At 45.1% G+C, this 284,719-nt stretch overlaps 9 protein-coding genes and 1 pseudogene across 17 annotated transcripts; 6 read left to right on the top strand and 4 right to left on the bottom strand.

Moving 5' to 3' along the window:
• Positions 1-12,575: 12,575 nt before the first annotated feature.
• TMEM209 (transmembrane protein 209) lies at positions 12,576-40,354 on the bottom strand. 2 transcript variants are annotated; one of them, XM_038386882.2, is made up of 15 exons: positions 40,185-40,354; positions 36,731-36,870; positions 36,561-36,619; positions 28,401-28,532; positions 25,041-25,279; positions 24,422-24,626; positions 23,175-23,350; positions 22,031-22,102; positions 20,742-20,838; positions 19,669-19,794; positions 19,030-19,127; positions 16,983-17,097; positions 16,793-16,890; positions 15,824-15,897; positions 12,576-14,703 (listed from the first exon to the last, which is right to left on the bottom strand). In XM_038386882.2, the coding sequence occupies exons 1-15, from the start codon at positions 40,200-40,202 to the stop codon at positions 14,649-14,651; spliced, it is 1,704 nt and encodes a 567-aa protein (XP_038242810.1). In that variant the 5' UTR covers positions 40,203-40,354; the 3' UTR covers positions 12,576-14,648. The 2 variants fall into 2 exon arrangements, with proteins under 2 accessions (XP_038242810.1, XP_043355352.1); XM_043499417.1 differs by lacking the exon at positions 40,185-40,354 and adding an exon at positions 38,656-38,758.
• Positions 40,355-45,442: 5,088 nt separating this feature from the next.
• Positions 45,443-50,231, top strand: SSMEM1 (serine rich single-pass membrane protein 1). The gene is made up of 3 exons (XM_043508476.1): positions 45,443-45,637; positions 46,804-46,864; positions 49,741-50,231. The coding sequence occupies exons 1-3, from the start codon at positions 45,443-45,445 to the stop codon at positions 50,229-50,231; spliced, it is 747 nt and encodes a 248-aa protein (XP_043364411.1).
• Positions 50,232-51,563: 1,332 nt separating this feature from the next.
• Positions 51,564-65,948, top strand: LOC119862288 (carboxypeptidase A2-like). The gene is made up of 11 exons (XM_038418732.2): positions 51,564-51,652; positions 54,956-55,037; positions 57,013-57,147; positions 57,845-57,943; positions 59,354-59,455; positions 60,341-60,442; positions 61,884-61,994; positions 62,452-62,542; positions 63,522-63,721; positions 65,104-65,188; positions 65,589-65,948. The coding sequence occupies exons 1-11, from the start codon at positions 51,588-51,590 to the stop codon at positions 65,771-65,773; spliced, it is 1,257 nt and encodes a 418-aa protein (XP_038274660.1). The 5' UTR covers positions 51,564-51,587; the 3' UTR covers positions 65,774-65,948.
• Positions 65,949-70,741: 4,793 nt separating this feature from the next.
• Positions 70,742-85,259, top strand: LOC119858394 (carboxypeptidase A1-like). The gene is made up of 11 exons (XM_038408929.2): positions 70,742-70,806; positions 74,073-74,154; positions 75,398-75,532; positions 76,206-76,304; positions 78,108-78,209; positions 78,945-79,046; positions 80,181-80,291; positions 80,898-80,988; positions 83,000-83,199; positions 84,419-84,503; positions 85,066-85,259. Exons 1-11 carry the CDS (start codon positions 70,742-70,744, stop codon positions 85,251-85,253), a joined length of 1,260 nt encoding a protein of 419 aa, XP_038264857.1. The 3' UTR covers positions 85,254-85,259.
• Positions 85,260-89,498: 4,239 nt separating this feature from the next.
• LOC119860810 (carboxypeptidase A1-like) lies at positions 89,499-113,324 on the top strand. Its single transcript, XM_038415031.1, has 11 exons — positions 89,499-89,563; positions 98,547-98,628; positions 101,680-101,814; positions 102,466-102,564; positions 104,508-104,609; positions 105,918-106,019; positions 106,461-106,571; positions 107,538-107,628; positions 110,293-110,492; positions 111,569-111,653; positions 113,137-113,324. The coding sequence occupies exons 1-11, from the start codon at positions 89,499-89,501 to the stop codon at positions 113,322-113,324; spliced, it is 1,260 nt and encodes a 419-aa protein (XP_038270959.1).
• A 2,575-nt stretch (positions 113,325-115,899) lies between these two features.
• Positions 115,900-141,748, bottom strand: CEP41 (centrosomal protein 41). Of its 2 annotated transcripts, none has more exons than XM_038387830.2 (11): positions 141,393-141,748; positions 140,492-140,555; positions 136,141-136,188; positions 130,443-130,504; positions 129,224-129,293; positions 128,068-128,212; positions 126,586-126,752; positions 126,042-126,109; positions 123,880-123,994; positions 122,375-122,590; positions 115,900-120,800 (listed from the first exon to the last, which is right to left on the bottom strand). In XM_038387830.2, exons 1-11 carry the CDS (start codon positions 141,423-141,425, stop codon positions 120,655-120,657), a joined length of 1,134 nt encoding a protein of 377 aa, XP_038243758.1. In that variant the 5' UTR covers positions 141,426-141,748; the 3' UTR covers positions 115,900-120,654. The 2 variants fall into 2 exon arrangements, with proteins under 2 accessions (XP_038243758.1, XP_038243759.1); XM_038387831.1 differs by lacking the exon at positions 141,393-141,748 and adding an exon at positions 141,150-141,182.
• A 12,065-nt stretch (positions 141,749-153,813) lies between these two features.
• MEST lies at positions 153,814-186,415 on the top strand. Of its 6 annotated transcripts, XM_038387240.2 has the most exons (13): positions 153,890-153,905; positions 154,758-154,890; positions 161,746-161,900; positions 164,750-164,829; positions 166,382-166,459; positions 167,498-167,634; positions 169,013-169,071; positions 169,904-169,944; positions 171,576-171,646; positions 174,200-174,301; positions 181,033-181,109; positions 183,065-183,128; positions 185,805-186,415. In XM_038387240.2, the coding sequence occupies exons 3-13, from the start codon at positions 161,747-161,749 to the stop codon at positions 185,920-185,922; spliced, it is 981 nt and encodes a 326-aa protein (XP_038243168.1). In that variant the 5' UTR covers positions 153,890-153,905; positions 154,758-154,890; position 161,746; the 3' UTR covers positions 185,923-186,415. The 6 variants fall into 6 exon arrangements, 5 of the variants coding, with proteins under 5 accessions (XP_038243179.1, XP_043355320.1, XP_038243168.1 ...); XM_038387251.2 differs by lacking the exon at positions 154,758-154,890 and having other exon boundaries at positions 153,814-153,905; XR_006276206.1 differs by lacking the exons at positions 153,890-153,905; positions 154,758-154,890 and adding an exon at positions 160,301-160,370 and having other exon boundaries at positions 183,006-183,128; positions 185,805-185,890.
• Positions 186,416-187,378: 963 nt separating this feature from the next.
• On the bottom strand, positions 187,379-230,129 carry COPG2 (COPI coat complex subunit gamma 2). Of its 2 annotated transcripts, XM_038387195.2 has the most exons (24): positions 229,948-230,129; positions 224,566-224,618; positions 223,650-223,730; positions 222,611-222,682; positions 218,098-218,177; positions 212,275-212,350; positions 211,634-211,726; positions 209,778-209,864; positions 206,343-206,500; positions 205,097-205,230; positions 204,053-204,120; positions 203,070-203,258; positions 201,812-201,907; positions 201,077-201,320; positions 198,895-198,970; positions 197,110-197,213; positions 196,054-196,179; positions 194,999-195,061; positions 194,359-194,498; positions 193,794-193,965; positions 190,698-190,795; positions 189,476-189,614; positions 188,915-189,013; positions 187,379-187,829 (listed from the first exon to the last, which is right to left on the bottom strand). In XM_038387195.2, exons 1-24 carry the CDS (start codon positions 229,982-229,984, stop codon positions 187,699-187,701), a joined length of 2,616 nt encoding a protein of 871 aa, XP_038243123.1. In that variant the 5' UTR covers positions 229,985-230,129; the 3' UTR covers positions 187,379-187,698. The 2 variants fall into 2 exon arrangements, with proteins under 2 accessions (XP_038243123.1, XP_038243146.1); XM_038387218.2 differs by lacking the exons at positions 218,098-218,177; positions 222,611-222,682; positions 223,650-223,730; positions 224,566-224,618; positions 229,948-230,129 and adding an exon at positions 217,280-217,328.
• A 9,355-nt stretch (positions 230,130-239,484) lies between these two features.
• Positions 239,485-241,491, top strand: LOC119860756 (annotated as a pseudogene).
• Positions 241,492-242,947: 1,456 nt separating this feature from the next.
• TSGA13 (testis specific 13) lies at positions 242,948-252,825 on the bottom strand. Its single transcript, XM_038414782.2, has 5 exons — positions 252,657-252,825; positions 251,092-251,298; positions 249,532-249,641; positions 246,335-246,447; positions 242,948-243,144 (listed from the first exon to the last, which is right to left on the bottom strand). The coding sequence occupies exons 1-5, from the start codon at positions 252,708-252,710 to the stop codon at positions 242,948-242,950; spliced, it is 681 nt and encodes a 226-aa protein (XP_038270710.1). The 5' UTR covers positions 252,711-252,825.
• Positions 252,826-284,719: the final 31,894 nt, after the last annotated feature.

Genomic DNA, 284,719 nt, shown 5'->3' with positions numbered 1-284,719 from the left:
TCAGACCCCTCCTCAAATCGTGAGATTGGCTTAAAAATCAAGGGATTTTTTTTAAATGGAAGCTGGGTTCTCTTTATTTCCCTTCCACTTTCTGAGCCTTCAGGGTGCTCTCGGGGCACACAGCTGGCTGACAGCAGGAGCCTATCCTGCGGGGATGGGGCCGCAAGGAGGGGCTCCCCTGTCCTCCCCAGGCAGCTGGGGCTCCCTGTCAGCAGTCCAGCCTCCAGCGCTGACAGAGATTTCTAAGTAAAGTTGTTAAGCCTGACTCACGATCATGACTCGGGCTTAATTTTACTTAGAAATGGGGTGACCACCTTTTCAAAATGCAAAGTGGGACACATGAAGGAGCCCCACGCATGGGTGGCACCTATAGTAGGCTGGGGAATGCTGTGCCTCCCCAAACAGCCCCACGTGTCCTGCCCACGCTCTGCCCAGAGGCCCCCTCCTGCTTGCCACTTCTCCCTTGGCCCCAGGCAGGCGGCTACTCTTCTGGGAAGTGGGCTGGGGCTAGGGTGGCTGGCCTGCGGCTGGGACTTGGGGTGGCTGGGGCTGCCCACCACTGGAGGGCCCTGGGGCCACGCTGATGGCACTGGGGCTGCTTGCCCTGTACTCGGGATGGGGGGGTGTTGGTGGGGCTGCACTGTCTGCCCAGTGCTCCAGGGAAGAGGGCCGCACTGTCTGCCCAGTGCTCTGGGGCTGGAGGTGCTCAGGCAGCCCGGGAGGGGCAGGGTCTTAGGCAGAAGGGGCAGGCTGGACCGGGGCTAGCCTCCCTGAGCCCGTGGTTCACCCACTGCCCGTGGGCCCCACCCCTCTCTGTGGCTATGCCCCCTGCTCCTCGTCTACTGCCTGAGGCTCCGCCCCCTGACTAGGCCAGAAAGCCAGAGCCACCCGAGACACTTGGGGGGAGCCCCGGACCCTCCACCTGCCCTGGGCAGGGGACCATAGTGCCCAAGAACAGCTGCTGGCCCATGCCTCTGCCCCCCAGGGTGGGTGGGGGGTCCCCACAGCTGCCTGGGCTCCATGGGCGCTTCTTACTCCTGCCCAGCTCCAGTTTCTGGCCTGGCAGGAAGAGAAGGAGCAGGGGCTAACACCCACCTCCCACCACCGGGAAGCATGTATTTGGGTAAAATCTGAAATAGTCATTAAGTTAGTGGGTAATGTGTTCAATCCTTTGGGATTGGTAAAACTTTTTATATGATGAACAAGATTTTCAGTAATCCTCATCATATTGGTCTTGGTTGGCTAGGTGGAAGCCTGGGGCTGGGTTGCTTGAAGGGCACTGTGTTTTGGCATCTCGGTAACCAGTAAGGTTTTGTAGAAGCTGTTTTGTTGCTGGCTTGGCGAATCTAAGTATAAGAATAACCACCAGTTTTGGGGATTGTCTGCCCCATTCTTTGCAGTTTGCCCTAATTGAGCAATCTCAGTGTGGCCCTCCTGAGACCCTAGTCACAATGAGACAGTCAGAAGAGTTTACAATCTGGACAAGATAAAGAATAACAGAAAGGGACAGAACATGACAGCAGAGCAATCAATGCGATAGAGGCAAAGTTGTCTTGTCTATTTAGTGGAAGTTCTTATCTCAATTGGTTTTAATAAGGAGCATCAAGACTGTAATGAACATGTGGCCATCAAGAACAGGATTGGTTCTCTATTTTGCACACTAGGCCACCTGGAATGTCACAGTGACCATAAGGAGATGGCTCAGATGCTCCTGTTCCAAACACACAGGTGCCTATCACTTGAACTAGACTCCATTAATTGTTAGCAGTAGCAGGCCTAAGACACTGCACAATTTTGTGGCTCTCCGCCACACCAGTTAGGCATACTTCTAGGAAGGTCTGCACCACCTGCACTTCTAGGAAGGTCTCTACATTGAAGGATCTTCTCTGCTGGCAGCCCTCTCTGTGATCAGAGTTCTGCTCAAACTGATGGGGCCAAATTCACTGGTATAATGCCACTAAAGTCAATGGATAAACTTGGCCTGTGGACTCATTGAGAGCCACAGGCGGCTCTGCAGCCCTAGCTGAATCTCTCTGAGCTAGTAAGACTTTAGAGCAGCCAAATTCACAAGCTTCTTTGTTAAGAAAGCAGAACTGGTTCCAAAAGGTGGCTCATACAATCTGCTAAGAGGCTTGCGCCTAATGGCAGGCACTCTTGGTGACCGTGTTACACATGTCACTAACAATGCTCTAAGAAACCTAGAATAATACGTACTCTTGGCTAATAAAAATGGCTCTCTATGCAAACTGCATTTTTAATTAGTGCCTACCTTATTTTTATTCTTAAACAGGACAGGAGAGGGAAGACTAGGGTAGCTATTCCATCCCACTGCCAACGTTCTGATTGCCACTAAGCCAGCCATCAAATGATGTATGCTACTAGTACCCACAGTTAGTTCATTCAAATTAGATTATCGGTGCTCCCCCTAGCTTCTACTGCCACCACTATAGGGGACGTTGTGTGTTTTGTTTATGAGACAGTTCCAGGTGTACCCAGGAAATACACATGAACGCAGCAAATGTATTTAAGATTGTTGCACATCAAGTCAATAAACGAAAAGTCAGTCCTGCAAACCCCTACACTTCCACTTGCTTGGGAGGAACAAGTTATTAGTTTTTCCAGCCTGATGATTAGGGAAGTTGATAGACATGGCCTAAAACTCCAGATCTACACCAGCACTTACGTCGGCAAAACTTGCGTCGCTCAGAGGTGTGAAAAAAAGCTGCTGTGCACACTCCCACCAAAACAGCTTCTCCCGCCAACATAGCTACCGTCACTCATCGAGGTGGTTTTATGATGTCAATGAGAGAGCTCCCCAGTCAGCATAGAGTGGCTACACAAGCGATCTTACAGTGGCACAGCCACTCCATACAGCTGTGCTGCTGTAATCTTGCTAGTGTAGACATGGCCTAAATTTTCATGAGACTACTGCAAGACTAAGTTAAGGAAATCAGTTACTTCACCTGGGGAAGAAAGACTGATCCTCAGCATATGACATTAAAGAGGGAATAGTCAAGTCCCATTCAAGTACTTTAAAGTTCCATAAAGACTACTCTCCAGTTGTAATCCTAAAATGAGACTATGTCTGAAAACCACTGCTAAAGAGATGGTCAGGTTAGCAGTAGAAAGCTATTTGGAAAAAGTTAGTGGTTGAAATGCAATATGAACACAAAAAGAAAAGGAGTACTTGTGGCACCTTAGAGACTAACAAATTTATTAGAGCATAAGCTTTCGTGAGCTACAGCTCACTTCATCGGATGCACGAAAGCTTATGCTCTAATAAATTTGTTAGTCTCTAAGGTGCCACAAGTACTCCTTTTCTTTTTGCGAATACAGACTAACACAGCTGCTACTCTGAAATCTGTCAATATGAACACAGGTGTTTGAGTACTTTCAAGGTGTCCTAATTGTAGTACAAGAAACTGGCTGATGAAAAATACAGCCAGCCCAGCATCCTTAAAAAGAAGCATATATTTAGAGTAAAAACAGATAGATTATTAGCAACCACCCAACTCTCATCTTGCAAAGGACTAAGTCACACCTGTCTACAAAACACAGGGCATTTGTTTATGAGGGACTCTTTTGCAACTGCATGTGACAGGGCTCTGCTAGGACCCTCACCTGTTACTTTGTAATGTAAGGGGAAGTTTAAAAGCACTGTAATAGAGGCTCAAATTAAACATATACCCCAAATAAAAAAATAGGACCACAAAATGCCACGTTGGCTAAACAGAGTAAAAGAGGCAGTCAGAGGCAAAAAGGCATCCTTTAAAAACTGGAAGTCAAATCCTGCTGAGGAAAATAGAAAGGAGCATAAACTCTGGCAAGTTAAGTATAATGAGGCAGGCAGAAAAGAATTTGAAAAAGCAATTAGGGCCTCATCTACACTATCAAGTTTTGTCAATGCAAGCTACACCAACAATCAAAGAGCAGTTACATCGCTTGTGCATGTTCACACAATGTTCCTTCTATCAGTGGAGCATATCCACAGTTGGTGCTCTATCCCACTCATGGTGCAGCTTGCCACCTTCTGCAGCTAGAAGTTGTGAGAAGGTGGAGTGTATCGCAGTGCATCGTGGGTGCAGGCTCAGTGTCCCACGATGCCGGTTTTTCTGTCCCTTCATTCCACGTCTGAAAGGATGGCTCCTGCTTTGCTCTCTACTGTGGTGGTCACTGTTATAAACACATTGCAGCTGGTCATGCAGTATATCATGAGCACCCAATATGAACAGGAATCAGAGTTGCCTGACCTGCTGCATGCCACAGAAAGAAACACCACCAGATTACTTTGGGCATTCACGGAGCAGCTGCAGTGAACTGTCACTTTGGGGCTTGGAAAACAAGCACCGAGTGGTGAGATTGCATTGTTATGCAGTCCAGGGATGACGATCAGTGGCTGCAGAATTTTCAGATGCGGAAAGCCACCTTCCTGGGATGGTGTGCGGCGCTTTCCCCAGCACAGTGGTGGGAGGACACCAAAATGAGAGCTGCCCTCTTGGTGGAGAAGCATATGGCGATTGTTATGTGGAAGCTGGCAATTCCAGACTGCTATAGATCAGTCGCAAATCAGTTTGCAGTCATGCAAGTCCACTATTGGGGCTACGTTAACTTTAATCGCATCCTGCCATGAAGGATGTGACTCTTGGAAATGTCCATGAAACAGCGGATGGTTTTGCAGCAACGGGATTCCCCAACTGCAGTTGGGCAAAAATGGCATGCATATACCTATTTTGGCCCTGGACCTTGTTGCAGTGGAGTACCTAAAAAGAAAGGGGTACTTCTCTATGGTATTGCAGGCACTTGTGTATCACCATAGGCATTTCATTGACATCAACGTGAGGTGGTCAGGGAAGGTGCATGACACGCGCATCTTCAGGAACACTGGACAGTACAGAAAACTGCAAGCCAGGGACTTTCTTTCTAGACGAGAAAATGCCAATGGGGGATGTTGAAATGCACACAGTGATCCTGGGAGACCCAGCCTACCCCTTCCTCCCATGGCTCCTGAAACCTTATCTGGGAAGCCTGGACAGCAGCAAGTAACGCTTCAACAATAGGCTGAGCAGGTGCAAAAGTACCATAGAATGTGCATGCGGCAGATTAAAATCATGCTGGTGTTGTCCTTATGGCAGGTTAGACCTAAATACGCACTCTGTAATATTTGTGAGGCTAAGGGTGAAAAGTGTCCCCCAGCCTGGAATGCAGAGGTAGATTGCCTAGCAGCTAATTTTGAGCAGCTAGCTACCAGCACTCTTAGAGGGGCACAAGTGGGGGGGGAAGGGCTATTTGAATCAGGAAGGCCTTGTGGCTCCATTTTGACAGTGAACACCCGTAATACAGCTCTCTGCCATGGTTTGTTAACTTGCCACCTTGCTTGACAATTTTAATTATTCCCAATAGTGATTTGTAGTCTGCAAATGATCTAGTCACCACTGTGTATTAATTTAAGCAGCAACCACCATGTGTAGGAGACAAAGATGATCTTTCAGAGAGTACGTTTTTATTAAATACAAAACCACCACACACACTAAGTACTTGCGGGGAAGGGAGATAACAGTGAAGGGCAGGGTAGGCTCTCATAGCTATGTGTAAGTCCAGCTGTCATTTTGGAAACTGTCCAAAGGGATGGAGTGAATGGAGTAACAAGACAGGTCGGGAGGTTGGAAGGAAGGTGTGGAAGGAGTTTAGGAGGAGCATGGCAAGCAGTTCGGTATTGGCTGCAGGGGGCAGAAGGCAAGCAGTTGGGTATTACATTAATACGCTGTTCCACCGAACTGCTTAGCTGTACAGGGCAATGTGAAGCACATGCTAACACAGCTAGCCTTGTACATTTCTATCCCTTCACCCACTTCTAGAATATAACAAAGCAAAGGACAGCTCTACCTCATATGACCCAGCAGCATTAACTCAAAAAGATCACTTACCACAGCTCCCCTCTCCTGCATCATGCACGCCAGAGACGGAGTGCTGGGACTGGCTTGAACCCTCTGGGGTTGAAAAGAGCTCCTGGCTCCACATGATCCTGGACGACCCTGTCACCTGTTCCATCTTCTCTTCCAACTCTACCTCCTTGTCCATGACTTCATCCTTGAGGCCGATTCTGCTGTCCACTGTCTCCAGTCCCACCGAAGTATCCATGGGCCTTTTGGTGGCAGCCCCACCTCGACCACCAAGAATGGTGTCTAGCTCCTTATAGAACTGGCAGGTCTTCAGTGCAATACTGGAATGAGGGTTTGACTCCTTGCCTTCTGGTACACTTGCCCCCACTCCTTGATCTTTGCATGGCACTGCTGCATGTCCCATTCATAGCCCTTCTCCAACATGCCCTGGGAAACCTGACCATTGCTACTGAAGTTCCTCCAGCTGCAGTGGAGCTGGGACTGCACAGCTTCCTCTCCCCATATACTCAGCAGATTCAACAGCTCCGATGTGCTCCAAGCAGAAGAGCGTTTGGAGCGTGAAACTGCCCTGGTCAGATAGAGAGTTGCCATATGAGCACACCACGCTGAGTAAAACAGGAAGTGGAATTTCAAAAAGTCCTGTGCCTTTAAAGGGGAAGGGGCAGATGCCTGTAGATCTGGGTGCAGGGTAACAGAGTTTGAACTGTTGACCAGAGCAGTCAGGATGGGCATTGTGGGACATCTCCTTGAGGCCATTTACGGTAACATAACCGAGCACAGTGTCTACCCTGACACTGTCAATACACCTCTCATAGAGGTGGTTTTATTTTGTCAGCAAAGCATGAGTTTTGTCGGCAGAAGGAACACTGTATGTGTACGCACCTCCACTGTTTTGTCGACAAAACTCTGCAGCATAGACAAGGCTTAACTGTGGTATGTAAATTATTGCTTAAATCAGCATCTATACCACATGAATGGAGGATAGCTAATGTAACACCGATTTTTTAAAAAGGCTCCAGAGGTGACTCTGGCAATTTCAGGCTGGTAAGCAAATTTCAGTACCAGGCAACTGGTTGACATCATAGTCAAAAACAGAATCATCAAACACAGAAATGAACACAATATGTTGGAAAAGAGATGAAGTGAGCTGTAGCTCACGAAAGCTTATGCTCTAATAAATTTGTTAGTCTCTAAGGTGCCACCAGTACTCCTTTTCTTTTTGCGAATACAGACTAACACGGCTGCTACTCTGAAACACTGCTTTTGTAAAGGAAAATCATACTTCACCAGTCCATTAGAATTCTTTGAGGGGGTCAACAAATATGTGGACAAGGCTGATCCAGTGGATATAGCTAATGTACTCAATGTGGAAATTTCTGTAAATATAGCTAATTTCCACTCAATGTGGAAAAAGCTAATGTACTCAATGCTTTTTTTTTTTTTTTTTGCCTGTCTTCATGAACAAGGTCAGTTCCCAGACTACTGCACTGGGCAGCACAGCATGGGGAGAAGGTGACCAGCCCTCTGTGGAGAAAGAAGTGGTTCGGGACTATTTAGAAAAGCTGGATGAGCACAAGTCCATGGGGCCGGATGCGCTGCATCCGAGAGTGCTAAAGGAGTTGGTGGATGTGATTGCAGAGCCGTTGGCCATTATCTTTGAAAACTCATGGAGATCGGGGGAGGTCCCGTAGGACTGGAAAAAGGCTAAGGTAGTGCTCATCTTTAAAAAAGGAAAGGAGGAGGATCCGGGGAACTACAAGCCAGTCAGTCTCACCTCAGTCCCTGGAAAAATCATGGAGCAGGTCTTCAAGGAATCAATTCTGAAGCACTTAGAGGAGAGGAAAGTGATCAGGAACGTTGCATCCGATGAAGTGAGCTGTAGCTCACGAAAGCTTATGGTCTAATAAATTTGTTAGTCTCTAAGGTGCCACAAGTACTCCTTTTCTTTTTGATCAGGAACAGTCAGCATGGATTCACCAAGGGCAAGTCATGCCTGACTAATCTAATTGCCTTCTATGACGAGATAACTGGCTCTGTGGATAAGGGGAAAGCAGTGGACCTGTTATTTCTTGACTTTAGCAAAGCTTTTGACACGGTCTCCCACAGTATTCTTGCCAGCAACTTAAAGCAGTATGGGCTGGATGACTGGACTATACGGTAGATAGAAAGCTGGCTAGATTGTCGGGCTCAACGAGTAGCGATCAATGGTTCCATGTCTAGTTGGCAGCTGGTATCAAGCAGAGTGCCCCAAGGGTCAGTCCTGGGCCAGTTTTGTTCAATATCTTCTGGAGGATGGTGTGGATTGCGCCCTCAGTAAGTTTGCAGATGACACTAAACTGGGAGGAGAGGTAGATACGCTGGAGGGTAAGGATAGGATACAGAGGGACCTAGAGAAATTAGAGGATTGGGCCAAAAGAAATCTGATGAGGTTCAACAAGGACAAGTGCAGAGTCCTGCACTTAGGACGGAAGAATCCCATGCACCGCTACAGAATAGGGACCGAATGGCTAGGCAGCTGTTCTGCAGAAAACGACCTGGGGTTACAGTGGACGAGAAGCTGAATATGAATCAACAGTGTGCCACTGTTGCCAAGAAGGCCAATGGCTTTTTGCGCTGTATAAGTAGGGGCATTGCCAGCAGCTTGAGGGACGTGATCATTCCCCTCTATTCGACATTGGTAAAGCCTCATCTGGAGTACTGTGTCCAGTTTTGGGCCCTACACTACAAGAAGGATGTGAAAAAATTGGAAAGCATCCAGCAGAGGGCAACAAAAATGATTAGGGGACTGGAACACATGACTTATAAGGAGAGGCTGAGGGAACTGGGATTGTTTAGTCTGCGGAAAAGAAGAATGAGAAGGGATTGGATAGCTGCTTTCAACTACCTAAAAGGGGGCTCCCAAGAGGATGGATCTAGACTGTTCTCCGTGGTAGCAGATGACAGAACAAGGAGCAATGGTCTCAAGTTGCAGTGGGGAGGTTTAGGTTGGATATTAGGAAACACAGTTTCACTAGGAGGGTGGTGAAGCACTGGAACGAGTTCCCTAAGGAGGTGGTGGAATCTCCTTCCTTAGAGGTTTTTAAGGTCAGGCTTGACAAAGCCCTGGCTAGGATGATTTAGTTGGGGATTGGTCCTGCTTTGAGCAGGGGACTGGACTAGATGACCTCCTGAGGTCCCTGCCAACCCTGATATTCTATGATTCTATATAGTGTTCTTGGACTTTTAAAAAGCCTTTGACAGGGTCCTCACGAAAGGCTCTTAAGCAAAGTAAGCAATCATGGGATAAGAGGGAAGGTCCTCTTCATGGAGCAGTAACTGGTTAAAAAACAGGAAACAAAGGGTAGGAATAAATGGTCAGTTTTCACAATAGAGAGAGGTAAATAGCAGTGTCTTCCAAAGATCTGTACTAGGACCAGTGCTGTTCAACATATTCATAAAAGATCTGGAAAAAGAGGTAAACAGGTGGCAAAGTTTACAGACGATACAAAATTACTCAAGTTAGTTAAGTCTAAAGTTGATTGCGAAGAGTTATGAAGGGGTCTCACAAAACTGCATGACTGGGCAACGAAATGGCAGATGAAATTCAATATTAATAAATACAAAGTAATACACATTGGAAAACATAATCCCAACTATAAATACAAAATGATAGGGTCTAATTTAGCTGTTATCACTCAAGAAAAATATTGGAGTCACTGTGGGTAGTTCTTTGAAAACATCTGCTCAATGGGTTACAGCCACCAAAAAAGCAAACATTTGGAACCATTAGGTAAGGGATAAGACAAGACAGTAAATATAATGCCACTATATAAATCCATAGTATGCTCACACCTTGAATAGTGTGTACAGTTCTGGTCACCCAATCTCCAAAAAGATGTATTAGAATTGGAAAAAGTACAGAGAAGGGAAATAAAAATAATTAGGGGTACGGAACAGATTCCATATGAGGAGAGATTAAGACGACTGGGACTGTTCAGCTTGGAAAAGAGACAACTAAGGCGGGATATGACAGTGGTCTATGAAATCATGACTGGGGTGGAAAAAAAAAGTGTTATTTACCTGTTCACATAACACAAGAACCAGGGGTCACCCAATGAAATTAATAGGGACCAGGTTTAAAACAAACAAAGTTCTTCTTCACATAACACACAGTCACAGAATTCATTGCCAGGGATGTTGCGAAGACCAAAAGTATAACTGAGTTCAAAAAAGGATGAGAAGTTAATGGAGGACAGGTCCATCAACGGGTATTAGCCTAACATGGTCAGGGATACAACCCCATGCTCTGGGTGTTCCTAAGCCTCTGAATGCCAGATGCTGGACATGGATGATGGGACGAATCACTTGATAACTGCCCTGTGCTGTTCATTACCTCTGAAGCATCTGGCATTGACCTCTGTCAGAAGACAGGATGCTGGGACAGATGGACCATTGGTTTGACCCATTATGGCCATTCTTATGTTCTTAAGTCAATAACAAAGGCGATGGAGAGGTTTAGGAAGAAATGAACAAAATGCTTTTTAAATGTAAGACAATCATTGACAGATTATTGGAACACAAAGTAAATACATTTTGAAATATGGTAATTGAAACTCAGTATCTTTGGAGAATTTTAGTATCTCCTTCAAGAGCAGAAGGCATCACTAACATTTAATGTAAAACCCTGCACCTCTGCAGGCAATAGAGATGTCTTATTTGATATAAAGGAGCTCGCAAAGGCTAGATGCGTTTTCAAACATACAAGAAACAGTGCTGTTCTCTAAAGAGCTCACATTCTAGGAAGGCACTTGAAACGTGTATTAACCATCTCGTGTCTCAAACCAGCCATTATTAGCAGTTGGCATCACAGTTGTGGGTCTTGAGAAGTGACTTGAAGAAAGAGACCTGGTAATGGTCTTGCAGAGCCTCACCTATATAGGACAGTGGGAAGAATGCACAAAGGAGAGCTGTAGAAGCAAGCAAAACAGGCAGTTGACACTGGAATCATCCATGTAGCACAAGAGAAAAGCTCTTCATCTACTGAAGGAGAAAAGCCTATGGTCCAGTTAGATTTTGTAAAAAAGTGCGCTTTCTTTTAATTATCAATTTAAAAGCAACAGTGGAAAATTAGTGCTGCTGAAGGGTGTTGGCTTGAGATCACTGGGGCCTGAGCCTTCCCCTTTAGCCACACAGTAGGCAAAATAAGCAGTGAGCTTCCCTCATATTGCCCCACCAGCATGCCCGAATCCTGCTTTAGGGGGACCTCATTTAGGGGTAAGAGGAATTCACTCTCCATAGCAATTCATTTGTTGACCTCTCTTCTGAGGTTGCCAACAAGTGGTCAATTAGCATTTTTTTTTGTGATATGAACACCCATCCTCTAAGAACTAGTCTGAGGCCATGTTTGTAATTAAGGCTACCCAAATTTTATTAGCAATCTCAGCTTTTTACTATCGTACTTCATCTTTTAATAGAAACCCTCCATTGGCTAGATCAGTGATTCTCAACCAGGGGTATGCATACCCCTGGGGGTACAGAGAGGTCTTCTGGGGGTACATCAACTCATCTTGATATTTGCCTAGTTTTATAAGGCTACATAAAAGCACTAGCAAAGTCAATACAAACTAAAATTTCATATAATGACTTGTTTACACTGCTCTATATGCTATACACTAAGTATATTTATATTCCAATTGATTTTTTTTACAATTATACGGTAAAAATGAGAAAGTAAGCAATTTTTCAGTATGTATGATTTTGTAAGCAATGAGTTAAGTGAAACTTGGGGTACACAAGACAAATTAGACTCCTGAAAGGAGTACAGTAGTCTGGAAAGGTTGAGAGCCACTGGGCTAGATGACTAGGCTACACTGCCTGCATAATATTTGCACTCAGGACAGTAGCCACTTCAGTGAAACAGTGGCAGGCTCCAAACAGTTAAACAAAATTTGGTTGAGCTTTCTTCTATAGTTTGATGACTAATATTGTCTTTACATATTTTTTTTTAAATACTAGATATTATGTGGTTTCAAGAAAAAAGTAGCTCTTGGATATTACTCCTGAAAAACTTATACAAAGAACTCATTAGCTAACTTTGTTCAGATTTCAGACCAAAAACCCAAGTGAATTTTGAACTCTGCAGCTTTTTTTTTTTTTTTTTTTTGAAAAAGCAGCTTCAACAGCGAAGTCTATTTCTCTCTTCTGTCTCCAAACAAACAATCTGAAAGTTCATAAAGGAAGACGCAAGTATCTGTTGGAACCTATGTGATATATTTTAGCACTAGAGGTGTTTCAACCATTATGGTTCTGTTTCCTGCTGCTGGGCTGTCTCACTCACGAGATATGTGCAGTCTCCAGGATGGAAGGCATTAGAACTACTGTCTGCTTTCAGATACCCTTGAGCAGCTTCAATGAGAATCGCATGCACTAACATGATTATTACCGGACTAAACCAATTTTCTGCCTTAAATGCCACTCAAATAGTGTATCTATCAGTTCTTTGCCACCTTTTCCAAGCAAAACATGCCACATTACAGTGAAGTTTAGTTACTCATTGCTACAGATGAGCTGTCGTGCAAACCTGACAGTGAATTGTATAATGCGGAAATAAGTCTCAAACTAGATGATATGAGGTGTGTAAACAGATATTTGGGCGACAAAATATGCGATTTGTTATTGCACAAAACCACACACACGTTTAACCAAATGAACCCATTTAATACAGGCACCAAATTAACCATTGTTAACAGTCTGATCTCCAGGAAAAATTCATACCTCCTGGGGGAAGTTGTAGAGTAAGTTGCAGTTCTGACAGACAATGGCAGTAAGTTAGGCTCATGCATTAAAAATACCAAACAGATCAACTGAGATCATGAATGGTAATTGTGCTGAGCACACTAAAAATGACATTTCCAAACCCCTCCCCACCTGCTCATCTAGGTAGGCAATCCACAGTTCAGTAAAAACTGAACACAGTACAAAAGAATGCAGTCATTGTAAAACCAATACAAACCTTGTGTATTCTTCACAAGTCTAACCAGCCAGCTCTTCTACTGAATCCTGGAGGAATACTTCTAGCAGAGTTCTACAGAGCATCATCGTTGGTAGTTTAACACAGTGACATTGTGGTCTCAATTTTCCAGTTATTGTGGGTTGCAAGGGTAAAATTAAGTAGGCCACCCTGCCTTAACGTCATACCTGATGACAAGAGACTGAAAGAAACAGGAGGACCCTTAACATTACCCTTACCAGAGGGCTTCTGAAATGGTCACCACAAAATATATATAAAAAGAACCCTATAGCACACATTTTTAAAATTCCGTTTACCAGGATTTGCAATGTATCCTTTATCCCTATAGGAAAAAACCTTGGCATACATGTAGGAATCCATTTTGTTTAAAACAAGTTTAACTCAAATTTTTCCAAGGAGCAACTAGTCTACACTGCAGAGCAATTGTTTATATAACTGTAAAAAAACCATGTTGGCTTATCCAGGGACACCCCATCATTGCATATACTTGTCATAAAGAGCTGAACAGGTCTTTTTTCTCAAAGTAAGGTGTTGGCTGGCCTGAGGATCTAAAGTGACATGCCACCCATACAGGACAGGAGTTCAAGTCATAAATTTGATTCTTGCTTCTGGGTCATTATTATTTGCCCCAGGCAGGAAACACCAGCAAAGCCTCAAGTCCCTCCAGTGACTAACGCTGGTCAAGCTGCATCTGTTTGTCCTTGGTTATGATGAAATTCCCAGCAACATGGGGCTATGGGGGCGTGGAAGAGAGGATGCCCCTTTGGACTTCTAGGACATCCTGATCTAAGTGTAAAAATTTTGTTCTTAAGCAGAGACACTGAAGCTACATTCCATTTTAGAGTAAATTTTTACAGCTCAAACCTCTAAAAATAGGGGATTAATACCAGAAATACTAATGCGAGAACTTTTTAAAAAATAAATGAAGTTAGGGCAAGACTTCAACTGCAGTCAAGACATCAGCAACGTTTTGTTGCCCCAAACACGCTCAAGTTTAAAAGATATTGGGTTATTTTGTTTAAAAAAAAAGATCCATAAGAATATAGTCTAACTGGTGTGTAGGGTCTGAAATTTTCTTTCACTTACACCTACAGTGCAGTCACTTTAAAAGTGTGGTGGTGTCACAAAATCCCACTACACTGGTACTCCAATGATGGATAGCCACAAGCCTTTCTGCATAAGCCGAAGAGAATCCTGATTATGTGGCACTTCCCGGTGCATGTGGATCTTGCACTAGGCCACACTTGCAGTGACTGATTTTTCAAGTGGCAGCACTGAAGTAACAAGTACCAAGCAGCAGTGTACAACCTTAGTAGGGCAGTCCAAGTTGCACTGTAGTATTCTACCCTGCCACGCAGATGAGGGCTTACAATTCATTCCCCAAGCTCGCAGGGGTACCGTTGAGTTGCTTCTAATTCCAGTATCAGCAGTGGGGGCCTCTGGAGGGCAACTCAGCCAGAAGAATGGTGAAGGCTTTTAAAGTAGGGCTTGTAAAGGTGGGAAGTTGTAAAGAGACATCTATGCGCAAAAGAGCTGGTAGGAGTATTTCAATGCTGGAAGTATGTTCTCGTGCAAATAGTGAATTGAATGCAAACATATCCTTTGTTCACAAGGATATCACACTAGTACATCGTTGTAGGTTTATGTTCAAGGCACAAGTGTAATAAGCTGTTCAGTTACCTCAGAGATTGTTTCTCACTGTGTGAATGGGGAGGCTATCCACAGTGAACAGTGATGTACTAGTCTCCCAAGATCCACAGAACATTCACTCCTGATAAGCCAAGATTTACTCGCCTGCGAAGACAAAGTCGCCATAATAAAATAACAATAACCTCAAACGTACATTTAAAGTAAAGTTGCCAAGATAGGTTGCAAGCTCCTGACTCCAGCAGTTCTTTCAATTCCTGCCAAATGTTCCTTCTGTTTAAGAGTTGTGCTTCACCTTAAACAGAGTACAACCCCACAGGAATTAAATGGGAAAGTCTGGACTTCACTTTTATGTCAAAATAGGCAGAGTTGCCCAATACACATATTCAAAATTTCTTAATTTTGCTCCAAAAGCAAAGATTAGTGGCTAATGATGGCATCTAACTATACCTATATTTCTCAATGGCAGTGGATTTCAGGCCAGGATCTAGCCAGGCAGTAACTAAAGAGGCCAATATTTCAGTTTGTGCTCCACAAGATTGTCAGCCTGCAAAAAAAATTCAACTCTTTTTATGCACTTAGAGGCTCATATAAGTATAAGAAACTTTTAAAATTATTTTATTTCATTTCAGTGTTCTAATTTTCCTTGCTTAATCAATCTGATACTCCTTAGAACTTGCATAATTTAAGTGCTATCCCAGATTTTGGTAGGACATAAGAGTGCACAATTCCCCACAGTACTTTTTTAGTGCATTTAATTGTCCGTCCTCATTTGCTGCCCGGAATTAGTCTTTTCAGGAACTGAGGAGCTCGATTTTCCCCATGGAAGTTCAGAGTAAAGCTCTTGTATTTGAAGAGCTCAGCCTGAAATGCAAACTTTTAGCTCTCCCTGGAAAGTGAAAGTGGAGTCAGGTTTTTAAGGTAGATTTATATCCTTGTTCAAAAAAGAGAAAAAGGGCCCTTACCTCCCTGTCTCATGCTTGAGGATAAAGAATGATGTTCTGTATTTCCGTTAGAAATGCAAATTGCAAGTTTTAAATTATTTATCATAAGAGCGTAGGAGGCAGCTAAAGAGCATGTTGGGGGAGAGTGAAAGAAATAGGATGTTTGCTGACCAGCAAGAAACTGCCATACAGTGAAGAATACAGACTGTTTCTACAGGAACTTAATGTCAGTCTACATGCAGCTAAACTGCTTATTTACAACATGGAATGTTACAGTTCTCAGCCTGTATTAAATGCAGGGATTCATGGCACTCTATACCTACCCGAGCATCCCAGATTCTTTTGTCTTTATGATGCACAGGAACATAAGCAAGGTATGGAACATGTTGTTTCTGCCCTGAACTCACAGGAAGAGAAGAAGGTGAAGATTAAGTAATACATACAATATTCAGTCTGAAAGTTCTGCACAATTTCTTACTTAAAACAAGATACCCTTCACTTCCTGTCTTAAGCTTTTGTGTAATAATGATTTCCACTGTTAAACAGCTGTCACACTCCACACCAGAGGTGGCTGCACTTCACTGGATAGATATCATTATGGCATTTGTATGCTGACCTGCAAAGTATTTTGAGATGAAAAACTGCTATAGGAGGGAAACTATTACCAAAGGAAATATGGGCTTCTTCACCATAATGAACCTCCAGGATTTAAGTTAGTTTTGGGACACTGCTTATATCCTCCAGCTGGGCAAATGCAAAAAGAGAAAATTTGTTAGGCTGGATTATGACCTTCCACTCTTTTAAGGACTAGAGGAATTGACAATCATTTCTGAAACCAGGGCTCAAGTTTTGACCAGGGATCCAACAGCATCAATATAACTTTTTGATTCTGGGAATGGAAATTTTTCCCACACAGGCTTTTGCTGGTAAGAGATACAAGATCTACTGGTACTGAAGAATTAACACAGACCTCTGGGGTCTAAATTACTTATTTTAAACACTAGCAACTTATCAAAACAACATGCAACAAGGGGAAGATACTGCCTTCCCTGCTCTACAGAGGCTCTTTATGCTAATGGTGTTATTTAGAAGCAACTTATATGCCAAGGGCTATCACTAGATCAAGGTAACATGTTGCCTTGTACACTGCACTGAGCTTTGCTATATTCAAAGACAATTCCCCTGTCAATAAACCTGACTGCTCAAAAAAGATAACCAATCAACATCAGCTAGAGTTTTCAGAATGTATGTAGCTTTCTTGAGGTATCAGAAGAAAAGCACCATGTTCATACCTTGGGTAAGTTGTAAACTTGGCACTGGTAGATAAGCTCATAGTGGGGAGGGTTGATGGTGCTCTGGTGGATGCAAATAACATTCTCATTTGAAACATCTATGAATAGAAATTTAAGAGATAATATGGACATGAAGGACATGATCCAAGCAGTCAATCCCAGCAAACAAAGGGACAAAGGATGCCAATACCTGGCTTATCTGGTGTTTGAATGAAGTGTTGTGAAGTAAATGTTTTGCCATCAGGATATTTTGGGTGAGGAGGCAGCCTGGAGTCAAGATAAGTGCAGAACACATGCATAATGATCTGAAGAAAAAATTAAATCAGAATTTAGTGCCTATCAGACAGATTGTAGAAACAACTGCTATAATAAAGCGGTTAATCTTTAACAATCTCAGATGCTAGTTACAGAATCCAAGAGACAGTGATCCTATTACAGCTTTGACTGAACCCCAGCAAATTTAAAAACGGACAAAGCAGTGAAGTACTTTAATCACTGTCCTCAGTGGCCCAACACTTGACATTGGCCAGAATATTTATGTAAGATGTTGACAAGTTAAGGTTCATCTGTCAACTGAACAACAAGACGTCAGCCACAATGTGGCATATTCATTCCCTTCCAGAGATGGCTGTATGTCAGCGGCTACACCGAGGCTCTGACAGTGTTTTTATCTCTGCACCTCAAAGCAAAGTGGCAGAATTTAGAAGCGAACATGGACCCCAAACTAGAATATTTATTTTAACTCCTTCCCTCCTGCCCCATTATCTTAAAAGGTCTGATTGAGATCAACAGATTCAAACCAACCATGGTTTGGCAAACTGTATACTCACACATTGAGGTTTTTGTAAAACTTAAGACCACCTCTCTCAGTCTGAACAAGTACTCCTAGGGTGACCAGATGTCCTGATTTTATAGGGACAGTCCCGATATTTGGAGCTTTTTCTTATATAGGCTCCTATTACCCCCGACCCAATTTTTCACACTTGCTATCTGGTCACCCTAAGTACGCCCTATATACGGGGAAGAGTGCTAGAACCAGTACACAGTGGAAAGCAGATAAAACTAAACTGTACCTACTGTTAGTATTAAATGTATGTTAAAGTTCTTACAGTAACATTATTCATATTGCATGTACTGCAATTTTGCATTTGTTGACTTTTGTCTTGAAATTTTCAATGTTAACATTTCCTCAATGTACATTTTAGACTAGTAACTCATTCAGGGGGTTACAGAAGTTTAGGATGACTTGTCAGAACTAGTCTTTTCTTAGTAGTATTTAGATATTCAATACAGTCTCCAATGGCATCTCATCTGGTTGGTTGTGGGGGGGGGGGGGAAGGGGGCTCAATTCCAGGATGTCATATTCTCTCTCATGACTACAAGTGCTTTCCCTTAAGAACTGGTAGGTTCCTACTTGACTCAAGGCAGGACTTCAGCTATCTTTTGCAGAGACAGCAAGAAAAATAAATCCTCAGAATTGTGTCACTCATGTGTGTCATTATTCTTTGTATCTATGTCGTGACAGTGTTCTGACAACTGAAGTAATATTTTAATTCCCTGTTTTCAAGTACATGTTACTGTTTCTGCTAAAACACACTTACCCTCTGGCCTTTCAGGTCACTCAGCTCAGCCACACTGAGTCTCTCTCTCTAACTAGATTATTTACTCCTTTGAGTTAGTCATTTAGGATTTCACAGCAAACAATATTCAATTAAATGGGCACAAGACCACTCAAACCATGTTTATTATTCTTTCATGTGTTTACTTTGCAATCTGCTTTGGAGAACTGAAATTAGACATACAATCAAGGTGAAGTCATTTAATAATTTGTTCCTGTATTAGGAATTATTTTATAGAAGATTCATTTGAATGCAGATGATTACTTAATTGCGTCTGAATGTAGAAAACAATTGCAGTATCACGGTCGGAGCAAGTCAGGCTACACCCACCACAGCTATTCAACAGGCATTTCAATTATGTCTCAGTAAAAGTGATGCAAGATTAAGATACACAACAATATTATTTTTGTGATCTATATGGGGCTAGATCTGGTTTGCATAATTCTACCAAGTAATCTCATTGAGTGCAATGGGATTACTTTGGCAAATGAGGTGTGCAGGATTTGGATCATGTTCCTCAAGAGATTCACAAGCTCTCTCTCTACTTCATATTCCTATTACTAGCACTGAAAAATAATGCATTTTAAGTTTCATCAAAACACAACTATGCAAACTTACAGCAGAATCAGTGGGCAAATCAGTATCCCATTTACGGCCCTTGAAGTCCCCTCCTCTGTTCCATCGGAATGAACTCATGCATCCTCCCTGAGAAAGCTCTAAAGGCAACAGAGTTTATATTAAGTTATTTTGGGGCAAGGTTGGAGATGGAAATGGAAGAAGGCAATCTATTATATCTATTTCAGACATCATGCATATTTATGGTGCTGTATACATGAGAAATGCATGCAAGAAAAACACCTGTGAAGCAAATTTTAAAAATCACCATCAGGATTTTTAAAAAGATTTAAATCCTAAAACTCAGTTTTATTTGGAATTAAATCAGGGAGGGATAAAGTAGTAAGAGAAGAGATTGATTAAATTCAACAATAAGTTTCCAGAACAGACATTCAAAAGTGACAAAGCTTTTGTTTTAAGAATATTGTAAATTATATTAAGATCCCAAATCATTAAGTCACTTTAAACAATAGTAGAAAATTACAAATACTTGTGTATTTCCACTACTTGAAAAGCAGCCCCTCCTTCATACCTGCTGAAACCCAAATTCAAAGGTCTTGTTGACAGTGTTCAACTTCACTAACACTTGACACAGGAAAACTGTAATGAAGCACATTTTAAGTGTGCATGACAACCATTTACCTTTGATCCTTTCAACCAAATATTCCTGGTTTGGTGTAAGGTCCAGGTACTGCACTATAGTGTTCAGTGTCGGGATGAGTGGAGCTTTAACAAGAGCAGCTTGTTTCAGACTGCTAATACTGGCTTCTGCAATACAAAAAAGCACCAGCACATATGATCTATGGCCATCGCAGAACACTGAACATCCTCACTTACTCAAAAGCTCATTAAACAGACTATTACAAAGAGTTGACACATTCTGTTCAGCTTGCTTTCCTGTTGCACTCTGAGAAGCTGGGTCCTAGGAATAGTTGGCACACTACATTATCACTGATGTTGCCAAATACCAAATTCTGATCCTAGAGAAGTAGTTTACTTCACTGGGAGAAAGGTTGAGTCTGTTATTTACATCATCATGGCATACAAAACATGCTAGGCACCACACACACAGGAAGACAGTCCCTGTCCTGAAGACCTTGCATCCTATGAGACAAAATAAACTTATAATGGTGGGAAAAGGGGATACGACAAACTTTCTAGTGTTCCATTTGACTAAGTATATAGCAGATTCCTAACTGCCTCTCCATCTAGCCATTATTAGTTGGTTAATTTCTCATATGTGTCACAGCAGAAGTGGGTTTTAAGGAGAGATTAAAGTTTAAGTAACCTACAAAACAGAAGGCCAAATTATGCTCTCAGTTAAATTGGTGCAAGTTTGATGTAACAATGCAAATAAATGGAATTACTTCAGCTTAAACACCAGTTTAATTGAAGATAGATGCTCTTATAGCTGCTAGCCTGGATTCTAATAGTTAGAGATCAAATACCAGGTTATTGTCTTATTAAGGGATTTGCATCAGGAGGCTCAATTGGAACGAACAGTCTCCTCACAGATGCAGCTTTAACAAGATTCCTGTGTTTTCTGCATCTGTGGAAGTTGCTGCATAATCTAAGCTCTCTCTCATAAAAAAAACCTGTTTCTAGTTCTTAAGGTTGCAAAGAACACCCTTTTCTGTCTGGAAGTTTTCATCCTGAGCACAGGTATTAATGAGAACTGAACCAAATCTATTACAATAAGTTTCCAGAATTTATACCTCCAATCTGCAACTCTGGACACCCCATTCTTCTCAGCTGAGTGCTCACAGAATCAATCTCTTGCACAAGTGGCACTAAAATAGTCTCGCTAATCCACTAGAAGAGGAGAGAAAGGCAGACGGACAATTAAAAAGATAAGAAGCAATAGGAAGTCTGTGTGAAGTGTTACTATACCCTAATCAGTATCTGAATTACTGTTATGACTGCAAAGTAAAAAGGTGAACAAACAAACATTTAAGGGAGCAGAAGAGATATACAAAGTTATTAAGTAAACAGACTATCAGCTTATGGTAAGGTTTGAATGATTATTTAAAAGTTCAATGAATGAGTTGTAGACAACATTTCTAGACCATGATACAGACTTTTTGGATGGTGAGGGGACTAATGGTATGAAGAGCAGCAAGTCATCCACACACTGTTAATTTATGCTTGCATATGTCCATAATTCCCAGTCTGTTTTAAGGAAGAAGGGTGCCGACAGAAATATATTATTTGTGAACACTTGAGCTTTTCATGGATATTATTGGCTTAACAAACAAACATGCCTGGGGGGCTGCCATGAACTCCAACAAGTGGTGTATTGGAGTAATTTGTTATTTGGTTAACTAATACTTTTACCTTGAAGTGTAGTTAAGTCTGCATTAGCAATAGCAGAAATAACAGTTCTTAAAAGTCAGATTATGTCAGGATTTTCATTCTAACTTCTCAGCTGCTCAGACCTTTTGGAAAATTTTAATCTTGGGGATGGGATTTTCCATGCTTCAGTTCAGCCCAGGTGAGTTATTTTGAAATGTTTGAGGAAAACAGAGTCAGCAGGTTGAGTTGTGGAAAAGGGAAAAACAAGTCTAGCATTTTCATTGGTATGAACTTTACAATTTGAAGTTTCCAGGATGTCATAGCACAAAAGTCAGCAAGTGCAGGAGTTAAGGTTGAACGTGTAACCTTAATATCGCCCCCTTGTGAGCATGCTTTGTGTTAGTTGCTAGTTACACAGCCATTGCTAATCCTCAAATACACTCTAGTTCTTTCTACAACCTTCGGTACACATGTGGCAACTCGATTTTCCCCCCACCATTCTAATATAATTCAATTAGATCAGAAAGCAAAGTTCTGTTATGAATCAAAGATCATTAAGGAAGTATTACACTCTACCAAGTTTATGCCATAGCTCAGTTCCATTAAGCCTGAGGCAAATGATGAAGTACTCATGTACTTTCTAGCTGAGTTCTGCAGAAATAAGGACAGGACACTGAAATATTACACTCTAAAAAGCAATGATAGGACTTACATTTCTGAATTTAGCTGTCCATGAGTCCACATGATTGAGTAGTTGTCGATTCATTATCACCCTCAACCAAACCTAGGCAAAAAGTTAAGTAGTTTAAGAGACTTATTGCAAAGATATAGGAACCCAGCTGAACACAATGTGGCTTTTAGAGGACAAGCCATCTTATTGATACTAATTGCAGCATGTCCATCATAAGCCTCAGCTAGATTTTAGAATGTTCATATCTCACAGGACATTTCATGAGGACTATATACCAGTTGGTTTAACGCACCAAGTCTAGATGCACTATTTCGGTACCCATAGCTATTTGTATTAGGATAAAACTGGACTAAGCTAGTAGGATTTCTAGAAAAGGTTTAAGATAATGGAAAGTTACACTAACTAAACCAATGTGCAAGGTAGAGAAAAGGGATAACATTTAATTAAAAGACAGGCAAGTTAAGAGATACTCCTATTGGCCACACTAAATTCAGATGTGCGGTTCACTTCTCCAGGTATCTTACAAAATCCACTGACCATGTACAAGTGCAACGGAGGATTTTCAATATACATTCAGCTGCTTGAAATGCACTAGATGCAGTTAATTGTTACTGTTACAAACACTTTTATCCATAGTATAGAATGGAAGAAGTGAAGATTTCTCAACATCACTAAGTCCAAGAATGCAGTTAAACTACTAGTTTTTGAACTCCAGACTGAACTACTATATCTAGAGTTGTTATATATTACTACATAATTAAGGTGTTTGTGAGAAATTGATTAAAACAAGAAAAGGTTAAATCTATGTTTACTGTTTCCCACCACTGCCCACAAAATGACTACTAAAACTATAAAATTCTATATAGCAGATATATCCAGAAGTGTTTGGTCAGAAGTCACATTTTACCCCAAACAAATTTATAATTGACCTCTACTGGTGAAGGTAATGTAGTTTCCAACAAACTAGTTCAGATTGAAGTTTGGAATATAAATTTGTAGTAAGAAAATATTTTTCTAAATTATATGAAGGCAATTCAATGCTATGGGATTTACCCCCTCTCTTTCCAGTAATGCGAATGGGAGACACATCCAAATCCTTGTGGAAGACTGCAAAATTCACAACTGTATTTTTTTCCCTCGTGATTCCCTTGAGTTTTCTATTTACCTCTTCTGCAGCCTGCTTAGAGCTCAGATCAGCTTCATCTTTGTGTGCTGATGGGGCTTGGGACCTGCAGGCCAGCTGGTACTGGAACTTCCTCAGCATTTGTGCATAGTCTCCTATGGAACGGCTGTAGTTCCAAAGAGTCGGACTGCTGGAAGGAGAGCTGGAATCTGAACTCCCTGAAATTATCCATTCAGTAAACAATAATTACTCCATGTTGATTGCCAAACAATTTTTAAACAGTGGGAGGTTCCTGTACAGATAACAGGTCAGAACATTTAGGCTTTGACTGGAGAGACGCATCCACAAGTTGCTATGAACCCAAATGCCAAACGTAGTCTAAGAAAAGGAGTACTTGTGGCACCTTAGAGACTAACAAATTTATCTGAGCATAAGCTTTCGTGAGCTACAGCTCACTTCATCGGATGCATTCAGTGGAAAATACAGTGGGGAGATTTATATACACACACAGAGAACATGAAACAATGGGTGTTGTCATACACACTGTAAGGAGAGTGATCACTTAAGATGAGCTATTACCAGCAGGAAGGAGGGAGGGAAAGGAGGAAAACCTTTTGTGGTGATGATCAAGGTAAGCCACTTCCAGCAGTTAACAAGAATATCTGAGGAACAGTGGGGGGTGGGATGGGGAAGAAATAACATGGGGAAATAGTTTACTTTGTGTAATGACTCATCCATTCCCAGTCTCTATTCAAGCCTAAGTTAATTGTATCCAGTTTGCAAATTAATTCTAATTCAGCAGTCTCTTGTTGGAGTCTGTTTTTGAAGTTTTTTTGTTGAAGGATAGCCATACCTCTTGTCAAGATGAAGGCCCTGAGCCTTTACTGTAGGTCAATGAGTCCTATACAGAAATAGTTTGTCATTTATAGACATCCATGGGTTGTCTCCAGAGTGTCAACAGCTGTACATTTCTATCTATAAGACAAGGCTTTATTCTCTGGAATGTTTCCCCAAGGCTTCTGTGTTGCAAAGGGCTGTAGCAATCATGGAGCTCTGCTTCACATCTCACTTAGACTATTCAGTAAAAGACTTAACTTGTTCTGCATCAGTCTTCAGATTGTGCCTTTTACAAGGATTTGTTAAGAGGTAGCTACTGTGCAAATGACTTAAGTCCATTTCATTAAAATTGGCACATCTGTGTCTACCGTACACCAGAAGAACTGGAATACCATCTTACAGAATGCACTTAAAAAAACCAACTTTTAGACCAAAGAGAGCTACTTACTTACCCAGCTGAACTCGATGTTGCTTCTCTTCTTCACTTTGAAGGAAGCTGTCCAGGGACTTTAGGTCTGTCATATAATCTTCTTTGCCAATAGGTGAGTTATACACAGTTGGCGAAGAACGGTACCGAGACCTCAGCCCGCTGCTTTCCACTGGTCCAATGCTGGTGGGGTATGGTGAGCCACCAGGGGAGGGACTGAAGCTGGATACCTGTAGGAAATAGAGTGAATGATTGTTTTATTTTGTATAGCTGGAATTCTACTCATTAGTTTAAATCTGTAAACAAAATTAATGTATTTATCCCCATTTATCCAACTTGTTATTGCATTGCTAGTTACTGTTAAACTAGACACCACTTTGGCTTTAATATGTTTCAGCGGCTGGTTGGTTTATTTAAATTCTTACTGCATGACTGCCAGATGGTGCAAAGTGAATAAAATGCTATCACCAGTGGGAGATTGGAGAATTCCTGTAGGGTAAAATTTTACATCTGCTGTGCAAAAGATGTAAATAACTACACAAGGTGCATGCTACTAGAGAATCAGGTTCTGCAGTGTAGGACACAATACAAGCAATCTAATAAGCAAATTCCAACTTGTTACATTGGGTTATCAAGGCTATTACCTTACTGTAGTTGCTGTTTGGTGAGTAGGTCACAGCAGTGCTGTAAGAACTGCTGCTGCCTGACAAAGCCTGTAGCTGAGGACTGTACCCAGTCATGCAACCAGTGGCAAACTTTGGGCTGGTATTAGGTGAGCGGGATGGGCTGTAACTCAGCACACTCTGACCCTGGATTGGAGGAGAAGGTGTTGAAGAAGGGACTTTCTTGGTCACTAGCTCACAGGGCGGAGTTGTTTGTACTGCTGTAATAAAAAAAAAAAAAAAAGCAGAATTAGGGCTGAAGGAGCAGAAATCTGGATCATTTTTCTTAATTGTTGTTTTATTTCTTTACTATTTTAAGAAAATCCTACACTGAGACCAGAAAAGGAGAGTTGAAAGAAATCTCAGACCTATAAAATTCAGCAGTCAAGTCACAAGCACAGAAACTAGAGCTGTGACGGAGTAAAAGGATGGTCTTGTGGTTTGGGAACTCCACTGAAACTCAAAAGACTTGGGTTAAATTCTGCCACAGACACACTGTGACACCTTGGGTGAGTCATTACACCTCTGTGCCTCAGTTCTCCATCTGCAAAGCGGGAATAAAATACTTCCTTTCTTCCACCCTTTATCTTATCTATTTAGTGAATGCATCCGATGAAGTGAGCTGTAGCTCACGAAAGCTTACGCTCAAATAAATTTGTTAGTCTGTAAGGTGCCACAAGTATTCCACTTCAGGGCAGGGATTATTTTACTATGTGTTTGTATACAGTCTAGCTCAGAGGTGAGCAAACCATATCTGGCCCGCGGGACCCTCCTGCCCCAGGAGGCTGGCCCCCAGCCCCTCAACTGCTGTCTCCCCTTCCCTGCAGTCTCAGCGCCGCCGCAACGTTCTGGGTAGCCAGGCCGCAGTTGCAGAGCTGCGGCCTGACCCGGTGCTCTGGGCGGCGCGGATGTAGTGCCGCCAGCCACCGGTGCCCCAGGAAGCGTGGTAAGGGGGAAGAGAGGGGTTGGATAGAGGGCAGGGGAGTTGGGGGTGGTGGTCAGGAGGCAGGGAACAGGGAGGTTGAGTGGGGGCAGGAGTCCTGGGTGGGGCAGTCAGAAAGGAGGGGGGTTGGATAGGGCGGTGGGGGGCAGTCAGGAGCAGGGCTTCCAGGGGTGGTCAGGGCACAGGGAGAAGGGGTGGTTTGATGGGGCAGGGGTCCCGGGGGGCAATCAGGAATGAGAAGGGGGGTTGGATGGGGCAGCAGTCAGGGGTGGGGGGTCCAGGGACAGGGGGTGATGGATGGGGTAGGAGTCCTGGGGGAGCAGTCACGGGGTGGGGGGAGGGAGTCGGATTAGAGGCAGGGGCCAGGCCATGCCTGGCTGTTTGGGGAGACACAGCCTCCCCTAACCGGCCCTCCATACAATTTTGGAAACCCGATGTGGCCCTCAGGCCAAAAAGTTTGCCCACCCCTGGTCTAGCTCAGCAGGGCCCTGATTTCAGCTGGGACCTCTGGGCACTTTACTATTACAAGCATAGCAGTATACACAAATAACAGTAACACACATAATGAGAGACCTATTACGTTACATCCAGTCCTTCCCTATGGTCAATACAGGAACATTTCCTATTCTTTACGAGGTTGTTTCTTATGGATGGACCCTACTGTTTTAAAACCCTTGTACTGTGCCTAGCTACAATAGCAAGCAAGTGCTTTGCACAGAGCACTATTATAGGCATATCTAATTTAAAATTTCTTTAGTAAGGAGCTTCAGTCAGGTTCTTTGGGAAAGTTTCCATTTTTAACTTCATTTTATTAACCCTACCTATACACAACATCTCCAAAGAGTTTTAATACCCAGGGACTGATATGTTCTCTTCATAGTTTAGTCAAGTTACACATACTTGTTTTAATCTTTGCACATAGATCAATCACACTACAGCACAATCTTTACTCATGTTCTTCTATGCCCCTGATCTTTATTGATGCTTTCCTATGAAGTCCCTCCAACCTGATGCCATCTTTCTGCAGTCAGAGGTCAGATTGGTCGAGTGTGGTAGTAGCATACTGGCATTCCAGATTTGGTACATCTACTTTGTCATGTTCTTCTGTTTCTTAGTAATTTGTTTAGAAACTCAAAATATTTTATGAAGGAACTGATGTTTAGTTCGTCCTTTTTATACTTTACCTTAAGGTTTCTCTCTAACATGGCTATTTTTACCCAGTGTGTAGATTACTATGTCGTCTTATTTAAACATAAACCCTCTGTCTTTGCCTCCTCCCCAGTCCCACACATAGGGGACTACACCCCAGCCCATCCACCACAGAGTTTGAATTTCTCTCATTGTTTTTGTCTCCTACACTCCACCATTCACCCTTTTCTCCTGTCTTTTTTTGTTTTGTTTGTTCTTTATCATTATTGCTGCTTCTCCTGTTTCAATTATCTCCCCTCAAGTAATTTTTTGCTCATTCCCTTGGCTCCCCCACTCACTACTGCTCTAGATCAGAGGTCAAAAGGTGTTGGAAACAGTGATACATATTCACAGATTAGGGACAGAAGGGTCCATGCGATCATCTAGTTCAACCTCCTAACACAGGCCATATAATTTAACCCAATTATCCCTATACCAGTGGTTCTCAAACTTTTGTACTGGTGACCCCTTTCACACAGCAAGCCTCTGAGTGTGACCCCCCTTACAAATAAATATACATTTTTTTTAACAGTATTATAAATGCTGGAGGTGAAACAGGGTTTGGGGTGGAGGCCGACACTCGTGACTCCCCATGTAATAACCTCATGACACCCTGAGGGGTCACAACCCTGAGTTTGAGAACCCCTGCCCTATACTGACCCCATTAACTTGTGTTTGACTGAAGAATATCTTCCACAAAGGCATTCCATCTTGATTTGACGACTTCAAGAGAGCGATAATCCACCACTTCCTTCAGTAGTTTGTTCCAAAAGTCAGTCACCCTCACTGTTAAAAATGTGTTCCCTATTTCTAAGTTAACTCTGTCAGGCTTCAGCTTCCATCCATGGGTTCTTGTTATGCCTTTCTCTGATAAAGTAAAGAGCCCTTTATCACTCAATACTTTCTTTCATGAAGCTACTGGTACATGGTAATCAAGTAATTTCTTCATCTTCTGAATTTTCATTCCACTTCACCTAGTTACCCCATCTGCAGGGAGCAGTAAGGTGAAGTCAATCAAAATGCTCCCTGAATCAACACTCCTACCCTTCAGAAGGTATTGACTGCATCTCTCTTCTTTTTCTAGACATCTGTGTTTGGAGGCCCATGCTAGGTTGAAACCTATGGCAGTCTGTTCAGAAGGTTAAACATTTACAAACTCACTTGTAGACACCATTTTAAAGACTACTGCCAGAGATAATTGTCACACTTACATGCATTCTGAAGCCCGAGAAGGGACTGCTGTCCAGGACTCATAACTAAGCTAGTTGGTGCCACAGTGTATTTGAAATACCTCCAGAAATCAAATAAGGCATTCAGACTGAACAAAGATGCAAGTGCAAGTTCTAGAACAAAAACCAAAAACCATTATTTTAACAAGTTAGTTCTTTATATTTTAGAGTGTTCTTAAATTGCTCACCATTTACAAAATCAGTAACTTAACATCTTATGCTGTATGCAGTGTTGTTGTAGCCATGTTGGTCACAGGATATTAAAGAAACAAGGTGAGTGAGGCAACATCTTTTATTGGACCAACTTCAGTTGGTCCACCGTGTCTCTTTGACATCTCATGTTTTTTTCCCCACTCTACTGATATGAACACTATCATGGTAGAAGTTACTGTATATTCTTTGTACCATTTTGGAAAGATGCATTATTCACCAAAACTAAATAGTAAACTTTTTTTTAAGTAGATCAGAAACAGGAAGCTTGACAAACAGTGAGTGGGGCCTCTGGACAATCAAGGTGCTAAAGGAGCACTCACAGAAGACAAGGCTGTTGCAGAGAAGCTAAATTAATTCTTTGCATCAGTCCTAACTGCAGAGGATATGGGGGAGATCCCCACATCCAAGTCACTCTAGTTAAGTGACAAAACTGAAGAACTGTCCCAGAATGAGATGTCAGTAGAGGAGGTTTGGAACAAATTTATAAATTAAACAGTAATAAGTCACCAGGACCCAATGGTAATCACCCAAGAGTTCTGAAGGAACTCAAATAAGAAATTGCAGAACTACTACCATGGTATGTAACCTATCACACAAATCAGCCTCGGTACCAGATAATTGGAGGATAGCTCATGTGATGCCGATTTTTAAAAAAAGAATCCATAGGCAATCCTGGCAATTACAGGCCGGTGAGCCCAACTTCTGTGTCAGGAAAGCTTGAAGGTTAAAACTATAGTAAAGAACAAAATGATCAGACACACAGATGAACACTATATGCTAGGGAAGAGTCAATACGGTTTTTATACTGGGAAATCATACCTTACCATTCTATTTAGAATTCTTTCAGGAGGTCAACAAGCATCTGGACAAGGGTGATCCAGTGGATACAATGTCCTTGGACTTTCATAAAGCCTGACAAGGTCCCTCACTAAAAACTCTTAGGCAAAATAAGCAATCATGGGATAAGGGAGGGTACTCTCAAAGATCAGCAACTGGTTAAAAGACGGAAACAAATGGTAGGAATAAGTGATCAGTCTTTACAATGGAGAGAGGTAAATGGCAGGGTCCCCTAAGGTTCCTGTGCTGTTCAACATATTCATAAATGATCTGGAAAAATGGGTGACCTGTGAGGTGGCAAAATTTGCAGACAATACAAAACTACTCAAGATAGGTAAGTCCAAAGTAGGGATTAAACAGTAACGATTAAAACAGTTAACCAATATAATTTTAATAGTTTAGATGGGTACTTTTTAAAACGATATTTACATCCCTAGTCCAAAGCTAACTGCAAAGAGTTATAAAGGGATCTCACTAAACTGGGTGACTAGGCGACAAAACAGCGGATGAAATTAACTGTCAATAAGTTCAAAGTAATGAACATTGGAAAACATAACCCCAACTATATACACAAAGTGATGAGGTCTAAATAAACTGTTACCACTCAAGAAAGAGATCTTGGAGTCATCATGGATAGTTCTCTGAAAACATCCACTCAATGTGCAACGGCAGCCAAAAAAAACCTAACAGAATGTTAGGAACCATTAGCAAAGGGACAGATGATAAAACAGAAATCATCATAATGCCACCACATTAATCCATGGTACACACACTCCTTAAATGCTACATGCAGTTCTGGTTGCCTGATCTCAAAAAAGGTATATTAGAATTGGCAAAGGTACAGAGAAAGACAACAGAAATGAGTAGGGGGTACGGAACAGCTTCTACATAAGGAGAGATTAAAAAGACTAGGACTGTTCAGTTTAGAAAAGAGACAACTACAGGAACAGGGATATGATAGAGCAGCGATCTCCAAAGTGGGGTGCGTGACAGGAGAAGCGCTGCAGGCAGCTTGGCTCTCCTCGCTCTGTCTTTAGCAGCACGCCACCGGCAGCTCGGCTCTCCCCATTCAGTCTTCAGTGACAAGCCGCCGGCAGCTTTTTTTTTTTTTTTTTCGCTTCCCCGAGCTGGCCCTGGGAGTGCACGATTCAAAAAGTTTGGAGACCCCTGTGATAGAGGTCTGTAAAATCATGAATGGTATGGAGAAGGTGAACAGGGAAGTGTGATTTATCCATTCACATAATGCAAGAATAAAGTGTCACCCAATTAAATTAATAGGCAGCAAGTTTAAAACAAATATAAGGAAGTACTTCTTCATACAATGCAGTGTCAACCTGTTGAACTCATTTCCATAGGATGTTCTGAAGGCCAAAAGTGTAATAGGATTAAAAAAAAAATTAGATAAATTCATGGAGGATCAACAGCTATTAGCCAAGATGGTCAGGGACATATTTTATGCTAGAACTCTGGAGAAAGATTTTATACATACCTACATATATACAGACACACACACATATATATTTTTAATCATACAAGTTAATTTAAAAAAAATCACATACATAAACAAAGGGCTGCTTTATAAGCTTCACATTCTTTAGAGAATTAAGTTTTGGAATCTAGACCAGCTGACATCTCTAAAGGTTACAAGTGTAACTCCACCATTTGAAAAAACAAGTGATGCCTAAAGAGCTGGAAGTCAATACACAAGTTAGCTTTGTTTATATTTAGTTAATATGGTGTTATATTTACATATCAACATGGATGACATAACAACACATCACTGTGTTTAAGGAATCTGAAGCAATTTCCCCTAAAGCTGCGATATGCTTTCATTTTCATATCATCCCCAGGTTTGGAACAACCTACAACTCCCTCTTCTCAAATCCAGCCTTTTCGAGTTTTCTATCACTGATCTCTTATGTGTCTATTCCCACTCTTCATTTTCATCCTTTGTTAGCTTAATATCTCTCGTTTAGCTTGTAGACATCTTGAAAATCAGACAGCTGCAGCGGCACAGGAGCTAGCAAACAGAGCTCTAAACAGGGGAGTTTGAGTGGGAGTTTGCAAGGGGAGTTTGGATTGTGCTTGTTTGGGGTTTGCTTTTGCTGGGGTGTGTGTGGTCTTTTTGGTGTGGCTTGAGTTTCCCAGATTAACAGGATTTAGGTGGGAAGGAGATGACAGATACAGAGGAAGCTGTGGGAGTGACTCCTGCAGTGAAAGACACATTGAGGATGACTGGATGTGGAAGCTGTGGTATGTACATGATCCTGGAGGGGGAAACCGGTAAGAGTTTTTTCTGCATGAAATGCCGTCTGATAGAGCTGATGGAGGAAAAGACCCGAGGTTTGGAGATGCAGGTGGAAAGTCTGGTTGAGTTTAGGAAGGGGTTTGAGCAGATGATGGAGCAAAGATATGAGGTATCTGAAGGGAAAAGCTCAGACTCACGGATGGAAGCAGGGCTGGGGAATTTTGAGGAGAGACTGGATGAGGAAAGTGGTCAGTGGAAACATGTGACTCAAAGAACCAGGCAGAGAAAAAGACGGGCTAGTGAAGGAGAAATAGAGCTTAGGAACAGGTTTGCAGAGTTGGAAAATGAAGAAGGGGCTCAGCAGGTAGTCGCTGAAGGTGGAAGGGTAAGGAAGAAGAGAAGAGAGGCTAGCCCTATAGAAAAAGGGGAAGAGTCAAGGGAGACTACACCAAATATGAGCCCCAGGAGGATACAGGATGGGTTGAAGAGAATTGTAAGGGAAAATAGGAATGGAAAGAACTTGCAGCCAGAGGGAACAGGGGAGAGACTGGAGAATAGCACTGTCACCAGGAAAAGGCAGGTCTATGTGATCGGGGACTCTTTATTGAGAAGAATAGACAGGCCTGTAACTAGAGCTGATCCTGAAAATAGAAGGGTGTGCTGTCTTCCGGGTGCTAAGATACGGGATGTAGACCTGAGGTTGAAAAGGATCCTCAAGGGAGCGGGAAAGAATCCCCTAATTATCCTTCATGTGGGAACAAATGATACAGCCAGATTCTCGCTGGAAAGTATCAAGGGAGACTATGCTAGGCTGGGGAAGACGCTTAAGGAAATTGAGGCTCAGGTGATCTTTAGCGGGATCCTTCCTGTTCCTAGAGAAGGGCAACAAAGGTGTGACAAGATTATGACTGTCAACAGATGGCTTAGGCAGTGGTGCTATAAGGAGGGCTTTGGGATGTATGGCCACTGGGAGGCATTCACGGACAGAGGTCAGTTCTCTCGGGATGGACTTCATCTGAGTAGGGAAGGAAATAGACTTCTAGGATCGAGGCTGGCACAACTGATAAAGAGAGCTTTAAACTAGGAATTGGGGGGAGATGGATGGGAGATGTCCAGAAAATCTCCACGCCAGATTTTAGCATTGAGAGGGAAGAAGATGAAGTAAGAAAGGATACAGCCATGGGTAGGAGAATGTATATAAGGAGCGAGGGCGGTGTGGATACTAGTCTAATAGGTTATACTGGCTGTAGAATGACTGTGCCTAATAGGGTACAAAATGTGAGCGAGGCCAAACAGCAAAAATTAAGATGTTTATACACCAATGCGAGGAGTCTAGGTAACAAAATGGAGGAACTAGAGCTACTGGTGCAGGAAGTGAAACCAGATATTATAGGGATAACAGAAACATGGTGGAATAGTAGTCATGACTGGACTACAGGTATTGAAGGGTATGTGCTATTTAGGAAAGACAGAAACAAAGGTAAAGGGGGTGGAGTAGCATTGTATATCAACGATGAGTTAAAATGTAAAGAAATAAGAAGCGATGCAATGGATAAGACAGAGTCTGTCTGGGCAAAAATTACATTGGGGAAGAAAACTAGTAAAGCCTCTCCTGCGATAGTGCTTGGGGTGTGCTATAGACCTCCGGGATCTAATTTGGTTATGGATAGAGCCCTTTTTAATGTCTTTAATAAAGTAAATACTAATGGAAACTGCGTGATCATGGGAGACTTTAACTTCCCAGATATAGACTGGAGGACCAGTGCTAGTAATAATAATAGGGCTCAGATTTTCCTAGATGCGATAGCTGATGGATTCCTTCATCAAGTAGTTGCTGAACCGACTTGAGGGGATGCCATTTTAGATTTAATTTTGGTGAGTAGCGAGGACCTCATAGAAGAAATGGTTGTAGGGGACAATCTTGGCTCAAGTGATCATGAGCTAATTCAGTTCAAACTAAATGGAAGGATTAACAAAAATAAATCTGCAACTAGGGTTTTTGATTTCAAAAGGGCTGACTTTCAAAAATTAAGGAAATTAGTTAGGGAAGTGGATTGGACTGAAGAACTTATGGATCTAAAGGCAGTTGAGGCCTGGGATTACTTTAAATCAAAACTGCAGAAGCTATCGGAAGCCTGTATCCCAAGAAAGGGGAAAAAATTCATAGGAAGGAGTTGTAGACCAAGCTGGATGAGCAAGCATCTTAGAGAGGTGATTATGAAGAAGCAGAAAGCATACAGGGAGTGGAAGATGGGAGGGATCAGCAAGGAAAGCTACCTAATTGAGGTCAGAAGATGTAGGGATAAAGTCAGAGAGGCTAAAAGTCGAGTAGAGTTGGACCTTGCAAAGGCAATTAAAACCAATAGTAAAAGGTTCTATAGCCATATAAATAAGAAGAAAACTAAGAAGGAAGAAGTGGGGCCGCTTAACACTGAGGATGGAGCGGAGGTTAAAGATAATCTAGGCATGGCCCAATATCTAAACAAATACTTTGCCTCAGTCTTTAATAAGGCTAAAGAGGATCTTGGGGATAATGGTAGCATGACAAATGGGAAGGAGGATATAGAGGTAGATATTACCATATCAGAGGTAGAACCGAAACTGAAACAGCTTAATGGGACTAAATCGGGGGGCCCAGATAATCTTCATCCAAGAATATTAAAGGAATTGGCACCTGAAATTGCAAGCCCATTAGCAAGAATTTTTAATGAATCTGTAAACTCAGGAATAGTACCAAATGATTGGAGAATTGCTAATATAGTTCCTATTTTTAAGAAAGGAAAAAAAAGTGATCCAGGTAACTACAGGCCAGTTAGTTTGACATCTGTAGTATGCAAGGTCCTGGAAAAAATTTTGAAGGAGAAATTAGTTAAGGACATTGAAGTCAATGGTAAATGGGACAAAATACAACATGGTTTTACAAAAGGTAGATCGTGCCAAACCAACCTAATCTCCTTTTTTGAAAAAGTAACAGATTTTTTAGATAAAGGAAATGCAGTGGATCTAATTTACCTAGATTTCAGTAAGGCATTTGATACCGTGCCACATGGGGAATTATTAGTTAAATTGGAGAAGATGGGGATCAATATGAACATCAGAAGGTGGATAAGGAATTGGTTAAAGGGGAGACTGCAACGGGTCCTACTGAAAGGCGAACTGTCAGGTTGGAGGGAGGTTACCAGTGGAGTTCCTCAGGGATCGGTTTTGGGACCAATCTTATTTAATCTTTTTATTACTGACCTTGGCACAAAAAGTGGGAGTGTGCTAATAAAGTTTGCAGATGATACAAAGCTGGGAGGTATTGCCAATTCGAAGAAGGATCGGGATATTATACAGGAGGATCTGGATGACCTTGTAAACTGGAGTAATAGTAATAGGATGAAATTTAATAGTGATAAGTGTAAGGTTATGCATTTAGGGATTAATAACAAGAATTTTAGTTATAAGTTGGGGACGCATCAATTAGAAGTAACGGAAGAGGAGAAGGACCTTGGAGTATTGGTTGATCATAGGATGACTATGAGCTGCCAATGTGATATGGCTGTGAAAAAAGCTAATGCGGTTTTGGGATGCATCAGGAGAGGCATTTCCAGTAGGGATAAGGAGGTTTTAGTACCGTTATACAAGGCACTGGTGAGACCTCACCTAGAATACTGTGTGCAGTTCTGGTCTCCCATGTTTAAAAAGGATGAATTCAAACTGGAGCAGGTACAGAGAAGGGCTACTAGGATGATCCGAGGAATGGAAAACTTGTCTTATGAAAGGAGACTTAAGGAGCTGGGCTTGTTTAGCCTAACTAAAAGAAGGTTGAGGGGAGATATGATTGCTCTCTATAAATATATCAGAGGGATAAATATAGGAGAGGGAGAGGAATTATTTAAGCTCAGCACCAATGTGGACACAAGAACAAATGGGTATAAACTGGCCACCAGGAAGTTTAGACTTGAAATCAGACGAAGGTTTTTAACCATCAGAGGAGTGAAGTTTTGGAATAACCTTCCAAGGGAAGCAGTGGGGGCAAAAGATCTATCTGGTTTTAAGATTCTACTCGATAAGTTTATGGAGGAGATGGTATGATGGGATAATGGGATTTTGGTAAGTAATTGATCTTTAAATATTCAGGGTAAATAGGCCAAATCCCCTGAGATGGGATATTAGATGGATGGAATCTGATTTACTATAGAAAATTCTTTCCTGGGTATCTGGCTGGTGAATCTTGCCCATGTGCTCAGGGTTTGGCTGATTGCCATGTTTGGGGTCGGGAGGGAGTTTTCCTCCAGGGCAGATTGGAGAGGCCCTGGAGGTTTTTTTTGCCTTCCTCTGTAGCATGGGGCATGGTTGACTGGAGGGAGGCTTCTCTGCTCCTTGAAGTTTTGAACCATGATTTGAGGACTTCAATAGCTCAGACATGGGTGAGGTTTTTCATAGGAGTGGTGGGTGACATTCTGTGGCCTGCGCTGTGCAGGAGGTCGGACTAGATGATCAGAGTGGTCCCTTCTGACCTTAGTATCTATGAAAAAAAGAGCTTTGTCTAACTACTACATGAAATGTAAAGCACACCTATAGCACCACGTAAGTAGTAAAGTTCTGTCTTCTACTTTCTGAAAGCCTCAACACACATGAAACTTGATCTAAGATAACAGATAAGCCTTTTTTTGCCGCAAATTTGTCACAAGAGATAAACCCAGACAGATCCAAACTGGACATGGAAAGTGAAGTCCGATTTCTGTATGATCAAAAAGTGGGCTAAAAATTTTCAAATACCGACATGAAGAAAACAAAAGGGTTGAATTTAGATGCTGTTTCCTCACATAAGTAAACCATCACCAAGTACAATCACTTACCAATATACCACAGTGGCCAGTATGTAATGTTATAATATGAACTTATCAGTTTTCCAGTCCTGAAAGAGAAAAAAAACTGAGATGGCATCTCTCTGACCCACAATACACGGAAATATGTAGGAACATAATGACATCCTTTTATTAAGTTTTAAAACTGTTGGGGAACTTACATTTCAGTATAAATCATGCCTGCAACTGACACATTAAGGAGTCCCCAAGCCAAAACCACTTTTCTGGCTTCAGTCTCCTTCCTCATCTTGATGGTTCTGTCAATGAGGGAAGTAGCTGGACTCTGTTCCCCCTGCATCATCTGTAAAGAGAGAAGCATAGGGAAAGTCAAGAATTGAGACATTTATATAGCGTCACTCTCCTTTAGCGCCAGACTAAAGAAATGTTAAACAGTCCCTAGGAAATTGCATTTAGGGAGTTCATTTCTAGTTACAGATTAATATTTAATAGTAAACAGTGTTAAGTACTTTTTTTTTCTTGGGCTAAAAAAATACTTTTTTCACATAGCTCCTTCTATGAGCATTCTCTACTCATTAGGACCATAACGAACACTGAGCTACTTTTACCATTTGGGTATTGGGAAGGAAAACCTACCCGCACAGGATGGAGGGCCAGATTCTCATCTCACTCCAGTTTTATAATAGAGTTAGTCCCAATATGTATTGGGAACCAAAGCAGAATCAAGCCCAGACTATCAAATTCCTGGAAGTTCATATTTTTCACTTTACAGACATGCTTGAAAAACACCTTTACCCCCAGTTTTTGTGGATAAAACATGGGGGGCAGGGGGAAGTCACATGGATTAAGTAACCATTCAGTACATTTTTGAAAGCTCCTGTCCTTTAGTAAGGGATGTGTAAGATTTTTTTCTCTTCTAGTCTGTGGGGAGTCATAGGGATGAGAGACCTTGTAAGATCTTGCAGTCCTTTTGTACAGACACTTCCCTTTCACTTTAATGGGCACTACATACACTGTTGGATTGAGAATTGGCTACTGCACTAAAATACTGCCCCCAGGGTGGATAAAAATCAATGATTTTTTTAATTTAAATTGGATTTTTTTGATAAAATGCTTTTTGAGGGGAAAAAAAACCTATCTAGAGATAGTTTTAATTAAGATACAGTATAGCTCAAAGATATCTCATTATGGATTAGGGATTATAAATTCTAATTCTATAGTATGAGACAATATATTCATGTCATGTTTAAGAAAAGTTTTGTAAATGATTTCCAATAGTTCATGGATTAGGGACCCAATATTATGGGGTTCCACAGGATTCTGTATAGATTATTTACTTTAATCTTTCCATCTTCACAATGGGACTCAGTGCTCAGTCTAGAAGATACCATCAGAGATGCTTAGTTTTGCAGTTCTCAAACTGTGGATTTGTTTCCCGAGTGGTAACATGCTTGTTAACAGCAAAAAATGTTATTAAATAAATAAATATATAGAGGTGAGAAATAACAGACCTCAACTCTATTGTCCCTCTGCAAATTTGTGTACACAGAGTCAATCCCTTACCTCTCTCTAAAAGTGCAAAGTTTCAAAAAGTTCAATGAATAGAAGATTGTTGGGGGAGGAATAGATCTGAACAAGGAGAAGAGCTCTGGAGATATGCTTGTTTTGTTAAAATATTATATGTTTGCTGTTGAAGAAAAAAATCCAGAATACTTAACGTTGTTGTTTTAGTTAAATAAAACAATTTAAATGTCTGTCTGGTGATGTTCTCCTCCTAATACAGCATAGCAAGAAAATCCTCCAAATATTAATGATTAACCTGTTGAATTGGAGATAGATATTTATGAAGTCATTGGGAGGTGAACTGCTTCAGTTACCTTTGGTAAATTAAATAACCAAACAATCTTCATTTTATGATATAGCTGTAAAACTAATCTGAAAAGTTTTCAAAATAAATCACTGTTTAAAAATGTAGAGTGTGTACCTTCTAAAAATGAAACCTACATCTATCTCTGAGTTTCAGAGTAGCAGCCGTGTTAGCCTGTATCCGCAAAAAGAAAAGGAGTACTTCCTGAAAGGCAGTAGCTAGGTTGACCTAGCACTGCCTACATTGCTCAGGTCTGCTTACCTACATTGTTCAGCGGTGTGGATTTTTCACCTGATTTTTCAGCGACGCTGCTGAGTTGACTTAACTTTTCAGTGTTGCCCTAGTTCACGGTTTCCTGGTACTCCCTGCTCTCTCTGTATCTCTTGTCTCAGACACTTCCTACAGTCACATAAGGGGTTTTGCCATCACTGGAGTAAACCCACCTCTCTGAGAGGCAGTAACTAGGTTGACAGAATAACTCTTCTGTCAACCTAGCAGCATCTACCCTGGGACTTGGTCAGTTTACTCTCCTAGGGGAGTTTTGCACACCCTTGAGCAATGTAGCTAGGTCGATCTACATTTTAGGTGTAGACCAGGCCTTAGACTGTAAATTCTTTGGGACAGAGACTGTCTTTTTGTTCTGTTTATACAACACCTGACATAATGGGGCCTTGGTCCATGACTCGGACTCCTGAGCACAATCTACGGTAATACACATAACTGTAAGACAGTGCTTCCCGTTTCCCAGAGTTGGCCAATCTGCAGGACACCCCTGGGATGTGCAGCTCAGCTGGGCCCCTCTGTGCCGCACAGCTGTATCTACACTAGCAACATTAGCCACCGCTGCTAGGGGGCAGTGGATCAGCCCCACTTTCCTGAGCGGGAGGGTAGGCCAGAGGCTGCATCTACACCAGGGACATCAGTCGCCACTACGAAGGAGTGCCAGCGACAGATCAACCCCCACGTGAGTGGGGGTGCCCAGCACAGCGGCTGTCCACACTAGGGAGGTTAACGGCTGCTGCCAAGGGGGGGCCGGCGACAGATCAGCCCCCACTTGAGTGGGGGGTGCCCAGCACAGCGGCTGTGTCCACGCTAGGGAGGTTAACGGCTGCTGCCAAGGGGGGGCCGGTGACAGATCAGCCCCCACTTTACTAGGGGGTGCCCAGCACAGCGGCTGTGTCCACGCTAGGGAGGTTAACGGCTGCTGCCAAGGGGGGGCCGGTGACAGATCAGCCCCCACTTTACTAGGGGGTGCCCAGCACAGCGGCTGTGTCCACGCTAGGGAGGTTAACGGCTGCTGCCAAGGGGGGGCCGGTGACAGATCAGCCCCACTTGAGTGGGGGGTGCCCAGCACAGCGGCTGTGTCCACACTAGGGAGGTTAACAGCTGCTGCCAAGGGGGGGCCGGCGACAGATCAGCCCCCACTTTACTAGGGGGTGCCCAGCACAGCGGCTGTGTCCACGCTAGGGAGGTTAACGGCTGCTGCCAAGGGGGGGCCAGCGCGGGGCCCAGCTCTGCCCGGTGGGCCCGCACCCGCTGGACGGCGAGCGGCCTCCCCCATCCCGCTATCGCCAGCCACGGGAGGGGCCGCACGCTGGGCCCACCCAGCGCTCCCCGTGGGGGGAGGGGCACAGCCCCCACCCAGCCCCGGGGGCAATGGGGAGCGGGGAGGGCAGAGCCTCTCCCCAGCGAGCAGCCGGCTCGGAGGAGGAGGCGGGAGGGGATCGCTCTCGCCCCCGCCCCCCCCATGGCGTGAAGGGGGCCGGAAGCCCCCGTCTTCCAACACTCACCCCGCCCGCGTGCGGCATCGGCCTCCCCCACGACCAGTCCCCACTGCGCTTGCGCCGACTCCGCGCGGCCGCCGGCCGGAAGCGAAGCCTTCCCACAGGGGAGGGAGGGGCTTGTTGCCATGGGGACGGGGAGGCCGCGCGCTCGCGCCGCGAGCCGCTGCTCCTCCCGCTCCCCCCTAGCGTCGCCGCTGTCCCGTTTTGGCGGGAGCGGGTGTGAGGCGCGAGGGAGGCGGGGGAGGGGCCAGCGCGCGGCGCCGAGGCCAGTGAATTTCCCACCGGCTTAGCCGCCATCCGCGAGCTTCTGATGGGATATTTTAAGAAAATGACATTATGGCACGTTGGGGGAGAAAATGTCCCCGAATAGCTTCAGTCAGAGTTGGCAACCCTAACGGTGACATATCATCATGACACAGGCGCATTGGCACCCGGCTGGAACGGTTCAGTGCCACACGGTGACACGTCCACGTGACCAAGGCGCATTGGCACCCGGCCGGAACGGTTCAGCGCCACACGGTGACACGTCCGTGTGACACAGGCGCATTGGCACCCGGCCGGAACGGTTCAGTGCCACACGGTGACACGTCCGCGTGACCAAGGCGCATTGGCACCCGGCCGGAACGGTTCAGTGCCACACGGTGACACGTCCACGTGACCAAGGCGCATTGGCACCCGGCCGGAACGGTTCAGCGCCACACGGTGACACGTCCGTGTGACACAGGCGCATTGGCACCCGGCCGGAACGGTTCAGTGCCACACGGTGACACGTCCGCGTGACCAAGGCGCATTGGCACCCGGCCGGAACGGTTCAGTGCCACACGGTGACACGTCCGTGTGACACAGGCGCATTGGCACCCGGCCGGAACGGTTCAGCGCCACACGGTGACACGTCCGCGTGACCAAGGCGCATTGGCACCCGGCCGGAACGGTTCAGCGCCACACGGTGACACATCCGCGTGACACAGGCGCATTGGCACCCGGCCGGAACGGTTCAGCGCCACACGGTGACACGTCCGCGTGACCAAGGCGCATTGGCACCCGGCCGGAACGGTTCAGTGCCACACGGTGACACGTCCGTGTGACACAGGCGCATTGGCACCCGGCCGGAACGGTTCAGTGCCACACGGTGACACGTCCACGTGACCAAGGCGCATTGGCACCCGGCCGGAACGGTTCAGCGCCACACGGTGACACGTCCGTGTGACACAGGCGCATTGGCACCCGGCCGGAACGGTTCAGTGCCACACGGTGACACGTCCGCGTGACCAAGGCGTATTGGCACCCGGCCGGAACGGTTCAGCGCCACACGGTGACACGTCTGCGTGACACAGGCGCATTGGCACCCGGCCGGAACGATTCAGCGCCACACGGTGACACGTCCGTGTGACACAGGCGCATTGGCACCCGGCCAGAACGGTTCAGCGCCACACGGTGACACGTCCGTGTGACACAGGCGCATTGGCACCCGGCCAGAACGGTTCAGCGCCACACGGTGACACGTCCGTGTGACACAGGCGCATTGGCACCCGGCCGGAACGGTTCAGCACCACACGGTGACACGTCCGTGTGACACAGGCGCATTGGCACCCGGCCGGAATGGTTCAGCGCCACACGGTGACACGTCCGTGTGACACAGGCGCATTGGCACCCGGCCGGAACGGTTCAGTGCCACACGGTGACACGTCCGCGTGACCAAGGCGTATTGGCACCCGGCTGTAACGGTTCAGTGCCACACGGTGACACGTCCGCGTGACCAAGGCGCATTGGCACCCGGCCGGAACGGTTCAGTGCCACACGGTGACACATCCGTGTGACACAGGCGCATTGGCACCCGGCCGTAACGGTTCAGTGCCACACGGTGACACGTCCGCGTGACACAGGCACATTGGCACCCGGCCGTAACGGTTCAGTGCCACACGGTGACACGTCAGTGTGACACAGGAGCATTGGCACCCGGCCGTAACGGTTCAGTGCCACACGGTAACGTCAGCATGATGTTAGTGATGCATTGGTGCCTGGCTGTAATGTTCCGGTGCCACATGCTGACATGTCAGCATGACGGTGGCGCATTGGCACCTGGCCGTAACGGTACAGCGCCACATGGTGACACGTCAGCGTGCAGAGGCACATTGGCACCCAGCCATAACGGTTCAATGGCACATAGTGACATGTCAGCATGATGTTAGTGATGCGTTGGCGCCTGGCTTAATGTTTCAGCGCCACATGGTGACACATCCACATGACATTAGTGAGGCACTGGCATAAGAACACAACATAAGAGTGGCCATGCTGGGTCATCTGGCAATGGTCAATCTAGCCCAGCATCCTGTCTTCCATCAGTGGCCAATGCCAGATGCTTCAGAGGGAATGAACAGAACAGGGTAGTTATCAAGTGATTGGTTTCAGAGTAGCAGCCATCTTAGTCTATATTCGCAAAAAGAAAAGGAGTACTGTGGCACCTTAGAGACTAACAAATTTATTTGAGCATAAGCTCACGAAAGCTTATGCTCAAATAAATTTGTTAGTGTCTAAGGTGCCACAAGTACTCCTTTTCTTTTATCGAGTGATTGACCTTCTTGTCAGTTGTTTGAAATGGGCCACCTTGTTTACATTGGCCTCATTACCACTACAAAACGCAGAGAACTATCCATGATGACTCCAAGATCTCTTTCTTGAGTAGTGACAGCTAATTTAGATCCCATCATTTGATATGTATAATTGGAATTATATTTTCCAATGTGCATTACTTTGCATTTATCAACATTGAATTTCATCTGCCATTTTGTCGCCCAGTCACCCAGTTTTATGAGATCCCTGTGCAATTAGCTTTGGGCTTAATTATCTTGAGTATATTTGTGTTGTCTTTAAATTTTGCCACCTCACAGTGATACAGTAACTCCCCACTTAATGTCCTCTCACTTAACGTTGTTTTGATCTTATGTCCCTGCTCAATTACAGAACATGCTCCATTTAAAGTTGTGCAATGCTTTGCTATAACGTCATTTGGCTGCCTGCTGTTTCCACAGCTGGCAGCCCCCCATCAGCTCCCCTATGTCCCCTCCACCACAGCGCCTCCCGCCCGCCAGCAGACCCCGCAGATCAGTGCCTTCCATCTCCTCCCCCTGCCTCCTGCCCACGACAATCAGCTGGTTTGCGGAATTCAGGAGGGAGGGGGGAGGAGCGAGAACTCAGTGCGCAGGCTCCCCCTCCCTCCCCTGCCTCCTGAATGCCGCAAACCAGCTGATTGTCTTAATGTCACTGGCAGGCCTTAATGAAACTCGCCCATGCCGAGATTGTGTTGTATAGTAGTCACTAAAATATGCTGTGAGTTGCGGAATTGCCTGGATATTAGCTCCCCAGAGACAACAACAAGGGAGGTAACCAACACTTGGGCAGGTGTCGAACAACCATCAACAGCCATTTTCTAGCAAGGGAGTTACAATTCAATGACTCACTTGTGCAAGGCCACAACAGGTGAATTGCCCAACCTTGCCTGATGGCTCAGCAATGCCCAGATATCCTTGGACTTATGTTCTCCAAGAACATGGAATGAGGATATAAAATAGGAGACAGAGGCCGCGTGGTTTATCCCTTCTCCTCTCCCACCTATGCTGAAGGCAACGAGAATGCTGGAGCTGAGGAGACTGGTCCCCAGGCTAACAGAGAGAGCCTGCTTATGAAAGACTGTAACCAACTTGCAGTATCCAGTGGAGTGAGAAAACCTGCTTAGTCCAGATATTGCCTAGTCTAATAAGGTTGAGAATTTAGACTGTGTACTTGTCTTTTATTTTCCTTTGGTAACAACTCTGACTTTTGTCTGTCACTCATAATCACTTAAAATCCATCTTCTGTAATCAATACACTTATTCTAGTGTTTATCCTTACCAGTGGGTTTGACTGAAGTGCTTGGTAAATCTGCTCAGGTTACAAAGACTGGTGCATGCCCACTTTCCATTGATGAAATGGTGAATCAGTTCATAAACTTGCATTGCTCAAGAAAGGGTCTTGAGCAGTGCAAGACAATATATTCTGGTGGTACAAGGCTGGGAAGTTGGGGGGATTTGGCTGGTGGTGCCTTTCTCTGTGTGATTCGTGAGTGGCTCTAGGAGCATTCATACAATCCGGCTGGGCATGGGGCTGCATATGTGATTGTACTGAGTGGTAACAGCATCTGGAGGTGTTTGCTGCTTGTCACCAGTAAGGTGTTGTGAGAGACAACCCAGATTAGGAGTACTTGTGGCACCTTAGAGACTAACAAATTTATTAGAGCATAAGCTTTAGTGAGCTACAGCTCACTTCATCGGATGCATTTCCACCAAATGCATCCAATGAAGTGAGCTGTAGCTCACGAAAGCTTATGCTCTAATAAATTTGTTAGTCTCTAAGGTGCCAAAAGTACTCCTTTTCTTTTTGTGAATACAGACTAACACGGTTGCTACTCTGAAACCCAGATTAGTGAGTTAAGGGGGCACAATAGTCCCTGTGAGTTAAGGGGGCACAATAGTTGCACCCTGGAGATCCTGTCACAACAACATTTTGAGGTGAGAAGACTGGGTGGGAGTGGAAGACTGGGACAATGAGGGGATCAGCAACAGAGGGGAACAGTGTAGAGGGGACCCAGAACTGCAGCCGGCCATCAAACACATCCAAAGACAGGAGCAGTGGCTGCCCACCATAGGCACAAAGTAAGAAGAGACTGTTGCTCTGGGGAAGGGAGGAAAGAGAAGAAGAAGGGGGTGAAGGATGGAGCTATAGAGCCAGCCCATTGGGCCACTGTGTGATCAAAGGGTTTCAGTTGTTCTGAAAGCCCTTCAATCTTTGATCCGTTTTCCAAACATCAGAACAAAAGCAACAGAAACATAAAATGGAAACAGAATTTTCATGCAACATTAGGGGCCCAATCCTAGGAGGCACTGATTTTCCTGAGCTCCCATGGACATCAAATGGAGTTGAAGGCACCCACCACCTCACAGGAACAGGTCTAAAAACCTAAACACATAAAAGTTTGGAGCAAGTGCAACTTCACAACATAATACAATAGGTCTTCCTTGTGCTTAGATTACACCTCCATGTTACTATGGTTCCAAGAATGATGTCATCAACATGTTCTGATCACTTCTTGTGATAGCTCTTAAGACAAATAAATGTCAACAATAGGTTACCAAGATACCACATGGTGCATTAGAATCCACTGTGACCTCTTTTATCCCATTTCCTAAGAGAGAAACAACATTATGCTGTGTCTTAATCAACTAAACTCAATGGGATTCCCTTTTCTCTATTTTTGGTCGCTTTATTTACATAATGGCCCTGTAGAGGCCATTGCCAGCCAAGAACCAGATTACAGAGAGTGTGACGGGGATGATGAAGACTTTTGTGGGGTTGTGGGGCAAATCCTGCTTTCATACTGTATTGGCATTTTGGCTATAACTCTCATCAACCATGCTTATATTTGGGTAAGAGTATTATTTTTTAATTGATTTTACAGTGGCAGTGTTTTGAAGCCCCAGTCAGGGATCAGGATCCTTTTATGCTAGGCCCTGTATGCATAAATAACAAAAAAAACTATCCCTGTCCACAGAGTTTACAATGTAAAAAGATATTTTATTATTATTAATTACTATGCTCCATCAGTGCGCTTGGAATCGTACAATGCAAAGAGAAGTCATGGTCTTTGCTCCTAGAAGCTTATAATCTATTATAAACAGACAGCACAGTTCAGACACACAATAAACTGGGGGACCACTAGGAAGTTGAAGATCCTGATTCTAATTTTGCTTACCCCGTGTAAAAATCAAAAGTATCTTCTTGGAAGTCAGTGTTATTAGAATGGTGTAAAATGGGCATCCAGCAAATGGTGCAAATGAGATCAGAATGAGGATTCAGCGGTGCTGATGACTCTTTATATATAATGGGCCAAATCCTGAAGTTCCTACTCATTTCTTACTCAGGACTCTTCAAAGAGGCTGTGCGAAGAAGATGCATGTGAATAAAAGCTGCATTGGGGACAGTAGAATGCCCTATCTTTTTTAAAACCAGTGTGTTATTTATAATAATTAATTGTTAATCATCAGTTATTAATAATAAATTGTGCTATGAGGTGCTGAACTGGATGGCTCAGAGGAGTGGTAATGGATTGAGTCCTTCACCTCCACATCAATGGTACAAGTCCAACTCAAGTTTGTATTGAAAGATGTTGCCACCCAAAGACTATCTGGCAGCCCAAGTGAAATAAATGTGGGGTCTGAGTCCAGTTTCCATTGGACAAATGTTCTCACCACAAAGCTCATTATCACTTATTGTCCCTTGCCCTGATTGGCAGTCTCAGCACAAAAGCCATAGACATTGAACACTCCTCCCATCACTGGAAGGTTTCCTCCAGGTCAGTGTTGAGACTCAGCAGCAGGGCAATGTGGAGAAGCTTGCTTTGGTGCTGCCATTGCTATATGTGTTCTATATGAATAATCAACTCTATTCTCCAGGACAGTCAGGATGACATCTTTCACTAGCCTACTTAAGAAACAGTGTTGTACATTGGGCCATATTCACTGACTAGAAATTATTAAAAATCCTTCTAAATAGCAAACTCTATACCATTTATTCATGTTTTCCTGAAACACAGATTCTCCGGAAATGCCGAAATGAAGGACTACCTTCTGGTAAAGGGACTAGCAGTTCAGAAGGTAAATTTGCGTTCTATTAGGCTGTCAAAAGGGTTTTAAAAAGAGAGAGATGATTAAAAAGGAAATGTGATCTCTAAAGAGAAGTGTTTTTAGTTGTAAGAGGGGGTCATAATTCTTCTGTATGAAGCATCAGTGAGGCCCCACATAGAATAATGGGAAAAATTCTCTCATTTATATACGTGTAAATCCAGAATATCTCCACTGAATGGTATGAACTTCACATGAACTCCAGCATGAACAGAGCTGAATTTGATCTAGCGTGTACAGATTTGGGTATCTCACCGTTAAAAGGATAGTTATAAAATAGAAAGAATACAAATAAATGCAAAAATGATGATCAACAGATTGGAAGGTCTGATGTAAAAGGAATCATGGTTAAAGGATTTAAGTAATTGTAACTCAGGGATAGTGTGAATGTGGCAGTCTAACTCCTGGGAAAAGGGGAGGCAGGATTCATTGTTTTATTACAGATAGGCTGTTGTTCAGCTTACATGATACACCACTCTCCATGCTAAACAATGATTCCCTGATGCAGGAAGTGCCAAGTTTACATGTAGCCAGCTACCATAGACTGCACCACCTGAGTACACGCAGCCAGGCTGCAGGCAAGTAAGAAATGAGGAATGAGACAAATCTAATCAAATTTGGTATACAAGATGCATCTAAGCCTTTACTTTTACCTATCCATGATTCTCTTCAAGATCCTCCCTGTATCTCTGCTTTGCCATTGCCAGTGTTATGCAATGATTAGGTATCCTTGTTATACCAATAAAATAAAAAACAGCAGGATCTTATTAAAGGGGATAAGGCAAAATGCCACATTTATTGTGAATACTGAAAGAATCATAGTAAGCAGTTAGTTATAGCTATAACATTCCATTCAATTTCATATTTATTCACACATTCATTCACACACACACACACACACAGGTTCTGCAAGTTGTTATCATAGTTATCAGCCTTAGAGTTGCTCGTGCCAAGCCACTGGCAGGTGGCCTGGACATGAGGAGGGAGCAGGGCCTTGTCAGATGCTCATCTGATGCTCCTGGAAGTTGGTTTGCAGAATCAGACCCCAAAGTTCTCAGTTTCTAGAGTCCATTTTTATAGGAATTTCTTCCTATGCCAGTCTATGGGAATTGCTTCATCATGCAGTTGCTGAATCAATCAGCAGATGGCACATTCCTGATGGCTCCATGCTGCCGGATGTTATCTTGTTCTTCTGTTCTCCCATCCTTGAGGCTGTTGGGTGGATTCCAGTCTGCCCTCCGGGGGTCCTCTGGTTGTTTCCACTTGACGCCTTCTTCAGCCGATCAACACGGGATTCTTAGGCTGGCACCTCCCTGATCATTCAGTTATTATCCACACCAAGCATCCATCCACATACATCCTCTATCTCTATTTTAATCACAATTGTTAAAAAAGCGAGGTAAATACAACAAAAGGGCACGGAGTCTCTGTGTGCTGTTTCTGTTGTTACAAAGTATCACTTTGAGTCTCTCTCTCTCTCTCTCTCTCTCTGTGAGTAGGTGTTGTTACAAAGTATTGCTTTGAGAACAGACTCTGTCTTAGGATGTACTAACACAATTAGCAGCTTGCAAGTTTCACACAGAGAGGGAGAGAAACAGTAAAAACAAGAGACTAAAAACCAAGAGACCTCTTAATTAGTAATACACTGGAATTTAAACGATGGGGAATCAAACTCATTTGTTATTTTAATACAGAACTTTTTTCATATGATCCAGCATCCTGCCTTCTCCTCAGTTCATGCACAGCATATTCGTTACTACAAAATGAGAGTAGTTGCTGACCTGCCAACCATGTGAGACTGGTTAATGTCTGGCAGCACAGATTAGCAGGCTCTGAATCCATGCGATATATAACATGGACAATGAAGGGAGCTGTAGTATTGCTCTAAGGAGCCACAGGTTTTCTTGCCCTGTTTTAAAGGAATAAAGTGAGAAGAGAAGGTAGGATCATTCCATTCTATGCATCTGATGAAGTGGGCTGTAGCCCATGAAAGCTTATGCGCTAATAAATTTGTTAGTCTCTAAGATGCCACAAGTCCTCCTTTTCTTTTTGCAGATACAGACTAACATGGCTGCTGCTCTGAAATCTATTAATTCTGTACAGATACTTAAAGGATATGACCTAAGAGTCAAATTATCCCCTACCCAGGTTATTCTCCTTTTGGAAACAGGAAATTCACTAGTGGTGAGTTCCAGGCTCTAGTGGAAGAGCGTGCTGCTTACCTATCCTTTGGAAGGAGAGAAGGAGGGTTTTCTCCTCCTGGAACAGATTGGGTTCAGCCCCAAAAACCCATGATCCATTGGAAGCCAAGGCTGTCCATGTTTTGGCCACGTTTTTGCACAATGCTTCCTTGCCATGCTGCTATGTGTCCTTGCCTGCTGCTGTCCTACAAGCTTCTGTTTGCGGGTGTAGAGGTGATTGTATAGCATGGTGGAGCAGCTAGTGTACATGAATACAGACAGGATCTGCCTTAGGCTCCCCTTTGTCTCAGAAAGTGAAGGGGAACCTCATGAAGGGGAGACCTATTTTCTAAGTCAACTAAGGACATATTACAAGAAGCAGTGGCCTTAAACTAAAGCAGGGCAGGTTAGGATTAGACATAAGGGAGGTTCCTCAAGGGAGGCATGGCCTACCATGTTTGGGATTTTTTAGATATATGGATGTGGTCTTTATCCACTGATGTAAGCTTTACCCATTGCTGTCTGTGAGGATACATTTTTATGTCAGGTTTGCCTACTCTCTATCAGCCTTCCTAGCCCTTCAGAGGAAGGAGAACCTGAAGGCACTACCACCATGGATTAAGGGTCACTATGGATTACAGTGCTGCTAAACTATTTTTCTTCTGTTAGTTCCCAGGGACCCTGTCTGCATTCATCACAGCAGCTTCAACATCTGGGATTTCCTCAGCAAGTTTGTCAATGGGAAAAACAAAAAGCACACCTGCCGGTCCACTGACCCTGCCCTCTATTCAGAAGTGGCCACAGCCTGGGCCTACTTAGAAATGAAGAAAGCAAGGTTCGTCTCAAAGCTCAGCCAGCAGACTGTCTGTGATAGCGACTCCTCAGACATAAATAGTGAGGACTTGGATTCGGGGGCATCCTCGGGGAAGGAAAGTGAAACAGAATATATCCCCACCACAGCTAGCCTTAGGCAGAGAAAGATAGAACTAGTGAAGCAAAGGAATATGGGGAGCCACTGGATCAGGGAACAGCCCTGTCTTCGCTGCAAAGCCAAGAGGACAAGAAAATGGCTGTCCCAGCATTTCTTTAATCCCATGCCACCTCCTCATGGGAAGAACGGTTCATTAGAAGAGAATTCCTCCAGGGGTATCACCACATGACTTGCCTTCATTTGAGCTATACCTGGGTTTTTGTTTGCTTGAAGCCATTGCACTAGATAGACAGAACCGGTGTAAAAACACAGCATGGGAAGGTTGAAGGAAATGACTCATTTCAATAAAACTTGGCTACAGACAATAAATGTACCCAGCACAATGTGCTGGTTTATGTATGTATAAGGGTGTGTTTATTTAAAAATATAAATATCATTGCCTTGGCAGGCCCTAGTGAAGACATCTCTTTCCACAGCAGGTGTAACACAGGAGTTCCTCAATTTTACGTATAGTGCGACAAATTCATTGAGAAATTAAGCTGAACTTCTGCTGAGTACCAGAGTGCGACAGGGCAAAATGGCAACAACCGTAGTTACAGGGACAGAGCCACTGCAATGCCAGAAGTGAGCCATGCTTGTGAAAGGGGCAGAGGTGAAAGTAAGCCGGTCCATTATGGTGTACCGGAAAGAGCTGGTGCGCCATACCGGACCGACTTCCCTCAGCAGCAATTTAAAGGGCCTGGGGCTCCCAGCAGCAGCTGGAGCCCTGGGCCCTTTAAATTGCTGCCAGAGCCCCGCTGCCGGAGCTTCTGGATAGGGGAGGCAGCAGGGAGCCCTGAGGCTCCGTCGGCAATTTAAAGGGCCTGGGACACCACTGCAAATAGTGGTAGCCGGGAGCCCCAGGCCCTTTAAATGGCCCCCAAGCCATGGGCTCCCAGCCGCCTCCGTAGCTGGTAGCTCTGGCAGTGATTTAAAGGGCCTGGGGCTCCCAGCTACCTCTACTGTAGCCGGAGCCCCGGGCCTTTAAATCTTGATTTAAAGGGCCTGGGGCTCTAAAGGCTCCACCTCTTCTGGTTGAGGCCCTGCCCCTTCTGGTTGAGGCTCCGCCCTTCTCAGGACTCCGGTGTACCGGAAAGTTCTTTAAGTTACTTTCAGCCCGGAAAGGGGGTATGGCCAGGCTGGGCAGAGCATTTGGCAATGGAGCTCCTGTGTATTTCCAAAAGGCATTAAAGCTGCCTCCAACTCCACTGGGGGAAACAACGTCTCCTTGAGGTCTGAAGCTCCTCGGGGCACATAGAGCTTTGCCGGCAAAGCTTTGAACTTGACACCTTCCTGTGCCAGCTTTGCTGAATTTGGCCCAACCAGCTGCCAATTATCACAACGTCAGTGTGGAAAGTATCCTGAAAGGAGAAATTACATCCTTATCTGCCCAACTACCTTGAGAGTTTTGACATATGTGGGAATTCAATCATATGGGATTCAGATACCACTTTAATTGAAGAGAGAGGCCATATCAGGCCCCTTATATAAATATGGCCTTGCTTGCTAGATCATTGGTTTTCTATCTCTGGCTAACCCTTCAAACATGAGGCTGATTTTATTCTTCAGCGCCCTCACTGGGGCTGCCTGGTGCCTAGAAACATTTGTTGGGTGAGTTATATTTTAACAGAAGATCTCTGATTCAAAGGCCATGTTATTCTAAAACCTTTTCATCTTTGAGTACCTTAATTGAAAAGGTTTGGGCACATACTTTGCTTTTCATTAGCTAATTAGTTTTCACAAAATATCATCTTGGCTTTTTCTGTGCATCTCAGATCTTTTATTGAGAGGGATCATGATGCTGTTTAGACATTCAGTGATCCAGAAGAAGGACTAAAGTCCGTATAATGCACTTAATTATGTAGTACATCTAGAGCTGTAGATGCACAGCAGTTTGTTTCTCAGGGGTCTGAGGAAACAATTTATTTTGATTGATCTGAGTTCACAAGAGAGTTGGGTTCATGCTATAGAGTCTGGGGTGTGGATTGATTTAAATTTCTCCAAAGTTCAGGTTTACCTGGGACTTGTTTCAGCTTATTATAGAGCTAGGGATCAGCCTCAAAAGTATGGATCTGGACGTGGATCTGAATCTCACCACAAAGTTTGAGAATGTTTGGACCCATGAGTTTGGTTTGGCTCGTTATAGAAATAAGGTCCCATAAGGAAAATTAGAATCAGGTTCCAGATCCAAACTTGCCCAGAGCACAGGGGTGCTGAGATTCAGGGTTCTGATTTCTTGTTTACAGTCCCTTGAGGTTTGCTTTGAATTTTGAGGAAGCCCAGAAATGAAAAATGAAACTGAGTTGAAACTGCCAAGTTTCACACGGTTTTGATTCAGAACCATAATCTGGTCCCAAGTTCACTCAAAAGTGGACCAAGAGTAGCTCCAAACATTCATGAATCTTGCAAAATAATGTGAGTTTAACCCCAATCCTGGGCAAGGGTTGTTCCTTTCAGTCCCAAAGTTTTGCACAGCTCAGCTTCAACTGTGTTCCTCAAGCATGAAGATTGGTAGCCTCTGTTAATTTTTATCCTAGATAGTGTCCCTGCAGATTCTTCTCTCTCTCTCTCTCTTTGGGTATAAATGTCTAATCTCTTTCAGACCCTTACTAAGTAATTTGTATTATAATATTTTACAGCATGAGGTTACACAGGTTTATTCACACATTGTATTAAAATAGGTGCTTTAAGCTTGTTGCCTTTTACTCTCATAAGTGTATAAGAACTTGACTAAAATTCAATACAAAATCTGATGGATGTCTGCTAGAATGTGGGAAATAGACACCAGATCCCAGTGAACAAACATCCATAAATCACAAAAGCCTGTTTACTTAACACATAATTTGCAACTTTCTTGACAGTCTAAGTAGAGTGGCCAAGGATTGCTAGGAGCCTGGATACTTCTCTCTCACATTAAGGGTGGTCCCACCAGATTTAAAATGAGGTATGTTAGCAAGGGAAACTTGCGCTGCTGTTTTCTCCCCGTATCTGTTCTGTGTAAGTTTCTACTGTATGACTGGAAGCCAAAAGACAATAGAAAAAAAGTAATTACTAGCTAAAATAAAATCAAAAGTCAGGTGGCAGGTTTGCACCACCAGAGATGCAGAGCTCCCAGCTGTAACAGCAGAGCTACATGGGGACATGTACTGGGCTCTATGATTATTATTATGATTTAATATTTATATTACAGTAGCTTCTAGTGGCTCCAGTCAGAACTCCATTGTTCTAGGTGTTACAAAACACATTTAAAGATACAGTCCCTGCCCCAGAAAAGCTTACAATCTAAGAAGACAGATTACATAGAAACAGGAGAAGGGGGAGAAAGAAAGATAGAATAAAATAAATCCAAAATGACTCTCTTTTGGTCCACCCTGGAACTTTGTCAGCGCTGAGTTTTCATGAGTTTATTGGCCTTTGGGACGCCTATCTTTTGAAGTTGGAGACAAGAATGGAGAAGTGCATTATATATAACATCAAACTGTAGAGCTGATTTAATAGATTAATGGATTCCAAGGCCAGAAGGGACCACTGTGATAATCTAGTTTCTCCTCCTGCATAACACAGGCCATTGCACTTCCCTGAATTAATTCATGCTTCAAATCCAATAGCTGTGATTGAAGTACAGCATATATTTTAGGAAAAGGTCCAGTCTTGATTTAAAAATGTCCATTGATGAAGAATCTACCACAACCCTTAGTAAATTGCTCCAATGGTTAATTACTCTCACTGTGAAACAATTATACCTTGTTTCTAGTCTGAATTTGTCTAGCTTCAACTTCCAGCAATACAATCTTGTTATACCTTTGTATACTAGACTGAAGAGCCCTCTGTTATCAAATGTCTCTTCTCCACGTCGGTACTTATAAACTGTGATCAAATCACCCCTTGATCTTTTATTTGATAAGATAAGTAGATTAAGCTTCTTGAGTCTCTCACTGTAAGGTATGTTTTACAACTCCTTAATCATTCTCATGATTCGTCTCTGAAGCTTCTCCAATTTTTCAAACTCCATTTTTGAATTTGGTGAGGTTTTTCATAGGAGTGGGTGGGTGAGATTCTGTGGCCTGCGCTGTGCAGGAGGTCGGACTAGATGATCAGAATGGTCCCTTCTGACCTTAGTATCTATGAATCTATGAATCTATGAATTGTGAACACCAGAATTGGATATAGTATCCAGTAGTGGTCATTCCAGTGCCAAACACAGAGGTAATATAACCTCCCTATTCCCACTCAATATTTCCCTGTTTATATATTCAAGACTCACAGCCCTTTTAGCATCACGCTGGGAGCTCATGTTTAGCTGATCATGGCCCCCAAATCTGTTATAGAGTCACTGCTTCCCAGAATAGAATCCCACATCCTGTAAGAATAGCCTGCATTCTTTGTTCTTAGTCATCTGACCGACATTTGGTCGTAACACAACATAAATTGTTTGATTGCCCTCAGCTCACCAAGCATAACAGATTGCTTTGTATCAGTGACCTGTCCTCTTCATACCTTACCACTCCGCACATCTTTGTGTCATCTGCAGACTTTATCAGTAACGAATATTTTCTTCCAGGTCATCAATAAAATTATTCAATAACATAGAGCCAAGAACTGATCCCTGATGGACCCCATTAGAAACACACCAACTCAATGTTGATTTCCCGTTTACATTTACACTTTGAAACCTATTAGCTAGCCAGTTTTTAATCCATTTAATATGTGCCATGGTGATTTTGTATCATGCTAGTTTTTTAATCAAAATATCATGCAAGTCAAACGCCTTACAGAAATCTAAGTATATAACATCAACACAATATTACCATTATCAGCCACATTTGTAATCTCGTCAAAAAATAACAGCAAGTTAATCCGACAAGATCTATTTTCCAAAAGCCCATTTGATAAGATTTATTTAATTTTTTGTAGCGACCAGGTTCTTCGGGTGAAGGCAAACAGTGAAGAAGATATTAACAATCTACAGCTGTTAGAAACACTGCAGCATCTTCAGGTGTGTCATTACGCTTTCTACAGGCATTTGTTAATCTTTCAGACTGTGAGTTCTTCAGGGCAGGAATTGTGCCTCCCTTTTTTTGTTTGGAAATTGCTTATCACAACGTGGGAGCTGCCATAAATAAATAATAATAGTATAGAATAATAAAAATGTAGGGCTGGAGGGGACCTTGGGAGGTCTAGTCCTGCCCTCTGCACTGAGGCAGGACCAACATCCCTGACAAATGTTTGTCTAACTTATTCTTTAAAAGTTCCAATGATCAGGATTTCACAACTGTCCTTGGTCCAGTGTTAACTACTCTTATAGTTAGAAAGTTTTTCCTGCTATCTAACCTAAACCTCTCTTCCTGCAGATTAATCTGATTACTTCCTGTCCTACCTTTCATGGTCATAGAGAACAATTAATCACCGTCCTCTTTGCAACAGCTCTTAACGTATTTAAAGACTGTTATCAGGTCCCCTCCCCTCGGTCTTCTTTTCTCAAGACTAAATAAAAGCCCAGCTAAATAAAACCTTTCTTCATAGGTGAGGTTTTATCGTTTTTTGTCATTCCCCTCTGGACTCTCTCCAATTTGTCCACATCTTTCTTAAAGTGTGGGGCCCAAAACTGAACACAGTACTCTAGCTGAGACCTCACCAATGCCAAACAGAGTGGAACAATAACCTCCCATTGTTACATATGATACTTCTGTTAATTTACCCCAGCATGATATTTAGTTTTTTTCACAACGATGTTACATTGCTGGTTCATGCTCAATATAAGTGGCATGATCTAGTAGTCTTAGCCTCATCCTGGAAACAGGAACTCCTGAATTTTAATCCTGTATCTAGTTGCACCTGACCTAAAGCAAGCCTGTCATAAATATAAAGGGAAAGGTAACCACCTTTCTGTATACAGTGCTATAAAATCCCTCCTGGCCAGAGGCAAAATCCTTTCACCTGTAAAGGGTTAAGAAGCTAAGGTAACCCCGCTGGCACCTGACCCAAAATGGCCAATGAGGGGACAAGATTCTTTCAAATCTGGAGGGGGGGGGACAAAGGGTTTGGTCTGTCTGTGTGATGCTTTTGCTGGGAACAGATCAGGAACGCAAACTTTACAAATCCTGCACTCTAGGGTACAGATGTGGGGTCCCACATGAAAGACCCCCCTAAGATTATTTTTACCATCTTAGGTTAAAATCTTTCCCAAGGTACAAACTTTGCCTTGTCCTTGAAGCCTATGCTGCCACCACCAAGTGTTTTAAATAAAGAACAGGGAAAGAGACCACTTGGAGACGTCTTTCCCCAAAATATCCCCCCAAGCCCTATACCCCCTTTCCTGGGGAAGGTTTGATAATAATCCTCACCAATTGGTACAGGTGAACACAGACCCAAACCCTTGGATCTTAAGAACAATGAAAAATCAATCAGGTTCTTAAAAGAAGAATTTTAATTAAAGAAAAGGTAAAAGAATCACCTCTGTAAAATCAGGATGGAAAATACTTTACAGGGTATTCAGATTCAAAACACAGAGGATCCCACCTTGAAACTATAGCTGGTGAGGGGAAAATACAAGTACTCCTTTTCTTTTCATCTATATATGGAGCATTTCTTGAAACTATAGCTGGTGAGGGGAAAATACAAGACAGTCATAATGGTATAAAATCTCCTGTCATTTATGCTGCTGAAGTGCTATTGAAGTCAATGAAAATGCCAGCTTTTGTCTTTCCCAGGGCCTCTGTTTCCTTATTTGTGAAGTGAGGACAGTAATACTTATATGTTGCAAAGGTGTTGTGAAGCCCAGTAATGATTGTTTATATAGTGATTTGAGAGTCTCAGATAATGGAATATGCTAAAGTGTGAAGTAGTGCAAAACCAAAGGCATTATCCCAACTTGGGGAAGTTAGACATTTTCGGGGCTTCTTGAGAGATGTTCCCCAAAGTCCATTTTTCTGAAATGATTCCCTGATCTGTATTGTTTGTCTTCTCTTCAGCTTGATTTCTGGCTACGCCCCTCAAACCCAGCACTTCCTGTGGATATTCGAGTCCCCTTTCCCAGTCTCCAAGCAGTCAAGATCTTCCTGGAATCCCACCACATCGAGTACTCTATTCTGCTTGAAGACCTGCAGGTAGACAAAAGTATTTCACTGATGCGTGATTTATTTCCCTAATCCCTGCATTTATGCTCATTGATGTTATTTGTAGTAGAAGCAATATGCAGTGCTAAAGATTCTTGCCTCTCATAAGCCTACCTGTACCAATGCAGATTTCCCTAAATCTTGTGAAAACCAACTACAGATCTCACAACAGGGTACCAGATCAGTGATGCAGGGTCTATTTTAAGTTCCTCTTTCTGTATGGATAAGCATCCTTTTACTATTCTTTGTAGACCATGTATTTAGCTATTAAGAGTCTGACTACATTTTCCAGGATGATGTTGGCTCCCCTTAAGTTACTAGAACTCTACATCACAGTGTGAGAAAAACATCTCTGTTTGGCATTGAACTGCGGGACTCTTGAAAAGCACTATTTCCAACAGACCAGCTAAATCACTGTTAACTCCTTGCTCCTTTTTCAGGAATTCTGACACTATCCCCATTCAGCTTCATGAAACTTAATGTTGACCATTTAAATGCCAACAGTGTTACCTGTTTCACTGCCTATGAGTTTAGTGAAACATCCAGCTGTTCTGCAGTTGTGTCTGGAGTCTGTCACCAGGCCAGACCTTGTGTGGAGTGCTGCAACTTCATTTCCCAATTCTGACACTTGATTAAAATCCTACCAAAGAAGTTGGCCTTCCTCACAGATTTGAATTGCTTGGTTTAGGTCATAATAGAAGAAGAAAAGCAAGAGATGGTCAACAATCAACAAAGGGAACGTGGCACCAGTAATTTCAACTATGGAGCTTATCACCCCTTAGAATCTGTAAGTATTTCAAGGTCAGCTCTTTGGGGGAGAGATTATTTAATTCTGTCCTGCTTTTGCATGTTACTGCCACTCAAATATTCTTTATAAGTATGTTGAATTCCTTCTTGTCTTCTTTTCTGCATTCTCCACAACAATTTTAAAATCTCATACCATTACAAGTAGGTCTGCAGCGTTTTATAATGCGTTTATTTAGGACTCATCACATTGAGGGATTACTCTCAGTTGCTAAAAGGTAGAAATATTACAAGCAGGTGCTCAACAAACCGCTCCATACAGCTCTGCCAATATTTCTCATTTCGTTACCCCTGTTATTCCAGCCTGGGGCCCAAACATAGCTCTATCAATGCACTTTAATCCAGGCCTGCAGCATCTCCATTCCAGTGCTGGGCTCCCACATTGTTAGGCTAGGTCTAGTTGCATGCCTGGTCTCTTTTGTTGCTACAGGAACCAAGGTACCAGACTAGACGGAGCAATGATTTATTCATGTGTTGCAAGTCCTATTTTGCTGCATTATGTGGTCTCCTATGTCTTGATGTACAGCTATTGAATGTCGCACTTATTTTAGATAATAAAAATGCTAGGTGTATGGTCTCATCAAATTAAAATGTGTCTGATTTGGATCTCACGCTGGGTTGTTTGTTTGTTTTTTTACCAGTGTAACTCTATTGACTTCTGTGGAGTAACTGCAGATTTACCTTGGAATGACTGAGATCAGAGACAGGCCCACTAAGTGCACCAGAAAACTGATTTTATACAACTTTCTTCCATGTGACATTGGTTGTGACTGGCACTGTGTGAGTTCAGTGTCAGAGATGACAGACCGTCTTCCACGTTGCTCTAATGATCAGTCTGGAGACAGAGTGTTAGCCCAATACCAAGGAGAGAGAGGTCTCAGGTCCCTCCTTTGGGAGGATGGCATCAAACAATACCCTCCAAGGAACCCCCTTCTCTGGCCTACAAACAGAGCAATGTTGGGGGGCTTTAGAGGAAGCCAATTCTAGCCCTTCTCAGCCAAGAAAGGTCTGCTGTGATGAAGAGCTTTCGAGGGCAACAATTGGGAAGTAAGGGGGTGAAGAATGAGGGGATCCCCTTCTGAGAAATATGTGGTCCAAATTGCTTTTGTGTAGGATCTTTTTTATAAACTGAACCCCAAAATGCTTTTCAGAATTAGATAATTCCACATCAGAGCTACTAGATAATAGCGGAAAGAGAGAAAAATGAAGCTGTACAAGCAAGAGAGAAGAGAGGTGTTTTGTGAAGGTGGAAAGTAAATGGAAAGTGAAGTAGAGAAATACAGGAAGGCTGCAGGCAGCAAGCACTACAGAGGAGAAAGCTCTCGTATCAACGCAAGGATTAGCATAAAAATATTTGATAGACTATAAACTCTGTCATTATTTTAAATTTTAGATTTATGCAGCACTGGATGATCTTGCATCTGAGTACCCCAGCCTTGTGAGCAAGCAAAAGATTGGAGAGTCTTATGAAAAGCGGCCCATGTACATTCTTAAGGTATTGTTCCTGTGCATATAACAACAACTTTACATTTCTCTAGCACCTGTCCATCCAAAACATCCCAAAGACAGAAATCACTCCACCCACCACTAAACTGCAGCCACCGCCAGTCACTGGCGACAGCTGTTCAGCAGAACCGAGTAACACTTTTTAAAAATAACTTTGCCAAGTGGATACTGCAGAAGGCGGCTTTATGGAATTATCCACATGTGAATTTGGCCAGGAGCCTGGGCCAATACCTGACTCTTGCAAAAAAGTATTATGGGATCTTTAATCACTGCAAAGAATCAGAACCTTGTGTTTATGCCTCAGGGTCTTCAGTATCCTTGAAAAACTGGAACCTTAGTTTGCAAAAATAGAAAAAAACCTGACTCATTCCAAATATTGGCTTTGTTCAATTTATGTTGGTCCAAATGGGAAAGCCACTGTCATGTGTGAGATTGAGTCGCCAGCTCTTAGGTGGCACTGTGCCAAAGATGCTCATTTAGAATAAAGATACATACCCTTAATTTTTGTTGGATCCTGGCTGCCTTAACAACAGATATGAATAAGGGGCCCATTTGTGGCAGGTGAAGGTATTATGTGTGTACACAGCGGGTTCCTCATCAGAAATAGAGGAGAACAGGGAGCAGAAGCTGTGGCAAAAACTGCAAATGACAATGTTAAGTCAACGAACTGGTAAATCTGGCAAGATTACCAGCAGCATTAAGGCAAATATCCCACCACGGGGTCTGATTCTCCACTCCATTACACCAGTTTTATGCCATGCAACTCCATTGCTTTTCAATCATTTTCGATATTTCAGATGGAAAAACGAGTGGGATAGGAAGTGAGAGGACTCGCGCTAGTGAGGGTTTTTAAAGTTTATGTTTCATTTTGCAGTTCAGCACTGGAGGAACCAACCGTCCTGCCATTTGGCTTGATGCCGGTATCCACTCCCGAGAATGGATCACCCAGGCAACTGCACTGTGGACAGCTAAAAAGGTTAGTGGATTGACTTTCTTTTCTCCTGGGATGGCTACTGACTATTATTTATTGATAAAACATTTAAAAGAATACATTGCCTATATACAGCACCTTTCATGAAAAGTTACCAGAATGGTCTGCTGCATATACTTTACCAACCAAGGTTTATAGGGATTGCTTCACCCACCCATGAAATACACGTACTTCTGGGGTGGAACATGGCAGCTGTTTAACACTGCACAGAAATTTAAAACAGATAGTGAAAAATGCTGTATACAATTGAAACTGTAAGGGGAATTTTAGGTCAGAAAAAAGCAATTTGGACATCAAGTTTAATAGCCCTCCTCTTGTGAAAAGTCACATGGGATCTTTAACAGCAAATGTCAGTAATTCAGTTTTATGTCTCATCTGCACTTCCAGCAATACACTGACTCCTATCACTACATGAAGACATTAATTCATTATTGCCTCTGAGAGAAAAAAACACCTACTGTGAGAAAACAGCTTATTCATAAATCTGCAGTATATTTTACACAGATCAAGGGCTTGATTCTCCATTCTGACTTACTGTTTTATACCCATTTTGCTCTCATTTTGCAGAGGAATAAATGGTTACACAGCATGCAAGGCAGAAGAGAATCAGGCCCTAGATGTTCTTTTGTAGATACATTTTTATTTCCTTTCTACTTTGAACTTGTACTGTAACCCAACCAGAATTTGGTACAGTATTAGCATGGCAAGTATTCTACAATGATCTAACATAACTCAGAATCAATTGTACTGATTTTTATGCAGTAAATAATGCTTTACTTGTCTGTAGCACTTTTTATCTAAAGATCTCGGATGGCTTTACAGCCATTTATTTCAATCTCATAGCTCCTCTTTGCGGTAGGTCAGTCTTACTAGCCTCATAACTAATGGAAAACTGAGGCACAGAGAGGTTAAATGACTTGCCTAAGGTCTCACAATGAATCACTGACAGAGCTGAGAATAGTGTCCAGGAGTCATGACTCCCAATGCTGTGTTTTCACCACTACCCTACATCTGTACAATTACATATTGTTTAGAGACAGTCACACCAATATGACAGATGACGTACCAACAAGACAGTAACTTTTAAAGTGTCTCTTATTTGTCATCAAGTTTCAGGGCTCACATTCCACTGAAATGAATAAGGGTGGTTCACACCCCTCTGAGCAATTGTTTCAGTCTGCGGTCTCAGAGAGAGAGAGTCGCACTGGGAAGGTTATCTTTGCCAACAGAAGAGCCAAAAAATTAAATTATTTTAAAATACGAGCATAAATTCTGTTGAAAATGACTAAGCCACCAGAGAAATGCAGCTGTATTGTACACTCCAACCCTGCTTAATCCAACACCAGTACATAACGATTACAGTATGAACATTTGGGGAAGAAGCGACTGTGATAAGCATGTTAGAATGTATTTTGTCTCTGCTTAGATTGCATCTGAGTATGGGAACAATCCATCTGTCACCTCCCTGTTAAACAGAATGGACATTTTCCTGCTGGTTGTCACAAACCCTGATGGATATGCATTCACTCATACCAATGTGAGTACCCATGGTGTGATTACACCCCCATTTCCAAACCAAATCAGGCACTTCTGGAAGCTGGGCAGTGATCTGTCATGCCATCAAAAAACTGAAAGTTTTGTTTTAGAAAAACATGTTCAACAGATCCATATTTAGCCTTCTAAAGGTAAATCACAGTAGGGTAGTATCACCACAGAGACCTACTGAGCCATTTAATCCATCATTGTTCCCTCCTGGATATTCACCAGTGCTCCCACTGCTTCCCTTTGTCCATCCCCCTAGCCAGTCTAGCAGAAGTCATGTTAGGCTTCTCTCTTGCACTTATAGATTCATAGATTCCATGTTCAGAAGGGACAATTGTGATAATCTAGGTTGAGCTTCCCTTATAGATGAATGGTAGCTATTTCTGACTGGAAGCTTTAATGAAATCACCAAGCTTTGCTCCTTTTGAGCCCATTATGGTTCTTTATTTCAGAATCGTATGTGGCGGAAGACACGTTCTAAGAATTCTGGGAGCCTGTGCATTGGAGTTGATCCAAATAGGAACTGGGATGCAGGCTTTGGAGGTAGAAGAAGAGTTTTCAGCTACAGTTGTCACTACCGAAGCTGTTTCCTTTCCATGTACCTAGTCACAGGGGGACAATCTAGGAGTTTTTAAAAGTGACACAGATAGCCAAAATATAGGCATCTCTACCATTATAGGGCTGAATGCCTACAGTATGTCAGGCTAAACAGGGCATCTAACACATTTACTCGCTCAAAGGATTTTTTGCTTAGGTTTCAATATGGTCTAGCTCTGCTTGGGTCAATGTCTCCTTCATCAATGTGACATCCCTCCCAGCATGCACTCTGCTGAGGCTGTCACATCAGTCACTGACTCCCTCTACTATTGGCCTCTAGACTGTCAGATAAATGCATTATTTACCTGGAGGCCTGGAAGGATTCTGTTTGTTTTTGTTTGTTTTTTTTTTATAAAATAAGATGGATAAGATCAACTATTTTCAGTTTTCCCCTGTTATTATTGACTTACATTTCTGCATCAGCTTGGCAGAAAAAAGTCTATCAGCTCACCTGTTGTATACTCAAAAGTTAATGGATCAGATTCTGATCTCTATTATACTAGTGTAAATCCAGGGTAACTCTACTGAAGCCAGTGGAAGTACTCCAGGTTTACAATGGGGTTACTGAGATCAGAATCTGGCCCAATGGATGTAGAAGCCCACATCATAAGAGATTCAGAAATAAAATGGTAAAAGCTGATAGTAATCATATTTCATCAGAGTAGTTTCTTGATAGATTACCAGGGAGCAAAAGAAAGCATGAGTTATCTATCAGTTGTAACAATATGCCTTTTTCTAATTTTCACTCTCTCTAAATACTTTTCTGTCATCTCTGAGTATGTCAGGCCTTGTCCCTGAGAAAAGACCTCTTGCTAGAGTTTTCACTTTACAGTATTCGGCAACTTCATCTTTGTGTCAATCTGCATTGAATTCCCTTGAGTTATAATTTTACAGATTTGCCTTTGATCCTCACTTGCACCAACAGGCCCTGGAGCCAGTACCTACCCCTGCTCTGATTCTTACCACGGACCCAGCGCCAACTCAGAAGTGGAAGTAAAAAATGTCGTAAACTTTATCAAGAGGCATGGGAAGATCAAGGCCTTCCTCACCCTTCACAGCTACTCTCAGCTTCTGCTGTTCCCCTTTGGGTATAAGTGCACCAACCCTACTGACTACAAAGAGCTGGTGAGATACAGCAGCTTCTTGACCCTAAGCCTTTCTCTGTCCTGACTGAGTTGCCTTTCATATTTTGAGTGTTAGCCAAGTATTAAAATTACATTTTTAAGACAATAACCATGGGCTAAATTCTCCCCTTACATGTACTGGAGCAACTTCATTAAAATCAATGTGGCTTCTCAAGTGTGATTGAAATGAGAATCTGCCCCCATACACTATCTTTAAAATCTGATCCTTCCCTCCCTCATTTTTTTGCTTATGGTTGTTACTTTGAACATGTCTCTAACCTACACATTCTTCAGGTAGTTTTTCTTGCTTACATCACTCGTCTATCTCAACATTCGTAGTTCTGTGGAACAGATCATTTGCTCATGTTTCATCTTTGTTGCCCCACACTCTGTGCCATATGTTAAAACTGGATGGACTGGAACCCAGATATTTGAAACTTTGTATTGTTGATATTGTCTGATCATCTAGTTTCAAGGATAATTCTACAGTGTTCACCAGATTGAAATTACATGCCATATACTCTGGTTTTCCTCTGCTTATTTTGAGCCAGTGCCTTGCTGTGAGGGAGTGCAGGCTCAGATGATTTGGTCATGTAAAGCAGAGTCCTGACAGCAATCTGGGTAAGAGAGTCCCAATGGATCAAGACTGAAGAAAAAAGACAGAGAGGCTGACCCAAGAAGTGGTGGGATGTTATAAATGAAGCTTGTTAGCAGGTGCTGTGACAAAGGATAAGACATTGAACCAATCATTTTGGAGGGAGAGGACTCATAGAGCGGACTCCATTTGATGGGATTAATGCAAGAAAGAAGAAGACAATATCTTTAAAATAGAAATCCCTACTTGTGTAAACAGGTGGTGTCTCACCACCCTATTCCCAACACAGTATACTCACACACACTGGGTCTAGTCCCAACTTTCTGGTTCTCTTTAAGTATGAGAACATCCACAGTTACATTAAATAGGATAAAATAATACCAATATTAATATTTTTAAGAACTACACACCACGTATGCATCAAACCATACACCAACCACTAACTCATGGGAATCTGGAAGAAACTTTCCCAATGGGGAGATTATACTATAATTATCCACGGGACTTTCTTGCACTTTCCTCTAAAGCACATAGAATGGGCCACTACCAGCCAGGATACCTCCCAAAATATTGTAAACATGGTGGATGCTGTAGCTAGTGTTTAGCTATGAAGCAATTCAGACATTAATAGATTCAGTACAACTAATTTTTGGTGGGTGTGGGTTGGCTCTAAACCAATTTGGATATTTTCTTAAATGAGGTTTGGGGTAGAAACTCTCCCCTGTTTTAGTTTGAATGTTTAATCTTCCTAATCTGACTTCTTCCTGGCTCTTTCATGATCCCTCTAGAACGCCGTGGGGAAAGCTGCTGCCAGTGCTCTGGCGTCACTGTATGGCACGACATATAAAGTGGGGCCCATTTGCTCAACTATCTGTAAGTATTGAGCAGTTCTGAGTTTGATGGGCTGTAGTGGGGGAAGGGTCTACTCCTCCTCAAGGTAGGGACTTCATCCCACTAGAAGGGGTCAATGATGGGTCAATGGGATCCCTCACTAATTGCCAGCTGATCCCGCACAGGCTGACCTAATGTCTAACCCACACCAGTCTTACCTTTATAGGGCCCACTCCCAGAAATTCAGTGCAGTCTAAGAAGTGCACACCCAGCCCTAATAAGCTCCTTTACTTCCTCATATAGGACCTGACCCTGAAAGGTACCAAGCATGCTCATCTCCAGTGGACTCCATCCACTAGCCAGCACTGGTGCACCTGGACACAAGCCAGCTCAGTACAGTCTCCATCTCACCCAGTGTGATTTCTCTCTCTCTCTCTTTCAGACCGAGCCAGTGGAGGCAGCATTGACTGGTCCTATGATTATGGCATCAAATACTCCTTCGCCTTTGAGTTGCGAGACACAGGTCGCTACGGCTTCCTTCTGCCAGCCAGTCAAATCATCCCTACTGCAGAAGAGACCTGGCTAGGTCTGCTGAAGATCATGGAGTATGTGAGAGACAATCACTAACAGAAGTGGGGAGGCAAATCAACAGTATAAAAAGGACGAAGCCAACCATCATTTAGAAAACAACCTCCAGATCTGATTCCTTTGTACTAATGTAGTAGTATATTCAGCTGATGAAAAGCCCTGTGTACGTTCAAATTACTGTGAGCTGCATCTGTCTGTAAAGATTCCTTGCTGTATATCTCTTGTCCCTGCCTTTGCTTTTCCATCTGTGGAATTCTTACACAGTGTCAAAAGGTTAGGACCAGACCAATATTTTGTAACAGATCCTTTTGTGGTTCTTCAGAAAGAAACACAGGTAGCAGCCTGTGATTAAAGCAAGATTAGACTCGTAGACTTCAAGGTCAGAAGGGACCATCAGGATCATCTTGTCTGAGCTCCTGCACATCCCAGGCCACAGAACCTCACCCACCCACTCTTGTAACAGACCCCTAACCTCTGGCTGAGTTACTGAAGTCCTCAAATCATGGTTTAAAGACTTAAAGTTACAGAGAATCCACCATTTACACTAGTTTAACCCTGCAAGTGACCCATGCCCCATGCTGTGGAGGAAGGTGAAATCTTCCACAGGGTTCCATCAGAATAGAGTGGAAAACTTGACTGCCATTATTATTGGTAATTGTGCCCAGTCAGGCAAAAAAAAAGGTCACTTACCAGATAGGCAAAGAGGCCAGTGTGGGGACCTGCACTGGGGTGGCGATAGGAATGTGGTGGAACAATTACAATGTGGCAGGAGGAGGCTGCTTGTGGGTTCAGAGAAGATGGGCATTATTTGCCTTGGAGTGGAGGAAACATATGTCCTATGGGCTGTGCGTGTGACACAACATCCTGGTCCGGATTCCAGCAAATATGTCTCTGCGTGAAACAACTTCAATCCAAGCCTCTATCAGTTACTCCCAGCATCTGAATTTTTAGCTCATGTCCCCCAGTTGCTTAATCCCCAGCACCAGTATTTAACTGCCTCCCTATCCGTGTTAAAAATCCGGTTTATACTTTTCACCTGACCCTTCTTAGGTTTCCTCAAAGTTTCTTCTTTTGCAATGAAAATAAAACAAACTTCCTTCACCTGCGTTCAGAACTGCAATTCCGCAGACCTGGCACCATCTCTCCTGCTGGTATCCCGTCTATGGGACAGTGACAAGCACCACGGCTCATATCCCAGACAGGTCTGACCGGGCCTTATATTTGAACTGAATGACAGCAGTGATTAGCACTTATTCTTTGCAACCAGATAATCAATCCTCACAACACCCTTGTTACACTTGGGAAATTGAGGCTCGGAAACATTAAGGGCCACATTTTCAAAAGTATCTTCTACATTTGGGGTCCCAATTATAAACACTGCTTGATTTTCAGTGCTGATGCACACTTTACTTCAACTTATTCAGGGGTCTACATTTAGATTTAGGGGCCTAACTTTAGGCACCCAGGTTTGAAAATGTGATCTGGGTAATATCACTTATCCATCACTGAAATGCAGCTGCATCTGAGGTGGAGCGTGACGGACAGTCTGGCAGTGTCTAGGGGCCATACAAAGGCACAAGCGTCTGGGGAAGAATTCCCTGTGCACAGACATATGTGTAGAGGGCACATATGGTCAGTGTATGGCTGACCTACATTGCCCAATGCTACTCCCCCTCATAAGCCCCAGGGTGGGGGCAGGTTAGGGGCACAAGGGGATGGTGTCAGGGATGAGAGGGGGAGTGCTACTGGGGATTCCGGGTTGCTGTGCAGACCATATGCAGCCTTGGGGAAGCTGCTGTAGAGAAGCAGAGACGTTTGCTTTCACTTACAACCTAGTCTTGTCAGCAGCTCAGAATCTGGAGGGCACAAAGGTGGTATATATACACCCTCTCCATGAGCAATACCTTTTGAGAAGCACAGCCTAGAATCTAGCCCTTTGCATCTATAATCATGACAGGAATATGGTGCTAGCTCTCCCAGCCTTCTGAGATCATAAACGCAGAAAAGAAAACAAAAATCCTCAAACCTCTACAGAATTTTAAAAGGGCCAGAATACACTACGCAGCCCAGATCTGTACTCAGAAACCACCATACACACTACTGAAAAAATAAACACTTATACAAGCTCCCAGACTTGTGGGTCCCTCCAAGTGATTACAGATATTTAGAGTTAAACCAAACCTTTTTGCATAACCATCCCTTATATTTCTATAACCCGTTACCTAGAAGATATGGGCCCTAAGAGACTTTACAGAATGCATATAAAGAAGAAATACGGTTATTTGGGGGTTGAAGCAACACAGACATTTCTCAGCTCCAATGACACTGCAGAACAGCTGAGGTGGGAAAACAAACTATTTTCCAGCCGAAATTGCAAGAGGCCAGAATGTAAATATCCTCTATAGGGATATGACAAGACACTGCTGCTAACATTTGTTCTCTTATGGAACACAGAAAAGGCCCTTTAACTATTTCATGTGGTTGGAGGGTAGATTTATGTCATATCAGAAAGACAATGAGAAATCTTCAGTTTATGGCCTTATGCCCTAAATTTATCCTCTCTGGTGAGAACTGGGTATAAAATGCTACATTCCCCTAATGCAACTTAGCATTTAGATTATATTAAATCAAGCTTTTACAAAACCTAAGGCCAATAGCGATGTTTCAATGAAATTTAAAATAAAACCCAGTTGAAGTAGTTTTCTTTTAAAATAAATATATACTCCTGTGCAATACACTGAACTCTGTGTGTGTGTGTGAGAGAGACCCACTAGTGGCTAACACACGTCAAGAATAAGAGCTTCCTACTTCACCACCAATGGAGTTACTCCTTCAATTCAAGTGGCAGGGGGCTTGTGCATTTTGTGTTGAAGCTCCAGTGTCTTCCACTTGCTGATTGCCTTAGTGTCACTGTAAGTGTCTGTCTACATGGGAGCATCATGCTAGTGCATGAGAGTCTGAGAGTGAGACCTATCCATCAGTTTTTGAGTGAAATGTAACAACTAAACAAAGCACATAAACAATAAAAAGTAAGTTAGCTTTTAAACATTTGTTCAGTTTTATTGGTCTCAGGTGTTATTAGTAGTGCAGGTAAGGAAATGTGTTTATTATATGACAGTGTCCCTTCAACCCGAATGGGAGACTAAAAATGTAGGGCCAAATCTTGGCTCGTGCAACCACATTGACTTCAGTGTAGTTGCAACCCTTTCCACAGCAGCTGAATTTGTGCTGGACACCAGTTGTATAACTAAGCCATATGACTGGCCCACTGCATGCTCTGCTCCTGCCTCATTTGGAGCAGCTGCTTGGTGGTGGCCCTGTTTAATTATTCAGCAAGCTGATTTATCCTGGCTTGAGAACAATCTGAGGGCAACTCATGGTCATGAATCCAAGCCACATAAGGACCAGAGATTAGTGTTTTCTTCCTCTGGTGTAACAATTTGTCAATCAACATGTAACAGGCTTATCTGTGTGTCCTCCAGCATTCCCAGCAGCCAATGGGTTATTCACTCCCTTCCCATGTTGGACTGGAAGACAAATTCATATTTTGTGGAAGAATGTAATATTTATTCAGACTTAAGGGACATAAGACCAGTGCCTGGAAATTAATCAGGTGGCACATTATATAGACAGATAGATAGACACATAGGTAGATAAAGGGATTCACTACTGGATTGGTAAAGGATTTTTTGCCCATCGAGCCGTGGCTACATTAGGCTCATCTCTCTGCTTGGCTAGTACTGCAATCTCCAAGCCTGGTTGTGTTCTTAAGGTATATCTGTCCCTCTCCCACTTGTGTATTCTGTGCTTGTACAGCATCTAGCACAGTGAGGTTCTTGTCCATGTCTAGGGCACCTAGGTGCTGCAGTAATACAAGTGATAAGAAGGAGCCATTTTACACTGTCACTTTTCACAACAGAACTTCACTTTTAAACCTTCCAACTAACTCTTGTGAACAAGTATTGTAAAGGGCTGGTGAGTGTGTGTGTGTCACCACCCTTGTGTGAAGTGTTTCTCAACCTTTTTGATACCAGGGACAGTGCTTAATTTGTGCCAGGGCTTGCCAGGGTTGAGCGCTGGCACCACTAGGCTTGGCACTTCTGGGCTTGATGTGTCAGTTCTGAATGTAAAAAAATTGCTTGAGCCCCAGCACCTCTTTCATTACAAATTAAGCACTGACCAGGGTCTGGCTTGTTGCCTTACTAAACTGTGTCAGGGAGATCTCAGGGACTGGCACCAGTCCACAGACCGGTCATTGAGAAACACTGCTCTGGGAATGTAATCAGAACTGTTCAGCTGTGCATCACAAACCTTCTACTGTCAACAATGATCCTTCTGTAGCTTGAGTAGGAGCAACCCGAGCTTTTTGGAGCAGGATAGTCTTGAAGTGAGTTCTATCCCTGCCCTGGCCATGAAGGTCCAAGTGGCCACAGTGACAATGATGAACTTCTAGGTGGGTGTGATGTTGTTACAGTGTGCGCGCAGCACAATGCCAGCTGTGAAGTCTTAGGTGACGAGGGATTTGTTATCACATCAATTTCAAGTCACCAGACTTCTGTTCTTGAGGATGAAGCACTGTCTGTGGCACTCAGCCTGCAGTCCTGCCCCTACTGATGGGAATTAGGGGAAAGAGTGCAAGGTCAGCCCGTTCCCTGAGGTGCTATCTCAAAAATATCACTGCAAATACCCCTGGTGATTACTGGTTAGAGAACATGCAACAGTTACATCATGCAAAGCTCGTTTTAGGAGAGCTTGTCACAAAGTCTAAGGAAGATGTTTGTTGGCTCAGGTGTGCAAATCACATACTTTATTTTCTTCTCCAAACAAACAAACGTATCTGTCCCTGGGAAATGGTTTTGATTAATTTATTTGCAGCATTATCTCTGCCTCTGTTGTCAGAATGGACGTGAATAACAGCCCCTGAAAGGAAGGGTCCTTGAGAAAGTATAGCTGGAAAACCACAATATATAGGAAGCGGGGCTGAGTGACAATCTCTCATTGCTGATCATGAAGCAGCTTCTGGTTTTTGGTGTTCTTTTGGCTGCTGCCTTCAGCCAAAAGCTCTTTGTGGGGTGAGTACAGAGGGACTCAGGGGACTGGGTGGTTCAGAGGACTGGTTATGAGCTTGGAAGCATTTACCCATATGTCTGAACCAGCCTGTGTAGGAAGTGTTTATTTCCTGATCACTACTTAGTGGTCTTTGTGGTCTCACTCCATTTCCTAGTGGGCAGGTATCCACGCTGCCCTGTCGATCTCATCAAAAAAGCCAAGATCTGAAGGCACCATGGAGAACCCACTATCCTCTCCCCATAGAAGTGGAACCTCCAGATCCTATCAGAAGCACACTGGCAAAACGATGTATGGATGTTTGCACTCCCCTGGCCTGTGCTGTATTTTTCCTTGAGGTAGACAATTGACATTTCCAGGGATATATATTGGCAGCTTTCCCCAGCACTAAAAAAGGACAATGACATGAGCTTCCCCCACACCTCCCTCTGATGGTTATGAGCTAGAAAAAGGCTCAGGGTGGAGGATTATCAAACAATGTTTCTGACTCTGAATGTAGGGAACAATTTTGTACTTGCTACAGATGGAATAGGCAATAGATTAGATGACCCATTAGGTCTTTTCCACCTCTAATTTTTCTGGGCTAAATATGGCAGACCTACCTCAGGACTTCAGTGGGAGCATTGTCTGAGTAAGGACTGAATAGAGACTTCTGAGAAACTAAAGAAACAAAGATCTGTCCACATGGCCTCTGAAGCCTGAAGGACCCTTCTAATGGTTCTTCTGATGGCAATACCTAGGTTTGCTTTTTCAGGTAAATAAAAGTTTATATACTCAAAGGCTCTTCTTATGTGCTTTGAACATGCAATGCTGGAGTGGGGAAGGTGTTTTCTAAAATACCTTTTTTCTGGCCATGTCATTCAGATTTAATTTGGAGCTGAGATTCTCTAAGAACAATTTGGAACTAATATCTTCTTTTAGGATAATAGAAATTAGAAGTGAAAAAGATGTATGGAAAACATCCTTAGATAATCTAGTCCATCTCCTGGTGGAAGCATAATTATTCCCTTCAGCGTAATCGCCAGTGTTTCACAAAGTCCAGTTTTAAATATCTGGAACAATGAGGTTTCCACCACTTTCCCCTGGGAGATTATTAGGAAGACATGGTTTAATTTATCATGACATCTATGTGTCATGAGATCTCACTGGCTGTTTTGAATCAGCCTGGTTTTTTCTACCTGCCCTTTAAAGATAATCTGAAATAACTCCCAAAATATTCTAGGCAAGCAAAGTTACGATGGCTGATTTGTGATTAACCCTGTTATCCAAGTCCTAGTAGATGTCAGCCTCCTGATAGATACTTTCTAGCTTTCTGGGAAGGTCTCATGACAAAAGCAAGGATTTCAATGTCCATTTGAACTGTATCAGTCCTGGGCCATGAGGGTATGTTGTGATCACTTTTCTTAGAAATTTAGCCAAATTGTGAGTTTGACTGTAAAAACTGAATGTAAGTTCATAAGATGTCACAATAACCAGTAACAAAGAATGTTGATGGGAAAAGGTATAGAAGGGAGGCAGACTGAATTAGTCCAAACCAACAGGACTCCTGATATAACTCAAGGACTGTGTGAAGATCTTGCTTGGTAAACAAGAAAAGTGTAGAACCAGATTCCAACAAACCGAAATTGTTGTGTTGGAAACTAGGCCTCGTTGGTGGACCAAATGAGGGGGGTGAATTATTCTGCACACCACACCCTTTGTGGGGCCTTAAAGAAAGACTTAGAGAGAAGAATTGGCTATTGGAGCGAGCTTCACCATCATGGCTGCCACCTCTGGGACCCTGGGCCTTCGTCATCCTAATCCTGAGGGATGTCCTGACCAGCCGGGGCCCGAGAGAGGACCCAGATGACATCGCCACCTCTACTAGTTGAATCCCAAACACCACCTGGGATGAAATGGGACTGGACTTTAACAAGAGCAACAATATCTCAACTGCAGCCCATCTCAACTAACTTCCTCTTTCCCCAAAAGGACAGTTATCACCATCTTTGATACCATCTAAGAGACGGTCAAACAAGGGGACTTTTCTTTCTAAAAACGCTCTCCAGCTAAATGGAAAGGGAACAAGGGATGTTGTTAAAATGAAAGCCTTACTTAATACTTTGCATGTCGAAGGCTTTAACTCTTTTTCCTTCTTTTCTGTATCTTTATCTTTTCTGTATCTTTATTATATTTATTCTGTATCTTTATTACGGTGAAAAGGATTTTGAATTATATGTTTGCCCACTGAAGAGGTGCAAGTAAGCTGGTACGGGCTGGTATGGCGTACCAGTAAGAAAGTGGCCACTGGTACAGGCTGGTACACAGCTAACCTTAAACCAACAGGGCCTCTGACGGGGGGGCAAAAGGGGCAGCTGCCCCGGGGCCTGGTGCTTTAAAGGGCTTGCGGCTCTGGCAGCGATTTAAAAGGCCCAAGGCTCCGGCTGCTGCCACAGTAGAGGCCGGAGCCCCGGATGGCACGGGCTGGGCAGTGCTGAAGGACTGGCTGAGGGGGTCTGCCCCCAGCCCCGCCCCTTCTGACAGAGGCCACGCCCCTTCCGTGGGCCCGGAGCTGCCCCCCCCTTGTCCAGGAGCCCAGCCACCCTACACCCTTTAAGTTACTTTCACCCCTGTTGCCCAGTAACAGGCCCACTGACAGGGGGGAGGGGGAGTAAGGGGGCAATTGTCCAGGGGCCCGGCCGATTTAAAAGGGCCCGGGCAGGCCGCAAGGCTCCTAGGTGCATGGGACTGCTCCGAGCCCTGTGCTTTGTGGGGCCCTGTGGGCCAGCGCGATTGGCCAGCACGGTCGGTCCCAGAAGAGATGGATTCGTCACTTCCGCCCCGGGCCCAGCCCCTCCAGGAATGACCCTGGCCCTGGGGCCCAGAATTGCTGTGAGTGGGCCTGCCCAGTAATAAGCAGACTGAGGTCTCCGTATACCAAACTCCAAACTTTGTTTAACACTGTTAATGTTGGACAGTGATGAAGTTATCTTAACACCTTTGGCCCATTTATTCCATCTAAATTAATACAGCTGGTGACCCCAGCAACTGTTCTGTCTCCCATCACAGCCCTCTTGGTCCCCATGCCAGACCTCTAATCTTCTTGTAACATTTTAAAACTTCAGTACATACCTTAACTCCTAAACCTCCAGACCTCCTCACATCAAATTCCACTGTAAACTTCAGCACACCACTCTGATATCTTTGCTGTTAGCCCATCTGATCTGTTGCTGGCTTGTTGTCATCATTCACAAATACCTTCTGTCTGTTCTTGTTGTTTTATCTTCACCAGAGATCAGGTTCTCCGCATAAGGGCCAGCAATGAAGAGCAGATTGCATTACTCAGAGAACTAGGGGAGCTGGAAGACCTTCAGGTAAGAACTGAGGTAGACACTCTCTGTAACCAAGCTACAGCCATACCACCTTGGGCTGTGATCTCCTCTACTGTCAGGTGGTAGGAGGGTCAGAACTTGATCATACTTGAATAAGAGGCATCCCTGGAAAAGCCAGAGCATTGCAGGAAGTTGGTGATTCTGTAGACATTCTTGCCCCCTCTATCAATGTCCCGATCCAATGCCTGAGCATGCAATTAAGGGCAACATGATGTAGCAAGTGCTGTCTTAACAGATTTAAAGTGGAGCTCCTGGCCACTTGTGGTTACTAAAGACCTGTTGTCACTTTTATCAAGAGCTGGGGAACAAATACCAGTGTTTTACCAGGTAATTCAATTCTGCAGTCTCGAATTCCCCCTCTTAACTGAGATATTATTTATTCTTCAGCACTTTAAAATCTCAATTGTGTAGTGTTTAGAGCTGGACTAATGCTGCCCAAGTGATTTTGAATGTTAGAATCAATTTGCTTCTTCTGTGTTGACCCTTTTTCTTGTTGGCTTCCTGAGACTATTCTAGCAGACAAGTTTACTGGCTGGAGCAGCAATTTGTGAGCAAATATAGCAGAATATTCGCACAAAGCATATTTTAAATTTGGAACTATGAGCATTTGCACTGGAAACCTGATTTGAAGAGATAAATTAATCCAATCGGGGAACAGAAACAACACCGAGTGGCCTGTATGTCCATTTAAAACAACTCAAGTCACAAATAGTGACTATTCAAAGCAACCTTCACAGCAAATGACTTAGAAGTGACTCATAGGCCAAGATATGCTTATATAAAACATCCATCAAATAATAGTGAATGAGGAACAAATTTGTAAAAATCTTGATCTGTTCATGAGCAATTTGCAATTGGAAAAAAAGGGCTAAAGTAAATGAATAAATTATTTGCAATGAATAATTCACCCAGCTCTAGTAGTGTTGCTGTGTTCTGTTAAACAGCTGCCATGTTCCACCTTAGAGGTGGCTGCATTTCAGTGGCAGCTGAAGTCATTCTTGTGTGTGTGTATATATATATATATTTTATATAGTGCCTTTTATCCTTAAGGATCCCAAAGTGGTGTGTGTATACTATATAAATACAAGATATTATTATAATATTATTAACTAACATCACTGGCTGTGTTAACCAAATTCACTTGTTCCGCAGTGTCTGGAGAGCTCTAGGTAGAGCAATACAGAGCCTTGGATGAAGCTAACCTTACTTCTCTTTTCTAAATCAGATTGACTATTGGCTTAGCCCTGCCCAGCCTGGCCTCCCAGTGGATGTGAGAGTCCCTTTCCATAGCCTCCAAGCAGTCAAAGTCTTGCTGGAGTCTAATATCATTCCGTATACAATCACAGTAGATGATGTGCAGGTAAGGACTCCTGCAGTGTATATGGCCATGTGCAAGAAAGGAACATCACCACCCGGGATGTGGTCTGAACTGGGTGTGAGTTAGGTGAGGAAAGACAGACAGAATAAGAAAAATGATGAGTTGGATGATGAGTTTGTGGGGGAGGTTCAGGAAAGAGGACAAGGAGTGAATGAGATGGAACTACCATCTCATCCCTGAAACTAGCCCCTCCAGTTCCAGGGTCTAGAGTACATCCCCAGGATATTGGGAGGGAAACTGCTGCCCTTGCTGTTCTTGCTCTGTTGATATGTGGAGGCCTTCATTCTCCAGCACTTTTCATGAGCATTAAATTCTTAACACCTTTTTATAGAGTGGAGATTTGATCTGAAGGGCAATTGAACACTGAGTTTTAAACTGAATGTTTAAAGATGTTCTTTGTATATACGTGTACTAGTTTAGAGAATGTGATAGCGCCCACTAGCGCCTCACTGACTATAACAGCTTACTAGATAGGCCTGAAGGAGGTGATCCCTGAGCTTAACTGCTAGGGGCTTGTGCCTCTAATACTAAAGGGCTCAGGTTCAGTTCCCTCTGGTGTTTGAATATGTGTGGCCATAATACATTCCATGTGGAAAAACATACAAATGCTCCCCTCTTCCCTGTATATGATTGTGTGGTTTTTTTTTTTCCAAAGGAATTACTGGATGAGGAAAAAGAGGCCATGATGGTGTCCAGGAAGTTCGAGAGAAGCAGCAACAGCTTCAGCTTCTCTTCCTACCACACCATTGAAGAGGTACTTTCCTTTGCAGCGTGTTCTCTTCATTTCCTTTGGGGAATGTGCTCGGATGGTAAGGTCATATTGTGGTCGGTTCTGTGGCTCTAAATACGGAATCTTGCTGTAGGCGTTTAGTGGAGAATGTTGTTGGGAAATCCTCTCAGAGAGGGTTACCCTGAAGAGATCCTCTTCTTCTAGGTCCCTTCTCCCCAGACCGGAAGCAAAACTTCCAGCCAGGAGACCCAACAATCATTCCTTTCTGCCTTTGTATCTAGCTACTTATTCTCCCAGCAGTTACCTTCTCTGCTGAGAGACCCATTTTGCCTCGTCTGTCGATCCAGAGTTCAGATGTAATCAGAACACTGGCTTCATGGTGGATGATGGAACTTTGTGTGATATCAGGTGTTCTCAACAATTGTCATACAGTGGCCCACAGAGGCCTCCCAGAATCCTTCAAACGGGCTCCCCTGTTGTTGTGTGGGAGGACACAGGGGAATTAATACAATGGTGTAGGGGGGCTTCTGGCATCCAGGAATAAGAGGCAAAGCAAATCAAGTCTAGTGGAAGACCCTTGATGTGTAAAATACCAAGGTCTCAATGTCTGTAGGCACCTGCTGCTCATCACACGGGGGCTGAGAACCCCTTGTTACCTGAGAACAAAGAATGAAAACTATGACATACTGGGGTACAATTCAACACAGTGTGGGGCTGTGTCACCCTTGCCCTGCAGCCTTGCATGTCTTACAATGTCTTGCTGAAGTAGCTCTCGCCTGGGCTGCTCACAAACAGCCTTCCAACATGCAAGTCACCCCCTGAGTGTCTATGTGTAACTGCAGCCTGCCAGCCGTACTCTGGCCCTCACCAGCCTGGGTTATATTGCAGGATGACCCTGACATACCTCCAGTCCCAGATTTTTGCCCATAAATGTATGTCCTGTATGTCCCAGCCCTCTCCTGGACAGTAGAAATATTTTAAGCCCATTATTCCTTTAAAGGCATAGTATACCAGTGTATTGTCTTAAATGGAGTTACCCAGAGACTTGATCTTAAACACATTGCATTAGATAAAACAGTAAAACAGGTTTATTAACTACAAAGAGAGAGATTTTAATTGAGTACAGGTAATGAGGTGTAACAGGCAGAAATGGTTACAAGAAAAATAAAGATAAAATGCTAACTAGAGCCTAACTTAACAAATTATATTAGATTCAAGCAAAAATTCTCACCACATGCTTCCAGCAAGGTTAGTGCCCAAACTCATCAGGTCAGGGCCCCCATCCCAAAGTCCAAAGGCTGTTTCCTTTTGTCTTCTCAAGGGCAGAGAATGCGATGGGCAGAGTGGGGGGGTGTTAGGGTGTTTGTCTCTCCTTTTATAGTTTCAGTCCCCCACTTGAAAAACATTTTCAGCTGGCACTAGGAACAATAAGTCTGTGTGGAAGGATGTTCCCTGCTATTTTTTCCCACTTGTTTGAGCTTCCTTTGTTTTTCCTTCCTACTTGATGATTCTGTTTACTGTTTAAATGCAAATTAAGGCAAACATACACTCCTTTGGTCAAGATAGGCCTGTTTGGCCAGTTTGATGCTCTGTGAGTTTTGAACATCATACAGGGAAATCTTATAACTTCACATACAATGTTGCCACGCATATTTTATCAGGACGATACTGGCCAGCAAATTACGAGTTTTCCAACTATATCTTACCAGGCATACCTGTACAAAGATGATTACAAGGATGTGTAAGGTGTGAATGCAGGGGTGTATTCTGTCACAGAAACCCACAAGTCCAGTTTAACGGGCATGCGCTGACAACTCTTCCTTTTAGATCTACAGCTGGATGGACAATCTTGTGGCTGAAAATCCAGACCTGGTTAGCAAAATTCAGATTGGGCAGAGCTACGAAAAACGACCTCTTTATGTGCTAAAGGTAGGCAGTGCACGTAATGTTAATCGTTCAATATGACAACAAAGCGCCTCAGATTGAGTAGTCCCATGGGAATCAACAGAACCTATACACATGCTTCAAGTTAAGCATGAACTTTAGTGCTTTGCGAAATTGTCACCAACAGCTGCAGGGAAATGTATTCATACCACACAGTGGATGGTACATCCATCCTTTCCCTCACTCAGATATCTCACTAGCACAATTTAAGAATTTCTAGCAAAGGCAGAGAGTTAATGTTACGTAGATTCTGGAGCAGTCTGTCCACAGGATAAAGCTTTACTAGGGTAAGGGGGAGCAGCAATGGATAGTATGTAATGAGGAGCAATGGAGAGACATAACGGGCTGCTGAAGCCCTTTTTCTTAAAATCACTTTGGCGGATATGTCAGATATGTGTCAGATGTGATTTAAGACCCTGAATCGATAAAAGAATCTCTGGGTTTTACAATCATCAAGAGACTAGGGAAGAGTTACTAAAATTACAGCTGACTTTTACTGAGAAATTAATCCAATCGAGCTCAGAAGAAACTGCACCAGCAATCCAGAGAGGGAGGGATCTTCCATAAAATTTCGCCAGCCAGATATCAAATTATAGGCATTTACACTATCAGAGCAAACACCTGACTCCATCAGTAATCCATGTGCATAAGTGCACATACTAGCCGATGCCTAGACTGCGGTTAATATAGGCATGTTCTGTTTGCTGACTTCTCTTGCAGTTCAGCACAGGAGGAGTTAACCGTCCTGCAATCTGGATTGATACTGGCATTCACTCTCGAGAGTGGATCACCCAGGCAACCGGAGTGTGGACTGCCAACAAGGTAATCATAGAACCATAGACATGTAGGGCTGGAAGGGACCTCAAGAGGTGGTCTAGAACAGCTCTCTGGCACTGCGTCAGGATTATTTATACCTGGTGGGATTGCAATGCATCCGATGAAGTGAGCTGTAGCTCACGAAAGCTTATGCTCTAATAAATTTGTTAGTCTCTAAGGTGCCACAAGTACTCCTTTTCTTTTTGGTGGGATTTAGTAATACTAAATATATTTAATGCCCAATGAGCTGAGATATGGCAGGTTCAGTCTGAGGGTCACTGAGAACAGGGCAGATTAATAAACTTTTCACAATTACAGAGCTGTATGGGACCAATCTCTAGAGATGAGAGGACATAACTGACCTGCAATCTTGTTCACTCTCCATATCCCACTTGATCTCTTTGCAGAGATGGCAGACAATTGGGTAACTTAGCACCTGCTGGTGATTTGGAGATGTGGACCTTTGTCCACTAGAAAGTGGACCGAGATCCACCAGCTGATTCATAGATTAATAGAGAATAATGCAAGAAGAGACCATTAGATCAGCTCATCTGGCCTCCTGTATATCACAGGCTGTTAAATTGCACCAAGTTGCTCCTGTATTGAGTCCAAAAGCTTGTGCTGGACTAAAGCATAACTTGTGTTTAGATAAACCATCTCTTCCACAAAGGCAACCAGTCTTGATCTGAAGATATCAAGAGATGGAGAATCCACCACTTCCCTTGGTAGCTTGTCCCAATGGTTAGTCCCCATCACTGTTAAAAATGTGGGACTAATTTCTAATGTGAATTTGTCTGAAGCTGGAAATGAGCGACAGGGGATGGATCACTTGGCGATTACCTGTTCTGTTCATTCCCTCTGGGGCACTTGGCACGGGCCACTGTTGGAAGACAGGGTACTGGGTTAGGTGGACCTTTGGTCTCACTCAGTAGGGCTATTCTTATGTTCTTATGTCTGGCTTCAGCTTCCAGACAACAGTTCCAGACAACAGTTCTGCCATTCTCCTAATGTTATGCCTAATCTCATATAATCACTCTGTTTTGCACCGTTACCCTTAATAGATCAGCTCCAGTTAATTGTTAGGACCTCACCCTGTGAAAAATGGGAATTCAGGGTAATTCAGACCTTCTCTCCGTGTAGATAGCCACTGAATATGGCAAGGATGCCTCGCTGACTGCCATCCTGGACACCGTAGACATTTTCTTTGAGATAGTCACCAATCCCGATGGGTTTGCCTATACACACAGCACAGTAAGTGCCTCTGGGGGAAGGAGGAAAGAGTGGAGAGAGGAGGAGTTCTCACTGCTTGGCTGCATGATGAGTACATGCAGGGCTGCCTTCAGGGACCAGCCATGTCAGGCCCTTTTTGGGGGCATCGTGGTTTTTTTGGGTGGGGTGGGCATCTTTGTGGTACTGCGCTGAGTCAACAACCCATCTGCAAGCTCTGTGTATCTCCTTCCCACCGCATCAAGCCTTCTCTTTGGTTTCTGCCTGTTTAGGTGAAAGCTATGCAGAAGAGTAACTGAGCCAAATTAGGCCTGCAGGCTACGCTTTGCCCACCCCCTGCTTTAAACAAAGGGTGATCCCAGATTAATTTGGGATGTCAGGTCAAAAATATTTGGGGCTGCTCCAGAAAGAGCTCTGGCTGCAGCCTCTCTGAGGCATACTGGCTAGAGTCCCCAAGTGCAGTAACGACTTTACAGTCTAAACCGCATCACGTTGGTTCAACAGGCAAATTTTACACCCTTCTGCCTTTGTGGTGCAATAACCAAGCAAAGATGCAAATGACTTGAGACCCAACTGTTAGCATCTTTCCATTAATCAAACCACACGGTTCCCCCTTGTGCTTGCTCTTAGAACCGCATGTGGCGGAAGACCCGGTCCATCAATGCAGGATCTTCCTGCCGTGGCGTGGACCCCAACAGGAACTGGGATGCTGGCTTCGGAGGTACAGAATGGCCATGGACGTGTCAGAGAGTTATTCATTCCTAATGTCTGTCTTTTTACTGTGAACACATAGAGTCAGAGAATCATAGGATTGGAAGGAACCTCGAGAGGTCCTGAAGTCCAGTCCCCTGCACTCAATACAGGATGTGCTTTGGGATTATCAGTAGAGCTCACAAGGCTCCTTATATTAAAGACATGAAATATGTATTTATTATTCTCTGTTACACTGGAGTAGAAAGTTCTGCTGTGTTCAGGAAATGGAATCATCTGCTTAGCTGTCTGTCTGACAGGAAGTCATTATTAGCATAGGCACCAACTCTGGGGATGCTGCGGGGCTGGAGCACCCATGGAAAAATAATAGTGGGTGCTCAGCTCCCACTGGCAGCCCCCCCGATCAGCTCCTCTGCCTCCTCTTCCAGTGCCTCCCACCCACCAGCGGGCCCTGCCGATCAGCTCCTCCCCCTCCCTCCCAGTGCCTCCCACCTGCTGGGGATCAGCTGTTCAGCAGCGTGCAGGAGGCACTGGGGGGAAGGGGGAGGAGTGAGGGTGCGGCATACTCGGGGGAGGAATGGAGCGGGAAAAGACGGGGTGGGGGTGGGGGCTTGGGCGAAGGGGTGGAGTGGGGATGGGGCCTGTGGCAGAGCAGGGGTCGAGTACCCCCCAGCAACTCAGAAAGATGGCACCTCTGATCATTAGTGTTGCCAACTTTCCAATTTTTCAAAACTGGACACTGCAGGCCCCTCCGGTCACTCCCCCATCTCCTCTTGCTCCCCACTTCTCCGGGACTCACCTGCCACCTTCAGACCTGGCTGGGAGGAGCTGACAAGGAGCCTGCCCACTTAACTGGGGTACAGAGGAGTGGAGAGGGGTGTCAGTCCCCAGAGCAAGGGGCTGGAAAGAGCTGGGGCTCTGGGAGGCTGAGAAGCCCCACCGCGCCATCATGGGCAGTGAGCCCAGCTGCCAGGCCTGCTCCTCAAACACTGCGCGCTGTCAGGATCTCTCCACCTGGCAGCACTGGTACCTATCTCTCCGCTGGAGCCGGGAGCCAGTTCCTCAGGTTAAGCTTCTCTCCATCAGCTGAGCTCCTCCCGCTGCAGGTACTCTTCCTGCCCTCCTGGCAGTGGAGGCAGGTTATTGCGGTAACCGGATTTTTGGTGTCCAGTCAGCAGTACTGACCGGACACAGCACAGGTCCCCTTTCAACCGAACTTTCTGGGAGAAACCCAGGCACCTGGCAACCCTAGAATATGGATTCTCTGATCAATTTGTTCTTAAAACCACGTACTAGTATATGCTACATACAAGTTACCTAGATCAGTGATTCTCAAAGCCGGCCCGCCACTTGTTCAGGGAAAGCCCCTGACGCGCCGGACCAGTTTGTTTACCTGCTACATCCGCAGGTTCGGCTGATCACGGCTACCACGGGCCACGGTTCACCGCTGCGGGCCAATGGGGGCTGTGGGAAGCGGCGCGGGCCAAGGGACACGCTGGCTGCCCTTCCCGCAGCCCCCATTGGCCTGTAGCAGCGAACTGCGGCCAGTGGGAGCCGCGATCAGTCAAAGCTGCGGACGCGGCAGGTAAACAAACCGGTCTGGCGGGCCAGGGGCTTTCCCTGCACAAGCGGCGGATTGGTTTTGAGACCCACTAACCTAGATCACTACCTTAGTACTACAATAACACACAATTCTACCACTGCCGGTGACTAATGCAATATTGCTTTATTTTGCAGGACTCACATAATCTTATTAATTACAGTTTAATGAAGGGGTTTAGTGGAGTTACATTAGAGGTGAATCATCACTGCACAGTCTTGTTAAAATGCTGGAACATTGTCTGATGAAGTGAAACAGATTCCGGAGTGTTTGCAAATATCAATTGGAAACCTGAGACTTGTCCCATTTATTACTGAGGAAATAATCTTCAGTTACTTTGGGCTTTTTTCCCCTTAGAAAAACAAATGTTTTACTCAAATCTGCTGTCTTTTCATTTGCCACCACATGTATTTCGTCACAGGCCCTGGTTCCAGTAGCAATCCCTGTGCAGAAACATACCACGGACCTTACCCTCATTCTGAGAGTGAAGTGAAATCCATTGTGGACTTTGTCCTGAGCCATGGCAACGTGAAAGCCTTGCTCTCCATCCACAGCTATTCCCAGATGCTGTTGTTCCCCTATGGCTACAAGACAGAGCCTGCTCCTGACCATCAGGAACTGGTGAGAACAGCTCTCATGAGCAAATAGTGAGAGGGCTCAACCAGCTGTGTGCTAGGGACTGGTGGCTCCGGGGATTAGGTGGATATAAGGTACAGCTACACTGCAGTTGAGAGGTGTAGGTGTGAACTTGATTAAGCTAGCATGTTAAAATAGCGGTGTGGGCACGGTGGCCCGGCTGGTGAAAGCCCAAGTACAGGCCTGTCCGAGATCCTAGGTATCTACTCAGGGATGCTGTTTTTAGGGTGCGAGGCTCCAGCGGAACTAGCACTCATACGTCTACCCAAGCTGGGAATTACACCTCCCAGCTGCAGTGCAGACATACCCATTGAGCCTAGCTTCAAAGCTGGACCCTGGGGGTGAGTGAAACTCATGGCCATCTAGGAACTGATTCTGAAACGGATTTCAGAGTAGCAGCCGTGTTAGTCTGTATTCGCAAAAAGAAAAGGAGTACCCGTGGCACCTTAGAGACTAACAAATTTATTAGAGCATAAGCTTTCGTGAGCTACAGCTCACTTCATCGGATCCGATGAAGTGAGCTGTAGCTCACGAAAGCTTATGCTCTAATAAATTTGTTAGTCTCTAAGGTGAAACGGATTGGTGCTTTCAGCCTCTTCCTAATGGACAGGAATCCCTGTCGTCAAAAGCACCAGCCTGGTTGCACTCTTATCAGCCTGGCAACAGAACAAACGGGCCTGGAGGCTGAGCTTACCTCTCTGCCAGAGGGGTGCCCTCCCCCCTCCAGCTCAGCACTCAGGCCCAGATCCACAAAGGATTTTAGGCTCCTAATTTAATGGAAATTAGGAGCCTAAATACCTTTGTGGAGCTGAGTCTGAGCCATTGGACAGGGCAGGGTGGGAGAAGCTGTCCATGATGCACCTCTTCTAAGGACAGATAGAGGACTTTGGTCTTCAGGGCTAGATTTCCTCTGGGGGGAATCCACTGACTCCTTGGACTGCTTCTGGGAGAAGTGGGCATCGTCCAGGGATCTCTGCTCTGTTTGTTCATGTTTTGTCCCCATATTCTGTTCAATTCTGGGTTCTGTGGCCCCACCCATATCTGGGGGGTGGGGCCTTTCATTGCTTTGATGAGCTCCGTCCCCCCATCCCAGGATTTAAAAGACTATTCCCATTCACTAAATGTTTGTGCATGCTGCTATTTCATGAAGGGAGGGAAGAATTCAAGAACCTCTCAGCCATTCACCTCTTACTCTCGTTTGCAGAATGATCTAGCCAGAGAGGCAGTGGTTGCCTTAGCTGGATTACATGGGACTAAATACACCTATGGGAGCACAATCGACACCATCTGTAAGTGGTTTGTCTTTCAGGCAGGGATGAGCTGAAGAAGACCCATGTTCTTCTTCACTTTCCCTCTCCAAATAACTAATAATGCACGGTTCCCAGCAATATTATCTCAGACGGCACTATTGTGAACTGTCTGCCCACAACACATGCTTTCACTATGCTTGTACACGTGAAGCACCAGGGCTCAGAACTCGTGCTGGGACCATATGCATCTGGGTGACTTCCAATTGCAAAGCCTCGCAGTGCGGGGATGAACCAGGGCAGTTCCAAGGCATGTGGCCTTCTGTTCACACTGGGACTGAATGTTTGTAGATTGCACATATTCAGGGGGACCTGAGACACAGACCAAGACCTGCAACCCGCAAGTACCATGGATACTTCTGCCAGGCCTGTGATGTCTGTTGTGAGCAGATGAATACAAAGCATTGCACACAGCACTGCAGGCTCAGAGCAATGATTTCTTGCAATCCCTTTACACCTTGTGGAAGCAGAGCCTGAATTTTCCCGCTTTGTTCACATGGCAATCTTGGTTCCAACGCTATGTCCTGGGTTCTGTTTTTTACAGACCGTGCTGATGGCATCACTATCGACTGGAGCTACGACAACGGGATCAAGTACTCCTACACCTTTGAGCTGCGAGACACCGGTCGCTACGGCTTCCTCCTACCAGCCAGCCAGATCATCCCCACCGCTGAAGAAACATGGCTAGCTCTAATGAAGATCATGGAGCACGTCCGGGATAATCCCTATTAATCTAACACATCATGGGGAAAAACAGCGGCCGGAGGCTGGTGGTTAAGCCAATGGATGGGAGTCAGCGTCACATTAAATAAAGGATTCGGCCTAACACTAGATATTTACACGCTTTTTTTTCAATTAGGAAGCTGAGAGTCTCCCAGAGTCAGGCTCTATCTCCCAAAGGCTACTGAAGCCAAACCAGGAGATTTTAGGCACTAAAACTCTGGCGGTGAAGCGGGGCTAAGACAGGCTCCCTGCCTGCCCTGGCCCTGCACCGCTCTCAGAAGCAGCTAGCATGTCCCTGCGGCCCCTGCGGTGGGGAGGGATCTCCATGCACTGCCTGCACCCCAAGCACCGACTCCACAGCTCCCATTGGCTGGGAACTGTGGCCAAAGGGAGCTGTGGGTGTGGCGCTTGCAGGCGTGGCCAGCACGCGGAGCCCCCTCCCCAAGGGGTCGGACATGGCAGCCGCCGGGAGCGGCGTGGGGCCAGGGCAGGCAGAGAGCCTGCCTCAGCCCCGCTGCACCGCCAACCAGGACCCGCCTGAGGTAAGCACCTCCCGGCCGGAGCCTGCACCCTGAACCCCCCTCCTGCACCCCAACCCCAGCCCAGAGCCCAGAGCTTCCTGCCACACTCCAAACCCCTCAGCCCCAGCCCAGAGGCTGTACCCCAACCCCCTAGCCCAGCCCGGTGAAAGTGAGTGAGGGTGGGGGACAACGAGCAACGGGGGTGGGGATGCATAGGGTGGGGCCTTGGAGAAGGAGCGGGGCCTCAGGAAAGGGATGGGGCAGCAGGGGAGGGGGCAAGGGTCTTTGGGCTTGTGTGATTGGACAGTTGGCAACCCTACTTCCATAATGGCTGAGACCAGGTCAGGACTTAGGGAGACCTCATGTGGTGACAGTAGGAAGCACAGACTGTATTAAACCTGGGAGCTAGAGAGGCAAAGGGAACCCTAAGGTCTGCCTGTGTCCACCAGCCTCGATAAAGAGTCCTTTATATATAACTCAGTATTGGCCCATCTAATTTCATTTACACTGATGTAAATATGGAGTAATGCCATGGAAGCAAACCCGCCTGAACTCTGGTAACCATGCAGGAGGTAGGTGGCTAGAGCTCAGGGGTTCCCCTAATGTGGGCCTCTCACAGGGGAGGAGAAGAGCCAAAACACATCTGATACTGGCCATTCACCTTCCCCTTGGGCTCTGCTATAGGATATGTCTGGACACAAAAGATTCTGTTGTGTTCCCCTGATCTCAGGGTGATCACTGAATAAGCACCAGGAAGTCTTTGTTAACTGAATCTAGTAAGGCCTTCTGGAGCTGACCTCATCAGAAGAATCATAGAATCATAGAATATTAGGGTTGGAAGAGACCTCAGGAGGTCATCTGGTCCAACCTCCCACTCAAAGCAGGACCAACCCCAACTAAATCATCCCAGCCAGGGCTTTGTCAAGCCGGGCCTTAAAAACCTCTAAGGATGGAGATTCCACCACCTCCCTCGGTAACCCATTCCAGTGCTTCACCACTCTCCTAGTGAAATAGTGTTTCCTAATATCTAACTTAGACCACCCCCACTGCAACTTGAGATCATTACTCCTTGTTCTGTCATCTGCCACCACGGAGAACAGCCGAGCTCCATCCTCTTTGGAACCCCTCTTCAGGTAGTTGAAGGCCACAATCAAATCCCCCCTCACTCTTCTCTTCTGCAGACTAAATAAGCCCAGTTCCCTCAGCCTCTCCTTATAAGTCATGTGCCCCAGCCCCCTGATCATTTTCGTTGCCTCTGCTGGACTCTCTCCAATTTGTCCACAGCCTTTCTGTAGTGGGGAGCCCCAAACTGGACGCAATACTCCTATGTGGCCTCACCAGTGCTGAATAGAGGGGAATAATCATTTCCCTCAATCTGCTGGCAATGCTCCTACTAATGCAGCCCAATATGCCATTAGCCTTCTTGGCAACAAGGGCACACTGCTGACTCATCTCCAGCCTCTCGTCCACTGTAATCCCCAGGTCTTTTTTGGCAGAACTGCTGCTTAGCCAGTCGGTCCCCAGCCTGTAGCAGTGCATGGGATTCTTCTGTCCTAAGTGCAGGACTCTGCACGTGTCCTTGTTGAACCTCATCAGATTTCTTTTGGCCCAGTCCTCCAATTTGTCTAGGTGACTCTGGACCCTATCCCTACCCTCCAGCGTATCTACCTTTTCCCAACAGCTTAGTGTCATCTGCAAACTTGCTGAGGGTGCAATCCATCCCATCATTCAGATCATTAATAAAGATGTTGAACAAAACTGGCCCCAGAACCTACCCCTGAGGCACTCTGCTTGATACTGGCTGCCAACTAGACATCAAGCCATTGACCACAGCCGCAGAACACAGGACCTGCCAGACTTGATCATACCCAAGGGCCATTTAGCCCAGAACCCTGTCTCAAACAGTGACCAGTACCAGATGCTTCAAGGGAAAGTGCAAAAAACCCCTGTGTTATGATTGCAGCACCCACATAGAAAGTTAGAAACAAAACATACATACTTTTCCTAAAAGGTTGCAATGTGACACTATTTCTAAGAAGCTAGCACTCTAACACACAACAACTAAATGCAGAGAGAGACAAAGCAGGCTGCTTCCCAAGGCTGAGAGTCACAACTCAACCCACTTTGCTCCAGTATGGCTCTTCTGCAGGCTGACTGAAGAGCCAGACCCAGACCACACACTTCCCTACAGGGCCCTCCCAGCCTGTGTGTGTGTGTGTGTGTGTGTGAACATGCAAGTTGCAATGGGCTGTATGTGTGTGTGTGGACATGCAAGTTGCAATGGGCTGTGTGTGTGTGTGGACATGCAAGTTGCAATGGGCTCTGTGTGTGTGTGTGTGTGTACATACAAGTTGCAATGGGCTGTGTGTGTGTGTGTGTGTGGACATGCAACTTGCAGTGGGCTGGGTGTGTACTGGACGTGTGTTTGTGTCACTGAGCTGCTGTCCTCTACTGGGAGAAACACAGTATCAGAGCTGACGAAGGCTTTTCAATGAGCTGGCAGAATTACTCCAGGGTTTGAAGCTAAATGCCACGCAGAGGCAATTTAGCTGCTGCCCATAGGGCCTATCTGTATGTGGCTGTGGGTCGAAAGTCAGGGCCGGCCTTAGGGGAGGGCAATCAGGGCAGTTGCGCTTTCAGTTTCTGGGGATGCCAAATCACTTTCCGGGATGTGGGGGATGGGGAGCACCAAACTGGGGTGGGATTTTGGGTGATGCCAAAAATGTTTGGGGGACAAAACAGGTGGGGCCAGCCTCGGTGACAGTGGCTGGATCCCATATGAAGCTGTGCTTGCACGATCCTGGAACATGCTGCAAATAAAATGCAGCTTCAGGACTCTAGATCCATGTCACTAAGCTGAGCAGGGCCAGGCCTGGCCCATATGCGTGTGACAGATCTCTGGCCACCCAGGACTTCACCCTCATCACTGTACAAGCGAAGAGCAAAAAGCGGATCTCCTAAAACCCTAACAGTATGGGGCCAATGACACACAGCTGGGCTTTGTTGAGTGCCTAGTAAGTCAGCTACTGGGACTAATGGAGAGCTCCTTTAGCTGGTAGCAGTAGTAAGTCTCTGAGCTGCACTGTGAAGCCCGCAAGCAAAGAGTAAAACAACACGACATACACAAAGCCAGAACATTACATGGTAAGACCACCTCTTCCCCAGGGGGATCGTGTTAACTCCCCCTTTACCCCTTCATGGTCGAGGCAGATCACAGGTTCTTCCCCTCCTCCAGTTTAACAGGGAACCTCCATCCGCTACTCCGACTAACCCCTTCCACACACAGCCCCCTCTGCCCGCCCAATTGTCTGAACACTCTGTGCCTCCGAGCCGGCATGGTGCAGGAATGGGGGGGCAGCCCTGTTTCCTCCTGTCTGCATGCTGCAAGCAAGTGCTGGGGTTGCAAAGCAAGGGACACGGGGGGGTGGGTGGGGGGGGTGGATCTGTCATTCCATCCTATCACACTGAGATCCACCACAGCGTTGACAAATATTGCCACTTTTCCAGGTGGCACATTCCCTAGACATCAATCAGGCGGGAACAGAAGGTATCAGCGCTTTCCTGACAGGGCAGGGCACTGAGCCATGGGAAAGAGCCCAGCTGGGGAGGCAGGACTCTGTTGACACATCCTGAAAGCTGAGCTGCGGCACAAGGTTACAGCTGGGACCAGCCCGGGGCAGGAGCAGTATTTAAAATGCCTCCATCTCCCAGCGTGCATCCTTCTCTGCTGAAAATGAAGGGGCTGTTGGTGTTTGCTGCTTTCCTGGCTGCTGCCTTCAGCAAGGAGACCTTTGTCGGGTAGGTAGAACGATGTTTAACCTGCAGGGATCTTCCTCCTTGGATGGGTTTGAAGTTAACATGTGGCCTTGCAAGTTGATGTGACAGAGAAGTTAGTTAAAGGGGTAGTGTCAGGTCTTGGAGGTTTCAAACTCCACCCCACCCATTCAGGGAGCTGCAGCTGGAAGATTTGCTTCTTTTAGCAGATAATGTGCTGCATGTAATCCAAGCTGCGGAAAGTGAAAGACAGAGCCAATGCTAATGGGACAGAGCAGGGATGAGCATCTGCAATGTGCATGTGAGCTCCCTAGAGGGAGCTCAGGAGGCAGCTGGAGAAGAAGGGACAGTAGGTGAGGAGAAAAGTCAAGTTTTTGCTTAAAGGGGAAATCCAGTTTAACCACATCAGTAGCTGTTATGAAGAAGCAACTCACAGTGCTCCAGCCACTAGGGGTATCTGGTCCTGCCTCAGCTCAGGGGGCTGGACTAGATGTCTTCATGAGGACCCTTCCTGCCCCACTTCGCTGTAATTTTATGAGCTGCAGCTGTATTGAGTAGTGCTGCGGAGGGATACTGCAGGAGGGTGTCTGCTAGCTTCAGTCCAAGCACCACCGTGTGCCCAGATATTGGGGTGACGGGTGTCTTGTAAATGCCTGGGACAGACCCTTTAATACAGATACTAATGAATGAACGAGATTATACTGAGGGCAACGGGTACTTTCAGTAGAGCCCCATCTCAGGGAATGGCTGGCGACAAACTAAGGAAAGGAGACGAGCATTCTGTCCCAAGAAACGTTTGGAATGGAAGATGTTACCAGTATAGAAACATAAAATAACAGCCCTACCGAGCTCTTACGCAGCACCTTTCATCATCACAGGGCTTTACAGAGGAAGTCAGCAGCATTATCCCCATGTTACTAATTGGGCAAGGTTAAACAGCAGCCCAGAGCCAGAACTAGAACCCAAGTCTCCTGAGTCTCAGTTCACCACTTTATCCACTAGGCTACATGTCACTATGATAAGTGCCCATAGACACTGACTCGGTGTCTATAGACATAGACATGGGCTTGTTTAGTCTGAGAAGAGTGAGGGGGGATTTGAGAGCAGCCTTCAGCTCCCTGAACGGGGTTTCCAAAGAGGATGGAGCTCGGCTGTTCTCAGCGGTGGCAGATGACAGAACAAGGAGCAGTGATCTCAAGTTGCAGTGGGGGAGGTCTAGGTTGGATATTAGGAAACACTATTTCACTAGGAGGGTGGTGAAGCACTGGAATGGGTTACCCAGGGAGGTGGTGGAATTTCCATCCTTAGAGGTTTTTAAGGCCCGGCTTGACAAAGCCCTGGCTGGGATGATTTAGTTGGGGTTGGTCCTGCTTTGAACAGGGGGGTGGACTAGATGACCTCCTGAGGTCTCTTCCAACCCTAATCTTCCTCCTCCCTGGCAATGGGAATGCAGTGAGAACCAGGCTGGCATTGGCTGGGCCTACTCTGGGGGAATTCTGCGCCACTGCGCATGCACAGAATCCACGTTCCCTGCAGATTTCTTTGCTTCCCTGCAGAAGAAAGTTACCCTACTGGTACTGGGGCTAACTCTCTTTCAAGCAGCACTAACTCCTGCTGGCTAAGGAGGGCCTGGTGCCGTAGAGCATGGTGTGTCACCTGCCCTTCCCTCAACCCCTGATGGAAACCCCCTCCACATGGAGCCCTAGAGGAGGGAGGCCAACAGGGATGAGGGAGCTGGGGTTGGTGCCGTAGGGTCAAAGTCTCCACCCCCTGCATCCCAGGGGTCTGAAGGGAATAGGAGCTGTGGATGCTCAGCTCCTCCAGGGGCCAGCCTGATGATGCCGTGTAGCCGAGAGTGCAGGAGAGAGGGAGCCTGTCTGAAGGGCAGAGGTATCATTTCAGATTTTGGAGGAGAAGGGCAACTTCAACCATGATTCCAGGGGCTATGGGCACCTGAAAACTCTAGTTTTTTTGCAGCTAGAAATTAGCTGACTGGAACACTGTATCTAATTCCTATTCAAAGAAAGAAAATTAAATAAATATTAGACCCACTCAGCTCTATTACTAACATGTTCTGACAGCTTGTGTCAAGGCAGTGCTTTTCAATCCGTGGGGCACGACCCACTACTGGGTCGCAGCATGTAAGGCGCTGGGTAGCCTTGCTCTGGTCAGCCCCACCGACTGGAACATTAAACGTCCCAGCGACGGTGCTGCCCGGCTAATGCAGGCTAATGCCTACCTGTTTTGACACTGCGCTGTGCCCTGGAAGCGGCCAGCAGCGGGTCCGGCTTCTAGGCAGGGGGGCCACGGGGCTCCGGGTGCTGCCCCCACCCCAAGCACCGGCTCTGAACTCCCGGACAACGGGAACTGGGGGGATGGAGGGGAGTGGTGTCTGCCTAGGAGCCAGACCTGCTGCTGGCTGCTTCCGGGGCACAGCACAGTCTGTGGTGCACCTCGGCTGCGCCGCTGACCGGGAGCCACTGGAGGTAAGTCCGTGCCTGTGCCCCCAATCCCCTGCCCCAGCCCTGAGCCACCCCAAACCCGGAACTGCTTCCTGCACCCCAAACCCATCATCCCCAGCCCCATCCCAGAGCCTGCACCCCCTCTCACACTCCAACCCCCTGCCCTAGCCCTGAGCCCCCCCAAACCTGGAACCCCTTCCTGCACCCCAAACCCCTCATCCCCGGCCCCATCCCAGAGCCTGCACCCCCAGCCCAGAGCCCTGACCCTCTCCCTCACCCCAACCACTTGCCCCAGCCCTGAGCCCCCCCAACCCAGAGCCCCTCCTGCACTCCAAACCCCTCATTCCCAGCCCCAGCCTAGAGCCCTGACCCCCTCCTGCACCCCAAGTCCCTTCCCCAAGCCCCCTACCCCAACCTGGAGCCCCTCCTGCACCCCCAGCCTATATCCCTGACCCCCTCCCACACCCCAACCTCCCCAGCCCAGAACCCCCTCCCACAGCCTGAACCCTCATTCCCGGCCCCACCCCGCAGCCCTCACCCCTGCACCCCAACACTCTGCCCCATCCCTGAGCCCCTCCCACACTCCAAACCCCTCATCCCCAGCTCTGTTGAATCATGGGCATGAATAATTTTCTTCAACTGGGTCCCCAGAAAAAAAGTTTGAAAACCACTGACTTAAGAGACACTGGTTAGATTTAAAATGTTAATGAATATTCTTACTTTGCTACTAACTCTTGAATACAACCATTGAAACAATTGTAGAAAATTCTAGATGACTTTCTATCACCTTTTCGCAGTTCACCAAGCTTGGAATAGATCATTTAACTGTTGGAAACATCGTACTAGGGCAAGGCCCCGTGAGTTTATACTGCAGCTGCTTGGGGTTCTAAGGGGTGTTACCTCACTACAAATAATAGACCAGAAACTGACCTTAAACAGGAGTGAAGCTGACATTTTCAGGTCACTTTCACAGGATTGCCAACTCCAAATATTCAAAAATCATGAATCAGGCTCACCAAAATTCATCAGATTGGCTTTAAAAATCATGACATTATGTAAAAATAAAAGATTTTTATTTGACTTCTGCTCTTTGAGCCTGTAGGGGCACTGGGGTCATATTTGGGAGCTTTTCTCCACAGCCACGAGGGGTAGAAACTTCATTTTTCTTTAAGAATGAAGGCTGAAATCACCACATATCCACTTGACTCCAGGAGCTGGAGCTTTAAGGAAAACAATAATTATCATGAGACTCATGACAAAAATCACGAGAATTGGCAGCACTGCTTTCATTTCTGTGCAAAGGCTAATTACTTCCCTGAACCGTCTTAAACGCAACACTGCAGTGATGGGTTGCAGTTCTCACAGGAGACTATTTAAAACCAAAACACCAAGAAAATTCCACATTTCAAAGTGGAGAAAAAAATAGAGACTTCTGAGGTATATCAGGCCCACTGCAGGCAAGAAAGGAAAATAAACAGGCACAGGAGCTCTGGGCAGCTCTTCCTCTTGAAGAAAAGTTGGAGGGTCAAATCTTCTAGTCCCTAATTAAGCAAATGGCCTTCAGCACCTTCACCCATAGATATTAACATATTCTCAATAACTATACACTTCAAACTTAGATATCTGAGCCATCTTACCCAGGGCTACACATCTTATATGCATTGGCTCAGGGACTACGTTTTAGGGTATATTCTGAACAGTTGGTGCCCAGTGAATAATAATTGTCAATAATTAAATGAAATAAATAAATGACAATAATTGTCGACTTTATGGACTCTGTGGATGCAATTTCTGTCCTTTGTTCTGGAATTGGCCTGGATACAGCTGAAACCCTAAGAATTTGAGACATAAACACATCTGATACTCATGTGACACTTTCTCATTCCTTCCTTTTCTTGGACTCAGAACAAAAAATGACAAAACAAAGTGGTTTTCAGTTAAAATTGCACAGCAACCATTGCTCTACAACCCAGCCTGGGGCAAAACCTGCTACTCCTTGGGGGTTAAGTGATCTCCTTTCTGCTGACTCTCATTCTCTTTCTTTCTTCATCCTTCCTGACATCCTTCCCAATCACCTAGAACTGATTGCTGCAGTCTCAGAGAACTGGCCTTCTTGGTGTTGCTCCCACCTATCAGAGTCCTCTTCGTTTACAGCATGTAGCAGAGAGATAGGCTGATCCAGTGGATAGGGAGCTAGTCCTGCAAGACCTGGGTTCTACTCCTGCCATGGACTTCCTGTATGACCTCAGGCCAGTGCAGGGCCAGCCTTAGGGGTGAGCAGGCTGGGTGACTGCCCAGGGCACTGTTTTAAGGGGTTGCCCCTCCTCCCTTCACTGCTTTTCTTTTCAGCCACCGCTGCTCCTGTCCCCCACCTTGGAGCTGCCCCTGGCCAAGCTGCTCCCAGGAGCCCTGTCTGCTGACATTACTGATCACAGTCATGTGACATAAATGCCAAAATAATTTAGAAAATTTAATTCCCATTCTTATAAAAGAGAAAAAAACCTTAATCGTGTATATTAAAATTAAGTCAATACACTTTTAGTGGAGTGGAAAACAATAGACTAAAATATTATAGATAATGGCAGTAACACAGAGTGTGTCTGGTAGAGAAAGTAAGCAGATTTTAAGCAGATTACATTTATTTTTATTTCTCTCTCCTAAAGAGAGTGTACAAAGTATCAAACATATGTTTCTGAGATCTGTTTTAAAGCTCCAGAATGGATGCCACAAGGCTCGGGATTGGGAATATCTGGCTGATTCTTCTAAATTTACATATAAACTTAAAATATGGCTTTAATTGGTGTTTATATATATAATTTCTTTCTTTATATGGGAATTAGATAGAGTGCTCGTGTCAGCTAATTCCTTAATTATCTGCAAAAAAACTAAACAATTCCCCACTCTAAGCCTAGAGTTTTCAGGTGCCTAAGTAGCCCCTGGAATCACGGTTAAAGTTGCCCCCCATCCAAATCTGAAGTGGCGCCCCGGTGAGCCAGAAGTGGCCAGAGGGCCGTGGGCTCTGGCAAGATACAGCCTCCGTGTGACAGCGCCTGGCCAACAGTTCCCCGCTATCAGAGCACCCTGCCAGGGCTTCATTTGTGCGGGACTGAGCTCTGGCACCTCTTTCAATACAAATTAAGCACTGGGGGGCCGCAGCAGGGCCCAGAGGTGATGGGGGATGGAAAGTCCAAGGGGGCCAGGTTACAAATACAAGTTTGCCCAGAGTGCCATTTTCCCTAAGGCTGGCCCTGGTCCAATGCCTTAGGAACCTAACCTCTAGGGGCTTTTCAAAATCCCACTAGGTATCTAAATACCTTTGAAAATCTGGCTGTTAGTCTCTCTGTGCCTCAGGGCCCCATCTGTACAATGGGGATAACAACCCTGCTCTACCTCAAAGGGGCTGAGAGGAGAAACAGGTTAGACATTGTGAGGCAGCTCAAACACTATGGTGATGGGGCCACATCAGTACCACAGGTAGAGTGGGAACGTCTCTATACCGCTGCTAGCCCTTTCCTGGGTTTGGGCTCCCTCTTTTCTGAATGTAAACTTGGCTTATTACTGACCTTGGCACAAAAAGCAGGAGTGTGCTAATAAAGTTTGCGGATGACACAAAGCTGGGAGGTATTGCCAGTACAGAGAAGAACCGGGCTATCAAACAGGAAGATCTGGATGACCTTGTAAACTGGAGTAATAGTAATAAGATAAAATTTAATAGTGAAAAGTGCAAGGTCATGCATTTAGGGATTAATAACTATAATAATTATATAATAATTATAATTTTGTTATAAGCTGGGGACACATCAGTTGGAAGTAACAGAGGAGAAGGGGGACCTTGGAGTATTGGTTGATCACAGGATGACTATGAGCTGCCAGTGTGATATGGCCATGAAAAAAGCTAATGCGGTCTTGGGATTCATCAGGCGAGGTATTTCCAATAGAGATAAGGAGGTGTTAGTACCATTATACAAGACACTGATGAGACCTCATCTGGAATACTGTGTGCAGTTTTGGTCTCCCATGTTTAAGAAGGATGAATTCAAACTGGAACAGGTACAGAGAAGGGCTACTAGGATGATCTGAGGAATGAAAAACCTGTCATATGAAAGGAGACTCAAAGAGCTTGGCTTGTTTAGCCTAACCAAGAAAAGGCTGAGGGGAGATATGATTGCTCTCTATAAATATATCAGAGCGATAAATATCAGGGAGGGAGAGGAATTATTTAAGCTCAGTACCAATGTAGACACAAGAACAAATGGGTATAAACTGGCCATCAGGAAGTTTAGACTTGAAATTAGATGAAGGTTTCTAACCACCAGAGGAGTGAAGTTCTGGAACAACCTTCTAAGGGAAGCAGTGGGGGCAAAAGACATATCTGGCCTCAAGACTAAGCTTGATAAGTTTATGGAGGGGATGGTATGATGGGATAGCCTAATTTTGGCAATTAATTGATCTTTTACTACTAGCAGTAAATATGCAAGTTGCAATGGGGGAGGTTTAGATTGGATATTAGGAAAAACTTTTTCACTAAGAGGGTGGTGAAACACTGGAATGCGTTACCTAGGGAGGTGGTAGAATCTCCTTCCTTAGAGGTTTTTAAGGTCAGGCTTGACAAAGCCCTGGCTAGGATGATTTAACTGGGACTTGGTCCTGCTTTGAGCAGGGGGTTGGACTAGATGACCTTCTGGGGTCCCTTCCAACCCTGATATTCTATGATTCTATGATTCTATGCCCAATGGCCTATGATGGGATGTTAAATGGGGTGGGATCTGAGTTACTACAGAGAGTTCTTTCCTGGGTGGCTGGCTGGTGAGTCTTGCCCATGTGCTCAGGATTCAGCTGATCGCCATATTTGGGGTCGGGAAGGAATTTTCCTCCAGGGCAAATTGGCAGAGGCCCTGGAGGTTTTTCGCCTTCCTCTGCAGCATGGGGCATGGGTCACTTGCTGGAGGATTCTCTGCACCTTGAAGACTTTAAACCATGATCTGAGGACTTCAATAGCTCAGACATAAATTATGGGTTTATTACAGGAGAGGCTAGGTCAGATTCTGTGGCCTGCATTGTTCAGGAGGTCGAACTAGATGATCATAATGGTCCCTTCTGACCTTAATATCTATCACTCTATATTGGGGCACATAACAAAAATCATTCCGCACACATGTGGGGGAAAATTAGAGGGCACACCGCTGCTGGGTCAGGCCCCTATAATGTTCAGACGGGGTCTCTGGACTCCCCACTGGGATGCGGTCCCCATTCACTGGGTTTCACATGGCTGGCTGAATGTCCTGTTGTCAGGTGTGCGTTGTAATTCCGGGATGTGAGCGATAGCTACAGGAACAGAGAACGGACCAGTCTGGATCTGACCCAAGGTCCATCCAATCCAAAATCCCATCCCTGACAGTGGCAGATGCTTCAGAGGAAGGTGTAGGCACCTCCTCAATTGTAGACATGGGATAATCTGCCCCTTGCACCCCAGGTTTCATCCTGGTCTCTAAAGCTGTGTCTACACTGCCCATGGCAGCTGAGGTGACAGACTTGTGGGGCTCGCATGTCTGCTCTACAAATAGCTGTGGAGATGTTGCAGCTTGGGCTGGAGCCTGGGCTCTGACACCTAGGAAAGGGGAGGGCTTTCGAGCCCAAGCTCCAACCAAAGTTGCAACTAAAAAGCATTGTTCGCGCAGCTGTTGTGTTTTTAGAGTGATCATGCGAGCCCTAGTCTGGTGACCCAGGCCAGGAAGCTTGGGCTGTGTAGACATACCTTAATAATTAAGGATTGGCTTAAGCCATGAAGCTTGAGGTGTCCCAACCGTTCATAGCTTGTGTTATCGTTAATTATAACTCTGGGTGTTCTTGGTATCCGTAGGAATGTGGGTTTGTTACGCAAGTGTTTAACTCTTGCTGGTGCAGTGAAGGGGAGCCTCTCCCTTTGCAGCCCAACCAGACATCAATGGGTTTACCTGTGAGACTACTCCCGTGTAAAGTCCCAGTGTAGTTTAGTTTGCTGGTGGTGGTATATTAAGAGCCCAATCTAGATGATCTGGTCCCGCCTCGCCTTTAACTCTATGACTCCATTGCCTGTGGAGTTATCGGCAGTAGGATCTTACTGCTAGAGCTTGTTCCTGCTTGGGGCGTGACTCTATTTCCTTCTATAGCCTAGCCATGGCACTCAATGAATGACTAATGCTATTGCATGGTCCATACGATAAGGCATAGGGCTGAGATTCAAGATACCTGAGTGCTAGTCCTGGCTTGGCCTCTGAATTCCTTTCTGACCCTGGGCAAGGCCTCTCCTGTCCAGCGTCCCCGTCTGTAAAATGGGAGTAATGGCACTTACCTGCCTTTGTAAAGTGCTTTGTGATCTGAGGATGGGAAGTCACACACGAGAGCTGAATAGTATGGTTACCTAATGATGTCCGTTGTATTGGACCATATTCTAACATCCCAACCGAATGGGTATATGAATCCCTTGGTGTTCCATCACTTGGTCCAGTCTCACTTCCTTCAGACTCCCCTCCATGATCCCCAATGACTCCTCTCCATCTGCCCAGGAACCAGGTGCTCCGTATCTTCGTCGCCAGTGAAGCAGATGTGGAGATGGTGAAGGAGCTGGAGGAGCTGCAGGAGCTGCAGGTAATGGGAAGGCCCAGATCAGCCGTGTCTGAGACCTCTGTTGATAAGGACACCAGGTTAACAGCACTGGGGCCAGGAGACTGCTAATGATCCCTAGAACAGCTACCACATGGGCCCATAATAATATGGCTCAACCCTGGCCAGGTGGGACCATCTCTAGAGGAGTTCTAGCTCCAGGGCCATCCAGCTCTTGATCTCTGCTGAGACTGCCAAGAAAGGGGAACAATTTGTGCCTCGTGTGATGGTGCTTTGGTACCATACGGCTTCATTAACTCTTCAGCGAGTGCACCAACAATACTGAAAGTGTTAATTGCGCCATGGGAACAGACCTCCTCCATCTCTTTGTAGGGATTTACCCTGTATGGTTGTCAGGTTTCTTTCCTTCCACTTGTCTCTCCTGTCCCGTCTCCCCATCTGTCTGCGAACAGCAAGTCCATGAGATTCTAGGTCCCTTCTGCTCGCTGGGTGCTTAGGCACTTGGGTGCTTTAGGTGTCTGTATTTCTCTCTCTGACCATCACTATTTGTTCCTTTAACTTCCAAATGGAACAAGTGCCTCCCAAAAGCCTTAAAAGCTGCCTCCCCATGGCCCTCAGCAGCTTTCCCTGCTTGGGAGCTGCCCAGAGTTTGGAACATTACAGTTCAGCCTTGGGGAGCTCTCTGTATCAGGCATAACCCAACAGATGCTGCTATGCCTCTCTGGCTCTCCTGTGCTTTGTGCCAAGCAGAGAGAGGAGCTTAGTTTGCTTTTCATGCACCACTGGGGGCTGATCCCATATTCCCCCAGCTCCCACTTTGCCTCCCCATGCTCCCTTCCACCTCTCCATTATGAGGGGGCTGCAGCAGTGAGGGAAACCCCAGGATTCCCAGCCCGGAACAGAAAGGATAAAGTTAAAAAACACTCCATGAACCTGTTCTAGGTAGGAAAACATCCTCTGCCCCCTGTCCCTCACGGTAAAGAGGCAGCAGGAGTCTGTTACCACCAGTCGCAAGGGGATGCTTTCCTAAGGCTGCTGGACATGATGGCTTTCTCTAGCCCCCAGTCTGACTCACCCAGCCCGCGCTGCCTCGTGCCACCACACAGGGTCTCCTTGAGGCTTGGCCTAAGCTAAGCTGTTAGGAAGGGACTGTCAGTGGCGCCGAGCTCCCTTCAGCTCGCTTCATGGTCCAGCGTGGCTCTTAATGCTAGGTTTGACATCCCACCGTGATGCATTCAGGGGCCTGCGGATGACTCTCAGGGGAGATGAGATGAAGAAGAGAACCAGATCGGGGGTGGGCGTGCTGGGGCAATCAGCACATAAAATCTGTGCCACACTTTTGCTAAGAAACCCAAACCTGGTCTCATGGCAAGCTGGGCCCTAGATCTTAAAGACACAATACAAGTAGCTGTTAATGGCTAGGCAGCCTAGAATGCCCCAGGCCTGAGTTAGCGCTCACTTAGACCGATGTAAGTCCATTAACTGCAGTGGTTTGCACGGTGGGAGAGGAGCGTCAGACCCTTGGGTTCATGGGAAGGGTTGCTGAGACTTAAAAGCCTTTGGGTGAACTTGGAGGCAGTTGATGGTTTCAGCGCAAAGCAAAGGGAAACTAGTCCATTCCAGCTGAGCTCTGCTTTGAATTTCTGGTTGAACCTCAGGTTGCACAACCCCCACATGGGTTTAATCTAGAGATGGGATCAGAGCCAGAAAAATGTCTCATGTGCAACCATAGAGCGGAAGTTTTTGGAGCCGGGGCTCAGGTGTGGCCCATTATAAAGGGAGGGGCATGTTAGAAATTGGAATCCATCACTAGGTTCAGATTTCAAACACGCCCCCCAAAACGGTTAGAGATCTGTGACGGGACCCCCAGGGTACAACTTGGAACTGGGGTACTGCTCTGCCCCCTTAACTCTCCAGCCTGGGCTGACTCTCAGGATGCTTTGCTAGTGCCAAGCAACAAACGCCTCCAGGTGCTGTTATCACTCTGCAGAACAGCATGTGGAGCCCCACCCCCAGCTCCTGGAGATTGTGGGAATGCTCCCAGAGCCATTCCCAAAACTTCCCCGAGTCACAGCGATCTCCCTTGTGTGGTGCTTGTGCAACGGTCATTGCATTGTAAATCCCTTGATTACAACTCCCCTGCTGATTAGTGGTCCCTGAGCACCCTCCTGGAAGTGATTCACCTCCTTTGTATGTCATCAGCCAACTGACAACATATTTCAGTAGCAACCATACAGCAAAATCTCATAACCGGATACACACTAATGCTAGACATATACAGAACAGTGGGTTTCAGCAGATCATGACTTTTCATACGATATCTTCCATGACATGTTTCGTATAAAATATGTCACAATGATATGGCAGGGGTGGAGATGGGGGTTCCAGGGTGCTGGTTTGAGGTACAGAGTGCCACAAGATCCCAACCCTAATCAAAACTGAGACAAAAGTTTGCAACTAAAATGGCTGAATTTTACTTATGCACATGTCCCTCACTTAGGGATTATATTTGCCATTCACCTCTTAATACTTCTCTTCATCTCTGGAGGCACCTATTAAGCTTGCTCAGCTCTTATGATAACTCCATCTCACCTCAAGAGTGAACCAATTCCTTCCCCTACCTTTCCAAAGCTAAAACCCTTACACAACTATTAGAAATATTTGGACCCATCAGCCAGCCAGGGGCGTTTTCAGTGCACTGCAGGGGTATTTAGCTGCATGGAATCAGGAGATGTTTCCCCAGTGTAATTCAACAAGGGGCAATTCCTGAAGCCCCTGGTTGGCCAACAGGTCCAAATATTTCTAACACTGTTGAGGATTATTCGTTTTGTCTTTGTTCAAAAAAGAACTGGATAAGTTCATGGAGGATAGGACTGTCAATGGCTATTAGTCAGGATGGGCAGGGATGGTGTCCCTAGCCTCTGTTTGCCAGAAGCTGGGAATGAGTGACAGGGGATGGATCACTTGATAATTACCTGTTCTGAACCTGACATTGGCCATTGTCGGAAGACAGGATACTGGGCTAGATGGACCTTTGGTCTGACCCAGTATGGCCATTCTTATGTTCTTTGACAGCTGGATTTCTGGCGGGGACCTGGAGGCCAAGACATTCCTATAGACGTACGAGTTCCCTTTGCCAGCCTTCAAGCCGTCAAAATCTTCCTAGAGTCCAATGGCATTCGCTATTCCATCCTGATAGATGATCTACAGGTGAGTGCTGGATGTGCAGAGGACTAGATGCTCTGCAGAGAGGGCTGGGTCAGGAAACCAGAGATATTGCATGAAACTCACTGTGACCCTGTAAGTTATCTGGATAATTGATGGGCCAAAGTCTCCTCCTAAGTTACACCAGCACGGCTCCTTTGTGTTTGAGAATACAAAGCCAAGTTCTGCCCTCTGTTGGATCCATGCTTTCAATTCCACAGAAGGCAATAGCGTTGCATGGGCATGTAAGTGAGAGAAGGTTTTGGCCCATCGTTTTTAAGGGCCTGGTGGTGAATCAAGAAAACAACAAGTGAATTTGGTCAAGAGCTAAATTCAACTGAGCCTAATTGAAATTTCCCAGGCAAACCGGAGAGCTCATTCCGTTGAAACTCTGCTCGCAGGATAAACCCTCATTGGATGATCTGATCCTGAGAGCAAAGAATTGGACTGAATAGAAACTGAGAAAGGGTTTGGCCCAATAATTGTAACTCATAGTTAAAGCTCAGCCATTTACAGGGGGAAGCAGGTGCAAGGAAATGAAAGGCACGTTCTCCTCGGTGTAATCAGTGCTCTGTCTTCTCCAAAGCCTGCCTGCTCTTGGTGATGCCTTCGCATGTCTAGTCCTTCCTAACAGATTCTTCTCCCTGACTCTTCCAGACGCTGGTGGATGAAGAACAGACTCAGATGATCCGTCAGCATTTCATGCCCCAATCTGTGGAGACTTTTAACTATGCCTCTTACCACACTCTGGATGAGGTAACAGCTGGTTCTCACCTATTGATGAGACGACCCACCAGAGTCTGAGAGGAGCATTTGTGGAAGGCCAAGTTAGGAGAATATGAGACAGGCTTTCACCATTGAATAGGCCACATGCACCCTCTCCACTTAGGGCTGCCACGCAAAGCAAAGACCATGGGTGGGCACACAATTTGCATTGTGCAAAGATGCATTTTGGAATTGCTCTCTCTGCTGTGTTGTGGTGCTGGGACACTTTGGAGGCTGATTTTAAGGGCTCCAAACTGGCTGTGATGGGTTCCCCCAGGGTGCCACCTGGAACTGGGGTACCAGTGAGCCCCCTGACCCACCAGCCTGGGCTCCCTCTCACACTGTACTGCTGTGACAAGCTGCAAAGCCATCCAAACTTGCACTTTCATCAGCAGTCACACAGGTAGGAACATGCCCAGCTGCAGTTACACGCAGGTTCTCTAATCACCAGCTTCTCAGCCTGGGACCTCAGAGAAGTACTGTCCTGCCCTGGTCAAATTTGGCCAGTATATGGGTTTAATACCCGGTCCGCCTCTCCCTCAATGTGAAGAGGGCCATGCACACTTGTGGTAACCAAGCAGAGATTTTCCCCAAGTACTCCAGTCAAAGCTCACAGGTTTAAATCAAAACAAAAACAAGTTTATTAATTACAAAAGATAGATTTAAAGTGATTATAAGGGATAGCAAACAGATCAAAGCAGATTACCTAGCAAATAAACAAAAATGCAAACTACACTTAATATACTAGATAGACTGGATATGAATTAGCAGATTCTCACCCTAAAAGATGATACAAGCAGGCTGCAGATCCTTAAGGGGCAAGCTGCTCTTGCTTTACAGCTTGGAATTCCCAGGTCTTTCATGCATAGGCTAGAAATACCTTTAGCCTGGGTCCAGCACTTCCCCCAGTTCAGTCTTTGTTCCTCAGGTGTTTCCATGAGTCTTCTTGGGTGGGGAGTGAAGAACAACAGATGATGTCACTCCCTGCCTTATATAGCTTTTGCATATTGCAGGAACCCTTTGTTCCAAAACTGGTTCCCAGACAGTCTGTGGAAAACTACTGACATCCCAGATGGAGTCCAGCATCATGTGGCCTGGTTACATGTCCCTGTAGAGTCATAGTAGCCATTACTTATAGGCTGTCTGTAGCATTCTCAGGAAGGCTCACACAGATGGATACGCTTCTCCTGAGGTCTACTATTTTCCCAAATAGTTCATTGCCCTGAATAGGCCCTTCCCAACCAGCTATCTAGACTGAAAGCATCTTATCTAGTGGGCATTACCCAGGTGTAACTATATCTGAAATACAGATACATAGTCAATATTCATAACTTCAGATACAAAAATGATACATGCATACACAAAGGATAATCATAATCAGCAAATCATATCTTTTTCAATGACATATCACATGACCCATCTTGCATAAAATGCATCATAATTATGCCATAATCAAATCATATCATAATAATATCACTATGAAGAATATGGGGTGCAGTGTCACACCGACCTCTAATTTTTCACCCACAATTCATTGCATTTTCTATGCAAAAACAAAAAGAAAAGCTATGCTCTGGCCCATATCATCTGAGACTTTCTGGCGAGTAGGGCAGTCGGATACACAACAGCAGTGGACAACACAAGGAGGAGCAAATGGAAGTCCCCATTCAAAGATTTCAGCAAGCAGTTTAGTTAGAAAGGTCTTCTCATGGGCCCCTGTTTACAGATGGCAAATGTTTAAAGTTTGGTAAAGGGAAGATAAGGATTGGTTAGCCCCTTCCCAAGCCCTCCACCATGTCATGGATCAGAAAGCACTGGCACCAAACTAGAAAATAGTCCCATGGGTTATCTGAAGCAAAGGAAGTGTGGGGACCACACAAGTGTATGCCAATCTGCTGTTTAGACCTAATTCCAGCATCCTCTTTATACGCCAGATCTACAACTTCATGGACTTATTGGTCGCTGCAAATCCAAACCTGGTCAGCAAAATTCAGATCGGGAACAGTTACGAGGGCCGCCCTCTCTACGTCCTGAAGGTAAAGTCACAGGGATAGCCATGGGGCCTGATTCGGCTCTCACACCGACTTCTCGTTGATGTACCTCCACTACTCTCAGTGGAGTAACTCTTGATTTATATCAGGGGAGAAAAGAATCAGCCCACATACTCTGTGTAAATGCACAAGCGCAAACCCTACTTTCTGTCGCACCAGTGTAAATCAGCAGTAATGTCAGTAGAGTTACCCTGGTGAAAACCTGGTGCAAGCTCTAGGATAATCAAGCTTCCTATTAATAAAGCTCTGCCATTGCTAATTAGCAAAGAGGCATTTACTTCCTAAATACCACCACACAGATTCAGCAGAGTATATTTACCTCTCTCTTGCTCTGTTCCCTGCCAGCTAGTCTTTCCTGGGGAATATTTTAATTGCTTTCAACACCCTTTCTGAATTCTGGTGGACAGAGCTTGCCCCATGATGGACTCTTCTATTATCTTCCATGGGGCCAAGTCAAGCTTTGGCTAGTGGCCTTCCAGGAGAACTCAGGGAATGGTATTTGTGACTCAGTAGGTGATTCCCTAGATACGAGATTTTTCCTGCAAAAAATTTAGACAAAAGTGACATTTTATTTTGGAAATATTTGAGTTTTGGTCAAAAAAAACTAAAATTTTAGGCCAAAACTGGATGCTTTTTGTTAAAATTTCCTTTTTGTCAGAAAGCCCATTTTCTATTGAAAAACTTTGGATAGAAATTTTTCTGTCAGGTGGGTGACTCAGTTCTTCCGCCTGAATCAGTGTTAAGCCAATGTCCTGGCATGACAGAGTGCGCTGTGCTGCTGGAGATGCCATCTTTTGGATGAGATGTAAAGCTGTGGTCCTGACCCCATATGGTCATTAAAGATTCCCGCAACACATTTTGCCGCAGAACAGTCAGTAACCCTGGTGCTGTGGCTAAATTCCAACCTGGGTAATTAGTACATTCTGCTGACTTAAATTCCCCCAAATTGTTTGCTTCTTTCATAAACTACACTCTAGTGCTGTTGCCTTGTTCCACCCCAGAGGTAGCTGCATTTCAGGGATGAGTGAAGAAATATACAATACAATGTATCTATCAAGTGCCATAAGGTCTGGTCATTGTTGATGATGGCTCCTCTGGGACTATATGAGCTCCCTGTTCCTAAGCATGATGGCATTTAAAAAGGGTGAGGGAAATCTCTGAAGCTCAGAGACATCTGGCATGGCATAGACTCCCTGAGGGGTCACCTGAGCAGCATTCCGATCCATGGTACTAAAGGATGGGTGAGCTGCACTGCAGAAATCAACCCCCCTGCATCTCTGCTTTTCCATGCAGTTCAGCACTGGAGGAACCAAGCGCCCAGCTATTTGGATCGACACCGGCATCCACTCTCGGGAATGGGTCACTCAGGCCAGCGGAGTCTGGTTTGCAAAGAAGGTACTGCCTGCAGTTTCAGCGGAGAATGGCACATTCCAGGATGAGGGGTGAAGAGAGACATGGGACCCCACTAGCTGGGATGTGCTTGACTTAGAGGCAGCATCAAGCTCACCTGACATTGTCACGACAGCTAGGAGCTGGTGAAGCCAGTGGTGCTACTTCTGTGAGTAGGGTGGGCCCAGATGGAGGCAGGAATTGTGCACGGAGGCCAGAAAAGGATGGAATAAGCTCCCTGCTTCCTTGAAACAGATCTCCAAAAATTGCAGGGTTTCAAGCCTTGCAGCTGGCGAGGGATAATGGGCCAGGTTCTCAGCTGGCATAAAGTGACAGCTAACAGATGCAGGCTGTGGCTCTGGCCCTAGGCGTGTAATGAAGCACGGTGCTAGAATGACTAATGTGTCTGGCTCTCAGGCTTTTCCTCACTTGTGCTTCCCTGTTCAGATTGTTGATAGTTATGGCAAAGACCCTTCTCTCACCTCCATACTGGACAACCTGGACATCTTCCTGGAAATCGTTACCAACCCCGATGGCTTTGCTTTCACCCACACCACGGTATTTCTCCTTGGCCTCCTTAGCCGGCCTTTATGATAGCAACCAGATCTCTGGCTCAGGACTTCCAGGCAGCAAACTCTTGAGCGGGGGGGCGGGGTGGGGGAGGGGCGGTGGGGGGTCTGGATGGGGAGTGGAAAGAGGTGCCCCTGCAGCTTGGTGAGCCGTGTATTGGGTCCTGATACTCTACTGCTTCAGTGCTATGTAATGGGAGCCATTTCTACCCACCCGGCACATTGGGCAATGCCCACACAACTGTGGAAAGGCCATGGAGAATCACTAGAGGCCTTAGTGCTTGCTTCAGTCTTAATAGGGAAGAACTTGCTATGTGGGTTAGAGACTCCATCGGACCTTGCTGGGTCAGGAAATTGACCTATATTTGCCCTAAGCCTCTGGATTTAGCTGTAACAAGGCAAGTACACCCAAGAGAAGTTAAAGGAGGCCTGATCTATCCAGATTGTAGGCACCTGAGTCTCCATAGCATTATTATTTGATATCTGTATTACAGTAAGATACCAACCAAGATCAGGATACCAATGTGGTAGGTGTGTACAGACACATAGTGAGAGATGGAGCCTGTACCGAAGAGTTGGCCAAGACAGGCAAAGGGTGGGAGTGGAGAGAGAGGGAGAATTATTTGCCCAAGGTGAACCAGCAAATCAATAGCAGAATCTAGAATAGAATCCAAGATTCCCGAGTCCCTGTCTAACACCCTATCTCCTAGGCCTCACTGCTCTCCTCACACCTTTATATTGGTGTAACTGCATTGACTTCAGTGGATTCACTCCAGTATAAGCAAGAGGAGACTTGGGCCCCTAGAGAACAGACTTTCTCCCCACCAGCACCGCATGACCCATCAGCCCTAGGAGACGCTAGTCTCAGTCCGCCCTGTGGAAAGGCCACACACCAGGCTGTTAGCGATGCGGCCCTGGCTGGCACCCTGATAAATGATTCTCCCCTCTGTCCCAGAACCGCATGTGGCGTAAGACCCGGTCCATCAACTCTGGGTCGGTCTGCATCGGTGTGGATCCCAACAGGAACTGGGATGCGGGTTTTGGAGGTATGGTTTTCTTTTAACCTCTCCTTGGGTGAATTTACATGGACTCCCCTGGGCCCAGGGAAGGAGCGAGCGAAGGGCCTGGCATTACTATTCACAGCTGGTTAATGGGAAGAGCTGGGTTTTATCCTGGGCTGGCCCCTACAGCAAAGCAACATCTTCTATTGCTTTGGAGTGACTCCAGCACCAGCCCACCCGCGTGTATCCACTCTCCTCCACGGCAAGGAGAGGAAGGGGGAGACTGGGCCTTAAGGGGCAAGCGCAGGGGGAGGGTGATCAACAGAAAAGTGGGGGTCGTTGGGGGCATTGCCACAGAATCTTGTTCCCAGGGAAGAGCCGGGAAGAACCTGAAGGGAACGGAGCATGTGGCCTAATCCATGTCCCCCTCTGCCTGGGATAGTCTCGCTTGGCGTGCTTTAGCCCACCTCGAAGTGGGAGAGGGGAGTTCAGACTAGGGTTGCCAACTTTCTAATCGCACAAAACCGAACACCCTTTCTCTGCCCCTTCTCCAAAGGTCCCACCCCTTCTCATTCCATCCCGCCCCCGTCACTCACTCTCCCCCACCCTCACACCCTTTCACCGGGCTGGGGCAGGGGCAGGATATGAGGGGTTTGGGGTACAGGAGGGGGCTCCGGGCTGGGGCCGTGGGGTTCAGAGTGCAGGAGGGGGCTCAGGGATGGGGCAGGTGTTTGGGGCGTAGGAGGGGGTGGGGGCTCTGGCTGGGAGTGGGGACTATGGGGTGGGGCTGGGGATGAAGGGTTTGGAGTGCAGGAGAGGGCTCAGGGCTGGGACAGGGGGTTGGGGTGTGGGAGGAGGTGCAGGGTAAAGACTCCAGGAGAGAGTTTAGGGTGCAGGAGGAGGCTCAGGCCTGGGGTAGGAGGTTGGGGTGCAGGAGGGGATGCAGGCTCTGGGAAGGAGTTTGGGTGAAGGGGGGGCTCAGAGCTGGGGTACGGGGTTGGGGTGCAGGAAGGGATGCAGACTCTGGGTGGCACTTAATTCAGGTGGCTCCCAAAAGCAGCCGGCATGTCCAGCTCCAAGGCGGAGGGGCCTGGGGGCTCTGCATGCTGCCCATGCCCACAGGCACCGCCCCCGCAGCTCCCATTGGCCGCAGTTCCCAGACAATGGGAGTGCAGAGCCAGCGCTCAGGGTGGGGGCAGCACGCGGCGTCCCCCGTGGCTGCCCCTGTGCCCAGAGTCGGACGCGCCGGACGCTTCCGAGAGCCATGCAAAGCCAAGGCAGGCAGGGAGCCTGCCTTAGCCCTGCTGTGCCACCAATCAGACTTTTAGCAGCCTGGTCAGCGGTGTCAATGGGAGCTGCCAGGGTCCCTTTTCGACCAGGCATTCCGGTCGAAAACAAGACACCTGGCAACTCTAGTTCAGACTCCATGGCCCATTCAGTCCTTGGCCTCTGGTTTGCCAATGGGGGAGGAGAGGAATTAGTGACAATAGTGATGTGAAAACCTGGCTGCTAGAGACTGGGAGGAGACCCCCAACTTCATTCAATGGCTCCATGTCTAGTTGGCAGCCGGTGTCAAGTGGAGTGCCCCAGGGGTCGGTCCTGGGGCCCGTTTTGTTCAATATCTTCATAAATGATCTGGAGGATGGTGTGGATTGCACTCTCAGCAAATTTGCGGATGATACTAAACTGGGAGGAGTGGTAGATACGCTGGAGGGGAGGGATAGGATACAGAAGGACCTAGACAAATTGGAGGATTGGGCCAAAAGAAATCTAATGAGGTTCAATAAGGATAAATGCAGGGTCCTGCACTTAGGATGGAAGAATCCAATGCACCGCTACAGACTAGGGACCGAATGGCTCGGCAGCAGTTCTGCGGAAAAGGACCTAGGGGTGACAGTGGACGAGAAGCTGGATATGAGTCAGCAGCGTGCCCTTGTTGCCAAGAAGGCCAATGGCATTTTGGGATGTATAAGTAGGGGCATAGCGAGCAGATCGAGGGACGTGATCGTTCCCCTCTATTCGACACTGGTGAGGCCTCATCTGGAGTACTGTGTCCAGTTTTGGGCCCCACACTACAAGAAGGATGTGGATAAATTGGAAAGAGTACAGCGAAGGGCAACAAAAATGATTAGGGGTCTAGAGCACATGACTTATGAGGAGAGGCTGAGGGAGCTGGGATTGTTTAGTCTGCAGAAGAGAAGAATGAGGGGGGATTTGATAGCTGCTTTCAACTACCTGAAAGGGGGTTTCAAAGAGGATGGCTCTAGACTGTTCTCAATGGTAGCAGATGACAGAACGAGGAGTAATGGTCTCAAGTTGCAATGGGGGAGGTTTAGATTGGATATTAGGAAAAACTTTTTCACTAAGAGGGTGGTGAAACACTGGAATGCGTTACCTAGGGAGGTGGTAGAATCTCCTTCCTTAGAGGTTTTTAAGGTCAGGCTTGACAAAGCCCTGGCTGGGATGATTTAACTGGGACTTGGTCCTGCTTTGAGCAGGGGGTTGGACTAGATGACCTTCTGGGGTCCCTTCCAACCCTGATATTCTATGATTCTATGATTCTATGATTCCACCTAGGTCACCAAATAGTCAGTAGCCACAAAGAGCTTTTGGTTCGTGCTGGCTAGAGCTGGAAAACTCCCTAACCCCCATTACTGACCCTTTGAGCCACCATGTTTCTGAAGCAAAGATACCCTCCTCCCTCTGCAGGGTCTGGGGCTAGCAGCAACCCCTGTTCTGAGACTTACCGTGGCCCTTATGCCAACTCGGAGCGTGAGGTGAAAGCCATCGTGGACTTTGTGAAGAGCCATAGGAACATCAAAACCTTCATCTCTATCCATAGCTACAGCCAGCTCCTCTTGTATCCCTATGGCTACACCAGAACCCGGGCCGCTGATTACCAGGAACTGGTAGGGTCTTCCTCACACCCTCAGGGTGAGGTGGCTGCTGGGGGTATCATCTTTCAAAGTGGGGCCAGAACGATATGAAGACTGTGTGGTCATTCAGCCATAGGGCCGGCCTGAACCCCTCCAACCCAGCTGTGGATTTTCTCCCTGCATGGGTTTCTCCTCTGTAACCACATCCCCTTTTCTGCTCTCGCACATTTTTGGTCCAAAGGCCTCTTTGCTCTCCCACTGTGGCTGCGTTGCAACCAGCGTAAATTGGTTTTGGGGCTCAGAGGAGCCAGTTGCAAACGACTCAGCAGAATTTAGGGCACTTGGCTGGCACCCGCAACGACCCATCTAGGCCAGTGAGAGGGGGGCATTCAAAGGCATGAGTTGAAGGAAGAGCCTAGGGAAGGATGGAGGAGGGGCAACAAATCCCATTTTCCCATAAGGCAGAAGACGCGTGTAATGCACTGGGTCAGCATGTGCCATCAATAGTGCCCTCTAATGGCTGAAGCCCAGGGAGGGTACGAGCCTGGCTACTGTTGCAAGCAAACCGAGATCTTCCTTTAACCCAAGCAGCAGGTGCCTCTGTTCTGCTTTGGAGCCAAAGGTCGTAGGTCCCACTGAAGTTGCGCACGTATGATTTAGTTGGGTGGGGCACTAGGTGACATTGTCTGTCTGATACAAGCACTGAAACGTCAGCCAAACCGGAACTCAGTGTTCAAATAGCGTCATAATCTGCCGTCTCTGTTGGGCAGAAGGAAGAGTGCCCAGTACCCAAAGGAGGGAGGGAAACATAGGGAGAGTCCCTGGAGGACAGAAGGGGAGCTCCTGCAATGCCATAATACTGGGGTGATGGGCAAGCAGGAGCAAGTTCTGCAGGGCAGATCCACTCAGCCCCAGTCAGTTGTATATTCCTAACAATGCTCTGCTTTATTTTTCCAGCCTTTGCATCTCTTCCCCCTGGAAAGATGCAACAAGTTCCCAACCTCCCCGCCCCACTCCAGTCTGGCATCCTGCCCCAGCTCCCTCTGAGCACAGACATCACTCACACCCATTGTCTAACTCATTTTTCTCCCCTTTGCATTTTTCTCCAGGATAATATTGCTAAAGCTGCAGTCACTGCCCTGTCTTCCCTCTATGGCACTAAATACAGATATGGCAGCATCATCACAACCATCTGTAAGTTACTGGGGATGACCTGGTCCCTTTAGTCATGATGGGTGCGGGAGGAACCAGACAGCTTAGTCACTCTACAGGAAAGTACAACCACCGTGAAAACCTTTTCGTAGGCCAGACATGCAGGAAGCCAGTCCCCACTGTCTAGCTGCTAGGAACATTGCCACTCACGTATCAGACCGTTGGTCCCTCAAGTCCACGGACATTCCTGTCAGATACTTGACCAGGACCTCAGAACAACTTAAAAAAATGCCGCCCTAGTGAATCCATCCTAGTTTTCATACTGAGCCCAGTGCATGCAGGGTTAGGATTTTGGAGGTTCAATCAATGCTGTGTGAACACGCTAATGTACTTGCAGTATGATGGGTGTCATCACTCAAGCAGTGTCTGTACTTTGGTACAGCCACCCCACAGACACAGCATCTTGCCTTCAACAGAGGGCAATAAGTGGTACTTCAAAGTAAGGCAACCTGATCTTCATAAGGCGTCTGGCCAATGGTGCAGCATGTGTGAGAGCGCCCCTGTTTGACCACTGCAGCAAGAGTCTTAAAAAGCCTTGAAGGATTCATAGATGAAGGCCAGAAGGGACCATCCATTGTAGTCAGCTAGTCTGACCTCTGCATCAACAGATCACTGCTAAAATTTCACTTAGGACCTTCTTTATTACCACGCCACATCGGTGCAGTTACTTGGTAAAGACACACCATGTTGATGGGAGAGTGCTCTCTTGTTAACGTAATTACTCCACCTCAACAAAAGGCGAAAGCTTTTCAGCAGGAGATGCTTTCCCAACAACATTGCGCAGTGCAGACACCACTTTAAGTCAATGTAACTTGTGTTACTCAGGGGGATAAGCAGCAGTGTAGATAAGCCCTGAGTGACTTCTGCATCCAGCCTACATCTTTCACTTGAGCTAGAACACATCTTTGAAAAAAAAAAAAAAAAGGACACATCCAATCTCTCCATCATTTCCATCACTAAATCAAATCCACCACATCCCTAGGTAAGTTTGAAGTCTGATTTCTCCACTTTAAATGTCACATTCTAGCCAGGGATGTGGGCTGGAGAAACCCACATGCTTCATCAGTGAGGAGAGTGGAACTTGGGCTTTCCTCACTCTTTGTAGCTTCTGTAATTTATTCTTTGAGCGATGTGCCTGTGCCATAAGGCTCAGATCAAAAACATCCTGCTGTTCACAAAACTTGCATGGGTTTTTAAGATCAGCTCATTATCTAAGGACCAGCAGCAAAGTTTAAACCCCCTTCCCCAAAGTTTGGTAGACAGAGGGTGATGTAGGCCCCTAGCTCTTGTTTTACTCATTTGGTGTAAGTAACTGAGAGCCAAACACTCACCCTTGTTGCAAGGACCCATGCAACAATTTGCTGGTTGTATTTTTCAGCAGTGACATTTAAATGACCTTATAACTGGACCCATTACTAATGCTAGCCATCATTTGTTTCCTTTTGGATGGGTTTCCTGAATCTAGATCAAGCTAGTGGTGGAACCATTGACTGGACTTATAACCAGGGCATTAAATACTCCTTCACTTTTGAACTGCGGGACAGAGGGCGTTATGGGTTCTTACTGCCTGCCAACCAGATCATCCCTACTGCCGAGGAGACATGGCTGGCACTGATGACCATCATGGAGTACACACTGGACCATCCCTATTAAAACAGGACAGACTGTGAGCTCAGTTTACTTCTCTGGAGGAATCCAGTGAGTGATTCAACTGGCCAAAAACAATTAAATAAAAATATTGAACGAACAAAGAATATGTTATTTTTGCGTCCTGGTTTAGATAACTTTAATGGATTCACTTCAAATCCACCCCAAAAATCTCTCCAAAGCAAAGCAAACACCTTCTTTTCCTTATGCAGTGGTCTGCACAAGTACAGTTCATAATACTGACGTCCCTGCCATTAGTTTTAGACTGACTGCAAGAAAGCAGGTGGCACGTTTCCCCTAAGAGCATAGGAATTGCCCTGCCAGATCTTCTGTTGTCTCCACGGATAAGAAGGTTCTTTGGTGTTCCTCTAGAACAGCCTCGCTATCGTCTCTCCCATCCTTTACCTGCATCTCCTCAGGAAATCTCCCCTTCATTTGATACCTTAGACTGAATGCATCTGTATCCTGCCAAATGCTGCATCCTTAACTGCAACAGGGATGACTTATTCTATGAAGCCCATGGAGGGGATGTGACGGGTTGGGTCAGAGAAACCCCCTTGGGACTGCCACTTGATGTGCTCAGACTACCTCTGAGCCTGTTTTCCCTGGCAGCTTGGGACTTCAGTACCCTGTCTTGTTGAGCCAGACATGCTAGCCTGCTGCAAACACAGACCCAGATCTGAACCACATCGCCCACAAGCTACAGACTTAAGAAGTGCTCCTGTCTCTAGCACCCAGACACTCAGTTCCCAACGGGGTCCAAACCCCACATAAATCCATTTTACTCTGTATAAAGCTTATACAGGGTAAACTCATAAATTGTTCGCCCTCTATAACACTGATAGAGAGATATGCACAGCTATTTGCTTCCCCAGGTATTAATAAGTAAAAAGTGATTTTATTAAATATAAAAAGTAGGATTTAAGTGCTTCCAAGTAATAAGAGACAGAACAAAGTAAATTACCAAGCAAAATAAAACAAAAACACGCAAGTCTAAGCCTAATACAGTAGGAAACTAAATGCAGGTAAATCTCACCTCAGAGATGTTCCAATAAGCTTCTTTCACAGACTAGACTCCTTCCTAGTCTGGGTCCAGCAATCACTCACCCCTCCGTAGTTACTCCTTTGTTCCAATTTCTTTCAGGCATCTCTGTGGGGTGGAGAGGCTATTTTCTGAGCCAGCTGAAGAAAAAATGGAGGGGTTTCCAGGGCCTTTTATATTCTCTCTCTTGTGGGCGGAAACCCCTTTGTTTTCCTGTGGAAAATCACAGCAACAAGATGGAGTCTGTAGCCACCTGGGCAAGTCACAGGTCTATGAATGATTCAGCTTTTTACAGGCTGACACCATTGTTTACATGATAGTTTGAACGTTCCAGGAAAGCTCAGATGTGGATTGGCGTCTCCCAAAGTCCATTGCTAGTTAAGTACTCCCAATTACTTGAATAACCTCTTCACATTACATTTTCCAAATCTGCCTTATGTGCTTCCTTCAGCAAACACTTTAAATTCAAGCATAGAGCCAACGCTCATAATTTCAGATATAAAAATGATATATGCATATGAATAAGATGAATATATTCAGTAGATCATAACCTTTTCAAAGATATGTTACATGGCATATCTAGCATAAAACATATTCCGGTTATATTTACATTCATAAGCATATTTCTATAAAGCATTATGGGGTGCAACGTCACAGGGGGAAAGGAATAATTCCGCTCCTTGCTATGCCGTTTCTGTCTCTAGTGACTGGGCATGTAATGTTAGGACTCTTAAGCACTACTGGCAAAGAGAAACCAAGCTACCGTGAGTTCCAAGCCCATTGTTCATTCCACACAACTCACGTGAGCTTGATCATGCCAAGATACAATTCTTTTCAGTCCAGCTTTCCAAGTGACTTTATGATAGCTGGAAACTTATGTTGGGATTCAATCACTTATCAGTATCCTCTGTTGTGTCATGGAAGAGTGATGTCCACACAATGTCCTGGAAGACAATGCAAGGGCTAACAATGGACTGACCAGGAGTCTTAAAAAAAAATGGTGCTAGTTTTTGGATCTACAATGAGCCACTCATCTAAACACATGTAAAGAACTGAGCTTGGTCCCATTGGACCTCAAGGGAGCAAGACTGGAGCCCTGCTTTGTAACAGACCAGAGAACTGGCTAAATCCTCTACTCTGCTGGTTCAAAGCCAGGGCAGGCTGGCAAAGGCCGAAAGTCATTAAGTGCAAGCCGGATGGGCTCAGTTCTTAATGGGCAAGCCCACATCTCACTAATATTGATCAGAGAATTAACTCCTCTCACCCATAAAAAGAGGTTGCTATAATTTACGGCTGAGGCACGTGGGTGGGCAAAGCTTGCCTATGCTGTATTTTTTTTAAATGGTAAACAGAGAACAGTCTCTGGCACGATCCTCTCCCCATGCCCACTATCAATTCCCCTGCCACACTGTGGGGCTGGAGCAAAGCCCCAGCCAAGGCCCTTTTTGACACCCTGGCTCTGCAGTTATTTCTCCACACTGATTTTTCTGTTAGCCCTTAAGGAAAAAAAAAAAAGTCAATTAAAACAATACTCAGCCATCCTGCATCATTTGCTTTTTATTGAATCAAACAATTTAAAAACCAGAAGACTCTATAAAAATCTATGCCATCCTCCTCCCCCCGAAAACAAAACAAAACAAAAGCACCAGCCTAATCATATGACACGGTTAAGCTAAGATGCAAAACATACGAGCCCTCAAAGACAATAAGAGGATAAGAAGATATGTTCATCAGTTCTTCCTTCGATGCACAGGATTAAGAGGATCTTAAACAACCCTGACTGGCTTAGACTCTTCCTCTGATGCAGAAAAGAGTTTCCTAGTAGCCCAGGGCAACAGAGGATTTCAGACCCTAGTACTGTAGCTGGATAATAAAAAATCCTTTGCTTCACAATCACTATTTGATTTCAACTGAGACACTCTATCCCGCCCCTCCCCTCCAATTTTACTCTGTGCATGTGTGTAACAATCCTTTTGAATGCTTGCATACTTTAGATACCTCGTATTCAAACATAAAATGTGTTATTTTTAAATTGCATTGGTCCCAGTGTTTTAAGCATGTAACTAACAAACATTCTCTTTATCCCCCCCCCCACATTTTAAACATTCAACAACATTGACCAGATGCAGCAATTTTTAGGGGCACAACATTATTGTCAATTGTCTTAAGCAAAAAGCTGATTGGATTCTGTATGAGATGCCATTTAGCTCAAGCTTTTATTTCATGATAGCGTGCAAAAGTCAGACTCTTACCGCCTGGAGGGGAGTGATGAATGCAGCCCATCAAGCTAACATGCAAACCAGCATGAGTCAATTTTAGCCTTGATGTTCAAAATTAGTAAAATACTTCACATTTTTATGACACTTTCCTAATATCAAGTAAAATCTTTTCAAAGCCTGCAACAGACATCAAATAACAAAGCCTTATAGCACCTCTGCGAAGTAAGGAAGGATTATCAGTCCCCTTTTACAGATAGGAAAACTGAGGCAGAAAGCAGTTAAGTGGCTTGCCCAAGGAGTACTTGGGAGTCCCCAGCTCCCAATTCTGGGATCAGACCACCAAACCACACTTTGCTCTCCAGTTGACTCACAATATCACTGATCAGTAAATAAAAGACAAGCCTATCAGAGTTGGCAAACGCCATCGCCTAGCTGGTTCGTTAAACATAAATAAATGCAGAAACAGACCAACAAAACCTTACTTACCTCTCACATAGTCTGACTTATGTTATCAGGTTTCTGGTAAGTCCAGTTAATATGATTGTAAGACTTACTGAGCAGATTGCTTCCTATGGCTAGACAGAAAGGAGAGAGAGAGAGATAGTACCTCACATTCACCGTCCCAATTCAACTAGTCTTGAAATCCCGCACATCTGATTAACCCAACTGTCCGATACACACAGAAATCAACTCTGTAGAAATCCAGTGTATTAGGCTATCCTTGGACAGTCAACGATTTGTACAAACTCAAAAAACCTTTTCTTTCTGACTAAATAAAATGGAACTTCCTGGATTTCCTTGGGAAGTGGGGAGCTGTAATTTATGAATTGGAATCAGGGTTCGTTACATATAAAATATATATATTTAAAAAATGTATAAAAATGCCAAATGTGGCGTAGGGTCTCAGAAGTGCTTGGAGCAAGATGTACTGGGTTAGGTGTTGGCTGGCATCTGAAACCCACTTTTAATGTCCCACTCAGCAGGCCCTATCCATAGCCCCCTTGCACATTTGATCCCAGCAGAGTGTGGGAATAGTTTGTATTCATGGGAGCTGTGTGTAGAAGGCTGCTTTCCTGCTCAGGGCTACCACATGTACACACACAGCCCACCTCCCGGAGTCTTGTCACATCCTTCTCTGTAGGAAGCCAGGTCCAGGTGGCCAGCTTAAATCCTGCATCCCCGGGGCTGTCAGCAGTTTTTGTGGCACTTGCCTATATGCAGCACCCAGATTGCACGTACTAAATAAAAATTGGTCTGTCAGTGCTATAAGGCGGAAACGAAAGCAGGGAATTTTTGGCATGCTACAGGACAACAAAGCGTCTCTCAGAAAGGTGAGTCTATGCCCATTTGCAGGGAGCTGCCTTCCCATACATGCCCTGTTCCAGTGCCACCAACTGGTTCTCTAAGGAAGGAAAGAGAAGTGAATCTATTTACAATCTTTACACCACTTAAAGACATGCTGCTGTGGCGATACACATACATTGGCAGATTGCTACAGAGGAGGAACAAGATCAAGGTAGGGCTTATCCTGAACAGTGCCACCAGAGAGGTGTGTTCTTCAGCTTGGCTTTTGAAGGTCACTAGCAGCTTCTGAGCATCCATAGTTCCCACTGAAGTTGATGAGAATTGAGAGCACTCAGCACATTGCAGTCAGCCCCTGACAGCGCTAAGCAGGATCAGCATTAGAGCACCAATCCCTGGCCACTGGAAAGTCACCTAAACGAGCAAGCACTCTTTCTACGAGGATTCAGATTAAGAGCCTTGAAAGAATTACTTCCATGGCTTTAACTGCTGCCTATATTTGACATAGTCAAGGGCCAATACCACCCTGTTAGATGAGTGCTGACCCCACTCCACTAACACCCTCTCCCCTCCATCTAAACCTACCAGCAAAATCACATCTCAGCCCCCATAATTTTCCAGTGATGGAAGCAGAAGTGTAGACAGGGTGCAAGAGTGTTGATCACTCACCCTGCTCAGAGTAGAGTGAGGCAGCACTGGGGTAATATGCCAGCACTCTGTGTAAACTTGCACTTCTCCTATTGCTAATTCCAGCTGAGCACTATCCATGGTGAATTATGAGTCTGATTTTTCTGGTGTAGATGAAACCTGAGGACAGCAAGCTTTAAAGGACAAAATAAAATAGTTGGACTAAATTCAACCAATACACTAGGTAAAAACTAGAAAGCAGGGTCCACAAGTGGCTGTCCCTTGAGTCCCCAAAACACAGCCTATGTAGGGTGAAGATAACACATCAACTAGGTTTCTACTGCTAGTGGGCTCCAAACAACTTCTAGCCAGTCACCAAGGACATTGCAAGCATAAGCCAATACTGCTGGCTTGGGACCCTTTGTGTTTGATTAAGAGGCGTTTTAAGCTTTGATACACATTATATTCAAATCCTCAGGCTCCCAGAAAGTCACCAGATTCATGGCCTCAAAAATTCTGGGCAGCCCCCACCACCAGGGAGCCTTGCTGGAATGTCATTGGGACAACTGGAGGACAGTTTTTTCTAGCCCTGCTAACGCCAAGGAAGTTATTATGACAGCAGCTGCAGAGAGACAGTCATGCAATAGACAGCAATAGTTTCACGCCTCCACTAGTCAGTTAAGACGTAGAGCCCCTCACTACTCTAGTGACCAAGACCTGCTGCCACAAGCTCCACCAGAGGCGCTCAGCAGAGCAAGTTTGAGTTCTGCCCCTTAACCTTATTTTAAGGTGATCCATATGCATCGTATCGGAAAGCAGGCTCATTAACTTCTGCCCTTCAAACTGTCTAGACCAGTGATCTTCAGCTTGCAGCTCAGAATAGCTGCGTGCATTACTCAGAGACCCACATGCCAGGTGGGAGTCTGGTCTCAGGTAGAGCGAATGAGCCTTGTTCATCTAGTGCACTCCATACCACTCCGACATACGACTCAGCAGAAAGCAACTCACTGACCAAATGGGCTGGAGAAGCCAGGATCCTTCCAAGCATCCAGGAACACCCTCTTCTCCCTCACACCCAGCAACCAAGATGGAAGCAGAAAACACTGTTGAGAAGAACGGCTGGGAGTCACCAAACAATGACAGGAAGGCTTGACATTGCAGGGCTGTGACAGAGATCTTACGACAGATCATTGTGTGATCAGTTCACTCAGCACTGCAATGTCATGAGGAAAATACCACAAAGGACCAGGACATTCCTCCAGAGTCACTCTGGGGTTCTCTTCACTACTCCAGTCACCAGCAACCTGGCTCTGCAAGCAGAAATTCACTGGGAGAGACTGAAGCCGGATGAGTCAGTGCCTTCTGTGAGCAAAGTCAGTCAGAGTTTTGCTCAGCCCATCTCAGCACCATGCCCAAAGTTGCCTTCTAATCTTATTCACAAAACAAGAAACACATTGTTACGTCGCTTCGCTCAGAACCAAAGCACTACCCCACCGCATGGAACACAGAACAAAGACCGAGTACTCAGGACACGAGGGGGGAAAGATTTTAAAAGCAAAAATATTTTGTAAACATACTGTGGATAAAGGGCCACTGTCAGGTGAAACATCATTCTGTACATTCTTTACAAGAATGCCCCTATTTGGACGGTTAAAAAAGGTGTTTTTGGTATCTCGCTCACTTGTCACTAGTTGTGCTATTCGTTTGCTCCATTTCTGTATTTCAGCTCGACACCAAGACTTTTGTTTACAGACAGTGGCTAGTCTATCCACCTTTCAGGGTCTCATGTGCTAGCACAGTGCTGCATTACTAAGATCCCAGACCCCAGGGGGAATATTTTCTAAGAACACAGATTCCACTGGTATTTTTTAAAGTTACAAATTTCATGGACCCACTTCTGTGGGTCAGAGACTTCGGGGAAAAGTTCATTTTCATAAAACAACATTATCCCTTTAGATCAGTCTTGGAAAGGGATACCTTGACTTCTTCTACTGAATGTCAGCCTGCCACACCCCACCCCTCTTGCCATTGTTAGATCATTGATTTATTTTTCCTCTTTGCAACTTTCTAAAACGACAAACGGGATGTACTGATCAGGGGTTCCCAGAACCAGGACATTCGTTTATTCAATGGAAAGAGACAGTCGTTACTTCCAGGGCTTGTTCTGGAGGCTGCTGCTGCTGAAGGAGCGGGTGGCGAGGGAGCCAGCCGGGCTGGCGGTGGGGAGGTTCTGGCTGCTCCGTACAGCCATCGCCTTGGACTCTCGGCCTGAGGAAGCACGGCTGAGACGGCCTGTGGAAGAAGAACAGAAACCCACGTGATTTTGTGCTGAACAGACAATCAGACAGAAGGGTTTTGTTTTCCTTTGCTGATAGCCGGGTCAGGGCTGATGTGAGAGACTGGGGTACAGATACAACCTGCCCTGTCATTTTTAACTGTGTCCAGATAGGCAGAGATACAGCCCAGGTACCAAACACACCTTTCACGCTCCCTCAGGAGCTAGCGACCTGCCACAGAGGGAACGTCTACACTGCAATTAGACGCCAGCTGACTTGGGCTCGTGGGGCTGTTTAACTGCAGTGGAGAAGTTCGGGCTCAGCTAGAGCCCAGACTCTAGGACCCTGAGAAGCGGGAGGGAGAGCTCCTAGCCCGAACTTCTACACTGCAGTTAAGCAGCCCTTCGAGCCACGGCCCGAGTCAGCTGGCACAGGACAGCTGCGTGTTTTTAATTGCCGTGTAGACATACCCTGAGAGGCAGGCTGTGTGGAATATGCAGGCCCAGCACTGAGAGAGCTGAACCTATCACACCACACTACAGCCCCAAGACTGCCCAATGCCAGCATTAAGGCGAGGCAGCCTGCCTGTGTAACCCACACACCTTCTGGGTGTGGTGTTCTGTCCCATCTAGTGGCACAGAGACCACTTAGAGAGAGATTAACGAGTCTGCTTTACAGCATTAGCTAACAGCCAGTTGACTTTTAGCTTATGTGGTAGAGGCTCATGCACTAGACTCCAGAGGTCCCAGGTTCAATCCCGCCCACCGCCGACCGGGGTCTGTCAATGTTACACCTGCACTTGGGAGGGGGAAGGGATGAAAAAAATTCTGCACAGAGGGTCTGAGGTGGACCTGGCGGATGGTGGGGCATGACTGCCATGGCTATGCTTGTTACCACCCACACAGTCTGTGCCTGACTCATCACCTTTCCCCAGCAAACCCTCCCACATCATTCTGGGGCCCCTAAATCCTGCACGGTGTCCCCTCATCACTGCACTCAGTCTGTCGTTTGGAAGGTTTAATCCTCTCTGACACTCCGGAGTGGGCTGGGGATGCTCCTTGCAGAGCACAGACAGCAATCTGAAAGATATACACCCTGCTGATCTGCTGCCCCCAGCAGCCCTGTGATGGACCTACACCCACATAGACCTTTCACTAGTGCAGCAAGTAGCTGGAGAAGTGATACAGCAGTGTTTTAGTGAAAGGCTGGATGAACTGGGAAAACCAGGAAATTGTCATAAGGGCTCACAGGTACTATGCAGTGTGGCACGTGCTGGCCAATCGCCTGGCCCCTGGATTATTTTGAATAGTCTATGGGACAAATCCTGAAGTCCTTACTCAGGCAAAGCTTCCATTGTCTTCAGTGAGTGTTTTAGTGCTTTATAAATACACACAAGAAAAGCCCCTGTCCACAATGGGATCAGCATGGCACAAGTTCCAGCCTACAGTCCCTGGTCAGTATGAAAAAGCACTTCCTTTCCCCAGAGAGCTGGTATAAAATGGTGCTGTAGCCAGCTCAGGGGAAGTCTATGGGAGTTTTGCAGGCATAAGGACTTCAGGGGCAGTTCCACTGTTTGTCAAGGAGTCTTACTGGCAGTATCTGAGGGGATCTGCTCCTCTTCCAGGTAGTATTCTATCTTTTGTAAATCTTCTGCAGTAAATCTCCATTTATTCTCAGCACGTGCGGGTGTCCCTCTTGGGGTGGCCCTTTTCCGGGCAGATCCAGTGTAGGTTGCCACCTGGCAAGACGTTGGGAATGAGCCAGTGACCAGTCCTTCAGGGACTTTCTGGGCAAGGACCTTCAGGCCTGGAGACAATACAGATCATATGGTTAGTGATGGCCAGTTATTTGCAGTGATTGGTCAAAACTCAACTTAACTTTCATCTCCTGATCAGAAGTGACAGAAGGACAGCTACTGATAGTACTACTCTGGAACTATGGGGTAAGGCTCAGGAGACAGCTATGTAGAGGTCACTCTTCTCAACTGCTGGAGCATTTCGAGTCATATTCCAAGAGGTACTGAACTCCCTCGACTGCCACAGGTTTCAGTGGAAGTTGAAGGTTCAGCACATTCCAGGATTAGCTCCTAGAATTTGCTCTTGGGAGCAGCAAGTCTCATGAAGCAGCTACAAGATGCAGGTTTTCAAAAGGGCTTTGGAGACTGCAGCATATTTAGGGAATAAACATGTATGATGCAAAGCATGAAAAGGAAACTAAAAGTCTAAGTGCCGCCCCCCCCCCCGCCATCTTATCATACATGCTCTTCAGGAGGGTACTGATATAAGGGATGTTAATGAAGCTAAGAGAGCCAACCTCTGCCAGGATTCCTAGGTCCTGAAGTGATGGGCTTTTTCGATTTGTTTAGAACACACAGAGGCTAGGTGTCTCAGGCTGTTCTTGGTAAAAGCTATTTACATGGTGCTGACACCATAAATCGTGGAATCAAAGTGGGCCCTCAGCGGTGGGATGGATTTGACACCACCCTTTCACCACTGGTGACTTGGGTTAAAGAATGACCTATTTAAGAGCAAGTGAAAACAAGTTGCATGACTATATATTATCCCCCCCAACCCTTGTTTACACCAAGGACATCAGAGATTATTCCCACTGTTACTTTAGCACAAGTGCCTCTCCAGTGGTGCTAGCAATGGCAGGAGCAGCAGTATGTGCAGGGCATTCTTCCACCAGCCCTACAAAAGCATTTGGTATAGACCAGATAGCAGCTTTTTTTTTTTTTTTTTTTTAAAAGATCCCACGTCCTGTTGTCCTGGTCTGAGCAGGGTTCGATGTCACAGGGGTATAAACATTGCAGTCTAGAACTCCCAGCGGGTGAGAGAATTCCTTAAAATCTCAATGCAGACAAAGCCGAGTAGATACTTGCCAAAGCTGAGCCAAATTGATGGCAGTCTCTGGCTAAGAGAGGCCCAAGACTGGAATAGCCATGGCTTTGATGGCCAGGACTGGAACACACTGGCAGAGCTGTGAATTTAGCTCTAGCCCCATATCTCATCATTTAATTCAGGCAAGCCTCGCCCCCAGCTCTCAATTTTAAGCCAAGTCCACAAATTTATGATGCAAAAGGAAATCCCCCTCACCTCCAGATAACATGAATACGTTCTCAAAGCCTCTCTCACACATGGTAGTGGCAGCCTGGCTGGCGAGTCTCTCATCATCATCATACAGGATGATAATCTTCCCATGTGCATTTTTCTGATAGACAGAGATGTTAAAGATCCTGTATATTTTTTATTAAATTTAACATGAGTTGGATGTCTGATGTCATCTTCTTGATGCTACGTAAGTGGCAGAGACAAGTTGACAAGATTAGCCTGGCGATTACAGTGGACGAGAGGCTGGAGATGAGTCAGCAGTGTGCCCTTGTTGCCAAGAAGGCTAATGGCATACTGGGCTGCATTAGTAGGAGCATTGCCAGCAGATTGAGGGAAATGATTATTCCTCTTTATTCAGCACTGGTGAGGCCACATAGGAGTATTGCGTCCAGTTTGGGGCTCCCCACTACAGAAAGGCTGTGGACAAATTGGAGAGAGTCCAGCAGAGGCAATGAAAATGATCAGGAGGCTGGGGCACATGACTTACAAGGAGAGGCTGAGGGAACTGGGCTTATTTAGTCTGCAGAAGAGAAGAGTGAGGGGGGTTTTGATAGCAGCCTTCAGCTACCTGAAGGGGGTTTCCAAAGAGGATGGAGCTCAGCTGTTCTCAGTGGTGGCAGATGACAGAACAAGGAGCAATGGTCTCGGGTTGCAGTGGGGGAGGTGTAGGCTGGATATTAGGAAACACTATTTCACTAGGAGGGTAGTGAAGCACTGGAATGGGTTACCTAGGGAGGTGGTGGAATCTCCATTATTAGAAGTTTTTAAGGCCCGGCTTGACAAAACCCTGACTGGGGTGATTTAGCTGGGGTTGGTCCTGCTTTGTGCAGGGGATTGGACTAGATGACCTCCTGAGGTCTCTTCCAACCCTAATCATCTATGATTCTATGATCTGAAGGCAGCCAAAAGGTTTGGGCTTTAACTCCCAACCTCCTGTCTATTACCAAGCTAGAATGCTTCCCCCACCCCCATTAAGTCTAGTTTTGCAAGTGGACGGGACTCTTAGTCAAGGAAAGGCAAAAATCACTTTCTCATGCTGGGGCTCAAGCCCTGAGAGTAATCCTAGAGTCATAGGCCTGGTCTACACTAAATAGTTACGCCACTCAGGGGGTGTGAAAAATCCACACCCCCACGCAACGTAGTTAAGCCAACCTAACCCCTGGTGTAAACAGCGTTAGGTTGACAGAAGCCCAGATACCGGCTCTTGGGGAGCAGGATTACCTGTGCCAATGGGAGAACCCCTCCTGTTGGCATAGGCAGCGTCTACACTGTAGCATTTCAGGTGTAAACAAGCCCATAGAATTTAAGGCCAGAAAGGACCACCAGATCACCCAGTCTGACCTCCTGTCTAACCCAGGCCACTGACATCATCCAGCCTCTGCCACACTCAGACCAACCACCAGAGTTAGACCAAAAGTATTACATCCCTCAGGAGACTAACCCATTGTGTGCCACAGGCAGCGAACAGGAGGGACCGAGGTGCAATTGATTTAGTGAGAGATACCCAGATGATCCTAGCAACTGACCCATACCCCATCCTGCAGAGGAAGGGGAAAATCCTCTGCCAATCTGACCTGTGCCATCACCCTTCTGCTGCTTAATGTAGAAACACAGAAGGTGGCAGTAAGGAGTGAGGTCTACACACAGCCATCCCTTCTCCCTGTGGGCATGGAAGTCAATAGCCTGAGATATTGCCCACTTAATCTTAAACTCTCCAGAGAAAGGTTAACCCCTGCTGTGGGGAAGCAAATGGAGCAACATTTAATGCATCAGCCAAAGAGTGTGGCACCTCAACATCAGCACTGGGTAGCCATCCAAGCTGTTCAAGTCTTGGCCCACACATCAGCACAAAATGGTCTAATCCTGAGAGCTGCAGCACGCACACAGCTCCCACTGTAGTCAATGGACTTTGCAAATGACAGGTGCTTAGTACCTGCATCTTACAGCTGTAACTCAGAATCCTAACATCAGGTAAATCACCGTCAGGATGGGAGGACCCTATCATGTCCCCTCTTGAAGTCCCAGATAAACTCCTTTTGAATGTAATGGGAGCAGGAGTTGGCTCCGTGTTCAGTCAATGCAGAAGTCATGGAGTTTCTTTGCCAAAACATTGACTCTCTAGCGCACCCACGCTTTAAAAAGGATACGTATTCCAGAATGCTATTCGTATAAGGATTCATGGTTCTAGACAGAGTTGCGATAGGATAAGAATAAGCTGCAGATACAGAAGAAAAAGGGGTTAGGGAATGAACACCTACCAAATAGCCTAGATTAAGTGACCTGATTAGGACCTGTCAGAGTACAGAGGCCTGGTTTGCAGTGAAGATAGGATTAATTTCAACTCAGCTCCTCCCTTCTCCTGCCCAGGTGCTTTGGGAAGGGAGGAGGAGAGGCTATAAGAGTGGCTGCTTGGGAGAAATAGTGGAGACAATGTCTTTGGGATCTCTCAAGCTAAGGAGTCCATTCATCATCCCCCCCTCACACCCCACCCCGCCAGTTTCCTTTTCTGCTTACGTTGGTTTATTTTGCTTTTTAATCACAGACATTGAGGCTGTCTCGATTTTCATTTTGCAGGGTAATCCTGCTGCATTCATTGAGGCCCATCTTTGGGGCAAGAAGTGTTGAACGTATTATGCAAGCAGCTGACACTGATCGAGGTTCAGAGAATCCTGCAGTGATTTCCTCCCTTACCTCCAACAATATGACATTGGTCATACGCATCTCGATCTCGTACGTCAAGCAGCAGGAACGGGCAGTCGGGGTAAGGCTGGTCTTTAGCGTTAGTGTCTTTAGCATTAGCATCAGGTTTCTTCCGCAGGTTTTTGCCTATGTCTAGCTCACCTACACCACTGATCACACTACAAAAGGAAAGAAAGCAGATTTTGATGCAAGTTCTCCTTCTGTAAGCACTTCTGTTCCTCTGTATTAAGATCAGGACACTTTTCAGTTTCTTTCTGATCCATTCACAACCTAACACAACAAGTTATCACATAAGACTATTGAAAAGGCTATTGCCACCTTTCTTCAAAATTCATTAATAAACTTAAGGAGTCAAGTGAACAGCTAGAGATCAGATTTTCTGATTTTTCCTTATGATTCCTTCTTAAAAATCTAGGATATTTATTTTCAAAGGTTCTGCACTCTCAGTCTTGGTGGCTGGTCTGGGAATACTCAGTACCTCTGAAACACAGCAAGGCCCCTTTCAGAGAAGGTTTTCTGAAAGAGCGTGCTGCATCATTTGCTAAGGGGAGAGTGGTTAAAAGTTCTAGTATTTCAGTAGGTTACCAAAATGGAGATTTTGGTAGTTCATTCACAGTAAATTATTTGCCTATTCTCTGCAAGCAGCATGCTGCACAGATTGTGCACGCCATCACCAAGCTGGAGGCGAGATGCTTAAGAGTGAACATCTACATGGTGATCATACCACTGGGTCCTATTCAAGATAGGTTGATTGATAGCCAAGATACACAAGGTACCAGCCTGACAGCCTTGGAGATCAAATCCTCCATTAACCCAGACAGACTATGGGTAGTGGTGGTACAAGATTCCCCCCTACTTCTTTCTAATATGCCTCAGACCTGGAAGGGACCATATCTAGAAAAGACGAGAGCTCAATTTCCATGATCCAATCACTAGCACTTCCATTAAGACCATCAACAAGGACACATTAGTTTCAGTTTGGTGGTGGCAGTTCGTAATGCAGATTCTTGAACAACAGGATTTGGACTGAGTCACACGATCTCATTTCAGGTCGGTCACTGGACAGCTGCAGGATGGTAACAGCTTCCAGTCCCTACCATCCAGGCCAGGATTCAAACCTGAAAAACTCTGCCTCCCACTGCAACCCCAAGTCTGTGGCGTTAGGATTTCTAACTCCAAACCTAACATGCTACTGGGAATGTTTTGCAATGACTAGAAATGCAACAATGAATTATTTGCAAACAAATGCTTCTGACAAAAGATGGTGTCTGAGTCACTTGAGATCTCACTGGAATTAGCTGTTAATTGATGACAAGTCCATGAAAGCAGCCACCTACAGTACTAGAAAAACTGAGACTTCTTATACGAGACATTTGGAAGGGACAGGTGGAGCGTACCACAGCTGGTGGGGAAATAGGAGGAATATAGTAGGTGGGAGAGGAAAGCCGTTCTTTGTGCATTGCTATCAGGTACCTTTGCAGAGTAGACCGATACGATTCCCCTGCTCCCGTGTTGTTTATGAACAGGACTGGACTGGCTGGCTTCTCTGTGGGGCTTCCTTTCCCGTTAGTCCCAGCTGTGAGCTCAGCATCAGTCTCTGAAATAACAGTATCACCATCTAAAAGGGCAAAAAGGTAATGGAAAAGTAAGTTGCTTGTGGATGAATGACTCACATATTTGTAAACTCAAAGACCAAATTCCATTCTTGGAAGCGCGAGTGCTACAGGATTTGGTGTTTGTTATTAATCTCTTACATTTAAGACACCGTGCTCTCTCTCAAAGGATCCCAAAGAGTCATTAAAAAAACAAACAAAATCTAAGCACTGGTCCTGAACCAAACTCCATATCTCAGCATGGCTGAACGTGCGGGAAGTTTGGACATGTTTCTAAATTTTACCATTAGTACTTCATCTCTGTAATGGGCCAAATCAAAGCCAGGAGCCAGACATCTCAGAACACTGGGAGAATTTTGCATCTAGACCTTGATTTTGTAAGTCAGGCCCATTTCTACTAGATATAAGGATCCTTCTCCCACTACTGAAATGCTGCCCCCTATGGCAACCTGCAACACTAGACAGGAGAACAGGAGGTTAGGGGTATGCTCTGGGGGTTTTTTTGTTTTTTTTAAAAGAAGCTTGAAAGGAAGTGTGTAAAGAAGCACATATCCAATAGAAACTACCAGGAAAATCAGCCAAACACATTCTGTACCAGAGATTATGATCACAATAGTAGGGCCAGCACCCCAATCTTTCTAAAAGTGGCCATGTGATCATTAATGGCTTAGGACCTCAGTTCTAATTATTATCCAAAAAACAATACCTGCTTCAGTAATAAAAGGGCCATGTACCGGGCCATCAACACTACTCCCAAGAGTGCCATAGTCGGAAGTTTCCTATCCAAGAACTGATCAGATCCAAATCTGCTTAGCTTAATGAGCTCATAGCCCACGGCAAAACGGCTGCATACTAAAACTATTTTTCGCTCCAATTAGACAAAATTCAGCAAGTTGTCAAGTGAGTTTGCAAACATGATGTTTTCTAAGACACTGAACTCCAGAATCAGAGGACACAGCTCAAGTTCAAACACTGCAATCCAGTGCGTCTCATCATCCCTACAATAAAATCATTACCTTCCAGCTTCTGGATCTCCTCAGCTGACACTTCTAATGTTTCATCAGATAGAGAAGCAACTTGGATGACCTGTAGGAAACAATAATAAACCTGGTTCAAGTGTTTTGTTGGAGCAGGGGCAGCAGCACTGGCTTTTCAAATAATCAGAGCATTCTGCGCACCAGAACACATGGAGTGAGGACATCCCCTCCGTTGGGCCAAGGTTGCAAATGTGACTCCATGCCCCCACGTCACACAGAGGTCTCACATCTTAAATTAAAACAAAAAGCCACTCAGCTTCAGAATGAAGAGACCCCAGATAGTCCATAGACATATCCCTTAAAAATCATAGCGGGTTCTGACATTTATAGAACATTACCTCTAAGTTGTGATCTACACATTGCAGAGCCTTCACTAGCTTAGCGAAAAAGACTTGTAGCATTAATCTGCAATCGTGCAAGAAGCCTTATTTAATATAATATAATGCATTCATAAATTAGGGGCCAACCCTACATGCCTCACTCATACATGTAATCCTATTGAAGGCAGTGGAACTAATCCTATATAAGGATTGAAGGAGGGGGCCTCTACCAAAGCAAATTTATGTTCTATTTTAGGAAGGGGAGGGGAAGGAGTCTTCCCTTTCAGGTTTTTACTAGTTACCTTGGCCCATGTGCTCTGGCTTCTGTACTTTCTGATTATGCTTTGTTTCATTTTTTAATATTTTACTTCATTGGTATGTTGCATTTTTCCACAAAGAAACACACAAAAACCTCTAAACATAACAACCCTCCAGTCTTTTAGAGTTATGATTTCAACTGGGCACTACATGCGGTGACTACTTTGTTTAAACCACTTACAGCCCCATTCATTAGGCAATCTCTAAGCACCTTACGAAGGGTGCATTATTATTACAAATCCATTTTACAGATGGGCAGAACTGAGTGTTCTAAAGCATTCACTAATTCGGAAGCTCCATATAAGTGCTGACAACTCAGAGTTTCCATTGACTTCAGTTGCAGCGAAGGGTGCTCAGTACCTCTAAAAGTTATGGCCTAAGTGATTTACTTGATATAAAACACAAGTGTGTACAGGGGAACAATGGCAACAGCCTGTCCTCCAGAAAAAGCTTCAAGTGCAACAAAAATAACATTAGTCACAATATAAGAGTGGGGCTAACAGGAACCTCATCACAAGCAGGCAATTTTCAGAAGCCAGCTGGGAAATAGTCATACGTACCAGCTGGGCAAAAGTAGTCACTTTCAGCCTCTTGAATAGCTCATCTTTTTTGTATCTGTAATCTTTAACAGAAAGAAAGAGTATGTATTTTCCCACATCCATTCAATGCATCAAAAGGATGAGAATTAGTGAGAGCCATTAGCACACAACCAAACCTATAAAGAGACTAAAATTTCTGGGTGATACAGGCTACTGTAACTAATGGGAAGGTCAGAACAAACCTGAAGGTCCAAAAGAATTTACACCTCGGACAGATCCTGTCCTACTTATTCTAAATACGCATTTCTTGAGGGATGTTTGGTTGAGCTATTTCCACTACCCCAGAGCAGGAAGAGTTCACAAATTCAGCATTCTTATGGCAGGTCTGAGAAGAAAGGACACTGCACCGGTCCAGACTCCTTCCCCACAAGCTCCCCTTAACTTTGGTGAGCTAATCTCCCCTGCTGTTCGGTTCAAACCCATTGCTGCTGCAAAGCCTCTTGAGCCACAGACAATGTCCCTACGACCTACATTTTTATCTCATGCGTTGTTTATAGCAGAGTTAGATGACAAGCATTCTGAGCTAGGGGTTGGGTCTAAGTTTAAGAAACTGCTGTGTACAAGTCATAATTTGCATACTATAATTGATTGGTGAAAATGCTTCAGGTTTTCCTACTTTATTTTCAATAAAAGTCAAATCTGGGACCCCACTGGTTATGTCAGTATGACAATCTACAGAGGAGTGCGATTCTCACGAGACACTAGAGTACAGACAAGTGAACATTACACAGTTCTGACATGGATACTGCATTCAGGGTTGGAACCCTTGTTACCAGAAAGATATCAGACTAATTGTATGTAAGGATGAGGCAGGCTCTCAAACAGCCACAAAAGTGATCGGAGGGATTGGCCTACGAAAAAAGATTAACAAAGCTAAATATAGATCATCTGGCTAAGAGATGACTAAGAGGGGCAATATAACAGTGGACAGAGAAGACTCCACAGAAAGGAGGGGAGAAATTCTTTAGTGTGATACAGAAGGAGTAGTGGGGTAAAGGTAAGAAAGGAAAATGTAAGATGAATATCAGGAAAAACTTCTTGATGTGAATCTGTTAGGATGTGAAAGTCTCCCAAGCAAAGCTGTAGAAGCCTCCTTCCTTGGGGCATTTAAAACTAGACAGGACAGAGCACTGGAGACTGTCCAGTAAGGAACAACCCTGCACTGGCAGGGGGGATGCACCAGATGTCCTAATACGGCTTTACCGTCTCTAGGGTCTGCAACTGTTACAAAAGATTATTATGCGCACAACTTTTTAAAACACTCAAAGCCCCGTGTTTCCTTCCCTCATCCACACTCTATGGGCTGTAGCCCTTTAAGAAAACCAAAATAGGGCCAATCATTCCTCCATTCCTTTACTTCTTCCCCACTGAAGTCACAGGTCAGGGAATCATCGTCAGAAGGATGTTAATAATTTTAAGAACATGTCCCAGAAATCTCACTCCAGCTGGGGACTGATAATGGAATGCAGACCCTTTATCAAATCCAGGCTGCTAGGGACTTAACATTGCTACCATCTGTTGACTATTCCATGATTTATGTAAAGGAATTTGCTGGGTCTCAATCCAGATCCCAGCAGACACCACAAGATCACCAACAGAATTAGTACTAATCAGTTCTCTTGCTGACATTCTCTCGGTTGAGAAGACTTGGGAGACTGTGGGCCATGGAGACTGAACTCCCCTCACTATCCATAGGTCTTGGCTACATATGGAGTGGGAGTAGGGAGAAGTTTTGCATTGCCAGTGCCTATAATTGCCCTTCAGTCTCCAGGGCACTTTTCAGCCTGACCGTCACATAAAACAGACCCCATGAGCATCCCCACCAGCTTTTGCATACATAATTTGAAACATTCTCTAGCCTCGCTATTTGCTTACTCTCAGACACACACTTCCTGGGGGAAATTTGGCGGAACCATTTCCACTGCCCTAGAGCAGGAAGAGTCCACAAATTCAGCATCCTGCCCTACACGAGATCTGTTAAAACATAGAGAGTAATTACTAGGTCCTAAGTGCCCCATACTGGTCTGTGCCAAAGTAGAGCAGAAAAAAAAAATACAGGTGTAAAATCTTGAAACCCTCTTACAAAGGTGACCATGGGATCCATTAACGTGCCTTCAAAACCTTGGTTATAAAGTTTCATATGAAAAATCTGCACATAAGATAAATCCTGTGAAATGAGCTACCTTGGACATATGAAAGACTGGGGTGACCCTTGTGGTTCCAGCAAGACTAGATGTTTCAAGCCTTATGCTTAGACCATTAAGCCACCTCCTGCACCTCCATTCTTATTAGCCAGTGTCCTAAACACCAACATGACTCACAACTAATGGAAACATCTTTCTTCTGAACAGCTTTTGCTTCTCTTGCCTGATGCAACAAAACTCAAACCCCCTAAAGTCAATGTAATTTGTCTCCCAAGGCTGAGATCCCCAGCCATGGCTCGGAGATGATCCCTCCCTCAGTTCAGTTGTCTGGATGAAAGAAGTGAAGATAAAGCCCAATTATAGTTTAAGAAAAAGGTTTTGAAGACTTATGTATAAAAGTCAATGGATCCTTATTTTTTGAATCATAATGACTAATACAATAATTAAATATTGCAACTACTGGATGGTGTTTAATCTTCTACAAACCAGGTTTATTTACAAAAAAAGAAGCTGTCACAAATCTTTACAGTTTCAGAGTAGCAGCCGTGTTAGTCTGTATTCGCAAAAAGAAAAGGAGTACTTGTGGCACCTTAGAGACTAACAAATTTATTAGAGCATAAGCTTTCGTGAGCTACAGCTCACTTCATCGGATGCATCCGATGAAGTGAGCTGTAGCTCACGAAAGCTTATGCTCTAATAAATTTGTTAGTCTCTAAGGTGCCACAAGTACTCCTTTTCTTTTTGCGAATCTTTACGACTTCATTCTACCCCCTAGCAGTTTGTATGAGCTCAGAGGACTATCACTTTTATCAAATCTGTATCTGAAATGGAACAAATCATATCAAATAATTTGTTGGAGACTTGCACTGAACGGCAGAAAGCTCAGGAAAATGCTGCTTCTGATTGCAATATCAACATTACGTACCTGGCTCTGACTCAGAAGATCCATTTCGATTTTCTGACATTATGAATCAAGGATCTGGTATTAAACTGTAACTGTCCTGCTGAATATTTACAAAGCCTTGTTTCCCTGGGCTTCAGCAATGAGCGAAGCAATATATATTTAAGAATGGATCAGATCTTGCAGCAGCTTCTCTCAAGTCTCTGCTTCAAAGGACTAAAATCAGAGTTTCAGCTATCTTATCAGTTTTGATTTTCCAGCAGGTTTACAGTATTGAGTCTGACTCTCTCAAGTTACACAAGAGACAGAGAATTGACTGTACTAGGCATCTGATGTTGTGTCCAACTGGTGTCATCTATCCATGAGAAATCAAGGGGGAAAAAGTTTCTAAATTGCCCAGGAACACAAGATGCCCATTCAGCAGAAATGTGATGAGAAAACCTCTACTGTACTCTAGAGCTGGGGTTTAAACAACACGTCTTCAGCACAAAAGGAAATTAGATTCACAGCAGAGTTTAAAACTGAAGACAGCAACACAACAAGATTTGTGGTACAGATACCACTGGACTGCCACTGCTTTTTACATACTGAAATCTTAGTCAATTGATCAACAAAAGATAGCGTGAAACAAGATAATTTTCTTTTTCGTTTTACCAAGAGACTCACAACTAAAAACAAAGAAGAGGGAGCAAAAAGTGAAAGAACATTTTTTTTACCAACTCAGCAATCAAAACTTTTGTATTTCAGATGTGTGATCTCCCTTGTAATCTGAACTTTATAGTGTTAAAGGGACAGCATAAAATAGTTTTTAAAAACCCTGAAAATGGGCATACAAAATCCTAATGATCTTTGCGTTTTGTGACTTTTTTCTTCACCTCTCAATAAAAGCAGGGTTATTTGGATTTAAATAATTTTCCTGCCTTCCCATGCATTAATAGCAGTGCTGGAGATTGAGAACAAGAAAGCAAAACTGACTAGAAATAGAAAGTGACAGTGACTAGCCTAGTTTCACTGGCCAAACTAAGTGAAATGCAACAGAAAGACACTAAGTGGTGAGGAGTAGTTAGGGTTTCATCAGCTTCAAAATCTACAGAGTTAAGAAATGCTGGGGCAAATTCACCCCATAATAACTCCACTGACTTCAGTGGGTTTACACAGGGATGAACACAGCTCATTTACTTCTTAACAAAGTGTCCTGTTAAAAGTCTAACTATATCAGAATCAAGGCCTCAGGTTCAAGCACACAACCAGCTGAAGTAGAAACAAAAGCCATTTAACTCTAAAGAGATTACAGATAGCTCCTGTAGAGGTAGGTATTTTAGTTATGCCATTTACAATCAGCTTAGGTTCACTATGGTTAATACAATTGCCTCCTACCACTCCTGTGGAACAGTTTGTCTATCAAACCTAACATTGCCTTTACTGGATAGAACAGGGGTGGCCAGCCTGAGAAGGAGCCAGAATTTACCAATGTACATTGCCAAAGAGCCACAGTAATATGTCAGCAGCCCCTCATCAGCTCCCCAGCGCCTCCTGGCTGCCAGCAGCTCCCAACAATCAGCGCCTCCCTCTCCCCACCCCTGTCCACTGCAATCAGTTGTTTCACGTGCACAGGAGGCTATGGGGGGGAGGAGCAGGGCATGGCAGGCTCAGGGGAAGGGGCAGGGGCCTTGCAGGAAGGAGTGAAGCGGGGGCATGGCTTGGAGTAGAGCAGGGGGTTGAGCAGTGAGCACCCCCCAGCACATTGGAAAGTTAGCATCTATAGCTCCAGCCCTGGAATCAGTGCCTAGGTAAGGAGCCGCACATTAACCTCTGAAGAGCCACATGCGGCTCCGGAGCCACAGGCTGGCCCCCCGTAGGATAGAAGGTCATTGGCAGACCTGTCCAAGTGTGTGCGAGGTCATCTTCTAGTGGCCATGGTGTACAGATAATCCAGAAAAGCAAGGGCAGGCAAGGAAGAAGAGAGAAGGAATTGTTATGGTTTGAGGAAGAAGAAGAAAAGACAATTTCCAAGATTTTGGGAGACGCGAGAACAAGCCAACATACAACCTAAAAACAGTAGTTTGGGCATAAATAACACCTGTCCTTCTAAGCCTGACCAGGGTGGCTTTAGGAATAAATGTAGACAGTTGTCTACAGCACCATAGGAACAGTACTAGACTACTAAGATCCCTCATCACCAAGCCAGTCCTGAACTCGTCTTTTCCACCTGCAGAATTCTTTGTGCTTGGTCCCTCCCTCCCACAGTCTATCCTCATTTGTCCTCAGTAATGCAATGTGCCCCAGGCATCTTACTGTTTCTGGATGAGCTCCCAGAACTCTCTGCTCTGGTGCTTTATTTAAAAGCCCAACTGTAAAGGCTTTTGGTAATCACACTGGGAAATTAAAGGTGCTAGATGCAGAAACAGGATAGATATCCAAAAGAGATTTTGGTACACTATCTCTGCACCACGCCCTCTGAATGCTTATAGCACCTATTTTTAGTTAATGGGATTTGGGCACAGGTCCCAAGAGCAGATTACACCACTCGTTTCCACAATGAAGGGACCAGGATTCACTGTGCACCTTTCAACAAACCCCTTGAGTTAACCTCCACTCCGCATACATTACTCACTTCTCTTGATCTCTTCCAATTTCTCAATGTATTTGGTCAGGCTGTTTCCTACAACAGAGAACAAGCACTTTGTAACAGATTGTTTTTATAATAAGAGTTTTCATAACATGAATGCTTAAACGCTTATAAAGGAAGAAGACTGGATTCTAGCAGCCTAGCAACTCTGGGAGAAGCAACGCTTGCACCAGCTCCCCCATTACCATGATGAGTCCACCCAATACCAAAAAGGAACAAGGAAGGAGTTTCTCCTCTTAATAAACATCTCTCATGATGAGGGGTCTAGCTGAACAGCCAGGTCAGACAAAAAACGGTCTGAACAGACGCAGGCAAGCATACATGGAATGGGCAGTGCTCAGTAGGTCCAAGCCTGTAAATACTTGGGAGGAGGTGGTCTTTGGGAGGCTCAGTGGCTAGCAGGAACTCAAATTGTTTCGAAAAACCTTATTTTTAAAGGATGTGTTTAAGTGCTATGCAGTAAGCCAGCGAGCATTCCACTTAATTTATTAGCAGAATTTGCAGTAAAGTGATTCAAAGGCATCCACAGTCTGCCAACCAAAACAGCAGCACGCTTAGAAGTGCTGACCGGGCTTGTCTGCAGACTACTGGTTCCACCCAGAATTCCCCTGCCAATTAAAAGCACATGTGGTTTTGGCACTGCTTTGCAGAATGGAGACGTGATCGTTACAAAGGATGTTATCTGGGACATCTACAATGTGATTCGAGGAGGGGACCTGCAGTCACAACTTCGGGGTTCTATTCCTGGCTCTGACCACTACTTCTAAGTCGTTTTCTCTCTCATTAACTCTGACATAGGGGTAAGTATTACTGGGAAAGATTCTGCTCTGTTACCCCAGTGTAAATGCAGAGTAACTTCCTTGACTTCCAGAGTTACTCTTGATTTACACCAATTAATGAATCAGAATTTTCCCCAGTGCTACTTACCCCTACCTCACAGAGGGACTGAAATTTAGATGTTTCATGTCTTAATTTAGATTCTACGGTTTCTTGGGCAGGAACCATAGGTGCTGACTCCGTGGGTGCTCTGGGCCTGGAGCACCCACAGGGAAAAATTAGTGGGTGCTCTGCACCCACCGGCAGCCAAGCTCCCCTCCCTTCCCGCCCCACCTCCTCCCCCGCCTCCATTTGGCCACTGTTTGGCCGCTCCCGGGGGAGGGGGAAAGAAGCGAGAACGTGGCGCGTTCAGGGAGGAGGTGGGGAAGAGGTGGGGCCGGGGCGGGGATTTGGGTAAGGAGTTGGAATGGGGCAGGGAGGGGGTGGAGTTGGGGTGGGGACTTTGGGGAAGGGGTTGGAATGGGAGTGGGGCAGGGGTGGAGTTGGGGCAGGGCCGGGGGCAGAAGGGGGTTGAGCACTCATCGGCAGGAGCTGAAGTCGGTGCCTATGGCAGGAACTCTGTCTCTCTATGTGTTTGTTCAGTATTCAAGGTGTGTTAAGCACTACCATAACCTACATAGTTTATAATAAATATCTTAAGTGTCTGGAGCTCCTCGGATACAGTCACAGTTTATACTATGTCAGATGGAGCAAGTCTGATCTCTACCAGGAGAACATTTTTTAATTTCATTCAAAGGTCTGGTCTCCACCTGAAAAGTAGGTCGAACCATGTACATTGCTTGGGGTGTGAAAAATTCACACACCACACCCCCCCAAGAGACATAGTTAAGTTGACCTAAGCTTGAGCGTAGACACCACTAGGTCAATGGAAGACAGCAACTGCCTCTTGCAGGGGTGGATTAACTATAGCAATGGAAAACCATTTCCATCGCCATAGCAGAAGTGTCTACACTACAGTTCTACAGCAGCACAGCTGCAGTGCCATAGCTGTGTCACTGTAGCATCTATAGCTTAGACAGAGCCATAACCTGAGGGCTGGTCTACACTACAAAGTTAGGTTGACTTAACCACATTGCTCAGGCCTGTGAAAAATGTCATGCCTTGTGCAATGTAATTAAGCCAACCAAAGCCATGGAGTAGGAATTGCTAGGTCAATGGAAGAATTCTTCCATCGACCTAGCAATTGCCTCTCAGAGAGGTGGATTTACTACAGTGACAGAAGAACTCCTTCCTTTGCTGTAGAGAGCACCTATACTACAGTGCTACAGCAGCGCTTAGCATTTATAGTGTAGACATATCCTGAGATGGACAGGGAGACACTGAAGGTTAAGCAATATAGTCCTGTTTCCAGCGTTAACTTGGCTTCTGCATTCTAGATCCCTTAGAGGAGTGAAAGGAAGACTATTAACAGGGCATTTGCAACAGTTAACATAAGAAAACAATTAAGATACAAAAGGAGTACTTGTGGCACCTTAGAGACTAACAAATTTATTTGAGCATAAGCTTTCGTGAGCTACAGCTCACTTCAAGCTTATGCTTAAATAAATTTGTTAGTCTCTAAGGTGCCACAAGTACTCCTTTTCTTTTTTGCGAATACAGACTAACACAGTTGCTACTCTGAAACCAATTAAGATACAAATAGGCATTCAGGTGACAACAGGCTCAAGAAGAAAACTAATTCTGGAAGTATCCTGAAAGTTCTGATGTGGGACTTGAGACAATAGAGATGAGGTGATGGAGGAAAAGAATTGGGAGATGAGGTTAGATTTTTAGATTTGCTCCAAAAACAAAGGTCTGAGATGGGTTGAAAAGGTAGATAAAAAGGGCACTCATACAAGTCAAAGAGTTCAGTCTTTGACGCATTTGTTAATTAGAAATATTGTGTGGTCAAGAAATGACTGTGTGAAATTTGGGTCCTTTTAACACAGGAAAATCTGGAGAAATTGAAGACCCATCCCCTTAGCCTAGCATTTAGTTAATTATTTACCTGCCTTTTGTTTTGTTTCTTACATTGTGATGCTTTAATAATTTCTAGCATATTATACTCATTTGAGGGAGATGCATTCGGGAGTATCTGTCCTAGAATCAGAGTCCAATGACATTTCATAATGGGAAAAGATAAAAGGACCAAGGTTAGATTCTTAAGAATCCAGAGAAGGAGGATAGTTCCATCAATGGCTATTAGCCAAGATGGTCAGGAATGCAACCCCATGTTCTGGGTGTCCCTAGGCCTCTGAATGCCAGATGCTGGGACTGGATGACAGGGAATGGCTCACTTTGTGACTGCCCTGTTCTCTTCATTCCCTTTGATGCATCTGGCATTTGCCATTGTTGGAAAACAAGATACTGGACTAGATGGACTATTGGTCTGACCCAGTATGGCCATTTTTATGTTCTTATGAAGAGGAAAATGAAAAGCTGAAACACAAGACCAGGAATCAAGAGATCTAGGTTTAGTCCCAGCTCTGCTTCCGATTCACTGAGACATCTTGGGCAAGTGACTTAACTGCTCTGTGCCTCAGTTTCCCCCAAACATAAAATGGGAATATTTGCTCACCTACCACAAAGGGAGAGTTGATGATGATCAGTGTTTGGAGAGCAGTTTGAGGACATAAACAGCTAAAGATTATATATGATGATAACTTCTATAGTAAGTCACATGGGAACTCATCCCACCTGATCCTGCTCCCCCAGTTGTGCATTTACTTTAGAAGGGACGACTGTCATCTAGTCTGACCTGCAACTTCTAACACATGCCATACACAGAACTTCCCCAAAATAAAGCCTGTTTGAACTAGACTACATATGTACACTAGCGTTAAGACTACAATTCAAGAGTTGTAAAGAACCATCACACAATAGGTATAACCTATTAAATGACAGCTAAGATAGAGGAGAGGGTAACACGATATATCTACAAGTATTCAAATGGTGAAAAAACAAGGCAAGAAAATAACTTAGGATGGTCCAACGGGACATAACTAGTTGTAGTGGAATGAAAATGAAGGAGCAAAAGTTTAGGTTGTATAATCAGGAAAAAAATTAACAGGTACCTATTAACTGGTGGCATAATTTACAAGGGAAAGTGGTGGAAGCATCACTTAAGACATTTAAAAAATCATCAGACAAGTCACATGAAACACACAAAATATAATTCTGTGTTAGCAAGGAAAAGGATGGGGAAATGGAAGGGGGAAATCTAACAGGGGCCTTTAAAATACTAGCTTTAATTTCAAATCATGGGTAAAACAATAGCATCTATAAAAAGGATACACTAGAAAAGTCAGGGCCATGAATTTTACTGAGCACTGTTACATCTGGGGTCTGACATCAACAGTCAGTTGAGAGGCTCCAATTATGACCAAAAATTTGAAGTTATTTCAGTGCAAATTTTAAATAGTTGGCTGAACACAGGGAGTTAGAGGTGTAACATAACGTACTTGGGTATAATTTGACATCTGATTAGCTGATTCTTACACAAGGTGATATTTTCACTTACCTGTGTCAAGGCGAGATTTTATGTGTTGATATTTAGGATTCTGTGGAATTCTTTTGGTCAAACACTGTTTAGGGGTGGAAAAAAGACAGGCCTTGACTACGTAGCCATCTATTGGCTGCAGGTGCTGCAAGCCCTTTAGTGAGACTGCTTCAACGAGTCTCTCTAGAAAAGCCCTAAACAGCTGGAGAAAAAAAATGTGTATGGGGGGGACACAGAGCTGGGCCACCACATCCCTTACAGATAAACTATAGCCAGAGAAAGCCTGAACTCATTTTAAATGGCCTCTGTACCTCAGTCAGCAAGCCTGTTTGATGGTGCAACACCTCAAGGCCCCTTGTTCTGGGGTAAGAGAAGGAAAACCCTTTAACCTCTCAACTTCCATTTCAGGATCTCCCCACAGTATAATTTCTCCCCCTCACCCATACAAAGAGGCCACAGCAAAGGGCCCCCCCCCAGGGGATTCTCCCTCCAACGCTCCCCCCCCCCCACCCGTCTGCTGGCAACGTCCACCTTCCTCCCCCCAGAAGCCTCTCCCAGCTCCTCTAGGGACCCGTGGGATTCCTGCCTGAACCTGCTTCCACCTCTAGCCCCTCTCCCGGGATCATCCAGCCTCACCCCCTTGACCTGAGCTCCCCCTGCCAGGGGCTTCATTTCTCACCCCCTCCAGGATCATCCAGCACCAATCCCAGGACCAGCCCCCAGGTCTCAGGGATTGTCCCCCCCCCGATCACGCAGCACGGCCCCTTGGACCCCCCGCCCCCTGGGATTCGCTTCTCTCGCCCCTTCAGGATCGGGTCCAGCACTACCCGCGGGGCGGGGCGGGGCGGGGCGGGGCCGGGCCGGGCCGGGCCAGCCCCCTCCCAGGGATCCCCGACGCGGCCCCCCCGCTCCGCTCTCTCACCGCCGGGTCCCCGATGCGCCTCCTTCCCGACATTTTTTCAAACTGGCAGCTGAGCGGTGACACCAGCCCCCAGCACCGCCCCCTCCGCCTCGAGCGAGCCCCCCCCCTCCAACAACCCGCCCGCCCATTGGCCGGCCGCCGGGCCGCGAACCAATCACGCGTTCCCTTGCTGGCGGAGCGGGAGGTGGGGCCCGGCACGCGCGGACAGCGATCAAAGGTAACCTGGCAACGCGGGACGCCGCCGCCGCCGGCCGCATTGTGCCGCGGGGGGCCGGCGCGCGCCCGCTGTCTCGCGCCGCAGCCGAGTCGCCGAGGGCGCCCTGCGCTCCGGGGACCCCGCCCCCTCCACGAGCGGCTCGCGCGGCGGGCCTCGGTCCCCGGCTCGTCTCCCTGCGGCCCCCACTGCAAACCCCCCCCCCACCCCTTCCCCGGGTCTGCTCCCTGTCCCTCCCCCCACTGCAACCCTCCCCCCGCCATTGCAAACCCCCCTCCCGGGGGCTCCCCTGCCACTCCCCGCATGCAACCCCCCTTCCCTGGGGCTGCTGCCCCGATTGCAAACCCGCCTCCCCGGGGCTTCCCCTTGCCGTTCCCCCCACGGCAAACCCCCCTCTCCGGGGCCGTCCTCTGCCGCTCCCTCCACTGCAACCCGCCCTCTCCAGGGCTGCCGCCTCCATTGCAAACCCCCTTCCTCGGGACTGTCCTCTGCCGCTCCCCTCATTCCAACCCCCCGCTGGGGCTGCTCCCTGCCGCTCCCCCCACTGCACCCCCCCTCGGCGTTGCCCCCTACCACTTCCCCCACTGCTAAACCCCCTTCCCAGGGCTGTTCCCTGCCTCTCCCTCCACTGCAACCCTCCCTCCCTGGGGCCGCTCCCCTGATTACAAACCCGCCTCCCCGGGGTTGCCCCTTGCTGCTCCCCCCATGGCAAACTCCCCTTTCCTCGGGGCCGCTCCCCCCCATTGCAACCTCCCTCCCCTTTTAACACTGTGGGAGCTGCTCCCTGTGTCCCCCACATTGCAAACCTACATCACCCACTAATACTATATGGCTGCACCCAGCAGTCACCTCTCATTTCAACTGCAAGTCTCGCTCCATCTCCTTTGGCTACTCTCTGCAGCGCCTCCATCTCTTTCCCTTTCAAAGCTCTCATCCAAGTGATCCCTTGTGACTGCTCCCTGCAAATTCATCCCATTGCAGACCCAGCTGGCCCCATCTCCTGCATTTCCCTGATACTTGTAAACTCAACTCTGCCTTCCTTTCCTTCAGCTGCTCCTGGCCGTTCCACCCATTGCAAACCCAGGCACACCCAAATCAAATGGGTATTCCCTCCAACACCCCTACTAGCACGCCATAATCTCCTGCATTCAAAATTTAGCTGCCTGTAGATCACCCGCTAGAAATCAACTCTGCACGCATCAATTAAACTACAAAGGCTACATCCTGCACTGCCACACCGTCCATCTGCACTCTCCCCCACAGGTCCAGCCCAGAAAACCAATGCCTGTGTATAATCTACTGGGAGAGACAAATCTGTCTGTCCCAATTCCAGTCCCCCGGGGACATGGCAGGGTAGGAAGGGCTGTGTGAGCACTTTTGTGTTCACATTCTGCCTAGGAGAGACTGAAGAAAGAGGGGAAGGGAGAGAAAACAAATCCAGTGGAAATATAAAGAGAAAATGGAGAATTAGAATATTAAAGAAAAACAGGCTGTTAAAAATGAGAAAGTGGGAAAGAAAAATTCTACTGAGGAAGTAAACACACTTCATATATTACCTACAGAGCCATATACCATATATTTGAGCCAGTCCAGTTCTTGGGAAGAGTAATTCTATTCCTATAATAACATATTATACTATTCTAGGGAGATGGTTTAAAAATTCAGGTCCCCCCCAGATTCTCCTCTTGCATAAAGATCTTAGTAAAGATTTAACTAATTAACACATTAAAAAGCTTTAAAATATTGAGGACAGATTTGGCATGATGGTCATCAAACCATTCCAGACTTGAAGGACCCCACACTTGCTTCTGGCCCTTCATTGAAATGAATGCAAAATAAGTGCAACTTGGCAGATTGGAATGCTGGAAAGTTTTCAGTTCTTGATTTTCCATTCAGCACTGCCAGGCCAAACAGACTATTTCCCCTTCACTGATTTCCTTTTCTTACCAAATTATTTATCTTTGACTGGGGTTTCTTCCTGCTAACAATACGTTGCACTGATACAGCACTCATTATGTAAGGATTTCAAACTGCCTTACAAAGTTTCATTCAGCCTCCCAAACCCTTTGTGAAGTATCTATGCCATTTTGCGTATGGGGAAACTGAGGCATGAAGTGGTGGCATGTTTTGCTTGGGGGCACAGAGTGAGTCAGTGAGAGAATGAGACTGGAACCCAGGAATCCCTAGCCTCTGTACCAACCAGTAGACTGCACTTCTTCACCATACTGGCTTCTCACAGTCTCTCCTCTGCTTTCGAATCAGAGGATGCTATGCTTTAAGAATAAAAATCCCTACATCTACGCAGCACCTTTCACTGCAAAGAGCTTTAAAAACTAAGAGCTTCACTCTGCAGCAGCTCTGCCTGTGGAACACCCAATGGCATAGTCAGTTTTCGTCATAGGTGTGTTGCAATCTGGCAAGGTTCATGCCCGTGAGAGTCAACTTCACAGCAGACTATCAAAGAGCAGGGCACATACCCCATACCGGTCTCATGTACTATAATTAGATTTCACCGACCCAGTAACAAATGTGAACGCCTCGATCACTGTAGCAGTTCTACCATGGAGTCACAGACAGTCTTCTTGGTGCTCTCCAGTCTGCCTTGCCACCCAGGCAAGCTGGACTTAGTGATAGCTGGTTGCTATACACCAAAAATCCCAAAATATTCAGGTTGCTCCAAGTCCCAAGAAATCAGTCACTTACCCCAAATCAACTTGTACCTTAGATCTCACACCAAACACAATGCTCACAGCCAATCCTATAGTAAACTAACTAAGGATTTATTTCAGAGTAGCAGCCGTGTTAGTCTGTATTCGCAAAAAGAAAATGTGTATGGTAACACACATTGTTTCATGTTCTCTGTGTATCTGTGTATATAAATCTCCCCACTGTATTTTCCACTGAATGCATCCGATGAAGTGAGCTGTAGCTCACGAAAGCTTATGCTCAAATAAATTTGTTGGCCTCTAAGGTGCCACAAGTCCTCCTTTTCTTTTTAAGGATTTATTAACCAAGAAGAGATGAGAGACTTATTTACAGGTTAAAGCAGGCAACATACATGCACAAATGAGTTAGTCTGTGGTTCCAAAAAGTGACACAGATGCAGTAATCTGTCCACTGAATGTCTTTTAGGGCTAACCCAGGCCAAGCAGCATGGGGATCTCTTTGCTTATGTTTAGGGTTGCCAACCCTCCTGGATTGGCCAGGGGTCTCCCGGAATCGGCCTCAATCTCCCAGTTGCTATTGAAAGCAACCCAGGAGACTTTAATAGGCGAAAAGTCTGGTCAGTGGTGCAGCAGGGCTAAGGCAGGCTCCCTACCTGCCCTGGCTCCGTGCAGCTCTCGGAAGGGATTGGCATGTCTGGCTCCTAGGTGCAGGGGTAGCCGGAGGTCTCTGCACGCCGCCCCCACCCTGAGAGCTGACTCCGCAGCTTGCATTGGCCAGGGACCGCGGCCAATGGGAGCTGTGGTGGTGGTGCCTGCAGGCAGGGACAGCGCATGGAGCCGCCTGGCTGCCCCGAGCCTAGGAGCCACGGGGACATGCCACCGCTTCCAGGAGCTGCCTGAGGTAAGCCCCTCCCGCACCACAACACAGCCCTAAGCCCCCTCCTGCACCCAAACTCTCTCCAGAGCCCACACCCCAAACCCTCTCCCACACAGCAACCGCTTGCCCCAGCCCTGATCCCCCCGCACCCAAACTCCCTCTGAGTCTACCCCCCAAAGTCCCTCCTGCACCTCAACCCCCTGCCCCAGCCCTGAGCTCCCTCTCACACCCAAACTCTCTCCCAGAGCCCAAACCCTCTCCTGCACCCCAACCCTATGCCCCAGGCTCAGCCCAGAGCCCCCTTCCTGACTCCAAACCCTTTGGCCCCAGCCCGCACCCCAACCCCCTACCCCAGCCTGGTGAAAGTGAGTGAGGGTGGGGAAGAGCGAGCGAGCGACAGAGGGATAGGGGACGGAGTGAGTGGGCGCGGGGCCTCGGAGAAGGGGAGGGGCAAGAGTGTTTGGCTTTGTGTGATTAGATAGTTGGCATAAACCCTACTTATGTTTAGGAATCTTTGCCCCTCAGGCTCCAGCCAGCATAAAAGAGATTGAGTTTCTCCTTGTCAGGGATTTTTATCCCTTCCATTCCAGAGTCCAAACTGATGGGATAAACCCATGTGTAGGTCTCTCCTTCCTGCAAGGAGTTAGGAATGCAACCAACAGGGCCTCTCTCCTTTGATGCTACACAATACAGAAGAACCCGGTTTATCTGACCCTCCATTGTCTGGCTCTCCATAACCGAACAACCAGCGCACATAGCTCCAGAAGTGGGTGATCTCTCCTGTGGCCACTAGATGGCACTGCAGCGTCACACTTTCCCATTCTCCAGATTATCCAAATTTTTGATGATCCCATCTGGCCCTGGTCCCAGTTAGATCAGATAAACAGGGTTCTGCTGTACCTCCTTTGCCTTCATCTTGTACGCTGGACAAGCCCTTTACCTTAATTAACGTTTCTTATCCCATTTGGTGAGTTACACGATTACAGAGGTTTACAATGCAAACACTCAGTATAACTTTACACATGAGCTATAGAGGTTATAAGTGAGATCAATACATGCAGCATCCTACAAGCATTTTATAAAGTCTAAACACATCAGTTTAACATCTAAAATCTATTTTGATAAGGGTAACACAAAGGTAAGCAAGACTGGTGTCCCGTTATGCATTTGTCAGTGTTCAATGAGACCTGGGGCCTTGGCATAAGTTGGCACCTGATCAGCTTGCATCACAATAAGAATTGCCAGATTGCATCAGACCCAAGGTCCATCTAGCCCAGTATCCTGACTCTGACAGTGGCCAGCACCAGTTGCTTCAGAGTATAGTGCAAAAATCTTGCAGGAGCAGATGTGGGATAATCTACCCCCTACATAGGTTCTCATTCTGATCTCCAATAGTTTGAGACTGGCATAAGCCCTGAAGCATAAAGTTTAAATATCCCCTCCAAAATTGTTATGGTCATTAATTATGATAGCTGTGGATGTTCTTGACATCCATGTAAATATCTTCCAATGGAGCTGTTACAGAATTGGTTCATATCTATAGGGATCACGTCACCTGCTATTGAAATGCAGCCACTTCTGGGGTGGAAAGCCAATACTGAAACAGACAACTAGCACACCTCGAGGAAAAAGGTGAAGTGGGCAGGAGGAGACTGGAAGGTGAACCGGGGGAAGCACCTTAGAGCTTGATAGAAGGACAATGACTTAAAATTCATCGAAATGAATAAACAAGTCTCTGGTGGCTAGAGATCTAGCAGATGTTTAGAAGAAAGCTAAATAAAGAAACTTTTCAAATGCTGACAACCCATCAACTCTTGAGAAAAGTGCTGGAGGTCTGTAATTGCTACAAACGTCAGGACTGCCGTTTTCTGTCCAATCTGTCAGACGACAGCAGTGCTTGCATCACACCATATGGGGATGTTGGGTCATCAGATCTTAGTTGCAACAAATAAGTCCTCATTTGGTAATAACTCACGCAAGGGATATGTCCCTGAATTGATCTGAAGGCCTCTGCCTTCTCCTCTTGCCCATCCTTCAAGATACCCTTCTGCCACAACGTCTGAAAGAAATCAGCCAATTAATGACCATTTGATTGACATTTGGGGATAGCTGGCCCTGACTTAATTTATAAATAGAGGGAGTTTGCCTGGGAGTTCGTTTAGGGGGAGTTCCCACAGAGGGTTTTTTGTTTTTTTTTTTTTGCCTTTCAGTCTTCTGTGAGCTGTAAATACAACATCTGAAGAGGCTATTAGAAGGAAGACATTATGGATAGTGACCTGAACAGGATGTGCCATGTTTGTCTTTCTCCCAGAGGATAGAAGCGACTTTGTCTGTACGAAGCACAAGCTGGTCTCCATATTGGAAGAGAAGGTTAAAGGACTAGAGACCCAAGTATCAACCCTGTGTTGCAACAGAGAAAATTAAGACTTTCTGGGTAGAAGTCAGCGTTTGGTACTGCAGGCACAGCATGATGAAAAATCAGAGAGGGCAGTACAGAACGGGGAAGAAAATTGGCAGCATGTGCCCTCCAGAAGAAGAAAGAGGAGAACCCATGTACCCCCAATATAGATAGAGGTAAGAAACCATTTTCAGGTTCTCTGCACAGGTACTACAGTGGAGAATGGTTTGGAAGAGTCATCTGAAAAAAGGGATCAGAAGGAGACCGCATTGACTGGAAGGCACGGGATGCATTGTCCTAGGGATGGGGGGTTCCACAACCACCACTCCAAAGAGGACGGTGGTGGTGGTCGAGGACTCCCTCGTAAGGGGGACGGAGTCATCCATCTGCCCTCAAGACCAGGAAACTCGATAAGTGTGCTGCTTGCCTGGAGCTAGAATTCAGGATGTGACAGAATGTCTGCGGAAACTGATCAAGCCCTTGGGATCACTACCCCTTCCTACTTCTCCACGTGGGCACCAATGATGCTACCAAGAATGACCTTCAGCGGGTCACTGCAGACTACAAGGCTCTGGGAAGAAGGATAAAGGCGTTTGAGGTGCAAGTCGTGTTCTCGTCCATCCTCCCTGTTGAAGAAAAAGGCCAGGATGGGACAATTGATTTGTGAAGGTGAATGCATGGTTACGCAGGTGCTGTTGGAGAGAGGACTTTGGATTCTTCGACCATGGGATGTGGTTCCAGGAAGAATGATTGCTAGGAAGAGATGGAATCCACCTAACGAAGAGACGGAAGAGCACCTTCGCAGGCAGGCTTGCTAACCTAGTGAGGAGGGCTTTAAACTAGGTTCGTCCGGGGGTGGAGACCTAAGCTCATAGGTAAGTGGGGAAGTGGGATACCGGGAGGAAGCACAAGGAGGTGGCCTCCTGATTCATAGTGAGAAAGGAGGCAATTAGCTAGTTATCTTAGGTGCCCGTACACAAACACAAGAAGCCTGGGAAACAAGCAAGAAGAATTGGAAGTCCTGGCACAGTCAAGGAACTCTGATGTGACTGGAATAACAGAGACTTGGTGGAGTAACTCACATGACTGGAGCACTGTCATGAATGGGTATAACTGTTCAGGAAGGACAGGCGGGGGAGAAAAGGTGGAGGAGTTGCACTGTATGTAAGAGAGCATTATGATTGCTCAGAGCTCCAGTATGAAACTAGAGAAAAGCCTGTTGAGAGTCTTCGGGTTAAGTTTAGAGGCGAGAGCAACAAGGGTGATGTTGTGGTGGGCGTCTGCTATAGACCACCGGATCAGGAGAATGAGGTAGACGAGGCTTTCTTGGGACAACTAACAGAAGTTTTCAGATCACAGGCCCTGGTTCTCATGGGGGACTTCAATCACCCTGACATCTGCTGGGAGAGCAATACAGCAGTACACAGACAATCCAGGAAGTTTTTGGAGAGTGTTGGAGCAACTTCCTGGTGCAAGTGCTGGAGGAACCAACTAGGCGCCGTTCTCCTGTTGACCTGCTGCTCACAAACGGGGAAGAATTGGTAGGGGAAGTAGAAGTGGATGGCAACCTGGGCAGCAGTGATCATGAGATGGTCGAGTTCAGGATCCTGACACAAGGAAGAAAGGAGAGCAGTAGAATACAGACCCTGGACTTCAGAAAAGCAGACTTTGACTCCCTCAGGGAACGGATGGGCAGGATCCCCTGGGAGGCTAATATGAGGGAAAAAGGAGTCCAGGAGAGCTGGCTGTATTTTAAAGAAGTCTTATTGAGGGTGCAGGAACAAACCATCCCGATGTGCAGAAAGAATAGCAAATATGGAAGGCAACCAGCTTTGCTTAACAGAGAAATCTTCTGTGAGCTTAAACACAAAAAGGAAGCTTACAAGAAGTGGAAACTTGGACAGATGACTAGGAAGGAGTATAAAAATATTGCTCGAGCATGCAGGGGTGTACTCAGGAAGGCCAAAGCACAACTGGAGTTGCAGCTAGCAAGGGCTGTGAAGGGTAACAAGAAAGGTTTCTACAGGTATGTTAGTAACAAGAAGAAGGTCAGGGAAAGTGTGGGACCCTTACTGAATGGGGGAGGCAACCTAGTGACAGATGATGTGGAAAAAGCTGAAGTACTCAATGCTTTTTTTGCCTCTGTCTTCACAGACAAGGTCAGCTCCCAGATTGCTAGACTGGGCAGCACAGTATGGGGAGGAGGTGAGCAGCCCTCGGTGGTGAAAGAACAGGTTAAGGACTATTAGAAAAGCTGGACGTGCACAAGTCCATGGGGCCGGATGCAATGCATCTGAGGGTGCTGAGGGAGTTGGCTGATGTGATTGAAGAGCCATTGGCCATTATCTTTGAAACTTGTGGCGATTGGAGGAGGTCCCAGACTATTAGAAAAAGGCAAATATAGTGCCCATCTTTAAAAAAGGGAAGAAGGAGAATCTGGGGAACTACAGACCAGTTAGCCTCACTTCAGTCCCTGGCAAAATCATGGAGCAAGTCCTCAAGGAATCCATTTTGAAGCACTTGGAGGAGAGGAAGGTGATCAGGAACAGTCCACATGGAGTCACTAAGGGCAATTCATGCCTGACCAATCCAGTTGCCTTCTATGATGAGCTAACTGGCTCTGTGGATATGGAGAAAGCAGTGGACATGATAGAACTTGACTTTAGCAAAGCTTTGATACCGTCTTCCACAGTATTCTTGCCAGAAAGTTAAAGAAGTATGGATTGGATGAATGGACTATAAGGCGAACAGAAAGCTGGCTAGATCATCAGCCTCAACGGGTAGTGATCAATGGCTCGATGTCTAATTGGCAGCCGGTATCAAGCGGAGTGCCCCAGGGGTCAGTCCTGGGGCTGATTTTGTTCAACATCTTCATTAATGATCTGGATGATGGGATGGATTGCACCCTCAACAAGTTCACGGATGACACTAAGCTGGTGGGAGAGATAGATATGTTGGAGGGTAGGGATAGGATGCAGAGTGACCTAGACAAATTAGAGGATTGGGCCAAAAGATATCTGATGAGGTTCAACAAGGACAAATGCAGAGTCCTACACTTAGGATGAAAGACGCCCATGCACTGCTACAGGCTGGGGACCAACTGACTAAGCAGCAGTTCTGCAGAAAAGGACCTGGGGATTACAGTGGATGAGAAACTGGATATGAGTCAGCAGTGTGGCCTTGTTGCCAAGAAGGTTAATGGCATATTAGGCTGCATTAGTAGCAGCATTGTCAGCAGATCGAGGGAGGTGATTATTTCCCTCTATTTGGCACTGGTGAGGCCACATCTGGAGTATTGCGTCCAGTTTTGGGCCTGCCAGTACAGAAAGGCTGTGGACAAATTGGAGAGAGTCCAGCGAAGGGCAACGAAAATGATGAGGGGGCTGGGGCACATGACTAATGAGGAGAGGCTAAGGCAACTGGGCTTATTTAGTCTGTAGAAGAGAAGAGTGAGGGGGGATGTAATAGCAGCCTTCAACTACCTGAGCTAGGCTGTTCTCAGTGGTGACAGATGACAGAACAAGGAGCAATGGTCTCAAGTTGCAGTGGGGGAGCATAGAACATAGAACAAAAAAATCATGCCGTCAAGGAGAGGTAATTTAACCTATTCTCCCCAACCAAGAGATGGTATAGTATCTGTTCCCATTATGAAAGCTCCTTATGAATCATCACACTATAGTGTAGGTGCATATCTTACAGTCTAGTAGTAACTCCTCATTTGGGGGCTATTCATTTATTTAATTGTTTTTACACAACTTTACACGTATTTAAATATTTGCAGAATAAGAGCCTTAGAATCCCCTCCCCAGAGATTCAATCTCTCATTCTCTCTTCCTTTCCTTTCTCTCCTCCGTCTCCACTTTTCTGGCTTCATGCCACACAAAGTGATAAAATGGTGATGGATAATCTAACCTCAGCTCTTTGTTTCTTTAAATCAATGATGAATACTGTTGTCCTTATTGTAACTTCTAATTTTTTTCCTTGTGGCTTCCCACCAATTGCTCTGTTTGTATTTATTGAGTGGATTCATTTTTTAGGGACTTCAACCAAACTTTTTTTTTCTGTAAATTTATACTTTCTCATAATGTAATTCAGAAAACAAACAAATTAACCGTCAAAACATATCAGTGGCTCAGTCCTAATTATCTTTCCTTCCTATTGCCGAATGTCCTTATTGGTCGAGTTAAAAGTGTCCCTACATTTAACTCAATAGCATGTCTCTGTCTGTAACATGATCACTTTTGAACATGGCGTCTGATCAAAACTGGAAAACCCAAGAAGCCAGATTTCCACTGGTGAGGAAAATTACACCTACATTGTCCAATTGGTGCTGCAAGTAGAGAAATCTCTGGCACAATGTGCTGCTTCCTACACATAGTGTGGGGAGTAACTAAATGTACTACTACTCTCTCTACTCTTGGGGGAATTCTGCTCCACTGTGCATGCACAGAATTCATGTCCCCCACAGATTTATTTGCTTCCTCAAAGAAAAAATGACTTTCACACAGAACCCCCTCAACCCACACCTGGATTCCCCCACACTAAGTCCCTCCACACTTGGATCTGCCTGGCTGAGCCTGCCTGCCCACACCTGGTGCACTTGGCATGGAGGGGCAGGGCCCTGGGGTGTTTCTGGGGCATGCTCGGTCCTTGTGCTGTGCAGGGTTGGGTGCAGCCTCACTGCTGAGCCATGTCTCGGGGTGGGGGAGCTGCAGAGTGATCTCCTACCTCTGTGCAGCCAGTGGCCTGTGCTCCCCACTGCCATGCTGGAGCCTACACATTTATTTGACAAATAAAATTTGCAGAATTTAAAAGTATTGTGTGCAGAAGTTTTATTTTTTTGGCGCAGAATACCCTCAGGATCTCTCTCATTAGATGTATGGCTCAGCCTAGGTAAACTACAAAGGCTGCATCCTCTCATTATTAGGCCAAGTCTACATAATAAAATGTATATTGATGTAATTACATCGCTCATACCCCTGAGTATCCCAGTTATACTGATCTAACTCCCAGTGCTATGTCGACAGGAGCACTTCTCCTGTCGACATAGCTACTGCCTCTCATGGAAGTGGATTAACTACACCAATGGGAGTTGTTTTCCCATTAGAAAATTAGATCATCTTAACTACGTTGCTGACTTTAGTGGGGGCAACATCATCAGGCCTTAAGGATATATTTTCCAATATTTTCTTTCTAAAATAGTCTGGTATCCAATGGAATGTGGTCTGATCACATTGACTAAAAACATGCGTGCACCCTGCTGCTGGCAACAGTACTTGGATGCAGATTGCGGTTGCAGCTCTTCATTCTAGGCATAGAATCATAGGAATGTAGGACAGGAAAGGACCTCAACAGCCTCTCTAATCCAGTCCCCTGCACTGAGGCAGGACTAAGTATTCGAGTCAGTCCCTGACAAGTGTTTGTCTAACCTGTTCTTAAAAACCCCCAGTGGCAGAGATTCCACACACACTCTAGATAATTTGTAGAGTGTAACAAGTAGTCCTTGTTTGGAATACTGTTGAATTGCTTGTTTAACCTGTTAAGCAGTTTCCCCCCAGTCTCTTCAAACAGTACATATACACAGTGCCGAAGTTTCTTCATGGTACCTGTACAATAAATTAACTCCATTCCTGGTGCAAAAACTGCAGTAGCAGACAGTTCCAGCACAGACCAGTTTGCCTGATGCAAAGAGTTGCAGCAGCTGCATGTTAAAACCAGCATACCTAGTACAAAGAACTGTAGTAGCAGGATGAGTACAAAGACCCACAACTGTGGAGGGCTGTCTGCACACCTCGAGCAAAACACTGCAGCTACTAAAGGATGCATGCAAAGACTTGCAGCAGGAGAGATGTGCATGCAAATTCCTACGAGGCCTAGTGCAAAGAACTGCAGCAGCAGAGGGATGCAGGAAAAGGCCTGCGTGACTAGTGCAAAGAGGTGCAGCTGCTGACAGATGCATTCATGCAAAGGTCTGAACGCCTCGTGCAAACACCTGCAGCAGGAGATAGATGCAGAAAAAGGCCTGCATGCCTAGCGCAAGGAGCTGTACCTCGCCCGCCCACTTCCTGGATCCCAATAAGGCAAGGAGCTGCTCCCGCAGCGATGGCATACATTTTCCAGCGCAAAAAGCTGTTACCAGCATCAGGCATTCAGGATGCATTCCCCTTGCCATCAGAGCCGCAGAAGCCTGCGCAGTACCACCGCGCCCCAGCAGGTGTCGATGGCGCCCGACCTTCGTTGCGGGACTTTCTAGCCACGCTGGGGAGGTTCTATGGGAGGGATGGGCCGCTTGGTGGGCCGCGCATGCGCACTCCGACGTCGCAGGGAACCCGCCTTCCGCCCCCACCCCTGAGCCCAGGTAGGGGGGTGCGAAGCGCGCGCGCCCGGGAGCCCCTCAGCGGGGACGAGGCGCGGCTCCTTTGTCCCAGGGGGCGGGGCCTTGCTCCCCCCCGCACCCCAGGAACCTGGGCTGCCCCTTGGAGGGGGGGCTGTGTCCTGGGGAGGGGCAAATGAGGGGGGCTGTGCCCCTGGAAAGGGGGCGTGGAAGGTGGGGGGACGCTCTGCCTCCCAGAGGGGGAGGAGTATGGGGAGGGGCTTAATATCTTGGGGGGGGCTGGTGGAAGTGCTCTGCCCCCCTAGAGATGATGGGGGGGGCTGTTTCCTCTGGAGGGGTTACATGGGGGGCTGTGCCCATGACCCCATAAGTGAAGATGGGGTCAGGGGGTGGCTGTGCCCCCTGGAGAGGGTGCATGGGGGGGGCTCTGCCCCTCCCTGAGGTGGGAGTGGAGTTGGGGGGAGGTTGTGCCCCCTGGAGGGACTGTGCCCCCTGAAGGGGGTGCACGGGGGGATGTGCTCCTGCCCCCAGCGGTGATGGTGGGGTGGAGGAGGGCTGTAGCCCCTGGAGTGGGAGGTGAGGCTTTGCCCCATCCCAAACTGTTCTGACGGCATTTTGTTTTTCTCTCTCGCTAAATACTAAGCACTTGCTGTTGTAAAGAGTTGTCTGCTGGGGCATATCACGAAGCTCTGTGCAGGATGGACTTGGGACTGGTGACCTATCGATCGTCAATGCTATAATTGCACTGTTACACTAGCGTTCTCCGAGACACGCCCACAGCATGGGGCTCTCTCTAAGGGCCTCCCTAACTCGGTGTGGGTCTGGTTTGGGGTCTGTGTAAAGTTAATTATTTATGCTTTTGTTTGCATTTTTAAGACACTTTTGTAGATTCTGCTGAATGCATGTAACATTGAATAATGTAATAATGAAAGGCTAAGACTCGCTCTGGAGGCTGAGAGGATGCTTTGGCTGACAGTATACAAGAACGTGTGGGGAGAACCAAGCTTAGGTATTATGACTATAGTCTTTGGCAGCTTAAATAATTTGACATTGTACTGGTTTCAGAGTAGCAGCCGTGTTAGTCTGTATTCGCAAAAAGAAAAGGAGTACTTGTGGCACCTTAGAGACTAACAAATTTATTAGAGCATAAGCTTTCGTTTTGTTCAATATCTTCATAAATGATCTGGAGGATGGTGTGGATTGCACTCTCAGCAAATTTGCGGATGATACTAAACTGGGAGGAGTGGTAGATACGCTGGAGGGGAGGGATAGGATACAGAAGGACCTAGACAAATTGGAGGATTGGGCCAAAAGAAATCTAATGAGGTTCAATAAGGATAAATGCAGGGTCCTGCACTTAGGATGGAAGAATCCAATGCACCGCTACAGACTAGGGACCGAATGGCTCGGCAGCAGTTCTGCGGAAAAGGACCTAGGGGTGACAGTGGACGAGAAGCTGGATATGAGTCAGCAGTGTGCCCTTGTTGCCAAGAAGGCCAATGGCATTTTGGGTTGTATAAGTAGGGGCATAGCGAGCAGATCGAGGGACGTGATCGTTCCCCTCTATTCGACACTGGTGAGGCCTCATCTGGAGTACTGTGTCCAGTTTTGGGCCCCACACTACAGGAAGGATGTGGATAAATTGGAAAGAGTACAACGAAGGGCAACGAAAATGATTAGGGGTCTAGAGCACATGACTTATGAGGAGAGGCTGAGGGAGCTGGGATTGTTTAGTCTGCAGAAGAGAAGAATGAGGGGGGATTTGATAGCTGCTTTCAACTACCTGAAAGGGGGTTTCAAAGAGGATGGCTCTAGACTGTTCTCAATGGTAGCAGATGACAGAACGAGGAGTAATGGTCTCAAGTTGCAATGGGGGAGGTTTAGATTGGATATTAGGAAAAACTTTTTCACTAAGAGGGTGGTGAAACACTGGAATGCGTTACCTAGGGAGGTGGTAGAATCTCCTTCCTTAGAGGTTTTTAAGGTCAGGCTTGACAAAGCCCTAGCTGGGATGATTTAACTGGGACTTGGTCCTGCTTTGAGCAGGGGGTTGGACTAGATGACCTTCTGGGGTCCCTTCCAACCCTGATATTCTATGATTCTATGATTTCGTCAGCCCCCAACTAAAACCTCTCCAACGCATCATCAAGGATCTACAACCTATCCTGAAGGACGACCCATCACTCTCACAGATCTTGGGAGACAGACCAGTCCTTGCTTACAGACAGCCCCCCAATCTGAAGCAAATACTCACCAGCAACCACACACCACACAGCAGAACCACTAACCCAGGAACCTATCCTTGCAACAAAGCCCGTTGCCAACTCTGTCCACATATCTATTCAGGGGACACCATCATAGGGCCTAATCACATCAGCCACACAATCAGAGGCTCGTTCACCTGCGCATCTACCAATGTGATATATGCCATCATGTGCCAGCAATGCCCCTCTGCCATGTACATTGGCCAAACTGGACAGTCTCTACGTAAAAGAATGAATGGACACAAATCAGACGTCAAGAATTATAACATTCAAAAACCAGTTGGAGAACACTTCAATCTCTCTGGTCACTCGATCACAGACCTAAGAGTGGCTATCCTTCAACAAAAAAGCTTCAAAAACAGACTCCAACGAGAGACTGCTGAATTGGAATTAATTTGCAAACTGGATACAATTAACTTAGGCTTGAATAGAGACTGGGAATGGATGAATCATTACACAAAGTAAAACTATTTCCCCATGTTATTTCTCCCTCCCACCCCACCCCCCACTGTTCCTCTGATATTCTTGTTAACTGCTGGAATTAGCCTACCTTGCTTGTCACCATGAAAGGTTTTCCTCCTTTCCCCCCCCCTGCTGCTGGTGATGGCTTATCTTAAGTGATCACTCTCCTTACAGTGTGTATGATAAACCCATTGTTTCATGTTCTCTGTGTGTGTGTATATAAATCTCTCCTCTGTTTTTTCCACCAAATGCATCCGATGAAGTGAGCTGTAGTTCACGAAAGCTTATGCTCTAATAAATTTGTTAGTCTCTAAGGTGCCACAAGTACTCCTTTTCTTTTTGACATTGTACTGTTCACTTTAAAATAATTCATTGGATTTTTAAATTGATGTAAGCAATTTATTGTTCAGTTTTGTGATATAGCCTTTCACAAGGCTGATTTCCTCCCCCCCCGCCCCTGCTCAGCAGACCAACAACATAACAGTACTGACCAGTTCTAGCATTTTGTTGGTGGCGTAAATAAAAAGATCACAATTACATTTCCCTTTAAAAAGAAAAGGAGTACTTGTGGCACCTTAGATACTAGCACATTTATTTGAGCGTAAGCTTTCATGAGCTAGAGCTCGCTTCATCGGATGCATGCAGTGGAAAATACAGTGGGGAGATTTTATATACACAGAGAACATGAAACAATGGGTGTTACCATGCAGACTGTAAGGAGAGTTATCGCTTAAGGTGAGCTATTACCAGCAGGAGAGCAGGGGGTGGGGGGACCTTTTGTAGTGATAATCAAGGTGGGCCATTTCCAGCAGTTAACAAGAACGTCTGAGGAACAGTGGGTGGGGGGGAATAAACATGGGGAAATAGTTTTACTTTGTGTAATGACACATCCACTCCCAGTCTTTATTCAAACCTAAGTTAATTGTATCCAGTTTCCAAATTAATTCCAATTCAGCAGTCTCTCGTTGGAGTCTGTTTTTGAAGCTTTTTTGTTGAAGGATAGCCACTCTTAGGTCTGTGATCGAGTGACCAGAGAGATTGAAGTGTTCTCCAACTGGTTTTTGAATGTTATAATTCTTGACGTCTGATTTGTGTCCATTCATTCTTTTACGTAGAGACTGTCCAGTTTGGCCAATGTACATGGCAGAGGGGCATTGCTGGCACATGATGGCATATATCACATTGGTAGATGCGCAGGTGAACGAGCCTCTGATAGTGTGGCTGATGTGATTAGGCCCTATGATGGTATCCCCTGAATAGATATGTGGACAGAGTTGGCAACGGGCTTTGTTGCAAGGATAGGTTCCTGGGTTAGTGGTTCTGTTGTGTGGTGTGTGGTTGCTGGTGAGTATTTGCTTCAGATTGGGGGGCTGTCTGTAAGCAAGGACTGGTCTGTCTCCCAAGATCTGAGAGAGCGATGGCTCGTCCTTCATGATAGGTTGTAGATCCTTGATGATGCGTTGGAGAGGTTTTAGTTGGGGGCTGAAGGTGATGGCTAGTGGCGTTCTGTTGTTTTCTTTGTTGGGCCTGTCCTGTAGTAGGTGACTTCTGGGTACTCTTCTGGCTCTGTCAATCTGTTTCTTCACTTCAGCAGGTGGGTATTGTAGTTGTAAGAACACTTGATAGAGATCTTGTAGGTGTTTGTCTCTGTCTGAGGGGTTGGAGCAAATGTGTTTGTATGGTAGAGCTTGGCTGTAGATAATGGATCGTGTGGTGTGATCTGTATGAAAGCAGGAGGCATGTAGGTAAGCATAGCGGTTAGTAGGTTTCCGTTATAGCGTGGTGTTTATGTGACCATCGCTTATTTATGTGCTGCACTTTGGGCAGCCTTAAGGGAAAGAGAGTGGCACTTTTTGCTTTACACTAAGTGCACATGGATGGTACAAAGGAAGCTTCAAGAAAACCTCCATAGTCCAGAAAAGCCTGCAGGGAAAGGTTGGTTAAAACTGATTCTCTGTTGCAAGTCCTCTGCTTGCAGTTGTTTGCTTGCTTTATTTCACAATGGCAATTGAAAGGGTGTGCAGTAATAGTGTGACCAGACAGCAAGTGTGAAAAATCGGGACGGGGTGTGGGGTAATAGACACCTATATAAGACAAAGCTCCAAATATCGGGACTGTCCCTATAAAATCGGAACATCTGGTCACCCTATGCAGTCATACAAATGAAACAGCATGCAGGGCAGGGCAATCTGGGCCATCGCCCAGGGCACTGTAGCCAGCCCCCTGGTGCAGAAGCAAGGGGCTCAGGCTTCCTCTCACTGCCTGCAGGGTGCAGCCTGGTGTAGCAGGAATGCATGCTTCCCTGCTCACCGCCCAACATGGTGTCACTCTCAGCCAGACTCCTAGTCCTGCCTCTGCACTCTGCAAGCTGGCTCTCCCCACCCTAAGGTTGGGGATATTTCGGGGGTGAACCTTCCACCATCACCACCCATCCTAGCTACCTTCAGTGCGCTGGAGCATTTTAGCCTCCCCCTCCCCTAATAACCCCCTTACTTGGGACTGGGGAGGGGCACTTGAATATTGGGGATGCTCAGTATTGAGGTGGGGGGATATCTGCCCTTCTGGAGCCCCCATGTCATCATCCTCCTTTCCCCCCCATTATCCCCACACCAGTGTGATTCTATCTATACACCTCTGGTTCCCTCCCCTCTTTCTGGGTCTCTCAGGTTACCATGCGCCCTTGCCACCACAGCCCTCTGGTGCCCTCTGTCACTGCCTCCCCTTGGGCTGCCAACCCTCTGAGGCTCTGTCAGAGAAGCTGGATGCTGTGCTGAGTGGGAGAGGTTGGGAGGTGATGGAGAGGTATGACTGTGCCCCAGAGCCTGCTCACCCTGACAGAGTGTGGCAGACCACTTGCTACATTATCTTGGCTGTCCTGCTCAACAACTAGATGAGGGTTCCCTATAGCACTGGCTGGGGGGCGACAAAGTGACTGCTGTGGGGTTTCCTATGATGCCTGCCACTGTCGCATCCAGATGTGACACACTGCAGGGCAAGACCGGCCCTGCGGGTGGGTGATGTGGCCAGAGGGGTGCTGTGGTTAAGAAGCAAGAAGCACAGTGGGCCTGGAGTGCGAGTTCATGGATGGGAGTTTGGGGCAATGGGGTTGGGGGGAAGCAGCAGGGGCTTGGGTGATGGGGGTCAGGTGGGGAGCCTGGGAAGGCAGCTGGGGCTAGGGACACCAAAATAAAAGTTTGTCCAGGGTGCTGTTTTCCCTAAGGCCGGCCCCGTAGCATGGGATATTGCAGATCAACATTGAGATGCTTTGGAAGAACTGTGTATGGGAAATCCCAGGTATGAATAGTGCGGGCTGCTGCCCGATCAGTTTGGACGTGCACTGGTAGAGCTGTGTGTGAAGCTGGTCTGGAATAGCCAGAGATGCTGCAAATCAGTGCTGCAGATTAGACTGAGATGCATGAGTGTGGATTCAGGACTGGAAAAGCAGTGGCTGGTGCAGGTCAGGGCTCGGGTGCATTGACAGTATGAGTGGACTAGTACTCAGCAAAACTGGAATAGCCCAGGGTTTTGCTAGTCAGAACAACAATGTGTTCCGATGCAGCCGATGAAGCGAGCTGTAGCTCACGAAAGCTTATGCTCAAATAAATTTGTTAGTCTCTAAGGTGCCACAGGTACTCCTTTTCTTTTTGCGAATACAGACTAACATGGCTGCTACTCTGAAATGTGTTCTTGGTGCATTTCTTTTCTGTGTTTCAGTGTGGTGTCTGTGTGAAATCCAAAACTGGGGGTGGAGCCCAGCACCTTTGTAAGAAAGAAAATCCTCTTAATAATGTCACTAAGTGTTGTGTATGTGTGAATTAAATTTTCATGCCAGTGAGGGAGCTGATCGTGGTGGCTGGAGGCTGACATAGTGATGAAATGCATTAATGTCACTTTCTATTTGTTAAGATCCCAAAGTAGATAAATAATTTCAAGTGATATTTACAGAATTTCTACAATTATACAGAACGGTCACACAATATAGATAATGGTACAAAGAGCACAATCCTTCTCTGATTGAAGTAAAATTCCCATTGACTTGAGAACAATGAAAAATGCAGAGATTTGAGTAACTGAAAAAAATGACAGGTTTCAGAGTAGCAGCCGTGTTAGTCTGTATTCGCAAAAAGAAAAGGAGTACTTGTGGCACCTTAGAGACTAACAAATTTATTAGAGCATAAGCTTTCGTGAGCTACAGCTCACTTCATCAGGATGCATCCAATGAAGTGAGCTGTAGCTCACGAAAGCTTATGCTCTAATAAATTTGTTAGTCTCTAAGGTGCCACAAGTACTCCTTTTCTTTTTGAAAAAATTGAATGATTCTCAATCCATGTGTGAATTTAATGCTTGTGGAAGTTGATGGCTTGAGAGTCCTGGAATTTGAAGTCCTCTCTCTAACCCCAGAATAAATACAGTTGTGGTACAAACTTGCCCAGCACCATTCCACATGTGTGCCTCAAACACCTGATTTGGAGGCACCAGGGGTTAGGGGACAGTTTAATCTCCATGGCCCATTGAGTCCTTGGTCTCTAGGCTAAGATTGGCACTTCTCTGGTTGGCGGATGTTATAAGGTGGTGATGTCATGTAGACACTTGACCATTAGGAACTTGACTGACACACGAAACTCATTTCACACAGGCTGCCTGTGATATAAGGCACAGAGATGAAAATCACGCAAATGCCTAGAAGAATACCAAATAAGCAAACCTTTGATTGTTGCCAACCTGGGCTGAAAATCCGATGAAGTACAGAACTGTACTACTGATCAGAAAAGGACTGTATAACCTTGGGAGCAGTCAGTCTGGCCTTGTGGTTGCTACAAAACTGCTTAGTTTTGGTCTGAGTTGTGATTCCCTTCCTAGTAGTTTTGTGGAAGGCTTTCAGTTTTAACAGCAGCAGAAAGAAAGGTTTCAAGACTAATATATCTTGGTATCTTGAGAAGGTGAAAAACAGACACTGGTGGAAAGATGTGGTTTGAAGGTGAACTTCCCGGTGAATGTTGGGTAATCAGAGCTTTCACACTAAACCAGTGATGCGTGTCACAATGAGGCAGACACAGGAGGCTTGATGCAACTGTGCAGTCATTCAGATGGGCAGATTGTGCTGTGTTTGCTCATTCTGTGTTTGTGTTCTCCTGCAGGATGAAAGAGTGGTGGATTCAGGTGGGGCTGCTGAGCGTACCCCTCCTTGCTGTCTACCTGCACATCCCTCCTCCTAAGCTGTCCCCAGCCCTTCACTCATGGAGGGCGTCAGGAAGGTACTTCACATACAAGACCCAGACCATCTTTTACAGAGGTGAGGCTGGACAGGAGTGGTGCATCCACAGCTTCATGGAGCTTTCTGCAGCACTGAGGAGATCCTGTGTTCCTCAGCCTGGGGGTGCCAGACTAGCAGACAGACCTTTGCACTGCGACTGAGAACTGCCTAGCTGCAGCTGCTGGACCTTCGCTGTCCACCCCCAGGGTGGTGCTACAGACTGCTTCTCTCTCCAGTGCTGCTGGTCAGTGCCACCAGGCAATACTAGAGAGAAGTTTTGAGAGCACTGGGGAGAGAAGGTTGGGGAGGAACATACAGAAGCTGGTTGCCTGGCACAGAGTGGAGATCCCCTGCAAGACTCTTACCGGGAAGAATGGTGAGGGAGGGAGATGCTGAAGAACTGAGGGGAAACTAAAGACAAAGGCATGCTGGAAAAGCACTGGAGAATCAAGGAAAACATAGACACTGGGGGGAGATAGGAAGCCAAAAAAAAAAAGAGAGAGAGAGAGAAGAGCAAAAAGTTTTAAAACAAATACATAGAAAAATAAAACTGGGGTGTGGAGAGAGACAGACTGACTAGAGACAGACTGGACAGAAACAGGTGAGATGGGAACATTTGTACTGGGATGTAGCCTGAAGGGACATGCAGATTCCAGTCCATTGTGAGAGGGGAGCTAAAACTGGGTTGAAACTATGGCAGTGATTGAATAGAGGATGTGGGAAGTCCTTGCTCCTTAGCTCTTGAGGTGTTCTCTCCACACTACACTGAAATGGAGTGGTCTGGTCTCCTTAAATTAAGTGGCAAATGTAGGTCAGCTAATTCACTTCTGGGGGAATGGACCATGGGTCTAGGACCAGGGTCAGTATCATTACTATGAAACATTTATATTGTGGTAGTACATAAAGGCCACAAGCAGGTTGGGCCTCAATGTGAAGTGTGACAGGGTCTAGTACCCCCCTCTAGGCACTGTGGGAGCAGATGCTAAGGTTCTGGGTGCCTCTGATAGCCTGGTTATGGGTAGCTGAGTGCAGGATAATAGTAAGAAAAAAGTTGTGAACCCCAGTTGCTGGGGTATATAGTCAGTGATGGCATTTTGCCTGCACTTTTTGTGCTCAGAGAGAATTTTTGGAGCCATGATTAAGCTCTGTTGGAGAAAAACCTGGTTCAAAATATGCAACTTGTGTCTGTAGCTGTACAAACTTGTGCTTTTATCCCTTTGTGTTTAATAAGCTAATCTGGGACCGTACTTGCTACTCTTGAGGGAATTCTGCACCAACAAAATAAAAATTCTGTGCAAAACTTTTAAAAAGTCTGCAAATTTTATTTGCCAACAAATAAATGTGGAGGTTCCAGCATGGCAGTGGGGAGCACAGGCCGCTGGCTGCATAGAGGTGGGAGATCACCCTGCTTTCCCCCCCCCCCCGGGACATGGTGAAGCTGCACCCGACCCTGATACAGCACAAGAGCCGGACCTGCCCCAGAGGTCTGTGTCCTGGCCTGTGGGGGGGGGATCAGGATGCAGGGGGTGAGGCTCAGCGGTGTTGGGTGCGGGGAGCTTGGTGGGGGGTGTTCTGGGTGTGAGGGAGTGAGACTCAGCAGGAGGGGTCTGGGTATGGAGGGGTTCGGATGCATGTGGGTTGGGTGGACGGGGTGGGTCTGATCTGGCCCTAGGGGGCGTGTCTGACCCAGGACCTTCCTGGATGCCCCCAGCCCCCCATACCTCCCCCCTGTGGTGATTTACCTCTCCACCGGCTGCTTTGGGCACCTGAAACAACGTGCATGCACTGCTGGGGAGGAGCATGTGACCGCTCTTGTGGCTTCCCTTTGCTTCCCCATCAGAAAGTAATTTTTCTGCGTAAAGTAAAGAAATCTGCATGGGATATGAATTCTGTGCACGTGCCGTGGTGCAGAATTCCCCCAGGAGTAGCTTGCATTAGACTCCTCTCAGGAACAGTTAGGTCCCGCAGGAACTGGAAGTGGTAGGTTTATTCAAATGGCACACTTGTGTTTGTGGGCACTTGGTGTTAAGCAGCATTGTGTAGTTGGAGCTGCTGCTGTGTTGGATGAGACATAAAAATGATGTCCTAGCTGCTTATCATTGAAGATCCCACAATCTTAGAGCAATGGTGTTTGCTCCAAATTATGGCCAAATTCCAGTTTTAAGTACAGATGCTCACAATATACTTACTTCACAAGTCTTCCCTATGCCACAGTTTCAGTTGGGAGCAGTATTTTTCTCCACTTCCTGTCCTTAACCTGCTGCTATGTGCTGTGAAACAGCTGTCATGTTTTACCCAAGGGATGGCTGCATTTGAGTGTCTGATTCCTGGTTTCCCTATCAGTTTAAAATTTGTGTAGTGCTTTGGGATCATTCAGAATGAAAGGTGTTATGTAAATGTAAGATCACTCATTGCTCCCAAGTTGTCTGTGTACATAGATTGATTGATAGCCTAATGTGGTGAGCCCCCACCTGGTGCCATTACATTTACATTAAATTTGTTAGTCTCTAAGGTGCCACAAGTACTCCTTTTCTTTTTACATCAACAGTGTAAACTCTCTCCTCTGCGAGGTGCCTCTGTCCAGCTCTTAAGGAACAATAGCCCTAGTAACAGGTTTTTGTGCAAACTGAGAAGTCTGAATGGCAAAGTCTTGGGGTTTTTGTCTGTGTGTTAGGTTCTATGAATGTTTACTGTGAGGGAGCCTTTGTGGCTGGAGAGATTTGACGTTTTTAGTGTTCAAAAATCAACAAAACTCTTATTGGGAGCCTGGAACACAACTTGGTTGATGTTACTTTTGGGTCCCTGATACGTTCTCCTGTACAGCTGCTTTAAAGTTAAAGCATCCTTGGAGTGTAGCACGCCTTGCTGATGTCCTATTCTCTCCTCAGATTCATCAGGTGCACTCGGCAGTTCAGATATTGTGGTTCTGTTACACGGCTTCCCAACCTCCAGCTATGATTGGTACAAGGTGAGGGGACCACATAAGCACAAAGTGTGGACTGTGTGAGTAAAATCGGTGATTCTCACTTCCCCTGGAAACCAGAGGGGGATCCCTCAGGGAGGAATAAATGGGCCTGTCTGACTAGTGAATCATGGAGGAGAGCTCGATGAATGACAGGGCTTCCCTAGTTTGTGGCAGAGTTCTTGTTTTGGCTCTCCCAGCCCACTTCACTCTTTTTTTTTTTTTTTTCTCATAGCTAAGACTTTGCCCTTGGGTGAAACTTGGCGCAGTTTGTCATAGCTTTCAAAGTGTGGCTAAGTCATCACTTACAAGACCCTATATAACCTTGTTTCCACCTACCTGTGTCTCTGATGTCCCTTCCTCTCCCTAAATTCTTCCCAATTCTCTCTCGCCACTTCCTCCTTCATCTCACACCCCTTTTCATGCCTGTTCTAATGCTGCTTCTCATGCCTGGAGCGCTCTGTTCTCATCTGCCAAGTGTCCTGCCCCACTTCAGTTCTCTCCTTAAGACTCACTTTCAAGCATCCCTTCTACTCCCTTCGCCCTTCGGCTCCTAAGATTTTATCCTATGATTTATTTTGCTTGTGTGTTCTTGGGGGCAGGAAACTTGTCTATATACAGCAGAATGCTGTTATCTGATCTAATTGGAATCGGGGCCAGATCCGCTAATCAAAAATTCATATAATTCAGAGAATGGGAAAGTGCAAGGCTGCAGTGCCATCTAGTGGCTACAGGAGAGATCACCTGCTGCTACAGGAGAGATTGGCCTGTGTGTGCCGGTTGTTTGGTTAATATGGAGAGCCGGATAATGGAGGGTCGGATAAACAGGGTTCTTTTGTATGTGTGAAGAACGATGTCAGTTTCCTGTGCTGTGTAAGTGTTTGGTGGTAATAAGTGTGGCATTCCTGGGACCAGATGCTGGATTTTGTAAGATCCAAAGGGAGCAAAAATCATCTCTAGCTACACACGGATTCCAAGGTGATGGAGGCAGCTTCTCCCAACTGGCCTATATGAATATTGGTATTTTCTTTTAAAAATAACTCCATAAAGGCCTCCTGTGGGGAGGCACAGCTGTCGTCTCAAAATCTGAGTCCTTTGGAATATTCACATTTTTTGGGGAACAAGGACACTACCCTTGTAATGGATGAGAAGGTGGACTTCCCTGTTGAATGATTGTGGTGTCAGTTTGACAGGTTCTGAAGGAAATTCCCGTATGGTACATCTGGCCAGAGGATATAGCTATAGAACTGGGTCTTACGTTGGAGGGAGATGCAAACCAGAGGGGAACCTCAGGATCTAGCCAATATGGCCTTTGCAGGGAGAAACCCCACCACGGGGCATGGGGGAAATAACTCTTTAGAAGATCTGTTGGCTTTTGCTGTCATGAATATACTGGTTATTATGACAACTCAAATCCACTGCAGTTCAATTTGTGTTTGCAGCATGGGTGTCTGGGAGGAGCTTTAAGAAATTACGGTGTAGAACTGTCCATCTTGGTGTGTAGGCCTCAGAGATATGAGTACAGCTGCTCTTATGATTTCCTGTCTTTCTCTTACAGATTTGGGAAGGGCTGACCCAGCGATTTCACAGGGTGATCGCTCTGGATTTTGTAGGATTTGGTTTTAGTGACAAGCCTGTAAGTGATCCTGACAGACGACTGTGTAGTTTCTTTTGGAAAAGGAATTTAATGACGAAAGTGCATCTAGACCAATGGCATCACACAAGGCCATGCCTGGGAAGATGGATTTTATTTACTATGGATTTTGATAAAATCAGTTCATTTCCCAGGTTGCTTTCTGTCTTACATTTTTTCCAGGATGCAGTGGTGTTGTAGCTGTGTCACTCCCAGGATATTAGAGACACAAGGTGGGTGAAGCAATATCTTTTATTGGGCCGACTTCTGTTGATGAGAGAGACAAGTTTTCAAGCTTACACAGAGGTTGAAAGCTTGTCTCTCTCTCCAGTGGAAGTTGGTTCAGTAAAAGCTATTACCTCACCCACCTTGTGTCTCTAATATTTTTCAGCAACAGAAATAAAGATACAATTGTAGAATAAGATTGGTGTCAAAATCAAACATCAGAAATGGGACGTGATGCAATGGTCTCTAAAGTGACCACACTCCACTGGAGTGTTGGCTCACCTCCGTAGAACAGGTTTGCTTCACTTGTCATATTAGGCAACTCTGACACAAGTAAAATGCTGGTGAAGGGTTACTAGCTTGTGGTTATGCTTGTGTAATTGTAACCTTGCAAACAAGTCACGGAGTGAATTTGATAGTACTTAGCTCTTCATCTTCAAAGAGCTTTACACACACTAGGTAATCATCACAGACCTTCTGTGAGTTGAGTTTCATTATCTCCATTTTATAGATAGGGAAACTGAGTCACGTGGTGGTAAAATGATTTGCCCAAGGTGTCTCAGTAAATCAGCAGGAGCCTGGACTAGAATCTGAGTTGTTGGCTGTCAGTCCTGGGCTTGTATCTTGCTTCTGCATTTGTCCATGAACACTGGTGCTTAGTTGTGTCCAGGCACTGAACTTAGTCAGACTGGAACTGCCAGGTGGGCTGTTCAGAAGAACCTGCATAGTGATACTGCAGCTCTCTGTAACTAACAAGATAGAAGTGTATGATGTTGCTCTCACTGGAGCTGCTCTCTTGCTTTGCTTTTTAAACAGAGGCCCCATCACTATTCCATTTTTGAGCAGGCCAACATCGTCGAGGGGCTGCTGGGGCACCTGGGTCTCCGAAATCAGAGGATCAACCTTCTGTCTCATGACTATGGAGACACAGTTGCGCAGGAACTGCTCCACAGGTCACTGGAAGCACTAAAGCTCTGAATGCTCTTCATCCTCCTCCTAGGGTTTAATTCCCTGAAGCTAAGTAAAAGTAAATGGTGCAGAGTCCCCTCTTTCCCCATCCCACATCTGAGATTCAGGGTGACAGCAGGAGGTACCAGTGTGATACCACGCTGATGGATGCTGTAGTATAAGAGCCTAGGTAGATAGATGGAGGGAAGCTGATATGCTGCCTCCATTGACTTCAGTGGAAGCTGTGTACCCAGATACAGTGGAAGAGTCTTGTCTAGCCATCTCCAAAACTAGCTGCACAACATACTCTTTGTCTTTGAGACCTGGAGGCTTGTTAAGGATGTGAGGATTGAGGCAAGTCTTTACAAGCCAAGAGCATCTTTTGTCACCATTGACCAGGGTCTGTGTGAAACCACAGGCAATGGCTAGTCACAGATGGAAGGACTCTGCCTAGGTTAACACTTTTCTTCCTGTCAGAAATTTAGCAGCAGCTGATGATGCTTTGCCTTTTACCTTGTCACCTCAAAGTCGGTGGCAAATGTTAAGGATTTGGCCTTTCCACCCCCCTATGAGGAAGGGAGCAGATAGAATGCCCCTCTTACAGATGGGGAAAATTGAACCAAAAAGTGGCTGAGGGATTTGTCCAAGGGCAAGTCACTGGCACAGGAGGGGTCAGAACCGAGGTTTCTTAATGTGCAATCCCTTGTTCTAATCAGTAGATCAGGCTCCCTGTGGTTGGGAAGTGCTGCAAGGTGCAACTTCCACACAGAATTCCTTACGATGGCGTGGAGTGGAATCTCTAGCTAATGAGTACATGTCAGATGTATAAATATGTGTGTATTGTATTAGCATTTTAAGAAGGTTTCTTTAAAATTATGTTTTACTTATTTAGTACAAAAAACTTAGCAGCATGCTGTGGAGTTCCCAATCTAACCAGTTAATGATATGAGTGGGGGAGGGAGGGTGGCAAGCACTGCTGATTTTTTTAATTAGTCTAAAGTGAAAATTATTCAGCAAATAGAACATCTAGTAGTGCAAATCCAGTGTGCCTATTTTCTATATCCCTCTTGAGATCCAGGGAGAGAGGACTTTTCCCAAGGCTGCTGAGACTGTTTCATAAAGCATGCATTAGAGAAGGTCTTGTTTACTCTCTTAACAGTGATTATTGCAATGTGAATGAGTTGTACAGTGAAGGAGAGCTCTAGGGAGTACTTTGACACTGCTGTTCCTATGCTACTTTTGAAATCACATCTCATGGATTAATTTGCATCCTGGATTACGTTTTAATAAATGGTGATATTACTGCAGTCTGTTGGTCAGTCACTTCTTGGAATTGCCTGAGAATTGCTCTAGTGTAATTCAGCCTTGTCTCTTGTTCTCCAGGTATGAACACAATAAAACTGGATGTGTCCTGATCAATAGCCTATGTTTATCCAATGGAGGTAACTGTTTTGCCTAGAGTAACGTGATCTGTGCAAAATGAATTAGTGGCTCTCCATCTACTTCCCTGATATCTGTGCCTACATCACCACTGAGACTAACTGCTCCCTTTGTTGGCAGTTTCATCACGGTGCCAGGGGCTGAATTGGCAATAGAGACTGAACTCTCCTCTGACCCACAGAGGGGTCCCTCCATGCCAGGGATGAGGCACACTGGTGGAGGAGTGTGCGGAAGCTTTCACTGCTCTCCCTTTTCTTTGGGTTAGTGGAAGGCTTTAGTGCTGTCAGTGCAGCACCTTTCACAACACCAAAATTCACTCTTAAGTGGGGAAGACGGGGCGGGGTGGAATGGCTGGTTATAGAACATGGGAAGTCCAGTTTAATCAGCCAACAGATATGTCTCCCTCCGTTGTTTTATTAGTAGCAGATTGATCCTGTTAATGTAGCTTGTAAGGGCAGACGGTCTCTATTGTGGCCCATTTCTGAATGGTGCTGCGACTGAGGAGTAAGAATTTCTTCCCTACTAGGACTTTTTTTTGGCCACTCTTTATGAGAGTAGGTGCCTGTCCTGATGTGGCTGGTTCGGTGCCTTGATGGCATTTGTAGTCTATAACAGTGGCATCACCGCCTCTCGGCCATGCACAAATTAAATTCTATTGAGAGGTGTTTTAAAATAAAAAAAGACTCCACAATCCCCATTTAAGATATTGGTATCTGGCTGTCAGCAAATGCATTCCCTGGGGCCTACAGGTGCGGGGAGAGCAGAAGAGGGAGACTGGAAAATGTCAGAGCAAACTTAAGTAACTGCAATGTCTGTTTTCTGAAACACTTTCAGGTATTTTCCCAGAAACTCATTACCCCAGATTCATTCAGAAGGTGAGCTGCTTTGGTCTCTAGTTTTATGAAATCTGGACTCAAGTATCAAGAATAAAACTTCTAGGCATGAGTTTGAGTGTGTGCCATATTTTGGTCCTAGAATGTGTCCTTTTCCAGCTACTGTAATTTGTTGGCTGACTTTAAATGACTGCATGTAAATGTTTAGCTGCAGTTAAGGGGGGGAGCAGTTATTCAGGCCACGTCTACACTAGCAGACTTACAGCTGCACTGCTGTAAGATCGCTCGTGTAACTGCTCTATGCGGATGGGAGACGGCTCTCCCGCCAACATCATAAAACCACCTCCACAAGCAGCAGTAGCTACGATGGCGGGAGAAGCTCTCCTGCCGATATAGCGCTGTGCACACTACCACTTATATCAGCAAAACTTGCGTCACTCAGGAAGGTGGTTTTTCTCACACCCCCGAGTGACATAAGTTTTGCCAATATAAGTGGTAGTGTAGACACAGTCTCAGAGAACAAGAGTCGTTAAACATTCGGTTTCACTGTACCACCTTGTGCTTTGATCTTACCAGAACTTGCAGGGTCAGGTCAGTATTGGGGTGGAATATCTATTGGAAACACCGACAGTTGTGCAAGCGCTGGGGGTGTTATTCCCACTGACTCTGCCCACAGTCAGTTGTCTCATCTGGTGGTAGTGGCTGCTATGCTGCTGGACAAGCAGCTCTTTCAGATGAGTCATAAAACTGATGGCCACAACTGGTGCAGTTTAAACCAAGCTTCCATTTAAAAAAAAAGTCTTAGACACCAAAAATGTGCTCGGCATCTCCAAGGCACACGAGCCTGGTTACAGTCTGTTCTTGAATTTCTGCTGCTGCTCAGAGTGAAGACTGAGCAGAGCCACACTGACTTTCACTGCTGTTGCTGGGGAAGCCATTGTGTCCAGCTCTGGGCACCACACTGTAGGAAATTGACCAAAAGCTGGTCAATTTCATGCTGCTGGTGCTTTTGGAAAGCTCTGAGCTGCAGCAGAGGCAGGCACTGGAACTCACTGGGGTAGGACCCAGAAATGGACACTGGAGGAGGGGTCAGACAAACAGATGTCTCCCCATTGCAGCAGCCAGACAGCAAAGGGAGAGGTAGACTAGTGGACACCTTCACTCTTTGCAGTAACTAGCAGGTTCTGGAGTGGGAGGCTGGAAAGAGCGAATGGAAATGCTCCTTCTCTGTACAATAATAACCAGGTGGGACTTGGAAGGGGGAAGAGATTCAGATTTATCAGACACTGACTGTCAAGATGCTGATGTAAAAGATGGAGCTTCTTGTAGGAATCCCATCACCTTTCCCATTCTCATTAGTGATGAAAAAAATCTTATTGCCTTCTGGTTACTAGCCTAGTCATTTTCTCAAGTCTTGGTCTTAGTGTCTTTGATCTGAGGTTCAGATGGCCTAAAGAGATCAGTGGCTGAAGGTGCTTTGGTTCAGTGTATTAATAACTTTGAAAAATCTAGTGATAATAATGGATTTACTTCAGTGATTGTGGGGAATGGGTGTTTTGTAAGACTGCTCGTGGGGGCCTGGTAGCTCTGTAGGAAAGGCCCTCTAAACAGGCAAGGAATCATTGTTGTCTATATGGCATTTAATGGCATTTTTCTCCTTTTTTCTGCCAAAGATTCTCAAGGATGGTGGCCTACTGTCCCCCATCATCACCCGGCTAATGAACTACTACTTCTTCTCAAGAGGGTGAGTTGGTGTTCTGAGCACTACACACACTGTAGGGGACAACCCTGTTGTGACAAATGTATAGATTAGTTAGGAATCTAACCCAGGAAACACTCACTTGTATAAAAGTATTAAGTCATGTGTCCTCTATACAGGCTGTAGTTACTAGATGGCTACTTGTTCACACACACTTGAGCATGTTTCATCTGGTAGAGGACAGTAGCTCACTGTCGTTCCATCCAGTTCATCGGTGGTAGGTGGATGTACCATATAATGGTGAAGATATTCTGAAGTTGAGACAGACTTCACTTGGAAGCACTGTTAATGTCTAAACAACTTATTTTCCTTTCTGACCCTGTGCCTTACACTTGGTCCCACAACATTGTCCTAAGAAAACTAGAAAAATGTGGTTTAGATGAAATTACTATAAAGTGGATGCAAAACTGGTTGAAAGACTATTCAGAGTCATTATCAATAGTTCAGACGGGGAGTGGGGAGCAAATGTATCTATTGGGGTCCCATAGGGGTCCAGTACTATTCAACATTTTCATTGATGAATTGCATAATGGAATGGAAAGAATGTTTATAAAATCTGTGGCTGACACCAAACTGGGAAGTGTTGCATGGACTTTGGAGGACAGTATTAGAATTCAAAACGACCTTGACAAACTGGAGAATTAGTTTGAAATCAACAAGATGAAAATCAGGAAAGACAGGTACAAAGCAGGAAGGAACAATCAAATGCACAATTACAAAATGGGGAATAACTAGTTAGGTGGTAGTACTGCTGAAAAATAGCTGTGGGTTATATTGCATTACAGACTGAATGAACCAATAATATGATGCAGTTGCAAAAAAAACTAATATCATTCTGGGGTCCAATAACAGAAGTGTCGTATGTAAGACATGGGACGTGATTGTCCTGCACTGCTCAGCATTGGTGAGGCCTCATCTGAAGAGCTGTTTCCAGTTCTGGGCACCACACTTTAGGAAAGGTGTGGACAAATGGGAGAGTCCAGAGGAGAGCAACAAAAATGGTTAAAGGTTTAGAAAACCTGATCTATGAGGAAAATATAAAAACCTGAGCATGTTTAGTCTTGGGAAAAGATGTCTGGCGGGGGGTGGAGGAGGAACCTGATAAGTGGTCAAATATGTTGAGGTTTGTTATAAAGAGGACGGTGATCAGTTGTTTTCCATGCCCACTGAAGGTAGGACAAGAAGTCCTGCAGCCAGGGAGATTTAGGTTAGATATTAGGAAATACTTTCTAATTATAAGGGAGGTTGTGGAATCCCTGTCATTGGAGGTTTTTAAGAACAGGTTGGACAAGCATCTGTTAGGAGTGCTCTAGATTTACTTGGTCTTGCCTCAGTGTATGGCGCTGGAGTAGATGACTTTTCAATGTCCCTTCCAGCCCTATATTTCTATGATTCTTAAAGGTGCTGCCTGCAAACAACAAATATAACTTCTTTAAAGACACATCAGTCAGGACTTGGAACAGGAAAAGTGGAGAGGGAATCCCAGGATTCTCTCATCTGTAGCCACGCAGAGTTGCGGTTTAAGCATTAGGCGTGAAACCTTCACCTTCCTGAAGTCAGTGGCAGTTTTGCTATTGACTTCATTAGGGTCAGGATTTCACCCTAGGTTCAAAATGCCTAGATCAGTGCTCTCCAACCTTTTTACGCACAAGATCACTTTTTGAATTTCAGATCAACCCAGGATCTGCACTCCCCTTTCCCAAGGCCCCAGCCCGCTCACTCCATTCCCCCCTCCCTCCGTCGCTCGCTCTCCCTCGCCCTCACTCACTTTCACCGGGCTGGGGCTGAGGGGTTTGGAGTGTGGGAGGGAGCTCTGGGCTGGTGCAATGTGTTGGGGTGCAGGAGAGGGTGAGGAGAGTGGGTTCTGGGAGGGAGTTTGGTACAGGAGGGGGCTCCAGGCTGGGGTGTGAGGCGCTTACCACAGGCAGCTCCTGGTTGAAGGTGTATGCTGCTCCCGGAAGCGGCTGGTTGCTGGCAAGTCTCTGCAGCCCCTGGGGCGGAAGGGGGGCAGCGGGTTGCCATGCACTGCCTGCCCCCACAAGCGCCGCCCCCGCAGCTCCCATTGGCCGGTTTCTGGCCAATGGGAACTTTAGGGATGGTGCTGGGGCCAGGGCTAGCTCATGGAGCCACCTCATCCCCAACACAGCATGGAGATTAGAGAACCACAGCTGGTTTTTACACTAGTACAATGCTGTTGTACTTGGTTTTCCAGCACTGCATGGGGAACAACAAAATTACTGTCTTCTCCCACAAATAATTCATTGAAATTAGAACAAATATTTCTGTTCATATTAGATGCTATGAAACACCTTTCCTTCTCCACTTTGGGATCACTGCTAAATTTGACACGGTTCTTTTAATTTGGATAATTTGGGGTGCTCCAAGAGTGTGTATTTTACAAACGAATCTTGTAATCATTTGACGCTTTTGCCCTGAAACTAGTTTTTGTGTCTGGCGTTAAGTGGCGTTGTATCCTGTTTATTACAGGAGGGGATATGTGCTGTAAAGATCTTCATGCCTCTCTGAATTTTTTTTCAGACTTGGAGCAGTCTTTGGTCCGTATACGCAGCCTTCAGCTGTGGAATACTGGGACATGTGGACTGCAATCCGGACAAATGATGGAAACCTTGTTGTTGACAGGTATGTTGCTCTCTAATTTCCTTGTCTGTTGATGTCTCTCACCAGCTCATCCCTGTATTTCCAAACTGAGAGCCACGGAGCACTTACTGGTGGTCTGCAGAGAGCTGCCTGGTCACAAAAGAACACAAGAGTGGCCAATGCCTGTTGCTTCATGGGAATAAACAAAACGGCATTTATCGAGTGATCCATTACCTGTCGTCCAGTCACAGCTTCTGGCAGTCAGAGGCTTAGGGACACATGAAGCATGGGGTTTTTCATCTTGGCTAATAACTATTCTCCATGAACTTATCTAATTTTTTTAACCCAGTTATACTTGTGGCCTTCACAACATCCCCTGGCAAGGAGTTCCACAGGTTGACTCTGCATTGTGTAAAGTAGTACTTCCTTACATTAGTTTTAAACCTGCTGCCTATTAATTTTATTGGGTGGTTCTTGTGTTATGTGAAGGGGTAAATTACACTTTACTTACTTTCTCCACCCCAGTCACAATTTTATAGGTCTCTTTCATATCCCCCCCCCACACCAGTCGTCTCTTTTCTAAGATGAACAGTCCCAGTCTTTTTAATCTTTCCTTCTGTGGAAGCTGTCCCGTTCCCCCATTTTTTTTTGTCCTTCTTTGTACCTTTTCCAATTCTAATATCCTTTCTGGAGATGAGGCGACCAGAACTGCACACACAGTTTAAGGTGTGGGAATGGCACAGATTTATACAATGGCATTATATTTTGTCATCTTATCTATCCCTTCCCTAATGGTTCCTAACATTCTGTTAGCTTTATTTGACTGCCGCTGCACATTGAGAAAATGTTTTCAGAGAACTATCCAAGATCTTTCTTGAGTACTAACAGCTAAATTAGACCCCCATCATTTTGTATGTATAGTTTGGATTATTGTTTTCCAATGTGCATTACTTCACATTTATCAATAGTGAATGTCATCTGCCATTTTGTTGCCCAGTCACCCAGCTTTGTGAGATCCCTTTATAAGACTTCTCAACCAGCTTTGGACTTAACTATCTTGAGTAATTTAGTATCATCTGGAAACTTCGCCACATCACTGTTTACCCTCTTGTCCAGATCATTTATGAATATGTTGAACAGTACAGATCCTTGGGGGGGCCTTGTTATTTACTTCTATCCATTTTGTAAACTGACCATTTATTCCTGCCCTTTCTTTTCTATCTTTTAACCCGTTACTGATCCATGAGAGGACCTTCCCTCTTATCCCATGACTGCTTACTTTGCTTAATTGCCTTTGATGTGAGACTTTGTCAAAGGTTTTCTGAAAGTCCAGGAACACTGTGTCAGCTAGATCCACCTGTCCCCATGCTTGTTGACATCCTCAAAGTATTCCTATAGATCGGTGAGGCATGATTTCCCTTTACAGAAACTATGTTGGCTTTTTCCCAACATAGCATGTCCTTGTGTCTGATCATTCTCTTCTTCAATATAGTTTCAACCAATTTGCCCTGGTACTGATGTTAGGTTTACCTGCCTGTAATTGCCAGGATGGCCTCTACAGCCTTTTATAAAAATTGGCCTTACATTCATTACCTTTTAGTCATCTAGTATAGAGGCTGATTTAAATGAAAATTTACATACCACAGTTAGTAGTTCTGCAATTTCACATTTGAGTTCCTTCAGAACTCTTGGTTGAATCCCCTCTTGTCCTGGAGACTTATTACTGTATATCAATTTGTTCCAAAACCACCTCTGTTGACACCTCAATCTGGGACAGTTCCTCAGATTTGTCACCTAAAAAGAATGGCTCAGGTCTGGGAATCTCCCTCACGTTCTCTGGAATGAAGACTGATGCAAAGAACTAATTTAATGTCTCCACAAGGCTTTGTCTTCCTTGAGCCCTCCTCCAGGCAGTGAAGGAAGAGCATGAATACCTGTAGAAATAGCTGGAATCAAGGACGAGAGACCAGCCTATCATCTGTACTAGTCAATGTAGCTGTTGGCATGTGGATGTTGCACAGCTGTAAATGGGATTGAGGTTTGGAGAGGAGATGGGCCATGCACTTGTGAATGGGGAGGGGAGGAGGTGGTTCACAGGAAGATCTGAGGCATGGTCCACACTGTGAAAGAGTTTGACAAGCTCTGCTCTATAGGAGTGGTAAAATTGCATGAGCATTCCTGTGGATGATGGAAAATACCGAAGTGTGGTCTGGGGGCCAGGAATGCCCGAGATCTAGCTCTGCTCCTGACTTTTTCTGTAGCTTTGGACAAGTCAATTTTAAACTAGCCCAAGGGGGGAAACGGGCTTGTGCTTTTTTTCTTTTTCTTGAGCATGTATGATGTAGCTTGACTTTATTTTTCTTCAGAATAAGTTAGGGGGTTCCTACTTTGAATATCGACTGCCAAGTTTTGTCCTCTCTGATTTGGTTGGAGGCTTTTCTTGGACAACACAGAGATGTGGAGTGGGAGCTCTTTTGGCTCTCAGTTTAATCAGTAACAGGGAAGGGAGTATTAAATCATCAACGGAGGAGCTGTTCTTCCAGCTGTTTGTTCAGCAGGTGTTTGAGTCAAATAAGTGTTAATGAATGGAAACAAGCAAAAGTTGTAATCAGAATAAAAATCACCTCCCTTGTCGGTTAATTGGATTTCACTTTTGTGGTATCTTTGGCATAAATCTACTAGTTCTCCAGTCATGCCTAGTGTCTTCTAGGAAAAATGTAACCTCTTCCCCAAAACCCCCACAAGAAAAATACCCTTTTTATTAATAAAATTAGTAATGATACCTTTCAGGCCTTCAGTATATATAATGAGGGAACAAAACAGGGGAGAAACCCAATGACTTTTTCCTCTGCTGCTGCTCTTTAACTTCTGTCTCATTTTCTAGATCTAAAGAAGGGGGCTAATACATACTTCACTCCTGTGTAGAGAGGCTGTGATGGGGAATATGCCAGGGTCTGTAATGCACTTTGAAGATGTATTAAGTAGGATGACAAGAGGGTAGAGGGAAAAACAACCCAAGTAGCAAATTTGCACCTGTACTAGCTTGTGTGTGTGTGTGTGTGTGTGTAGCTGGAGTTCTGTACACTTGGCACATGCATTGCAATATATTCCTGTCGTGTCTCCTTAGCATGCAACTTGATTCAGCATTTTAACAAGAAATTCAGTGCAGAAATCTCTCCTGTAGCATTACGACTGAAAGTTCATCGTGCATTTCCTTTCTCAGCTGAACGTTGCTTTGTCACGGTGTCTGCGTTGCCCATCCCTGCTGCAGTGTACTGCGTGCCTCCATTGCTGGAGGATGGAAGAACCAGACTAACTCTCTTAATTATGACCCAGATAGATTGCCTTCAATAAACAGAAACTGGCTATACGGCAATTGGCTGTTTATAGTAACTCTAGCTTCTTTTAGTAGGATTTGAGCCCTGACCAAACGAGGAGGGTGAAAGAGGATTATTGGGATTGGCCCAGATGGCTGCATTAACCAGCCTTGCTAGTTAAGACCAATGCAGACAAGACAAGGCAGGGATGGGATCAGAGTGGGTTTTGTGAGCCAGGTTCATAGTCTAGAAACCCCATTCATATCTCCTATCCTGTGTTAGGCTACTGAGAACTTTCCGTGGATTTTGGCTGATCGTGATGTGGATTTTGCACTCCCTGGCGCGGTATGTTCAGTAAACCTAACTAATGTGGATATCCATGCTTGGATGGGTCTCTGCAACCAGAACAACTGGAAACCTTGTTTTTTAAATGCAAGCTTTAGTTCCTGTAAGAAAATGGTGTGGCCCTCGTAAAACAGCATTGCAGCTCTTAGATCGAGAGCCACGGATCTGAGGAGCTGGCTGTCACTGAGAGGAGGGGGGCTTAGAAGTATTTGGAGTTAAAGTTGTAACAGTAAGATAGAGAGAGCCAAATATTATGATATTTCCTCTCTCATGTGCCCTCTCCCTATGAAGGTGCCTTACTACCGTGTCCTCTTCTGTAGTAAACTGAAACCACTTCCTACCTAGGTGAAAAGGCAACACAGAATCTAGTGTACTGCCTGTAATATGAACCCCAGAGTTTTCAGATCTGACTGTCTGCGACTCAGTTTCCTCCATTCAGACAGTACAAGAATGCCAGCACAGTAGAGAGATCTCATTTCAGATGTTGGATTCCTAGTTTTGCATTGACGGCTGGAATAGAGCACTTCGGGGTTTTTTAAAGCAGCCTCGTGGTAACCAAGAGCTGTGAGGTCAGTTACTGCCCTCAGCCTGCAGCCCGGGGGCGTGTGAGGAGGGAGTTCGTGCTTCACAGTGGTTATCAAGCTGCATATGTGGATATAATGGTTGAGTCTTGTACATTTAAAAGCAGGTTTGTACGTCTGTAATGTAGAGCTAAAGTACTTCAGCAGGGTAGGTTGGTAACATAATCCCCATTTACTGTTGGTATAACTGAGGCCCAAGGTCCAGTCCCATGACTTGGGCCAGGTCTATGCTACAGAGTTAGGTCGATATAAGGCAGCTTCTGTCGACCTAATTACAATGGTGTACGTGCTGCAGCCTTGCTCCTGCTGATGTAAGTGCCCAACTACACCGACATCGTAACTCCACCTCCACGAGAGGCGTAGGGCTTATGTCGGTGTAGTTAGAGCGACACAGTATCTGTGTAGACTCTGTGGGTTACCTACAATGGCTGTTGGCTGTCCCATTCTTGTCAATTTCATGGCACCCTGCTGGAGCTGTGAAATTGATAGGAAAACCAGGTTCCCAGCTTGGGCTGTCACCCCGGGGTAGGTGGGGACCTCCAGCTTAGAGCCTAGCTGCTGCTGCTGGGCTCTCTACGCCCGACCAGGCTGCTCCCCAATCTCCCTGTTCTCCGCTAGGCTGCTGCCTGGACTCCTGGCTCCGGCTCCGAGCTGGGCTGCCATCCTGGCTCCGAGATGGGCAGCTGCCCAGGCTCTCTGTTCCCTGCTCGGAGCCCGGCTGCACTGAGGCTCCTGACTCCCTGCCGGGAACCCGGCAGCCACCTGGGTTCCGGGTATGGAGCTCCCTGCCGGGAGCCTGGGTGGCTGCCGTGCTTCCAGCAGGGAACCGAGAGGCTAGGGGGGCAGAGAGGCTAGGGGGGGCAGCTGAACTCCCAGCGGGGAGCTGCATGTGGAGCTGCGAGCCCCTCTTAGGTCAGTGAAAGCGCTCCTGGTGAGGACGCGCAGCACCGACAGAAGGAGGGTAGTGTGGACACGAACCACTGCAGTAATTACTGGGGTGGTTGTAAGTCGACCTAACATAGGTTTACTTAAGTTTGCAGTATAGACAGGCCCTCAGTCACTGGAATGTGCTGCCTCCCCACTTCTACACAAAAAGGAAGTGGCTACTACATTATACTTCGCCTCTGGGCAGCAATCTTGGCCAAGACACTTAGAGCTTTAGGAGCACAGGATTTGCCATACGGGAACACACTATGGAGCCTTCTGATGTGGTATCTTGTCTCCAGCAGTTTTCCTTATTTCCTGCTTTGGATGTAGGCACATTTCCCCACCTCAGCTGCTGCTTCATCCCTGAGCCACCTGTCAAATAATGTTCCTAGTCAGTTGTGCTCTGAACGGCTTGTGGGAGAATCAGAGGCCAGTGACTTGCAGTCCAAACTGAGGAAGGCCAGGAGCAGATGGGGCTGATTGTAACACACAGAGGAGAAAACACACTTTCTACCCACACCTGGTGTAATCTCTCCTCTGAAATGTTTTAACACTAATTAGACGCTGTGTACTTGGCAGAATCACCCACTTGCATTTTGTACAATGGGAGACTGTGCAGCCTGTTTGGGATTTTTAACTTTTTGTATCAAATTGTTGGGCCCCTTTCTAAGGGCTCAGTAAAAATAATCTGCAGAACTGCCTGAGCTGGGCTCAGGGAAGAAAGATGCTATTGTGGTTCAAATACAGAACTGGGTGTGAGGAGACCCAGGCTCTGCCAAAGAATCATTTTGTGACCTTGAGCAAGTCACTTGTGACTGGATGCTTCAGAGGTGCTGAGCACCCGTGCCTCCCATTGAAGTCAGTAGGAGCCAGGGGAGCACAGCAACCCTGCAAATCAGGCTGTTATATGCTTTGTGTGAAATGTAGGGGCTAATGCCTACTTTACAGGGGAGTTGTGTGGTTGGTTGTAAAGGGCTTCATGATCCTTAGATGGAAATGGAAAGTATCCTTCTTATTATAGCACGTCTCTTCAGGCAGAAAATGGAGAGGAATCTTCCTGGCCTGGAGAACTAATGCTCGATGTGGCTCAGCAGAATTCAGTGGAGGGAAGCTTTGGTCTCAGTCCAGTCCTAGTGGACACATGACCACACCACACCACTTGGCATCCCCATGGCAATCTCAGCAGAGAGACCAAGGCCTGTGTGGCCCTGGAGACAGAAGTTCCCTCTCCCATTTAGAGTTGGTTTCTCTGGGGCAGGGTTGAGACGTGTTCTCTGAGCAGTAAGGGGGAAGCTTGCACCTGTTCTGGGGACAGAAGAGTTCAGTCTCCAGGCCTCTGAATCCAGCAGCTTTCACCCGCACTATGGAATCGTGGGGAGAGGCGAAGAGAGGAAAATACTGCATTTCACTTGCTGCTTTACGCAGCCTGTCCAGGTAACTGACACAGATTCCCACTCTGATTCTGTGCTGCTGCTGGATGACATGATTGTGGGCAGGTCTTTACTGCTAATCCTTGTTCGACCAATCCTGAAAGCGTAGGCTTAAAATGTCCCTTTGTTTGATCAAGCCCTGTCATCTCTCTAATCAGTCACTTGTTCTTTAGTATTTTACAGTATATAAATCAAAGAAAGAAGCACAGAGACCGTTGGATTGGGGCTCTGACATCCACCACTGTTCCATGTAAGTAGTAAGTAGTTTCCTCTGAGTTATTAGTTTGGGGAAACACCTTGACCAGTGTCTATCCGGCCTGCGGAGTCCAAGCCTCCAAGCACGGCACTTGATGTATGACCTTTCCACTTTCACACTGGGACCAGCCAGGATTTTAGTCCCATGTGACACTGGAGCGTATCTTTGCTCCCTTGCAGGACTGTGCCGTACAGCTTGGATTTTTTTCTACACGTCCTTGTTGGAGTTGCCAAATGCAGGGACTGGTACCCAAGGGCCGTTGAAGTTTTGGAGTGGCCAGGGTGTCAGCCCTGCTTTCTGTCTATTGCAAGTTATAAATGCTGTGGCAGAAGTGAGTTCTTGGAAGGGATTTGAATGAGCAATGGGGACGATTTGGTGAAATAGTTTAGGGAGGCCAGTAGTGTGGACGAATGCACAACGTGAGTGGGAGAAGGGAACAAAGGCTGGCAGCAGTGGTTCAGGGAGGGGAATGAGTGATAGAGCCTGGAGTATGAGGATAAGGAGCTTGAACTTGGGGCATTGGGGAGCCAGTGGCAGAATTGTAACCAGTGTAATTCTTGTCTAAGCCAATTCCTTTGAGGCACTTTGGATCCTATTGCAGATCTCTAACACCTATTGGGGGTGTCAGGTTTACCGCTGAAAAGCCTAGGCACTCCTCATACTTGGGAGACTCTTTAGGCCCCCAGAGAAAGGCTGGGTGCTGTTTGGGGTGGAGATGTTCATTTCAAAGGAACCTGCCTTGAAGATAGAGAAGCATCTTCAATCTCCTATGACTTCCCCATATAGAGCTTCCTGTGACTTTATTATAGGTCATTGGTTTAATCTGATTAGCCTTGTTACATGGGGAGGGGGAGGCGGGAGCTTGCTGAGACAGTTGCTTAGCTGTGTGTAATGTGCTTTGGGGAAGGACAGCTTGAAGAAATAGGAACGTTACAATCCAATTTAGTGTATTGTCATTCCCTGCCTTCAGCTGCTCTGTTAAACAGCTGCAATGTCATCCCCCAGCCCCATGAGATGGCTGCATTTCAGTGAAGGGTGGAGAACTTCTGTGAACCCCCACATCTACCTCAGAGGATTTGAGATCCAAGGGGAAAAGGGCTAGAGCAGTGCAAAGTATAAGGGAGCTGCCCTTGGCATGGAAAAATGAGATTCCCTTATGGCTCCGGGTGAGCATCTGAAGCTGCTCACGGCATGGAAATGAACTCTTTAACTAGGGCTGATGAGGTTAGGCCTGTGCTGTGCATAGGTTTGGTACCAGCACTATCATGGTTGGGGGGAGACTTTTTTTTTTTTTAACTGATTCCAGTTAAAGCAGTAAAACCCCTAGTGACCACAGCTGCGTTGGTGTAAAGGTGCCTTAGGATGGTATAACTTGCTCTCATGAATAAGCGTATAGCTCAAGAAGGCACCTTTATACCAATAACTGCACCCACCCTAAGGGGGCTGTGCTGCTTTAACTATATTGGTATGAAGTGTTTACAGTCTGTACAAGCAGACAAGCCTTTAAGAGCCTGACTTTCCTCTTCAGCGTGCAAGGGTCTCTCTTGAGGTTTCACTTGTGTGCAGTCTCTGTGCTCGGCCCAGGCTTGCATGTTACCCTTTGACTATCTAGGGGGAAACTGTAAGGCCCATGTCTGACACAATCAATCCCGTCACTTTCAGGAGCACTGAACTCTCACCCCCCCCCACATGCTATGCTATAGCTGTGTGCCAGATGCCTGCTGGGCTGGCCATGGTTCCTGGCTACCGCACAACCTAGTGAAAAATACCCCACTCAGACTGGCTGTAAACACTCATTGTGCCTTTTTGAGAATATGCTTCCAAGGCAGAAAGGTTTTCACATCTCCAGTGGCTGCTGGCTTTCATGAGGGATTTCTTGCATGGGTAAAGGTACTGTGCATGTGGACAACTTGGTGGATGGAAGCTGTTTGTGTTCTTCCCGTTTGCAGTGCATCTAATCTATGGGCCCTTGGATCCTGTAAATCCATATCCAGAGTTTCTTCAGCTCTACAGGTAAGTCTCATGGCCACATTTTAGGCACAGCTAGAGACTGATTTTTGATGCAGTGAAAGCACTGGAAGTCACTGGTTGCTGTGGTAGTTTCAGCACGTTGCAGAACATCACTCATTTTAGATGACTTGAGTTTAGGATCCGAACTAATCATCCGTTTGAAAATGACAGCGTTAGACTTTTCTTCATCTCTGTATGAGATCATTAAACTGTTCAGTGTTTCAGTGCGTAACCAGGAATAACTGGAAATCTCCCACTGCTGAATGTGAATTTGAAAGAATCTGTCAAGGGGAGATGAGAGTTCCAGTCTGGCGTGGATTCAATTAAGGAATAGGTTTGGGGTAAACTATAGTCTGAGCACGATCTTAAATTTGTAATTGATCTAATGGCTAGGATTAAGTAAAACCAAGCCTGAAAAATTTGAGATCTTTGCTATAAACAGCTCTCTTCCTGGGGTGGTTTCTGGCAGCGGACGCTTTAGTTGGGCTCTCACTCAGTCTAAGGGACATTTGACCACACTAGAACCCATGTGGTGTATCATCAAACTATAGCCCATACTGTATGGCAATGGTTCTCAACAGGCTGCATAAAAAGCACAGCAAAGCGAGTACAAACTAGGGCTGTCTATTAATCGCAGTACAATACCAATTGAAATGTATTAAATATTTTTATTTCAATTACAATACAGAATACAAAGTGTACAGTGAAAAGAAAAGGAGGACTTGTGGCACCTTAGAGACTAACAAATTTATTAGAGCATAAGCTTTCGTGAGCTACAGCTCACTTCATCGGATGCATTTGGTGGAAAATGCATCCAATGAAGTGAGCTGTAGAGCATAAGCTTTCGTGAGCTACAGCTCACTTCATTGGATGCATTTTCCACCAAATGCATCCGATGAAGTGAGCTGTAGCTCACGAAAGCTTATGCTCTAATAAATTTGTTAGTCTCTAAGGTGCCACAAGTACTCCTTTTCTTTTTGCGAATACAGACTAACACGGCTGCTACTCTGAAACCTGTCTTTATTGTGAAAGTGCAACTTACAAATGTAGATTTTTTTTTTGGTTACATAATTGAACTCAAAAACAAAAGAATGTAAAACTTTAGAGCCTAACAAGTCTACTCAGTCCTACTTCTTGTTCAGCCAATTGCTAAGACAAACAAGTTTGTTTACATTTACAGGATATAATGCTGCCTGCTTTTTATTTACAATGTCACCTGAAAGTGAGAACAGGGATTTGCTCGGTACTTTGTAGCCAGCGTTGCTAGGTATTTACGTGCCAGGTATGCTAAACATTCGTATGCCCCTTCGTGCTTTGGCCACCATTCCAGAGGATATGCTGATGATGCTCGTTAAAAAAATGTGTTAATTACTTAGTGATTGAACTCCTTGGGGGAGAATTATGTCTCTTGCTCTGTTTTACCCTCATTCTGCCATATATTTCATGGTATAGCAGTCTTGGATGATGACCCAGCACACATTGTTTGTTTTAAGAACATTTTCACTGCAGATCTGACAAAATGGAAAGAAGGTACCAATGTGAGTTTTCTAAAGATAACTACAGCACTTGACCCAAGGTTTAAGACTCTGAAGCACCTTCCAAAATCTGAGAGGGACAAGGTGTGGAATATGCTTTCAAAAGTCTTAAGAGCAACACTCCAATGTGGAAACTACAGAACCTGAACCACCAAAAAAGAAAATCAACCTTCTCCAGGTGGCATCTGACTCTGATGATGAAAATGAACATGTCAGTCTGCCTGCTTTGAATCCTTATCAAGTAGAACCCGTCATCGGCATGGACGCATGTCCTTTGGAATGGTGGTTGAAGCATGAAGGGACATTTGAATCTTTAGCACATCTGGCATGTAAATATCTTGCAATGCCGGCTCCAACAGTGCCATGCAAATGCCCATGCTCACTTTCAGGTGACATTTAAACAAGAAGCAGGCAGCATTATCTCCTGCAAATGTAAACAAATTTGTTTGAGCGATTGGCTGAACAAGAAGTAGGACTGAGTGGACTTGTAGGCTCTAGTTTTACATTTTGTTTTTGAATGCAGATTTTTTTGTACATAATTCTATGCAAGTTCAACTTTCATGATAAAGAGATTGCACTACAGTACTTCTATTAGGTGAACAGAAAAATACTATTTTTTTTTACAGTGCAAATATTTGTAAAAGTGAGCGCTCTACACTTTGTATTCTGTGTTGTAATTGAAACCAATATATTTGAAAATGTAGAAAACATCCAAAAATATTTAAAGAAATGGTATTCTGTTTAACAGTGTGATTAATTGCGATTAATTTTTTTTAATCGCTTGACAGCTCTAGTACAAACTAAAATTTAATGCAGACAATGACTTGTTTATACTGCTCTACTATATTCACTGAAATGTCAGTACAATATTTATATTTAAATTGATTTTTTTTTGGCACAGTGCCTGGCAAAATCACAGCGTATAAAAGCATGCAGACTACGTGGGTGATGATGTAATGCCCATGCTAATGGAGTTACCCCTTTGTTTAAGAATGGCCACACAGGATCACAAGATCTTATTGCAGTTGTAGGGACCACTCCACCTCTTGGAGCAGTCTTGAAGCCTAGTCTGATTACTTGTCTCTATTCCAGTGCCTGTTCTCTATTGAGCATTCAGTTACTAGCTGTTCTATTCTTTCAACAGGAAGGTGCTTCCCATGTCTACAGTCTCTGTTCTAGATGACCATATTAGCCACTATCCACAACTTGAAGATCCTGTAGGCTTCCTGAATGCATATTTGAACTTCATCAACTCCTTCTGAGCAGCTGTGGTCTTTCCCTCAAAGGTGTTTGGGAAAGTTCCTGCTTTTATTTCCAGACCGGACACTTAACTTTCCTGTTCTGTGCAGAATGATCTTTGGGTATGTTAGACTGCTGCATCTGTGAAAGGAACTGAACCTTTGGACACTGGGAAGGATTAACTTAGAGGGAGTTGTGAAAGACACTGTGAACATACTGATAGTAGTTCTGGTCCTGGGCCAGAGGGTGCAGTTGGGAACTAGTGGCAAGGAGGAGGGATGGCACTGCTAATCATGCTATTCCAAGACTCCTTCCCTGTCCTAGTGGCCAGAAGCAGCCCAGCCTCTTCCAGGATGCCAGTAACCCATTTGCAACCATGTGCCAATTAGCTTGTTTCCAGAACAGTAAGTGGCACAGTAGAGCTTTCTCTTCTCTGAAAGTGCATTTAACTGAGCTACTGTACAGACAAGTTTTAAAAGGGGAAAATATCCACATTTTAAAGATGTGAACTAGTAATTAGTTGTCAGGCATGGTTACCTAATTCTAATTCTTCATTTGAAGGGCTTGTCTACATATTAACTATACTGCTCTAGTTGGGGCAGCAAAATCCTCTTGTGTGAATAGTTATACGGGGGTATGAGCACTTATCTTGGTAGAACTGTCTACAGAAGGGCTTTTATTGGCACAGCATCTCCCCTGACTAGCCCAGTTATGCCAGTAAAATGTAAGTGTGGAACAGTCCTAAGAGGCAACTTTCCTTAACCACCTAACCACTTTTAGTAGTAGTCAACTCCATAATGTAATAATAAGGTGCAAATTAAATTGCATTGTAGCCTCACCAGTATATCATGGAAGAGATGTGCTCTACAGTGCCAGAATCAAGAGGGCTCTTTACTTGAAGTGTTAGATAAATTGTGTAGTATACACATAGCTTAACAATCCTAAAACTGATTGCCATTATTAAAGCAATAACTACCTAAAACCACAGGGATTTATAAAGTATTAAAAGAAAGTTTTAAAAAACCCAAAGTATGGGCTCTGTTGCATACAGAGGCTTTATGTGACCTCATACTGTGGAAAGTAGTATCTTTCCTAAAGAGTTGCAAGTCCTCCCCTTAGAAGGGACAGTGTTTAACTCAGTTTTAGGCTAAAGGGTCAGAGAGAAGGTTCAGAACTGAAGTCATGTCATACTTCCAAACTTTACTTATTTGTTCCAACACTGAAGTTGTATGCCTTTCATACAGCACCAGAGGCAGAAACATTACAAAATTGATTGTAAAGCCAAGTTGGGAGGACTGAGAACCACTGCTTTTTGCAACTGAACAGATTTCTAGTCACTAGCATCCCATCAAGAGGAAAGGTTTTCCAGTATAGGCTGCTTTGTGCTGTATTGAACTGAGATTTGTCAGTTGATACTATACTGTCAGTTGCTATGGCAAAACTTTTAATGATTCTATTTTATTAGAAACAACTTGAAAGTGGAATGATCAATGTTTATTTTCTGTTAATAAAAATCTGTTTTGACAAAAGTCTTAATTCCAGTTTGTTTTTATCCCCTATCAAGTCTTGTAAGGTCCACAGATGCAATCAGTCAGAGGAACATGAAACGGATGACCAGGGTGGGGGTGAGACCCAGCATTAAGTATGTTACAGAGACCAGCCAGAGCTGCCCTTTACTGCAACCTCATACAAAATGACAAAGAATAAAAACTCCATGCAGAAGGTCAGACAGGACAGAGCCAGGCTGTTTAAGATCCTTGAGGTGAAAATTCCCCAGCAGGTATTAAAAATAGCATGACTTAGCCTACAGAGGCCAAGATGACATCTACTGGTGTTTCATCCTTGCTCCTGACAGTCACCTGCATGGTCACTCCATCACCTAATGCCAACCTGGATCTCACCAGCACATCATAGCCACCTCTGTACACACCTGGGGACAAAGAGCAGGATTTTGAGTAGATTAACAATGAAATAGCTCCAGTAGTTACCCTTCAGTGACTCAAAGCCCAACCTGTGAACCTGACAGCTGTACAGCCATAGCCACCTACAGAATGGAGCAAATGCTTTCAGCCAAGTAACAACAAGATTCAGACAGACACACTCCTTAAAGACTGCTAATGTCAAATTCAGGTTTAAAATGTGTGACAGAGTGGATTAAACACAGGGCTACACCTGAAGCCCAGGATACTCCAAAGAGGTAGTGATCATTCCTGCTACATGCCCATAAGCAGAGCTGCTCTGGGTTCTGAGCCACAGCTGAGAAAGGAAGAGCCTGTCAGGACTCACTTGAGTCTTTCCTCCTACCACTGTGCCCCTTGAAACATTAAAGCAACCCTGGAGAATTAGCCATTTTCCTAAGGGTTAGGGCTCCATGCACAGAACTATGGATTGTGTTCCGCACCCTATATAATAGTCACTGTATATACAAACTCCCACTGGAGTCACCAGGAATTCTGTGCATGAAGCAGATTCAGAATCTGAGCCCTTAGAACTGGATACTATAGTTTTAAATGCAATTTTCTATTTTACTGTTAATAGCAGAATAAGAGTAGAAATAAGTTGAGTCTTTCCCATTTCATGTATCCCCAAAATGTAAGAGGAACAGGGAGTGTGCTCACCAAATAAGTGCCTGGAGTGTTAGGGCAAGTTTTTAGTGAGCAAGAAGATACACTAGGAAACTGAGAAGTGCTCTGGGGTGTTCTGGCCTGCCTGGAAAGCTACTGGAGATGGGTAGGGAGCTTAGTTTACGCATTTGACTGCAGGTTAGATCCTTTCAGAAGAGGGTTTAATACACTTCCTGCTGACAAAAAGCAGCAAGGAAAGAAAAGATGGAAAGGTCTAGGCTGAGGTGCACCTAACAGTATCCCGTAAAGGCAACATGCTGTTGTACATAGCTCTGTAATCCATTCTCTCTCAGTATTTGAAAACAATCTCTTGGTCCCCTGGAAATTTCAGTGTAATAAGTTTGTGTTGCAGAGGAGTATGGAAACAAACCCATCAGTGGTGGATGCTTACCAGCTAGATACAGCGTGTGGGAATTTTTGTTCTCTGGCACTTTATCTGACCTCTCACATGGCTGCATGCCCAGGAACTTGATGATGTTACCGACAGCTTCTGCAATGAGAGATTTAAAGAGGGGAAAAAAAAGGTTATTTTCACATAGTCTGTTAACATTTTGATGCTAAGTTTCCTGTGCAACTTTAATTCACAATTAGAGAACATGTTCTGAGCATGACTTAGAGTTTAGCCAATCTAGCTCATTAACTGGGGCGCGAAGCCTCAGGGACTTGCCAACCTTTCATTACCTCTTCCCCCATCACAAATAGTCACTGAAGAGTGCAACTTTTCCCCCCAGCCACTACTTTTCAGAGGGGAGGTGGGTGGGTTCCAAACCCATCATTGCAGCACACAGCCATGCAGCTGCCACACTATGGGTACTCAAATTTATCAGGCCCCAGAAGGATCTTTCTAAACTAGCATAAAAAGTCTTTTCCTGAACACCGCACATATTGTTTCTGCAGCTGGGCAGTGTCCCATCTGGGTTACCAAATAATTAGAGAGAAGGAATCATCTTACCATCAAGGGTTTTAATTGAATTGAGAGCAAAGGTTTCCTCTTTCTCAAAGTCATCTCCTACTTCCTCCCAGGCAGCTGCGAAGTTGGGCTTTAGGACCTTCTGAATATGATCTGACACTGTTACCTCCAGATCTTCCAGCTGGCAGAGAAACAAGGGAGAATTTGGGCTGCACAGAATCACACACAAAAGGATCTTCAGTTTATGGTACGTCTGCACTTCGAGCTGGAGGAGTAATTTCCAGCTTGGGCAGATGTACACACGCTAGCTCAGATCGAGCTAGTGCACTAAAAATAGCACTGCAGCCTCTGCGGCAGGACAGAGTAGCTGCCTGAGTACATCCCCAGTGGGGACTATACTCAGGGCGGCTAGCCCATCCCGCTGCTCACACCACCACAGCAATATTTTATTTTTACCTCACTAGCTTGACAGAGTTCACACACACATCTATCGCAGCTGCAGATGTCACCTCCAGCTTGAAGTGCAGACATAGGCTTACAGAGCGGGGAGGAAGACAGCAGCATAGGATATAGTTATGACTGGTACAGGCCCAGTACACTAGACTCATTTCAGAGAACAGCTGCAGTTTAAGCTGTGTATGAAGGCCCTAGAAAGTAGAGGCAAAGTAATGCTTGTGGGATTTATTAGCAAGACTTGAGACTTTGAAACAAATGTCAGCGAAATGAGCTCCCTAGCCGAGGTGCCATCCAAGAAGCATGCTTAATTACTACAACTGGAGGACACGTTTTAGATCCTATTATAAAACTAGGGGAAGTTACCTTGCAAGAAGCCAAGAGCACAAGAGAAGACTTCAACTCCCCAAAGCCTGAGGAGTTACTTTGTATGCCAACACATGCACCTCACTGAACAGAGAGTCAAAGCCACAGGGAGCTTCTAATGTAGAATGCAGACATGACACAAGAGTGCAGGCTAACAAAATAGGGTGGGGAGGGTTGGACAGGGTCACACAAATAAGATGAACAAAGTACACGTAAATGGAGTCACCGCACAAAGATCTGGCAGAAGTGAGGTTTTAGGAGGCATCTGAACAAGGCAAAGGGTGAACAGCTGGAACGATTTTGGGATGGTGTTCCAGGCAGGAGAGTAGCAGAAAAGAGTGGGGGGTAGGGAAGACACAAAAGGAGACTATGGCAGAGTGATCAGAATCCCACAGAGACAGGAAGACACACACACTTTAGGTGCAGCAAACAAGACTGAACTTACCACATATTCATCGTCATAGCCATCGTCCTCTGGCACCCCTGTGTTTGGGTTGCAGTCTCGGACTGTAAATTTCATTGTGCAGCTGAAAGTACAAGCGACTGGGAAAAGGGGAGAGAATCAGGAGCACGTAGTTTCTTTTGTCTAAACTGAGTGCTGAAGCTCTCCTTTCCCATAAAGGGAATAGCAATAGCACCATACCAATGATCTCCTCCCCAAGATAGAGATGTAGCAGGTTCCCCAGGTAGCCTGGGAATTAACACCACAATTTAAAGAGAGAGTTTATTGGGGAATTTTACACTAAATTTAGGGTGAGGGAAGTTTCCCAGACAGGGAATGTGCAGGAATTAAAGCACATTGGGACCAGCCAATGCCCTTTAAGACTTTGGAGTCAGATCAGATAGGTGTTCACAGCCGTTAGAAACCACTGCAATGTACTCTTGCCATACAGACTATGATCTAGAAACCTGAACCACACTTCAGTAGTCCAGCCTAATTCTAAAACTTCCTAATGACATTAAAGTGTAACAAAAAATCCAGTCCCAAATACAATATTTAACCAAGTTAAACTAACCTCAAGCCCAGTGGGATTTTTACTATGAATGAAAGGCAAAAAAAGCCTCTTCTACCCTGGAAGAAAATTCTCTCAATCCCATACATCAATGATTTTAACCCAGTGTATGGCACAGAGAACTGCACTAGTAAAACATCTCCATCTCCTTTACACCTAGAGATACTGTGAGGCCCACCCTTCTGGCCATTTTTTCATTTGAATTTGAATTAGTGTTACAAGCCCTGTCACTACAGCTCTATGTCTAATACATCTGATGAAAGAGGGGATTCTGATCTGGTTCATTACCTTATTGAACAATTACAAAAACGGATACATTCAGTTCATAAAACAAGGGAAACTGGCAATAATGCAAAAATTAAAGGAAACAGTTCAGTTGAATGCTGGTACTCTGGCAAAATGGGCCACAAAAAGGAGGACGGTTACAAATTTAAGGCAGGCTAAGACAGACTGTCACAAGCGTCTAGGGAATGACTCTCTCCCAGTTCAGGAAAAGAGGTAACACCAGGCTAAAGGGGCAAAGCTTGGTGGAGGTACAAAGATCAGTCACCCTGGTCTTTGTTTAGATGTGGGCAGTTAAACAACAGTAACAAGAGTTTAGCTATTGAGTGAGTAACAGGATCCATGATGTGTATAGGAATAACTGACAGGCTCAAACAAGTTATTAGACCAGGCATACTAAAAAGCCTAGGGAACAGGGGATCCAAAGCTGAACCACCTAATTGGTCTCAAATGGAGACAGTGATTGGGACAAGGGCACCTATCCAAAAACTGGGTTTGAAGCTTGGACCACTGGAATTTGAACGAGATATCTGAGTGGCTGAAACAGTGGATGAGCTAATAACTGGCTTGCATTTCATAGCAAGGGAAAGATAGAAGGTTGTTAAAAGCCGTTTTGAGACGCAGGGTTTCAGAGCAATCTTTGCTACTAAAGCTCTTGCAGCTCTGAAACAAGAACTAATCTCTGTTTGTTTGCTAAATTTTCATGCAGAAAATAGTAAGAAAAAGGGAAACCATTTCAGTTGTCAGCAGGGTGGGATTTAGCATTTTTTAGAGTAGCAGCCGTGTTAGTCTGTATTCGCAAAAAGAAAAGGAGTACTTGTGGCACCTTAGAGACTAACAAATTTATTAGAGCATAAGCTTTCGTGAGCTACAGCTCACTTCATCGGATGCATTTGGTGGGGGAAAAAAAAAAAAAAAAAAACAACTTTTTTTTTTTTTTTCCCCACCAAATGCATCCGATGAAGTGAGCTGTAGCTCACAAAAGCTTATGCTCTAATAAATTTGTTAGTCTCTAAGGTGCCACAAGCATTTTTTAAGCGCTGAAAAAGGCTCTTGGGTCTGCTCCTGTTTTGGCCTATCCTTGGTTCAAAACCCCCATCATATTGGACACAGATGCTACTGCTTACAGTTTGGGGGGATAGCTTGGCTACCTCTCCTGAATCTGAGAATGTAGCTGTGGAAGTTGAGTCTGGAAAAGTTCCAGAGGTGAATTCCCCCATTCAAATAGAACAGCCTGTAAATGACACAGAAAAGACATTCCAGAGGGGCTGGCTGAATGGGGCCCGCTCCCTCACACTCTGGTGGTGGTAAGAAAGTCCAGCAGAGAGTGAAATCCCACAGTGGGTTGGGTGGAAATAAGGAATCAATTTGGGTTGATGATGTGAAAACATCTTGATAGAAAGACAGAGCACATGTGTAAATAATTAACCTTGTATCATTTGTAATTTGTTAAACTGTTTATTTTCTTTCTGTTTGGAATGGGCCATATAGGGTGCCGCCACCATTTTGGGCACCAACAGGACAGTGGGTGGGGAGCTAAGACGGGGAGAGGGATGTAGCCATACGGAAGAAACAGCTGAAAGCACAGCATCCGACCCCAGAAAAAACCTGGGTAGAGGTTTTTGGGTCAGGGGGATGTGGGCAGGCTGAAAAGAGTGTTCTTGGTGCTGTGAGCAAAAGAAGCTGTTTCATGCTATTTGATTCCTTCTGCATTCAGAGACACAGGGCTTTGATCATTCTTTGTAAATAAACAAAACTGTATCAAAGAAATACGTAGCCACAATTTCTACTCCCAACATTCCCCAAGGCCCCAAACTCTGGCTAGCTGCTCGGGTCGAAAAAGGGCAACATTAGGCTGATTCTGCTCCTGTGTTTAGTTTCAGGCAGTGTCCATATTTTCCAGTTTGCTGCTTTAATAACCTCAAGACAACAAGGAAAACTCAGTTTCCCCTTGTTATTAACTGCATTACTCCACCTCCTTTAACATATTTTTCTTTCAATCATCCAGTGTAGTTGTATGTATTTCAAAGTGTATATATTATTTTGACTAACTATAGATCCTACACAAAACACTAGTGATAGTGAAACTTGAAAACAAAAACAAAAACAAAACAATGGTAGAATCTAACATACAAGACATACAAAATTAACACATTAAATGCAAATCCTAAGCATCTCGCCAGCATTTCTTTGAGAATTCATTCAAGTGGCCTACACATGCAAAACATCATCCTTCCATTTGGTACCTGCAGTGGGATCATCCTGGGGCAGTCGGACAAGAGTGTAACACATGCCCGGCTGGTTGTAAGAAAGGCTGGCTGCTGGGATAGAGCGAATCACATCGTAAGCATCCGATGGGTCCATCTGCACAGTGACCCTCTCTAATAACTGGTCATTTAGAGTGTTTGTGCAATCGAACTGCAAGAGTGAAGCATAAAAAGGAGGGACTTGAGTGCAGCAAACACTTTTCTATTAAACATTTTCTGAAATCAGCTACCGTATTGCCATAAACATGGAGAACATCCCACCTCATTACCAATCATGCTCTCTGTGGTCCTGATGGCAGGGAGAACTCTACAGACTGACTCATGTCTCCCGCACTCTTCATTTTCAGGACAAGACCGCTCTTTACTAGCTTAGAAGCAGAAGACTGGAGGTCTCCAGGTGCCACAAAGACTCAACTTGGTCACCATTATAGCTCCCACTAGGACAGGATGTTCTTCTCCAGCACACACTAAATACCAATGCACTCATGAAATACCCAGTCTCTGAAGGGTCCATTTGGAACTCCAGCAAACGTACTTGTCTTACCTGGAAAACCATATGATTAGCGAACACGTGCTTAGTACAGCAAACAAAGTATTCTGTTTCTGCCTCTGTAAGCTGCACTGGCTCAGATGACTTGAATAAGGGACCCAAGCTCTTAAACTCAGGAATGGCAGCCAGTTGCTCTGCACAGAAACAGATGAACAGTGTTAGACACCTTCTGGTGACAGGTTTGAGAATCACTTCCTTCCCTACCAGAGGTAAAATACTTGGCACATCCACACCTCCCTCCACTGGTCTTCAAGCATTAGAACAGTGGTGCCCACATGTTTCCTCTCACGTCCCCCCACCCCCCAGTAATGGCATGTGTCCAAACCCGCATGGGCCAGAAATGGAGTTACAGCCGGGCTGGAGACTGAGAGTGGAGCCACAGCCAGCGGCAGAGAGCAGGGGCCAGTGGCCGAGCTGCAGCCAGGAGTGGTCCTACAGCTGGGGCCACAGCTACGACCGGGGGCCGGGCTGGAGTGGAGCTGGGGGGCTCCCTCCGTGCACACCCCCTCTCCTTGAGGGCTGACCTGGGCCCTGCTGTGCCCCCCGAAACATCCCTCCGTACCCCCCAGGTAGGCATGCCCCACAGTTTGGGGACCACTGCTTTGGAGACACCACTGATCCCCTCTTCACATACCTTGGAATATGTCGTGGAGGGACGGAGCAACTTTCTCAGGCTTGCTGGCCACTAGTGCAATTTCTGCAGGAAGAGAAGCAAAGATACTGTGTGGTGTGGTAAAGTTCCTCAGAAACTCATTTCAGGCCCCATTAAATCTTCCCCTACAAATTCACTAAGCAGTCACGTGTTCCACACATTTTACTGCATGTTGTTTCCACTTTTTTGCATGCACTAATCAAAGCATTGCCTCTTCTCCTCACAATCTGTGGCCTCCCAAGAGAAGAGAGATTAATGAATTACAGTGACAGAACCCCACCTTCAGCCAGGAATTAAACGCTGTTGCCTTCACCAAACATATTCGGAATGCAGGTCTGACTCTGACTCCAGGCCTACTCCAGCTACAGTACATAATACAGCAGCTGAGCTTTGTTGTATGAACACAGCATTGCATAAGACAGGCTACCATTTCTCATAAGGCACCAGCTTACTCTTTACTCTGTTCTAAGGAGACTCTATCATTAATCTGATTCCAAATCATTAATTTCCCCCGGCCTCCAAGATCTAATGGCTAGCACTAAAGAATTGGATAAAAGTTATTTCTAAAACACTGGGAGATCAGAAATGCGTTTAGCATGAAACAGAAAACTAGCAAAACCCTTTTAAATATTTTTGGTTTACATAGATCTTCTAACCCTTTAAAGATCCAGAAGCTGTTCATAAATTACACACACAGCAGCTCGGAAATGCATGCGCCCCTGGGCAGCGGCAAACACTGCACTAGAGTAGGAGAGAAGACTCTGGGCCAAAGACACTGGGGCAGGCAAACCACTTCTTTGTAAGGAAAATGCCCTGCTCTCCAGTGTCAAGGAGATGCAAACAGGACCTCATCAGACCAAACACACCAGGAGCTAGGGGGCATTAAATGTATCTATCTCCAAAGGGTGATGGCTGTGCTGACCCCGCTGTGATTGGAGCATGCAGCTTCAGGAAGTCCCCCAAGTATTGGGATCATAACCTTGATGCTTGATGACCCTAATCTAGCAGGTGCTACTTAAAGGAAGCCTGAATATTACCTGCTTTCTGTTCAAAGATTGGTGCAGTAGCTAATGGAACTGTCTTCATGTCAAAAGGCTTGTCAGAAGGCTCCTGTGTGTACTGGTGCAGGGCCTTCTCCATCCCAGGTACGGAGACTGTCAACCCTGCAAAATACAGGTGATTAATACAAAGGGTGTCTGCTTCACGTTAGAAACTACAAGGTGTAGGCAGGAAGCAGAACACACAGCGCTCACTACACTGGTAAGAATTTAGGGCTGTCTACTTAATTGGAAGCTGAAGAACAGTCTCAGAATTTGATCATCAGGCCTGTGTCTCAACTACCTCTTTTCTGAAACCACACAAGGAAAATGTTAGAAAGGGCTTCAAGCGCCTCTACATCCTTGCAGTTGGTTTGTGTCAGTGAGTTGGATGCATGGAACAGCCTGGCATAAATACAATCCAGTTTAAGAGAAGACGGCAAAAAGCATTTTAACCCCATGGTGAGCAGAGCGCTGCAAATGCCTTCAGACGTTAAAGAGCTTAAAAAGTCGGCTCTCAACAAAGCAGTGACAGAAAACTGTCACACAGATGGCACCTGAGGACTGAAAGGGTTGACATGCAGCATGAATACATCGTCCTAGGAGTGGCAAACTGTCCTGCAAATACATTGTGTCTTAATAATAAATCCTTTCCACGTATAACATTTCATCTAGGGACCCCAAAGCACTTTACAGCCAACTACCAGCCCCCTCACCAAGATTGCCTTTTCACCTTACTTGCTGTAAAATGGGGGATAAGGGTCTTGTTCAAAGTCACACAGCACAGCAAAGAGAACCCAGGAATCCTGACTACCAGTGCCTATGCTCTAGCCACTAGACAATACTCCCTCCGCAGCCATACATTACGTAGCATTCAGATATTTTACTCAGAAGTGTCAATGCCACATATGTTCGGCTCTGTTCATTCCAGGCATCCTGACTGAAGTTATCAAGGTTGCATTGGAAATGACTGCTATTTGTAATGGAATCAACCCAGAAGATGAAACAACAACAACATACAATAAGAAAAGTGCTGCATTCACTTCTATTACCAACCATTAAAGATATAGGCAGCGTTCAGTGCAATCTGTCTCTGCTGCAGGACGTTTAGGTAGAATGTTGCTCTGTCACGAACTTCGTCATCGCTGTCCATCATACACCTGTTTGGGGAATGAGAGCATTGGGGTCAAAATGGTTCAAAATCCAGCACCATGGATGAAACTCTGCGCTTGATACTGCAATGCTAGCCTAACCCCTCTAATGGATTTACAGATTACACAGGAAAAAACCTCACACAATATTATAGCTGTGATCTATGTAAATACTCTGTGCCATCCCACATCTCTAAAATATTAAAATCCAAGTCTGTTTAGCACAGTACTTCACTTGGCTTCCTTGTGCACACAAGAGCCTTCTCTATTATGTATACGGCAGTAACTTAAAGAGTTCATACTCAACGTATCAAAGGAACTGAGGAGACCACCAATTGGGTTGTTACCCTGTAAACCTGAGTCAGGTTACATAAAGAATACACCTACAGCCCATATTATGGGGCTACCGATTCTGACAAGGGTTTGTAGCTGAGGCCTGGCCTGACATGAATAATTAACACATGGAGGGAGGCCTAATTTTTTGGAAGATAGAATTAGGGACATAAATGAATCATCAGGTTGAAAACAGAATGTTTATACTAAATAAGATAAGTAAATAGGTCAGTAGGCTAAGTTGACTGAATGTCTGAACCAGCTAAGATAAGAGGGAGAACATGCAGGGAATTATTTAATATGAAATAGATAACAAGGGAAGCTAGTCATGTAGAGATGAGGTAAAGAGGAAGTCGAACCACGGTCAATGCGTGGACAACACATGGTGCACAGGGATTGGTTCCTGCAAAGTAATCAAGCCAATCCAAAAATATGTATAAAAACGGAGACGGTTTCTGTACAACTTTGAAGTGGTGATGTGAGTTTGGTCAACTCAGCATAGCACTGCTGTATGCCAAACAATGATATCTGAGAGATGAAGGCTGGAGTCAAACGAGTTCTTGGGAAGCCGAGTGGGAAGAGATCTTGGAGGGAATCCCAACAGGGTTTTAAAAAGCTTTGTCGTCAGATACATGAACCACAGATAGGGGACACATACATATCAAGTCATCTTTTAGGAATTCAGTTCTAGGTAGATTACACTTACTACTATATACACGGTACCTTTCACCCCAAAAGACCCCAAAGCACATTTCATTACTCATTGAATTGCTGCCCACCACTGAAGTGAAACATGCTAATTGTTTTAAAATACACAGCAGTGCTACGTAAGTGTAGGTGACTGTCTCCAAGTACAACTGAGCGTACAGAGAATATTAAGGAGGCTGGATGGTTTTACTGGACATTGCACAGGACTGGGAGCCTGGAACACCTGAGTTCCAATCCTAGCAGTCACTATTTGGCCTTGGGCATGTTACTTAACATAACAGTAAAGTGAGTTAGTACCTATTGCTTCATGGGGCACGAAAGCAAAAACATTTGTAAGTCACCCCCTAAGTGTATTATCCACAATGGCATGTTTTAAGAACAAGTTCAACACCCTTACTTTTCATAAAAGAACCACAAGTTTACATGACTCCAAATGGTCAGGAATTGTTTTGAGAGTCACTCGAAATGCTACAACTTTGGTGGCCCAGTGTTTCCTAGCACCAGGAGTGACTCAAAGGGAATAATGCCACCTACCAACTCTATCTCCTCTTCAGCATATTGGTTCACTTCTATTCAAGCACCAACTTGGCTTGACCCTGTTTAGTGTATTCAAGAACAAAGCACACGTACTGGCATTTACTCTGCTCACCTCTGCAAAAGCACCAGGATGCTTGGAAGAAGGCTCTCATTCTGGGCCCCAAACTTCGCTAATGCACTCACAGCAGCTAGACGAGAAAACAAAGGGATAGAAAAGGTGTTCAATCTGTAGCCAGAAGTCTATTCCAAAACATGCACAGAGGATTTTTAAAGAAAGCATGTATGTGATTGTCCTGAAGCTACAATCAGGGAGGTTTCTCTTAAAATCTGTGCCTCACCAATTGTAGACCCTCACACAAGGGTTTGAAGAAACATCCTTTAATACTAAAAGGCACCTGGCCAACATCCCTGGGGCCTGCCCTTCAGTCACAGAAGAGGGACAGGATGGGCAGCACCAATACAATCTTCCTCGGCATCATACCCCACCACACTACTTTGCCTCAAACCAGTTCTGGAAGAATTATCTAGCCGTGAGGGTAGTTCAGACTCCATAGCACATTCCAATCCTTGGCTGCTCTGGCACTTGCTGTCGTGGGTGCAAATACACACGTGCCCATTAGAAAGTACACTGAAGCAAGCTCATGTTCCATAGGTGGCAGTGACTTTCCTCGCTACTGACCTGGGACACCAGATTGGAACCAATGACTTCAAGATGAAAGGTTCTGTATCCCAGTACCTATCCTGTAAAGCAGCCAGTCCAAGCTAATAAAAAAAACTCCAACTTAATTTGACTTTAACTCTGGCTTTGAGGGAGCTTTATATATGCAAAGGGGAGAATTTAGCTCTTTATTAAATTTCACTTTTGAAGATCCTTCTGATAGAAAGATCTCTGGCTACGATGCTGAAGTTTCTGTACAACAGGTCTGTGTTGGGGTGTCCACCCCCAATTAACTGCCCAGGCTGCACTTGGTGGAGGAACCTGGGAGCAGGGAATTAGACAGGAGGCTCAGCTGGACTTGAAGTGGAGGAGCCTGTATAAAGCCCGGGAGCTGAGAGCAGAAAGGGGCTGTAGGGGAGTAGTCTGCAGTCACTCCTACGGTGAAGGGAGGTGTTTTGGGGGCTACAGAGAGTAGCCTACAGTTACTCCTGGGGAGGAGGGAGTTTGGGTTGGCAAACCCAGGGAAGGGGGACAGCCAGAAAGGTAGGAAAGGCTCAGGGGAAACGCAGCAAAATATGGGTTAGGGCCGACCTTGGCTGCTGCTGAGAGAGCCACTGAGCTGGAAGCCAGCGTAGAGGGCAGGCCCAGGTTCCCCTGCCAGCCACTGAGGGAGTGGCACTAAGAGGCAGTGAATGGGAAGACTTCCCAGGATTGCTGGAGAAAGACTTTGGTATTCCGGAAAGGGAAAACACATGAAGTGACCTAGCTAGAGGGCTGAGTCATGAAGAGGTGGCAGCAGCAGCCGCCCATGGAGTGAGAGTGGGGCTGCAGACCCAGAAAGAGAGGCAGAGGATGGCATGCAACTGCAGGTAGGGGCATTGACCAGGAAGTGGTGCCATCCTAGGAATGAGTGGTGCACCCCATGACAAGGTCTTTATTGGATGCTGCGTATCTGGCCCCAGGCCTCAGTGCTAAAACAATGGCACTCGGAAGAACAGGATTCAATACAATATAATCTGTTTCACAACAGAAATGTAAGCTCAACATACTAACTCCTCTACTGGCTCAGAGTGGGGTGATCTAAGGGGTAGGAGTATATTCCACTCTGATCTGAAGGTGGAGGGGGGAAGGGCAACTGCCTTTAAAAACAGTCTAAAGATTCTCTGAGGGAGAAAGGAGTGAAACAGATTTCAGAGGACAGTTCTTTGAAGAAAAATCACTTTTCCATAGAAACAAGAGACACACACTTCAAGTTTTGAATAGCGTGGCTTTTATGATGTCAAGTCTGACCTGTACAGATTCATGCATCAACTTAAAAGAGTGGATAACATTTCTCCTCCTTACTCATTGTCGCTACTTTACTTTTGACATTGATGCTCACAAGGAAAGAGCCAGAAGGAAACAGCTATATATAGCAGATGATGATCACGCCCCTAGAGTAAGAATATTTAGCATTCATGCTAACATGACATGAGAAGAGTTAATGCAAACAGCCAAGAGCAATCCAAGAGCAGGCACAGTGAGACAGCTATGTACTGTTCCTTTAGAGCACCCATTCCCTCCCACCCCAGCACCTTGTTCCAGACTCCAAATTTGCACACATGAAGCTAATCAAGTATTTAATTGCGTAGCTTACCAGCTCTCACTGCTTCGTTCTCCAGAACTACCCTGTTGAAGATGAAGCGGATGTACTTGGATGGGGATGGGGTCCTTGGCCCTTCTTTGCCCAACAGGTGAAGTATCTTTGTGGCTAGAACAGTGTGTTCACAATCTTCAATGAACTCACAGAGGTGAGCCAAGCCTGATTCCTTACTCTCAGGATTCTCCTCGATAATGCTGATTATACAGTCCACAATGGCTCGCTTGTAGTCAAAGCCACCCTAGGACGGAAAAGAAAAGGATGCTCACCCTGCAGGTGCTGCTCAGAATGCAAATGCAGCCCTTTACTGTCCAAGAACAGGTGCTCATTTGCCCTCGTGCTATGAATACAGTTTCCCTCCATTAAGGAAACAAAAGTGTTCATAGAAGGAGGAATCAGAATCAGAGGAGGAAGAGGAGGAGATGGGCTGGGTGTCCTCATAGGTCCTTCCCAGCTCCCTGAGGCCAACGCAGGGTTGTTCTTGATAATACATTTTATAAATGTTTTTACAATTTTTGATGTACCAAGCGATTATGTCGGCTGATCTGAAATGTGGCAAAGTCACATATCAGATAGCTCAGGAACCAAAATAAGCAAGGTCTTGTTCAGAAATATCAATCAAGCCCCGCTGATGCTGTACAACCACCAAAGGAAAACACTAGCAACACAGGATTCCCCCTATACCACCACAACTACATGCTAGTAACTACATAAGAAAGGCTTTAAACCTACATCATCCCTGAGCATGTTGGAGAGGAAGGTCATCATTACACTGTGTTTCCGTGGGTATTTCTGGCACAGAGCACTGATGGCCTGCACTACTACCACCTGCAAGACAAAAGAGGACACAGGACTTTAGTATCATGCATTAAATTCTCTCTGAGACGTAAGAAGCTTCTTGCAGACACATCACCTCAAGCTGTGTTCCTGCCAGATATAAGCTCAGCATTCAGACAGGAAAAACTAGGTGCTAGTGATTCAGAAGGGGCACTCTTACCTCCAGCTCGGTATGAGCCAATGTGCTAGCATGATGCTGGAGGAGCGGTTTTGAGTTGGAAGTCATAGGCCTCCCCACTTAGTAATGGGAGATCCTATAATGCTTTTGGAAAGGGCAACAATGATTTTCTAAGACCCAGGCCCAATTTCAGTTTGGGTAATTGTGTTGTGTTATAAACTTTCCCTCTGCAGTTTCATGTACATCTAACATTCATCCCCTCTCCTGTCTTACAATGAACAATGATTACATAGGTTTGTTGTGCACAGGTAGACAGTTGCCACATCTCAGCAACTACATTTCACTGGGTGTGTGTGACGGGTGAAGCAATTCCTGTATCATTATAGTGTGTGTCCTCCCAAACCCCAGGGGGGACAAATTAACCAATGATGTTACGAGGAGCATCTCCTACAGATCTCTGCCTCATTCTGGGGTCCAGAGGAATAGTATGTGATTATGCTATTAAAGACTGATCGGAAGTACACAGGGGGCAGAGGTAAGAACGTGTAGGCAGCCTTCATTTTGGTATTTCCTGACTGTCGAATGACCAGCCTTAGTAGGTTTTTTCTGGAATTTGATATAGTTTAGAGACTGTGTGCACTATCAGACATTAAAGTGTGCTGGGGTACACCTGGGTCAGATGTAATGGATATACATAAAGATCATGATCAAAACTTAAAACCACCCTTCCTCCCACAAGACAGTTACAATCGACAGTTCCTTGCTATAGTGGTGCTTAGAGTGCATTGTAGTTCAGTCAACAGCAGACAGAGAGTTACTTATCCCACAGGATCTTATCCCATAGGCTCTTTGGGGAAAAGGAAGAGAAGCAGAAAGGTGGCCCTCTGCTTTTAACAGACCGTATCTCAAGAAATGTCAGCTGGCTGCATGGTATAAGGCTAAATGACTGAAGGCTTCTCTGCAACTGGAAAAGCTTCACAAAACAGGAGGAGGAAAATCTGCAATAGTAAAGGTCAAAGGCCTTCCATGCCTCACCTTAAACTCATCCGATATTTCTGACACAAAGGAGGAGATCTGTTTCATGAGCCTGTCTACACTGCTCTCGCTCCCTGTTTTCAGGAGCGTGGTGATGGCCAGAGTAGCGATGCTGCGGTTTGAGTCAGTAATCAGGTTTTCCAGGTCCAGGTTGCAGGCAGTTACTGCGGATGGGTGCTTCATAGCCACCTGGAAAGAAAACAAATCTGGCAATAATATACTAGAGCAAGGATCAGAACATTTGCTTTCTGTTCATTCATCAGGGCCTAGTGCTTGCAGAACAAACTGGCCACATATACATAGGCCATCGCTGTCAGCAGGGACCACACCAGACCCCTTGATCTTCAAAACACACAGGCCTCAGGCTCTCACTTGAGCTGCAGAAAACTACCTGCTATTTAGAGCTAACGGAGTTATAACAAGCGGAACCAGAAGTAGAGGGAGACATGGTTACATGCCCTACACCAGCGCAGGACACTTGGAAGAGTTGGTTGGTGTGGTAAGCACTGGTGTTGCTCTATTTATGTGTTCCTAGCCTTTGAAGTTTGCCAGCTTGAAATCAGGTCAGATTACTGTTTTACACGCTCCACACTCTTCCAATTCAGACACTAAATACAGGCAGCCAAACCACGAGAGTAAGAGATTAATGCTTTGTACCCCAAACTTCAGAATCCCTACTTCCCTATGGTAGAAAGCACTGATTAATAGCCATAGCAGATCACAAGTTATCCAACTATAAGGTGTCATGAGTCCCTTGACCCAAAACTGAGCATCTCTAGCCTGACTACTATCGGTAGCTTTTTGTTGTAGTGGAAAGCTGATCTGTCAGCATGGTGAGACTGCTCATACAGTAATTACATGAGTAACAGTCCTACTTCCTTAGGAAACACCTTTCAGCATAGAAGTTTGGTTTCCTTTAATGTTTTGCTTTGCACACTAAGATTTATACCTTAACACTTGCTTAAGAGAGCTCAGAAACTCACCTTGTTAAGGGTCCTTACAGCTGCATATCTCAAGACAGGTTTGGGAGAACTACAGAAGAGCTGCAACACTGAAAATAAAGCATTTAGAGAAGTAACTTATGATGTAGGAGTTTACAGAGTAGAGCGTTTCAACAGTCACTGGCTTCCAGTGCTGCAAATGCCTGGGAGAAAAGACCAATAACCTTGTGACTAGGATACATTTCAAGAGTGCAGCAGAGAACTACTTCAGGTGACATATGAGGGGTAACAGATTCTGAATGATGCAGAACTACCACACTCCAGTACACTGAGAGCGAAACACATAAGCATCGCACAGTTCCAGTCAGTTTCACCCACATCTGAGGCTGAGAAAGAGATACACCTGGAAGAAGCAGGGGCAACTAGAGAGAAGAATGTCCAGTAGTCCGCACACATAGGTTGGCTCTACTGTTGGGGCATTTAAAGGTTCTAGTCAAATATGTATTGCTATCTATCTCCTCATACTGTTACATTCACCATCCATCAACAGTTTCCTAGTCTCTCAATCCAATTTAAAATTTCACCTCCCAGTTTTCAGCTTATTTCAAAGACATGAGCTTTTCTACCACCTGGAGTTCATATCTACCAATCCACCCTCCTCAAAATCTTCCTCTGTCCCCTCCCCACACCCTGACTTCCCTTAGTTAGGGAGAGGATAAAGTATTCTGTCCCTTTTTGGTGACCAGGCTCTTGACCCTTCTTTCACCCAAAGCCCAAGTCATTTCCCATCCAATTGTTTCTAATTTAGGAGAGAGTCAGGAAAAAATACAGTTGCAGATATGCGAGAGAAAACGTATTCTTGTTAGTAGTTAATATTTTAATGTATAGTATAGCAGATGTTGCATTTCAATTTCTTGGTTGTGTGATCTGCCACCTTGCCTAGCCTTAGTACTACAGTATGACAAACCAAACCTACCCTGATCTCCTTCACCGTTAAAATATCTTAGCCAACAAATCTTGCAGCAATAAGGTATTTCCAGAACATCCCAGCAGCAGAGGGCACAAAGGGTTCATTCCTTGACTGACCTGACACAGCAGGGGCCAGCTCCCTTGGTGTGCAGTTTGGCAGATGGATGATTGCAGAGGCAGCTTCGTAAATAACCATCTCATGTTTATTTCGCAGACAGTTCTCAATGAAGTCAAACAATGGACTTTCGTGCCTGCCAATGAAATGGAGTGCAAACAATTTCAAACAGAGGCACTCTTTATTTCATAGTAACGTGATGAAATATTTATTAACAAGTTCTGCTACGACACTATATGGATCTCTTATCTGGGGATAGACATGCAATCAGATTTTTTTAAGCTAAAGTCATAAGTTACAGTATTGACTCTGATAGAACATAGCTCAAATAATTCACATTACCATGTTTCCTCACTTGTAACACAAGACTAATGCTTGGATTCTCAATAGCACACTACAGTATGGTTCTATTAGCTAGTACATTAATCTCTAAATATGTCCAGACACTCATTCACTCTTTAACAAGTCAGAAGGGATACATTTAGAAGAGAAACACCTTGATATTTATTGTATGTCACATCCAGTAAACAAGAGTTTTCACTGATAAAGGACCTTCAATCCAGAGTTTAAAGTCCTACGCAGCACAACCTTTATTCTACTAGGATGAGAAATCAAAGATGGAAAGAGACTTCTGATCCACCAGTCCATCTCTCTGCCAGTACAGATAGATTCTTAATGGATTTTTTTATTGCTGTCCAGTCTTGTTTTAAGTGTCCCAAATAGCAGGGGCTCCCCAATTCCCTTGGGAGACTCTGCCACAATGAAATAGCAAACGGTCAGGAAGCTCTTTTTTGAAATTCAGTCTAATCTATCCCTTTGCTCCTAGTTACACTCTGTTGGATCACCCCAAGTTGTTTCTCTAGTCTTAGGTTTCAGAGAAGCAGCCGTGTTAGTCTGTATTTGCAAAAAGAAAAGGAGTACTTGTGGCACCTTAGCACTGAATTTAGCCGTATTGAGTGGAAATCTGACAACTTCATGAAAAAACTTGTACAGATACAGACAGACATCATCTTCCTCTCCAAATGCAAACAGATGGACATCATACCAAAGAGACTAAAGGTAAAAAATCCATTACAATCTACATACCACACAGACTATGCTGACAGCTTGTGCCACACACTCTCAAAGAAACTGCGGAACCACCTGATCAAAATTTGTTAGTCTCTAAGGGCCACAAGTACTCCTTTTCTTTTTTCTCTATTCTTAGTGTTTATACACCACCATTAAGATGGCTGATTCTCCTCTTACCCCTCTTCAGACTCTTTCAGAAGCCGGCTGGCAATTCGGATCAGCATGCAGTATGCAAATTGAGATTTCAGTCCAGATTTGGTGAATTTATTCAGCATCTTGGAAACTGCAAGGCGATCATTCTTCCTGAGGTGGTAAAGCAACCCCAATGCATGATACTACAAAATCAGAGGGAATACACATATAAGGACAATCCCTAACAAAACTAAATACCTTAAAATACATGTTCCCTTAGGAAGGATTTGATATTACCACATTTTCTGAGCTCCACAAGTAACCAGACCAGCTATTTCCTAAAAGTACCTTGTCATTTATTTATATTTATATTTCTATTTCTATTTATTTATTATTTATATGAAAACAAGTTACTCACAAACGATTAGAAAGACAGTTCCAGCTGTTCCCGCATGGTCCTTAAGGGTAAGGATGTCAGAACCAGATATTAGAGAGGGAAAGATCTATAAAACCAACCCATCCACCACCCTGATGGGGCTTGCCACTGGAACATCAAATGTACCCATTTACAAAACCAGGCTGCATAGAAATAATATGTGCATTTCCAATGCACCTTCCATCTGAGGGGCTCCCAACTGCTTTACAAACATCAAATAACTCAGCAAACACCCTTGCGGCAGCTAAGTATTATCCCCATTTTATAGAGTGATCCCAAAGTGGGATTGCTTTATTTTGCCTTCTAATTATTGCCCAAGTTTTTTCTCCCGAGTAGATTAATTTATATTAGGGCTGTCAGCGATTAAAAAAATTAATCACGATTAATCGCAATGTTAAACAATGCAAAAAGGAAAGGAGTTCTTGTCCTTTTTGCGAATACAGATTAACACGGCTGCTACTCTGAAACAATGTTAAACAATAACAGAATACCATTTATTTAAATATTTTTGGATGTTTTCTACATTTTCAAATGTATTGATTTCAATTACAACACAGAATACAAAGTGTACAGTGCTCATATTATATTTATTTTTGATTACTAATATTTGCACTCTAAAAAACAAATAGTATTTCTCAATTCAACTAATACAAGTACTGTAGTGCAATCTCTATCATGAAAGTTGAACTTACAAATGTAGAATTATATATAAAAAAACTGCATTCAAAAATAAAACAATGTAAAATTTTAGAGCTTGCGAGTCCACTCAGTCCTAGTTCTTGTTCACCCAATTGCTCAGACAAACGACTTTGTTTACAATACAGGAGATAATGCTGCCCGCTTCTTGTTTACAAGGTCATCTGAAAGTGAGAATAGGTGTTCTCATGGCACCGTTGTAGCCAGGTGGCAAGATATTTATGTGCCAGATGCGCTAAAGATTCATGTGTCCCTTCGTGCTTCAACCACCATTCCAGGGGACATGCATCCATGCTAATGACGGATTCTGCTCAATAACGATCGAAAGCAGCATGGACCAACGCATGTTCATTTTCATCATCCGAGTCAGATGCCACCTGCAGAAGGTTGATTTTCTTTTTTAGTGGTTTGGATTCTGTAGTTTTCACATCAGAGCGTTGCTCTTCTGAAAGCATATTCCACACCTCGTCCCTCTCAGATTTTGGAAGGTACTTCAGAGTCTTAAACCTTGTGTCGAGTGCTGTAGCTGTCTTTAGAAATCTCACATTGGTACCTTCTTTGTGTTTTGTGAAATCTGCTGTGAAAGTGTTCTTAAAACGAACAACATGTGCTGGGTCATCATCCGAGACTGTTATAACATGTAATATATGGCAGAATGCGGGTAAACAGAGCAGGGGACATACAATTCCCTCCCAAGAAGTTCAGTCACAAATTTAATTAACGCACTGTTTTTTTAACAAGCGTCATTAGCATGGAAGCATGTCCTCTGGAATGGTGGCCAAAGCATGAAGGGGCATACGAATGTTTAGCATATCTGGCATATAAATAACTTGCAATGCCGGCTACAAAAGTACTATGCAAATGCCTGTTCTCACTTTCTGGAGACACTGTAAATAAGAAGAGGACAGCGTTATCTCCTGTAAATGTAAACAAACTGGATCTGTCTTAACGATTGGCTGAACAAGTAGAACTGAGTGGACTTGTAGGCTCTGAAGTTTTATATAGGTTTTTTTTAGTAGTTATGTAACAACAACAAAAAATCTACATTTGTAAGTTGCACTTTCACGACAAAAAGACTGCACTACAGTACTTGTATGAGGTGAATTAAAAAATATTATTTCTTTTGTTTATCATTTTACAGGGCAAATATTTGTAATAAAAATAATAAACACTTTGATTTCAATTACAACACTGAATACAATATATATATATATATGAAAATGTAGGAAAAACATCCAAAATATTTAATAAATTTCAATTGGTATTCTATTGTTTAACAGTGCAATTAAAACGGTGATTAATCGCGATTAATTTTTTTGAGTTATTCGCATGAGTTAACTGCAATTAATAGACAGCCCTAATTTATATCAAGGCTTAATAAATAGCTGAATCTGGAAGGTCACAAATCCATAGTTGTTTAGGTAAGGATCTAAATACCAACTGTTGTCATCTCAATTATGCACTAAACCTTCAACGATTATTTTTTACATTTCCTAGCTCCCTGAGAGACTTGTTTAAAAACTGTCCCTACACAAACACATAAACAATATCTTTTAAAAAGACCAGACTTAGGGTCTTTCCAGTCATCCTAACGAAGTTTTCTTACCAAAAAAATCCCTACATCTCTTGTTTTTTGTCTTGATTCATTGAGATTAATCCCTGAAGAGATTTCAAATTCAAAACAAAACTTTTATCTGGACGGGTCACGAATTCAGCAAAATAGGATCCCAACCACCAGAGAAAATTAGTGGGGAAAAGGTAGATGGCTATACCAAACTGCACATATAATTAAGAAGCAAACATCATAATTGTGGAGAAACTGCATATAGTTTTTTTAAACTCATTTTTCACCATTTTCTAAAAAAGAAAAGGATGCCTTCTTTTGCTGAAAGTCCATGCGTTTTTAAAAATTCTCCATTAGTTTGAATGGCAAGTTAGAGGCAATTTTCTAAGTGTAATCACATTGACTGGTGTCATGAATTTTACTAATTGCAATAATTAAATGATAATTGCTTCAATAACTTAACATTTTCTGCTACTTACAGTGCTTAGTGACACTGAATGAACACATGAGTAGGGTCCTGATCCTGTAATGTGTTGGATGAGGAAGGACCGCTTCACCCACCCTCTTCCACATACATTAATGGACATCTGCCCACCAAATCACATGGCAGGATCAGGGCCTACGGGTAGTGCTTCCCATTATTTAAGCACTGTTCTATCAGCTAAGTTAAGCTCTGAAATACAGACTCCATGGACTTGTTAAAAAAAATTACAGAAAACCACAAGCATGCTATAGCATGTTTATCGCTCTTCATGATACACCAACCTTATGCTCTGAAACATACCTGCACCATGATGTTGTCACTAGAAGCAGCTTCTTGGGCTTCGTTGATCCACCGTTTGACCACATCATAACTTATCTTCATCATGTGCTAGGAGTAGAAACAAAGAACGTTGTATACTAACCAACCACACTGACCTTTACAAGCACCTTTTTAAAATGATAATTTACTGGGAAGTTTTAGAAAAATTACTAGCATAAAGCATGATTTATCTATCTAGGACTCTGCTCCAAGCCATTGAGACAAAGAGAGAAGATCCCCTGCAATAACCAATTTGTATTTTGCATTTTGTTAAATGCTGACACCTGTACATAAAAGCACCTAAGAGTTGGGGGCTTTTGTTAACGTTGGAACAAGAGAGGAGAAAGCACTAAAACTGTCTATTACCCTACCCCTTTAGCCCCATACAAAGCTTTAATACTGGCCACAAATGCAACTTTCTGTTCCACCTTTCAAGACCCTGCACAGCTCTACTCCTGCCTATCTATTGGGCCTTGTGCAACATGCTCCTCCTCTCCCTCTTTGCTCTAATGACGACGCCAGCCTTATTGCCCTACATGTCCTTCCCCACCCCCGCCTTCCTTACGTGCATCTCCCAATCCCAGGGACTGCTGCCCTGGGCTAACCGAGTACAATGGGACCCAGCTGGGGCCACCACTTCCCCCCAGCACACAAAACTGTGCAGTGAGACCCTCCAAACTCTGAGGCACTAGGACCCAAGTGATGCCTCCCCTCCCACCCCTGTGGGTTGCTGAGAAGAATCAGCCAGAGACTCTAGCTGGGAGGGGCAGAACCAGCCAAAGCAGGGACCTTTGGATCTCTGCACATTCAGAGAACTAAAGAGCTTTAATTGGTCTTTCTTTGCCCTCTGCTGATTGGCTGTTTGCACCAACCTTCTTCCTCCCTCACAGTGCCTTCACCTCAGCTTCATTCAACAGCTGCCCCTCTTCTCCCCTGCCCTGCCCGCCTCATACACCTTCCCTTCTGCTTTCTTTCCATTTACTTGATCCCCTCCTAAGTAAAATCACATACCAAAAAATTGTGGAACTAACCTGACATTTGCAGCCATCACATTGTTCACTCTGTTGGTGTGTTCTACCACTTTCCCCACACTGAGTCTATTTAGCCTGTATACTCTTTGGGGCAGGGACCGTCTCCCACTCTATGTTGATACAGTGCCTAACACAATGGGGCCTATGCTTGGGTTGCCCTTAGGCACTACCATAATAAACACGTTAAATACAAACTACAATACAGCGACTCAGGCCCTCACCCCCATTTCCCCCTGGCACCATGCCAATCACCTTCTCCCACCCAACACTGCTTAGGAGGAGGAGGGAGGGAGATTACAATACAAATATAAAGCTAATTCCTTCCTCTGGGGCTCCCAATGCATCTTGTCCTCTCTACATTCGTCTTAGACTGTAGGGTTATCAGGGCAGAGACCATCAGTGGTTGTACAGAACCAAGCACGCTTGTTGGTACTTAAATAATAACTGAATTGATAAACATTTCTTATTTATACAGAGACACAGGTGGGTGCAGCACTTGCAAACATGCAGGGAGACCAGGTTCCTGCCCAGAGGAGCAAATGCTCTAAATTAAACCCAAACACGAAACGAGCTATTAAGATATGGAATAGTAGTAGTTAGTGTTAAGGAAGAAGCCTGCTTGGGGCATGGGAAGTGAAAGGCAGAAACCCCTAAGTATGAGAAGACAGGACAGGGCAAAGAGAAGGGGAATAGGAGGAGGAACAATAGCTAACATGTAGGCAGGGCAGAGCGATTCATAGAACACACAACCCTTCCCCTGTGATAACTAAATAAACCAGATTAATGTAATGCTATTTCTGCACTTACTAAGGAAGACACTAGAGCAGAACTCGATACACTGGGGACTTTATCCACAATGGCCTGCTTCATGTACCTCTCAATGGCCTGCAACATTGTACCCTATGAAAGGAAAGAAAAGCAACACGTGATGTTCATTTCTGGAAGCAGGATGTGACCAATGCACTAACCAATGTAATTTTGAAGAGACAAAAATATACATAGTATTTGCATATATTTACAAATACAACACAGGAACAAAACATGCACCTTGAAGATGGCACTTTCAGACTGCTTTAATGACATTACAGTCACTCCCTGCAACATGCACCTCTGTGAGGTAGCCAAACAGAGTGTGCTTCCTCTCTGGAAGTTAAGTTGACCAAAGCTACAGAGCAAGGCAGTGTTGGAGCTGGAATTAAAACTCCAAAATTCTTGTCTCCTAATCCCATGTTCAGTCTGCTAGCCAAGATGCTTCTCTGTGGAGTTAGAGAGAAGTTTTGGCACATCTTTTGGAGTGGTAAAACTAGATCTGAACCTGATTCTTTAAAAACAGTTCTGCCCAAGGAGGCTGCTCATTACTCCCACAGGGCATTCTGCAAAAGAGATGTTCCTCTTCTCCAAACCCGCCCAAACTGATTCTCTCCCTCACTCATGGGTTCCGTACTTACATCAGTGATTCTGCAGAGAGCTCTAATGGCTGGACCTCGGTATACATCTTCCTTCCCAGTCATGTCTTTGGTCAAACTAGAATAATTAAAACAGACTGTTAATATCATTATTATATTATTAAATATTTATAATATGGTACCTCATCCCTTCTAAAAAAAACATAGCTTGTTATTTTTATAAACCATCATTCAAGTTATTACCATGCAACTGCTAAGACCCACTGTTGGCTAGACAGGACCTGAGAGTCATTTGAAAATTATTAACATTTGGCGCTACAGAGCGGAAGTACACAAATCCATAATACACAACAAACTAAAAAGATTCCATTGCCATAAGCCTAGGACTTGATTTTTTTTGAACAAGATTGGCTGTCCTCCTGTATTCCTGTTTCCATGGATGTTGACACTAAAAACAACATGCTTAATGGCTAATTTAATAGGTTTACTAGTCAAAAATATTACTTCTTTCCAACTGCCAAGCTACCCGTTCATAGATTCATAGATACTAAGGTCAGAAGGGACCACTCTGATCATCTAGTCCGACCTCCTGCACAGCGCAGGCCACAGAATGTCACCCACCCACTCCTATGAAAAACCTCACCCATGTCTGAGCTATTGAAGTCCTCAAATCATGGTTCAAAACTTCAAGGAGCAGAGAAGCCTCCCTCCAGTCAACCATGCCCCATGCTACAGAGGAAGGCAAAAAAACCTCCAGGGCCTCTCCAATCTGCCCTGGAGGAAAACTCCCTCCCGACCCCAAACATGGCAATCAGCCAAACCCTGAGCACATGGGCAAGATTCACCAGCCAGATACCCAGGAAAGAGTTTTCTATAGTAAATCAGATCCCATCCATCTAATATCCCATCTCAGGGGATTTGGCCTATTTACCCTGAATATTTAAAGATCAATTACTTACCAAAATCCCATTATCCCATCATACCATCTCCTCCATAAACTTATCGAGTAGAATCTTAAAACCAGATAGATCTTTTGCCCCCACTGCTTCCCTTGGAAGGTTATTCCAAAACTTCACTCCTCTGATGGTTAAAAACCTTCGTCTGATTTCAAGTCTAAACTTCCTGGTGGCCAGTTTATACCCATTTGTTCTTGTGTCCACATTGGTACTGAGCTTAAATAATTCCTCTCCCTCTCCTATATTTATCCCTCTGATATATTTATAGAGAGCAATCATATCTCCCCTCAACCTTCTTTTAGTTAGGCTAAACAAGCCCAGCTCCTTAAGTCTCCTTTCATAAGACAAGTTTTCCATTCCTCGGATCATCCTAGTAGCCCTTCTCTGTACCTGCTCCAGTTTGAATTCATCCTTTTTAAACATGGGAGACCAGAACTGCACACAGTATTCTAGGTGAGGTCTCACCAGTGCCTTGTATAACGGTACTAAAACCTCCTTATCCCTACTGGAAATGCCTCTCCTGATGCATCCCAAAACCGCATTAGCTTTTTTCACAGCCATATCACATTGGCAGCTCATAGTCATCCTATGATCAACCAATACTCCAAGGTCCTTCTCCTCTTCCGTTACTTCTAATTGATGCGTCCCCAACTTATAACTAAAATTCTTGTTATTAATCCCTAAATGCATAACCTTACACTTCTCACTATTAAATTTCATCCTATTACTATTACTCCAGTTTACAAGGTCATCCAGATCCTCCTGTATAATATCCCGATCCTTCTCCGAATTGGCAATACCTCCCAGCTTTGTATCATCTGCAAACTTTATTAGCACACTCCCACTTTTTGTGCCAAGGTCAGTAACAAAAAGATTAAATAAGATTGGTCCCAAAACCGATCCCTGAGGAACTCCATTGGTAACCTCCCTCCAACCTGACAGTTCGCCTTTCAGTAGGACCCGTTGCAGTCTCCCCTTTAACCAATTCCTTATCCACCTTCTGATGTTCATATTGATCCCCATCTTCTTCAATTTAACTAATAATTCCCCATGTGGCACGGTATCAAATGCCTTACTGAAATCTAGGTAAATTAGATCCACTGCATTTCCTTTATCTAAAAAATCTGTTACCTTTTCAAAAAAGGAGATTAGGTTGGTTTGGCACGATCTACCTTTTGTAAAACCATGTTGTATTTTGTCCCATTTACCATTGACTTCAATGTCCTTAACTAATTTCTCCTTCAAAATTTTTTCCAGGACCTTGCATACTACAGATGTCAAACTAACTGGCCTGTAGTTACCCGGATCACTTTTTTTTCCTTTCTTAAAAATAGGAACTATATTAGCAATTCTCCAATCATTCGGTACTATTCCTGAGTTTACAGATTCATTAAAAATTCTTGCTAATGGGCTTGCAATTTCAGGTGCCAATTCCTTTAATATTCTTGGATGAAGATTATCTGGGCCCCCCGATTTAGTCCCATTAAGCTGTTTCAGTTTCGCTTCTACCTCTGATATGGTAATATCTACCTCTATATCCTCCTTCCCATTTGTCATGCTACCATTATCCCCAAGATCCTCTTTAGCCTTATTAAAGACTGAGGCAAAGTATTTGTTTAGATATTGGGCCATGCCTAGATTATCTTTAACCTCCGCTCCATCCTCAGTGTTAAGCGGCCCCACTTCTTCCTTCTTAGTTTTCTTCTTATTTATATGGCTATAGAACCTTTTACTATTGGTTTTAATTCCCTTTGCAAGGTCCAACTCTACTTGACTTTTAGCCTCTCTCACTTTATCCCTACATCTTCTGACCTCAATTAGGTAGCTTTCCTTGCTGATCCCTCCCATCTTCCACTCCCTGTATGCTTTCTGCTTCTTCATAATCACCTCTCTAAGATGCTTGCTCATCCAGCTTGGTCTACAACTCCTTCCTATGAATTTTTTCCCCTTTCTTGGGATACAGGCTTCCGATAGCTTCTGCAGTTTTGATTTAAAGTAATCCCAGGCCTCCTCTACCTTTAGATCCATAAGTTCTTCAGTCCAATCCACTTCCCTAACTAATTTCCTTAATTTTTGAAAGTCAGCCCTTTTGAAATCAAAAACCCTAGTTGCAGATTTATTTTTGTTAATCCTTCCATTTAGTTTGAACTGAATTAGCTCATGATCACTTGAGCCAAGATTGTCCCCTACAACCATTTCTTCTATGAGGTCCTCGCTACTCACCAAAATTAAATCTAAAATGGCATCCCCTCTAGTCGGTTCAGCAACTACTTGATGAAGGAATCTATCAGCTATCGCATCTAGGAAAATCTGAGCCCTATTATTATTACTAGCACTGGTCCTCCAGTCTATATCTGGGAAGTTAGTCTCCCATGAGCACACAGTTTCCATTAGTATTTACTTGATTAAAGACATTAAAAAGGGCTCTATCCATATCCAAATTAGATCCCGGAGGTCTATAGCACACCCCAAGCACTATCGTAGGAGAGGCTTTGCTAGTTTTCTTCCCCAATGTAATTTTTGTCCAGACGGACTCTGTCTTATCCATTGCATCGCTTCTTATTTCTTTACATTCTACCTCCTCATTGATATACAATGCTACTCCACCCCCTTTACCTTTGTTTCTGTCTTTCCTAAACAGCACATACCCTTCAATACCTGTAGTCCAGTCATGACTACTATTCCACTATGTTTCTGTTATCCCTATAATATCTGGTTTCACTTCCTGCACCAGTAGCTCTAGTTCCTCCATTTTGTTACCTAGACTCCTCGCATTGGTGTACAAACATCTTAATTTTTGCTGTTTGGCCTCGCTCACATTTTGTACCCTATTAGGCACAGTCATTCTACAGCCAGTATAACCTATTAGACTAGTATCCACACCGCCCTCGCTCCTTATATACATTCTCCTACCCATGGCTGTATCCTTTCTTACTTCATCTTCTTCCCTCTCAATGCTAAAATCTGGCGTGGAGATTTTCTGGACATCTCCCATCCATCTCCCCCCAATTCCTAGTTTAAAGCTCTCTTTATCAGTTGTGCCAGCCTCGATCCTAGAAGTCTATTTCCTTCCCTACTCAGATGAAGTCCATCCCGAGAGAACTGACCTCTGTCTGTGAATGCCTCCCAGTGGCCATACATCCCAAAGCCCTCCTTATAGCACCACTGCCTAAGCCATCTGTTGACAGTCATAATCTTGTCAGACCTTTGTTGTCCTTCTCTAGGAACAGGAAGGATCCCGCTAAAGATCACCTGAGCCTCAATTTCCTTAAGTGTCTTCCCCAGCCTAGCATAGTCTCCCTTGATACTTTCCAGCGAGAATCTGGCTGTATCATTTGTTCCCACATGAAGGATAATTAGGGGATTCTTTCCCGCTCCCTTGAGGATCCTTTTCAACCTCAGGTCTACATCCCGTATCTTAGCACCCGGAAGACAGCACACCCTTCTATTCTCAGGATCAGCTCTAGTTACAGGCCTGTCTATTCTTCTCAATAAAGAGTCCCCGATCACATAGACCTGCCTTTTCCTGGTGACAGTGCTATTCTCCAGTCTCTCCCCTGTTCCCTCTGGCTGCAAGTTCTTTCTATTCCTATTTTCCCTTACAATCCTCTTCAACCCATCCTGTATCCTCCTGGGGCTCATATTTGTTGTAGTCTCCCTTGACTCTTTCCCTTTTCCTATAGGACTAGCCTCTCTTCTCTTCTTCCTTACCCTTCCACCTTCAACAAGTACCTGCTGAGCCCCTTCTTCATTTTCCAACTCTGCAAACCTGTTCCTAAGCTCTATTTCTCCTTCGCTAGCCCGTCTTTTTCTCTGCCTGGTTCTTTGAGTCACATGTTTCCACTGACCACTTTCCTCACCCAGTCTCTCCTCAAAATTCCCCAGCCCTGCTTCCATCTGTGAGTCTGAGCTTTTCCCTTCAGATACCTCATATCTTTGCTCCATCATCTGCTCAAACCCCTTCCTAAACTCAACCAGACTTTCCACCCGCATCTCCAAACCTCGGATCTTTTCCTCCATCAGCTCTAGCAGACGGCATTTCATGCAGAAAAAACTCTTACCGGTTCCCCCCTCCAGGATCATGTACATACCACAGCTTCCACATCCAGTCATCCTCAATGTGTCTTTCACTACAGGAGTCACTCCCACAGCTGCCTCTGTATATGTCATCTCCTTCCCACCTAAATCCTGTTAATCTGGGAAACACAAGCCACACCAAAAAGACCACCCTCCCCAGCAAAAGCAAACCCCAAACAAGCACCACAATCCAAACTCCCCTTGCAAACTCCCACTCAAACTCCCGTTTAGAGCTCTGTTTGCTAGCTCCTGTGCCGCTGCAGCTGTCTGTGCCGCTGCCTGACTGGCTGGCTACCTTTATAGGGCCCCTAGTCAGAAGCCCCGCCCCCTAGGCAGGGCTCAGCTGCTCTCTCAGCACGTTCTATCTAGGATCTGAAAATCTATCTGGAGTCTGGCTCTTACATTAGTTACACACAGTGACAAAGATTCTGTGGCCAGAATCTGACAGTTCTGTTGATGAAGTCAGTCAGACTACAACTCAGTTCAATCTCCAGCAGCTGCATTGTCTCTGCAGGGTGAACAGGAAGGTACAAGTTTGTTTTTGTCAGAAACATTAAGCAGCTATGACAGGGAGAAGATATGCTTAGCATGAAATAATCATTTTATGCTTTAGTCTCTCTTCTGTTTACAACCACAGCTTAAAAGAAGTTAATAGCTCACTTTGTAGATCTGATGATGTACCTGATTTCATAGAACATATTTAGTTTCCCTGGCTGTCCACTTTATACAGATCAGGGAGCCAACCTTGTGAAAAATGCTGCAGCTGAAGTAACAATACAGTAACATTTAATTATTTGCTTTAGAAACCTGTAGCTGTTTTTTTTCCTAATACCTGCTGGTGACAATGATGACATCCTCAGAAATGTTGGCCATCTCTTTGATAGTAAGGTAGCACATTCTTCTTAAGGTTTGCTGTGGGAGTTTAATCACAAAAAGCATTAAGACTTGCCTACTCAGAAACAATATCTAACTCTGGTTACTATAGACAAATACTCCTCCCTCCAATTATATGATTTTAAAAATAATACTAACCACTGTAGCAACTTTCATAGAAAACTGCTTATACAGAGACTAGAAACTTGGAAGCTACACACTCCTGCTAACAGGGTTCCCGCCATGTTTCATGTTATTGCCAAATCCATAGATTAACTTCGCTAGTACAATATGTCTGTCCACACCAGTGAGGCAAATAGGCTAGAATACTGTTAGTTTAGCCTGTATACTTCTGATACCAGCATAAAATTTTTGTTATACTTGCTAAAGTAGTTATTCATTTTTCAAGATTAATTTTTTTTGGTTATTTTAATCTACAGTAGCTAGAGTTTTAACAGAGCAAGTTTTGACCCTTCATTATAATCAAGTTAAATCAATGCGATATTACTTTAAATGGGACCTTGTGCAGATCACAGAGAACAGCAAGAGAGTTCACTGGCTAAGCAATAGGTTTTACTGGTTAGCCATGACAGAAATCACATTTTAAGACTGTTCAGTACCGAGATAGTTGCTCGTATTGTGCATTATAATTAATTAGAAACTTTTCAACAAGTCTCACCATTTACAATTTTCAAATGGAAGAAACATGCACAAAATATCAATGATTTACACTCTAAATTTAACTATTTGAAGGCAAATGATGAAGCCTAATAGGCTCATGGTACAAGAGAAATTGGTATTGCAGAATCTGGATTTAAGAAAGGTCACAAAAATCTGACATTTGTGATATTTTGCGTCTGGGCAGAAGCACTCTGAAGCACCTGACGCTGGCCATCAGAAAACAGGATACTGGGGTAGATGGACCATTGGTGTAACCCAGTTTGTCCATTTTTATGTTCTTATAAGGTTGCTTATAAAAAAAACTTTCCCTATGATTAATACACTAAAAAAAAACAGTAAGTTAGAATTCTAGCAGAGATGAAAGAGACCCATCAGACTCAGTCCACCCCGAGACGATACGATTTTCCCATGCTTCCTCAGAGAAAATTCGGTTACTAACCTTCCATAACCATTGTTCTTTGACACACGTTGCTCATGTCCATTCCAATGTAGGTGTGTGCTCGTCCTGAGCACCGCCACTGGAAAGTTTTTCCCTCAGTGGTATCTGTTGTGTTGGCTCTGTTGCCCCCTGGAGTTATGCTCTCAAGCGCTAGCATAAAGGGCCCTGCCAACCCGCCACCTCCTCAGTTCCTTCTTGCTGACTAACTCCGACAAAGGGATAGGCGGGTGGTTTTTGGAATGGACATGAGTAACATATTTCAAAGAACAACAGTTATGGAAGGTTAGTAATAATTTTTTTCTTTTTTGAGTACTTGCTCATGTCCATTCCAACATAGCTGACTCCCAAGCATGTGTAGGTGGTGGGTTTGGAGTTCATTGACAAGCAAATTGTAGCACTGCTCTGTCAAATCCAGTGTCATCTCTGGCCTGCTGAATGATGGCACAGTGAGATGCAAAAGTGTGGACCAAAACCAACGTTGTTGCTCTACAGATGTCCTGAATAGGAACCTGTGCCACAAATGCACCACCGAAACCTTGGAGCGGGCTGCTGAGTCCGCTGCACCCAGGGACGCCTGCAGGGACACCTTTGCCACAGACGTGCCTTCCTCTATGAGAGCCGCGAACTCTCGTCTTGCTTCCTGAGATGGCAACTCCTTAAACTTTTTCTCAGAGTCCCAGGAGTTGAAATGGTACCTGCTCAGGAGTGCCTGCTGGTTCGTAATCCTGAGCTAGAGACCCCCTGTCAAACAGGCCTTCCTCCCAAAAAGGTCTAACTTTTTGGCATCCTTGGCCTTCAGTGTTGGTTCCTGCTGGCCCTGCCTTTCCCGCTCGTTGGCAGCCGACACCGCCAACGAACCCAGTAGCAGGTGCATGTACAGGAACTCAAACCCTTTTGCCGGGAAAAAATATTTCCTCTCAGTCCTTTTTGCCATCGGCTGCAGGGACGCCAGGGTCTGCCACAGAACCTTGATGGGGTCCATGGCTCCATCGTTCAGGGGCAGCGCATCTCTTGCGGGGCCCGTTGCCGCGAATATGTCCACAAGAGAGTGGGAGGATTCCCTAATTTCCTCCACCTAGATCCCCAGATTTTGAGCTACCCTCCTTAGAAGCTCTTGATGTGCCTTATAATCCTCCTGCAGGGACACATCATCAGTTCACATGACAGCCCCATCGGGGGAAGAGGAGGATGCTTGGACCGGCTCTGCTCTTTGCCCTTGGCACCATCCAGATCCTGTGGTGCCATTTCATGATACATGGCACTGGTCTTGGTAACGGAGCCTGGATCATGTTCTGGTGCTGGAGGTTGTCCGGGCTCCAAAGCCACCAAACATGACCTCCTGGAATGGGACCCCGGTTGCGCTGGGAATGCCAAGGGGTTCCAGAAAGACCACTGCATGGGAAACTGCCACTGCCCCAGTGGGCATGCCACTAGTGGGACCCCTTGACTCGGGTCCACAGCCGGATAGTATCTAGACTGGCAGTGCCAGCTCCTTTGCAAGACATAAGACTCCACCTCCGAGTCCATCACTGAGGATCCCTCCAGAGACCAGGCTGTAGCAGTGCTAACTGGTGCCGGTGAATGGTGCCAGGAGGAAGGGGACAGGGACTGAGCCATCATGGCTGGTTTTCCCTTCGAAACTATCTGTGGCCTCGAGCCTGCAGAGGTCTGCCCTGTCTGTACTGCCCTCAACAGTTCCCGTATGGCTGGGGACAACTGTACCAGTAGCACCAGTAAGTCCCCTGCTGCCATGAAGGCCTGCACTGTCAACTGCACCGGTAGGATCATGGGGCTCTGGTGCCTCTCTCGCAATGGCGAGTCTATCAGTGCCGGACTCAACAGCTCCCGTTCCAGGCCTGGAATCAATGGCATGGCATGGGATGCCAGTGCCACAGGGTGGCCCGACTTGGGATGTACCCTGACAGTATCCCTCTGTGGCACCAATCTCAGTGTTGGTGATTGGCCTGACACTGAGGCACTGGCAATGTTGAAGAGTGCCTAGTCTCTCTTGCCGACGCATCTTTCTTGGGCCCTGGAGATGATTGACAGTGCTGGGGTTCCTTAGACGAAGTCGGAGTGTCTCTCTTCGGAACCAGAGATGAGGAATGGCACCGAGTGTCTCGAAGTGAAGCCGGGTGCTCCTCACCTAGGCTGAGGTAGTTGGTGCCAAGTCCGAGAGTGCTGGAGGTCGGAGCACTGTCTCCAGGAGGACAGAGCGAAGTCTAGCGTCCCTATCCTTCTTGGTGCAAGGCTTAAATTCCTTACAAATCTTGCACTGCTCCCGCAAATAAGCTTCCCCTAGGCACTTAAAGCATCTGGAATGGGGGTCACTCACAGGTATAGGCTTATATCAAGAAAGACAAGGCTTAAAGCCCAGAGACCAAGGCATGCCCCGGTGCTTGGGGGTGGTTAACCCCACTTAGCGGGGTTAACTAACTAATAACTGAAATTTAATGTTAAACTACAATAAACTATATACACCAAGAGTAGAGATATTCCGCTGGGGAGTACTTGCAGAAGCAAGAATGAAATGCAGTTCCAGCAACCGTCACGGGCTGAAAGAAGGAACTAAGGGGGTGGCAAGTCAGCAGCGCCCTTTATACCCGCGCTATAAGCGTGTGACTCCAGGGGGCACCAGAGCTGAACTGACAGATACTACTGAGGGAAAAGGTTTCAGAGTAGCAGCCGTGTTAGTCTGTATTCGCAAAAAGAAAAGGAGGACTTGTGGCACCTTAGAGACTAAAATTTATTTGAGCATAAGCTTTCGTGAGCTACAATGCATCCGATGAAGTGAGCTGTAGCTCACGAAAGCGACAATGCATCCGATGAAGTGAGCTGTAGCTCACGAAAGCTTATGCTCAAATAAATTTGTTAGTCTCTAAGGTGCCACAAGTACTCCTTTTCTTTTTACTGAGGGAAAAATTTGCCTGTGGCGGTGCTCGGGGTGAGCACATGCCTATGTTGGAATGGTCATGAGGAAACACTCAAAGAAGAACATATCCGATATTAAATGGATACTACATACATCTTAGCCAAAAACTTAACCCAATGCTTTGAGAACATTCTAATCCCTTTACTTCTAGCAGGTTGAGTCAAATGCCTTTCTAAGAAATGCTGGAGCTCTAGTCTGTAAACAACACTGTCTTAATTTTGAGAAGCAAGAAACTAAGGCCCATATGGTGCTTTCAAATTGAGCACATTCCTCTAGCTAAGCTACTTATATCAGAGCAATGGGACCATATATGAACACCTCACAATTTCTGCTACTATCAGAGGGTTCACAGAGATCCCACTTAGGGTACAACACAGCCAAAAGCATGTGAAACATTTTTCCTTAAATACAGAGACTTACATCATTAGACTGAAATAATCTGGTCATTGCAAAGAAGGCTTCTGTGGCTTCAGTAGTTCCAAAATGTTCACCCTAAGGATAACATGCAAGCTGCAGACATTAGAGACCAATCAAAAGTCCAGTAGTTTTCTCTTTTTAGTTCTCTCTCCCCTATAATGCCCACTTAGATCCTTGGACTCCATCCTCTGCCTCTAAACCTTTTTCTTTTTTAAAATCTTTTCCCCATTTTAGAAACACTCCCTTCTTCACCTTGTGTTTCTTATAGAGCACACGACAATCTAATTACACTTTTCACGTAGCTTGTTTCAACAGGAGCATCATCCATGATACCAGCAAAGTAACAGGAACAGGGTTTGTTAATTAACTTGTGCTCCCTCTGCTGTCTTTACAGCAGCAGGGGTTATGGTTTTTGTTTTAAGTTTTTGTCAACTGAGAAGAGGAGTCTGCTAGGATTTCCCCAACACAAAACCTGTGCTGATTCAGATACAGCAGAACATGTTGGACCTTGTAATCCCTGCTGGTCATACCTATTAAATATTGCCCCCTCAGGCCATATTTCATGTACTCACAGACATTTAGGCATCTACGCTAAACATAATTCCTCAACATGGAGTCCTGTTCTCTACATAGGCAAAGAAATAACCATGTGACAGTCATTACCCAACCATTTTACCATTCATACTCTTGTTTAAACATGGCTATTTCTACAATACAGAGAAGGCTGGTTCTGGCTAATACGGCATCACTGTGAACAGGAATAAATGGGATGCAGCTCCCAGAAGTCTATCATAAAAAGTCTTAAAAGCTTCAGTGAGCTGTGTCTCATCTCCACCAAGGAAAGCTGAAAATCAAAACTAAGATTGTAACATTATATAATAGGGTTCATTTTCTGTTACCCTTAATAAACTGCCCTCTAAACTGACAGCATAAGGTACAAGTTGTTTTTCTATCCTTAAAGTACAGTAATTCTTTCATGCTAAACTTTTTATCAGAAAAGACTAATCCTAAGTGTGTGTTTGGGTTAGGAAGATCCACTTACCTGGTTCAGTAAGTAAAGGATCTTGGTAAGTATATGCAGACATCTTCGTGGATTTATGGGAGTCTCATTAAAGATACGAGCCTGCAAAAAAAGCAGAAAAATTGCATTATTGCATAACTCATTGGTAACAATTTACCCACTCACCCCATGGGATCAGGATAACTCATTTCACCCAAACAGTCTTATTGTATACTGCACCTTAACATGGATGCCAATTAATAAAAAAGCACTTAGCTGAAAAATGGACTCAGTTTTAGTCAGATGACTTTGAAGTGATTTGAACCAGGAACTGAATCTCAGGTTCCTGGGTTCTAATCACATAGCCAATCAGTGGTAAAGCTTGGGCAATTCTATTAATACTGGATGTCTTTGTTTTCTGTATGCCAGTTTAGTTTAGATTTTAAAAGTTTCCTTTCAAGCATCTGCAACCAAAGCACAGAAGCATTGTGCTAGTGCAAGGGAACCTGACACTGAAATTAACAAGTCTATTTTCACATTTATAGCTCTTTGCATCCAAAAAGAGCCCCAAACACTTCACAGATCATATACGTATAACTGCACTGACATACAGCTAGCCACTTCTAGGGTGCACAGATGTAGCCAGGCGAAGAACTACTGAAAAACATGCTGCATGGCATGACAATAGGGACACAGAAAAAAGCCTCTTCAGTAAGGGCCATTGGATCTTTAATGTCCAGGCAAATTAAACAGGCCATCTGTCTTACTGACAGATCCCCACACAGTAAACGGCATGTGCACTCAATTTATTGTATCTATGCTGGAAGGATTAATTGACCATGCATCAGTTTTAACCACTGGCTGCACAAAGTCCAGGTATTTCAAACCTGTTGCTTAGGTCACTAGAGCATCCAGCCAAAACCAATAGCAACTTACATAATAAACTTTCTGTTCATACCTCTTGAAGGACAGCACTCTTCTCCAAATGCTGGAATGGATTGGAGCCACTACCTAAATAATAAAACAAATCATAGATGGTTACCCACGTTCTAGAAGCCAAGGAACTGAATGCACAGAATGCCAACTCTTACACTTCCACAAGCTATCTCACTATGAACGGTTTCAAAGTAGCAGCCGTGTTAGTCTGTATTCGCAAAAAGAAAAAGGAGTACTTGTGGCACCTTAGAGACTAATACATTTATTTGAGCATATGCTTTCGTGAGCTACAGCATCCAATGAAGTGAGCTGTAGCTCACGAAAGCTTATGCTCAAATAAATTTGTTAGTCTCTAAGGTGCCACAAGTATTCCTTTTCTTTTCACTATGAACAGTGCAGAATGACCTGTTAAGTGGCTCTTAATGCTGCTAAGCGGCACTGCCATCTGAGGATCTGATGTTCACCAGGAGCAGCATCTAGGCTAGTTTCAGGCACTGCCTGTTTAGGGTGCGGGGGAAAAAACCCCAAACCCAACTTTTTCAATACAGTGTCTCCAGCTAGCCAATTGGTGAAGTTATCACAGCAGCAGCGCTAAGTGAGGCTGCTAGCTCCATTTCTTCCCACCCCAACTGCTTTATGTGCCTTAGGTGTAACAAGGAGGGAACATCTTAGGAAAAGGCTGCTTCTTGCTATTGGAAACACTCACGTATTGGTTGATACATTGCCCCTCACTCACACAAACTTGTAACCTGCCAAAATAGCACTGCCACTACACACTCTATAATCCAAGGGTTGCCAAACTTACTGACCTTCTGAGCCACATATGAAAATCTTCAGAAGTTCGAGAGTCAAAAGACATGCACAATCTGCCCTACAGGGTGGCTCCTGCTGGGGCATGGAGCTAAAGCCCCAAGCCCCACCACAGGGCAGAAGCCCCAAGTTCCCTCTCCCCAAGTCTATTAGCTGGAGAATAGTGTGGGGCTCTGCAAGCCACACTTCAACTGTAAAAGAGCTCATGAGCCTCAGTTTGGCCACACCTGGAATAATCACTAACACTGGGCAGCTTTAGCAAAACATTGATATAAAAAATGATAAAAAAAACCCTGCCCTTAGAAAATTAAAAATTACATTCCATAGCATATGCCTAGTCCTTAAAAAGTTACCAGATACCTACTGACCAGAAGACTAAACCTACCAGCCACAGGTAGGTATGAAGAATTGGAAGAGAAACTCCAGCAGCAAGATCAAAGGACAACGATCTTATTGAAAAACCCAGCCTTAGTGTCACCTCCAGCTGTAGGAAGGGTAAAGGTGCTTGATTTCTACCCTGGGTGCTTGTCCCTGAATACTGCTTATAGGCACCTTTAATCTCTGACTTTTAGATCATCTTCTCTACCTAATAATCCCAGTTCCTGCCTCCACAGTAGGGGTACTCAGCAGGAGGACCGTGGGCCAAATCCAGACCGTCAGATGCTTTTGAACGGACTCCGAAATATTTTTTCTACTTATCATTATTGTTGTTATTTTTGTATTATTTTCTCTGGAGTCTGGACCTTGACCAAGAAATTTGGATTTTGATAAAAGATAATTGACTACCTGTGCTCTACAGCTACTAAGGGTATGTCTACACTGCAATTAGATACCCATGGTTGGCCTGTACCTGCTGACTCAGGCTTGCAGGACTTGGGCTAAGGGGCTGTTTAATTGTGGTGTAGACATTGGGTATGTCTACACTGCAAACAAAAACCTGCAGCTGGCCCATGCCAGCTGACTCGGGCTTGTGGGGCTCAGGTTGCAGAGCTATTTCATTGCACTGTAGACTTCTGGGCTCCAGCTGTGAGGTGGGAAGATCCCAGAGCTCCCGCTGCAACCTGAGCCTGGAAGTCTACACTGCAATGAAACAGCCCTGCAGCTCCAGTAAACCCAAGCCCGAGCCAGCTGGCCCGGGTGTGGGTTTTTAAGTGCAGTATAGATATACCCACTGTGACTTAGACTGCAGCCTAAGCTCTGGGACCTCCCACGGTCCTAGATCCTAGGCTCCAGTCCGAGCCCAAATGGCTACATAGCAATTAAACAGCCCCTTACCCCTAGCCCAGTGAGCCCAAGTCAGCTGGCAGGGGCCAGCTGCAGGTGTCTAACTGCAGTGTAGACATGCTACTTGACACCAAGGGTAGCAGGCAACTGTTAAGACTCTCGACAGTTTCATTGCTGTATAAAGGGTTATGAAAAGCAGAAGTAAAAGAAGAAACAGATTGACAGAGCCAGAAGAGTACCTAGAAGTCACCTACTACAGGACAGGCCCAACAAAGAAAATAACAGAACGCCACTAGCCATCACCTTCAGCCCCCAACTAAAACCTCTCCAACGCATCATCAAGGATCTACAACCTATCCTGAAGGACGACCCATCACTCTCACAGATCTTGGGAGACAGGCCAGTCCTTGCTTACAGACAACCCCCAACCTGAAGCAAATACTCACCAGCAACCACACAGCAGAACCACTAACCCAGGAACCTATCCTTGCAACAAAGCCCATTGCCAACTCTGTCCACATATCTATTCAGGGGACACCATCATAGGGCCTAATCACATCAGCCACACTATCAGAGGCTCATCTACCAATGTGATATATGCCATCATGTGCCAGCAATGCCCTTCTACCATGCACATTGGTCAAACTGGACTGTTGCTACGTAAAAGAATAAATGGACACAAATCAGACGTCAAGAATTATAACATTCAAAAACCAGTTGGAGAACACTTCAATCTCTTTGGCCACTTGATTACAGACCTAAGAGTGGCTATCCTTCAACAAAAAAACTTCAGAAACAGACTCCAACGAGAGACTGCTAAATTTGAATTAATTTGCAAACTGGATACAATTAACTTAGGCTTGAATAGAGACTGGGAGTGGATGGGTCATTACACAAAGTAAAACTATTTCCCCATGTTTATTCCCCTCTTCCCCCCTCCTCCCCCCCGGTTCCTCAGACCTTCTTGTCAACTGCTGGAAATGGTCCACCTTGATTATCACTACAAAAGGTTTTCTTCCTCCCCACTCCCCCCTCCTGCTGGTAATAGCTCATCTTAAGTGATCTCTCTCCTTACAGTGTGTATGGTAACACCCATTGTTTCATGTTCTCTGTGTGTGTATATAAATCTCCCCACTGTATTTTCCACTGAATTCATCCGATGAAGTGAGCTGTAGCTCACGAAAGCTTATGCTCAAATAAATTTGTTCGTCTGTAAGGTGCCACAAGTCCTCCTTTTCTTTTTGCGAATACAGACTAACACGGCTGCTACTCTGAAAGAAGTAAAATTGTGCAGTCTTGTTAATTCTACTCTTCTGTTTGTCAGCAAAGCTCAGAGGAACAACAGCGGCAATGGAACTGTGTCTGCAGACTTAGGAAATGACAGTTCCATGTTGGAAGATTATCTTAAAAACTAGAGGGTCTAGAAGAATTTGCTAAGTTTAAATTCTGAAAAAACTCCTGGCTTAGCTCCCTCTAGCCACCCATGAAAGCTTCCCACTCATGAGTAGATTTATTTTCCAAACCCTAGCATAATTGTCTACATGTCTACTAGACCACAAAGAATTTTACACCACCAGCTGAATGATCTGTGTAGCATATGCAAGTTACCATGGTAATGAGCACAGAATAGACAGTGTACTTTAATTACTACAGTGAGTGTGGTATAGATGGACAAGGTAATTTGGGCTTCAAACTCATTTCCTTCTTGGCCTCACCGCTGAGGGGCTACCAACAAGATTGACTGCAGTTGCCACTCTTGCTATGTTTTATTTTTATGATGTTGACCCCTGCCCAGCAGAGAGACACGGTGGACAAGAGTATCTTTTATTGGACCCGCTTCTGCTGGTGAGATAGACAAGTTTTTGAGCCACACAGAGCTCTTCTTCAGGTCTGGGAAAGATACTCCCAGTATCACAGCTAAATACAAGGTGGTAGAGATGTGACATTGTGAATACCTTTCCCAGACCTAAAGAAGAGCTCTGTGTGGCTCAAAAGCTTGTGTCTCTTACTTTGTCTCTCTAATATCTTGGGACCGACACAGCTACGCCTACACTGCACACCTGCCCAATCGAAGCGAGACCAAACCATGAATGTGACAACAGCTTTATTCGGAACATTGAATGGTATTTTAAATTTATTATGGAACAGTTTAAACAGCACAGTCCCTCCAGCCCAACACATTGAAGGGTTAGAACATAAGAATGGCCATATTGGGTCTGACCATTGGTCCAGCTAGCCCAGCATCCTGTCTTCCATCGCTGGCCAGTGCCAGATGCTTCAGAGGGAATGAAGAGAACAGGGCAATTATTTCCCACCGTTTCCAGTCCCAACATCCGGTCGTCCCAGGCTTAGGAACACCCAAAGCATTGGGTTGTTTAGCAGTGTTAATCTGACAGCACACCTCTCTAGAAATGAGCCCTACTGGTGCATTTCTCTCTTTGGCTAGGGAGAACATCCCAGCTGCCACCAGCCTGTTGCACGCATGGTATTGTAGTGTTTCTCGCATGCGGCCACAGTGGTGGCACTGGACACCAGGGGATTTTTCTGTGGCCACAACAGCCTCCTGGGTGGAGATTGGGGGGAGGCAGGGGAGAAGCAGCGGCCCCTCCCTGCAGCGCCCAGCTGTTGCTCCTGGCTGCCCTGGTGTTTGCAGGGATGTGGTGTTCTGCCCCATCCAGTAGCACCGAGACCACTTAGAGAGAGAGAGATTAATGAGTCTGCTCTACCGCCTTCGCTAACAGCCAGGCGGCTTTTCGCTCACGGGGCGGAGGCTCCTGCACGAAGCTCCAGAAGTCCCCGGTTCGACCCTGCCCGGCGACAGACCAGCCTTACCCTGGCACCCCCAGCAGCCTGCACCACGCGGCCTCCCGGGGGGGCTCTGGGCAGCACCTCTGCAGACCCAGGGGGGCACCGCGTGCGCTCAGCGGGCTCCGGCCCCGGGTGGCGGGGCTCGGGTTTGCAAAAACGCCCTCTGAGGCCACCAGAACCATTGTCCTGCGAGCCCCGGGGACGGGACAAACCGGGCCCACGCGGGCACCCAGGGCGCTCCGGATTCGCGGCCTGAGCCAAGCCCGTGGCTACGGCCCCGCGGGGCCCCGGGCGGAGAGTTAACCGCGGCGGCCTCCACGCCAGCGCCCGGGGCGGGGGAAAAGACCCGGCCGCCCCCCCCCCCGGAGCCCGGCAGCGCTAGTTAGGCGCCGTGCGGGGCCCAGGGGGGCGGCTGAGGCCCGGGTCCCGGTTTGCCGCCGCCGCCGCCGCCGCCCGCCCGGAGCGGGGAAGGGGCCGCGGGAGCGGAGCCGGGCGGGCTGCGCGGCAGGAACCGCCCCGGCTGGACTCGCTGCCCCTGCCCGCCCAGGCCGCGGCCCCGTACCGGTCTCCTCGTCCTTCTTGTCGAACTTCTTAATCATATCGGGCCCGCCCGCTCGCCGCCCGCCGAGCCGTGAGCTGCCGCCGGAGCCGGGAGGGAGCGCCCGCCGGAAGGCCCGCCTCCAAACCGGGCAGCGCGCCACCTGACTGGCCCGCAGAGCCGCCAGGCACCGTGGAGCCACGCCCCCTCGCCCGACGCCGTGTTCCACGCCCCCTTCCAGGCCGGCCGCCACCAACCATGTCCGGGACACGCCCCCTCCGCTCTCCGGGTGTCTCAGGAAAGCGGGGGCGGGGAAGTTCCCATTTAAAGGGACAGAGCCCATATTTAGGCCTAGCTTCTCCCCATAACTCTCCTCCTCTCCCAATGAGCTTCGCTTCGGAGCCGAAGCCCCACCAGAGGCTGCAGATAGGGCTGCCAGCTTTGAGTGGATGAATTCCTGGAGGTTTCATCAGATGACGTTATCTTTAATTAAAGCTTAATCTTTAATTCCTGGAGACACCAGGACAATCCTGGAGGCTTGGCAACCCTCGCTGGAAATATGCATATAAAAACGATCGGCCACGTTAACAAGAGTTTTGTTTAAAGATTTTTTTGAAAATTTCATAAGACTTAGAAAACAGTGAGTAGTTTTGCCAATTAACGGTTGAAGAATTAATCCTGAATATTGGGGATAACTATTATTCTATATTGCTAGATGGGAAGAGACCCCATTTACACCCTGGATGCACACAGTCCCACTGAAACCATCAGTCACTCGCTAATTTACACACAGCTGTACGCATGCAGGTCACTTTACAGACCATGGCCTTGATCCTGCATTCTGAGCCATAGAGCAGACCCCAGCACCAATGCACACCCCCACTGTCTTCAATGGACTGCTCACGGGGGTAAAGGTAACCATGAATGGCCTGGTTTACACCTAAAACTTAGGTTGACCTAGTTATATTGCTCAGGACTGTGAAAAATTTCACTGTCTCTGCAACATAGTTAGCTTGATCCAACCCTCGCTGTAGTTGCAGCTGTGTAGATGGAAGAATTCTTCTGTCAACTCACCTACTTCCTCTCGAAGGGGTGGATTTACTACAGTGATGGAAAATGCCCCCTCCATTGCTGTAGTAAGGGTCTACACTACAGCAGTTTAGCTGCAGCACTCAACTGTAGCACTGGTAGCGTATGTAAGCGGGGGAATAGTCCCGCTGTTGTGGGGAACTTTCCTGGCTTCTGCACTACCCCGGTGAAGTGGGCTAGTGAAAGAATCTGAGTCCTCGCTCCCACTTTCTTTACCCAGTGGCCTCCCTGCCCTTGAGGACTCCCCTTCCCCTCTCTTGTCTGGCAGAGTCCTCGTAACCCCAACAAGGCTGGGCCCAGGATTTCTGGGGGGCTCGACCGCCAATCCTGCTGTGGTCACCTAGGACAGGGGCTAGGGTGTCCCCGCTCCAGGGTACTCTCTCTGCACTGGGCACTTCTCTGACCCACTGACCATTACATACAAGTGAAAGCAAATGCAAGTTATTTAATCAACAATTAATTTTAAAAAGAATAAGGGAAAATGGGAAAGGTTAAAGGAAACACATCAACCTGCTCTGTGGCAGGGAACATCACAAACAGTGTCTCTGGAATGTCAGGGTAGTTCACAGTCTGTTCCTTGTAAGTCTCAGGCCTCCTGCTCAGGCCCTGGCCTGCAGAGCCCGTTGGTTGAGACGTCTCCCTGTGCTGGGCCTGCTGCCCAGGGTCCCCCTCGGTCTCCCCAGCTGCTCACTGCACCCAGCTCCAGACTGCTCCAGCCCCAGCTGCACCACTCTGTGTCCGCACTGCTGCTGCTGCTCGGCCTCCAGCTCCCTGGGCTGCTTCTCTGGCCCCTCTAGCTCTGGTTGCTACAGCTCTGCTCCCAGGACAGGTCTGCTCTGCCGGCTGCTTCTATGACTCTGCTCCCAGCACTGACCTGCTTCCTGGGCTGCTTTTCTGGCCTCTCTGGCTCTGGTTGCTGCAGCTCTGCTCCCAGGGCAGGTTGCTCTCTCTGGGCTGTCTCTGGCTTTGAGGCTGCAGCTCTGCTCACAGGACACAGTCTGCTCTCTCTGGGCTGCTTTTCTGGTCCCTCTGGATCTGGCACAGCTCTGCTCCCCAGCTTAGCTTGAGCCCCTGCTTTCTCCTTAGCTCGGTCCCTTTCTGTCTGACCCAGGCAAATCCAGCTCGGACGGAGGACGGGCCCTCCCTGGCCTCCTGTCTCCCTGATCAGCCTGCCCACCCTGTCATTCAGGCTGACCTGGAGCATTGGCCTCTCCCCATTGTTCCTGGGGACTATCAGTCTCAGGGTCCTGGTTTCCTATAGACCTTTCCCCTTTTGGTACTGGAAGCTAGCCAATCAAAACACCCCCACTGAATATTAATAAGGGGGCAACAGTCCCCTTACATGTAGACATACCCTAAAGGTATTTGTAGAATTGGGGCCTGAAATTATGCATCACCTAAGCCAGGTCTGCATAGAAATTAATTTCACTGTCATTCAGGCACAAGTCCCACTGCTTAGGTACAGACAGAGATCCTAATGATGCAAATATTTACTCATAGATTCTAAGGCCAGAAGGGACCACTGTGATCTTGTCTAATCTCCTATTTAGCACAGGCCATAGAACTTCCCCAAAATAATTCCTAGAGGATGCCTTTTAGAAAAATATCCAGTCTTTATCTAAAAATTGTCAGGATAAAGAATCCACCATGAAGGCTGGCAAGTTGTTCCAATGGTTAATTACTCTGACTATTAAGAAATTACACCTTATTTCTTGTCTGAATTTGTCTAGCTTCAATTTTCAACCATTGGATCCTGGTATACCTTTCTCTGCTGGATTGCAGAGCCCACTATTAAATATTTGTTCCCCATGAAAATACTTATAGATTGTAATTAAACCACCCCTTAATGTTCTCTTTGTTAAGTTAAATAGATTGGCTCCTTGAGTCTATCACTATAAGGCATGTTTTCTAATCCTTAATCATTTTCTTAGGTTTCAGAGTAGCAGCCGTGTTAGTCTGTATTCGCAAAAAGAAAAGGAGTACCGGTGACACCTTAGAGACTAACAAATTTATTAGAGCATAAGCTTTCGTGAGCTACAGCTCACTTCATCGGATGCATTTGGTGGAAAAAACAGAGGAGAGATTTATATACACACACACAGAGAACATGAAACAATGGGTTTATCATACACACTGTAAGGAGATTTCAGAGTAGCAGCCGTGTTAGTCTGTATTCGCAAAAAGAAAAGGAGTACTTGTGGCACCTTAGAGACTAACAAATTTATTAGAGCATAAGCTTTCGTGAGCTACAGCTCACTTCATCGGATGCATCCGATGAAGTGAGCTGTAGCTCACGAAAGCTTATGCTCTAATAAATTTGTTAGTCTCTAAGGTGCCACAAGTACTGTAAGGAGAGTGATCACTTAAGATAAGCCATCACCAGCAGCAGGGGGTGGAAAGGAGGAAAACCTTTCATGGTGACAAGCAAGGTAGGCTAATTCCAGCAGTTAACAAGAATATCAGAGGAACAGTGGGGGGTGGGGTGGGAGGGAGAAATACCATGGGGAAATAGTTTTACTTTGTGTAATGACTCATCCATTCCCAGTCTCTATTCAAGCCCAAGTTAATTGTATCCAGTTTGCAAATTAATTCCAATTCAGCAGTCTCTCGTTGGAGTCTGTTTTTGAAGCTTTTTTGTTGAAGTATAGCCACTCTAAGATCTGTGATCGAGTGACCAGAGAGATTGAAGTGTTCTCCAACTGGTTTTTGAATGTTATAATTCTTTACGTCTGATTTATGTCCATTCATTCTTTTACGTAGAGACTGTCCAGTTTGGCCAATGTACATGGCAGAGGGGCATTGCTGGCACATGATGGCATATATCACATTGGTAGATGCGCAAGTGAACGAGCCTCTGATAGTGTGGCTGATGTGATTAGGCCCTATGATGGTATCCCCTGAATAGATATGTGGACAGAGTTGGCAACGGGCTTTGTTGCAAGGATAGGTTCCTGGGTTAGTGGTTCTGTTGTGTGGTGTGTGGTTGCTGGTGAGTATTTGCTTCAGATTGGGGGGCTGTCTGTAAGCAAGGACTGGCCTGTCTCCCAAGATCTGTGAGAGTGATGGCTCGTCCTTCAGGATAGGTTGTAGATCCTTGATGATGCGTTGGAGAGGTTTTAGTTGGGGGCTGAAGGTGATGGCTAGTGGCGTTCTGTTGTTTTCTTTGTTGGGCCTGTCCTGTAGTAGGTGACTTCTGGGTACTCTTCTGGCTCTGTCAATCTGTTTCTTCACTTCAGCAGGTGGGTATTGTAGTTGTAGGAATGCATGATAGAGATCTTGTAGGTGTTTGTCTCTGTCTGAGGGGTTGGAGCAAATGCGGTTATATCGTAGCGCTTGGCTGTAGACAATGGATCGAGTGGTATGATCTGGATGAAAGCTAGAGGCATGTAGGTAGGAATAGCGGTCAGTAGGTTTCCGATATAGGGTGGTGTTTATGTGACCATCGCTTATTAGCACCGTAGTGTCCAGGAAGTGGATCTCTTGTGTGGACTGGTCCAGGCTGAGGTTGATGGTGGGATGGAAACTGTTGAAATCATGGTGGAATTCCTCAAGAGCTTCTTTTCCATGGGTCCAGATGATGAAGATGTCATCAATGTAGCGCAAGTAGAGTAGGGGCATTAGGGGACGAGAGCTGAGGAAGCGTTGTTCTAAGTCAGCCATAAAAATGTTGGCATACTGTGGGGCCATGCGGGTACCCATCGCAGTGCCGCTGATTTGAAGATATACATTGTCACCAAATGTGAAATAGTTATGGGTCAGGACAAAGTCACAAAGTTCAGCCACCAGGTTAGCCGTGACAGTATCGGGGATACTGTTCCTGACGGCTTGTAGTCTATCTTTGTGTGGAATGTTGGTGTAGAGGGCTTCTACATCCATAGTGGCTAGGATGGTGTTTTTAGGAAGATCACCAATGGACTGTAGTTTCCTCAGGAAATCGGTGGTGTCCTAGCCACTATGGATGTAGAAGCCCTCTTCTTGGGGAATTCTGTGCACAGAATTCATGTGACCCGCAGATTTCTTTGCTTCCCCACAGAAAAATGACTTTCTGATGGGGAAGCAAAGGGAAGCTGGAAGAGCAATCATGTGCCCCCCCACCCCGGATACTCTGGTGCATCATTTCAGGTGCCCAGAGTAGTCAGCAGACAGGTAAATCACTGTGGGGGCTGGGGACATCCCCGCTGGTGGCTTCTACCCTGCGCCAGGTTCAGCTGCTAGTCCTGGCTGGGCTGGGGGTGGAGGAGGATGGGACTTGTTCATCCCCTGTAAGGAGTGGCCATGGCTGGGCCCAGGGCAGGGTCAAACCCATCCCCAGAAACTTCCCCTGGCTGTAGGAAGCTTCACACACATCCCTGCTTCTGCCTCCATCGCTCCTCAGCCATGGAGGGTGGGGGCACTGTATGGGGAGCTGTTCCCCTGTCTGCCAACCCCTGTGCATCTAGACCCCCCCATACCCAGACCCTGCACAGAGTCCTCCCCACCTGAACCCCCACCCTGCTGGGTCTTACTTCCTGCATCCAGAGCACCCTGCAGTCAGACCGTTCTGCCGAGCCCCACCCACTCTGCATCCAGACACCCACCCCTGCACCTAAACCACCCCCTCCTGTGCTCCCTGGTCGAACTCCCAGTCGGATGAGCAGCCTCACACACACCTGGACCACCCTGATGAGCCCTCTGCACTCGGACTCCCAACCAGCTGCACCTGGACCCCAACCCCACCAAGCCCCAAGCCCCCAGCACACAGACTCCCTCACTGAGCCCCTGCACACCCAGACCCTCCCTGCTGAACCCCATCCCCCCACACCCAGACCCCCCATGCTGAACCCCAACCACTGTCACCTGAACCCCCTGCAGAGTCCCATTGCCCCTGCACCCAGAACCCCGCAAAGAGCCCTTGTGCATCCAAATCCCCCCCTCCACTGAGCCATCTGCACCCAGATTGATCCACACAGAATGCTCTCACCCCACACCTGGATCCCCCCACACTAAGCCCCTCCACACTTGAATCCTGCCGGGCTGAGTGGTCCTGCCCACATCTGGTTTTTTGGGGGCAGGCCCAGTCTTGTGCTGTGTCAGGGTTGGGTGCATTCTCACTACAGAGTCCATGTCCACGGGGCGGGGGGCTGCTGGGTGATCTCCCACCTCCGTGGAGCCAGTGGCCTGTACGCCCCACTGCCATGCTGGAGCCTCCACATTTATTTATTGACAAAATTTGCAGAATTTTGCAGAATTTTAAAATATTGTGTACAGAATTTTAATTTTTTTGGAGTAGAATTTTTAGGTTTTTGGCACAGAATTCCCTCAGGAGTAAGATGTATAGATTTATATTTAGCCATATTTAAAGGCATATTGTTTGCTTACACCAGTGGTGCAAGTACGGTGGTATGGTACGGTATGCCATACCAGTAAGATATTTATAACCCGTACGGAGTGCCGGAAAGACACAGGAGGAGCCTGCCCTCAGCCCATCCCCAGCCCTTCCACTCAGCTGCGTCTCCTGAGTCCTGCCTGGGGTCTGTACAGTAGAAGACACTGGCACAGCAGAAGGAGGACAGATCCCACCCGACAGGTAATGTGGGATGGATGTGGATCATGGGGAGGGGACGGGGAAATCTCAGGGGCCCTAGGCTGGGGGCGGGATGGGGAGGAGTCACATGGGGGGTTCATGTGGGGAGGTCATATGTCCCCCCCCCCGCTTTGTGTCCCTCCCATGAGTGCAGTGTACCAGAAAGAAATGATTTCTACTTGCACCACTGGCTTACATCCAGTTCACCAAGAGATCTAGATTGCTCTGAATCAGCAACCTGTGGTCTTCATTATTTGCTACTCCCACTCATCTGCTAACTTCATCATTGAGGATTTTATGTTTTCTTCCATGTCATTGATAAAGATGTTAAATATTGTAGGGCCAAGAACCAATCCCTGCAGGACCCCTCTGGAAACACACCTGCTCAGTGACGATTCCCCATTTACAGTTACATTTTGAGACCCATCAGTTAGCCAGTTTTAAATCCATGTAATGTCATGTTAATTTTATATCATTCTAGTTTTTTAAGCAAAATATTGTGCAGTACAAAGTCAAACACCTTACAGAAGTCTAAGTATATTCTGCCAACGCTATTACCTTTATCAACCAACTTGTAACCTCATCAAAAAAAGATATCAAGTTAGTTTGATGGGATCTATTTTCCATAAACTCATGTTGATACGCATTAATTACATTACTTTTCTTCAGTTATTAATCAAGTCCCATATCAACTGCTCCATTATCTTGCTTGAGATCAACTTCAGGCCGATTGGTCTATAATTACCCGGGTCATCCCATTTACCCTTGTTAAAAAGTGGCACAGCATTAGCTTTCTGCCAGTCTTCTGGAATATTCCCAGTACTTTAAGTCTTATTGAAAATCACCATTAATGGTCCAGCAAGCTCCCCAGCAGATTTTTTAAAATTCTTGAATGCAAGTTTTTTTTTACCTGCTGATTTAAAAATGTTTAACTTTAGTAGCCTCTCTTTAACATCCTCCAGAGATACTAGTGGAATGGAAAGAGTGTTATCATCACCATATGATGCGACTGTATCATCTGTTTCCCCTAAATTCAGAACAGAAATATTTATTGAACACTTCTGCCTTTTCTACATTATTATTAATAATTCTCTCATTTCCATCTAGTAATGGACTGATAGCATTGTCAGGATTATTTTGTTCCTAATATATTTAAAAATTCCTTCTTATTGTCCTTATCTCTGCTGCCATATATTTCTCCTTGTGTCCCTTGGCTCCTCTTATCAATTTGCTTCAATTCCTACCTTCTCATTTATATTCAGTACTATCAAATTCCCCTTTCTACCATTTGTTATATATATATATATTATTTTTTACTGCTGCCTAAACTTCCTCTCTAAATCAGGATGTTTTTTTAAACAGAAGAGACTTCTTCAACTGTAGGACTGTGGCTTTTTGGGCATCTAGTAAGGTGTTCTTAAATTATTCTCAATTATTCACATTTTTCTGATTAAATTCTTCCTCCTAGGTGTTTTGGCTCATAATTGTTTTCAGCTTTGTGAAATTATTCCTATTCCTATGGCTTTAAGATTCTACTCGATAAGTTTATGGAGGAGATGGTATGATGGGATAATGTGATTTTGGTAATTAATTGATCTTTAAATATTCAGGGTAAATAGGCCTAATCCCCTGAGATGGGATATTAGATGGATGGGATCTGAGTTACCCAGGAGAGAATTTTCTGTAGTATCTGGCTGGTGAATCTTGCCCATATGCTCAGGGTTTAGCTGATCGCCATATTTGGGGTCGGGAAGGAATTTTCCTCCAGGGCAGATTGGAAGAGGCCCTGGAGGTTTTTCGCCTTCCCCTGTAGCATGGGGCACGGGTCACTTGAGGGAGGATTCTCTGCTCCTTGAAGTCTTTAAACCACAATTTGAGGACTTCAATAGCTCAGACATAGGTGAGGTTTTTCGTAGGAGTGGGTGGGTGAGATTCTGTGGCCTGCGTTGTGCAGGAGGTCGGACTAGATGATCAGAATGGTCTCTTCTGACCTTAGTATCTATGAATCTTTAACCAAGTATATATATTGCTGGTCTGGTCTTTATTCTGCTTGCACATGATAAATGGGGTCAGTCATGATCACTTGTACCTAAATATTAACTTTTAGTTCTGTGATCAGTTCCTCTTTATCTGTTAGGACAAGTTCTAATATAGAATTTCCCCATGTTGCCTGCAACACTTTTTGAGTTAGGAAATGGTCATATATAATGTTTAGAAATTTGAAGTATGTTTTAGCACTGGCAGCATGAGACCTCCAGCGTATGTCACTCAAATTGAAGTCCCCCAAGATCACACAGTTTATTTCCCCTACACATTATAAATAAGTGCTTAAGGAGGCAGTCAATCTGTTCTCTGGAGTGATCTGGTGGTCGGTAATAGACAACAACTAATACCCCATCTTGTGCTTTATCTATTAGGACATTGATACATAAGCATTCCAGATCATTCTCTTCTGGGTTATCACTGACTCAGAAACAGATAATGCCATTTTTGACATAGAATGCCACTCTCGTTCCTTTTCCCCCTCTTGATCCTCCCTAAATAAATTATAAACCATTCCAATTGTGCAAATCATCCCTGTCAAATTATTAATGCATCATTAAATAATCTCTTGGCATTAAGCATGCTAGTTACCTCGGGTCCAAATCCACTAAGATTGTTTTCTATGGCAGTTAGAAGCTGTGATGGGGTGTATCAGCCCCACACTGGTACAGCAGGGGTTAACCCTTCTCTCTTAGCCTAGGAGGCTCCCCCCCTCAAACCCCCCCCCATGCTCCAGCTGGAAGCAGGATATAAAAGCCAGCAGAGCAGCTCAGTCTGGGCTGACTGCCCATGAGGAAGGAGGTGTGTTGCTAGTGCCTGAGGGAGGATTGCCTGCACTCCAAGATACCGAAACTAGCCTGTTGGAGATGACGCCGACGCATGGCATAGAACGGAACGTCGTGGAGAGGGGAGAGACCGGAGAATCCCAGAGATGGAGAACCCCAGAGACTTGGGTAGGAAGTAACCCAGGGAAGTATTGTGGGGAAATGGTTACAGAACCAGACCAAGGCTCAGTGTGTTTTGGTTGGAGCCCCACCAAGCTGGTAGTAGGCAATCCTGCCACCGATAGGTCCTGGATTGGGACCCAGTGGAGAGGGTGGGCACAAGTCCCCCTATACTGGCCACCATCCACCCCAGGGCAGTGGCCCCATTCACCAGTATTATGGACTCTGGCCGCTAGGTTGCACTGCCCCGAGAGTGAGGGCTATAGTACTAACTCTGGCCATTGAGTCGCACTGTCCTGAGAGCAAGGGTCATATTAAGGACTAAGGCCACAAAGTTGTGCTGCCCGAGATGCGGGGCAGCCCTTTCAACTCGACTGTGAAGCTGTGATGCACCTTTTCTCCTCCCCCATGGGATGATGGGAGTGTATCAGCCCTGCGACAGAAGCCTAAATACCTTTGTGGATTTGGTACAACCAAGGAGGTATTGGCATGGTATACTAATAAGAAGACCTGCTTGATGTCTGACTAATTTGGGGCTTTGTCTTCACTATGGAAAAAGTGTGGTGTTTTACCACACATGGATTGATGATTAGCTTGTGGTGGAAACCTAGTGTGGACAAAACAATTTTAGTTTTAACATGTATTATCAGGTTCAGGTTAACACGAGTGGCCAGCCAACACTTGACATTTGACCAGCCAACAAGTTAATGTTTGTTGACTTGCTATGTGTTAAGATGCTACTGTATTGTTAACACTAGGATTTTATGATGTGTTAGCTAATGTGGTGATACACCTTTTCTTTTCCTAGTCTGCATTCTTAAAGACTTCCTCTTAACTGTGACCGCAGTCCTGCAAACGATTATACATAGCTGCATGTTGGCACCATCTCAGTTATTAACTAACAATTGCTGACTCGAGGTTGACATTTAATTTATGCTGATTGAAAACGCTGGCATGAATGGGGGTGACATTCATGAACACATCTTAAAACTAAAAAGTAAATTTTACAATCCCAATAAATCTTCTATTTAAAGGGCATAGACTCAGGAGTGTTCTCCCATGAACTGTCACTTGCAAGGCCTGTGCTTTGAAAGCAGTAAATGCTTCTAGGCATTTCCTCTGCATCTAGTGACTATCGATGGGAAAGGAATTGAAGAGGCCTTAAATGACCGACTAGGACCTTTCACTGCTGCCCAAAAAGAGGGCTTCTCTCTTGCCAGTACTTTGGATAAAGCCACGTGGAAACCTAGGTGCATTCAAGGGTTCCTAGTCTTTCCACAGCTTTGAAGGTGGCACAGGCTCTGGATTCACATTCCTCCTGATGGAACAACTCTCAGTAGACTTTAGTAAGAAATCCAATATGGAGTTCTTGGCGTATCCTGCCTACAGGTCTCCACTGCAGTGGGAGAACTTACAATTCCATTCTAACCTACCACATCGTGCTGGAGCACTCCGGCTGTTCTTTCATGGGGCCATTTACAACATCTGCAACCAAAACCTCAATATCGAGTGTCCCTCCTACCCTAACTTAAACGGGCTAATAGTCCAGATAGCGTCATCCATCACTGCTTCCCTGAGGTTTGATGGTCCTTTGAATATGGATCTTGCTGAATTCCAAATTAACTTGGTACCTTATCCCTGGATGCACTTCTCCATCACTACCTACGTGCCCATAATTTTGGCAGAAAAAGCTTAGAATGACCAACTCTTGGTGCCTGAAATCACCAACGCTTGCTTTGAGTTCTCCAATCAGATGGTGAAATGTGACCCTCGCCAAAGCAAATACATGGCTTTCTGCCTGCTGTATGAGGGGGATGTGGTGCCCAAGAATGTGAATGCAGCTATATAGCAACCGTCAAAACCAGGAGGTCCAACTAGTTTGTGGACTGGTGCCCGAATGAGTTTAAGATTGTTATCAACTACCAGTGATGTAGCTGTGGGAGACCTGGCTAAAGTTCAGCTCTTCTTTCAGGTTTGGGAAAGATACTCCAAGCATCACAGCTAAATGCAAGATGGGACAGATGCTCTGAGTATCTTTCTCAGATCTGAAGAAGAGCTCTGTGTGACTCGAAAGCTTGTCTCTCTCACCAACACATGTTGGTCCAATAAAAGATATTACCTCACCCACCTTGTCTCTCTAATATCCTGGTTCCGACACAGCTACAGCTACACTGCATACACAAGAGGATATGACATACTAACAGTGTCTGCTTAACACAGCTTACTTCTCCTGAGGAGTTCACTGTTTGGCCTCTTGTTGTTCACTCTTTAACCCAACCTCCCATCTCACCTTCCCAACAGTATGCTCTTGGTGGAGTCAGTTAAGACACTAACATCTTGTCAAACCTCTAATCTACATCAGGCCTTCCCTGTGTTATGACTAAAGTTAAGCATGCGGTATGTAAGACATCTTAAGCTTTGTATCTTCTTGCAATTTACCATTGGAAAAGATGTAATGCTTTCAAAATTCTTGAACCAAATGTAGTATTTCCATACTGTGTTTTGGGTGTGGGAGGGCAGGGGGAAGAAGTGAGGGGTATTATTCAAACTCTCACATTCATAGATTCCAAGGCCAGAAAGGATCATTGTGATCTAGTCTAACTTCCTGTATAACACATGCCAAAGGATGTTCCCATTGAACTAGACCATATAATTTAGAAAAACTGTCAGTCTTGATTTAAGTTTCCACCAATGAAGAATCCAAAACACCCCTATGAAAATTGTTTCAATGGTTAAATAATCAGGGTTATTTTAAAAAAAAAATTGTCTTCCTAGGCTGAATTTAACTAGCTTCAACATCCAACATGCATTGGATTTTTTATCTTTGGCTGCTAGATTGCCCCCCTACTCAAACCTTTGTTCCCCATGTAGGTATTTATGTTAAGATCTCTTCTTCTATAAATGAAGGGAAAATGTGTTAACTCCCAGTGTTGCTACTTTTTGATGTACTTCTCCCCATCCACAAACAAAACCTTGGAGGACTAGAGTTATATTATGAAACTGGAACCAGAACAAGTGCTCTGGGGGTAGATGCTCTTTCTTATAAAGAATGTGAGATGCTATTGGGAGCTCTGCCCGGCCTGGGAGTTCACTTGGCTAAAGAATTCAGTATAATCCTAATGGCTAACTGCTGCTATAATGCTAAAGATGGAGCTGACCATGCCCCTTCTAAGGCAATATTCATAGCCCAACAACTAATATTTTGTAACGACCCTTGTTCTTGGTCCCCCAAACGTTCACTGCAGCATCATTCTCCACAGTAAACCCCAAATCATGCAACCTCTGTTAAGTGTCTTTGCAGGGGCCAGCTGAGCTTTTTGGGCTCCAGAACGGTTAGTGCCTGATGGCTGCATTCATCCAAATAGCAGTGACTCAATGGAAGGCTTTATTTGGAACTATCTACAAAAGAACTGCTTACTACCCACTGTGAGACTTTCCCACACCGGAAGCTGTTTTTCCCTGGTGCATTGACAATGGGCTTTGCCTCAATAAGGGAGGAAAGAGTTAATGGTTCCCACTGGCAGCTTGTTTCTCTTGTGGGCTTGCTATTCTTTCTTGGAAGGGATTGCACATCCTTTGTATCTACAACAAAGCACAGGGTGTTTCAGAGGGAGACAGAGCACAGGAAAGGCTGATATACAGAGTGGCTCTTCTCTTCTCTTCTCCAAATTATTCAGAGGTAAATACCTTTTTAATCCCTCTCCTCCTCCCCTCAAATAAACCTCAGAGGGAGTAGGTTACAACAGGAGTCAAGAGCTTGCTGTACACAGACTAACCGGAGTTGGTTAAATATACCAACCAATAATGTTTGGTTGGGAACATACATTTATACGAGCCTCACAAAATTCTAATTAGCATTTACCAGCCCAAGTTCAAATTCTACTTCTCACCTTCTACTGTGCTGTCTGGGGAGGGCAGTGGGAACAAAGATGTTCTTTCCTTGGTTCAAAGAAACAAATTCAGAGTGGGTGAGTTGAACTTGGCAAGGCTAGGTAACATACAGAGCTAGCATCGAAGTAGCATACAACTCTTTTTGGCCACGTTCCCATGCTACCAGTGAGTGTTCAAGTCTCTTTTCTACTATTCCATCTATCTTAGGTACTTACATGACCCCCATTAAAAAAGTATGAGTGCCTCTCAGTCTTCAGTGAGACTACCTCACTACCTATGGGGAAGTGAGTTCATCCTCACTACCTATGGGGAATTGAGGCACAGAGCAACTAAGTAACTTGCTAGGGACCTGAATTCAGGTCTCCCAGTGGCCTGGGCACTAGTCTGAGAGTTGGATCATCCTTCCTCTCTGTTTAGGATCCTGGCACATCATGCTGTGGCCTCTTGTAGCAGTTCTTCCCCTGTGAAGGCTCTGAAGGGGTTGATCCTGGCAGCATGGCACTGGGTGCAGCTCCTTGTCACAGCTCCAGTGGAGCACTCCCTCTTGATCACTAACCAGACTGCTGAGAGGGGATCTAGTTGTTGAATCCCCAGGTGTTTTAAGCCCATAGAGTCTAAATGGGGCCCAGGCACTGCCAGGGCCTCGGAGGTCTGGGGACCCTCTCAGGGCGCAGTTCTGCTTTCTGGCCCCCTCTTAAAAACCTCCAGTCGAAGATGTGAGCTCTCTGGGTTACTTCAAGAAGGCATGGGATAGGTTTAATGCTTAACACACACAGCAGCTTTGCAGGGGGTTCTAAAACCCTATTGCTCTTTAATTGCATGAGAAATACAGAGATCTATACAAAAATAATAAACCCTACCCTGCCTCAGTTTCCTCACCACTCCAGAGCATTCTTTGGGATGGGAGTCTGAGCTGTCAGGGGCCACCCAGGGTCCTTCAGCTACAGCACACGTCTTGGTTCTGAGATACATTTCTTCTCCCCATAGCTCACTACCTCTGACCTTGGCCACTCCAGCACCTTCCTTCTTCCTGCCCAGAACTTCCTATATAGCTCTCCAGGAGTCTTCTCCCCCAAGACACTTTTTGTAAACTGCTCTGCACCTGTGTCTCTTCATTCTGCTCTTTATTATTTTCACTGTCCAAACCCCCAGCTAGCTCATTGTCCCACAGTGCTGCACCCTGACAAGGCAGTCATTGAGTTCCACCATCATCCCTGGTCTGACAAAGACATGACAATCTCTGCCAGCCCTGCTAGGTGGATTCCACATTCACCTAGGTATTCCGTGATACAGCAATTTTCATAGTAACAACTTCATATCATCCAGAAATCATAAGTTGTACAGAAGAACCCCCAAATCATCGCACCCCTCTATCTCCTCCCTTTGAGTAACTCAGTCCTTTAGTGACTGTCCTCTCCTCTCAGGCTGGGGCAGAATCCCAAAGAACTGCCTACTGTTCCCTCCTGCTCTGATGGAATAGGGCACAAAGTGCTCTAGGACAGTGTTTCTCAACCTTTTTGATACCAGGGACTGGCTTGTTGCCCCCCTAAACTGCGTCAGGGGTTTCTCACAGATCTCATTGACCAGCACTGGTTGAAAAACCAGTCGTTGAGGAAACACTGCTCTAGTGCATGGGACCCTGCTAGTGAGTCTCCAAACACCAACTACTACACAGAAGAGAATCCTACTGATTTGCTGACCTCTGAAAACTTGCCACCATGCATGGGAGAGGGGAAACCCATTAAGCTTATATTCCTAGAGGACCCCCTGGTCAGCAGAGGGATTCCTGCTGGTCAGCTGTCTCTTCAGAAAGTGGATTGTCAGGAAGACAGCCCTGCTGGTGTTTCACCTAGACAGTATTTCAATGATGGGGAAGTTGTAGGCCTTGGGGCCTTTCTTGGTAAAAGTTCTTGTTGTTAGGTGCATGGGTTTGTGGTTCTGAAGAATTTAGGTTGGGATCTGAGCTTTGAGATAAGGGGTTTGGGATTTGAGGAGGGGAGAATCAGAGGAGGGCAGGTGTGAGATAGAGACAAGGGGCCAACTTACTTGCCAAGGGAGGCCACAAGGCCCAAAACTTCCCCATCTGCTGACTTGGAGAGTAATTTGATATAGGTAAGGAAGGAAAACCTCTGGGGAGCAGTACCATTTGAAAGTTGGAGGAGTGGCAACTGATCTGGGAGGGAAGTGGTATCTTCAGGAGGAATCAGCCATATCAGCTTGATGTTTGCAAATAAATTTACATTACTGCGATACATAATATACTGGACTATTTCTTGCATGGCTGAAGAGAGATGCAGCTTATCAAACACTGTACATTTAAGGAATGGAAGGGGAAAAGTGAGCCTGTATAACATGCTTACTAGTGGGCTGGCATATGCACAGGCATTGGGACTGGTGCTGACATTTTGTATTGGCTTTTTAAATATCTGAGGAACTATTTAGAGGGCTGAGATAGCGCAAGGGCTGCTCTTCTCATGGTAGTTTACTTTCTGGACTGTGGACAAACCCAGAACAAGAGCAGCTTTTAGATACATCAGCTCCATAAATTTCTCCTGTGAAAAATGTAAACACCAAGAGCAAATCCTGTACACAGCTACTCAGCTCTCGTTGTGTTTCTGTGGAAGCCAAGTGCATCACCCTACTGTAATGATTCAGTAATCTCTTCCTTCTTTTTAACAGAGGAGGGTTGGGTGGTGGGCTCATCTATCATACTTCCCTCTCCTCCCACCCAGACATAACCCGTAGCTACAAATAGGCGGAGGGGAGGGAAGGGAGGACAGTGGCTTCAGCAGATGCTACTGAGCATGCTCAGTCTGTGTGAGTATGCTCAATACAAGCCAAGTAGCAATTCTGGGTGAGGGCACATGTGGTAACTTCTTACCTAGTCTAGGGAAAGCTTGAAAGTGGAGATGGGGGTATAGCTTTAGCAATCGCCTCTCCGCATAGCTTTTGGAAAACTGTCCTTCAGTCTTGAAATCATTGTCTGTGGAAAACCTGCGTTTTGGAATGGAAAAAACTTACTCAGAAGGGCTGCACCAATTTATGCTTGAAGATCTCCGTAGCAAGCCCAAACACTGCATGGCTCAGTAAATGATATTGCTTTAAGACAGAGGTCCACCGAGTGTGTGGCGTGTCCCACTCCCAGCCCCAGACCCACCTCCAGCTGCGGCCCCAGCCTCGGCTCCATTACCCCACCTGTGTCCTCCCCCGAGCCACGGCCCCGCTGCCAGCTCCGGGGAGGCAGGGAAGGGGCGTGGACAAGGGTAAAGGGGGGGCCCAACCCTCAAATTTTGGGGACTGCTGCTCTAAGATGAAGCATAACCCAATGCAAAATTCCTTTAATGCATTAAGGGTTAGCAGCCTACTACTGCTGCCAGCCAATGGAATCATAGGCGCCGACTTCTGCTTCTGCCAGTGGGTGCTTGACCCCCCTCTGCCCCTGGCCCGCCCCGACTCCACCCCTGCCTCGCCCACTCCCGCCCCTGCCCTGCCCCCATTCCAACTCCTTCCCCAAAGTCCCCACCGCAACTCCGCCCCCTCCATGCCTCTATTTCGACTCCTTCCCCAAATCCCCGCCCTGGCCCCGCCTCTTCCCCGTCTCCTCCCCTGAGCGTGTCATGTTTCCGCTTCTCCCCCTCCCTCCCAACATGCCGCCAAACACCTCCCAGCAGCAGCAAGGCAGGAAGCGCTGGGAGATAGGTGGAGGAGCTGGGATGCATGCACTCAGGGAGGAGGAGGAGGTGGGGTGCGGGGTTGGGGGAGCTTGGTTGCCAGTGGGAGCAGAGCACCCACTAATTTTTCCCTGTGGGTGCTCCAGCCCTGGAGCACCACAGAGTTGACGCCTATGAATGAAGTTATTCCTTTAGCTCAAATGCCTGTGGTGTTGAAGGTCCCTACTGGAATCCGTGTTGACAACCCATCTGGGGGAGTGCCTTGCACTACAGAAATTGTAAGTACCAGAAATTGTGCTGTAGAAAACAATACTACACTAGCCCAGGGTGTGAAGGACTGGATGTTACCCTATAGGTCCCAATGATACAAAAATGCAGAGCTTGGATGTAATGACAAACCATATAAACAGGGCCAAAGCAGAATGTGCAGAATTGTTCTCTTTGGCCACCTTGAGTCATGCAAATAATTTTTTACTGATGATTAAATTTAATACACAGATTTCGTCTTCAAAACACTTTTTCTCCCTCCCTCATGGCAGCTCATAGTCTTGCTACCTGTGCCAGGCTCGCCTCCAACCTATGAGTCACTGGAACAAAGAAGATAAAGTAACTGTTCAGTCTAAGAAGATCCATGTTTGACCCTAAGCACCTCTGTATTCACACCCTACACACTACTGCCATGATATTGGTACAACCTGTGCCTTGTGAGATATCATTTGAAAACTAACACCACACTGGTCAATAATATCATTGTGGGATATGTGTGACTATGCTACATATGGAGTTATGGATGTCTTCTGATTTTGTGTTTTAAAGTCTGTATTTGAAGACCGTAGAAACAGGACTGTCCAGGTCTTGAATACAAATGAAGCCATGTGACCAGTAACAATAGAATTATAATTTACATAGGCAGTAAATAGAACCATTAAAGCTCATGAGGTGGTTTGGGAGTCAGGATGTCTAGATCATAAAGAATTGTGTATTTGTTTGGCTAACCAGCCTGGGCATCAGGCAGACACAGTGAAGGCACATTTCTATAAAAGGTAAACAAAGCCATCAAGCTAACAAAGGGAGGATGTAATGATTCAGCTATCACTGGGGGATGGAGACTGCACCCTGAGGAAGCCTTCCTGCTTCTTGAAACAGGGTCTCATGAACTTTGAGAGATGCTTTTCAAAGGTTTACTGGACTATACAGAGGGGCAGTGAACCTCTAAGTTTTCTTTCACTTAAGACAAGGGAAATCGGCACCTCGTACTTCTGTGGAAGGTCCTGACTGAAGGATAGTCAGCCACAGTGGACCAAGAGTAAGTGATGAGCAAAACCATTTTAAACAAAGACCATACCTTGCTAGATTGTTTTAGATTATTAGATGCAGGTTTTCACTTTTAGTTCTTTTATTTTGCATCATTCAACCTATGTCCTGTCATTAATAAATTTATTTTAATCTAAACCCCCCCACCCAGGACAGTGTTTGAATTGAAATGATTGTTAACTCCAGTTAATGTGACAAGCTGCTGGGTATGGTCGCCTTAAAGGAGCAAACAAACTGTATTATTTCTCTGAGTGGTTGAGGAGAGCTGTGGACACTTCAGGGTAGATGGATTTGGGGAAATTCAGGACTGGAGATGGGTGGGTGTTGGGTTCACTTCAGTAGCATAGCTGGGGGGGGAGTGGGGCAGCAGCTGCTCCCCCACAGAGTAGAAGTGGTGCCTTTTTAATTCTTTGGCGCCTTTTAAATTTTTACTCACCCGGCAGCGCTCCGGGTCTTCAGCGGCCGGTCGGGGGAGAGGAGGTAAAAAAAGTACCAGGAGTACACCCTGGTCGGGGGAGCGGAGGTAAAAAAAGTACCAGGAGTACACCCTGGTACTCACCCGGCGGCACTCCGGGTCTTCAGCAGCACTTTGGTGTTGGGTCCTTCACTCGCTCCGGTCTTCAGTGACATTGCGGTGGTTGGGAGGGGGGTCCTTCAGTGACGAAGACCAGAGCGAGTGAAGGACCCAACGCCAAAGTGCTGCTGAAGACCCAGAGCGCCGCTGGGTGAGTACCAGGGGGTGGTGCCTTTTTAAATCTCTGCTCCCCCTGTCTTTTCCACCTGGCTATGCTATTGGTTCACTTGGCTAGTAGTAGGCAGACACCAGCGTGTGGCTGTAGTGTAATAAGCAGGCTGATGGAATCAGAATTAATGAACCGTGGCTGCTTGTCTCACAGACACTTAGCACATGCTTGTATTCTGGTGGGGAGCATCCAGACTAGTGAGCTACAGCAGCAGAGCATTTTAAAGCAGATGGGATACAGGGCTGGTGGAGACGCAACCTCTCACTAGTCTGGATTGCACCCCAACATGTGATACCGTGTCACTGGACTGACAAGGACCAGCGAGCAAAGAAATGGGGCACTGACTTCACCTGAACTGGAGTGATTTCCCAACCTTTCCCTCAGCAAATTCTGTGCCTGCTCCAGTCAGCTGTTGTGTCTTCAGCAGGGGTAAATGAAGCTGACTCCTGGCATCGATCCCCTTTGGGAGAAATGGAAAAGAAATCAGATCTGCCTACATGTAGGTTGCAAGGGGAGTCATAAAAAATGGCCCGTAAGAGGAGAGGCAAATGCTTTGCAGTCAGCAAGGAGAACTTAAGAAGGTCATGACCCAGGGAAGAGAAGGCTTAGGTAAGCAGGAATCTCTCAGAGGAAGTAAAAGCAAATACAGTGAAGGGAGAGCACTGGTGGAGAGCAAAAGAGGCTGAATTGTTATAAAGACAAAGATAGTGTATTGCTAACAACAACCTCAAAAATAATGAGTCAGGCTGCCAAAAATCACGAGATTGACTTGAAATCATGAGATTTAAAAATAAATAAATGTCGAGTTCTCTTTAATATGACTTCTGGTTTCTGAGCCTATGGGATACACTTGCTGCATGTTTCTAAGGTTTTAATTTGCATCCATGAGGGCTTGAAACTTTGTTTTGAAATATGAAAGTTGAGATTATCATGTAATTGTACGAATCGAGGAGCTGGGGCATTAAGAAAAACATCAAATATTGTGACCCTCGTGACAAAACTGAGGATATTTCCTTCCAACTCCTTGTCCACATTGCAGTCTAACACCACATGCTCAATTAATCATTTCTGGCACCTTTGCTGTGCATTTCACACAAGGATCTCAGGCCCAATTCTCAAAGGTATTTAGGCATTTAATGTCTATTGAAATCAAAAGGAGTTAGGCACCTAAGTATCTTTGAGGATCTGGGCCTCAGTGCTCTCCAACCAAACCACCAGTTTTACTCATTTGCTCTCAATGAACAGTTCATGCAAACATTTGAATCTGTGTCTTGTTCACAAACTGGTCACTTAGACTATTTGCTATTGTGGTATTTGACTGCTCACCTACATCACATGGTGTTGTTTCTGCTCCCTGATTGGAAGACTGTATGCAAACAAATAGGCAGGACATGGCATGACCAGGTTTTTGTTCATGTACAATATTAATGAACAGCAAATAAAAACAAACATAGATATGGTGGAAGAGAAAAAGTGCTTGGAACCTGAATGTTTTCAAATACACACACAGTATACATTTTTACTCCTAGAGGTGGAGAAGGGAAAGAAAGCGGTACGGGGGATATTGTTGTCATACCACTTAACTTTTGCGAAGCACTCAGATACTGTGGTGAGGGGAGCCATATAAGTATCTAGATATGTTTAGCTACATATCAATATTATCTCTATTTTACAGATGGAGAAAATGAGGCACATTAGATTAAATTTGACTTGTCCAAAGTCACAACAGGAATTAGTGGTATTGACAAAACTAGATCCCAAGAGCCCTGACTACTCTAATCCTCTGCTCTAATCATTGGATATTATTACTTCCTCATAACTCAAAGGTGCAACCCTGGACCTCTGTAAATCTCAGCATTACAAGGACCATGTCCTTTCCCAGTTTAAAAATTAGCAGTGAAATGTTTTACCCTTCCTAAGTGCTCTTTGCAGAAAAACTTCATGGGGGTATCCTTTCTTTGACTGGAATTCAGGTCAGGAAGGGGATTATTAATCACGATCAGTGTTGTCTTGTCTTGATTGAACTCTGAAGATCGGCACATAAGTTTGGTGTATCTCTTGCGGCCATTGAGATAGTCTTGAAATTTAGCATCGGTCAGCGGCATAAAATACTTCGCCTGTACAGGGGTAAAGTGGGATGTCTGGGTTAGAAGTGCCACCTCCTTTTTATTCCAGGATATAATTGCTATTAAACTCAATGAAAACAGCATTTCAGAAAAAAATGCTCCCCACTTCCCTCTGCTGGACAGAATGAACCCATAGCAATACATACAAACATCACACATAAGAAGCCACTAACTGCCTCCTTATGGGTGTGTAATGACCCACAATAACCTCCACATCAGTGGTGGGATCAGCAGGGTTTGAACCTCAGAACTACAGTTAAGCATTGGAACAAATTGCTGAGGGAGGTTGTGGAATTCCCTAATTGGAGATTTTTAAGAGAAGGTTAGACAAATATCTGTCACGGATGGTCTAGATACTTAGTCCTGCCTTGAGTGTTGGGGACTGGACTATAAGACTTCTTGAGGTTCCTTCCAGTCCTATGATTCTATGATACAGTGTAAATCACTTGAGCTAAGGAAGAAACTTCCTCAGCTCAGATCAGTAAGAGTCTTATCTACTAGTGAACCAGTTAATAGAGGGGAGACACATCACTTAGATTCTGGATCAGGGGAGCAGACCATGGCATTCAATACTATATCTGAGAGAAAGGTAACATCCAACTGTGTCAGGTTGGCTGTGAATATATCAAGCTTGACTGACACAGTTATATTTGCTGCAAGAAGATACAAGGTGCTTTCCATCTCTGGCATAGTAACTCAGGCAGGAGTTCTATTAGACTGTGCTGATCTATTGGCATAACATGAAGAGGTACATGAAACTGTCCCAGAAGAGATCAGTCTAATGATTCCTCCTCCAGGAATGCACATTGTATCTCAGGTACCAGTCCATATGCAGGAGATCTCACCTTTTGGTGATGCAGGAGATCTCACCATCTTCAACACTTTTTACTTCTTATATGGACTATAAAGTAACATCAAATTCAGTGCTGTGGAGCAGTCATGTCAGCCATCTTGGAAATCAGATATCTCCTTCCCCTCATGTCTTATTTCTAATTTTTGACTGCATTCAGTACTGGTGAAAGGCACTAGATTGAAAGCCCTGGAGATTGATGTCTTATATCCACAGAAGAGGAATATCATGGGCAGTGGCAGTGTGAGCTACCTCCATTGCCCAAACCCTGCCTTACAGCTGAAGGAAAACCTCTGAAGTAGCAATGAAATAAGCCCTCAGGACTTGGAGCCTATGCTAAAAATGCCAACAAAGAGGCCACTTAGTACCAACAGTGATGATGATATTCATGATGTCAACACTTGCCCAGGGGGAATAGGACTCACAGCAGTAGGCTCGTAGTGCTTGAATTTTAATGCTCCAGTAGAAAGTAGTGTTGGTTACAAAGTGGTTCACTTACCAGTTTGGGATGGTAACAATACTGCTCCTCATTTTGTAGAAAAAACTTGCTCATGTTCTTCTAAATCAAACTATGAAATTAAATAATATCATTTATTATCTGGACCCCCAAAGCCCTCTTCCCAGCAGTGCTAGTATGATAGCCACTATCTTAGTCAACAGATAGTGGATTTTACGAGGGACTCCAATACAGAAAACATGAGCAACTACAGCTTGAGCTATAGTCAATATTTTATAACTGCTAGTTGCAATGATTTATATCCTCTGTGGATCAGGCACAGCGGGAGATCTGTAACACGCACTCACCAGTAGAATATGCTAGCCTCTGTGGCTACATGTTCAGCAGACCAGGCTAGCAATGTAAATATGTCCACCTAAATTACTGCCAATGGTCAAGACATTTTTCTTCTGTTTAAGAAAACCTTTGGTTACCCTTTATATTATGGTTCCATTAATAAGTAGGTTATACATGGGTCATAAATAATTAGATGTTTAAATAAATGATTAATCAATTGCTATAAATTGATAGAGAGAGACCAACAGGTCAATAGTTTGCTTATAACCACAGCTTACATCTTTAGACTCCTTCTTCTTTCCACTTCCCTATCTGGAGTTGGCGATTTTTATAGCCTTCTTGCAAAATTTATGATTGTATGCCAGACTGTCATCCAGATTGGTCTCTCTGAGGTTAATTTATATCTGGTCCATCTACTAAGTCATTGGTCTCCCCCTTGGTTGTCTTCTATCCATAAATGTTGCAAAAGCCATCCAACCGATACAGCTCTCAGGTTTCTGCTGAATGTGACCATACTAACATAGCCTATCTTCCCTCAACTTGTCTTCAGTTGGAGTAACCTGCATTAGGCCTCTTACAAACCTCATTTTGTTTCTATCATGGAGTGTCCAACCATTTGACCATTTCAACTGAGGAGAGCATACTGATTGCTTTTGTGGCTGGCCGAGTCTCTGTTCCATAGATTAAGATGGGTCGAATTACAGTTTTAGACATTCTATCTTTTTTAACTTTATTGGCATATTTTTGTCACACAGAACTGGGATCAGCTCAAGTCATTTTCACCAAGCAGCTTTAGTACAAGGCCGGGCATCTCTAAGGAAGGCATCATTGTCAGCAATTGTTGATCCTAGATATTCAAATTATTTCACTCTTCTAAGCTCTTCCCTTGTGATATCTTGTATCCTCTATAACACCTTTGACTGATATGTATAAAACCATCTAATGCACACCCACACACTACTCATGTTGGTACCAAACTTTAAAATATGCATTAATCATTTAACCCTTTACACACTATTTAGAAACGGAAACTTAATATAAAGTGTTATCAAACCTTCTGTCTAAAGTTAATATTTTCCCCATCATATTTTACAAACCATATTTATATGGAAATGAATCTTTGTTTCTTTGCATTTCATCTACTGCTGCCTATTATACTATCATCTTACATTTATATAGCATCTTTCAACTCAAAGGATTTCAAAGCACTACACAAACTGTATATGTCACAATCATTTTTCTCACCATGGAGGTATGGCCACCTCTGTGGTGTAAGGTGGTAGCTGTTTAACTGCACACAGCAGTTTAGGACAGTAAGTATAGAAGAATGCAGTAGGAATATCTGAAGGCTAATGGTAACTACCCAAATTGAAATTTTGGCCAGGACACCAGCTTCAAGGTGCATGCTGTTGCAAAAAGGCCAACAGAGTAAATCCAAATAAAATAATTTGTTACAAAATATATATATCACAACTGTTGTGCACTTTTAAAGAGTTGCGATGTTTTACCCCACCTATGGAAGGTATGTACTGGTGGATGAATGAATTAATCCCTATATGTAGAAACTGGAAGCAGATAGTTCTGGAGGGAGAAAAAATATTGTAGACCTAACAAGAGTTGTGTCCAATATCACCTCAGTCACTTGCTTGTATATTTCCATCTCCTCTTCCATCCTTTGCCTTTTGACTGATTAAATTTAAAGATCTTCAGGACAGGAAACTGTCTAATTGTAAGTCTGTGAAGCACATACCACACTTTAGGATGCGATGAAACAAACATAGCTGAGAATCACTTATCTCATGTCACATAAGGGTTAAAATTTTCAAAAGTGCTTCTGTTTTAGGAGCCTTAATCCCACTGAAAGTTAGTATAATTGATGTAGTTTATAGTTGGTTTGGCAAGGTAGAAGGAGCCATACAAATCACTGAAAGTAAATAGGATTTAGGACCCTAAATCACTTAGGCATTTAAAATTTTTACCCAGGACCCCTTAACGGCAACAATTTTCAGTCACTATTGACCTATGCTGCATTCAAACTTCTGATCTATAGGCTAGATTCTATGCCTATTGAAGTCAATTACAAACTTTCATTGACTTAAATGGATCAACTGCTATAGGTGAACGATTCTGTAATCCATCACAAATCCCTTGAGCTATCCAGTCCACTCAGATTTTATTAAACTTCTTTTAACTCCCACAATACAACAATTCTCCATAGATTAACTGAATTCTAACCAAAACATGATTGTCTTTGAGAAAGCCGAAAGACATTGGCATAATGTACCTATGAGGACATCCAGGGAATGTTATAGTTCCAGGGGAATGAGAAGATCTTATGGATGGTGGCTTGTCCATTTTGAAAATGTTTATGGCTAACTAAACCTGATGCAGATTGGATGCCAGGGAGTTACTTGGGATATTGGTTACCCTCATGTGCCATTTCTAAATCAGGGATTATGACATTCCTGTACCATCTTTTCTTTGGACCTTGAGGACAGTGGTGAGGTAACATCTGCTAGTGGTGAGAACCAAGAACTCCTGAATTCTTATTCCAGCTTTGCTAATGGTTTATGGTGTAATCTTGGATAAAGTCACCAAACTCCTCTCTGCCACCATATCTCCATCTGTAAAATGAGGATAATACCTACCTCACCAAGGTGTCGTAATTAGTTACGATTGGTAAAGCACTGATGGCAGGACTAATTGGAACATGTGAACCTGCAGGCAGAGAGTGAAGGATAGAGAGGGACGTGGACTGGCCTTAAATCATATTTCCTTCATCAGTATATCACCACAGTGTCTAAAAATTGTGGAAGAGGAAGGATGGTGCAGTGATTAGGGCGCTAGTTTAGGACTTGGCAAACCTATATTAAATTTCCTGCTTTCCACAGATGTCCTGTGTGATTCTTAGAGTCTCTGTGCCTCAGTTTCCCACCTATGAAATGGGGGAAATAGGACTGCCCTACCCCTACCCTGCCCTACAGGTGGTTTCAGGGTAAATACATTAAAGAGTGTGATGTGCTCAGATGCTACAGTAATGGGAGCCGTATACAATGAGGAGGACAGACAAGGACTTACTCTTGCTCATGGCAGCAGCACTATTTTACACTGCTCTCAGGGAGGCGAAACATGACTTGTAGAGGGGCTGTTTCTCACACCCGTCCACTCCCTTCTTCTGTCTCCCCCACCACCAGAGAACATCGTCTCTCCTCCAAATGGTGCACAGCTGAGCTCCAGCATAGTGGATGCAGGGGCCAGTGGCTGTTCACAAAATACCCGCTGAAATGCCTGAATAAGGACAGGGGGCAGGAACTGGCCCCTTTGCATTTACACCGTGCAATGGCAAAAACAACTGAATTTTAGCCACATTATGGTTTCATACAGGTGCTCCAACCAAAGGACAATACAGCTGTTTTAACAGCCTTTGGCCTTATCCAAACCAGCCAGCCAGTCCTTGGTATTACCCAGTCTGGCCTCAAGCAAGTTTAAAGTGTGTGCAAAGGGGCTAGATTCTGCCAGGGTGAACACAAGGGAGAAGGTTTTCCTGGTGGAAAGAAGCTGCACCTTCCTCACAAATAGTAGGCCAGCAATACCCAGAAAGTGATGATTCTGACTAGGGTGAGAGCAGAGAACATGTAGGTTCAGGACATCACCTCAGCAGCATCCACCAGCAAGATACAGGGAGCCCAGACCACAAATGAAAGCTACACCATGAGGGAGGACAGCTGCAAGACTACCTGCTTTCCTGCAGGGTGAATCCAGCTGCTGGGGGTTCATGTAATTTACAGTTGCAAAGGTAGGTGGGGCCATACACCTCTCTCTAACTATAGGTAAAATGTTCCTCCTCACCTGCTGGTCAAACAACAGTGAATGGGCATTGAACAAGGGCGTATTTCAGGTGTTGCCCCTTTAAAAAGAAGCAGCTGGACTGTTGGGGTCTGAAAGTTCATTCCATGACAGTTTGAAATAGCAGCTGAGCAGTTCAGACAACAGAGGGAGGAGCAAAAGATCCAGAGAGAAAAACAGGGGTTCATGGGGTAAAGAATTCAGAGGGGAAATAAGAAAAAGAGAGAACTCAGTTGCTGAGCAACCAATTGGTGCAGAGCCCAGAGAGATATTTGAAAATACAGTGGGAGACCAAGGGAAAAGAGGGAACACAGAAAACGAAAATGTTTGTTGAGGGCCAAATTTTGTCTTCAATTTAGACCCCACGTAAGTTAACAAAGTTACATGAGGGTAGCAGAATTAGATTATACTTACTTGGATTTACTCATTTTTCCTGGCACATTTAAATAACTTTGCTTCTTCTTTTTTTTTTTTTAAACGCTTCCATATCCCTGTATTTTTAAAATAGAAATAAACAGTGAAGAAAAGTACCAGATTGCCAGCTCTGAAGTCCTATATTTGTCCATGGAATATGGACAGGCCCCGGAAACAGCAGTACAAGCTTCCTCATACTATCCCCAACCAACCTCTAGGGAGGAGGAAATATTTCACACTAGGCGTTAGATTTTATGCTGGGAAAGCTACTAAAGAGGCCAAAAAGCATCTGTCGTGTTGCTGATATTTGCCATTGTGCTGGGGATGTGGACAGGTGGCTGGAGGCAATTGACCCGAGAACCTCCAATGCATTTGTCCCGTTTTTATGTAATGCAGGTGTAACACAAGTCACTGGTGCCTCTCTGACTTCCAGTAGTGCCTGGAGCACAGCGACGTTTATGAATTTGATTCTGGCTTTGAGCTGAGGGAGGAAAGAGCCTTTTTGATCCAGCTGTGTCCCAGGTTCAATCCCTGCCTCTGGCACCTCATCCAGGGGCATCATATTATTACACAAGGCAGAGACCTCAGAGCCCCGGGTCGGCGGGGGAGAGGGCTGGTTTTGACTCTCTCTCTCTCTCTCTCGTTTACTCAGAGGCGGACTGTTGGGCCCAGAAGGTTCTATGACAGTTGGAAGTGACAGTTCAAGCCCCACCTGCAGGGGGCGGTTCTGAGCCAACCTTGCTCCTCTTGGGCCTACCTAGCACCAGCACAGCGTGAAATGCCAATAACGTCACCTCACAACATAGAGATTGTTGTGACCAGTTTATTTCATGCTGGCTTCCAGGCCAAGATTTTCTCACTAATGTCCCAGTCTGGCCCTAGGCTTCATGCATTGCTGTCTCCCCAGATGCTCCAGCCTTTGATACAACAGCGTGGGAAACTGATTAGGATTAAAATGTTGCCTGATCCTGGCATAAGGATTGCTATGTGTTAATTCTCTACACCTGTTGCTTCCTGCTATTCAAAATAATGCTGACCCATAGCAATTGTGGACAAAGCTTGTGACGTTATGTAAGGTTGTAAGGTTATGCATTTAGGGATTAATAACAAGAATTTTAGTTATAAGTTGGGGACGCATCAATTAGAAGTAACGGAAGAGGAGAAGGACCTTGGAGTATTGGTTGATCATAGGATGACTATGAGCTGCCAATGTGATATGGCTGTGAAAAAAGCTAATGCGGTTTTGGGATGCATCAGGAGAGGCATTTCCAGTAGGGATAAGGAGGTTTTAGTACCGTTATACAAGGCACTGGTGAGACCTCACCTAGAATACTGTGTGCAGTTCTGGTCTCCCATGTTTAAAAAGGATGAATTCAAACTGGCGCAGGTACAGAGAAGGGCTACTAGGATGATCCAAGGAATGGAAAACTTGTCTTATGAAAGGAGACTTAAGGAGCTTGGCTTGTTTAGCCTAACTAAAAGAAGGTTGAGGGGAGATATGATTGCTCTCTATAAATATATCAGAGGGATAAATATAGGAGAGGGAGAGGAATTATTTAAGCTCAGCACCAATGTGGACACAAGAACAAATGGGTATAAACTGGCCACCAGGAAGTTTAGACTTGAAATCAGACGAAGGTTTTTAACCATCAGAGGAGTGAAGTTTTGGAATAACCTTCCAAGGGAAGCAGTGGGGGCAAAAGATCTCTCTGGTTTTAAGATTCTACTCGATAAGTTTATGGAGGAGATGGTATGATGGGATAATGGGATTTTGGTAAGTAATTGATCTTTAAATATTCAGGGTAAATATGCCAAATCCCCTGAGATGGGATATTAGATGGATGATCTGATTTACTATAGAAAATTCTTTCCTGGGTATCTGGCTGGTGAATCTTGCCCATGTGCTCAGGGTTTGGCTGATTGCCATGTTTGGGGTCGGGAGGGAGTTTTCCTCCAGGGCAGATTGGAGAGGCCCTGGAGGTTTTTTTTTGCCTTCCTCTGTAGCATGGGGCATGGTTGACTGGAGGGAGGCTTCTCTGCTCCTTGAAGTTTTGAACCATGATTTGAGGACTTCAATAGCTCAGACATGGGTGAGGTTTTTCATAGGAGTGGTGGGTGACATTCTGTGGCCTGCGCTGTGCAGGAGGTCGGACTAGATGATCAGAGTGGTCCCTTCTGACCTTAGTATCTATGAATCTACGTTCGGAGGAGACTTGGTCCTGGAGCCAGCAGTTTCAGATCATTACATCATCACGTTTTCATGGGGGAAAAATAGTAGATATTGATTATGGCCTGGGAGTGCTTAGATAAGAACATAAGAATGTCTGTAGTGGGTCAGACCAGTGGTCCTAGCCCAGTATCCCATCTTCTGACAGTGACCGCTGCCAGATGCTTCAGAGGGAGTAAAGAGAACAGGGAAATTACTGAGTGATCCATGCCCTGTCATACAGTCCCACCTTCTGGCAGTCAGAAGGTTTAGGGACAACCAAATCATGGGTTTGCATCCCTGACCATCCTGGCTAATAATTATTGATGAACTGTCTTATGTGTGTTTTTGTACAGTGTCTAGCACAGTAGGGCTCTGATTGGGGTTCATAGGCAATATTGAAGGATATGTTTGATTAGGAGAGGAAGAGAAAGAGACTACGGTGTTGTTATAGGCTATGGGAGGCAGTTTGGGTGTGGGAGGAGGCTCAGGGCTGGAGCAGGGAGTTAGGGTGTGGGAGGGGGCTCAGGGCTGAGGGTTGGAGTGCAGGAGGGTGTGTGGGGTGCAAGGTCCGGGAGGGCGTTTGGGTTCAGAAGGGGGATCCAGGCTGGGGCAGGAGGTTGGGGTGCAGGAGGAGGTGGGGGTGTGGGCTCCAGGAGGGAGTTTGTGTGTGGGAGGGGGCTCAGGGCTGGGGCAGAGGATTGGGGCACTAGATAAATTCATGGAGGATAGGTCCATCAATGGTTATTAGCCAGGACGGGCAGGGATGGTGTCCCTAGCTTCTGTTTGCCAGGAGCTGGGAATAGGCATTACCTGTTCTGTTCTTTCCCTCTGGGGCACCTGGCATTGGCCACTGTGAGCAGACAGGATACTGGGCTAGATGGACCTTTGGTCTAACCCAGTATGTCCATTCTTATGGTGTGTGGGAGGGGATGCAGGCTCCAGGAGGGAGTTTGGATATGGGAGGGAGCTCAGGGCTGGGGCAGGAGGTTGGGGTGTGGGAGGGGATGCGGGGAGCAGGCTCCAGGTGGTGCTTACCTCAGGGTGCTCCCCAGAAGCAGCAACATGTCCCTTGGCTCCTAGGCATAGGGGCGACCAGGCAGCTGCCTTCGCCTACAGGCACCACCCCGCAGCTCCCATTGGCTGCAGTTCCCGGCCAATGGGAGCTGCAGCGCTGGTCCACGGGGCGGGGGCAGCATGTGCAGAGCCCCTCTGGCCATCCCTCTGCCTAGGAGCCAGAGGGACATGTCGCCACTTCTGGGAGCTGCGCGGAGCCAGGTAGCCTGCCAGCCCCGCCAACTGGACTTTTAATGGAGCTGCCAGTGATATTGACCGGATCCACCAGGGTCCCTTTTTGATCGGGCATTCCGGTCGAAAACCAGACACCTGGCAACCCTACTCCACCCACGCTTGGCCTCTTCTCCCCAAGGCCCTTCCCGGCACTGACAAGGGGTGGGAGGAAGCAGAGAGGAGCAAGCAGAGGGAGAGAGGGAAATGGGGTGGAGAAGAATGAGCGGTGGGCAGGGCCTCACGGGGGGAAGAGGCTGAGCAGGGGTGGAGGTCTCAGGGCGGAACATGGGCAGAGCAGGGGGCGAGACTACAGTCCAGGTGCAGGGCCCCTTCCGAGTCCTGGCCTGGCCCCACGGTGACACTGGTGCCATTGTAAACCGAGTACCTCCTTTCTCCTACCGGCTCTCTGGTTTTATTAAGCCCCACCTGTTTCTGCACAGGGAACTTCCCTTACTTAAGGCTTTCCTCTTAGCTCAGATGTTCCCTGGTTTGAAGCCTAACAGATTAACTGGCCCCTCTGGCCTATGTTAACCCCTTCAGAGTAAGTGTGGGGAGCACATCCCATCACAGGGACAAACTGGAGAAAGTCCAGAGGAGAGCAACAAAAGTGATACAATGTCTATAAAGCATGACCTACAAGGACGGATTGAAAAAGTTGGGCTTCTTCAGTCTGGAGATAAGAAGACTGATGGGGGGAGGGAGAGACACCTGATAACAGTCTTCAAAGTACATAAAAGGTTGTTAGAAAGAGGAGGGTGATAAATTAGTCTCCTTATCCACTGAGGACAGGACAAGAAGTAATGGGCTTAAATTGCAGCAAGAAGATTTAGGTTGGACATTAGGAAAAGCTTCCAAACTGGAAGGGTAGTTAAGCACTGGGACAAATTACCTAGAGAGGCTGTGGAATCTCCATCAATAGAGGTTTTTAAGAGCAGGTTGGACAAGCACCTGTCAGGGATGATCTAGATAATACTTAGTCCTGGCCTCAGTGCAGGGGACTGGACTAGATGACCTATCAAGGTCCCTTCCAGTCCTACATTTCTATGATTCTATGAAAGATATGCACAGCTGTTTGCTCCCCCAGGCATTAATCACTTACTCTGGGTTAATCAATAAACAAAAGTGATTTTATTAAGTATAAAAAGTAGGATTTAAGTGGTTTCAAGTAACAACAGACAGAACAAAGTAAGTTACCAAGCAAAATAAAACAAAACATGCAAGCCGAGGCCTAATACATTAAGAAACTGAATACAGGTAAATCTCACCCTCAGATGTTCCAGGTTTCAGAGTAGCAGCCGTGTTAGTCTGTATTCGCAAAAAGAAAAGGAGTACTTGTGGCACCTTAGAGACTAACAAATTTATTAGAGCATAAGCTTTCGTGAGCTACAGCTCACTTCATCGGATGCATTTGGTGGAAAAAACAGAGGAGAGATTTATATACACACACACAGAGAACATGAAACAATGGGTTTATCATACACACTGTAAGGAGAGTGATCACTTAAGATAAGCCATCACCAACAGCAGGGGGGGGAAAGGAGGAAAACCTTTCATGGTGACAAGCAGGTAGGCTAATTCCAGCAGTTAACAAGAATATCAGAGGAACAGTGGGGGGTGGGGTGGGAGGGAGAAATACCATGGGGAAATAGTTTTACTTTGTGTAATGACTCATCCATTCCCAGTCTCTATTCAAGCCTAAGTTAATTGTACCCCCCTGCTGTTGGTGATGGCTTATCTTAAGTGATCACTCTCCTTACAGTGTGTATGATAAACCCATTGTTTCATGTTCTCTGTGTGTGTGTATATAAATCTCTCCTCTGTTTTTTCCACCAAATGCATCCGATGAAGTGAGCTGTAGCTCACGAAAGCTTATGCTCTAATAAATTTGTTAGTCTCTAAGGTGCCACAAGTACTCCTTTTCTTCAGATGTTCCAGTAAGCTTCTTTCACAGACTAGACTCCTTTGTAGCCTGAGCCCAATCCTTTCCCCTGGTACAGTTCTGGTTAGTTCAAGCTCAGGAGGTAACTAGGAGATGTCTCATGACAGGCAGCCTCTTTTGTTCTGTTCCACTCCCTTTTATATCTTTGGCATAAGGCGGTAATATTTTGTCTTTCTGGGTCCCCACCCCTCCTTCTAAATGGAAAAGCACCAGGTTTAAGATGGATTCCAGTACCAGGTGACATGGTCACATGTCCTGTGAGACCCCAAGCCTCCATTCTTCTCGGCCTGACTCACAGGAACACAGAAAGGTTTGCAAGTAAACAGAGCCATTCACAACCAAATTGTCCTAGTAAATGAGAACCATCAAGATTCCAAGCCACCATTAATGGCCCACACTTTGCATAATTACAATAGGACGTCAGAGTAATACTTCATATTTCTAGCTTCAGATGCAAGAATGATACATTCATACAAATAGATTGAACACACTCAGTAGATTATAAGTTTTGTAATGATACCTTACAAGACAACTTTTGCATAAAGCATATTCCAGTTACATTATATTCACAGGTTTCAGAGTAGCAGCCGTGTTAGTCTGTATTCGCAAAAAGAAAAGGAGTACTTGTGGCACCTTAGAGACTAACAAATTTATTAGAGCATAAGCTTTCGTGAGCTACAGCTCACTTCATCGGATGCATTTGGTGGAAAAAACAGAGGAGAGATTTATATACACACACAATCTCTCCTCTGTTTTTTCTACCAAATGCATCCGATGAAGTGCTTATGCTTAAGCTTATGCTCTAATAAATTTGTTAGTCTCTAAGGTGCCACAAGTACTCCTTTTCTTTTTATTATATTCACACTAAGCATATATCCATAAACATATGGAGTGCAACGTCACAGGCCTGATGAAATGCATCCTAGAATTCTCAAGGAGCTGACTGAGGAGACATCTGAGACATTAGTGATTACCTGTGAAAAGTCATGTAAGACAGGAGAGATTCCAGAAGACTGGAAAAGTGCAAATATAGTGCTAATATATAAAAAGAGAAATAAGGACAACCAAGGGAATTACAGACCAGTCAGCTTAACTTCTGTACCCGGAAAGATAATAGAGCAAATAATTAAGCAATCAATTTGCAAGCATCTAGATAATAATAAGGTAATAAGTAACAGACAGCATGGATTTGTCAAGAACAAATCATGTCAAACCAACCTGATAGCTTTCTTTGACAGCTAACAAGCCTTGTGGATAGAGGGGAAGCTGTAGACTTGGTATACCTTGACTTTAGTAAAGCTTTTGATACTGTCTCACGTGACCTTCTCATAAACAAACTAGGGAAATGTAACTTAGATGGCGCTACTATCAGGTGGATGCAAAACTGGTTGGAAAACCATTCCCAAATAGTAGTTACAAGTGGTTCAATCATGCTGGAAGGACATAACGAGTGGGGTCCCACAGGGATCAGTTCTGGGTCCAGTTCTGTTTAACATCTTCGTCAATGATTAAGATAATGGCATAGAGAGTACACTTATAAAGTTGGCAGACGATACCAAGCTGGGAGAGGTTGCAAGTGCTTTGGAGGATAGGATTATAATTCAAAAAGATCTGGACAAACTGGATAAATGATCTGAAGTAAATAGGATGAAATTCAATAAGGACAAATGAAAAGTACTCCATTAAGGAAGGAACAATCAGTTGCACACATACAAAATGGGAAATCACTGCCTAGGAAGGAGTACTGCAGAAAGGGATCTGGGGGGTCTAGTGGACCACAAGCTAAATATGAGTCAACAGTAAGAAAAGGAGTACTTGTGGCATCTCAGAAACTAACAAATTTATTTGAGCATAAGCTTTCGTGAGCTACAGCTCACTTCATCAGATGCATTTGGTGGAAAATACAGTGGGGAGATTTATATACACACACACAGAGAACATGAAACAATGGGTTTTATCATACACACTGTAAAGGAGAGTGATCACTTAAGATGAGCCATCATCAGCAGCAGGGGCGGGAAAGGAGGAAAACCTTTCATGGTGACAAGCAAGGTAGGCCATTTCCAGCAGTTAACAAGAACATCTGAGGAACAGTGGGGGGTGGGGCGGGGGGGAGAAATAACATGGGGAAATAGTTTTACTTTGTGTAATGACTCATCCATTCCCAGTCTCTATTCAAGCCCAAGTTAATTGTATCCAGTTTGCAAATTAATTCCAATTCAGCAGTCTCTCGTTGAAGTCTGTTTCTGAAGTTTTTTTGTTGAAGGATAGCCACCCTCAGGTCTGTAATCGAGTGACCAGAGAGATTGAAGTGTTCTCCGACTGGTTTTTGAATGTTATAATTTTTGATGTCTGATTTGTGTCCATTTATTCTTTTATGTAGAGACTGTCCAGTTTGACCAATGTACATGGCAGAGGGGCATTGCTGGCACATGATGGCATATATCACACTGGTAGATGCGCAGGTGAACGAGCCTCTGATAGTGTGGCTGATGTGATTAGGCCCTATGATGGTGTCCCCTGAATAGATATGTGGACAGAGTTGGCAACGGGCTTTGTTGCAAGGATAGGTTCCTGGGTTAGTGGTTCTGTTGTGTGGTGTGTGGTTGCCGGTGAGTATTTGCTTCAGGTTGGGGAGTGTGTATGATAAAACCCATTGTTTCATGTTCTCTGTGTGTGTGTATATAAATCTCCCCACTGTATTTTCCACCAAATGCATCTGATGAAGTGAGCTGTAGCTCATGAAAGCTTATGCTCAAATAAATGTGTTAGTCTCTAAGGTGCCACAAGTCCTCCTTTTCTTTTTGCGAATACAGACTAATACGGCTGCTACTCTGAAATGAGTCAACAGTGTAACACTGTTGCAAAAAAAAAAATGAACATAATTCTGGGATGTATTAGCAGGATTGTTGTAAGCAAGACACGAAAAGTTATTCTTCCACTCTACTCTGTGCTGATTAGGCCTCAACTGGATATTGTGTTCAGTTCTGGGCACCACATTTCAGGAAGGATGTGGATAAATTGGAGAGAGTCCAGAGAAGAGCAACAAAAATCTTTCGAGGTCTAGAAAATGTGACCTGTGAGGGAAGATTGAAAAAAAAAAAACCTGGGTTTGTTTAGTCTGGAAAAGAGAAGGTTGAGGAGGGACATGGTAACAGTTTTCAAGTATGTAAAAGGTTGTTACAAGGAAGAGGGAGAAAAATTGTTTTTCTTAAGCTCTGAGGATAGGACAAGAAGCAGTGGGCTTAAATTGCAGCAAGGGAGGTTTAATTTAGACATTAGAAAAAACTTTCTGTCAGAGTGGTTAAGCACTGGGAGAAATTACCTAGGGAGGTTGTGGAATCTCCAGCATTGGAGACTTTTAAGAGCAGGTTAGACAAACACCTGTCAGGGATGGTCTAGATAATAGTCCTGCCATGAGTGCAGGGGACTGGACTAGATGACCTCTCAAGGTCCCTTCCAGTCCTATGATTCTAGGATTTTTGGGGCCTCACTGTTTTATTTTAAACTTGGCTTCTCATACTAAGGGAAGGATTTGGAACTGAAATCATTTGTTGCTATGGAAAAGTAAGAATTTACCCTATAATTCCATGATGGATGTGAATATACATTTGAATAAAGGTAGAACTTTAACAAGATTTGAACATGCTGACTTCAATAACAAGGCTGACCATTACCCACCGATTGTGTAGTCAAGTAGACAACACTACATGTCCATCTGCACATGTTGGGGCTTCTGGTATTTCCATTGAAAAAAAACCAAGGACAAATTAAATGTACATAAAACTTATGACATTTCAGGTATGTCCCCTAATAAGAGGAATGTTCGTGCCAAATTTCATATCAATCAGACTGAATTACTAACATCACAAATGGAATAAAGTTTGATTTTCAGTCTCAGGGCAAACTTCATTGGAAGTAGAACCTCAAGACTCAATGAGTATTTGAATTTACATAGAAGCATCAAACAGAATTAGTATAGTAGTGATGTATGCAGTATAGTTATAGGCATATCAGTCCCAGGATATTAGAGAGACAAGGTGGGTAAGGTCATATCTTTTATTGGACCAACTTCTGTTGTTGAGAGAGACAAACTTTTGAGCTACACATTTAGCTGTGATGGTTGGAGTTCCTTTCCCAGACCTGAAGAAGAGCTCTATGTAGCTCAAAAGCTTGTCTCTCTCACAGACAGACGTTAGTTCAATAAAAGATATTACTTCACCCACCTTGTCTCTATAGTAGTGATGATCGAATACAATGTGTGTACTGCATGAAGACTGGTTTCAGAGTAGCAGCCGTGTTAGTCTGTATTCGCAAAAAGAAAAGGAGTACTTGTGGCACCTTAGAGACTAAATTTGTTAGTCTCTAAGGTGCCACAAGTACTCCTTTTCTTATTACAACACAGACTACAAAGTGTACAGTGCTCACTTTATATTTTGGTTACAACTATTTGCACTGTAAAAATGATAAAAGAAATAGTATTTTTCAATTCACCTCATACAAGTACTGTAGTGCAATCTCTTTATCGTGAAAATGCAACTTCCAAATGTAGATTTTTTTTGCTACATAACTGCTCTCAGAAACAAAACAATGTAAAACTTTAGAGCCTACAAGTCCACTCAGTCCTACTTCTTGTTCATCCAATTGCTAAAACAAACAAGTTTGTTTACATTTACAGGAGATGCTGCTTCCTGCTTCTTATTTACAATGTAACCTGAAAGTGAGAATAGGCATTCACATGGCCCTTTTGTATCTGGTGTTGCAAGGTATTTATGTGCCAGATATGCTAAACATTTGTGCTTCGGCCACCATTCCTTCATGCTTCGGTCACCATTCCAGAGGACATGCTTCCATGCTGATGATGCTTGTTAAAAAAAGAATGCATTAATTAAATTTGTGATTGAACTCCTTGGGGGAGAACTGTATGTCTTCGGCTCTGTTTTACCTGCATTCTGCCATATATTTCATGGTATAGCAGCTTCGGATGATGACCCAGCATGTTTGTTTTAAGAGTACTTTCACAGCAGTTTTGACAAAATGCAAACAAGATACCAATGTGAGATATCTAAAAATAGCTACAGCACTCAACCCAAGATTTAAGAATCAGAAGTGCCTTCCAAAATCTGAGAGGGACGAGGTGTGGAGCATGCTTTCAAAAGTCTTAAAAGAGCAACGCTCCAATGTGGAAACTACAGAACCCGAACCACCAAAAAAGAAAATCAACCTTCTGCTGGAGGCATCTGACTCCAATGATGAAAATAAACATGCATCAGCCCGCTCTGCTTTGGATTGTTATTGAGCATTAACGCATGTCCTATGGAATGGTGGTTGAAGATGAAGGGACATATGAATCTTTAGCGTATCTGGCACATAAATATCTTGCGATTGGCTGAAGTAGGACTGAGTGGACCTGTAGGCTCTAAAGTTTTATGTTGTTTCATTTTTCAATGCAGTTATTTTTTGTACATAGTTCGACATTTATAAGTTCAACTTTCATGATAAAGAGATTGCACTACAATACTTGTATGAGGTGAATTGAAAAATACTATTTTTTGGGGTTTTTTTTACAGTGCAAATATTCGTAATCAAATAAATATAAAGTGAGCACTGTACATTTTGTATTCTGTGTTGTAATTGAAATCAATATATTTGAAAATGTAGAAAACATCCAAAAATAATTAAATAAATGGTATTCCATTATTGTTTAACAGTGCGATTAATCGTGATTAATTTTTTTTATTGCTTGACAGCCCTATATATCTTGTTTTTTATGGTAGTGCCTAAAGGCCAGCCTAGAATAGGGCCCCATTGTGTGAGGTACTCTACAAACACAGAGTCGGAGATAGTCCCAGCCCTGAAGAACTTAGGCCTTGGCTACACTTGCAAGTTAGAGCACATTAAATCAGCCCCGGGCGCCCTAGCTCCTGAGATGTCCACACTGGCAAGGCACGTATAGCACCTGGACTCTGCAGCTGGAGTGCCCCTGGTAATCCACCTCCATGAGAAGCATAGAGCTTGCTGTGCCCTGGCTGAAATGCCCGGGTGTCAGTGTGGACGGCGTGTTGCATTACTGCTCTGTGATTGGTCTCCGGAAACGTCCCATAATCCCTTGAAGTCAAGTGGCCACTCTTCTCATTGTTTAGAACTCGGCTGCAGGCATGCGGATATCCCCTTTCAAAGCTCTGTGTCTGAGAGCTGGCATGCTTATCTGCTCCAGGACAAAGCAAACCATTATTGTGGAATGCTGCTGCTGCCAAGGCAGGCGTGTGTGTGTGTGTGGGAAGGGGCTGATATTGGGGTTTCCCCCTGCTGCTGTCTGATGTTACAAGACAGCATGCTGACACACTCTCTGCCCCCCAAAACACACTGTCTCTCCCCTCACATACACACAACACACTCCCTGTCACACTCCACCCCCTCCCCATTTGAAAGGAATGCTGCAGCCACTTGCCACTGGGATAGCTACCACAATGCACTATTCTCTGTGGCATTGCAAGAACTGCTAATGTGGCCACGCCACCGCGCTTGCAGCTGACAGTGTAAACACACGGCAGCGCTTTCTCTGCTGTGGTCTCCGAGGGTTGGTTTAACTCCCAGCACTCCACATCTGCAAGTGTAGCCATGCCCTTACAGTCTAAATAGACAAGACAGACACAGAGCATGGAAACGGGTAGAATACAGCACTTATCCATGTTACACTGTTCAACAGACCGCCCAGTACTCCTCTGCCAAAAGGATCCCTGATCTCCTTCCCAAGCCTGTTCCTGGCCTTTATGAACCCCTCTCATTTCAAATCCCCTGCTTCATGCTCAAGGGTAGGTCACTGGGGCAAAAAGGGAAGGAGATAGACAGTCCCAGAGAATGGGAGGATTGCTGAGGAAACTCACGTGGCCCCAGTGATAAAGCAGATTATGGGGGGAGGGGCAGAGAGTCACTCAATGGCCCCTGACTCAATGGGAGAAGCAGCCATTGAGGTCCAAATGCAGGATGCACAGCGTGGCAAAGTCCCCCAAAAAGGACACAGAAATCTATTCATATGGGAAACTTAAAATGCTGTGGGACTGAGAACCCAGTGCCAGTGACTCACTGTCTGACTGCCATATTTCTGAGGGAAATCAATTAAAGGAAGTTGGCACCAAACCCATGTGGAATCTGTAGGAATGTAGGCCTGGCCTAACATAAGTAATTAAACATGTGTGATACACGGCTAGAAAGGTTTAATCATCCTGCAAAATAAGTAACCCACAGGAGACATGTAGGAAATAATGTTTGTGATTTTGTGTATTTACATTTATATGAGTAGGAAGAACAATGTAGTCAACAGTCCCTGTCAATGCTGTATTCTGATAATTCAGAGATCAAAAGAACATCCTATCATGTAAATGAATTGTAAATCCGGGATATCTCCATATTCGTCTCTCTTTGAAATGTACTGTGAATGGTGGAGGAACAAGCAAATGGTCGTATGTTAATTCGTATACCTAAGTACCCATGATGGATCTCCTTCAAAGTCATCCTGATTACCTTTTGTTCCCTGAGGAATTTCAACTTACCAAATAACAAGAAATTGTATAAAAGATCCTTGGGTCCTGATTCTCTCACCTCAGATCTGCTTAGACTTCATCAGGGGAAGTTTGAGTTGCAAGAATGAGGTCCCAGTTATGCTGGTATGCCCTGAATGTGATATTTGGACATTCGACTATAAACTATTAACTATTTCTGAAAGAACTCTTTGCAACTATAAAGCTCACCATCTCTGCTATGAATCTGCACCTAAATGAATTGAACTCATGTCTGTATGTATATTGATCTTTTAACCATATTCTCTCTTTTGTTTAATAAATTTTAGTTTAGTTAATAAGAATTGGCTGTAGGGCAGAGGTGGGCAAACTACAGCCCGCAGGCCACATCCGGCCCGCGGGACCGTCCTGCCCGGCCCTTGAGCTCCCGGCTGGCCCCGGCCCCTCCCCTGCTGTCCCCCCTCCCCTGCAGCTTCAGCTCACTGGGCAGCCAGCGCTCTGGGCTGCGTGGCTGGCTCTGGCTGGGCAGCGTGGCTGCCCGTCCTGGTGCTCTGAGCGGCATGGTAAGGGGGTGGGGAGCGGAGGGGTTGGATAAGGGGCAGGAGGTTCCAGGGGGCAGTCAGGAGACAGGAAGCAGAGGGTGGTTGGATAGGCGTAGGAGTCCCCAAGGGCCTGTCAGGGGGTGGGGGTGTGGATAGGGGTTGGGGTAGTCAGGGGGACAGGGAGCGGGGGGGTTGGATAGGAGGTGGGGTCCTGGGGGCGGGCAGTCCCGGGTGGGGGCAGTCAGGGGACAAGGAGCAGGGGAGGTTGGGTGGGTCGGGGGTTCTGAGGGGGGCAGTTGGGGGGCAGTCAGGGGGCAGAAAGTGGGAGGGAGCATATAGGGTGCAGGGGCCAGGCTGTTTGGGGAGGCACAGCCTTCCCTTCCCAGCCCTCCATACAGTTTCTGAACCCTGATATGGCCCTCAGGCCAAAAAGTTTGCCCAACCCTGCTATAGCGTGTATTTGGGTAAGATGTGAAACATTCATTAACCTGGGAGGTAATGTGTCCAACCCTTTGGGATTGGTAGAACATTTTCTTTTATATGATGAAATAAGATTTATAGAAATTTTCATCATATTTGACATGGGTACCTGGATGGAGGCCTGAGGCTGGATCACTTTAAGGGAACTGTGTTGTTTGGACTTCTGAGTAACCAGTGAGATAATAAAGAAAGCTGATTTATGCTGGCTTGGTGAATCTAAGTATTGGAATATCCACCAGCTTTATGGGGATTGTCTGACCCATTCTTTGCAGTTCACCCTAATTGAGTGACCACAGCTGGCTCCCCACTAGGACCCAGGTCATAACATAGGAAAGGCCTCATTTAAAAAAACAAAAAAACAAAAACCAACCAGAATCAATTAGCAGGCTAAAACCAAAATATTTATGCTCCCTAAAATAAGTAAATGGGTCATAGAATATCACGGTTAGAAGGTCACCTAGTCCAACCCCCCACTCAAAGAAGGACCCAGCCCCAATTTTTTCCCCAGATCTCTAAATGGCCCCCTCAAGGATTGAACTCACAACCCTGGGTTTAGCAGGCCAATGCTCAAACCACAGAGCTATCCCTCTCCTGGTCAGCTAAAAATCAAAATGTCTAAGCTAGCCAAAATAAGAGGAAGAACACCCAGGAAACCATTTACTACAAACAAAACACAGTAAAAGCTTTGTTATCTGGCATGATTGGAGAAATGGCGGGGGCCAGTTAGTCAAAAATTCCAGTTAATTAAGAGTTATACTTACCAATGGATTACCAATTTTCAAAGAATTATAATACAATAACATTAATAAACAGTCCTATTCTTGCCTTTTTCAAGACATGTACAAATATCTATTATCTTTTTTAATGTCAACACAACTCTCTTACGCTTCTCTCCTTTGCTTTACGCTGGTTTTTGTATTCCATAATGGTAGGGTGGCTTTGATATTTTATGATAAACACAGGACAATACACCGAGTAATAAACTGACTGATCACAATGGCAGACACAAACAGAAAGAACAGCATTTGGCTCTTCTCGGCTAACTCGAGCATAGTCTGTGTGCTCTTGGAAATACTCAGGTCCCGAATAGCTTTGGCATCAGTCTTGGTTACCAGTTTGAAGATTTGAATTGGGAGATATCAGAAATGCCAGTTTCTAGAGCTTTCTGGTTGGTAAAGTGCCAGATAACAGATTTTACCGTAACAACAGAGAAAATAAATAAAAAATGTAAAAAGAAGGTTAAAAAGTAGGTCAAGCAGGAGCAAACATGCTGATCAGGGATTGGCTTGGTTTATGAAGTAATCAAGCCAAGCCAAAAATATGTAATATAATGTATAGTAAATGGCTGCAATAAAATGCCTAAAAGTATAGAAAGCAAGAGGTTTGCTGTGTAATTTTGGATGTGTGGTACACTCTGTTCTCACGCCCTATGCTTGGGTGTGATCAACTCAGCCACATTTATGGAACCAGAGTGACAAAACTCGAGTCAAACTAAGTTCTTGGAAAACCAACTAAAAAAGAGCTTGGGGGAACCCAAGTACATTGGAACTAAAGTGAGGGCTGTCCCTTGAAATGAGGGGTAGTTGAGAGAAGCAGAAAAACAGTAAATGGCCCCCCACCAGGAAGAGAACCAGTTTCAAGGGTGGGGGGTAGGAAGTCCACAGCCACTCAGTGGAACACTCAATTCCCTCCGCAACCCCTCCCACCCGCAACCCTCCCAGTGGGGGAAGTGGCTGAGAGGAGAGAATCACTCCCTGGCTCCAGTGAGAAAAGCAGCTGGGGGAAGAGCAGAGAATTGCTCAACAGCCCCCTGACCATTGAGAGAAGTAGCCACAGTGGGAGTCTGTGGAGAGTCACTTAACTACCCCCAATTAGAGTAGCAGCTGCAGACGTGGGGAGCAGAGAGCCACTCCGATCCCTCCTGAGTGGGAGCAGAGTCCCACTCCACAGTAACAGGGGTATTAAGCTGTGTACTCCTGACCCAGCTGATGGGACAGGTCCCAGGAAATAAAGCTCAGATGCCTCTTCCAACATGGTTGCATGCCACACATTTATTACAGTGATTTCTCCAGTCCCACCACTGAGTATGCTACACATTGGAAACCAGCATCTGAGCAGGTGAGATTTAAAGGTGAAATATACATAGGGCTGGCTAACCAACATAAGGCCAGAAGCTTATTTCTGGACAGATCAACAGCAGCTAGTGGACTGCCAGGATTTTGGTGCTGGGTGGACTGGGAGATTTCTGTGAAACTGGAGCCTCCTGCAAGCTGAGCAAGAAATCACATCTGAGGTTTTTGAACATGCTGACCATTGGTGTGGGGCCTTCTACAGTTGCGGTTGGGTTCAATGCACATCTGCAGCTTGGTGCCTGCCTGACCAAGTTCTTCTTGAAGTAGGGGGCTAGCAGCTGAGCTCAAAGTGTTGTGATTGAATTTACATCTCTCTCAGTACAGTGCAGAGACAGCCCTGATATGAGGTATGTTGCTGCTCATCTGAAAGAACTGATCATTGTATGAATTATTATATTGCAGGATCCAGATATTGTACTATCCAGTATCCAAATGTATGAGCCATTTCACAGAAGGCAAAGAGAGACACTGCACCCACTCTGCAGAGTTCATCATCTAAAAATGAGACACAAGTGACCATGACAAAGAGTAGGGAGGGCATGGGAGAAGAAGGGTGATGGTTGCAATTGCTCAATTTAGGTATCTAGTGCACATGGTGGCTGCTCTGTGTATCCAGAAATGTAAATAGGAGATAACTGTTACAGGCATCTGAAGTATAGCAATCTTTTAGGTAACCTAATGAGTTTTATTAACCTCTTGATTATAACCACCTGGATTTATGCATCTCTATTAACTATCCATGCCCACACAGAGAGTTTGCTGGGGTCACACAATTATTTTTATTTTCACAAGTGTATCTCCTATGCATTATGCAAGTTCCTGCAATCTATATACACAGTCTAAGGATATGCTGAACTAGACACCTAGTTATAGTGAGTGATTCCATCTTGACGGTGAATGTTGGAAAGTCGATTAATGACAGCTGCAGAAGGGGGAAAAGACAGCACTATTTTGAGGATAACTTTTCATTAGTAGGTCACAGAGGCTCCTTATAGAAAAGTAAGTGAACCTTCGAATCACTAAGGAGACATAACTAGCAGTGGATGATCGCTTAAGGGTCCCTGAAGTATAAGAGATTAACTTTAAGTGAGTTGGTCAATGAATCTGAGAATTTTTGAATTACTGTGTTTATTTTTTATTGGCTTGGAAACCTTGAGCACTGGTCCGGGAAAATGGAAATTGAAGCACAAATAGTTCATAAAAATCTAAGTTTTACTAAAGAATTTAAAACGCCACCATTTTGAAATGTTAGCAAAGTGTAAAACATTCATTTGTATCCTTGTGTTAGCCCAGTGAAATTACATCACACCAGTCAAATCAGAAGTGGTGCATAGCCCCACCCTTACCCTTCCAAATCAATCCCTGCCAATGAAGCAACCCGTGATCACCTGCTGCTCAATTATCAACAATAATTGATTTCACTGACTTCTCCCAGGCAGCCTCACTGCTGTTTAATCCCTGTACTCTATTCAGGTACAGCATTATTGTGATAAACACTTTACAAATACTAAGGGCTAGATGAGATAGATTTAGCTCTCAATATCTTATGGAGTGTCTAACACCCTTCCCCTTATTCACAGGGTAGTGAGAGATGGTGGGGTAGCTGGGTGACCCTGGGACTAACCTTATCTAAGAGATCATACATTAATGATGAATAAGTTGACAGATATGTGTCAGATTTAAGTTTGTGCAAGCCACCAGGTGAAATTTCACCTGTGAATACTGAGCCAGATTCTGGCCCCTGTTGTATTCCACTTTGGCCAATTATAGGGGCCAATAAGGAACCACAGCCATCCAATGTACCCAGCCATATACTGGCCTGTATGCAACTCCTGGCATACTGGTGTATCCCTGGTAGTGAGAGAGAGGATATGCCCTGTGCTGAGGTAGAAAGGGGAGAAGCTATAGTGCTCAGTTCTTTGGCTATTCTGAGCTACAGAGCAGCCAAAAGCCAGTCATCGGCCATGAATTACAGTACAAGACTTAGGAACATAGGCTATAGGACTGGAAGGGACCTCCTGGATCATCAAGTCCAGTCCCCTACTATGGCAGGCAACCCCGTCATGTAATCCTGCTCATAAAGTTATCAAGCTCCATCTGAAAACTAGGTATGTTGTTTGCCCCCGCTATTCCTACGGGGAAGCTGTTCCAAAACATCACTCCTCTGATGGTTAAAAACCTTCTAATTTCCAGCCTAAATTTATTCAGTTGTCCCAGAGCTGCTCCAACTTCTGCTGGGGGTAGGGTAACCAGATGTCCCGATATTTTGTGTGTGTGTGGGGGGGGGTTGTCTTATAGAGGCTCCTATTACCCCCCACCCCATCCTGATTTTTCACACTTGCTATCTGGTCTTCCTAGCTGGGGGTCCCAGCAACCCCACGCACATACAGAATCTGGGTGACGCAAGGGTGGTTTTAAAGGATTGTGTGAGTCGGGAGGCAGCTTTTCTCTGACTCTATCACTGAATCTAGTCCTGTAATGGTAACAGAATTATCTGTGGAAGAATAAGGATGCCTACAGTTGAAGTTACCCAAAACTGTTCATCGCAATTTATAACTGTTTTCAATTGTTTATAACTTGGACAAACACCAACTGTGTAGGCTGAAATATTCCATGTTTAGTCCCTGGCTCAGGTTGGTTTTGCTTTTTGTAAATTTGAGCAGAAACAGTATGGTGGTTTTTGAGAACTGGGTAAGTGAAAAATAGATATTTTGGCCATTGTTAAAAAAAAATAGTAAAACATGTCATTAAAGACTATCATAATGCATATGCACAGAGGGGCCAAATTTATACAGTTGCACAAGCAGTCTTAATTCTGGCACTGACTAATGTTTGTGTATTTGACTTTGCAACCTTAGTGTTCTTTTACCATAGTTGGTTGGGGTTTTTTTGGTATAATACTTATTTGGTCATTTCCCTACTTTTTACCACTTTGTTTTTATTTGACTGTTCTTGTTTTGTAGATTGTATAGTGGTTGTGTTAATCACAGGAGAAACCTTAACTCTCATGAGTTTTTGTGTGAGAGTATCTATATCTAAAATTCACTGGGTAAGAAGAAAAGAAAGTAGATCAAGTTTGGGTGCTATAGATCAGCCTTCAATCTCTCTGGTCACTCCATTACAGACCTAAGAGTGGCTATCCTTCAGCAAAAAAGCTTAAAAAAAACAGACTCCAATGAGAGACTGCTGAATTGGAATTAATTTGTAAACTGGATACAATTAACTTAGGCTTGAATAGAGACTGGGAATGGATGAGTCATTACACAAAGTAAAACTATTTCCCCATGTTATTTCTCCCCCCCACTGTTCCTCAGATATTAGCCTACCTTGCTTGTCACCATGAAAGGTTTTCCTCCTTTCCCCCCCCCCCCCCCCGCTGCTGGTGATGGCTTATCTTAAGTGATCACTCTCCTTACAGTGCGTATGATAAACCCATTGTTTCATGTTCTCTGGGTGTGTATATCAATCTTCCCTCTGTTTTTTCCACCAAATCATCCGATGAAGTGAGCTGTAGCTCACGAAAGCTTATGCTCTGATAAATTTGTTAGTCTCTAAGGTGCCACAAGTACTCCTTTTCTTTTTGCAAATACAGACTAACATGGCTGCTACTCTGAAAATAGATCAGCCTGGTTAGTGCCAGATGGTCTCAGAAGTTTTCATGGTATGGGCCTCATCTTTTTTTGTGATTAATGTTTTCATAAGGAAACAGACAATGAAAAGTACAGTGCATGTATATTTCCAAATACTGCATGTTTCACTATCCAATAGAATTATGCAATTTTACAACTAGTCAAACTGCAAGCCTAGACTACAAAACCAGACATAACCTGTTAGGGTGGGGAAAGCAGTAATAAAATAGGAGAATACATACATGAATAGACAGAAGAGGGAAAGAGGGGACTGGGGGTAGGGGAAAAGGGAGTTAGGTGCAATGGAGGTCTATCAACATTTTTTTTATCCAACTGTATTTAGAAACAGAGTCCAAATTTCTTTGAAGTCAGATGCTTGTTCTCTATGGTGATAGTTATTCTCTCTTTGGACTAGTATCGCAGACAGGTTTGAATACCACTGCTCTGTTCTGGGCATAAGCCTACTCTTCCACTCTTGTAAAATCATGCTCTTGGTGATCATTGCAGCCATTAAGAACCAGAATCTTTGAAGCATAAACCACATCTTGAGAATAAATTTGTTTTGCGAACACCTCCCTGCTCCTCCACTTGTGTGAGCCTCCTTCTCTTCCATTTGCAATCATATAACAACCATATAGCAGCTAAGCAACCGCTTATGTGAAAAATATTAGTTTCAAAAACAATGTTTTAATTCAAAAATTTTTGCAGGGGTGGGAGGAGAGTTTTTTTTGACCTGCTCTGTTGTATATATTCACTGAGTGAATGAGGATAGGTTATACCAGGAGGATGGTGTTTGTGGTTATGTTATAGAGATAACATAGATAATTGCAGTCAGGAATCTCTCTATCTTTTTGCAAAGTTGAAGTGGAGGGGAAGAACAGTCCAGGGGTTAGGGAATTGATTTGAGACTTGGGAGCCTTGGCATCAATTTCCTGCTCTGCCACAGACTTCCTGTGTGACCTTGGACAAGTCACTTAGTATCTCTATGCCTCTGTTCCCCATCTGTACAATGAGGATAATAGCACTTACCTGACAGGGGTGTTGTAAGAATAGATATAGTAAAGATTAAATAGTTGTAACCCTTCTGCCAGGTAGAATAAGCAGCAACAAGGGCCAAGTTCAGTATGGGGTTCCTTTTCAATGATACAACACAAAACCAATTCAAGCCCCCACTCAGTGACCTGGGACGATTACACACCACTCCCTCGGTGCCTAAGAGGCAATACTTCCCCTCTCACAAGCACAGAGAGGCACCTTACACACGCCGCTGCTCAGGCACTCACTCATCACCCCAACGGCCAACTGTTGTGCTTCTCTACAGAGCTCTGCTCTAGACCTCTCCACTAGCCAGCTACTCACCAAGACATCTTCTGGACCCCCCACTTAACACAGCTCTCAGTGATTTCAGTTTGGTAGTGGGGAGCCTCGCTGCTGGTGCATACTAGGCAATCTCTTGCAATAGAGACGCTGTCCCAGAACATCAATGATTTCAACTCTGCAGCAGTAACAAAACTCTCAACTAAGCCTAAATTAGCCTTATTATATCATGAAAAGCAAGAGTCAAATAATGTCTAGAACACTTAAGCCAAACCCCTACCTGCCTCTCAACTCATTAAGCTTTGAAACCCATGTCCCCTGCCTAGTGAGTACCATACAGGTGAGGGTGAGTCCATCCATGAGGGTATGCCAGGTACGGTTCTGCTGCCCTTCATTCACACAACAAAGATAACAACACTTTATTACTCCTGCCCCAGTAACAAGGAGACTGGGGATCCAACAGCAGGCACAAGTGATCATTTGGGCAAGCAATCCCATCATGCTGAGCACCTAGGGAGGGTGGTTGAGTCCATGCAAACGAGATCAGCTCCTGAAGTCCTTCTCCGCAGCTCACCAGTAGATATCAGGGGAGAGCTCATTCAAACTCTGCTTACATAGTAAAGACCATATAAGTGCCTGAGATAGTTAGAAGCCAGACATAAAGGAGACTTATGATGCATTAATAACATTGGTGGGCTTTGTTGTCAAATTTAACATCTTTGTTCTAATTTTATCTTAACAAAAAAAAATACCATCAACCCATCAGAGAAAGAGGCTTCAAGGTTCATAGCCACAAACAGGATGCTCCCTCCCCCTCCCCCCACCAAGATGCTGGTGTTTAAATCTGAGGTCTTCATTGCATGTTGCTGGGAGTCTTGTTGATTTCAGTGGCATGCCAAATGCAGTCCTCTGATGGATAACTTCCCTGTTGTGTATCTTGGTACCATGCACAGCAGCAGTGTGTGCTATACTTCAGAGAAGGCTGGGTCATCAAAAAATGCTGCCTTGGTGACTGTTGATTATCATAAAGGTGGTACATTGGGTTTGTTATCCATGGGTGAATGACTGTTGTGTCATTTTGTCTTGTATAGGCCACAAGACTAAGTCATTTCTAAGAGATGGAGGGAGCAGCTGGTTTTCTGGTTCTAACATTGTGGTAATCGTTGTTTATGCTCATATCAATGGGAAACCAACTTAAGTTTCTAGTTTTGGGGCTGCTTAGTGGAGACTCAGGGGTTGGAGAGTGGAGACTGAGTCTGACCACACTGGATACACATTTCCATGAGAGATGTACCATTATGTCAGATGTGCAAGAGACCCACTTGTATGGGAGAATGGAACCCAAGGACCTTGGATGTAGGATGAGCAAATCTAGCATATGATCAAATGAAAAAGTTATCAGTAAATCATTCTGTAAAAGACCAATAGGTACTGGATGCTGGAGTGAGGTCAGATTCACTTCCTCCTTCATATACCCACTCTGAATTAGGCTAATCCGACTTTGCTTTACCTCTGTGGGAATTTAAGGGAGATACTATGTGTTGGCCACTGTAAGGTGCTCATATTCCATGAATGTTACAGCCTAATACTGAGAGAGACAAAGTGGATGAGGTAATATCTTTTATTGGACCAACTTCTGTTGGTGAGAGAGAGAGAGAGAGAGAAGCTTTTGAGCTCCATACAGGTCCTGAAGAAGAGCTCTGTGGAGCTCGAAAGCTTGTCTCTTTCACCAACAGTAGTTGGTCCTATAAAAGATATTGCCTCACCCATCTTGACTCTCTCATACCCTGGAAATAAGAACATAGGAACTTAAGAATGGCCATATTGGGTCACACCAAAGGTCCATCTAGCACAGTATCCTGTCTACCGACAGTGACTAATGCCAGCTGCCCCAGAAGAAATGAACAGAACAGATAATCATCAAGTGATCCATCCCGTTGCCCATTCCCAGCTTCTGGCAAACAGAGGCTAGGGACACCATTCCTGCCCATCTTGACTAATAGCCATTGATTGATGGACCTATCCTGCATGAAACAACAAAGTTACAACACTGTAAACAGACTAGTATTGAAAGCTACAAGAATGCATTGATTTTAAAGAGGGAACACATGGGCCATAGAATTTTAGGTCCCCACTCTGAACTCTAGGGTACAGATGTGGGGACCTGCATGAAAACCTCCTAAGCTTACTTTTACCAGCTTAGGTTAAAACTTCCCCAAGGAACAAACTATTTTACCTTTTGCCTTTGGACTTTCGCTGCCACCACCAAACGTCTAACCAGTATTATTAGGAAAGAGTCTGTTTAGAAACGTCTTTCCCCCCAAAATTCTCCCAAACGCTACACCCCCCTTCCTAGGGAAGGCTTGATAAAAATCCTCGCCAATTTGCATAGGTGACCACAGACCCAAACCCTTGGATCTTAAGAACAATGAAAAGCATTCAGTTTCTTAAAAGAAGAATTTTAATAGAAGAAAAAGTAAAAAGAATCACCCCTGTAAAATCAGGATGGTAAATACCTTACAGGGTAATTAGATTCCAAACATAGAGAATCCCTCTAGGCAAAACCTTAAGTTACAAAAAGACACAAAAACAGGAATATCCATTCCATTCAGCACAGCTTATTTTTCTCAGCCATTTAAAGAAATCAGAATCTAACGCATATCTAGCTAGATTACTTACTAAGTTCTAAGACTCCATTCCTGTTCTGTCCGCAGCAAAAGCATCACATAGACAGAGAGAGAGAGGCTTTGTTTCTTCCTCCCCCCAGCTTTTGAAAGTATCTTGTCTCCTCATTGGTCATTTTGGTCACGTGCCAGCGAGGTTATCCTAGCTTCTTAACCCTTTACAGGTGAAAGGGTTTTTCCTCTGGCCAGGAGGAATTTTAAAGGTGTTTACCTTTCCCTTTATATTTATGACAAAACCATAGGCCCGAATCATTCTCCAAAGATGAAAATCCCGCCGCTCATAGACCAAGTGTGTGTGGATGCGTGACATCTGTGCAGCATTCCTCCCTCCACTCTGCATCCTTTCCTTCTGTGAGAGGGGAGTGAGACTAAAGTGCTACAGTGGCAGCTTTGCCACTGTAGTGTTTCTAAGTGTAGACACTCACTACAGCGATGGCAGTTCTCCCATTGTTGTACTTAATCCATCTCCCAGGGAGGCAGTAACTAGGTTGACAGAAGAATTCTTCTGTTGACCTAGTGTTGTCTATAACAGGGATTAGGTTGACATAGCTACATCTCTCAGGAGTGTGGATTTACCCCATAGAGATGTAGGTATGCCGATGTAAGTTTTCAGGGTAGACTGTTAGTTTTTGTCATTTATTTCAGGACCCTACTTTCAGAAAACTGCGGGGAGCCAACAGAAGTCTCCCAAGATTCCCTCAGTATAGCCCATCTATCAGAGCTTATATAAAATAATTATAGAAAACCACAACTGAAACAACCGAACTTTTATTAACTAGAGGAAAAGGGAATGGGATGAACAAAGAAATGAGAGGAAGGATTAATAATACTGAACAGATTAACAACCATGCACTCTTTCACATAGGAATTACAATAGGACGAGTGATAACTGCTCTCTATACCCTGTCCAGAAGATGCTGCTGAGACTGGGACTTGATAGATGACGACAACTCTCTGGACCACTATCACCACTGGAACAGCTACCGCAGTGGAGAATGGTGATGAACAACGACGATTCAGCTGAGACGCCTAACTAACTTCCCACCCTAATCCCTTTGCGACGTCCTGGCTGCGGGTGAGAGCCCTAACCACTTGAGGTAAAACCCCGTGGATGGATGGATGCTTCCCTTCAAATAATAAACCCCAACAATAATCTAAATCTTTTCCCTTCTGAGGTGATAACTGGTATCTGACCACTTCCCTTCCTTCTAAGGCAAGAGCAAAAGGAGAAACAACGCCTTCCTGCTCTTTCCCAGTTTATACAATCCTTCCGTTGCCTAACAATTAGCTAGTAGATTTCCTGCCTTTTCTTTCCTGAAGGGAGCAAGAAGGCTGTCGAACATGGCGCCTACTTGTTCTTTACAAATCAAAATGGTGAACAATAAACAAAACCATCTAAATACCATCACTAAGTATCAGGTCATAATTTGTATAGGGTGGAATTTATAAGACCAGCCCTAAGTCTTAGAGATATGAATTATTCCCCCCATCCACCAAATCCATAAGGATCCACAGCTTTGCCAGGAACTCTCCGTGTGCTGTAGAGTCATCCTTGAGGGGAAACGCAGGGACTGAGTAGTTCCTAGAAATGTGACTCTCAGAGAAGAACCAAGGAGAGAGCAGGGTACCACATAAGCACTGTGAGACAGAGGGCCTCTGCATGGGTCATGGACTTCCAGGAGCCATACCAAGATTCCTGGGTTTTGGAGACTGAATCTCCTGCCCATTCTGTGGTAGGTGAGTGGAGGGAAAACACTCAGGCCTTTTGTGCATTGGAGTTGGTCTGGGACTTATCTTTTGCATTTCCTGACTTTTTGTGATTGTAACTATGTGATCTTAAATGTGTGTTGGTGAGACAAACACTGCAGATGCATTTAATGTGTCATCTTCCAGGTACTTGTTTCACTCCTGAATTTTCTCTTCTTTATTTACTTGTTAGTTCTAGGCTGATGTAGGGTATGATAAACTTGGTTTTGTAATTGTTCAACATTTGGTTTCACATACCACACTTTTCAAATCCAAAGGACGCCACTATGAACTAGCTATGGTAATCTAAGAAACATGGGCTTTAACCACTTCTTGATTGTCAGAGTCAGAAATGGGAAAGAACTGTTTATCTTGCAGTATATCATTACCTTCACTTCTGCTCTTGAGAACAGGAAATTAAAAGGGAAATGCACATTAAAAATAAACTGCTAAAAAATGATCGATCCTTTAGATTCATGTGCTAGGCAAAAGTTCAGTAATCTTTAGTTTACAGTAACTGAACTAGTTTGTCCATCCCGAATTAAAAGATTTGCTGTTGGGCAGGAAAGAATATAGGGCACAATGCTGTCATCCTTTTTTGATCTATGCAACTGGTCACATTTTTGGTCCCTAGCTTGAGAGTTTAAACTGGTGACAGGTATTTCTTTGATGTTGTTGTATTTACTTAAAAAGAAAGAACAAAGTCCTGTGTCTCTGAGTGGAGAAGGAACTGAGTTCAGAAGGAACCAAGAGCAAAAGGAACAGTTTCTTAACTTACAGTCCCAAACTCTCTTTAGGTAACAGACCCAACCTCCTAGCACCTAGAGAGTAGGGTGATACCAGGCTCCCAGCCCTCTGTCTTCCAGATGGGTGGGGCTGTTAAAAGAGTGTGACAAAAACTCCTGTTAAACTGCTCAGTGTTCCTATTAACTCAGTGCTTTTTTTCTATTTATGTGTAAGCAGGATCTGAATGAATTTTCCCCCGACAGCTAGCTGGGTGGGAGGGAGAGAGGAGACTTCAGGAGCAAACTGTATTTACATGAACACAACTATTCTGTTTAGATATCCAGCAGATAAAGCAGTGTTACTCAAAGTAATCAACTTTAACTGGTGTTGGGACACAAATCACTTTAGTACTGAATGCAGGGGTAGTGAAAGACTGTTACCAATATTGTTGTCATTATTGTTTGAATAAAAGGGGAGCAAAACTGTGCTTAACCTGCCCCAAATGAGAGGATCGCTCTCAGCTGAAAGGACCTCGTTAAGACAGAGGCTTGAATGCCAGAGCCCTGTGAAAGTAAGAGGGGTGGGTATAGGTGTCCCAAGCAGAAGGTGTGGCCACTAGGAGCCTCTTTGTTTTTTTTAAATGCTCGATCAGAGCTGAAATAAGTTGTGTGGGGACTGTGTTTCTGCCCAACCTAGTAAGAGCTAAAAATCACTGAGAATTAAAATAATTTGAGATGGGGTAGTGTTTCTTCTCAGCCTGCAAAGACCCGAAAATTACAGTACTAAGAGACTGATGTGCAGAGGTTATAGGAGGTGACTGACAGTTGGCTGGTGAATGAATGGCTGATGAGCCGAAAGAGTGGCTGGTGGGACACCCAAAGCAAGTGCTCGGATGGTGGAGCAAGCAACGTGTGACCGGGGTTCCAGTGGGGGCCAGCCTTGGTCATTCAATTATGGTGAATTGCAAAGAATGGAGCAGACAAACCCCAAAAAGCTGGTGGATATTCCAATACTTAGATTTACCAAGCCAGCATAAAACAGCTTCTTTATTACCTTACTAGTTACTCAGAAGTCCAAACAACACAGTTCCCTTAAAGTGATCCAGCCTCAGGCCTCCATCCAGGTACCCACATCAACTATGATGAAAATTTCTGAAAATCTTATTTCATCATATAAAAGAAAAGGTTCTACCAATCCCAAAGGATCGGACACATTACCTCCCAGGTTAATGAATATTCCAGATCTTACCCAAATACACACTACAGCCAATTCTTATTAACTAAACTGAAATTTATTAA

The sequence above is a fragment of the Dermochelys coriacea genome, chromosome 1 (assembly GCF_009764565.3).
Source record: "Dermochelys coriacea isolate rDerCor1 chromosome 1, rDerCor1.pri.v4, whole genome shotgun sequence".
Classification (NCBI taxonomy): Eukaryota; Metazoa; Chordata; order Testudines; family Dermochelyidae; genus Dermochelys; species Dermochelys coriacea.
The sequence above is the reverse complement of the archived record's forward strand: the minus strand, read 5'-3'. Positions and strand labels throughout refer to the sequence as shown.

Bases quoted from the DNA above. Each gene is read 5' to 3' on its own strand.
- TMEM209 (XM_038386882.2), bottom strand. The intron at 22,103-23,174 runs GTAAATAGAAAA...CTTTTTGCCTAG, and splicing joins CTAAGCAGGCTGCAGAAGAG to GTTTGGTTGAGGGTGATAAT. The intron at 17,098-19,029 runs GTAAGTTTGCAT...TTTTTTCTTCAG, and splicing joins ATTTGCCCACTGATTCTGCT to ATCATTATGCATGTGTTCTG.
- SSMEM1 (XM_043508476.1), top strand. From the start codon at position 45,443: ATGGGATTCCCTTTTCTCTATTTTTGGTCGCTTTATTTACATAATGGC. The intron at 45,638-46,803 runs GTAAGAGTATTA...CCTGAAACACAG, and splicing joins TCAACCATGCTTATATTTGG to ATTCTCCGGAAATGCCGAAA. The intron at 46,865-49,740 runs GTAAATTTGCGT...TTCTTCTGTTAG, and splicing joins AGGGACTAGCAGTTCAGAAG to TTCCCAGGGACCCTGTCTGC.
- LOC119862288 (XM_038418732.2), top strand. From the start codon at position 51,588: ATGAGGCTGATTTTATTCTTCAGCGCCCTCACTGGGGCTGCCTGGTGC. The intron at 51,653-54,955 runs GTGAGTTATATT...AATTTTTTGTAG, and splicing joins TGCCTAGAAACATTTGTTGG to CGACCAGGTTCTTCGGGTGA. The intron at 55,038-57,012 runs GTGTGTCATTAC...TCTTCTCTTCAG, and splicing joins AAACACTGCAGCATCTTCAG to CTTGATTTCTGGCTACGCCC.
- LOC119858394 (XM_038408929.2), top strand. From the start codon at position 70,742: ATGAAGCAGCTTCTGGTTTTTGGTGTTCTTTTGGCTGCTGCCTTCAGC. The intron at 70,807-74,072 runs GTGAGTACAGAG...TATCTTCACCAG, and splicing joins AGCCAAAAGCTCTTTGTGGG to AGATCAGGTTCTCCGCATAA. The intron at 83,200-84,418 runs GTGAGAACAGCT...TCTCGTTTGCAG, and splicing joins CTCCTGACCATCAGGAACTG to AATGATCTAGCCAGAGAGGC.
- LOC119860810 (XM_038415031.1), top strand. From the start codon at position 89,499: ATGAAGGGGCTGTTGGTGTTTGCTGCTTTCCTGGCTGCTGCCTTCAGC. The intron at 98,629-101,679 runs GTAATGGGAAGG...GTTCTTTGACAG, and splicing joins AGGAGCTGCAGGAGCTGCAG to CTGGATTTCTGGCGGGGACC. The intron at 111,654-113,136 runs GTAAGTTACTGG...TCCTGAATCTAG, and splicing joins CAGCATCATCACAACCATCT to ATCAAGCTAGTGGTGGAACC.
- CEP41 (XM_038387830.2), bottom strand. From the start codon at position 141,425: ATGTCGGGAAGGAGGCGCATCGGGGACCCGGCG. The intron at 140,556-141,392 runs GTGAGAGAGCGG...ACCCCTAAACAG, and splicing joins GGCGCATCGGGGACCCGGCG to TGTTTGACCAAAAGAATTCC. The intron at 136,189-140,491 runs GTAAGTGAAAAT...TCTCTGTTGTAG, and splicing joins AAAATCTCGCCTTGACACAG to GAAACAGCCTGACCAAATAC.
- MEST (XM_038387251.2), top strand. From the start codon at position 161,747: ATGAAAGAGTGGTGGATTCAGGTGGGGCTGCTGAGCGTACCCCTCCTT. The intron at 171,647-174,199 runs GTGAGTTGGTGT...ATTTTTTTTCAG, and splicing joins TACTACTTCTTCTCAAGAGG to ACTTGGAGCAGTCTTTGGTC. The intron at 174,302-181,032 runs GTATGTTGCTCT...CTTGTTCTTTAG, and splicing joins GGAAACCTTGTTGTTGACAG to TATTTTACAGTATATAAATC.
- COPG2 (XM_038387195.2), bottom strand. From the start codon at position 229,984: ATGATTAAGAAGTTCGACAAGAAGGACGAGGAGACCG. The intron at 205,231-206,342 runs GTAAGAGGAGAA...TTTCATTGGCAG, and splicing joins CTGAAAGAGTCTGAAGAGGG to GCACGAAAGTCCATTGTTTG. The intron at 190,796-193,793 runs GTACCAAATGGA...CCCTTTTCCCAG, and splicing joins CCAGGATGATCCCACTGCAG to TCGCTTGTACTTTCAGCTGC.
- TSGA13 (XM_038414782.2), bottom strand. From the start codon at position 252,710: ATGAGCAAGTTTTTTCTACAAAATGAGGAGCAGTATTGTTACCATCCC. The intron at 249,642-251,091 runs GTAAAACATTTC...TTTCTCCCAAAG, and splicing joins GCAAAGAGCACTTAGGAAGG to GGGATCGATGCCAGGAGTCA. The intron at 246,448-249,531 runs GTGAAGTCAGTG...TCCAAAACGCAG, and splicing joins GGGAAATCACTCCAGTTCAG to GTTTTCCACAGACAATGATT.